The sequence below is a fragment of the Labeo rohita genome, chromosome 1 (genome assembly GCF_022985175.1).
Source record: "Labeo rohita strain BAU-BD-2019 chromosome 1, IGBB_LRoh.1.0, whole genome shotgun sequence".
In the NCBI taxonomy this organism is placed as follows: Eukaryota; Metazoa; Chordata; class Actinopteri; order Cypriniformes; family Cyprinidae; genus Labeo; species Labeo rohita.
In genome coordinates this window covers 17,468,644-17,757,001 of record NC_066869.1, presented here as the reverse complement: position 1 = coordinate 17,757,001, position 288,358 = coordinate 17,468,644, and the positions used below count along the sequence as shown (strand labels likewise).

At 35.2% G+C, this 288,358-nt stretch overlaps 5 protein-coding genes across 11 annotated transcripts; 2 read left to right on the top strand and 3 right to left on the bottom strand.

The window, feature by feature from the left end:
* The first annotated feature begins 1,572 nt into the window (after positions 1-1,572).
* Positions 1,573-17,831, top strand: dkk2 (dickkopf WNT signaling pathway inhibitor 2). Its single transcript, XM_051128109.1, has 4 exons — positions 1,573-2,086; positions 11,389-11,539; positions 11,636-11,767; positions 15,960-17,831. The coding sequence occupies exons 1-4, from the start codon at positions 1,901-1,903 to the stop codon at positions 16,208-16,210; spliced, it is 720 nt and encodes a 239-aa protein (XP_050984066.1). The 5' UTR covers positions 1,573-1,900; the 3' UTR covers positions 16,211-17,831.
* Positions 17,832-61,690: 43,859 nt separating this feature from the next.
* aimp1a (aminoacyl tRNA synthetase complex interacting multifunctional protein 1a) lies at positions 61,691-77,527 on the bottom strand. Its single transcript, XM_051114913.1, has 7 exons — positions 77,400-77,527; positions 74,636-74,769; positions 72,396-72,509; positions 71,051-71,218; positions 68,692-68,897; positions 65,715-65,883; positions 61,691-61,953 (listed from the first exon to the last, which is right to left on the bottom strand). Coding segments are annotated over exons 1-7 (960 nt in total). The 5' UTR covers positions 77,402-77,527; the 3' UTR covers positions 61,691-61,786.
* tbck (TBC1 domain containing kinase) lies at positions 77,518-137,705 on the top strand. Its single transcript, XM_051114900.1, has 26 exons — positions 77,518-77,658; positions 78,030-78,248; positions 82,265-82,337; positions 84,102-84,216; positions 85,240-85,313; positions 85,848-85,989; positions 87,660-87,720; positions 87,816-87,877; positions 88,264-88,325; positions 90,284-90,432; positions 90,544-90,682; positions 90,821-90,920; positions 92,686-92,735; positions 92,848-92,977; positions 93,324-93,422; positions 93,714-93,776; positions 94,059-94,185; positions 95,794-95,844; positions 95,957-96,040; positions 96,461-96,546; positions 102,534-102,570; positions 104,238-104,399; positions 120,702-120,877; positions 133,065-133,240; positions 137,087-137,246; positions 137,390-137,705. Exons 2-26 carry the CDS (start codon positions 78,056-78,058, stop codon positions 137,498-137,500), a joined length of 2,682 nt encoding a protein of 893 aa, XP_050970857.1. The 5' UTR covers positions 77,518-77,658; positions 78,030-78,055; the 3' UTR covers positions 137,501-137,705.
* A 4,103-nt stretch (positions 137,706-141,808) lies between these two features.
* Positions 141,809-206,830, bottom strand: npnta (nephronectin a). 6 transcript variants are annotated; one of them, XM_051107265.1, is made up of 14 exons: positions 206,538-206,830; positions 189,606-189,706; positions 181,502-181,552; positions 175,676-175,768; positions 167,705-167,797; positions 162,290-162,409; positions 159,527-159,646; positions 157,305-157,439; positions 156,502-156,624; positions 150,281-150,724; positions 147,222-147,311; positions 145,329-145,427; positions 144,381-144,640; positions 141,809-144,289 (listed from the first exon to the last, which is right to left on the bottom strand). In XM_051107265.1, exons 1-14 carry the CDS (start codon positions 206,603-206,605, stop codon positions 144,179-144,181), a joined length of 1,908 nt encoding a protein of 635 aa, XP_050963222.1. In that variant the 5' UTR covers positions 206,606-206,830; the 3' UTR covers positions 141,809-144,178. The 6 variants fall into 6 exon arrangements, with proteins under 6 accessions (XP_050963222.1, XP_050963228.1, XP_050963253.1 ...); XM_051107271.1 differs by having other exon boundaries at positions 167,705-167,794; XM_051107296.1 differs by lacking the exon at positions 167,705-167,797.
* A 9,518-nt stretch (positions 206,831-216,348) lies between these two features.
* On the bottom strand, positions 216,349-283,960 carry gstcd (glutathione S-transferase, C-terminal domain containing). 2 transcript variants are annotated; one of them, XM_051119403.1, is made up of 12 exons: positions 283,862-283,960; positions 283,079-283,539; positions 280,969-281,409; positions 275,586-275,843; positions 268,218-268,311; positions 241,883-241,998; positions 241,549-241,593; positions 240,977-241,105; positions 227,173-227,306; positions 226,249-226,279; positions 223,138-223,207; positions 216,349-217,468 (listed from the first exon to the last, which is right to left on the bottom strand). In XM_051119403.1, the coding sequence occupies exons 2-12, from the start codon at positions 283,493-283,495 to the stop codon at positions 217,329-217,331; spliced, it is 1,875 nt and encodes a 624-aa protein (XP_050975360.1). In that variant the 5' UTR covers positions 283,496-283,539; positions 283,862-283,960; the 3' UTR covers positions 216,349-217,328. The 2 variants fall into 2 exon arrangements, with proteins under 2 accessions (XP_050975360.1, XP_050975352.1); XM_051119395.1 differs by having other exon boundaries at positions 283,858-283,907.
* Between the last annotated feature and the right edge of the window lie 4,398 nt (positions 283,961-288,358).

The following is a 288,358-nucleotide window of genomic DNA, read 5'->3' as shown; positions in this document are numbered from 1 at the left end:
GCGCCGATGACAGAATTTCAGAACGCCACCCAGAGTTCTCCGTTAACTTCACTGGAAGGTTTATTTATTTTTCCACTGCTTATTCACCCTTGAACCTGTTCCTCACTTTCAAGTCCCATATTTTCCACTACATTTTTACCAGTGAGGTTTTTGTTTTCAGCACTATATAGTTTAGCTGCCAAAAGCACCATCCCTATGATTTCATCATCATAAAGCATGACTGCATTACAGCATTACTATATTACCGTTCACTTATTTCCACGGTCCTTCACCACATGTGATTTATGATGTCCGTCTCGTATGATTTATACCATCAAGATCAGCTGATTCGTGGGTAAACGTTCGATCATGTCAGTTGTTTGAAATCAACATCTTGAATGTTGTTTTTAACCAAAACTTTAAGCAGTGTGTTTCTTTTCTTTAGCAGACAAGTGTTCTCAAAAAATCCTGGCTTTAAACAACAGCTGAGAAACTCACAGATTCCATCTGCTCACTGGCAGTGAATTTAAGCAAGGACTCATACTTACATTACGTAATTATTTCTGCGGTTTATCGTTATTATTGTTTGCTAAAGCGTAATTTGTTTTGTATTAAAACCATAGAAATTAAAAAACAAACTGTGAATTTTTTAAATTCTTATTTTTTGACTTTTCTCTTTTGTCTTTTTACGATATTCTGTTTTTAATCTATTAAAAAGTTTAGAAAGCAAACTCCTCAGTGCTCTCTCAGTCTTTCTCAAGGCATAATCAATAGACTGTTCTTATATGAGATGATTTTATTATTGTACTTATATTTTATATAAAATTAGCTGAAATGTGCTTATCTGCTTTGACACAAATAGCTTAGGTCTTTTATAGATGCATAGATTTTACCTTTCCCTCGAACTGTGCTAGTTACAAGGATATATAGTTCTTTTAAAGTTTTTTTTTTATAGAGAGATAGATTTGAACTTTTTTCCCAGAATGTACTAGTTACAAGGCTATGTAGTTCTTTTCAAGTTATAGACAGATGGATGGATCAATGGACGATGGATGGACGGACAAATAATCAGATAGATGGATGGATGGATAAACGGACGGACTGACAGACGGATGGAGGGATGGACAGACAGAGATAGCTAGATGATAGATTTGAACTTCTTAGATAGATGTGCTAGTTGTAAGGCTGTATAGTTCTTTTAAAGCTATAGATAGATTTAAACTTTTTAGATAGACATAGAGAAAGATAAATAAATAGATTTTAACTTGTGAGAAAAGTGCTAGTTACTAGGCTACTTGGTTCTTTTTAAAGCTTTTCAATAGATAGATTAGATGATAGATACCTGCGAGAAGCACATGGAACAGCCTTAATGTAAAGCTAAATCGCTTGTGCTTCACAGGTTCAGCTTCATTTCTTTTAACATCTATAACGCAGATGTGCTCCGCTGGTTTCCTGCAGTCTCAGTCAGTAGTGTGTGTGAACAGGGGCGCACCACAGATCAGTTTCATCTTTTGTCAATACAGAATGGGGGCGGAGGAAACACATCCTATAAAAAGAAGGTATCCCACATCATGAAACGTCAGGCTGCTTCACAAACACTCAAACGAGCAGGAATCCTCCTCTTTGCTGCAACTTAGCCTACTTTGATTTATTTCTTTTTTTTATGTTTTTTGGCACAGCATCCTGACGATTTCAGTTTCTCCACATCTTTGTGTTTTAATAAGAAATTAAGTCTCTTTGCAGTGTGTAGGCTATTTAACGTTTTTTCACTGATATTTGACAGATTGTTTGATGGGCTCTGTAAGGGGTTTATACTTTTTTAAGCCAAAGTGTGGTGGTCAAAGCACCTAGTGCTGTAGGAAATATCTTACCTTCAAGAAACCAACACAGTTTCATCCAGAGTAAAGAAAAGACGTAAAGGATGCTGAACGTTTCCCGGAGTCGGAGCTTTTGGATGTTGATGCTGATCATCGCGGTAGTGCGGATGGGAGAAACTCAGGCGACCGAGAGCGAAGCCCAGGTCAACTCCATCAAATCTCTGGAGCCACAGTCCGCCGCCACCAACCGCTCCAGCGGCATCCCGAAGAAAGGCAACATTCCCGCTCAGGTAAACCCGACACCTCTAGCCATTTTGTCATTAGTCAAAGCTAAAACCCTTAAGGCGTTATTAGCCTACTTACCAAATGCCTAAAGAAATAACTATCACATAACACTTACGTGCGAATTGTTCGCTGATCTTTTTAAAAGAATTTCTGTCAGTTACTGTCTGAGGGACAAACCGTTTGTCCCGCTCAAGCCAAATTCCTAAACTCGCAAAACTGGATTAACTACATCAAGTATGTTTTAAAACTATTTCTTGTGATTATAAAAACAATCCATACTAAAGCGATACACGTGACAGAAAGTATGTTTTGTTGTTGTATAGCTATTTGTTATGTTCGACATGATAACGGAAAACGGTCGAGGCGCGAACTGTTGCTATGGTTACCTCCTCAGCTACTTCTATTTAACGACGTCTGACTTTTTAAACGAACTTTTTGTAGGTTACTGAAATCTTGTTTTTTATTTCGTTATATAAGCTGTATACATCGTGGAACGTATTTTCTGACGTTTTATTTTACATGTTTGTCCATTAAAGACTTCATTTAGCCAAGTGGATTGACAAAGTGTTGATTTACGTTGTACGGTAGGATTTGACGACAAGTTTTACTTATATCAAGCAACTGGCATGTCATTTATTAGGCTATGTAACTCATCTACTATAATCAATTTTAAAATGCTCAAACTTGTGTTATTTTAAAAGCGATTACAGTGTTACTTGAGTATTATAGAAATACAGAAAGTGATTGAAAGTTCAGTTGAATGGGCAAAGTCCTTTTGAAAGCTTTAATCGTGTTTCTAGTCTGGTGAATCCTGGATTCATGCCAAGCCCAAGATTTATTTAAGACTTGTTTTAAGTATAAATTCTTAGCATGTGTAAGTCACACAATATTGTTACTTCAGATAAAAAAAATCCTCTTTGCTGTTTGTTCCTGGTTATGCCTCTCAGATCAGCTGTAAATATGCAGATGTTGCTGTAATTGAGAGCAGACGCAATTTATTGAAAGATTCAGTGCAAAAAGAGGAGGTGATGGGAGTCTTCTCCCTTTTACTTCCTTTTGGAGTGGGAAGCTCTCCAGTATGGAAGTTTCCCTGCCAGACCCTCATCTAAACAATTGCTCTCCACTTTACCATCTCCATAAACGCAGGTGGTCTGGATGATCAGACCACTGCCATACATGTGGAAACCACTACAGTCCAATATTAGTTAAATGTCATGCTACATTTAGCTGCTTATCCAAATGTAGATTGCTAACAACTTTGTAGATTGCTAACAGAGCGACTGTTGTCTCATTTGGAAGTTTCCAGTTGCAGATGTTGCAGATATTGTGGACAGACCCCAACTTTCTATACCTGGGGCTCTCTAAATCTGAAAGAATTGCTTAGGAGATTAAATTATATTAATTAAGGAAATGTTGTACTCTGTTCGAAAAATGCTTTAACTTGTTCTGCTGGTTTTAGGTGATTTAAGGTGCCCAAAAATGCCCAAAACTCATCTAAAACCAACCAAACTGGCTTGACCAGGTTGGGGAGACCAGATTTTGGGTGTAAACAAAACCAATTTAGACTGGTTTAAGTTGTTGTTGTTGTTTTTTCTGAAGAGTAGTGTATTGTTACTTTAGGATTATGTAGTGTGTGTTGTGCAGTAATTTATATTGATGGTACAAACAAAATTGTTGATGTGTGTAAATGATGTAAACATATAGTTACATCGGTTATATTGTTCAGAGCTCTTTTGTGCCACCCTAGATTAGCACAGAGAACACATCATTTGCAGGTACAATAGCTTGTGGTGACAGTGTATTAAAGTAAATACCAGATTTGAAAGAACAGGTCATGTGGATGCAGTACTATGGTTGCACATTTTTTGATTGCAGCTGTACTGTAGCTTTGAAAAATTTCATTAGTTCTAGTTCCCTCTTATATTGGATACATTTTAAATGCAAATAGCCATCCTGGTTTTCATGGCATATACTGTAGATGATTTCATGATGAGCACTGATTATTGGTGGCCGATTTTTGTTGACTTTTCTCAATGCAACTTTGAAATATTAGGATACGATGCAACAAAAAGGGAAGATACATGCTAAAAGTTCCTCATTCAGTTGGTGGTGGGTGGAGTTTTTTTTTTTTTTTTTAATTGTAATGCCCACTATGGACATTAGGGCTGGGACGATAAATCATTGCATCGTGAATCGAGAAATGATTCAGCGTCAATTCTGAGATTTTCACATCGCGATTCTTTCTCAAATTGATTCTGAGCTTAGTTTTGAGCAGCAGATGGCACTGCTTGCTTTAGAAACAGCCATGCTCTGCTTGTTTCCAAATCTTTACACACACTTGAACCTAAAATAATCATACATGCAATTCGAAAAGGTTGAAGCAAACTCTTCTTCGTGAGCGTTTGATTGTGCGGATAAAAACTATATTAAAGCGCCATCTGCTGTTAAAATCGAAGCTCAGAATCGATTCCAAAGAGAATCACGATGCATTTGGAACATCTCTGAATTGATCCACGAATCAATTTATTGTCGCAGCCCTAATGGACAAAATTGGGCATGCATCCTCACATTGTGCTGTTGTAAAAGTTTCATCAACTTGAACTTTTGGGTTATGCCACATCCAAACATTTGCTCTAATTAAAATGCCAGGTTCTGTCATGAAACTCTAAATGGCGCAGGCTGATGGGTCCTTACCGCAAGCTGATGATATTCAAAGCATTAAAGTACTTGGCACAAGCTGATTGGTTTCGTTGGATACACAGCCAATGAGCTTGCTATTTTACATATAAATAGCTGGTTAGCATTCACTAGATTATTTCGCAATGTGCTTTCAGAGTTCCTCCACTTCCCCAGCTCCACCTGTATAGATCTGCTACAGGTTATTATATGTGCTACTTGTGCAACAGCAGTAAGTCTTAAATACTCACGGCACCATATCGACATATATTGTTTCCTGTACTTGCATTGCAGCAGCAATAGTCTCCAACGACAGCAATAACCAACAGTAGCAGCAATTGAGTAGCGTAGCAGATCTATTCCAGCAAGACGAAATACATTAACATTGTCATATTACCATGCTAAAATCTTCAGAGACTTGTCATGATAGAAATTATTTTGGCAGCTGTTTGTTTTAAGATGCTACATAACATTAGTGGAGATTGGGCTAACAGACTAGAAAGAGTTTGAAAAATAGAATTTTCCTGAAAATTCAAAAAAAGGCGCAAAAATTTTACAGATGCATTCAGCACAACTTCAAAAGAAGAAAAAAAAAACTAATTCTAGCCCCTGCAGTTTTGGAGTTGCTCACCAAATTGTAAATGAGCTTATTAAAGCACCATCTAGAGTCAGACGGATGCAAAGTATAGAAGCATTTTGATACCAAGACTCATTTAGCATAAAAAAATAATAAAAGTCAGTACAAACACAATATGGTTTCATAAGAATGACAATGCAAATGACATAATGAGCCCTATAAGGCTCATTTACCAATATAGTTCAAATAATATAAGCACTAAATATCTTTTAAAAAGTTAATGATGGCACCCAGAAGTGTGCCTGGAGTTAATTTACCATTATGTCCTTGTAGTCACTTTCCCTACATTTTTCTCTCCCATCTGGTTGAGCTGTCTGAAGAATGCTTTACATTTTTATATGTCATTACACAGCTGCTGAAATGTTTCCTCTCAAGTCCTCTAACTCTCAAGGATATGGTGAAGATTATAACACAAGCTCCCAATAAATCTCCCACGCTGGCGTTCACCCAACTGCTGCAAATTAGGCAGGCAAGAGAAACGGCCACCCAGTTTCATACATCCGTCCTAAAGGGGACAAGCAGAATTCGGTTCGCCGTTTCATGCTATAAGCAAAGCTGGCCGGCAGCCATGATGCCAGAGTTTTATTAGTAGCTACAACTTAATTTAAATGTGTCTAACTCTTTGACGGTGAAACTCATGTCAGATGTTGTCCACAAATAAAATAAACCTACATTTGAAACAAACCAATGTCAGTCACTCTAGACGATTAGAGAAAATGTTCAAGGGGAGGAGTTAATGGTGGTTTCCAGTTGTGGGCAACCCAAAAAGAGGGATATTAGAATTGGCAGAACTCGTTCACCACATTAACCTCTCGACTAGAGGGGAAGAGGCTAGTATTCCACATGAACACGAGAGCTGTTTCACATCAGTGCCGCAGCTTTGGGACTTTTAACTTCTCCTCTTATTTAATTTGACGCTGAGGTTCCGTTAACGAGTAGGACCGGGGCGGGGGATTGTTTGGGTCTGGCTTGTAAAGAGGCGAGGTGGGTTGCCCTTTTCTGCTCCCTCTGAGGTTAAGTGACTGTTTAGTGATGCTAACGAGCTGAGAGGGTGAAATAAAACAGGCAGAGGTGTGGCGGCTTTTTAGCACTAACCAGGCTAATCATCTGGATTTTACCTCATTTGAGGAACAAGACAGCCTAAGGTTTAATCACCATGGGTTTCTGACCGTGATTCAAAGTGTTAAGGCATGATATTGCAACTTTGTAGCATTCCCAGAATTCCATGGATATAATGCTTAGCATTCAATTAGCCATGCTCACTGAAAAGCACCCTTGTGAATGTGAAACAGGGTTATCATAGTTTAACTAAAGCTAAAAAAAAAGACTTAAAATTAAATAAAATTTAACCAAAATAATATATAAAAACATTTCTCACTTATATTTAGTTGATGTATTTAAATAACTAAAATAAGCAAAACTAAAATTAAAATAAAAACTGTATAGACATTAAAAATATCAATATATATACATTGTAATTGTGAATGTTTACATTGACTTCAGATTTTTAGTTTTGTCTGCATTATTTGTCCTGTTGTTAAAGAACAGTAATTTGGCAAAAAAAAAAAAAAAAAAAAAAAAAAAAAAAACAACAACTAATCCCTGCTTAAAAATAATCTTTAACCAATTTAAGATGGTTTTCTGTTCTCACCTGGTCAAAAAGGTTTTGGTCAGTTTTCATCTAGTTACTTTGGGAGACCAACCTAATTCAGCTAAAAAGGCTAAGGATCAGCAAACTAGCTTAAGTTTTCTTAGCAGGGTTTTTGCTGGTTTATGAGATGACATTCTTGCAACAACACAACATTTTCAATAATTCTTAGCACAACAATGATAAAATACATAGATAAAGCAACACTTACACAACTTTTGTTAGTCATTTTGTTGTACTGGCAATATAAAAAAAATAGTTGGGAAGCGGGAGTACTAAGTAGGATCTTCCCTTTTTAATTAGGGTTTTTTTTTTTTTTTTTTTTTGTCTAGGCTATTTATGAACTCATATTCCCATCATTTGTATAAGTAGTGCCTTTAAGGGTTTGTTACAGATGTTTTTTCATTCTGGTGAGATTAGCCTTCAACTTGCGCTTCAAACAGTGAGAGAGTGCGCAGCTTTCCTGTGCAATCTGATAGCCATAGGGCCATGCCCTTTGAGGGTGGATAAGGTTTGTTTGTTCAGTGACATAGTTTATTTTACTCTTGAAAACCCTCTCAATTCACTAACACCATTCATGGTGTCAGATGTCAGCTTTGCTTTTGCAAGGTCAAGTTAAGCTGGGCCCCGGGGCCCTAGAGGAACATATGTGTGAGACACGGGTTTTATGTGTGAAAACCCTATTCAGGATTTCATGAGTCTGTTGTGTAGATGAACTCAGACGCAGGTTCAAAGAAAGCCTTGCAATACAATAGTTGTAGACGGAAATTAGACTGAAGATGTTTCTTTTGTAAGCTGTAGTGTACAATATCTATTTTAGGCTCAAAGGTAGCGGAAAACAAAGTTGTTACAGTAAGAACAAAATAAAAGATTTTAGCAGTTTTTTTGTAGCATATTGCAGTTTTAAATGAGAAAATGCAATATAAAATATAAAAAAAATAATATTTGATATGGTTTGTTATGGTAGAACAATATCTGGCCAAGAAACTGTTTGAAATTATGGAATCTGAGGGAGCAAATAAAGTATTTATAGACTTTTTATCTCACAGTTATGACTTATTTCTCACAATTCCGGGTTTATATCTCAGAATTCAGACTTTGTTTTTTGGAATTCTTGACTTTTTTTTTAAACAGAGAATTCTGTCATATAAATTCAAAATTCTGAGAATAAAGATCTGAATTATGCAATTAATGCAATATAAATTCTGAATTTTTGCAATTTATATCTTAAAAATTGTGAATATATGTATAGTTTATATCGAGTTCATGTACATTTTTATAGCATTTTTAGCAGAGTTTTTGTGCATATAGTAGTTATAAGTTAATATATGTTAAAATAAAAATAAAAAAATAAAATATAAAAATAAAAAAGGAAAACTTCAAAATATATCTACTGCATTTTAATTGTAGTTGAATTTATTTTGAATATAGGTATAGTTTATATAAAGTTCACATTTTTATACTTTCACATACATTTTGATTTAGCACATAGCTGTTACAAATAAACAAATGAGAAAATGAAATATAAAATATAAAGTTTATATGCACCATATATTTACAATATCTACTTTGTTTAAAAATTAGAAAATAATTTAATTTATTTAAGTTATTTAAAAAAGTAAAAATATATAATTACGTTAATAATTAAAAAATAAGACATCAGTTTTTTTTTTTTTTTGTTTTTTTTAAACCGATATAAAATACTACATTTTAATACTTTAATTTTTGAAGATTAGACCTGCTAAAGTACTGCTTTCCTATCGGTCGCTACTAACAAGATAAGACTTGACGTAGTTTGGGTATTACCTGATATCAATCCTTAAATGTTTTTTAAAAGCATGAGGGAGAATACCGATAGGGAGACGATTTTCAAAGGCATGGCACGTTTAGTCTTCAAAGTCCACCTTTTTTGCTAGCATGAGCGTGGTAACACAGGGGCCAGTGGGCATCCCTCATCGCCGTCTGTCTCTGAGCTTATCATCTTGACACTTATCTCACACATGAATGTACTGTATGGGAGGAATAAAAACAGACTGTGGAATCAATGAGGGATGAGGATCAACGAGTCGTATCCAAGCGTTGGCCGGGTCATTAAAATCCTGATGTGATGGCGTTGCCAGATTGTGTGCAGACGTGATTTTGTGTCTGCATTGGCTCTGGCGGTTTACGCGACGCTATGGAGAGATGCGGGTGACTCTTGCAGCTCTGGAATCGAAATTCAGCATGTCTCTTTCACTTTGTAACTTTAGGTCAACATGATTTAGCCTGAAAGGTGAGGACGTTTTACGTCTAAGCACATCATACAAGTGAAACGAACGAGAGGATGGAAAATGTACAGATTTTTATGACGTCTGAATGGATTTGTCTGTTTTTTAATATGCTAATGTAATGCACTCAATCATTTTCTAATGAAGCAGCGGATGAACACTGAATTTTTGAGGTCAGCGACTTCTTAGTATTTAAACATTTTATGAGCCTCATCCGTTCCTTATTCACCTCGTGAATGTATCGTTGGTGGTTTGGCCCGGTTTCATCATGTGTTTTCAATGTTACCAATTCTGTTACTTGCATAAGAAAGGAATATCGCTCTAAGGTCCGTCAATCTACATAACAGACTCGTTCTTTTGTTATTAGATATTGAAATATTCTTCTCCCCTTGTCAGAACACATGTTTTGCATTTGACGCTAAACTGAAGATTGTTACGGGTGATGTAACGCATTTCCCTTGCTAAATCTTCACTAGCTGCTTTCTGTTCTGGAGTCTGTGATTTGTATAACATTGTCAAGCTCAGTTACAACTATCAGTTTTATCTTACTTTAAGGCAATTTAATCTTATATTAAAGTGCCTAAGGTCTGTTTTGCTGATTTTGGAGGGCCTAACTTGATTGTAGCTAAAAGGTATACTAATATAAAACACAAAATAGACAATTTGTCAGTGTACTATTATGTACTATTAATGAAATTGACAAATTAACATTAAAATGTGCTGCATTCTGGTTGTTTGTTTTATTGCATCCACCTACATATTCATGACAGATTCAGTGTATAAATGCATATTAATATATTATAGAAGCCTGATTCCTCCACAGAATAAAAAATGTATTTATGAATTTTAATCTAACAGTTATGACTTATAAACCCAGAATTGTGAGAAATATCTCAAAATTCAGACTTTGTATTTTGGAATTCTTGACTTTTTTGAGTTTAAACAGAGAATTCCATGATATAAACTCTGAGAATAAAAATCTGAATTACGTAATTAATGCAATATAAACTGAATTTTTGCAATTTATATCTCACAAATAACTTTTTTTTTTTTCTCAGAATTGTGAAATATATAATTAAGAATTGTGAGGAAAAATATCTGAATTTTGAAATAATATATAATCGAATTAAATTTTTAACCAGTAGTAATGATCAATTTTTTGAAATTCTGAAAGCTGAAACCTGAATAAAAAAAGCTTTCTATTTATGTATGGTTTGTTATTATAGGACAATATTTGGCCAAGATACAACTATTTGAAAATCTGGAATCTGAGGGAGCAAAAAAAAAAAAAAAAAAAAGTATTTATGACTTTTTATCTCACAGTTATGACTTATTTCTCACAATTCTGGGTTTATATCTCAGAATTCAGACATTGTTTTTTAGAATTCTTGACTTTTTTCTGTGAATTCTATATTTTAAACAGAGAATTCCATGATATAAACTCAAAATTCTGAATTATGCAATTTATGTAACATAAATAACTTTTTTCTCAGAATTGTGAAAAATATAATTAAGAATTGCAAGGGAAAATATCTGAATGTTGAGATAATACGTTATTTTTCTTTATCTCATAGTGAAAACAAGCTTCCATACTGTTGTTTAGATAAATGAATATAAAATTCATAATGTCCACAAAAATGTCTCATAATGTCTTACAAAATAAAAAGGTCTGATTGGTTAATCGTGGGATCCAGTCCCAACATTCGTCATCATTCATTGCAATTTTGTATATCAATCTGCTCTTTATGGAAACTGGCACTACTTTCATGTTTCTCGCAGACTGGCTCATTTTATACTAAATAATAAAAGAAAGAACAAGTCAAATTGCTTATTTTGCATGTAATTTCCTCCAGAATTTTCAGCGCTCACACAAAAAGGCAACTAAAATATGGCTGGTGATGGCGATCAATGATGACTGGAATAATCTAATTCAAATATGGGATCCAAAAATTTCACTTGTCATTCGGAATTTTTACGATTTTATCTTTATTGTAACCAAGATTTGAGTGTTGTTTTAAAAACAGAGTTTTGGTGAAGAAGAACCCAATCTGATCAGTCTTTCTCATTCATTTTTTTCAGGGGCATCCATGCAGCAGTGATAACGAATGCTCTGTGGGAACGTACTGCCACAGTCCTCAACACGCGCCGTCCCGCTGCCTCACCTGCCGCAGGAGAAAGAAGCGCTGCCACAGAGACAGCATGTGCTGCCCCGGCAATCGCTGCAGCAACTGTACGTTCCTGGATTGATCACAGATACACACCGTTTCCCAATGTCTTCACACTAACACTGAGAAAGTTACAAAGGATGTTTTCTGTCTTTCTTTAGATATCTGCATCCCGATCTCAGAGCGTGTCCTGTCCTCACACAAGTCACCTATGGAGGAGCACAACAAGCTTTCCCTCAAAGACAAAGGCTGGAGGAGGAACGGCAAACCTCATGCCAAGATCTCTATCAAAGGTGAGATACTGACTAAATGGATAACCACAATTCGTGAAAAGTTGTTTAGATCTGCAGGGTTAGAGAGAGCATAGACTCGACTGGTCGGGTTTGCAGCAGCAGAACTGTCAGCCAGTAATAAACTAAAATAAATCAGAGAAATTAAAGAAAATTGCACCCTTTGGACTCTTTTCACAGACTGCGATAATGCGTTTCAACAGTTCTTAACAACTTAAATGTACCAAAATGTTTAATATTTTAATTTTCAAACAGTTTGTGACCCTGGACCACAAAACCAGTCATAAAGGTTATTTTGAAATTGAGAAAGCTGAAAAAAAGCTTTCCATTGATGTATTGTTTGTTATGATAAGAAAACATTTGGCTAGATACTACTATTTGAAAATCTGGAATATGAAGGTGCAAAAAAAAAAAAAAAAAAAAAAAAAAAAAAATCCAAATAGTGAGAAAATCGGCTTTGACCAATGTAATAAATCTCCTGATATTTTTTTATTCTTTTGAAAAGTCATGAAAAAAATAAATTTCTTTTTTTCATTAGCTATTACAGAGCAAATAGAATGCAAATATATAAAATATATTAGTGTAAATTTACCCAATAGAGAGATAAACTCTAGAGATATAAATTCTTGAATTACGTGATACAAAAAGTCTTGAATTGCAAATGTATTTCTCAGAATTGCGTGTAAATCTCAATTCTGACTTTATAACTTGCAATTGCGAGTTTATATCTCACAGTTCTGAGAAAAAAATCAGAATTGCAAGTTTATATCTTGCAATTCTGAGAAATAAAATCATATTAAACTTGCAATTTTGACTTTTTCTCAAAATTACAAGTTCATATCTCGCAATTCTGACTTTATAACTTGCAATTGCAAGTTTATATCTCAATTCTGAGAAAAAAGTCAGAATTGTGATTTTTATATCACATAATTCTAAGAAAAGTCTTGAACTGCAAATTTATTTCTCAGAATTGCAAATTTATATCTCAATTCTGACTATAACTCGCAATTGTGAGTTTTTGTCTTACAGTTCTGAGAAAAAAAAGTTGCAATTTTGACTTTATTTCTCAGAATTGTGAGTTTATATCTCAATTCTGACGTTATAATTCAAAATTTTGAGTTTATATCTCGCAATTCTGACTTTATTTCTCAGAATTATGAGTTTATATCGCAGTTCTGACTTTATTTCTCAGATTTGTAAGTTTATATCTCAATTCTGACTTTAACTCAATTCTGAGTTTGTATCTTGCAATTTTACAACTTTATTTCCCAGAATTGTGAGTTTATATCTAAATTCTGACTTTATAATTCACAATTGTGAGTGTATATCTCACAATTCTGACTTTATTTCTCAGAATTACGACTTTATTTCTCAGAATTACAACTTTTTTTTCTCAAAATCCTGAGTTTATATCTGTCTCGCAATTCTGAGAAATAAAGTCTTATTAAACTTGCAATTTTTACTATTTCTCAGAAATACAAGTTTATATCTCACAATTCTGACTTTATGACTCGCAATTGTGAGTCGCAATTACCTTTTATTTTTTATTCATGGCAGAAACAGGCTTACAAACTTGACACACTTTCCATTGACTCATTTTTTCCTCGAAGGTGCTCACTGTGTACCTTGAGTTCAGGAAATGACATATAATCTCCAGCAATGTGATTGTAGTATGTGATTTTCGAGTTTTGTGTGCCTTATGCATAAGGCAGTCAGTGAACGTACTGTGGGCGGTCTGAGACTGAGAGTGTTTCATATTCGTACTCACTTATGAACTATGTCTGCAATGGGTTGATTCACTGAATGTGGTTACGTGCATGTGTTGAGGAGGACGGCGGGCCACAAATTTGGCTGTAACTACACGCAGCTCGTATATCTTGACGATTTAACCACAGCGGGAGGCTTGTGAAGGAAGGATCACAATGCAGTGCTGTTCCCACACCTCCGTATTCTCGCCTCAGTAACATGCATGCTGACGGCAGAGGCACGCTCAAACATAAATTAAACCACGTGAGATATAGACAAAGCCATCTGAGAGACACTATATATTGTACAGACTGTGAAAAATCTGGTCAAAGCTGATGTCCTTCTCCATCATGGACTTTGCTGTTCATGGCTTGCATTGGGAAAACCAGTCAGGAAGCTGTGGTTTTGTTACAGGAAGCCTACTTTCTATGTTAAAAGGCCTTTGGCAGGAAAAGCTTTCATGGTGAATTGTTTAAAAAAAAGTAAAACTTGCATGACGAAGTAATATTTATATACATAATAATATTTGCTTTACTAATTATCCCTTTGAAGTATATAAGCAGATCATTAGCCAAGCATATCAGGTTCTCTTAAAATGGGCCAAATTTCTTAATATATCAGGAAATGATTTGCTCAAATTAGAGTCCCCAACACTGTTTCTATATACAGGCCTCATAATGCAATTGAAATTGGTATAATGCAGTACAGAAAATGCTTTAGCCAAAACAACATGAGGGTCTGTTTTCTCACACTTTACCAAAATACCTCAACAGACAACATACAGTGCCGTGTAATGTCTTGAAGACATTTTTCAAAAATATCCACCCTGAAGTGCAGCTCAGAACACCAAACTTAATTTGTAGTTTAATACAAAATTACCCTACAACACCATTCCCTTTGGGAGAAAACAAACAAACAAACAAACAAACAAAAAAAACCATAAAAATAACCCATGCTATTTTCAGCCTACATTAAAGATCAACCACTGGAAAACTGTTTTGCATTTGTTTGTAAGTAGATGTATATCAGTAACAGTGACGTATTTGGTGGCACTTTATTTACTGATTTCATTTGAACGCTGTGGAGAATATTTGCATGAGAGATAGAAAGATGTAGCGTGCGTAAGAGTTGCACACATTGCCGCCATATGTCATCTTTGACTGGGTCGTTCCATTGACTGATGGAGGGATGATACTTATAGTTGCAAAGTTATGAAAGTAGCGATCTTTTCTTCTGTAGGGTGGTGTACACAAAAGAAAAATGTAGGTTGTTGATTGAATGGAGGCAGATCTTGCAGTCATCTGTAAGAATGGAGCAGGTTTATGCAGACTTAGTGACTGGAGAAGTCCAGCATACCGTATTTCATCAAATAGACGTCTGACATTTCATTGGAAGATAGAGTTACGATATTTTTGTTAAGCATTACATTACGTTTTTACGTTTTTAGTGAATATTTCATGGATAATTTTTTCCCTATATTTTATATTGAGTTGCCCTGGGACGAACTCATAAAACTTAAAAGAAGAGTTTGCAGATTTTTTTTTTTAAATATATCACATTTCTATTAAACAAGGAAATAATGTCAAAATTATTTGACTAAAACATTAACTCAAAGTAACCTCTGAGATTTTATGGTAATATTTAATTAATTGAATGATATCAGTCAATGGTTGCATAACATGCATCTAAAAAAATATATAAATAAATAAATAAATAAATAAATTATATATATATATATATATATATACGTATATATATATATATATATATATATATATACGTATATATATATATATATATATATATATTACATTTTTATGGTTTAAATAAATATACAGACCTAAAATATTTACTCAAAGCAGTCTATGAAATTTTATGCTATATTTAAATAATTTAATGATATCAGTTAATGGTCATAACATGCAGGTAAAAAAGAAAAAAAAAACATTTTTTAGTATTTTTATTTTCAAATTATTTCTTTTAATGTTTTATTTTTATGAATATTTAAATAATTATTTATTTTAATGAACTCAATCAACCCCGCAGTAGTTTACCAAAAAATGAAAAGTAATTTTCATGCAACTCTGCATAATTCTTCAAAATTCCCATTATGTGTTCTATTGGAACGCTATGAGAGTGAATCAATGAGATTTTCTTATTTTTGGGGCTCTTAAAAAGAGCTATTACATTTCATCAGTCAAATACGAAAATGATGATGAAATCTTTCCAGAGCAACTGTATGTGAAATAAAGGGAACATTTGACCACAAATATTGTTTTACAAAGTAACTAGCCTTAAGTTCTGTGAATTCTATGAATTTATGCATCTGGCAGATGCTTTTATCCAAAGTGATTTACACTGCATGCATTCCCAGGGAATCAAACCCATTAGCATTCTGCTGTTCTGTTTGAGTTACAGAAATGCCTTCATTGCTCTCTTTCGCCTGCAGGTCACGAGGGCGACCCTTGCCTGCGATCGTCCGACTGCTCGGAGGGCTACTGCTGCGCTCGCCACTTCTGGACGAAAATCTGCAAACCTGTGCTGCGGCAGGGCGAAGTCTGCACCAAACAGCGCAAGAAAGGCTCCCACAACCTGGAGATCTTCCAGCGCTGTGACTGCGCCAAAGGACTCGCCTGCAAGGTGTGGAAAGACGCCACCTCCTTCTCCAGGTCCAGGCTGCACGTGTGCCAGAGGATCTGAGCCGGGAGGCCCCCGCAAAACAAGCCGCACCTTGGGGCCCCTGCGTCCCGCCGGGGGAGGAGTGGACGAGGACTCCTTTCTCCAGGACTTACTCAGCTGTGATAAAGAGAGAAAGGGTGAGATACAGATGAATGTGTGTGGGTTTGGGATGGGAACAAACCAATATGGTGGGACGCTCAGTCGTAGCTGTTGAGGAAGCACTCCGGGCCTCTTTTCAAGACTATTTGGTGGAGTTTTATTGATTTACAAGCCATATTTATCACTGATTTCGCTGGCATTATTTCAGTATGTCCGTGCTGTCGGTTTAGTATCTCGTGATGCTGAGTTCTCTGATTTGGTTTCAGTTTTTCACAACATGTGTGACCCTGGACCACAGAACCAATCATAAGGGTCAATTTTTTTGAAACAGAGATTTATACATAATAAATAAGCTTTCCATTGATGTATAGTTTGTTAGGATAGGACAAAAGTTGCCCAAGACACAACAATTAGAAAATCTGTAATCTGAGGGTGCAAAAAATATTAAGAAAATCACCTTTAAAGTTCTCCAAATGAAGTTCGTAGCAATGCATATTACTAATCAAAAATTAAGTTTTGATATGTAGTAGGAAATTTACAAAATATCTGCATGGAACATAATCTTTACTTAATATCGTAATGATTTTTGGAAAAAAAATGAAGATGAAAATGTAATAATTTTGACCTATACAGTGTATTTTTGGCTATTGCTACAAATATACCCATGCTACTTAAGACTGGTTTTGTGGTCCAGGGTCACATGTTTCATGCACATATGAGTTTTTCTTTGCATAACCACTAAAATATTACCTAGGTTGTTTTTGGTTACATTATAACAGGGATTCGTTCACTAATAATTGTATGAAAACAAACAGAAGTTTTCATTTTTAGTTGACCTTTTCCTAAATCTGCTCTTCTGAAAGTGCACTTTGAGTTTGCTTGTATAAAAATAAAATGATGTGTACATAACACCAAACAGAAGAACAGTAGTATGTTTTCAAGGTAGTCACACACTAGTAATGCATTTGCTTGAGAAATATGATCATTAGTTCATATTTACAATTACTATTCTATCAGAAATGCTATATAGGTTCTGATTTTCAAGGGAAGTTGTTTACAGTGCTGTTCAGTGAATGTCCAGATGCTTTATGACATTATGAATCATAGTCCGTACTTTCACTCTGTAAAATTCCACACCATCTTTTAGCTAGAATAATAATAATAATAATAATAATAATAATAATAATAATAATAAAAAATAAGCTCTTATATTGTAAATAAAATGCTAAATTTTCCATATGTATTTAAGAAGCAGTTGTATATCATGTATATATTGGTAAAAAGGAACAGACGGGGACATGAATAAAGTAGCATAAAGACATTACTGTGTCATAGCAAGGTGTGGTGCCATTTTCCTCAATCTCTTGTTTTTACACCGCAGATATGAAAATACCCACACAGAACTATTTCTATTAAATTATTTTCAAAACACATTTCGCAGAGCTCACATTGTGTATTTGTTTAATGTCTGATTTCCTGGGTTACTTTGTTCCTGTTGTAACAGTGCTGTTATGTCTCGTGTATTTACAGTGATTTAAACAGATTAAAGAAAATATTTTGTATTACAAGCGTTTGTCTGCTCTCGTATTTTCAGCTTCAGTGTTTGACCTTCTAAAACACAATTTATGAAGCTGTCAGCATAGACTGAATGAGTCTCAGTGGTTTTATACGTTCTGTATTTTTGTGGCTCTATCTGTGATGACTTTTATTAGCTACTACACTGAACGTATACAACTAACATCAGTGTCAATGGCCGTTTCATAATTAGCCTAATGGACGTATGTCTAACTTGTCAATAAAACCTAGAGACTGGGCACTTGTGTTTCTGGTAGACGGGTTATGAGTCGACGAAAGAATATAAAACGTCTAAGGCCGTTAACATGACAAACCCTAGACCGGCCCATAAAATATTCTTGGAGCATGGAAACAGCTTAGTATTGTCTATCTTTGCTCTTCGGGAGCAAGAAAAATGAACTGAAAGTGCATTTGTTTGGTTTTTTAAAGGATTAGTTCACTTTCAGAATAAAAATTCCCTCATAATTTACTACTTCAGTCAAAAAGAAGTTAAGGTTTTTGAGGAAAACATTCCAGGATTTTTCTTCATATAGTGGATTTCAATGAGACACAGTGGTTTGAAGGTCCAAACCGCAGTTTCAATGCAGCTGCAAAGGGCTCTACATCCCAGCCGAGAAATACAGGTCTTATCTAGCGAAACGATTTTTAACAAAGCGAAACTACTTTTTAACAAAAGCTCAACTTCACAGTGGAAAGGTCACGCGTGACAGAGGCAGAAGTACCAACCCAGTGTTTGCAAAGCAAACGTGCAAAGAAAGTCAAACGGACTTTACAAAAAAAATAAAACAATTTTGGTCGAATTTGAAGTTGGAGGAGAAATTGAGATCAAGTTTTTGCCCTACCCAATCTTTTTGAATCAAAGTACACAAATGCAGAACTAACCACGTCGTGGGCGCACATTGCAGATCTAGTGCAAGATGAGCATTTGTGGTTAAAAGTTATATAAATGTTATTTTTTTTATAAAATGACTGATTGTTTTACTACATATGACCCTTATTGCTCAGCTGGGATTGTGTTGAGTTCTTTGAAGCTGCATTGAAACTGCAATTTGGACCTTTAACCTTTCCCATTTAAGTCCACTATATCCCCATTTAAGTCCACTATATGGAGAAAAATCCTGGAATGTTCTCCTTAAAAAAAGAAAGAAAGACATAAACATTCTGGATGACATGGGGGTGAGTAAATTATCAGGAATTTTTTATTCTGGAAGTGAACTAATCCTTTAATCAGTCTTACATGATCAGAAGCAGTATTGGGGAAAGTTACTTAAAAAAAAAAAAGTAATGCATTACAATATTGCATTACTCCATAAAAAGTAACTAATTGCATTACTTAGTTTTTATGGAAAGTAATGCATTATATTATGTTTTTGTCACCTGAGCTAGGCTTGCTTGTTTGTTTTTTAGTTACAAAACCCCCAAAAGTGATATTTTTGTAAATTACTTCACTAGTTACATGAAAAAAGTAATCTGATTACATTACTTGTTATGCATTATCCACAACACTGATTAACACTGTAAATCACAGGCTTCATAAAGTAAACGACATTAATTCATTTCACATAATTAAAGGTTTAAGTGGGAATATTTCATATACACTACCAGTCAAAAGTTTTTGAAAAATAAGATTTTTAATGTTTTTGACAGAAGTCTCTTCTGCTCACCATGCCTGCATTTATTTGATCCAAAATACAGCAAAAGCAGTAATATTGTGAAATATTTGTACTATTTAAAATAACTGCTTACTATTTGAATATATTTTAAAATGTAATTTATTCCTGTGATTTCAAAGCTGAATTTTCAGCACCACTACTCCAGTCTTCAGTGTCACATAATCCTTCAGAAATCATTCTAATATGCTGATTTGCTGTTCAAGAAACAGACATATGATAAAGACATTTTCAATAATTTTTTTTTTTTTTTTTTTTTGAGCAGCCAATCATATTAGAATGATTTCTGAAGGTTAATGTGACTGGAGTAATGATGCTAAAAATTCAGCTTTGAAATCACAGTAATAAATTACATTTCAAAATATATTGAAGTAGATAAGTTACTTTGAATAGTAAAAATATATCTTTTTTTTTTTTTTTATACTGTACTTTGGATCAAATAAATGCAGGCTTGGTGAGCAGAAGAGACTTCTTTAAAAAAAAACATTATAAAATCTTTTGACTGGTAGTGTTTATTTTGGCTTGAATTCCTATTATTTTGCAATGTTTTTCCCCAAAATGTTCAATAACAGCTTATTTTGCTTCAGAAAGCATGTGTGTGTGTGCAACCACGTCTTTGGGTAAAATCAAAGGGTCAGGAATTTCTTTTAAATTATAGCGAAATTATGATTTTTATGGACAAAATATGATAAAAAGGAAAACTGGAAGGAATGCTAGTCATGTGGCAGCTCTACAAACATTGCGCTTTACTTCTTTCATCAGCAGGATTTGATTGCTTTGATTGGAAGTGTTGAAATTGCAGGGACTTTCCACATTCATTCCTTAAAACACCTTGAGATTGCTTATATTTTCTTTTTTATATTTTCTATTTTAGATCAGAACAGATCAAATATAGTGTCATAAAAAACGATTGGTCATGGTGATCTAGGTCTAGTGAAAATCATTCTGAGCAGTTTATTTTTACGGACCGTTAAAGGAACCAGCGTCTGATGTTCCAGCCCATAATAAATCATTTTCTCAATTTTTTTGGACCGTCTACAGGCACAACCTGCAATAATTATGAAATACTATAGCCTTTCAGCTCATGGTCAAGCAAGTCATTCTGTCCAGGCATTTGTATTATGTTTCACATGTGTTTTTCATTCTAAATAATGATTTGTCTTTAGCATTGGGTGGGCTTTTGGGACCAAGGTAAGCATTGTTCTTTGCTGCGGCCATCTATCAGTTCAGATTCATAAAAAGACAAGCGAGGCAGAAATTCTCTGAAAAGTCCCTTGACGGTCATTGAACCCCAAATCCGAGTTGAAATACAACGCTGACCCAAGCTCTTTTCAAAACACCAAAGCTGAGGAGAAGAAGACGTTCGTAACAGTCGGCCACCCACTAGCACAGAGCAGCAACCGTAATCTGCTAATTGGTTCAAAGTGATGTCTGTGGCCCAAAGCGGCTCTCTCTCCTCCGAGACAAATGTGTCATCGTAATCCAACACAGTTGTTAGCGTTGGCCCTCCGTGTGACTGTGCATGTGCCAACAGGCTTTGGTGTCGTGTTGATGGATGGAGGGCCCTGGTGGTGTGCCCGAAGTAGCATGTGGCACACTTTCCTGGACATCAGATGTGGAAGAATGAAAGTCAAGGCCACACAGACGCTGGGGTGACAGATGAGGCCCCACCTAGTACTCAGATAATTCACTTTTTTCTATGTCAGCTGAGCCTTTTTGACTTTTTTGCCCTCTGATATATTAAAAGAAATTCCTGTTGGGGAAATTTTGCAAGCTGGGTTTGAACACCGTTTGCATCAGAGTTGCAGCTCAGTGTGTTGGAGCATATACATTCACCTCCAGGCTGGATTTTTTTGTCGTCAAAAACTCAAAAGTGTTGGATTTTCACTTTCTACACTGAGCTGACTAACATCTGTGGCTGAAAAGTTGTGGTACGCAGGCGAAGACTGACACTGAAGAGAAGAAATTGTTGAATAAAGATGTTATTTTTGGTTTCTTAGTTCCATAAAATTAAGCATGAACCACTGATGTCACATGGACTATTTTAACAATGTCCGTACTACCTTTCTGGGCCTTGAACGTGTCTATGCAGGGTCAGAAAGCTCTCGGATTTCATCAGAAACATCTTAATTTGTGTTCTAAAGATGAAGGTCTTATGTGTTTGGAATGACATGAGGGTGAGTAATTAATGACAGAATTTTCATTTTTGGGTGAACTGTCACTTTAAGTGACTTTGGCGAAGAAATGATGCTTACGAAATATTTGTATGGTCAAAATAAAATTAGAATATATGCTAAATATATCTTGTGCGCAGCACAGCTAAACAAAACATTTTAGTTTAAACCTTGAAATTGTGAAATATGTAACAATATGTAAAATATTTTTCCAATCTCAAAAACATGGCAAACTGCATTTTAACATCTAAGCAATATATTTATGACCATTTTTGTATATTAGATAAATAGATCGATTGATAGATATATACACTACCAGTCAAAAGTTTCTGAACAGTAAGATTTTTAAATTTAGATTTTTTTAAAGAATTCTCTTCTGCTCACCAAGCCTGCATTTATTTGATCCAAAATACAGCAAAATCAGTAATATTGTGAAATATTTTTATTATTTAATATAAACTGCTTTCTATGTGAATATCTGTTAGAATGTAATTTATTCCTGTGATCAAAGCTACATTTTCAGCATCATTACTCCAGTCACATGATCCTTCAGAAATCATTCTAATATGTGGAATTGCTGTTCAGTAAACATTTTTATTATCATTATCAATATTTAAAACAGTTAAGTACATTTTTTTCAGGATTCTTTGATAAATAGAAAGATCCAGAGATCAGTATTTATCTGAAATAAAAAGCTTTTGTAACATTATAAACTATTCCATTCACATTCCAAACCTTGAAGTCGGTATCATTTTTTTTAAATACAAATTATAATATAAATTAATACTTTTATTTAGCAAGGATGCTTTACATTGATCAAAAGTGATGATAAAGGCATTTATAATGTTACTAAAGATTTCTATTTCAGATAAATGCTGTTCCTCTGAACTTTCTATTCATAAAAGAAACCTGAAAAAAATCTACTTGGCTGTTTTAACATAATAAATGTTTTTTTGAGCTGCAAATCAAAATATTAGTATGTTTTCTGAAGGATTGTGTGACTGGAGTAATGATGCTAAAAATTTAGCTTTGAAATCACAGGAATAAATTACGTTTTAAAATATATTCACATGGAAAACAGTTATTTTAAATACTAAACATATTTAAAAATCTTACTGATTTTGCTGTACTTTGGATCAAATACATGCAGGCTTGGTGAGCAGAAAAAACACAAAAAATCTGTAGATAGACTGATTTGTCGCAGGTGAAATTCACAATGACCTTGTTAAAACCGGAATTCTTTTTGCCTGAGTTTCAGCTAAGACTCAAAGTTTCCATTACTCTTTTCTCATTCTACATCTTGACATAAGCCATTTTTCTTAAGATTTTTAAATCATTTCAATCAGGCCAAACCTACCACATACACCGAGGCCAAGAAACGGGTCATAATTGTTTTAGAGTTTATCCAAACACACTGGCTGCAATATGCCAGTCCCTTATTTCTGGAGCTTTTCCTGGTGAAACAATCACTCCGGCTCGCTCATTACTCCACCGCGCTGTGCAAAAACCGTCATACTGCAAGACAGGAATTCCAATTATTCATGCACCTGTCATAACCTAGGGCCAGCTGTGTATTTTTTTAATTAGACGACAAAAATACAATTGGGAGGAATTAAGAGACAATCTGTCATCACTGGAGTAACCAAATCAACAGTTTGCTGTATCCAGACCAGCGCATTTCTTGCAAACAGAGTAGACATTCAAAGCTCTGACTGCATGCTTTTAAAGGATTCTCAACAAACAAGATTAAATGTGAGCGATATTATCTCAATATGATTCAATGTCAGTGATGCTATCTCAATTTACGTTTGCAAAAGATCACAGTGAAAAGGAAACATTGCATATGTGGCTTTGATATGTCTAAACACAGCTGATTCATTCTGACAGATCATGTTGTAAACAGCTAAAGAATGTCATGTGTATCACAGAAATATATTTACTTTGAACTGGACGCTTCAAGTTTGGTCAGCGGGTCACTGCATGCATGCTTGCGCAATCTTGCATTATCTGTTCCAGTTTATTCCTACACATTCTCATTGTGAAATATCACTCAGATCACAGTGATGCATTGCGCAGATTGCTGTTGAGTAATTTAGTGGTAAAAACATTGATATATGTACAATATAAATCATTAGTTTAAAGGTAACAATGCGAAGCTTTTAACACACTTAAATGAACTGTTCAGTATAATTTTGTTTGTTCGTAGATATTTGAAGTTTATTAATATTAGTGCCCTACAGAAAGCTGTGTATCTGTCATGACCCACTTGTGTATTTTAATAAAAAGGAAACAAAATGTCAGAAGCAGGAGGATCATCAGATGAAATTCAATTAAATGTAATCCAACTGATATTATCTCAATTTATGTTTGTGGGGCATCAGTGTAAAAAGATATCACCACATATGTGTCTTTGACATATCCAAACACAGTTGATTGAATTTGACAGATTGTAAACAGCAGAATAAAGTCATGTGCGTCACAGAAATTGCTTTATTTGTTTCATTTGCTTTTAACGTTTTGCTCCAGGTTTGCTTTAGTGGGTCAGACCGCACTCCAAGCTCAGACTTGCATTGTCCATTATTTATTTATTCAATATTTCTTTATTTATTGAATGTGGCTCCATTAGTTTGCAGTACGCTTGCTTTGTTTTCTTGCTTCGTTTGGGATGAACAACTAACTTTGGTGGCCTTATGTACTTTAGGACAAGTGCTGAGCATTGTTCTTAGTATTTGCTTTGATGAATTACGCTATACATGTCAGCCACAGTAAAATCGTTTTATGCATCTGGGAACAGAGTTCAGACAACTGTGTTTTATCTCAAATCTACAAATCAAAGGATCTGGTTTGGTCTTATTCTAATAGGCCAAAATCTTTTTTTAGAGATTACAACCATAATCAATTTTCAGTTATTTAATCACGATCATATATTACTCGAGGGAAACTTGAGATAAGCTAACGCCAGTGGTTACTCATTAAATACCTTATTGAAATTGCTTGGTGAGAGCCCAAAGCTTTAGACACTGACCTAAAAAGCACAAAACACCAATTTATTTAAACCAGGTTATGAAGTTTTCTCTATTTTACTTAACAATATGCCACAGACGCTGTCCATAGATGTTACGTTGAAAATAAGCCAGGAAATTCATTTAAATTCTTGGTCTATCAGCTCTCATACTTCATATTCACTTAAAATTAGAATTTTCCGTGTTTGCATTTTCCACCCTGTCATACTGTAATTGAGAAAACACTTACTTGTGTGGAAAGCAAAGACCAGTTTTGGCTCCAGGCGTGCGTTCTGTCATCTCTGATACGGGATTGACTAATGTCAGAAAGGGAGTCAACTTCTTTTGACAGCTTGAATAGCATAGTAGCATGAAGTAAAGTGAATGCAAAACTGCATGAAAATAGTTCAACAAAACCACATAATACAAAAGAGCAAGAATATCTATTATGTAAAACACAAATCATTTTAGGGGCCCTGTCCTTCAGCATTTGTTTACAATATGTTTATTTTATGACATAAATAATAGTCTAAATTAAAAAATGACTGCCTATTTTGTAATATGACATAGGCTATTTCCAGCGGGATATCTGACAGAACCAAAATGTAATTGATTTTATCTCCTGGGAACTGATTCCCACACAAACAGCGTTTGAAACTAACCATATTTCATAACTTCGTTGTTCTTGTGCTAGCAGAATTTCACCTTAAGTAAATATCAAATATAAAGATAACGACGTGATATCCATAAAACTGTCTTTACCTGACAGGACACGTGTCTGGTGCGAAAGCGTGACATGCGCAGAACACATGGCGGGAGAAGCTCTGTGGAAGACGCTGACTGGATCTATAACCTTCAGATGGCATACTTTTCACAGTATCTGAGTTACCGAAACCACACATTAAACCACGCAAAACATTAGATAAACATTTGATACAGCGCTGAGTGGCGTGACAGACAAGTTGTTGAGTAACGTTACGGTTCCGTTCACACAGCCGAAGTCGGTTAGAAAGTGCGGTTGTTACTCACGTAAATACCCGAACTGTGAACGTAACCCCCTCTGTTTATAGTATTTAAGAATTATTTGAGACAATACGTAAAAGCTTTGTCAAAAACAAAAAACAAAAAAGCTGGAATCTTGTTAGAGTTATTTGATAAATATAATTTATTATAATTTTTTATTTATCCCCTATGTATTATTCATAGTTATTAATATGGTTGATTTAAAGTTTGAATGTTTGTTTATCTATTTATTTATTTTTATTTTATTTTGTTGTTGTTGTTTGCTTTTTGTCTTGCATTGGTTTATTTATGTTTGTTTTGTACTCTAAGTCTAAGCCCCTCTTAAAATGGATGACCTTGAATGTAAGTTGTATGCCATTTTGTTTTGTAAATTTGTGAAAATTTGTTAAAAAAAACTGTGAACGTAACCATATTAAGCACTCAAATACAAGACTGACAGCTTGTTCTGCTCCTGTGTTTACTTACCTCGTGAATGGACGAGTTTATGAATTTACGTGTTTGACAGACGATTTTCGTACAGTTATAATCCCACAAAATAATAAATACAATATTTGTGACCCTGGACCACAAAACCAGTCTTATGTTGCACGGCTATATTTGTAGCAATATAGCCAAAAATACATCGGATGGGTGAAATTTATCGGTTTTTCTTTTATGCCAAAAATAATTAGTATATTAAGTAAAGACCATGTTCCATGAAGATATTTGGTAAATTTCCCACCGTAAATATATCAAAACTTAATTTTTGATTAGTAATATGCATTGCTATGAACTTCATTTGGACAACTTTAAAAGCGATTTTCTCAGTATTTTGATTTTTTTGCACCATCAGATTCCAGATTTGCAAATAGCTGTATCTCGGCCAAATATTGTCCTTTTCTAACAAACCATACATCAGTGGAAAGTTTATTTATTCAGCTTTCAGATGATGAGTAAATCTCAATTTTGAGAAATTTACACTTATGACTGGTTTTATGACAAACTCAGTCATAAGTAGCACAGGTAATTATAGCAATAGCCAAAAAATACACTGTATGGGTCAAAATGATATATTTTTTTATTCATGCCAAAATCATTAGGATATTAAGTAAACATCATGTTTCATGAAAATATTTTGTAAATTTCCCACCGTAAATATATAAAAATAAAATTTTTGGTTAGTAATATGCATTGCTAAGAACTTTTGGACAACTTCAAAGGCGTTTTTTTTCAATATTTGGATTTTTTTTGCATCCTCAGATTCCAAATGTTCAAATCGTTGTAAAAAAAAATATTGTCCTATCCTAACAAACCATACATCAGTTGAAAGCTTTATTCAGGTTTTACTTAAAGAATGAAATGGATAAGAGGAATAACAAATGAACACCAACATCGTGTGATATTCATAGTTTGCAAAGTATCTTATGTTTTATGCCTATGTATCATATATTGCTGACACAACACACCATGGCAGTGTCTGAAATTGTTCCGTACCCTTATATAGTGCACAATTTGAGGGGACAACTTAAGTGGTGTCCTAAACCATTATCGAGTGCGCTCATTCAGTTTCATAATGCACCACAAACATGTGGTTATAACCACTGTACGCTCAACGGCTAGCCGTTACAGTCTAAAAAATACTGGCTTAAAAACACTGTTATTTTGACCCAGCTGTTTGGGTTAAATGTTTTTACCAAGCATTCTGGGTTGTTTTATTTAAGTCAGCTATTGTTTAAAATTATTATATTGCTGACTTAAAATGGGCTGGAAATTAAAAATCACACACAGAATTATAAACACAAAATCACTAATCAAAAGATGAACATTTATTATTAAGCAAGAACACGCATGAACAAAAAAAAATATATTCCAAATTGAATTTATTTGTGTAAATACAGCATATTTTACAATATTACATCAATTTAAACTCATTTAACAAGTATTTTAGAAATAAAAAATGGAACAATTTTAATTAAAGTGTATTCAGCTGTTCTCTGCAATCACAAATCTAAGCAGGTGATGGACTGCTGTTCGCCAGGGGAACTGCAAACGTCAGACCGCTGCCTAGCGTTTCACTTGTAGCTGAAAGATGCCGAAACTGACTCCATAACCTGCCCATGAACAAAAAGTACTGAGATTAGAAAACATATTTTAACATGAAATTAAATTAAATTCAGTATTATAATGAATAAAATCAATATGTTATGCAAGGCAAAAGGCGTTTCCATCATGCAGAATAACCACTGCTGATGCATTTAGCCTTCTCCGTTTACTGACATCTTGTCCTTGTGTGTTGCATTGTGTAAAAAAATTACATTTACAGCACAGTGAAGACTGTATAAATGAAATTAAATTTATACAAACATTTCGCTGAAGAAGTACACAAAATCGGCGGCGCTGAGAACTGCACTCGCCTGTAGAGGATGCAAAAAGCCCGCGCTCTGACTGTAACTCAACAGCTTTGTTGTTTGTCGGAGACAGGTTTACCCAGCAGTTGGGTAGAAAAAAATAACCCAATATTTAATAACACATTAAAAATGATCTAGCAGCTTAGTCACAGCACCTGGATAAAAATATTAAAAACAACCCAATAAAATGACCCAGCAGGCTGAACCCAGCATTTGGGTTCAAAAATAGCAGGGCCAAACAAACTGCCACATCTCACATCTAGAAGATATTGTCCACATCACTTCTGGCACACTCAATATCCAAATGTTGTTGGTTTTCACTTGCTCATTCAGTGGTGGATGATTTTGGATACAGCCTCATTAGCTGGAGCTTTGTTACATGCTTCATGACAGTTATTGGGATGAGATGAGAATCTGTTTCCTGTTTGTTTTTGTCTGCAGCACATTTGGGGTCAAGTGTGTCTGTCTACAAACAAACTCTATTCATGTTTGTTTGCAAAGCATTTGAGGTCCTCATGAGTGGGCATCCATCTTGTTCTTTTCTCCTTGTGGTTGCCAGTGTTAAAAGCCTTGATCAACAGCCCAGGAGAAGCAACATTTGAGGGGTGTTTATGTACACTAGGATCTCACAAATCATGTTGTGAAAGTGTAAGATCTGTCAGCAGCAGTCCAATAAAAACCTCTGCCAGCCATTTCTCAGCTCTTTATACAGCTACATCCAGTCACATTTCATGTCAAGGGCTTTGTTGAAGAACTAATTTCTATGGTGCATCTCTTGAAAGACTACAAACCATAGCCACTACAAAGAACATCTATTGTCAGTGAATCACAGCAAGTTTACATCTACAGTATAAAGTGAAACACATGATCAGTTATATATTGTGGCACTGCTGGTTAGCCAGCACGCTTTGCGGCTGGCTTGAAATCAGACTGTGTTTGATCTGATTACTCACTAGGACTATAAAAGTGTGTGATGCGGGTTTAGGGAGTTATTCAGAGTTGATTGTACGTTTATATTTCATTGTAATATTGCATGTTGTGTGTATGTATGTGTACTGCTGTATAGTTGTATACTAGTCTAAAAAGTCTAGTGCCAACTTGCATACATTTTTGTTATTGGTTTACTTGATTTGCAACTTGTCTGCACCCCTAGTGTGACTCTGCAGCAGAACGATGATTAAAAATGAGAAGATATTACATAATACAAACTGTATAGATGCTATAATATAAAAATATGCTTATTATGTAATATTAAGAAGGCACTAAAATGAATCCTATCCTATCCTGAATCTACATTCTGCATTCTGTCCCAGAAATCTTTACAGTAGAAAAATAATTTATTGCGTTTTTATTAAAAAGCTTGTTTGGAAAGACATTGTTTATACAGTAAGGTTCATTGCTTAACATTAGTTAACTACATTAGTTAACATGAACTAAGAATGAACAATAATTCTACAGCATTTATTAATCTCTTAATTAATATTAATTTTAGCATTTACTAATGCATTGTTAAAATCACAAGTTATGTTCGTTAACATTAGTTAATGCACTTTGACATAACGAACAAAAATGAACAACTGTATTTCTGACTTTTAGTGTAATAAATGTATTGTTCATGTTAGTTAATACATTCATTAATATTAACAAATGACACCGTATTGTAAAGTGTTACTAAAATAACTATATTCTTTTTGTATACAAGTTTTATAGTTTTTAGTTGTTTAGGGCCCTATAAATCTATTTTGTTTGGTATCAAATTCCTTTTTATTTTTTTCCAAATTCCATTTAAATTTTTGAATTGTAATTTTTAAATTCAAATTTTTCTGCATTCCGTTTTTTCGTTTACATTTTTTTCTAGACTGTTTTCATACATTTAAATTTGATTCATCAAAAGGCATGTTTTATTAATTTAAATTATGAAACTTCTGAAAACAAAATTTAACAGCAATTTGAAAAAGTTCAACAAAATGATGTTTTTATGGCCCTATGAAATATGTTTTTTTCTTCCTCAAATTCAGTTTAAAATTCTGATCTACTTTTGATGTAGTTGTCAAAAATTCTGCAGAATCATTCCATTTTTATGACTGAATTCCACAATTCGGACCACTTTTTTCACATCGCAGAAATCATAGGGCCCTGGTTGGTTTAGTATTACAATACATGGAAAAAACAAAAAGAACAAAAATGGCAAAGTTGATAAAACTAATATCCCACAGCTGAAAAAGAGCAAAGAAATCTTCTCCTATACTAAGAAAAAGTTAGCATCGCTTATTGTGACTGAGTTGCATTCATTGCATTGCATGAGTTTTTATTGTCATTTTGCTTTATGTGATTTTATTGTAGTTGTTGTTGTGCGCATGTCACATTTGTATTTTTTAGGTTTGTAAGGCTCTAAAAGATTGTTTCCACGAAAGTGATCTGATTACCATTCTAGGGAAGTAATTAAGAACCTGTAGTGGTTACTGAGTTGAACTTCCTCGACACCGCTGTTGCTCCAGTCACCACTGAGAATCCATTTGTCAAACAGGACAATATGATATCCTGTCGTATTGTCCACCTTTCAACGGCTTAGAGCGACGACACTGCCACTCCTACTCCCAAGAGGACGGCTCCAATCGCCTCATCCCGTCCACATCCAGTGTTATTCCGCATCTCCAAAAAGAGCTCTTTGTCCAGATGTCTCACTTTGGCAGTTTAACTGGATAGGGCCTTATTGAGTGCTTGTGGGTGGCAAAGGGTACAATTTCCCCCCTGTCCAAATACAGAAAGAGGCCAAACAATTACCAGGGCCCTCTGTGAATCAGTACATCCTCCGGTTGTCTCAACGTTCTCCCGACGCTTCCAGGAGACAATGGAGCCAGAGACCGACTAAAGGTGGAATGTCACGGACAGCATTCGGTACAAAGTCAGAGCCAGCTGTCTCTGCTTGTAATCAACTCGAAGGCAGAACCACATGCTGCGCTCGGGTTAGGAGACATGCAAGCTCATACTTGGGTTTCATTTATGGGCCGAGTTGAAGTGCGTTTGCCAGGGGCCACTTCAGCACATGTAGCCCTAATTGAGACGCAATCACTGTTTTACACATTAGCTCGCTGCCATTTTGCTGACGGTCACGCTGGAAGCAGGGCTGGAGTCCTGCAGTGGCATCTACTGAGCCGGTTTATAGGCGAGCACCAGGGGCCATGACTTCATCTGGCACGCCGCGTATTGCTGAAAGACAGTGAATGGGCGGCTGCGAGGGTGGCAGGCACTTCTTTTGCTGTCAGCAGACTTGTTCAGCAGCGCGGATTACATGGAAAAGTCACATCGACAGTATATTACTGGGTTGTGTCTGATCATACATTACATGCAGAGGTGTTTAGCACACTCATGTTTTCCAAGTTCCTCTCACAAATCAATTTCTGACCACCCCGGTGATGACCACCTTTAAGAACGCACGGCTAATTGGACGGATAATGCCTGCCGGATTATTCACAAAGCATTCCAAAGTAATGGAAAAAATTCTTGTGTGAGGTCTTAATTATGGCAGTTATCAACTGTTGCGTTGCAAACTTTATACATGAGAGTGCTTCTGGTTTGTTGCTTCTGATTGCATTGCTGAGGGTGCTCTGTTAACTCTGTTGTGATGGAAACTGATTACACAAAAACAAACTATACACTATTACATAAGCTACTGTTCAAGTTTGAGGTCAGTAAGTTTTTTTTTTTATATATAAATAATATTTTTATTCAGCAAGTATGCAATACATTTACAAAAAAAGTCAGTTTAACAATAAAGAAATTAAGGTTTTTGAGGAAAACATTTTAGGATTTTTCTCCATATAGTGGACTTCAGTGGGGATTTACTGGAAGGTTTAAAAATGTATATACACTACCGTTCAAAAGTTTGGGGTCAGTAAGACTTGTAATAGTCTTTAAAGAAGTCTCTTATGCTCATCAAGGCTGCATTTATTTGATTAAAAATATAGAAAAAAACAGTAATATTGCAAAATGTTTTTACAGTATAAAATAATGTTTTTTATTTTAACATGCTTTAAAATAGAATTTATTCCTGTGATGAAAAGCTGAATTTTTATCAGCTGTTACTCCAGTCTTAAGTGTCACATGATCCTTCAGAAATCATTCTAATATGCGGATTTATTATTAGAATGATCAATGTTGGATAATATCAACAGTTGTGCTGCCAAATATTTTTTGGAACCTGTGATTTTTTTTTTTCAGGATTCTTTCATGAATAACAAGTTTAAAAAGTACAGTGTTTATTCAAAATATAAATATTTTATAACAATGTAAATTATTTATTATTAACTTTTAATAAACTTTTAATTATTAACTTAATACATCCTTGGTGAATAAAAGTATTAATTTCTTAAAAAAAAAAAAAAAAAGAAACAATAAAAATGTACTGACCCCAAACTTTTGAACGGTAGTGTACTTTTTAACCACAAATGCTTGTCTTGCACTAGCTCGACTTCACACATTATGTCATCACTTTGGAAAGGTCACGCGTGACATAGGTGGAAGTACCGACCCAGTGTTAACAAAGCGAACATGCCTTTACAAAAAAAAAGGTAATGCCCTTTACAATGTTGGATATTTCGACTGTATTCTCATAATTTCCACTTCATTCTCAAACATTTCTACTTTCTCGAAACATTTCGACTTTATTCTTGAAACATTTCCACTTTATTCTCATAATTTCCACTTCATTCTCAAACATTTCTACTTTCTCAAAACATTTCGACTTTATTCTCAAAACATTTCAACTTTATTTTCGAAACATTTCAACTTTATTCTTGTCATTTCGACTTCATTCTCAAAACACTTCGACTTTATTCTTGTAATTTCTACTTCATTCTCTAAACATTTCCACTTTATTCTCAAAACATTTCCACTTTATTCTCGTAATTTTGACTTCATTCCCGAAACATTTTGACTTTATTCTCTAAATATTTTGACTTTATTCTCGTAATTTCAGCTTCATCCTTGAAACATTTCAACTTCATTCACAAAACATTTCAACTTTATTCTCAAAACATTTTAACTTTATTCTCAAAACATTTTAACTTTATTTTCGAAACATTTCTGCTTTATTCTCAAAACAGTTTGACTTTATTCTCAAAACATTTCCACTTTATTCTCAAAACATTTCCACTTTATTCTCAAAAAATTTCAACTTTATTCTCAAAATATTACGACTTTAGACTTGTAATCTTAGAGTTTTTAAAAAATGTTAATGTGGCACTAAAATGCCATCGTATGTGGATAATTTTGAAGTTGGAGGAGAAAATGAGGTGTTTTTCGCCCTACCCTACCTTTTTGAATATAGAGTACACTGATGAAGAACTAACCACATGTGACCTTTCCAACGTGATGAATGTGTGAATGTTGTGGACGCGCGTTGCAGAGCTAATGCAAATTGAGCATTTGTGGTAAAAAGAATATAAATGTTTATTTTTTTAGAAAATGACCAATCGTTTGCATAAGACCCTTGTTTCCTGGCTGGGTTCGTGTAGATACCTTTGAAGCTACATTAAAACTGCAATTTAGACCTTCAAACCTTTGATCCCCAAGTCCACTATATGGAGAAAAATCCTGGAATGTTTCCCTCAAAAACCTTAATTAACCTTAAAAGTCAACTAAAGAAAAAAAGAAAGAGATGAACATGACCATGATTTCTGAAGGGTCATATGACTTTGAAAACTGGCATAATGGCTGTTTAAAATTGAGCTTTGTCATCAAATAAATAAATTAAACTTTTGAATGGTATGAATTCTATACGTGCTAACAGTTTTGAGTTGTTAAGCAGCTCAACGAAGCACAATCACGACGATAAGCCATATTTTCCTCTCATGTGGCACACGGCCTCCTCATGGGAACGATCCTTTGACAGTCTTCAGCAGGCTCGGCCGTGCTCATCGGGGACCGCTGTGAATGAATGACCTGGAAATGGACGTTTCATATGACCACTCTTCGGAAGTGGAGCTGTGAGGAGTCCTATTATGATCTCAACAGCTCCCACGTCCATACACACACACACACACATAGACAGACTGACAGACAGGAAAGAGAAAGATGAAGGGAAAAAGACAGAGAAGGAGAGCGAGAGAAAGGGGCAGGGGCAAATTGGAGGGAGGGAGGAACGTACCCCACCCTGTTTGCTCCACACTAGGGATTCCGGTGCCCTGGTGACATCATGTCTCTTCAAGCGAGCAGACTGCATTGTTATCACTGACTGGCTCAAACCTTTCGGTCTGTTTTTTCCCCCCCCCCTCGCTTCTTTTTCACTCACTGCCCTTTTTTGTTTTGTTTTTACAAACAACAAAAGGGACGCCAGAGTTTCATCAAGGCAGGAGACATCCTTCCTCTGGCGGTTAAAAAGAGCAGCCTCCCCACCTCCCCACACCCCACCATATGAATGGGCAGATCACACAAATTGGGCGGCTCCCACCGGATAACTTTACCTGGTCTTTCCTCTCCCGCACCACCGCAACCCCCTCCCTCCACAATCCCATCATTCATGAAAAGTTGGGAAAGATCTTTTGAACATCCAAGTCGACGCTTATACGAGCTTTACCTGTGATAGCGTACAGATTGATATCACAGAGATGAGCTCAGCGGATGTAAACACCCTTTGTTCGGTTTTATCTGAGATGCTTTTTTGTGTTGTATATAATGTGGTCGTGATTGTGAGAGGAAAATATTAAGCGGCACAACAGCTTCAACACTGATAGCAACAAAAATGTTTCTTGAGCAGCAAATCAGCATATAAGAATGATTTCTGAAGGATCATGTGACACTTAAGATTGGAGAAATTATGCTAAAAATTCAGATTTGATAACAGGAACTGCAATAATATTTTACAGTATTACTAGTAAGCATAGAAAACTGTTAAAAAAGTTGTTAAAAAATCTTACTGATCCCAAACTTTTGTGTTTTATTTAATATTATATTATATTTTGCACTGTTGCTTCTCAAGCATCTTTATTACACGTAGGATTACGCATTATGGGGTCATGATCGTGGGAGGAAAATCCGGGAAAAAATCTCGAAGCAGGTTGTTTTCCTACATCAATAGAAAGAGAATTTGTGCTGACTGAAAACACAGCTGTATACTCTTTCTTTGCGAGTGGAGTGTGTGGCCGAGCAGATCATAAATTGTATAGCGCTCAGTTTTGGCTTGTCAGCTCTATTCATCATAACATAAAAGTCCTGAAAGAGCTCCGCTCTTTTGTTAACCCCGATTCAGCTTAGTGTAGGTCACTTGTGCTTCTGTTACCAATCACTCAGCCCACACAAAGGGAAATTCAAAATATTGAGTGTGCATTGTGAGAACTCTGCCTGTGCCAGGCAAAAACGTCACGATCTCGACGTTCCTGTTCCAAATGAGCAGATTTTCTGTCTGCTCCCTACATGGACAGCATTCTAACTAGGGACTGATCGGGAACGCTCTACACAGCATGTGAAGTGCATGCGACTTACAGTTGACTGGCAGTTTGCCATTAGCATGTTGCTAATGACATTAGATATTATTACATATTGTAATGTACATTCTTCTCAGTTTGCTAAACAGTTTTTTTCACTGAGCTTGTTGCTTTATCTAACACTACTGGCATGAAACCTATGAGGAAAATGGCGTGGCGAACCCAGGTGCAGTTTTATTTACAACGGATGACCCAGAAACATAAACTATGAACTTAATCCTCAAAGTAAAACAAAACATTAACATGAACTATGAGCTTAACTAGTAGGAATGCAACAATACAGTTAGTCCACGGTTCAGTACATACCTCGGTTTTTAACCATGGTTTTCAGTTCGGTTCTGATAGCTTGCCACATCAGTGTGTTTTTTTTTTTTTGGATCTAATTAACAAAATACTCCTGTATATCTCTGTACACTGGAAAAAGCGTTGATTATTATATGTCTGCTTAATATTTCTTTTGAGAGAGGTATTATTTTTCTGATTTTTACACAAAATAGGATGGGTTTCATTCATACTGGACGCCAGAGGGCGCCCTTGTGTAGAAAATCCACTTATGCGTCAAAGAGATAACACTGATGACATTCCAGCCACGAAATCTCTAATATGTTGAAAGGCATCGCTATCGCTGTAACTTAATAAAAACAAGATATAACGTTAAATGTTTTGAATAATGAAATGTAAGGACAATAAACACTCGTCTGCAATAATATATGGTTTATCTGTGTTCTTCAAGCCATCTCTAGTTTTTCATAATGATTAAGTATATTTGTAAGCCATTGCTAATCGACATACAGTATAGAATATATTGTCTGCCTCATTCTATGATAAGAAACCACATCAGATCACAAAAGGAAGTTATTTCAAACACTCAACTGATGCTGTGAAGTAAAAATAAGTTATAATGTTCTCTTTTGTTGGACAGCAGGTTTATAAAGGCTTATCATTGCATTTCATTAGAAGGGAAGATGCTCTACAAGTGTTGCTTTTTCAAATATAAATGGGGATGCATTTCTTCATCTCAGCACGTGAAGTCACGGGCACACACAGCAAATTTCAAGACGAATAAAACAAGGAAATTATTTAAATGCAAAACTGAAAAAACGCAATTCACAAGCGTGTATTGAACCGTGGTTGTCGTACCGAACAGTTCGATATTATATTGAGTATTGTGACATCCCTGTTAACTAGACAATAAACAGTGACCTGGCACCTAGAACAATGAACAGATTAAACTGCTAAACAAGCTAACAAAACAAATTAACAGAGCCAGGAACCAGGGCAAGGTTGATGGAACAAGAGCATAGAAGTAGAGTAGAGACTGTGGGACAAGGTCATGGCAGGACAGATATGGACGGTCTCCATGGCTTGAGTTCTTAGATGACCTTCTTTGCAAGTGACAAAGCAAGTAGATGTCTCAGAGGGGGTTGTAGTTGGGCTGGTTGAAGTGGCCAAAAAATCATATTTATTTTCATATCAGTATATTTCACCTAAAATACTCCCGTCATTTTTGTTCACACAGATAAGAGTAATACATCTTTCGAATCTGTAAAGACTCTACATTTATTTGTGTGCACTCACAATAACAACGAGACGTTGTGCTTTTGTAAAACAGTGAAAGCAAACAGGATGCGCTTTTCTGGCGTCTCGGTCTCTGTGAACTTGAGTGCAAACTTAGAAACTCTGTGTATACTTGCCTTACAGACATGAATAATATAGCCTTCCTATAAAGAATGAAATGTCTACTGTTAAATGAACCAATTCAAATATAAAATAAATATTCTCCGATTATCTGTATGAAACATGCAGACAGGTGCATCATTACTGTGGAGATGATGATTCAGGCTTCATCTCTTAAACCGAAAAGCGCTAGTTTATCAATAAATTATTAAAACGTTAATGCAGTCTCCTTGCTGTTTTTTCCTGACACATTCATAATTATTATATGTGCCTGTGCATTGGCTTGAGCGCTTATTAGGGTATACAGGCAATTAAAGGCACATTATCTTGAAAAAATCTTTAGTCAAGGGCAGCTCAGCTCAGGATTTTCTGCTATTTATACTATATTTGCAAATAGTGGCAAATATCTATGCCTCAGTATTGTAGTACATTATAAAATGCAATAATAACATATTGAGTGTAAATCGTTTTTGGTGTAAATTTAAATAGGCTGTTTGCACTTAGTTTACATTTTTCTATTTGGATTTTTTTTTTTTAAATCTGTATTTATTTTAAAAATAGTTTTTTACCTCCTTCCCAATGTTATCCAATGAAACAATGTTTATATTATAGGCTACGAAAACAAAAATGCCACTCACCTGCTAAAATGCCACTCTCTCGTGAAGGCGTGTGTGACAATAAGTAGAAGCTAGAGATTACGGTTTATTAAGTTTTAAATATGGATATTTTTCTTACTCAAACGCCTCAATTCTTTTCAGTAGGCCTTTATTAACCTCCCAGAGCTGTGTGGAGTACTTTTTATGATAGATTGATGCACTTTATTGGACTTCAAAATCTCAACAGCCAGTCACTGCCATTATAAAGCTTGGAAGAGCCAGGACATTTTTTAATTTAACTTTATAGGATGGCTTGAGGGTGAGTAAATCATGGGGGTAATTTATATTTTTCGGTGAACTATCCCTTTAAACCATCCCTATGGATAGCACAGTCCACAAAACTCTTCCATATTATCCTCAATGGGATGATTCCCCTGGCATAAATGCAGCAAAGCAACTGCTGGGTTCATAATAGGTCATGCATTCTGTAATGCGGCTGATATAAAGCAGACAAGGGCATAGCCGTAGCAAACCAAAGTGCAGTTTTATTTACAATGGTAATGACCCAAAAACAGAAATTTCAACTCAAGCTTAATCATACATGTAAAACAAAACATCAACACGAATTATGAGCTTAACTAGACCAACAATGACCTAGAAAAATGAGCTGCTTTACATACTTCAATACAGATCCAAAATTGCGTACTGTCTTGAGTAAGTATTTAAGTACTTAAGTACTTACTTTGCAACAGCTAAAAAAGTATGTTTTATTTAGTATGAAAGTATGTAGTATGATTGTAATTTGGACATACTATTTTTACCATGTTGTCATTATCATGTGACCTTCAAGAGTCATGTCGCTTCAGTGCCATTCACAAGTTCATGGGCTCATGAGACATGCACACTTCATAATCTCGCTGGAAGAGGTCATCCAGGTACTTTTATACTCTTTTTGAGACTGTGAATTTGGATATACTAATCTTGTCACATACTGTTTTATAGTAGAGAAGCATGCAATTACGGCTGCAGAGCTGTACCTTTTCTCCACATTTTCACAGTTCATTATCTGTGCGACTGGCTTTGTTCTATAATCGACTCTGACTCCTGGTGTTGAGAAAATCTCTTTCTGTCTGCCCTTAAACCCTTTTTGATTGTCTACTCCACCTCTCGGGAGACTGATGTTACAAGTCAGACCACCTCCGTCTGCGGGAAACCAGAGTCTCCAATGCGTTGTCACCTTCTTAGCACTACAGCATAAATGCTGTTTATTGCCATCAGCCAAGGCGTAGAGTTGGGTCCCACCGTGGGAGGAATGATGTATTCTTTGGCAAGTAAATCGATACTTTTCTATCAAAAAACCAAACTCTGCACTGTCATGAGAAATTAACAGGAGAGATCCCCTGAGAGACTTTTTCTGTGGGGATATGGCAAAACACTTGCTTCTATATAACTAATGGTGCCTCACTATGCTAAGTATCCATGGAAATTGGAACAACAGCTTTAAAAATAAACTGCACACTAAGGACATTTCATGGGTAGTGTCTGGAGGAGAGGTGGCAGTGTCTCTGTGTGCTTATGTAAGGGAGGGTTAGCTTAAAACGTGTGCTAAGAAAATACCATAAGCACTTCTTGGAAATTAGTAGTTTATCTTAGTCAAAATATATACAGTTGAAGTCAAAAGTTTGCATACACTTTGCAGAATATGCAAAATGTCAATTATTTTACCAAAATAAGAGGGATCCTACAAAATGCATGTTATTTTTTTTATTTAGTACTGACCTGAAATAGATATTTCACATAAAAGAGAAAACAATTGTTGAATTTATAAAAATGACCCCGATTCTTAATACTGTGTGAACAGTTTAATACTGTGAACTGCCCGCTGTTCTTCAGAAAAATCCTTCAGGTCCCACAAATTATTAGTTTTTTCAGCATTTTTGTGTATTTGAACCCTTTCCAACAATGAGGACAACTGAGAGACTCATATATTACAGAAGGTTCAAATGTTCACTGACGTTCCAGAAGGAAAAATGCAAAAGAGGCAGGGGGTGAAAACTTTTGAACAGAATAAAGATGTGTACATTTTTCTTATTTTGCCTACATACTATAGTTGTTTTCATGTAGTACTGCCCTTCAGAAGCTACAGAAAATACTTACATGTTTCCCAGAAGACAAAATAAGGTAAATTTACCCTGATTTTTAAACTCTTAATGCATCATGTTTCCTTCTGGAGCATCAGTGAGCATTTGAACCTTCTGCAATAGTTGCATGTGAGTCCCTCAGTTGTCCTCAGCATGAAAAAATGGATCTCAAAATCATACAGTCATTGTTAGAAAGGGTTCAAATATACAAAAATGCTGAAAAAAACAAATTTGTGGCACCTGAAGGATTGTTCTGAAGAACAGCAGGCAGTTTAACTGTTCAGGACAAACAAGATACTCATAAACAACTATCACTAAACAAAACAAAACAAAAAACACACAACTGTGGATCATTCAGGTAACAGTGTATGTAAACAAAAGTGTATGTAAACTTTTGAACTGAGTCATTTTTTATAAATTCAGCTATTATTTTCTTTTGTGGACTATATGTAAACATATTTTATGTGAAATATCTTATTCAGGTCAGTACTAAATAAAAAATAACATGCATTTTGTATGATCCCTCTTATTTTGGTAAAATAATTAACATTTTGCAGATTTTACAAGGTGTATGTAAACTTTTGACTTAAACTGTATGTTTCTAAATTTCATTGTTTAATGCACGTTGAAATTAAAATGATAAAATAACAAAATATTATAATATATAAACAAACAAAATAGAACATTGAAATTAAAACTTTTTATACAAATAAATATTAAAAATTCTACACAATTTTAAATGTTTTTAAAATAAGTAAATAAAAAATTTAAATAATGCACATAATTGGCTAAATAATTAAATAAAAATTTGTTCTGAAAAATCAGAACAATCTGTGTTAACAATTGTTTAATGAAAAGCGCATGCAAAACATTTTTCACACATGTACTTCAGAAACTCATTGAAATGGATAGAAAAATGAAAGCCAGAAGAGTCTGTTACTGTAACAAAATAGCACCAACATGTATTTACTGCCTTTTTTGTGGCCAAGCCTGAGAACTTTTTTCTCATAGAACATATGGGGCTTTTAATCATAACAAAGCATCATTTTATTGAGGTTAAGGGGGAAAATAAAATAAAAAATAGGATAACAATAAAAATAAAATCGAGCAAAGATCATCTAATTTTCTGTTTCTTTCACACGGTGCATGAAAATGGTTAAGAAGTCACACATTTAATGAACAAAACATCCCCAAATGGCACTTGTGAAGGCTTCGTGTACATTTCCATCCTGTTCAGCAGTGCAGCACATTGACTGGCACTTTTAATATACTTTCCAGAGCTCGGTGGGTGGCTCTGAAAGCAGCGCACTTGAAATCTCTGGTGTTTTAATGTTTCATCTTCACTAATATAGTCAAGGTCGCTGAGAAAGTTCATTTCAAAGCCAATTGTCTTCATCTGTTCTGAAAAAAGACAAGAATACATGTCATGAACGTAACATCAAATGGCTTGTCGAATGCCACGGCTGTGGCTCATCCAGGCCACACACTGTTCGGATTTCAAACTACTAGTGGAAAGAAACTGAAGTCTGCTCATCTCTAAGATTTTCTCTGTTAAGGGTTCTTGCCATTCCTCTTGAGGTTTTTCAGGTCGATGGAGGGTTTGGGTGATGACAGTGCTCGTAAATGACCTTTCACCTCTACTTTCATGCCAATTCATCCTCCTCTTTTATGTCGAGGAATCTTGCCCTGTCTGTTTATACAGACAGCGAACAGGCGCTACATTTCCTTCTGCTTTTCCTTAGCATGTCCCCAGGCTACTATTGGACCCTGGGATAAAAACTCCTCTCTGTGTGGGTCATTGTTAAATGAGAGCCACAGACTTTTGTTTTGATGCTTATAGAACCATTTTTTGTGTTTGCATGAGAAATGACGTGGCGTCCGATCTATAAAAATCGCCCGGAACCAAATAAAAAAGGCGGGTAGAGAAAGAGATAACAAAAAATAGAAACTACAATGCTATTCCCAATGCTCTCATGTCTTTTCTTCGCTCCTGTCCCTTGTGGTAACAGGACACCTGGACCATTGGTGTGCTGTGTTTACCTAAATGTCTCTAAGGGACAGTTAAGTGTGGTTCCTTAATGGGACTCTTTTCACTGGTCACAGAAAAAGTGCACCTCTCCCATGTGATCCATTCTCAGTCCTGACTTTAAGGCTAAAACGTACAGCCACGACATGTTAGACTGTGTTCCCACCCTTACTGACACCATCACTCTTAAGAAACATACATAAAATGCTTTTACTTTAAAACTTTTGCACAGCTAGTGTAATTCTTCCCAAGATTTGCTATAAAACTGCATGCTTATCAGACGAAACGGAACAAGTGCATACTTCAGTTTCTTATCAGGCTGTATGTCTCTTATCAGGCTAGATGTTTAATGCTGTAACCTGATCTTTGCCTTCAGGCAAAGCAGATAGCATTTCTCCTATAGTTGGTTCTTACATTTGGCCAAGTGTCCGTGTGCCATGATGACAGTTCGAGGAGTGATGGACGTGCTTGAAATAGAAGGTCACTAAATGGCAGCTGAGGTTCATGGAGGGCTAATGGGGGCCAGATGTAATGCAAGGGTCAAAGGTTATTTCCCATCTCTCTTCCTCTGTCAGTATGAATGCAGTGCATTGACACCCAAATCCAAAGAAGCTTAATTTCTGTTCTGATGAGCTAAGCTGGCTATTGTGTTGTGGCATATCATGTGACAAATTTCGAGAAGAAGACAAGCAAACTGCAATCAAAATCCTGACTACTCAAATGTCAGTATGGATGGTAAGAAATATATAATATATATGGGGCATTCTACAGAATTGGTTGAAAGTCAGAGTTGGAAAAGTCTCAGAAACCCCCCACAAATTTTGTATGTATGTAAATTTGCACATTTCTAATAATTGTGCAGTTAATTCTTGTATTTTATTTTCAGAAAATTTTGGAATATTTGTCCTCTCCCCAAATTTGTCACTACCGAAACACAGTAATATATAATATATTAAGAAGGTTTATATAGACCTGTTATAAGATTTTGCTTACATATTCCTTGTAAATATATATATTTTTCTATTTTATTAAAAAAAGTTTTCAGAGGTAAATCAATAACAATTACAATTTTAACAATATTTCAGGTGTGACTTATGAGATCTGTTGTATTTTGAATCCAATTTTTCTTTGTAAAAGGCAAAAAGTTGATCATACTGATTTCAAATTTAAGGATTCCTTAATTTGAATATACATTGAACCAAACACTGTCATAACATCTTAGTTGATTATACTTTATTTTTGACAAAACATGCCATGTTTCGGTCGTGACAGCACATTTTCAGTAGTAACAGTAATGCTCTGGTAGCGACCACATCACATTACAGAATTTTAACTCACTAAGCTACAAAAACATACAAAAAAAATTGCGTAACTGTTCTAAAATTATGTTTATTCCTCCCAAATAAAGGATTATCCCTTTTCTCACTTTGGTCGTGACCGTTATGGTAGTGACAATTTTAGGAAATAACACCCAAAAAACAAAGATGTCACTACCGAAATTTCACCAAATGTTTCGTTAGTGACTGTTACAGTAGTGACAATTTTAGGGAATAACACCCCAAAAAACAAAGATGCCACTACCGAAATTCCACCAAATGTTTCGGTAGTGACTGTTACAGTAGTGACCATTTTAGGAAATAACACCCCAAAAAAACAAAGACAAACCCACCTACCTAAACTTCACCAAATGTTAAGGTGGTGACTGTTTCGGCAGTGACAATTTTGAATACTTTTGGGCCCAGCTCAAAGATGCTAATCAGCACATTGGTTAGCTAGCACAGTTTTGAACAGCTGTACACATATAACAATTAATTGCTGTCGGTGCTGCTAGCCTAACAGTTAGCCCACTGACATATAGTGCAACTGCACCTCTGGCGACCCGAGTTTGAGTCCCAACTCGTGGTCCTTTGCCAATCCCATTTTCAGCTCTCCACCTCACGCTTTCCTGTCAATTTCTACTGTCCTGTCTGTTTAAAAGCATGAAAAAGGCCAACAACAACAAAAAAAACCCTAATTGTTTTGAAATAACTCAAAAAAGTGTGATAATTGTAGAAAAATGGTGTTCAGTGACATTGTTTAAAATTACACACATTTTTTTTTTGTACTTTTAAATGCATTTACAGTTTTAAATGCACAAAATGTTAAAAAATGTGTGTGTATATATATACATATATATATATTGAACTTATTTGAAACATATTTTTTTTATAAGTTAAAATTTAGGCCACCTCCCAATTGAATATTCAGTAAACAATGATTTTATGTATATTAAGCTTACTGATATTTTAAATTATATTGTGGGTTTCACTAGATAATAAAAGGATCTTAGTAAGATTTGAGTGCTTAGATGTGTTTTTTGGTTGTGGGACAGCATTACTAATTCTGTAGAATGGCCCATATATATATGCTGGTGTAATTAATGCAAATAGCAAAATCTGTACAAAAACAAAATGTACAAAAATGCTAAATAAAAGTAAACAATCAATAACACTTGAAATGTGTTAGAAGAATGCAGCAATGGCGCAGTATAAAGTTGTGCGTGACATGGCTGTAGATCTCCACAGATGTTTTCTGCTGGTTCCAAAAGCTTTATTATGACAAATTGTCTGAAGTCTGTAGAGAGTTGCATTGGTCTTGTGGAATAGATCATTCTTTAGATTTCAACAATTTTCAGCATTGGAAACTATGGTGGAAGCATTGGCAGCCCCTTGAGGCTGATGTTGGTAAACCCCTAAACTCCATCATGTGGTCATGTCTGTCATCACAAGCTTTGATAAAAAATAACCACTACACATCAGGAGTAGATGAACTAGACAAATTAGTTTCAAAGTGGGAGAAAGATTATGGAAAAGAACTACCATTAGTGCTGGAGACTAATATACATAATAATATTATTGCACTACTCTTTAATAATAATAATAATAATAATAATAAGCAATGGCGTTAATTGTTACATGCTTATTAAAGGGATAGTTCACCCAAAAATAAAAATTGGAAACTCACCCTCAGGTCGTTCCAAACCTTCGTCCTTCATTCATCTTCAGAACACAAATTAAGATATTTTTGATGAAATGCAAGAGCTTTCTGACCCTGTAAAGACAGCAACGCAACTGACACTTTCAAGACATAGAAAAGTAGTAAGGACACTGTTAAAATAATCCATGTGACATCAGTAGCTCAACCTTTTATGAAGCTACGAGAATACATTTTGTGCACAAAGAAAACAAAAATAACAACTTCATTCTACAATTTCTTCTCTTCCGTGTCATGATGGCAGAATTCAAACAGCATACATCTTTTCATCCTTCTCTAGCCAAGCTACTGCCATTGAGATGCACAGAAATGCTAACAGTTGGGTTTCTCCAGGTACTAGAGCTCATCGCTCCCGTTGCTCCCAGAAAGGATCCGTTTGGGTTGAGATTACACTTTGAGAGTTAAAAAGCAAAGAACCTTGAAATGCACAAGCTGTAGTTGATTTTGTGTAGTGTTTGGCTGTGAGACCAGCAGGTCTCTTCTTTTAGATGATTTACCAATACATCTGCCACCAGCATGTGGTCTTGATTTGCCTGTACTGTTTGAGGAAGATAAACTGCTAAGAAACATTCTGAAACTGGTTCTGGACAGTGTCGGAAGATGTGTGCTTGGTTGATTTTTTTGCATTGCGTAATTATAATTATAGCACCAGTGTTGGATGAGTGCTGGAAAAGTACTCAATGTCCAAATCCCTCAAAAAGGAAGCGTACTAACCACAATAATTGAAGACTTTAAAATCAGTTACAACATGACTGTAACAAAACAATGTTACTATATAACCTAAAATAAGTATATAGTGGTTAGCTGATTGATGTCTACTATCTACATAGGCAAAATTGTAACTGAAATGGAACCATAAAGCAACTGATTTAGAATGTTTTAAATAAGGAGCGACTCTTAAAGAGAGAGCTCACCCAAAAAATTAAAATTCTGTCATTAATTATGCACCGTAATGTCATTCCAAATGACAAATAAAGATATTTTTCAGAGCACAAAGATTTTTTTTATAAACTCCAAGCTGCAACTCAGCTACACTGTATAGAATAAAAATAAAAATTATATGCATCAACTTCAAATAATTTGTTACCTGGCTGCCTTAATTTTAAAGTTTAGTCAACTCAAATAAGTTTATTTACTTGAAATGTTAAGTTTTTTTAAGTGACAACTTAGATATTTGTGTTGACTAAACTTAAAATTTTAAGGCAGCCAGGTAACAAATTATTTTAAGTTATTATTAAGTTTTACGTTTTTTTTTTTTTACAATGTACCATGTTCAAGTCCCAGAAAGTTAGTATGAACATCGTTAAAATGGACATCAGTGCTTCAACTGTAATTTTATAAAGCTACAAGAATACATTTTGTGCACAATGAAAACAAAAATAACAAGTTCGTTTAACAATTTCTTCTCTTTTGTGTCAGTCTTTGACAGTCATTTATGATACTTTTTTACATTTATTCAAAATTTCCCTCACTTTTTCCACCATCTTGGATGTTTTTGTTTTTTTCAAGGATTGAGGATTGTGAGATTGTCTTCTCAGGAATTTAGCCAAACAAAAGTGTTTTAAAATCTACCTGATCTCATGACCAAAACATACCTGTGAAAACTTTATCACAAGACCTAAAATATGTACCAGTAAATACATAATATCACTGCAGTTTCCAACAGAAATTAACACTAGAGGTTGTAAAACAGTGAGCACTTGTAATTGCTTTCTGGACGTAACAAGCTTGCTCAGTAGCTCAGCCGGCACGGATTTGGACTTAGGATGCGGAATTGGGTACGAATCCTGTGAAAAACATGACTGTGTTGAAAGATGAGAGATCGAATTGCGTTTTTACATCACATTCGCTTTTGTTCATACTATTGGGTAGGTTTAGGTGTAGTGCAGATGGTACGTTATTTTAAAACATCACAGAGCGTTAGAGTTATAGCGCCACTCCGTGTCAGAACTGCAGTAACACATACAAAACCAACATCACATAAAACATACCATATGTATGTTCATCTGTTCCAGGGGGGAAAAAAATGAACGCTCTTTTAGCACCACTCAGTGGACATTTCACATCTAATATGTGAGCCTGGACCACAAAACCAGTCTTAAGTAGCATGGGTATATTTGCAGCAATAGCCAAAAATACTTTGCATGGGTCAAAATTATTGATTTTTATTTTTTATGCAAAAAATCATTGGGATATTAAGTAAAGATCATGTTCCATGAAGATATTGTAAATTTCCTACCCTAAATATATCAAAACATAATTTTTGATTAGTAATGTGCATTGCTAAGAACTTTATTTGGACAACTTTAAAGGCGATTTTCTCCATATTTAGATTTTTTTTGCACCCTCAGATTACAGATTTTCAAATAGTTGTATCAGCCAAATATTGTCCTATCCTAACAAACCATACATCAATGGAAAGCTTTTTTCAGCTTTCAAAAGTTGCAATTTCAAAAAAGTGACCCTTATGACTGGTTTTGTGGTCCAGGGTCACATGTCACGAAACGTACATGGCGGTACGTATTTTGCGTCTTGCAAAAAGTTCCCACAGGTAACTTCAGGTTAAAATGCAATACAATCTTAAAACAGCTCACTAGTTTTGTCAGAACAGAGCTGGTCATACAACATTGTCTTTTTATACCGAAACAGTTAAAGACTTAGCATTGGCAACTCTGGCCATGATTTGGTGAGCATGCTGAAAAGGGCAGTTGCATTCACCCACGTTTTGTCCTTTTCATCAGGGAGGTTCACAGTGAACAGTGACGTGGATTTTCCAATTTTCTTTTAATCATCAGAACTTAATGTACTACAGCAACAGAAACCATAACGGGTCACGACATCTATGACTGTCTGCTTCCTTTCAAACTTTCGTCACTCACCGCTACGGAAAGATCAGGAAAAGGACACAGTCTTTAACAGCGAGGAAGACTGCTTTCTATTGCTTTGATCATGACTTTCCACAGTCTGTATTCCAGATTCATCACTCCCTTTATCAGGGAGATACAATCAAATCTCAGCCGCAATCTAAAGCCCGTTACGAGATTCCAAGAACGCGTTGACGTTTCTGACTTGTGTTTAGAGAATAAATCTTCAGTGACATTTTTAAGCTTGAAAAAAGTGAGGTTTATGTTAAAAACAAGAACAAATCCTCAGCTCTAATATATATGCGTTTGACTTGCTTAGGGGTTTCCCCAAATCACAACAGACAAATTGTGGCAAACAAAGCCATCACTTATGATTTAGCAGTGCAGAATTGTGGGCATCTACAACTCTGTCTTTGTTTATAGTCAAACCAGCTGGGCATAGCAAGTGTAATGTAACACAAAGCTGGATTTACAAGGCAAACTGTACTAATATCACTTACACTTGCCCGCATTATGATAATTGGCCACAAGCGCATTTGGAAAATGTATTTCATATGTGAAGTATATCTTTGGAAAATCCCGGTAAGAGGCTTCAAACGGTCCTGTAAGAACATAAGACTTCAGGTCATTAGTATGCTCGAATGTGTCTCAGAATGCTTTGAGTGATGTACTGAGGTTGTGTGGGTAATATTCAGCAAACCAAAGAATACATCAGGCTAACCAACAGTGTGGTAATTGGCAACCGCACTAAGTGTTGACACAAAAAGCCTCCTTAGACGTCTGGAACCTAAAACTACAGATCAGTACCGGGTGCTGAAACGACACTTGTCCATAGGTGGCTAATATCTGGCTTGAAATTTGCTCGATTTCACCTACGGGACAGTGGAGTCCTTGTCTTCGTCTAATTATGCTCCTCACCTCAAATCTTTCCCCACTGGGATTCCCCCTATTCCAGGTCTTCTAAAGCAGTTCAGTAGCTACTTGTAAGCGGCAGACTGAAATTTAAGATGTTATTTTCTGCAAATCTGCCCTTTCGCTGTTCCTATGCACATCGCAATCAGTCATGACACTGTATGTCTATCATTTGAATATGGAAATATTAAATGATTTAAATAACTGAAAAGATACTTTAAAACTTTATTGATTATTGATTTGAAGGAGCTCCTGAAATTTTTGATTGCGCTTCTAATTTTTTAAAATTAGGAGCAGAAGTGGAAGTCTAATTTAAAAAAAAAGTAAGTAAACAACTCACACGCTTAGATATAACCACTTTGTTATGTCAAAATAAGGCTTAAATGGCAAGAAAACATGATCTGTGGGAGTTTTTAGTGAGTAATGAGCTTGGTGAAATTTAAAGTAAATCTCTGCGTCTGTGACCAATATTTACCGAGCTTTGATGACTGGTGATCCGAGAAATTCACAAATACTTCAAAGTTAACTATTAAAAAGAATAGCTGAACATAAGTTCACAAATAACAATTTACAAATAATTTACTCACCCCCTTGTCATCCAAGATGTTCATGTCTTTCTTTCTTCAGTTGTAAAGAAATTATGTTTTCTGAGGAAAACATTTCAGCATTTTTCCCCATATCATGGACTGGCATGGTCCCCCGATTTTGAACTTCCAAAACACAGTTTAAATGCAGCTTCAAACGATCCCAGATGCGGTTGGAAATGATCTCAGCCGAGAAAGAAGGGTCTTATCTAGCGAAACGATTGGTTATTTACATAAAAAATTACAATTTAAATACTTTTTAATCTCAAATGCTCGTCTTGTCTTGCTCTCCGTGAACTCTGTGTATTCTGACTCTGACCGTATTTTCTCCCTCAACTTCAAAAATAATTTCAAAATCATCCTACATCATTGCAGAAGTTCTAACCCAGTCTTTGCAAAATGAACATGCAAAAAAAGATCAAACACCCTTAACAAAAAAGTTAAAATAGCTATATAGGATGATTTTGAAGTTGCGGGAGAACATGAGATGGGAGTTTTTCGACATACACTAATTGTCATGAACCGGAACAAAAACAGTCCAGGCAGAGCAAGACAAGACGAGCGTTTGGCATTAAAAAGAATATAAATGGTATTATTTTTATTAAAATATAGTTACGCTAGATAAGATCCTTCTTCCTCGTCTGGGATCGTTTACAACCGCATTTAATCTGCATTTTGGAAGTTCAGAATCAGGGCACCATATCAGTCCATTATATGGAGAAAAATGCTGAAATGTTTTCCTCAAAAAACATAATTTCTTTACAACTGAAGAAAGAAAGACATGAACATCGTGGATGACAAGGGGGTGAGTAAATTATTTGTAAATTGTTGTTCTGGAAGTGGACTTCTCCTTTAAATTGTTACTGACTTGAGTTACTATTTTTGGAATAAATGTAAAATGCTTAAATACACTAAGCTGATGAGATTTATACTTGGCTTTAATAAACAGAATATTGATTACACTGTTAATGTAAAAATATAAAATATATTTTTTGTCTTTTTGTGAAAGTAATGTAAGTAATGTTTATTTAACCACAAAAATGTGGCAGGCATGAATTTACATTTGATTAAAAAAAAAATCACAATGTACATTAATGCCATTAATGCATTAAACATATACAGTAGGCTTTAAGTGTTACCAATCTTTTTTTTTTTTTCACAATGCAAAATTCCTAATTAATAATCAGCATTTTAATATATCATTGTGTCTACAACATTGTCTAGTAAAAGCATACTTTAAACAAGATTTTAAGTTACTTGAAAGGCAAAATTGTGTTTATTGTTATTTATTTATTGTTAATTAATTCTTAATCAGTATTTTTTGTAATGTTGTCCAATAAAAACACTTTTTAAAGAAGATTAATATACTTGAAAGCAAAATCAATTAGGATTATAGGATTTATTTCTATAAAAAGAAGCCTTACTTAATTTTGTTAAATTTATGCCCATGTTTTAAGAAAAATAAACTATACAAAATATATTTCCAGATATATTTCCTAATATCTGATGTAGTTAATGCACCTTTGTTTAAAGATGCTTCTGTATTTTTATTGTAAATCACTGCCAATTAAGAAGTGCGCTGATTTGATTAATGTACCCCGTCTGCGTAGTCTCTATTGCTGTAGACTTTATTAATGGTTAGGCTCTGCCCTCCTGTGGTCGTCATGGCAACTCTTCATCATCACTTTCACAGGGAAGGTGAAGTATCAGTGGTGCGATGTGAGAAAGATCGCTGCTTTATACACTCATGAGCACAAAGCCCACGAAACCCTTTGCCCTTGTCATGTGCGTAGCAACAGTGATGAGTGTTGACTAATTGATAAACACTTCCTGATTTGTGGTTGTGTGCAGGGCAACGGAATGAATTCAGTTACACAATTGGTCATACCCCTCTGCTTTCCAGCTGCACAACTGGAGCCAAACGCCTCTAAAAAGGGTCACAGCGGCACATTCTGTGCTATAGGGCCGTTCGGCGATTCTTTGATTTGCGTTATTCTAAACAGAGATGAATTCAAAAAGAGTTATTTAGTGTTTGGATTAGTGGACCGCAGCAATGTCAAGTCTTTTGTTTCAAGGCATCCCTCTGTTCTCTTGTTTGTTGAGTCTGTCGTTGCAGATCTCATGCAGAGATGATTTAAAGCCTCTGTTTAACTTGTCGTAGTGGCCCACGTTAAGCAGGAACACATAAGCTCCCATGTCCCGCTGTGAACATGGATCTGGAATTAAACAAAGAATTAAAGAAAACTAATTTAATTAAAAACAGACTGACAGCAGACTTCAACAAGTAGGTATATAAGAAACTTGCCAGGGTTTAACTTGTTTACTGAGTGCTTCCAGAGCTGTTCCTGGTCTCTTGGTGGTCTCCCTCATCGGTCTCCTTCTTGGACAATCTCTCAGTTTGTGAGGATGACCTGCTTAGATTTATAGCACTCATCAGCACTTGTGGCATAATGGCAATGTTGGGAAATGTAACAGGTTACAGATTACGAGTATTTGAAATGTAATAAGTAGTATAACTATTTCAGCTATTCAGTCCAGGCAGAGTAAGACAAGACGAGCATTTGGCATTAAAAACTATATAAATTGTATTATTTTTATAACCGATTGTTTCGCTAGATAAGACCCTTCTTTCTCGGCTGGGATCGTTTACAGCCGCATTTGGGATTGCTTAAAGCCACCTTTAAACTGCCTTTTGAAAGTTCAAAATCGGGGCAGCGTATCAGTCCATTATATGGAGAAAAATGCTAAAATGTTTTCATCAAAAAAAAAAAATTTTTTTTACGACTGAAGAAAGAAAGACATGAACATCTTGGATGAAGTATATTATTTGTGACCCTGGACCACAAAACCAGTCTTAAGTCGCTGGGGTATATTTGTAGCAATAGCCAAAAATCATTAGGAAATTATGTAAAAATCATGTTCCATGAAGATATTTTGTAAAATTCCTACTCTAAATATATCCAAACTTAATTTTTGATTAGTAATATCCATTATTAGGAACTTCATTTGGACAACTTTAAAGGCAATTTTCTCAATATTTTGATTTTTTTGCACCCTCAGATTCCACATATTCAAATATTTGTATCTCGACCAAATATTGTCCTATTCTAACAAACCATACATCAATTGAAAGCTTATTTATTCAGCTTTCGGATGATGTATAAATCTCAATTTCGAAAAATTGACCCTTATGACTGGTTTTGCGGTCCATGGTCACATTTGTAAACTGTTGTTCTGGAAGTGGACTTCTCCTTTAATCTTAAAAATAAAGCACATGCATAAACCCAAATAGGACTTATGAAATAGGACTTATCAAATAAGCATGTGTCCTATTCTGTGATCTAAACTCCTGAAACATTGGTGTCTCTGTTCACACGTAATCCACACAACTCCAATCCATCAGTTAATGACTTGTGAAGGAGGAAAGCCTTCCAGAGACAAAGACTTGTGTGAATAATACATAATCATGCAATAAATAAAACAGTAACTGTAGTCTGATTACGAGTATTTTAAAATGTAATGTAATTACAAGTACTTATTTTTTTGTAATCTGATTATGTAATCCAGATTACATGTAATCAGTTACTACCCAGCACTGCCCTCAGGTCATCCAAGATCTAAACGAGTTTGTTTCTTCAATAGAACAGATTCTAAGAAATTTAGCATTACATCACTTGCTCACCAATGGATCCTCTGCAGTGTATGGGTGCCGACAGAATGAGAGCCCAAACAGCTGATAAAACATCACAACAATCCACAAGTAATCCACACAACTCCAGTCCATCAGTTAAAGGGGTGCTATTATGCTTTTTCAATTTTTGAACTTTAGTCAGTGTGTGGTGTGTATCTTTGGGCATAAATAAGATCTACAAAGTTACAAATCTCAAAGTCCACTCCAAAAGGAGATATTTTGTTTTTAAAAAATACCTTTTCAAGCACTACAACGAACGGCTCCTTTGGACTACAACGCTTGTTTTCCGCATACAATGATGTCACAACACGATCCATTAGAATATCATTAAATTAAATCCAGCACACAGAAATTTGAATTGTTGGGGGGAGGGTAGGGACGAGGTGGGGGATTAGCCTAACTTTAGTGATGCAGTTCGAGCCGCAGCACGGCGGGTATAAACACAAGCATTGACTAGAGTGGCTGCTTCAGAGCTGTAACGTGCCACAAACGCGTGCAGTACATGGGGTTGAAACACATGCCGAAGCCACGATCTGCTCTGGTTGCCGCGTCGGAGCCGTAACGCGCCGCAGACGTGTGCAGTGTGTGATAAGAGATTCATCATACAGTGTAGCTTCACTTATAACGCGAGTGTTTTGCACTAGAACTTGCACTAGAATAGGCTAGGCTTATCAGTGATGATGTTCTTTGATAATGTTAGGCTGCTTTTAGCCTTATGCTGGAGTTGGTTACGGGCAATGAAACTAAGTATGTAAATAATTAAATACATTAGCATGATAATATCATGTACTGGCGATCTCGCAGGTTGATGATAGAACCCAACACTACTGTAGAATATTATTTACTCACCCTCCATGCATCCTAGGTGTATATGACTTCTTTCTTTCAGACAAATGCAATTGGAGCTATAATAAAATTTATCCTGGCACTCCCAAGCTTTAGAATGGCATAGATGGGTGTTTCTCCTCATCAGTCCAAAACAAGTCCAATAATATGCATCCATCCATAATAAAAAGTGCCTCACATGGTTCCAGGAGGGTTAATAAAGGCCTCCTGTAGCGAATCGATGCATTTTTGTAAGGAAAATATCCATATTTAAAACGTAAGAATCACTTTAATCTAGCTTGCGCTAACAGTTGTACACAGAACTTGCTTCTTTGACATGGGGTGTGGCAGTACTGAAACACTGTCTAAGCTGTTCGCCAGTCGCATCGCAGTGGGACAGCTAATCAATCACAACACATTTCATTTTTCAGAAGGCGGACCTTCATTAAACCCGGAACTAATCGAGCCATATGTGCCAGGCTGAGAAAAACTGTAATAATGTATGTATTGTAATGATGTAAATTGTGGTAAAGATAATGCACTTTTTTCGAACCACCAAGCATGAAAGCATGTTCTAGTACACCTCCAAAACAAAATCAAGACATAATAGGCATAATAGGACCCCTTTAACATCTTGTAAAGCAAAAAACTGCAACAAAACAAATCAATCTTTAAAGACGTTTAATATGCCTGAGGGTTAGTAACATTTTAACAAATGGTCTTAAAAATGGACTGTAAAACATCTGTTTAGTCAAGAGGAATAATTTGCATATCCTGCATAGGAAACACATCTCACTGGAAGTGTATTAAAAGTAACTGTTTGTGAGCAAAACGTAATAAAATGTCTCAGTTGGTTTTTCACATGGCTAATAGATTTCCTATGCTTTCATTGTGTGCTGGTGAACTTTGAAACCACGCACATAACAGGCTTCAAACTTCCCTTTTAACGATAGCCAAACACCCAGAGACCGCTCGCCCTGCGTTTTTTCTGTTCCTCGATAAAGATTAATACTTACAAAGATAATTCCCCTGAATAATTTTTTACAGACCCTTCCAAGCCCTTTACAGAGTTTTTATGCGGCCATATAGTCAATTTCAAGTCAAGTGTGTAGGTTTTCATTACTATACGCACATGTAGGCCATTAAACTTTGTTTCAGCCTCGAGTTGTTAAATCACTTTGAAGCGCTGCCTGAAACATCTTTGCGTTCTCACATACATGTTCATCAGTCCGTATGCATGTCCCTGCGATGCTTTGATGGATGGATGGAGTCGGTCGCTCACAACGTTTTCAGTTTTGTGGCTAATTAATTCAATGTCATTTTGGGAGAAGAATTCCAAACAATGGATTTTGTTTGCTGTTTGTTTGTATTGGGTTTTAAAAGCGATATGGAAAATTCTACGTAATTCTAGGATATAGCCTTATTCTGACTGGGTGTTGTCACAACAGTCAACCGCAAAAAGGCACACAAATGTGCAACAAATCTGTGATCAGAGAGCACTTCATGCTGAGTAACAGCATCAGAATCTTTGACACACTTGACAAGCATCCTGAATGTCTGAAAGCCATTTGATGAAACAAAATGCATCCCTTTACAATTCAAAAAGTACATGTCATGAAATGCGCTTATAAATAAGTCAGCTTCTGTAATTATGCATATACAGGTTTAAATAACATAACAGGCAACACCTTACATTATTAAATGCATAGATCATCTAGGAAAAAAAGCCAATAAAGCAGCAATTTCAGGGTACAAAATGGGACCTAAATCACTTGAAAAATAAAAACATTGAGATTTAATTTTTTTCCATTCAATTTAAAGTTTGCGTTGTTTACAATCATCTTTCTAAATCTTCCCGGTGTTATTTTAATACTTGACTTCCCCCCCAGTTTGTTTATTTGTTTGTTTATTTATTTATTTATTTATTTTTAGTACATTTTTTCAGTTTTAGTCTTTTTTTTTTTGTTTTTAACTATTAACCCTGATTTTGGCACATGCCAAATATATTACACATATGTGGCCCTGAGCCACAAAACCAGTCATAGGTAGCACGGTTATTGTCACACCCCTTTAGACTGTTTATGTTGGTTTCTCCCTCTTGTGCCCATATTTGGTTCCTCCTGCCCTCGTTGTGTTCTGATTAGTTAACTCTTTTCACCTGTGTCCTAATTAGTTCTTTGTGATTACCTGTCTTTATAAGATGATCTCTGTGTAGTGTTTGTTGTCAGGTCTCATCTATGTGCATGTGTTTTGCTGCCTTCCTGTGACTTCTTTGTGGACTGTATTAAAGACTTTGAATTTCACCTTTATCCTTGTGCGAGTATGTTCCGCGTTTTTGTTTTGCGTTTTTTGTCAGTTTTTGTTTTATTTGTTTTGTGATGGATGACCCGGCTGTCCTCGTCCTCCTGCTGGAGCAGGGGGACCACTCTCTTGAGGACCACACCACGGACTTTGTGTTTCTAGCCAACCTAACACACCACCACACGAGCACAGCTGTCTGGAGAGGGTCCTTGAGAGAGCCTTGCGCGTCTTCGAGTGTGTGCTGGTGTCCTGCAAGTCAGATCTAGCTATGGACATCATGGACGACGACACCAGCCCCACTCGGGACCCAGTGCCCAACCCACCATCACCCTGCATCACGGAGCATGAGTCCAAGCCCACCGCGGACGGAGAGCCAAATCCCAGCTCGACCGAGCCATCGCCAAGTGGAGCAACAGAGCTGAAACCAGAACTGGGACTGCAAGGCGGTGAACTGGACTTAATAGACTTCCATACTGAGATGCATGCTGACATGCCCCCTCTTCTTGCGCCATCACCTGTACACTCGATCTGCCCTGAACCCTCAACCTTTTCCCAGGGACTTTTCCCACCCAACCCCCTTCTCCTGCCTTCCATGCCTCAGCCCCATCACCGCTCGCCACCGGTCTGCCATTCTCTATCGGCATCGTGGCTGGAGGATCCCTAGTCTCTGCCTCTGCCCTCCGACCCAGTGGCTCCACCCCGGCTCCTGGCTCCCTCTTCTCCACCGTCGCATGTCGGCCAACCAGCTCCACCGGGCTCCCTCGTCCCTCCAGCTCTGCCTTGGTCGGTCGTCGACCCGCCATCGCCTCAGGACTCCACTCCTCTGGCTGTGCCTCGTTACTCTGTCCCACCGGCTCCGTTGGGCTCCTCCCTCCCTCCGGATCTCCGCCTCGGCTGCCTGAGCCTTGGACTCCGCCTTGGCCCGCTGGATCCTCGGTGTTGCCTGGCTCTCCACCTCGGACTCCATCTCCACTTGCTCCGCCACCGTCGGTCGGCCCCATGGAGTCGTCAGCCCTTCCACCACCATGGCTCCTCCCTCCGTCAGCTCTGCCGTGGGCCGCCATCATGGCTGTGGCCTGGGCCTCGCCTGGCTTCTCCTGTTCTGGGTCCCTTCTGTCTCCACCCTGGCTCCTTCCTCCGTCTGATCCGCCCTGGACCCTTCGGTCATACAATACATTGTGTGGGTCAAAAATTATTTTTTTTAATACCAAAAATCATTAGGATATTAAGCAAAGATCATGTTCCATAAAGATATTTAGTAAATTTCCAATTGTATATCAAAACTTAATTTTTGATCAGTAATACGCATTGCTAAAAACTTCATTTGGACAACCTTTAAAAGGCGAATTTTGTTTCCAGGACATTCAATTCAGTTGTCATACACAGTAAACATAAATGCAGTCAGTGGTAAAATTGGTCTATCTGATATTGAGATACTCTTTTATCCATGCAAATCTTCTTAAACTTTCAGCCTATGTTTCTATATGTGCTGTCACAGACTCACGTCTAGAAACGGCAAATACAGATAATCTGAAAACTAGCAGACACGTTCAGTATTCATTCTTCAGCTGTTTCAATTTTCCCCTCATCACAGGGTGTGTTCAGTGTCAGAAACACAAACAGTCATGAAACCCGCACTCACTTGCCTCATTACATCTCATGCGATATAACTGCCACATGAAAGTGTGGCATAAAATCTTTCCTCCTGTTGCCTGAAAACACTTCTGAGAGCACCTCAGCATTCTGGCGTTGAGATCCAGTCTTTAGATAACAAATCTCCTCAGAGAAACCATCACCACCACAGATCTCCCAAACAAACTGCAAATGTTTAAAAATAAATTAAAGCACTTTGTTTAATGAACTGTATGTTTTCTTTCCTTAGTAACGCACTTTATGGCTTACAGTTACTTCAATTAGAAATCTTTAAATCAATCAGCAAGCTAACTAGTTTTAATGAGAGAAGCTGCATGTGAAAAGAGCCATGGCAGAACAAGTTTGTTTCATGCTATTACTCAATAGAGATCCATAACAATGCAAAACTGAAAAGTGAAGATTTTTTTTTCAGTAGATGACAATGATGTTGAGCTGAGCTCATGGAGTTAATTATTTTTGACAGAATGGGGTTGATACGGACATATAAATCCATCAGTTTAACAGAACAGAGCAGGAACAGAGCAGAATCTGTTCAGCAGGGAGCGAAACTTCCTGTGCAAATGTCTGTGATGTTCCTCTTGAGGGACCAATAAAACCAAGCAAATCAAAATGGCTTTAAAAAACAAGCTCAGATAAGATTAATTCAGAGGAAATGAACATGATTCACTAACGTATAAAAAAATAATTATTCCATTCTGGATCTTAACAAACAAAGCCTTATCTGAGAAAATAAAAGGAACGCCAGACTACAGGAATATGTTTCTGGGCTGTTGATGTCTGACTTTTCTCTTTTGCACAAGCTATATTGTATGGAAGCCTGTTTCCACCACTGAATAAAAAATAAAAAAGGTAGTTCTGACTTTTTATCTTGCAATTCTGACTTCTAATATAAACTCACATTTGTGAGAAAAAGTCTCTTGATTGTGTTTTTTTTAAATCATGCAATTAAGAAAAAAAGTCAGAATTGTAAGATAAAAAGTTGCACTAACCTTTTTCGTATTTTTTTTTTTATCAGTGGCAGAAATGGGCTTTCATAATATTGTGTATCTCAATTGTGAGTTTTTCTTATCATGCAATTGAGAAAAAAAGTCAGAACTGTGAGTTTATATCTTACAATTCTGAGAAAAACGTCAGTTTTTTAAAAAAGTTTTTTAAAATCATGCAATTGAGCAAAAAAGTCAGAACTGTGAGTTTATATTTCACAACTTTATAACTCACAATTGTTTGTTTTTGATCATGCAATTCTGAAAATTTTGATTTCAATCAGATTTGTGAGTTTTTCCTCTCAGTTGTTTTTTTTTTTTTTTTTGTCATGCAGTTGAGTGGAAAAAGTCGGAATAGCACTGAAAAAAAGGTTGTTTCAACTTAAAAAAAAAGTGTTCATGCTGCCTTAAGTTTAGTCAACATGAAATGTTAAGTTGTACTACATGAAAACGTAAATATTTGAGTTGAGTAAACTTACAATTTTAAGGCAGCTGAACACTTTTGTTGAAGTTGAAACACTTTAAGTTTTTTTTTTTTTTTTTTTTTTTTTTTTTTTTACGGTGTGTGAGTTTCTATCTCTCCATTCTGACTTTATAGCTTACAATTGCGATTATATACCTCACAATTCTGAGAAAAAAAGCCAGAACTGTGAGTTTGTGTCATGCAGTTGTAACCATGAATGAATTTCTTACACCTCAACCTTCTGGACCGCTCTTCTTTTGCAAACTGCTCCAGGTCATTCAGATTTGAAGGATGCCTTCTCCCAACTGCTGTTTTGAGATCTCTCCACAGGTGTTCTATGGGATTTAGGTCTGGACTCATTGCTGGTCATTTCAGAACTCTCCAGCACTTTGTTTGTAACCATTTCTGAGTGCTTTTTGAAGTGTGTTATGGGTCATTGTCCTGCTGGAAGACTCACGACCTCTGGTGGAGACGCAGCTTTGACACTGGCCACTACATTGTGCCCCAAAATTCTTTGTTAATCATCTGATTTCATGATACCGTTCACACAGTCAAGGGATCCAGTGCTAGAAGCAGCAAAGCAAACCCAAAACATCTTTGAACCTCCATCCACCATGTTTTGACTGTAGAGATGGCGTTCTTTCTTTGAAGGCCTCATTTCTTTTTCTGTAAACAGTGCATGATGTCCTGTACCAAAATCTACTTTTGTCTCATCTGTCCACAGTATGTTCTCCCAGAAGGATTGTGGTTTTGTTACATAAGTTTTGGCAAACTCCAGTCTTGCTTTTTTATGCCTTTGTGTCAGCAGTGGTGTCCTGCTGGGTCTCCTGCCATAGCATCCCTTCTTGTTCAGATGGTGATGGATAGTGCGAGCTGACACTGTTGTGCCCTGTGTCTGCAGATCAGCTTGAATTTGTTTGGAAGTTAATCAGGGTTCTTTATCCACCATTCGAACAATCCTTTGTTGTAATTTTTCATTAATTTTGCTTTTCCGTCCACGTCCAGGGAGGTTAGCTACAGTGCCATGGGCTGTAAGCCGTTATTGCGCACAGTGGACACAGGAACATTAAGATCTCTAAAGATGGACTTGTAGCCTTGTGATTGTCCATGTTTTTCCAAAATTTCTTCTCTTATATCCACAGACAACTCTTTATACTTCTTTCTTTTCTCCATGCTCAGTGTGACACAACACAAAGGTTCAGTCAACTTTTCTCCATTTAACCTGGTTGCAAGTGTGATTACTATATCACACACACCTGTTACTTGCCACAGGTGTGTCTAAATACAAATTACAGGAGCATCACATGCTTGAAAAGCAATTATTTCTCACAATTTTGACAAGGTGCCAATAATTTTATCCAAATTTGATCAAGTTTGACTTTTATTTATTTTATTATTATTTTTTGTGTGTTGTTGCAGTGCACACAAAAACAATAAGCACGTAAACACCAAAACATTTGCAACTGGAACAATTTTCTGACAGAATTGCAAGGGTGCCGATATTTTTGGCCATGACGACTGTATGCGTAAAAAGTGAGTATACTTTGGGCTAATAAGTTGAAATACATGAAATCTAAATTTACAGTTTTCTTATACACCTCTGGTCTTACCGTACACGATTCACTGATGCACATTATTCTGATTTTGCTCCCATTTTTCAATAAACTGTAATTCATTAATATTAATTAATACACTAACATTGCATTTTATTAATTTCAGGTAATAATTAAAAAATATACTATTATTTATTACTATTATTAATTTAATTTCATGCAGAATATAATAACTATAATTAATGTATATGACCTGAAATGTTTAAAATGAACTACAATTAATTAGTTAACTTAATTACATTTTTTTTTTTAAATTACAGAAGTAAAATGGGTTATTGCATGTTTTTAAAACTTTTAATTGCAAACAAATATTAAATAAAAAAAAAATAATAATTTTGAAAAGTTAGCATGTTAACTATTATTTGTGACCCTGGACCACAAAACCAATCATAAGGGTCAATTTAAAAAAAAAAAAAAAAAAAAAAGAGATTTATACATCATCTGAAATAATTAAGCTTTTCATTGACTTATGGTTTGTTAGGACATTTACAAAATACCTTTATGGAACATGATCTTTATGTATATCCTAATGACTTTTGACCCACCCAATGTATTTTTGGCTATTGCTACAAATATAGCCGTGCTACTTAAGACTGTTTTTGTGGTCCAGGGTCACATATAATCTTGTTTCTTTAAAAAAAAAAAAAATTATCTATTGATTATCTATATATATGGTTAGTGTATGAACAAATGACTAAAACAGGCATGAAAACACAGTCAAAGAGTCGCATTCAAAGACTTTATTCATCTCAAATGTGTCCCTTCATTCAGCACAGTTAGAGAAGTCTAGAGAGTAGAGAAGGAAATTCTTTTAGAGGTTTTTATTTGATTCCGCTGTTACTCATTGTCTGAGCTTTGCACACTCCTTTGCCAGCAACCTCAAAGGCAGCTCCCTTGTAGGTGGCTACGCATTGGTCATCGGTGCGCAAATCTGGCTGGACCTGCTCCCACACTTTCTTCTTAGGGTTCAGTTCCTTGTCGGGCTCACCTGGAACAACAAAAAAGAGAGGCAGAGATTTTGAAGTGCTGATTCATTTCCCTCCCAACAGCTGTAAAAAGACTGAAAACAAAAGCTGGTTTTCAAATCAACTCATTATCATTAACAACCACAGACCAATTCATACTGAAACTAGAATGAGTTTATAAATAATGCGTTCCATTTACATCAAGCCGAGCCAAAATGAGATGAAGAACTCATGGAAAGCAGATGAAGACAGGTGTTTTTGCTACTATCTGCAATAAGCAGCCATATATCAAGCTGAAATGAATTCAAAAGCTTGATTTGAATGCAGACGGTGATCCTGTTATTTGCATCTATTCTGCCGCTGACCTTTTCACAACCATCATAACTGCCACAATCCAAATGAGATGAGAAATTTACAAAGAAAGGACTAAGAAAGGTCACAGTCTGTCTCTGTTACTTTTAATGACGGGTTACAGATGTGTACGGTAAATACAAAATAAAAGACATTTACATGGGAGCATTTAGCATTTACATTGCTATTACATTGCAATCCATGAGAAACAGCAAAACAAACAAAAAAAGAGCGTAGAAAATGAACAGGGTTTCTGCAGCTTTTATGAGGGTAAATTTATGACTTTAAGACCTTTTTAAGACCAACTAAAGAAAATTTAAAGGAAATATATATATATATATATTGAAGGGAAAATAATACAGTAATATGTTCTCTAAGTATAATTCGAGTTTTACTTTCACTTTCAAATCAGCATCTAGCAATTGTTTTTAGTTTGTTTCAGTTAATTAATTACTGGCAATTTGGTGTCAAGCAGCTGTTTGTTTTTAGTTCATTTGAGTTTTCCCTCTTTTCTCCACTTTCCTTCGGCTTTAAGTAGCTTGTAAAAGCTTTCACTTTTAAATTAACGTAACAAACTTTTATTAACAAAACGAATAAAAATACACCATGTTATATGCCTAATATAAAATAATAACACCAAGTTTAAACAGGTATACAAAACTGAAAATCAGTAAACACTGTGTAACCAAATAAATAAGAAATGTACAACGTTTATTAGCAAAACTAATAAGAAAGCTTGGAAGCACGGCATACACCTTGATGTAATAAATATTTAAAAAAAATAAATTAATTATACAGTATAAATAAATAAAAATCAGCAAACACTGCGGAACCAAATAAATATGAAACTTCCACTATCACCTTAGATAAATGGCAGAAGGTAAAACAATTGAGTTTTACCGTTTTCTAATCCATTTAGCCGATCTCCGGGTCTGGCGGTAGCAGTTTTAGCACAGCTTAGCATAGATCATTGAATCTGATTAGACCGATAGCATCCTGCTCAAAAATGACCATAGAGTTTTGATATTTTTCCTATTTAAAACTTGACTTTTCTGTAGTTACATCGTGTACAAAGACGGGCGAGAAGTGAAAAATTGCGATTTTCTAGGTCGATATGGCTAGGAACTATACTCTCATTTCGGCGTAATAATCAAGGAACTTTGCTGCCTACCATGAGAGCAACAGGCGCAATGATATTACGCAGCCATCAACTGCATCTACACAAACTTAGTGCCGGTCACTTTTAGGCGCATGAGCCTATTTTCAAAAAAAGTGGAGTGTTCCTTAAGGCCCTCGGAAACCCTGAGGAAGTAAAAAATAATTTAACATCAACTAATAGGACTGATTTTTTTTTTGTTTTGCTGTAAAGGTCATTTATGACTCCTGGCAACTGGAGGAAGTTGCCTCATTCCTACATGCTTTCTATGTATTGGGAAAAACTGATTAACTTGGAAAAAATGAATGGACAACCTTTCATGGAAAGGTAAAAGAGACACTCTTCTCATTGTGTCCTGTGCAGATTGTCCTCTTCTGCACTCCACATTCACACAATTCCTGGGAATCTCCCTGTTAGTTGTTGTGCTCACTTGACCGCAAATGCTACACTCCTCCAAATCGCTTCTGCGCCAGATCCACCATGTTATTTCACAGCACGAGGCTAAAGTTTGTATTGTTTGTGAGGTTCCCTTAAGCACTGAGGAATTTGCTCTTTATTTTTAATTGGAAAAAAATATTAGCTCATATAGTGGAACACAAACAACTACGTTACCAAACAAGGAACTTCATGTTCTTCATTGAGGGATTCATCTTTATTGATCTTAGGAATTTAAACACAATTGTGGTTTAATAACAAAATCTTGAGAATCTGACCCCACAGAGTCGCATAGCAAGACGTTTGACTAACGGCATGAAGTCTGGTCTACATTACAGCTTATTTTAGCCAAAAAGCGCCCACTTAAACAGGAAGAAAGAACCATTTTCAGACAGCCAACCTATAAATCTGAGCATCCCTCACAAGATGAAGACATGTTGTGGCAGGTTTGATCAATGATGTCAACATCTTGTAACCTAATGCAGGGAATTTTACATTCAGTCATTTACCAGACACCTTTATCCAAAGTGACTTACAAAAGAGGATAATAGAGGCAATCAAAACCGACAAAAGAGCAATAATATGTAAGTGCTGTGACAAGTTTCGGGTAATCTAATGCAGTAAACGTACGTTTTTTTATATAATGAATAAAAAGAAAACAAGTATAATAAAAATAAAGTCGAAAGAACAGAGAAATGCTAGTGTTAGAAGATCATTTCTTTTAATAATTAAAAAAAGTCAAAAGAATAGGAAAAAATAGAGAATGCTAGTGTTAGAGGGTCATTTTTTTTTTACAATGAATAAAAATAAAATAAGCAGATAGAATAGAAAAAGAATAGTGAATGCTAGTGTTAGAGGGTCAATTTTTTTACAAATAAATAAAAATTAAAAGTCTAAAGAATAAAGAATGATAGTGTTAGAGGGTCAATTTTTTTAGAAATAAAAATAAAACAAGTCGAAAAAATAGGAAAACAATAGAGAATGCTAGTGATAGAGGGTCATAAAAAAAATAAAAAAGTTAGAATAGAAATAGAATAGAGTGCAAGTGTTAGAGGGGCAAGTTTTTTTTTTTTTAAATAAATAAAACAAAAATGAATAGATAGAACAGAAAAAGAATAGACAATGCTAGTGTTAGAGGGTCAATTAAAAAAAAATCAAGTTAGAACAGAAGTAGAATAGGGAGTGCAAGTATTAGAGGATCAAGTTTTTTTTTTTTTTAATAAGTAAAATGAAATTAAGTAGATAGAATAGAAAAATAATAGAGAATGGTAGTGTTAGAGGGTCCATTTTTTAAAAAAAAATATATAAAAATAAATCAAGAAGTTAGAATAGAAATAGAATAGAGAGTGCAAGTGTTAGAGGATCAAGAGGTTTTTTTTTTTATAAATAAATTAAAAGAAAACAAGTAGATAAAACAGAAAGAGAATTTTGAGAGCTGTGGCAAAAGAAAGATTTTCACAGACAACCGACAAGCTATTATATAACTTCAGAAAACTTGGAATGTAGTCCTGCATCATATGGATCAATTTTATGATATTTTCATGGAATATTCTTGTCCGTTTAGAGCATGACAGCTCCTGGTTACCATATGCTTGCTGCTTTTTTAGAAAAGAACAGCATGAATGTTCTGCTTTTGTGTCCCAATGTAGAACTGATTTTGGAACGACGTGAAGGCGAGTAAATCATTGCAGAACTTTGATTTTTGGGACAGCTTTTACTTTAATAAACTAGAATGATGCACTGAGATGGGCTCCATGAAGCAGGCTGTGGGTGCCAGTGGACTGCTGGACGGTAATATCGTATTTTATTGCAGTACTTTTGTGTATAAATATATAACTTTACCTGGGAAGCCCTGGACGGTAACCCTGTCTCCAGCCACGGCTCCACTTGGGGGATCCAGGATTTCAACCTTCTCTGGAGAACTGGCACACATGACCATGGCCTGGGACAAAACGCCTCTCATCTTAGCAGGCTTCAGGTTGCATAGGAGCACAGCCATACGATTCTGCATCTAATCACGAAAAAAATTAACATCTCCATCACAGGAATCAAATGCAATCTTCTTAAGCGGTTAAAAAGAATATCATATATTTAATATTGAACTTATTGCATGGCAGCATGAGAAGTTATGCAACAGTCCAAAAACATCAAGAACATATGGTATTATGAGGAACAGCTGGGCAACTTTATAATTTCTGAATTATTTGTTTTTCTAACCAGGGATGCAGAACAAAACAGACCCTTAACAAAATTATTAAACTCAATACATATAATAATCATTCAACTCATCTACTTCCAAACCCAACACAAAACGAACTGTAGACATTCATTATTATTTCAAGTCTATAAATGCACAAACATGCTTAAAGCAACTGTGATGTAGTCATAACCAGAGGGGGGAAACCCGACATGATTAAATTAAATGAATGAAGGAAACAGATGCATTTTATGAGTGTAATTAGAATTTCTGACGAGCTGCTAGGAATCCCCTAAACAAATCGTAAACTTGGGGTTCTGGAAAATAAAGCACAAGAGACCGAGCTGTCTGCGTGGAGCAGGTTTATGGACCTGCATGAATCGCAGTAATGCAGACTTTTTATATGAAACAGTAAAACTGAAATATCCTCCTTCCCAATATTCAGACACATAGCACCTAATCAACAAGAGCTGCATTCATTTTATGGCAAACAAAGATTGCTCTCAGGTACAGTAGCGAGACATACAGCTTTTACGTTAGTTCAGACTATTCCAAAACATTGTCTAATGGGGTGTAAATATTAGCTCAATTACAAAGAAATTTATTTCTTGTACTGAATGCTACATCTAGAAATCTGATATTTGGCCATGATTAATTTGGTTTAATGTATGATTCATGTGCCTTTTTATATGCTGAAGACTATGGAAGCCCCTCTGCGCCACTGAATAAAAATAAAAGGTAACTGCGACTTAAATCACAAAACGAGTTTTTTTCCCCTCGCAATTCTGATGTTTTTTTTCTCAGAATTGTGAGATATAAACTGGCAATTCTGAGAAATTAGGTCAGAATTGCAAGATATAAACTCGCAAAACTGACTTTTTTACTCAGAATTGCGAGTTATAAAGTCAGAATTGCGAGACAAACTCATTTCCAAGAAATAAAGTCACAATTCTAAGAAATAAAGTCAGAAATGCAAGATATAAACTTGCAAACCTGACTTTTTTTTTTCTCAGAATTGTGATAAACTTGCATTGTGATAAATCTGACTTTTTTCCTCATAGTTGTGTGATATAAACTCGCTTTTGCAAAACTCATTTCTGAGAAATCAAGTCAGAACTATGAGATATAAAATCTGACTTTTTTGAGATACAAAATCTGACTTTTTTTTCTCAGAACTGTGACAAACTCGCAAATCCGACTTTTTTCTCAGAATTGCGTTACATACACTCGCAAATTGCAAGTTATAAAGTCAGAATTGCGAGACAAACTCATTTTTGAGAAATAAAGTCTGAATTCTAAGAAATAAAGTCAGAATTGCAAGATATAAACTCACAAATCTGACTTTTTTCTCAAAATCGTGCTATAAACTCACTATTGCAAAACTCATTTCTGAGAAATGTCACAATTCTAAGAAATAAAATCAGAATTACGAGATATAAACTCAGAATTGTGAGTTATAAAGTCAGAATTGCAAGATATACTCAAATCTGACTTTTTTTTCTCAGAATTGTGATATAAACTGGCAATTCTAAGAAATGAAGTCAGAATTGCAAGATATAAACTCACAAATCTGACTTTTTTCTTCATAACTGCGATATAAACTCGTTTTTGCAAAACTAATTTCTGAGAAATAAAGTCAGAATTACAAGATATAAAGTAGCAAAATCTGACTTTTTTTTTCTCAGAACTGCGTGACGTAAACTTGCAATTGCGAGTTATAAAGTCAGAATTATGAGATATAAACTTGCAATTCTGAGAAATGAAGTCAGAATTGCAAGACAAACTCATAAATCTGACTTTTTTTCTTTGTTGCAAAATCAAATCAATTTTCAGAATTGCATGGTATAAACTTGCAATTGTGAGTTATAAAGTCTATAAATAAAGTCAAAATAAACTCACAATTCTGACTTTTTCCTCAGAGGTGTGAGCAATTCAGAAGAAATCAGAATTGTGAGAAAAAAGTTGAAATTGCAAGATATAAACTTGCAACTGTGACAAAAAAGTCAGAATTGCGAGTTTATATCTCACTTCTGAAAAAAAGTCCAAATTGTGAGTTTGTATCATGCAATTCTGAGAAAAAAAGACACAGGGAATCTGACAATCATATTAAATATAAATTATATATATATATATATATATATTGTTTGTAGATTTTTAAAGTAAACTAATAAATAATTATGTTTGATTCAATATAAATCAATAAGGAAAATATTTTGAAAAAGGAATATATTTTGGTTAAGCCAACATGCTATAGTTTAAATGTTGTAGAATTATAAAATTCTATAAATCAATCAAATCTGACAATAAAAATTCAATGCACCGAAAACAGAATTTAATAACTGATTGTGATTATGCAATTGTATTTATTAAATGTAAATAATTTAAATGTAATTAAAAATGTTATAAACATACAAAATAATTCATTTTAATTATAATAATTACTTTAGGTGATTTATACTTTATAAATCACTGAATAAATGTGATTAAAATAACTGATTATAATTAATTGCAATTACAATAATTGCTTAGGGTGCTTTGTTAATTCCTAAATAAATGCAATAAATGATTTCTGCAGTGCCTTCAATTACAAGGGTGTTTGTCCTGGTTTAAATGGGTCAGTACCTGCTCCAGAGGGATGTGTTTGACCAGGCCACTGACGACAGTGCGTGGAGCTGCTTCACCAACATCCACTTGCTCAACATAGAGAGCGTCGGCATCAGGGTGCTTTTCGGCGCTGATGATGCGGCCCACTCGCAAATCCAATCGAGACACGTCTACTTTCGCCTCTTCCTGAGGAGGCGCCGCTGGCTTCTTCTCCTTCTTCTCTCCTGGACCAAAATGCATTACAGATTATCAGACGATGTTTTTCACATATTTTTGTGTTTGCAAATCAGAACACAAACAAGACTACAAAACTTTAACAAATAGAGCCATCAACTAACACACCATAAATATTTGTAAAAAGCACAAGCTGTGTGTGTAGAGCTGTTAGAGACATTGTACCAACCCCGGCACACCGTGTCATTCTGGGGTTTTATTACGGTACGCGTCCACCCTGAGGAAATGTGCCTTTGGTTTGTGAGGTGTTTTTAACACAGCTCTTTGAATGATATTTTTAGCTTGTGCGTATTGTTCCCCGGGGAGCTATTGGGATGCTTTTTTTAAAGTCTACAACTGGAAATCATGTCGGCTTTTCATCTCTTTTCTGTTTCTGAACTTTTTCCAACACAATTGTGCCAACAATGGCTTCAGAATGGTGTTTGTTTCTAATTGCTCCAATCATCTTAAAACAGCAAAACTTTACCACTGTTTCCGGACTTATGGGGGAAACCGTTTTGGATCACCACTTCACCCAGTCTTGAAAATCAAAACCTATGTGTAGTCTACACAAGCATCAGCACTGAACACAATGATTTCCAGGCAGAGGAAATCAAAGCACTACAGTTCAAAAGTCTGAGGTCACTAAGACTGTTTTTAAAGAAATAATAATTTTATTCAGCAAGGGTGCATTAAAATGATCAAAAGTGATAGTAAAAACAATTTTGCCATCACAGTAATAAATTACATTATAAAATTTCACAATATTACTATTTTACTATATTTTAGATCAAATAAAGCCAGCCTTGGTGAGCACAAGAGACATTTTTTTAATCTGACTCCAAACTTTTGAACAGTAGTTTCAGTTTTCCTGTGAGACACAGTTGATTAAATCACTTTACAGTCAAGAAGGTCAAACAGCTGAGGCCAAAAGGATCATGTTTCATGCCAAGTTAATTTTCTATTAGAAATATTGTATCAAACTTACAAACTTTTGCCTTTAATACTTGAAAAAGTCATAGGGCACCAAATTGCACCTTATGCGGAAAATGCCAGCGATATTTTCTATCATAATTATTCATTTTCACGCACCACTGCAAGATGGCCGAGTAAAACCTTCTTTATTTTCTCCGAAAACGTTCAGAGTTTCAGGTAAAGTTGTCGATAGCTTAAATATGCTTCTTATTAAAAAGGAAAAAATGAGTGCAGTAGATGACCCTTGACTCTAAAGCATGCAGTGCATGCAAACTTACGTGTCTAATTGATTCAATCACAGCCATTTGTGGTTTAATAATCACACATGGCTATGTTGATTTCAGTGGTGATTTTGATTAATTACGCAGCCCTAATTTGCGTCTAGCAGACGACGTGCCAAGATTCCTCAAGCATTCTAAATGTGAGAATTCACGTAGTCCTGCCAAGAAATAGATACGCATGCACTACAGGTGCTACATTCACACAGAAACAGTGTTCGTCAACATTGAAGCAAAAGAGATGTATTTGAAAATTATGAAACTCCCTTTCTAACATCTGGCCTACAGGAAACACACAAGTTTACTTGTTTCTCCTCAGCTCATAAATGCACAAAAATGATCTGTATTTCGATATGAACAGAGCGTTCCCAAGTTGAAGGGATTTATGTAATTGGAAATGAAAATCATTTTCATAATAAATAACCATGAAAGAAATCGGATCCATTTCAAATGCTCTATTCTGTAGGGCATGAATACTTAGAAACGTAACCCCCAGAAGACATCCGTGATGTCTTTAAATCTGGTTTGCTTTCAGATCTGGTTGTAACCCAAATGAGTTTGACCTGCATCCACAGCTTACATTCGCTCATGGTCTCCACCAAGCTTCAACTGCGTTCATTACACTGCATTGTTTATAAAAGGGAGATTTTTATGGCCCTATATTATTGACACTTTCTCCTACTTGCAATTTACAGCAGCTGTCCTATAATATAATTAGACATGAAAGTTTTATATGCAATCTCAATTCATTCAGTGTGTGTAGATTTAGCAGCTAGTTCAAAAAAGTCTGATTTGCGATTCTGACATTGCGCGTTTTGGATCGTGTTGCAACAGCACTGGAAACATTGCCACTGCAGAGATTAACTGTTATAAAGGAAATGTCATACTAATAGTCTGAGAAGTATGCTTACCCTTCTTCTCAGCTTTTATCTTTTTCGTGTCATCGTTGTTTTTGGCTGGTGCGGTTTTTGTGGTTGGGGCAGGAGCAGAAGAGGCTGCTGGGGCAGGTGGCTCTGAGGCTGTGGGTTTAGAGACACGCTGGATGCTGGGCTCCGCAGAAGGCATGGGCACATCATTTACTGCAAAGAACAAATCAAGTTATTTTACTTTTTTTTTTTTTTTTTTTTTTTTTTTACACACACACAAAAAAATATATAATAATAATAATAATAATAATATTATATATATATATATATATATATATATATATATATATATATATATATTTTTTTTTTTTTTTTTTTTTTGTGATGATCACAACGTGAAGATTTAATGGTATTGTAGGATTAGTTCACTTCCAGAATAAAAATTTCCTGATAATTTACTCACCCCCATATCATCTGTGATGTTAATGTCTTTCTTTTCTCAGTCGAAAAGAAATGAAGGTTTTTGAGGAAAACATTTTTCTCCATATAGTGGACTTCAATGGGAATCAACGGACTGAAGGTCTAAATTGCAGTTTCAGTGCAGCTTCAAAGGGCTCTACACAATCCCAGCCGAGAAATAAGGGACTTATCTAGTGAAACTATTGGTAATTTTCCATGTACTTTTTAACCACAAATGCTTGTTTTGCACTAGCTCGACTTCATGCATTACGCAGTCATGTTGGAAAGGTCACGCATGACGTAGACCAAAGTACCGACCCAGTGTTTAGTCAAACGTCCTTTACACAAAAAGTAAAACAACGATGATGGACAATTTTGAAACATCGCAGAGCTAATGCAAGACAAGCATTTGTGGTTAAAAAGCATATAAATGTGTTGTTTTTGTGTTTTTTTTTTTTTTTTTAGAAAATGACCAATCGTTTAGTTAGATAAGACCCTTATTTCCTGGCAGAGATCATGTAGAGCCCTTCGAAGCTGCACTGAAAATACAGCTTGAACCTTCGACCCGTTGGGTCCCACTGAAGTCCATTATGGAATGGAATCCAGGAATCCATTATTTAAAATCCTGGAATGTTTTCCTTTAAAACCTTAATTTATTTTCAACCGAAGAAAGAAGGGCATAGGAGTGAGTCAATTATCAGGAAAGTTTAATTCTGGAAGTGAACTAATCTTTTAATCTGAAGGCACTTCTGACCACCCAGCAGGCATCAGTGATGTCTAAATGTAGGTGGTCATGTGTTGATGTGTTTAGTTTTTGGACTGTACAAGTTTCGAAATCTAAAAGTTACAATATGTTTTCAAGTACAGCATCTTGGCATTTCATTATTTCAAAAACATCAGCAAGAATGTAGTATGTTGTGTGATATTATACCTCCTCTCCTCTTTTCCATTTCCAGAAGTTGTTTCTTCAGTTCCTCAATGTCCTTCTTGAGCTTGGCGTTCTCCACCATCAGTTTCTTTTCCTCTTTCACTGTGGCCTGAACAACTACACAAAACAACATTTATTAGAACAAGACAAACACACATTCATTTAGAACTTCTCAACTGTCTACTGCTTATGTACTATAACATCAATACAGCAGTGCTTTTTAAAAATATTAATGTGACCCAGGACCACAAAACCAGTCTTAAGGGTCAATTTGTTGAGATATATAAACTAAAAGATGAATAAATAAAATTTCCATTGATGTACCTGGAATCTGAGGGTGCAAAAAAATCAAAATATTGAGAAAATCGCCTTTAAAGTTGTCCAAATGAAGTTTTCAGCAATGCATATTACTAATCAAAATTAAGTTTTGATAAATTCAGGGTAATAATTTTGACCCATACAGACCCAGTTTCACAGACAAGGCTTAGGTTAAACCAGGATTATGCCATAGTTCAATTAGGACATTAAAGTCATTTTTTTTAAACATGCTTAGAAAAAAAACATTACTGGTGTCCATCTTGAGACAAAACAAAGGCACTGATATATTTTAGATTAGTCAATGTAATTTATTTTAGCTGAAACAGCTCAGACTTACATATTAGTCTAGGACTAGGCTTAAGCCTAGTCTGTGAAACTGGGGGACAGTGTACTTTTGGCTAAAAAAGTATACTTTTTAGTTTTTCTATTACGTTTTTTAAAAGTCTCTTATGCTCACTAAGACTGCATTTAATTGAATAAAAATAAAAATATTTTATTTAAAATTTAATAAAGTTAAAATTTAAAATCAATTTAATATAACTTTTTTATTTAAATTTATTGTAAAATGCAATTTATTCCTGCTCAAAGCTGAATTTTCAGCATCATTACTCCAGTCTTCAGTGTCACATGATCCTTCAGGAAATTATTGTAATATGCTGATTTGCTGCTCAAGAAACTTTTCTTATTATTATCAATGTTGTGCTTTTATTTATTATGAAACAGTTGTGCCTTACACATTTTTTGGAAACCGTGATATTTTTTCATGATTCTTTGATTATTAGAAAGTTCAAAAGAACAGCATTTATTTGAAACAGAAATATTTTACAACATTTACTATCACTTTTGATCAATTTAATTCGTCCTTGCTAAATGAAAGTATTAATTTCTATTAAAGGGGTCATCGGATGCCCATCAAGTTGATATGATTCTTTAGGGTCTTAATGAAAAGTCTATAATATACTTTGGTTAAAAATTCTCAGTGGTAGTGTAAAACAACACCCTTTTTACCTTGCCAAAATCAGCTCTGCAAAAATCATCCTGTTCTGGTCGAGGCTGCTTTAAATGTTAATGAGCTCTGCTCGCCCCACCCCTTTTTTCTCTCTGTGGAGTGACGAGCCTGTTTATTTTAGCCGCATTTAGCCGCTAAACTTGCTAACTAGCACATTATTAGAAAAGGTGATTACAGAAATTCATAAAAAAAAAACTTATACTCACTTCTGCTGTAAGTGAAGCTGGATCACGAATGATTTGAGCAAACATAGACCCATTTATGTAGATCGAGAGGCGCATTCCCTTCACAAACAAACGTAATCCACTGCATCGTCAGCGGTTCAGATGTCGGGAGTAAATGACGACCACTATGTTCATTATTACATCCAGCAACACAACACTTCAATCGGACATATTGTTGTCTAACTTACATCCCTGCTCCAGCATCGAAATATTGGAGGTCCGACTGTTACAGCTGATCTGAGGTAAGACGCTCATGTCAATCAACTATCGTGGGAGCGGCCTCTGTCGGTGTGACAGGCATCTGAGAATGGCTCGATTTGAAAAAGGGAATATTATTTTTACAGATTAATTAAAAACCACTGCATGGATTTTTATCATTATAGGGTAGATTTGTACATACACTGCCAACACACATTAATGTTCAAACAACATGAAAAAGTGAACTTTGCATCCAATGACCCCTTTAAAACAAAATAATATAATATTCTTCATAATATTTCCTATTAAATGATTTTTTTGGGTTCAGTTTATATAAATGTTTGGAACCTCAATGAGTGCAAATATTACATTTCTAAGCACTTTGTGAAGTAGATTATTAAAAGATTCCTCTTTGTACTTCCCATCCTCTCAGACATCCGTATTGGTCATTGACCCGTGATCCGCACACATGCATGCCGCATGCATCCACTTACTGGCTTTCTCCTTCAGCAGCTGGACCTGCTGCTTGAGGTATTCGATGATCTGGTCAGCCTCCGCGGCCTTCTGTTCCAGTCTCATGAGTGAGGGTGTGTGGCCTGACATCTTGAACAGGGATCGTACCAGGAACCTGAAGAACAAGCCAAAGGAAAAGATCAAACGCGGTAGGAACTCTTAGTCACTCATAAACATGTTTAAAAGAGAGGATCCACAGAGACACCCTATCCGTGTTTGGGAACATGCGGCACTTGAGAGCACGACCTCTTAAAATGAGATCTTTTCAGATCTTTGGCGCACGTAAACATGAGGTGTTTTGGCAAACTTTGCACGGTGCTTTAATTTGTAATTTATACCGATACGTGGCCAAGTTTCTGTCCTAATTCCCTTCCATGAAGGAGAATTATAATGAAACATCTGACACCAGCCAGATGCTCAACAATAGATCGGCTAGACGCCAAACAACATGCGAAAACCTCATCAAAGCGTACAATCTCCGTCCTAATCCCAGCAAACCCTGCTTTGGGTTCGCGCTTCAGTACCTTCATGATGGTTTGAATCGGTTTCAGGTCATCTGCGATACTCCCGAACGAGGAAGTGGACGGAATCAAACCATCTGGCATCTAAATGTGTGCGTTCTCATGACTTGTCCACCATGAGACAAATACTGCATAATTGCATCACTGTCCTCTCAGCTCTGTGTTTTGATTGAGGAATCCTCTTTGGCTCCACAACGGATCAAACAACAATTCTCATTGGGTCGCAAGACAGCTGGTGCAGGAACACGGACACATTACGCATTTGGCTTGAGCTCATCCACTGCAAAAGGACTAAGGGAATTTTTACAAGGCGTAGGAAAAGAGAAGAACACATCATAACACATAGTGCAGGGTGGTGCTGGAAAACAACAGCTGGCGCGGGATGAAAACAAAGAGTTCAGATGAGGAAATTAGAAACACAAAAAAGCTGGAGTTGATAATATCGTGGATCAAAGTCTCTTGTTTTTGAAGTTCTTGAACTGCTTTAAATGGGCCTGTGGTGGAAGAATTTATGAGCACCATGACAGGACTGTTTTCATTTGCATAACCCCTGAAAACCAGTCCCGGGGCCGAGACGGAGCCCAAAACACTTCCGAGAAAGTTTCCAAAAAGCTCAATTGTCACCGTTTTCCCATAATGCCCTGCAGCGGTGGTCATCGCCATCATATGGCAGCCAATAAACGTGAATGTTAGCCATGCAACGGATATAAAACTTGTGAAACGCGACCAAAAAACACATTTGCATCTGCGAAAGAACCTATGAAAACGTCAACATTCTCTCGAAGACTTTTAAGGCCATGTGTTACATCTGACACCAGTGAAAGTAACACTTGCAGGAGCAGCTGTCACTTTCATGCAAGTCTGAATGGTGAGGAGATAATGACCACGCACTTGTACCGCAGATTAGTCAGCGCTTCCCCAGCCAAATCACAATAAAGACTTTATTCTATTCTATTCATCTTTAAGAAACTGTAAATGATCTTAAATACTCGCATCCCACAGGGATGTTTTTATGTAACCATAATTGCCCTTGAAATAACTGCATAGAGACCCAAAACAAAAGCACATGACATGTCCTATATTTTATTTTAGGAGATAAAAAAGTGTGGGATATGATTTTTTTGTATGATTATTATAATAATTTATAATTTATTATTATTAGTTATATATAATTATTCGGTAACACTTTACAATGTTCAATAGTTAAAATGAACTAAGAATGAGCAATACTTTATTAATCTTAATGTTAATTTCAGCATTTACTAATGCATTATTGAAATCACAAGTTGTGCTTATCATTAGTTAATGCACTGTGTACAAACAATGAACTGTATTTTATTAACATTAATAAAGATGAATAAATAGTGTAATGTACTGTTCATTATTCATTCATGTTAGTACACATTAACTAATGTTAACAAATGACACCTTATTGTAAAGTGTTACCAATTATTTTAATTTATTTACTAAGTTTAAGGTCTGTAAAACAAACTATGCCCATTTTTAGGTCACAGATCTGAGGATCTGAGGACACATTTATGACATGTATTAATATTTACAACATAGTCACTGATTTATGATTTGTAAAGTAGGTTATGTTTTGCTCAAACAGACTCATAAACAAATTAAACAAGATTTTCAGAGCAAACAGTATAACTATGCAACGTGATATGAATAAAACAACACCCATACTTACAAATAAATAAATAAATAAATAAATAATAATTTGAGTGATTCATGCATGGTGGCATTTTTATATGTTGACATGCTCAGAAGTGAGTGAACCTGTTTGACATACCATATATAGGAAGTGAAAGTAAAAGAAAGAGAGGAAGCAATCTATTAAATAAATATTAATTTCAATTTACCATAAACGTTAAAATAATTATTATTTACACTAAGTTAATTATAACTCTTGTCATGCACTTTTTAAAAACTTTTTAAGCAAATGTCAACGCAAGGATGGAAATTTAAACATAATTGCGCTATAATACGATGTTTTGTTTTGTTTTTTCAGTAGTGATATTCATACAGAAGTATCATCATGACTCATGATGAAAGTATTAATGTCTTTATATAGATACAGTGCTGACTGTCACTTCACATGTCGGTATTCACAGGACATCTGTCCTCCAGCTCGACTTTAACTACATTCCTAACACGTTACATACACAAATAAACAATACTCATAAATCAAAACATCAATGCGGAATAAACTACTCACATAAAACTGCAACCGTATGTTTCTTTGCTTTTAAAGCCGCACGCCACACACTCGTCTCTCTTCCCAGCGTCGTAGGATGATGACGCAACGGTCACGCGTCGTTCAGCTGTTCGCCGGCGCGGGATAAACACGCCAGCGCTTTCAGTTGTGTACAGTCGCCGGAAGACCAAACTGATCCCTCAAAATTACAAATATATATCAGAATATTATAAATGAACTCGTGAATCAAATGGAGCAGTCGTTCGTTTCAGATAAACAGGTATGCCGCTGATTTCATCTTGCGTTTGTAAAGCACAAAGTCAGCATCATGAAGAAATCCATATGTGGACAGAATTTCAGTTACATATTGTAAAATATTATCGGTTTGGTTTACGCTACAACCGTGTCAGACAAAATCTTGAATTATGCTGTAAAATAAATTTTACACGTTTTAGTGTTATGATTAATAATCAAGGTTCTCATATTTTATATTTATTAACATGCTAATGAGAGTGTACCACAATTTTACTGTTGTAACACTAACTGTTGTAACTGTTTATGCTATATTTAATGTATAGTGTGCATTATATAATGTACAGAAATAATTTATAACAATTTAACGATATATTCTGTATATGTTCCCTATGTCAGTGTGTTTGTTGAGCATCAGGTGAGTCATGCAGCCCCTCAGAGATGCGGAGCTGGGGGCCTCCACCTTCTTCGCCTCTCCTCTTCCTCATGACGTGTGCGGCAGCAATGGGCTTCCGCTTACGCCGAACTCCATCAAGATCCTGGGACGCTTTCAGATCCTCAAGACTATCACCCATCCCAGACTGTGTCAATATGTGGACATCAGCAGAGGGAAGCATGGTATGATGGTTTTCTTGCACATTGTAATGCCTTTATTCACTAAATGACTGGAAAATCGTCAGATGCCCACATAAGATAAAATCAAGTTAAGTCAATTTTATTTTTATAGGGCTTTATACAATACAGATGGTTCCAGCTTCACGGTATTAAATTTGAAAAAGTCAATCAGAACCAATGATGCAAACTTGGAAAAATGAGACAAATCCAATTTCTGCTGTAAAGCAGCTGTAGCAAGACAATAGAGTGAGTCAGTTCAGTGTTGGTTCAGTTAAGAAAATGTGATTCAGTTCAGCTATAAGCAGCTCCGCAGAAAACAGCAGTGTTATTTAACTAGACTCAGTTCAGTGCTGATTCAATAACAGTGTCTATGTTGCAAAATTCATTCAATTTAGCCATAAAGCAGAAGACAACATTTTCATTGTTCAGCTTAAAGCATTGCTCCACTTCCAAAATCAAAAATTCCTGATAATTTACTCACTCCTATGTCATCCGGGATGTTCATGTCTTTCTTTCTTCAGTCGCAGGATTTCAGGATTTTTCTCCATATAGTGGACTTCAGTGGTGCTTGACAAATTGAAGGTTGAAAATGCAGTTTCAGTGCAGCTTCAAAGGGCTCTACATGATCCCAGCTGAGGAATAAGGGTTTTATCTAGCGAAATTGTTATTTTTTTTTTAAATGTACAATTTATATACTTTATAACCTCATGCTCATCTTGTCTAGCTCTATGATGTGCACTCTGGTTCAAGACAGTTAGGGTAGGTCGAAAAACTCCTATCTCATTTACTCATTTCAAAATCTTCTTATATCGCTGTAGAAATACAGACGAAGGTCGAACGCCTTTTACAAAAAAAGGTAAAACAGCGATGTAGGATGATTTTGAAGGAGAAAATGAGAGTTTTTCAACCTACCCTAACTGTCATGAATTGGAATACACAGAGTACGTATGCACATCGCTGATGTTAACATTGTAGGTTAAAAAGTGTATAAATATATATTTTTTAAGAAAATGACACATTGTTTCGCTAGATAAGACCCTTATTCCTTATTGCCCTTTGAAGCTGCGTTGCAACTGCAATTTTAACCTTCAATCCGTTGAGCACCATTGAAGTCCACTATATGGAGAAAAATCCTGAAATGTTTTCCTCAAAAAAATGTAATTTCTTTGCGACTAAAGAAAGAAAGACATGAATATCTTGGATGACATGGGGTTGAGTAAATTTTCAGGAAAATTTTATTCTAGAAGTGGAGTAATCCTTTCAAATTCAGTTCAAGTTTTGTTTTCACTGATAGTGTCAGTGTGTTTAAATGAATTATAGTACTGAAAATTAAGTGTCTTTTAAACCACAACAAAACAAGCCAAAAGCTGAGCCCAAACTGTATAGGGCAGGGGTGCTCAACCCTGTTCCTGGAGATCTACCTTCCTGCAGAGTTCAGCTTGAACCTGAACCAACTAATTAGGATCTGAAGGAGTACTTGATAGTTACGAACAGATGTGTTTGATTAAGGTTGGAACTAAACTCTGTAGGAAGGTAGATCTCCAGGAACAGGGTTGGGCACCCCTGTACCGTCCGTTGATAAATGACAGTAAATACAGTTTATTTCCTGTAAATATCTAAAAAAAACAATACAGCTCATGGCTAGTTAGAGGTGACACATCATGAAAATCTGAATTTTCCGTGTTTAAGTGCTATAATCTGGTCCCCAGTGCATCTACCATCCCAGAAAATGTGGAAAAGGACAACCCAGTAACTTTTTCTTCAAGCATGTGAAAAAATGAGCGTGTAAGATTTTGCTTTCCCCATGACATGGTAAGGGGATTTTATTATAATGTCCCTTAATTTGCACATTTCCACCCACAGCGCCATCATTTTATTTCGCAAAGTGGCAATGGTGTAACAGTTCTAATGCCATGGTTAACGTTCAAGCAAAGCTTGCTGACTCTTCTGTCTTTGGCTGCACAGATGAGCACTTAAAGGAGAAGTCTACTTCCAAAACAACACTTTACAAATAATTTACCCGTCCCCTTGTCATCCAAGATGTTCATGTTTTTCTGTCTTCAGTCGTAAAGAAATTATGGTGTTTGAGGAAAGCATTTCAGGATTTTTCTTCATATAATGGACTTTAATTGTGCCCCCAATTTTGAACTTCCGAAATGTAGTTGAAATGCGGCTTCAAAGGGCTCTAAACGATTCCAGCCAAAGAAAGAAGGGTCTTATCTAGCGAAACGATCAGTCTTTTTTTTTTTTTTTTTAAGCACAAAAGCTCATGTAGCACAGGTTCTGGCACTTCTCCTTTAACACTATTTAGAGTCCCAGCCTCAGAGGAGACAAGAGAGCAGTGGATCTATTGATTTATTTACTGTATATTACGCTGCTTCCACACAGATCTAATATAAACATATAATTTCTTTCCTAGCTGTTTACCTTTGACTGTTTTTGTGATCCCTTTGTGTATTTAACATGAACTTGTGTGTGTTTGACAGTTTAAGCACAATAAGACATGAAAGAGAATTTAGTTTACTACTCACATGCCATGTGACAGCCGCACGTATGCCCTCAAAAAAACCCTATAGTAGAAGTTTAAAGTAATATGGTTTAAAACGCATGATTTCAGCATGATAGACATGATAATCAAAACCGAACAGATGTTTTTTGCAGAGTATCTGAGCTACGAGCTGTAAAGGCACAGCCTGATTCTAAAAAAGGGGGCGGGGAGCAGCAGCTCATTTGCATTTAAAGAGACATGCACGAAAACAGCGTGTTTCTGCTTCCACTCAAAATTGGCATTTTCAAAATGATATAATAAGTGAGCTGTGGCGTATTTTGAGCTGAAACTTCACAGACACATTCTGGGGACACCTGAGACTTACGTATTGTAAAAAGGGGCATAATAGGTCTCCTTTAATTTGCTACTAAATGTTTTAAAATCTTAAAAAAAAACAACTGCTTTTTGTAGCAATGTTGTACCTTGTAAATAATTTTGTCAGCTTGGTAAAGTTTCATAATTGATGAACTTTGCAACATAGACACTGTTATTCAGCTGATTTAAATCAATATTGAACTGAATTGAGCTGAATATTGAGATTTAGAGCTGAAATTGAACTTGCAACAATGACATTGTTATTTTCCTGGTAATTAATGAAGCAACTGAAACTATCTAAAGCGCTATATGAAAAAAAGCCATCCAATCATATTAGAGCTTGCCAGATCAAGAAAGTTCTCTTATAGCTGTTTATTGGACAACTTGTACCGGAGACTTTAACATCAAAAGAAATGCACACATCACCTTTGTATTGATGTCACAGTTGTCATAGCACTGTTTTGCAAAGTCATTAAGTTGAAATGTGTGCTTTGTCCTTTCATTTTAATACCTCACCAAGTCTGGTTCTGTTTTCTGCTGCTCTTCAGAGTTTTATCGCCTTTTATCTTAGTGATTTTTATCTTTGTGGTTTAATGCTATTATTCATTTGTGGATTTTGCCTGTGAGAATCTTTCTTTTTATCTTTAGCTGCTTTATGACTGTTAGCTCGATATTTATCACGCACAGTGCGCTTTGTATCATGCACGCGTCCCCTATGAGAAGAGCCTCTGAGATCGATGCATGTGTATGCAAACATGTGTTTGAAGTCCTTATGACATTATGCAGATTTATTAGAGTTATAACTTTCTTTCATGTTTGAGAAATGACCTTGAATGCAGGTCATCATCTCGCTGGAGGGAATATTCATTTTGGAGGATATTGACTGGGTTATTAAAGCCAATTTTTAAGACGCTGTGTCAAATGGGAATAGTGTGAACGTTGTGCTTTTTGGAGTGGTTGCAATTATAAAACAATAGTGTTTTTGAAAATACTGTGACTTTTTCTGAACGTTACTCAAATATAGAATAAATAAATCATAGATTAATTGACTTGAGATGCAAAAATGTTCCCATAGCTCAAACAATAGAGAATGGTGCTTACAGCACCAAAGTTGTTGGTTTGATGAACTCTAATTTGTCCTCTTGACCTTTTGCAGAACGGCTGGTTATTGTAGCTGAGCACTATGAAAAGAGCTTGAAGGACCTTCTGAAGCAAGGGAAACCAGTCAGGTAAAACATGCAAGATCGTGATGATGAACTGAACATAATCCATATGGAATATAACCGATTGCTTAAGGTCTGTATACCTGATGTTGCTGAAAGCTGAGGGATTGTTTAATGGAAAACATTATTTATTTGAAATAGAAATAGGCAGCTGCTGTTTTTGGTCAGTTTAGCGCAACACCAACAAATAAAAGCATCAGTTCATTTAAATGACATTAAAAATAGTCCTTCCAATAGTGATTTACCATGCTTATTATAATGTGATACAACATTATTGTATACACACATTGGTGTGTACCAATTGGTACCATTGCATTATTCCTGAATGGTGTATTTGAACAGTTCATACTCTTTAGTGTCTTTATCATTTTTAATCTGTTCTACATCATCAGGTCAACAGGCCCATTGCTTAATATTTGTGGCAGAGCTTTTTTTGTTATTATTCTGAGATGCATTAGTGGTTTGTATCTTCTCATGTGGAAGCCATTGACACTGTTGTCAGATTCCTCGTGTGGCCAGTTTTTAAAAGATTTTCTTTTTTTGAAAGCATTTGATCGTTGTGTGTTATATTTGGACTGTGCTATTAGGGCAATATGTTGTATTAATATTGACACAATTGGGATCAGAGTGTAAGAAAATGATGATTGTTAATAGCAGTTGTAAATTGGCCCAGCGTGACATCAGTTCACAAAGACTTTTGCCGCTGATGATATTCTACTGACAGAACGTTACTAAAAATGACTTGAAAACAAGACAGAGGAGAAAAAATAACTTATTGAAACCAGTGAAGCTTCCATTTTAGAGTCACAATTTCCAATCAGACCAGTCATTTCTAGCAATATTTTCACCACTCAGATTTTTCCAAAAAAAAACAAAAACATGTTTTTCATCATCCAGACTTTTCTAGGAAGTTCCTAGTCAGAAAAGGCAGTAGTGTACTGTTTTTAAAATATTTGACTGATAAGAAAACATCATTTTCTAGTAAAAGTACATGAGGAACACGCTGGTTAGAATCATTTATGTAATCGTCCTTATTTTTACATTTACATATTTTCTTTCCAGAATAAAGAAGTGATTGGTTCTAAAACTTCTACCTACCGTCCTACTTTTGTTTGTTAAATGACAAACTTTTGTACCCGTGAGGGATTTGTTTTTGAGGTCAGAGTGACCCTGCAGCCTGTGTTTGTGTATGCACTATGTTTGTCCTCTGTGTCTTCAATTAAAAGCAGACGAATGCAATTCTTTTTTTTTTTTTTTTTCTTTTTCATCCAGTATCATATTATTAAGCACAGAAATAGCTGTTTGACTGTAATTTTCAGTAACTGATTGATTGTAGCTGGGACTGAACAGCTCAGACTGCATATTCATGCTGCTCTTGTTCTGCCATCTACTGTCTAAACCAGACATTTTGATATGAATTAATAGCAGTTAAATTAATTATTTTTTTGGAACGTTGGGTACTATTGTACTGTGCCTTTCATTTGACTCCACAGAGCCTCATTCAGTTAACTCATGTGTGCATCCATATTTATTTAAATATTATTAGATTTCAATAACTTACTGTATTTTGTCTTAATTTTTTAGGAGTGTTAAAATATTTTTTTTTTGTTTGTTTTTTTCCTCAACCTAAGAATCTGTGATTGTCCATGATCAGGTTTTTATTTCAGGAGATGTGATAATTTGTTTAGTATAGATATATGATTTAATATCATTTAGTGAGTTTCATTTTTCAAGATTTATTATTAAAAATCATGTTCTTGTCTCTCTTAGTCCAGAGAAGGTGCTACAGGTTGCCTATGAAGTGCTGGAAGGCTTGGAGTTCATGAATAAACATGGCATGGTGCATCGGGCCTTGTCTCCGAACAATGTTCTCCTGGACCGCGAGGTATGTGGAAACACAGACTCACAGAGAACTCACAGACAAGCTACATAGTGTAAAAATGATTTGGGTTGACCAGTCCCTCAAATTTTTATTTTATTTTATTTTATTTTATTTTATTAACTCCAAATGTCTTGGGGTTGACAAGTTCCTCCAATTTAATTTAATTTAGTTTTATTTTATTTAATAACTCATAATTTCTTGGGGTTGACAAGTTCGTCCAATTTAATTCTTTTATTTTATTTTATTTTATTTTATTTTATTTTATTTTATTTTATTTTATTTTATTTTATTTTATTTTATTTTATTTTATTAACTCCAAATGTCTTGGGGTTGACAAGTTCCTCCAATTTAATTTAATTTAGTTTTATTTTATTTAATAACTCATAATTTCTTGGGGTTGACAAGTTCGTCCAATTTAATTCTTTTATTTTATTTTATTTTATTTTATTTTATTTTATTTTATTTTATTTTATTTTATTTAAACTCATAATTTCTTAAGGGTTGACAATTCCTCCAGTTTATTTTATTTTATTTTGTTAACTCATAATTTGACAAGTTCCTCCAATTATTTTATTTTATTTTATTTTATATTCTAAACTCATAATTTCTTAAGGGTTGACAAATTTCTCCTGTTTTATTTTATTTTATTTTATTTTATTTCATTTTATTATTTTAATTTTATTAGCTCAATTTCTTGGGCTTGACAAGTTAATTCTATTTATTTTAATTTAATTTATTTTACTTTACTTTACTTTACTTTACTTTACTTTACTTTATTTTATTATTTTACGTACACCTGTAATTATTGTCACTCAAACATTTAATGATGAGTAATAGCTTTAATATAAAAGCTTTATACTAAATAAACTGGTCATTCTGACAAACTGTGTGTCACTGTAACATTTGTTGGGTTTATTTAAAACATTAAACACAATAAAACTGTCAGAATGGTATCTGAATTGATATTGTGCTGTGACGTGCTTTCAGCTCGCTATTGAAATAAAATGTTCTTTTACAAATCAACAGGGTAAAGTGAAGCTGGCCAAATTCGGCCTGTATCATATGACCGACCACGGAGCAGATGTTGACTTTCCTATTGGGTACGTCATTCAACCATAATGTTTTCCATTCGTTTCGTGATCTAACATATTCCTCAAAAATGAAACTCACGTGCTTTGGAGTCTATATAAGGGTACAGATAACATCTCGGCGTCATTATAGCTGAGCAGAAAGTCAAGGCGAGCTTTAAATCTTGTGCGCTGTCTTTTTAAGATGCATCGCGGCTCCGAACCGAAGCGTCAGCCTTTCATGGTAAAAAAAAAAGATCAATGGGTCACGCTGTGCTCTGGTAATAAAGAAAGATGAACTAACATTAGATGTGCATCACTGTGGCCCATCTTTGTTTTGATCAAAAGCAGATCCTGGATATCAAAGCGGCTTCCTTATGCGGTATCATAAATAACATAGCTGAGTGGGACAACTAGGAGCCCTCATGTTCTCAGAGTGCCTGTCTTATAATATCCGGTTGTGATTTGGGTTTTGTGGGACACGTCTTTTGTTATCTGTCATCACACATCTGCACTCTGCGAGACCTTTCCAACACCCGTGTCTTCTGCTCCTCTGTGTTTCCGTAGGTATCCGTCTTACCTGCCTCCAGAGGTTATTGCTCAAGGCTGTTTCTATTCCAGCGACCCCTCCATCATTGAGGCCCCTCTTCCTTCAGGGCCCAAAACAGACGTTTGGTCTCTCGGGGTGCTTCTGTTTGAACTCTGTGTGGTACGCTCTCTGAGTTTTCATTGATTCTGCTCAACAAGGACTGGACTGAAGATATGAATAATTTATGATGTTACTGTACATATATTCTGTGTGTTTTAACAAAAACATGTCCTCAAGGTTTTACTCACAGGTTACATTTTACGCCTTTATTTATCAGTCAAAGACAGTAAAGTTTATAAATTCCTTTTCTCTCCAAATAATCCATTGGTTGTAAATGTGGTCAACTGCAAAATGTCATGAAAGGTGATTTTAAGACAAATTTGCTTAAAATACACTAAATTCTTTTGTAGCTTGAAATGCACTGAATACTAAATCATTTTTTAAAAACAATACATGTAAGGTCTAATTATAAACATACACTAAACAACATGAAATCATCAAATCCATTAATTTAATTCAGTTTTCAAGCCAGTGTTAATTTAGTATTATGTACATATTTTAATAGTTTTGATTAGCATTTTAAATTAGATTTATTTTTAAACTTTTAATTACATTTGTAATCAATTTTTATGTGTTTTTTTATTATTATTATTACTGTTTAGGATTTATTTTCAGTTTTAGTATTAGTTTCAGTTTCTATTATTTTATTTTAGATATTTTAGATTATTTTAAATTTAAAAAATAATTGGAAATGAATAAAAAATGTGAACACTAATAACATTAGAAATATGTTTAGGTTTTTAATCTAATTTTTTTTAGATTTTATTTTTATATTTAATCTAATATTTTTACAGTTGAAATCAGTAATTCAACTTAATTTCAGTTAACAAAAATGTTTTAATATAAATTTGATTTTTTTAAAATGAATTTGAAAATAATAATAATTAAAAAGCGCTAATAAAATTAGAAATATGTTTAAGTTTTTAATCTAATATTTTTATTAGATTTTATTTTTATTTTTAATCTAATATTGTTTTTAGAAACTTAATTTCAATTAACAAAACTGTTTTTATATGAATTTGGAAATTGAAAAAAAAATGTTAAATTTGAAATTACACTAATAACATTAGAAATATGTTTAGGGTTTTAATCCAATATTTTTTTTTAGAAATCAATAGTTCAACTTAATTTCAATTAACAAAATGTTTTTTATATGAATTTGGAAAAAAAATATTTGAAAAAATGTGAAATTTGAAATTATAGCACTAATAACATTAGAAATATGTTTAGGTTTTTAATCTAATATTTTTATAGTTGAAATCAATAGTTCAAATTAATTTCAATTAAATGTTTTCATATGAATTTGAAAAACAAATTGAAATGAATTTGAAAAAATGAAAAAAAAATGTGAAATTTGAAATAACACTAATTAAAAATAGGTTTGGCTTTTAATCTAATATTTTTATTAGATTTGTTTGTGATTTTTGATCTAATATTTTCATAGTTAAAAAATTGTTCAACTTAATTTCAATTAACAAAATATTTTAATATGAATTTGAAAAAATGTAAATTTGAAAAGAATTGAAAAAAAAAATTGAAATTGGAAATAACACTAATAGCATTAGAAATATGTTTAGGTTTTTAATCTAGTATTTTTATTAGATTTTATTTTTATTTTTAATCTAATATTTTTATAGTTTTATTTCAGCTTCATAGAAAATGTGCATACTGCAACCACAGTGATTTTAACATGTTCTGTTTGATGTCATGTGACTTGTGTTGTCCAATAGGGAAGGCAGATTCTACAGAACATTGATATTAGTGAGAGAATGAAGTTCATCATCACTTTAGGTAAGTTTGTGTTTATGTGACACTCTTGTTGTATTCACATCCCATTATATGTCTGTTTTCTGTCGTAATGCCTTTTTACCGTATTGTCTCTCCAGGATGCATGGACGACATCATCACTGTTCTTGCTGAGGAACACGGCTGCTTAGATGCAATTAAGGTAAGTTTGCTCATCCTAATGGAGCGTCTTTCATCTTTGTACTTTACATTCCTTGCAAAGATATTTGATTAAGTTTTCTTTTTTTCTAAACCTTTTACTGGACCGAAAAATACACAATCAGTGTCATGGTAGGACGTGCTTTATCTCAGCGGTTTCATCTCAAAGGAATTTTACTTTAAAAGGTTTACTTTGAAACCTCTCAGATAAACTCTTCTTAGCTTGACGCTGAACGCTCGCTGGTCGTACGGCTAATGTTTTCCAAATGTCCTCATAAAACTTCACTTTTCAGTGGGGTTTATTGCATGAATGACAGATAGTGCTGATTTATCAGCGTTTGGCTGGGTTAGATGCTTTTGCTAATATTCTTGTCTCCGTCTTTTTCCCAGGAGCTGCCTGAAAATGTGCAGGCTTTATTGAGGAAATGCCTGACGTTTCTCCCTTCAAAAAGGTTACCTACACTATTTAGCCTTTTATCATTTCGTCATAAAAAGAAACTCTCTCTAAACTTTCAAAGCGTTTCATGCAGTCAAAAGGGACAGTTTGGCATTATGTCATGATGCCATTGAAGTCTCTTGAGTACGGACTTATTTTACCAATAATTGTATTATTTAAATTCTTTGTAGGAATGGGTGATATAGTTATAAAACTGATATTTTTAAATCTTAAAATGATATTTAATAAATGTTCTAAATATTTGTTTTTTTAAACAATCATTTGTAGCAAAGATAGTTTTTATTAATATTTTGAGTTTTTATTTTTATAATTTCATCTCAGTTTTATTTCATTTTAGCAGTTTTTGTTTTTAATATATTTTATTTTTTTTTTTTTTTAGATATTTTAGTACAATTTTAGTCAGATTTTTAATATTTTTTTCATTATTACTATTTAGTTTTAATTTAGTTTTATTTGAGTTTTAATTTTAGTTCAATGTTAATAAGGTCTTATTTGTCAACATTAGTTAATGTATTAACTAACATGAACTAACAATTAACAATGTTTTTAATACATTTAATTAATAAAACATTTAGTAATGTTCATTTTATACATTCATTTATTACAGTATATTAACTAATGTTTACAGATACAATTTTCATTTTTAATAATGTATTATTAGTTTTTTATTTCCCCTAATTATTACTATTTAGGGTTTATTTAATATATTTGTTTATTTTCAGTTTTAGTGTTAGTTTCAGTTTTTTTTTATTTGAGATCTTTTAGATATAGTTATTTTACATTTAAACTAAAATAGAAAACTGAACACTAATAACATTAGAAATATGTTTACATAATGTTTTATTAAACTTTATTTTTCAGTCTAATATTGTCATAGTTTAAATTAATAGTTCAATTTAATTTCAATTAACACAAATGTTTTTTAAGATGAATTTGAAAATTTTATTTACAGTACATTAACTAATGTTTACAGATACATCAGATTTTTAATGTATTATTAAGGTTTTTCTAATTATTACTATTTAGGATTTATGTAGATTTTTTTTGTTTTAACTAATATTTTTATAGTCGAAATAAATAGTTCAGCGTCAATTAACAAAAATGTTTTAATGAATTTTGAAAAAAAAGTGAACACTAATAACAAAAGTTTGTTTAGGTTTTTAGTCTAATATTTTTATTTTTTAATTAAAATTTTCAGTTGAAATGAATACTGCAACAGAATTTCAATTAATAAAAATGTTTCATAGTACATTTATAATATGTTAATGTATACAGTACATTCACTAATATTTACAGATGCAACTTTAATTTTTAATAAAATATTAGTAAGTGGTAATTAGTAATTAGTAATTGTTCATGTTAATTAATATAGTTCATTAATGTTAACAAATAAAACCTTATTAAATTGTTACCAGTTAAACTAATCAAGTTAAACTAAATTAAAAAGAGAAATTAATTAAATTACTTTTTATTTTAGTTAGCATTTATTTTATTTTATTTTATTTTTTAAGTTATCTTGCTTTCGTCTAATTGAATTGTCACATTATTGAAACTTAATATTAATACTAGTAATAATTATTACATAGAGTAAGTAAGCGTTTATTTTATTTCAGTTAATGTTTATTTTATTTCAAGTAACAACTTTTTATGTTTTACTTTTAGTTTTAGTTAACTGTAAAAATTAATTTATCTCTAAAGCATTGAATAAATGAAAATTTTCACACAGGGAGTTTTGTAAAAGTTTTTTTAAGGATGAAAGCCCTAGTTATTTGTTTCAGCCTAGTTAAGCAACTTTATTATTTTATTTGATTATTTTTTTATTTATTTTTATTTCAGTTAAGCTTGCTTTCGCATTGAAAAGCACATTATTAATGCATACAGTATGTGAGTAAACAAAGAGGACCGAACTTATGCTGAATTAATAACAGGTGTCTAATTGTTCTTGTCTTTCAGAGCCACCCCGGCCGAGCTTTTGGGAGACCCTGTGTTTGAGAGCGTTTCCTGTAGGTACACTCCCTACCAGAGCCCTGTGCGTCTGTTCGCCGCCTCCCCGCGCTGTGCTCATTTACAGCTTCCTGAGGACATCAGTGAACTCTGTAAAGGTTGGGGTGCCCAGATCTCACACTATGAAAAAGTCTTGAAAATCATTTTAATGACTATAAAAAAGTAACTTCTAAAAATACTGTTAGTGACTACGCCGCTGTTGTGTGCAGATGATGGAGAGAACTACCTGTCAGAGAGAGCCATAGATGAGGTGTATCACCTGTGGTGTCTGGCAGGAGGAGACCTGGAGAAAGAGCTGACCAATCAAGAGATCATCCAGTCAAAACCTCCCATCTGCACCCTTCCCAAGTACTCACACGTCTCTCATCCACACATATCGCCAGCTTTAGAATCAGCTTCACAATGTGCAGAATAAGTCATACTGTACGTTTTTAATAGCTGTTGAATTGTAGATTATTAGCATTGTCAAATGTGTTTGCTCTCCAGGTTTATTTTGGAGGATGGCGAGTCTTTTGGTCAAGGCCGAGACAGAAGTTTCCTCCTGGATGACACAACTGTGACTCTTTCTCTTAATCAGCTAAAAAATGTAAGGGTGTTTGTTTCATATAGGTCCTCAAATGTAAAATTGTAAACATAATTTTAAAAAGAAATACATTTTTATATGCAATATATTTAGTTGTATAGGATATTTTAGAATTTTAGGAAAAGGTTGATTATATTGTGAATATTGTAGATAATATTTTAACTTTTTCATTGTACATTTACAATTATCTTCAATATTTAGATGTATAATTTGGGTTTATATTGTGAATGTTATAGACAGTATTTCAATTTTTTTTATTGTAAATTTACTATTGTCTCAAAAATTTAGATGTAAAATTAAGATTTGGGTTTATATTGAATATTATACACAATATTGTATTGTATTTTACAATATTATTAAGATGTACGTTAATATTGACAACTGTAGACAATTTTAAATTTTACTGTTGTACATTTACGATTATCTTCAACATTTAGATGTATAATTATAACAATATAAGAGTTTATAGTGTGAATATTGTGGACAATATTTACATTTTTATTGTACGTTTACTATTATCTTAAATAATTAGATGTAAAATTGAGATTTGGGTTTATATTGAATATTGTAGGCAATATTAAATTTTTTATGTTGTACATTTACGATTATCTTTAACATTTAGATGTATAATTATAATTTGGGTTTATATTTAAAATTGTACACAATATGTAATTTTTTTTATTGTACATTTACTATTAACTTAAATATTTAGATATATAATAAGGACTTTGGTTTATATTGAATATTGTTGACAATATTTTATTTTTTTTATGTTGTACATTTATGATTATCTTCAACATTTAGATGTATAATTATAATTTGGGTTTATATTTAATATTGTACACAATATTTAAATTTTTAATTGTACATTTACGATTAACTTAAATATTTAGATGTATAATTAAGATTTGGGTTAATATTAAATGTTATAGACAATATTTACCTTTTTTATATATGTAGACAGTATTTTATTTTTTATATTGTACATTTACGATTATCTTCAACACTTTATGTATATTTAAAAGTTGGGTTTATATAGAATATTATTTTTTTTGATAATTAATATTAATCATTGAATATTATCAGTATTTATTTTTTATTGTACATTTATGGTTATCTTAATATTGTAGACAATATTTCATTGTTGTACGTTATTGTACGTTCATGATTATCTCAAATATATAGATGTATAATTAAGATTTGGGTTTATATTGAATATTATTTTTTTGTGATAATATTGATAATTGAATATTATCAGTATATAAATTTTTTATTGATTTAACTTAAATGTTTAAATCTATAATAAGTATTTGGGTTTATATTAAATATTGTTGACAATATTTTAATTATTTTACAGTACATTTATGATTATCTTAATATTGTACAATATTTAATTTTTTTTATTGTACATTTATAATTACCTTAAATATTTTGATGTATAATAAGGATTTGGGTTGATATTGAATATTGTAGACAATATTAAAAAAAGTTATGCTGTACATTTACAATTATTGTCAACATTTAGATATAACATTTAGATTTGGTTTTATATTAGATTTTGCATAAAAATGTAAATTTGCATCATCCACTTAATTAATTAATTTTAAAAAAGAACAAAAATGAAACATCTGAAACATGCTTTTTAAAAAAGTCGTGAAAAGTGTTGGAGCTAAATTTGGACGATATTAGCCAGTTTTTTTTGTTTTTTTCCACAAATGCTAAAAAACATGAGTTGAAATACTAAAACACTGCTAATCTCTCATTCTAGAGGCTGAAGGATGTTGCAGGAGAGACGTACTATCCGTTATTAGAAGATGAGTAAGGAATCATCTCTTATTCATTAGCTCTCATTTTGTGTTCAGTATTCTGGTGTGTCTGGCAGCAGTCAGTGTCTGTCTGATGCTATAGAACTGTCCCGTGTGTCCCGCAGGCAATCCAGCCTGCCTCAGTCTAACAGCAGTAATGAACTGTCTGCCACCATCACACTGCCCCTCATTATCCGGGAGAGAGACACCGAGTACCAGCTCACCCGCATTGTCCTCTTCGACAGACTGCTCAAGGTCCTTTACACACACTCACACACACGGTTTCTGAAAATGACCATAAGAATAGCTGATGAAATCACCTGATGGATGTCCACCCACAGAAAAAAATAACTCATAAAGAGTCAAAACGAAGTGCTGGTTTTTATCTAAAAAGCCAAAAGTTGTTGTCAAGGTCCAGTTCTAGAATTTAGATGATTGATATTTTTAAAAACTGTCATTGATATTGATTTATCAGTCCTTTTTGGTTGATGTTTGATGGTTGATTCATAGTATATCAGTTTAATAGACTTCCTCAGCTCATAAAATGAGTATGAACATCACTGTAAATAATTCCATAAATGTGTTCTACATTCATTTTTAGGCGTACCCCTACAAGAAGAACCAGATCTGGAAGGAGGCGAGGGTTGATATTCCTCCTCTTTTGAGGGGTCTGGCCTGGGCAGCTTTATTAGGAGTTGAGGTGCACACAAATACTGGATTTACGCCTTGGAAAATATTGTAGTTGTTCAGCAATAGACATTTTATGACTTTTTTTTTATAGGAAACCGCGGAGCGATTTTCTTTAAAGCCAACTAAAAAGCACGCAGGTCATTAATGGAGTATTGAACTGCTGTATTTGCACGTCGTGTGCAATCAATCAAATCTGACAAAAGTTCAATGCACATTTCACTTTTAAAGCAATACCGTTATTCCATTATAATATTAAACATGCCTTTTAGTGCAACATTTTAATTCAGATATACTCCCACAGGGAGATATCCAATCAAAATATGACGGCATCGATAAGGACACGCCCATCCCCACTGATAGACAGGTGAGAATCTTTTTCATGTGTTTAATAGTCTTTGCACTGATTGAGGTTATTGAAAAGCTGAATAATTCATCAGCTTGTTGAATAATTCACTTTGTTTGTGAAGTGCCTGTCTTCACCTTTAAGCCTTGTTAAGATTTGACTATCCACTGCTGAATATTTCAAACCATCCTGGAGGGAACATCGCTGACGGAGACCTCTTCACCACTCATCTGAGTTCATTTAAGGCTGCAGATTTTATGCATTAGATGCTTCATTCAGCCTTTGTTATTTTTTGTCACGCAGATCGAAGTGGACATCCCTCGGTGCCACCAGTATGACGAGCTGCTGTCGTCACCTCAGGGTCACATCAAGTTTCGACGGGTGCTCAAAGCATGGGTGGTTTCCCATCCGGATCTGGTTTACTGGCAAGGTGATGGAGCAATGCTTGGGTGGGGTCGTATGCACGGTTTGCTCTTTCTACCACTAGATGGCACAAAAGACTCAGTGTTTCTTTAGGATGTGCTCTTTGAAAAAGATAACTGATGAAATTAAGTGCGTGTGCTGATGTGATTTATTATTGTCTGTGTGGGTGAGTCTCATGAAACCTGTTAAGAGCACTTATATTTGACACTTGAAAATTAAGAAATTTAAGAAAACTAAGCTTATTTTAAGGAACATCAAGGTGTTTTTATTATGCCATTTATTAGTATTACATTTAAACACATTTTCCACCAAAATTATAATTCTAATGGCTTGTAATTGCTCATTATATTCTCATCACTTGATTTAACAACAACAATAAATAAATTAATTAATTAAAGCCATTTAATTCATTACCATAGTGTACAAATTACAGTTTAAATAACTGTATTTTGCATAAAGTAAGATTTTTAATGTTTTTTTAAAGAAGTCTCTTCTGCATTTATTTGATCCAAAGTACAGCGAAATAGTAAAAATAAATATGTGAAATATTTTTTCCTTTTTTTTAAAATAACTGTTTTAAATTAAAAAAAATAAAAAAAAATAACTGTTTTAAAATTTTACATTTAAATATATTTTAAAATGCTATTTATTCCTGTGATTTCAAGGCTGATTTTTTTTTTTTAACATTTTAGCATTTAGTCACATGATCCTTCAGAAAACATTCTGTAATTAAATCATTCTGATTTTTTTTTTTATATTATTTTTTATTATTTTTATTAATTTAAAAAAAGCTGAGTAGAATATTTTCAGGCTTCTTTGATGAATAGAAAGTTCAGAAGAACAACATTTATCTGAAATATAAATCTTTTGTGATGTTATAAATGTCTTTATCATCAATTTTGATCAATTTAAATCATCCTTGCTAAATAAAAGTATTAATTTCTATAATTTCTTTGCCCAAAAAAATAAATAAAGAATTAAACAGACTTCAAGCTTTTGAATAGTATAATGTATAATGTTAGAAAAGCTTTTTATTTTTTATTTTTTTATTTTTATTTCCAAAATTATTTCATTTGAATCATCTTTGAATCTTTTGATTCAACAAAAAACCCTGAAAAAAAGTACTAAATATTTAAATATTGATGATAATAATAATAATAATAGTAATAAATGTTTCTTGAACAGCAAATCACATATTAGAATAATTTCTGAAGGATCATGTGACACTGAAGACTGTAAGGTGATGCTGAAAATTCAGCTTTGCGTCACAGGAATAAATTACATTTTAAAATATATTCAAATAGAAAGCAGTTATTTTAAATAATAAAAATATTTCACAGTTTTACTGCTTTTGCTGTATTTTGGATCAAATAAATGCAGGCTTGGTGAGCAAAAGAGACTTCTTTAAAAAAAAAAAAACATTAAAAATCTTACTGTTCAAAAACTTTTGACTGGTAGTTTATAATTAAAATAGTTTCTTTCTTTCCCTCTTTTACTTCATGTTTCTTTCTGTCTTACTAATTTAAAAATAATGTCACAGTGCAAAAAATCTCAGTCCTCCTAAAAATAAGCGAGATTGTCCTGTATATGTGTTCATTTGATGTTTTTGCTTTAGGCTTGGATTCGCTTTGTGCACCTTTCCTCTATCTAAATTTCAACAACGAAGGTAAGATTTCTGGATATTTTTGATGTATTAAGTTATTTATTTTTTGACGTTCTTCTTGATATTAGTGCCTCTAGCTGAACTAACTCAGTCTTGTTATTTTTTTCCCTCTCAGCTCTTGCATATGCATGCATGTCGGCCTTCATTCCCAAATATCTGTACAATTTCTTTCTGAAGGACAACTCGCATGTCATACAAGGTGAGTTGATCTTCGTACAGAACTGCAGTAATGGTTTGGGAGCGTGCAATTTTCAGTCCAGGCTAAAAAAAAAAAAATGCCCACATTTTATCAATTTACAGCATGCCCGATTTGTGTGGCAGTTTGCACATGCTTCCTTGCATTGCAGCTGTTTCATAAAAATCCCTTAAGTGTTTATGGCTGTTACACTGCAGTGATTAAAGCCATAAACACTAAAAGGATTTCTGTAGCTTGACATTTGGGCATGTTTGTTGTTGCGTTTGCTAGCTCAGCTGTCAGCACTTGAAGAGTAGAAATGCTTTGTTTTGCTCTCCTATTGAGTTTGGAGCAAAGTGTTTGTCCTGCCACGGGTGTAACGTGTTAAAAGTGTTTTTGGCCTGAGTACAAACACCTGAATGCTCTTATTCTTCACTTCTCCAGAATATCTGACCGTCTTCTCGCAGATGATTGCGTTCCACGACCCTGAGCTGAGCAACCACCTGAACGAGATTGGATTCATACCTGATGTAAGTGTCTTCCTGAGATATAAAATCAAAATCAAATCAAAACTGACATGACATTTACTTTTTACATGCCCCATGAAATCAATATTTTATTTTTGTGGCTTTTAGTCCTGTTAGCTTTGAGAGTCATCTGTGTGCCAGTATACTCCTAAAAGTGTTTCCTTTGGGAGAACAGGAATTATTGTGTCTAAAATGTAAGAAATCAATTACTCAGTATTAACTTCTTCTTGTATTTAAGTGGTTAGAAATTTGTTCATGTCCACAACACTAAATATGAGCTGTAATAACATTAACTCGTGCCTTAGAAAACACCAGTGAGCTTATTAATTTTATTTATATAATATATAATTACATAATAACTAATTATATTGTATTTTTTTTAATTATAGCTTGTGTTATAATAGTAATAATATTCTATTATAAATAAATTTCTACTTTAATTATTACTACTAAATTATTGCTATTTAAACATAATAAAATGCACTAATTTCAGGGTTTCTGCAGATCTTAAAAAGGTCTTAAAAAGTCTCAATTTGCAGTTCCACAAATTAACTCCTTAAGAAATTTGTCTTAAATTTGGATTAGCAAAGTCTCAAAAATTTTTACATCATTTACATTACAATACCTTTCTCCCCAGCCTGGCTCAAATGGCTCAATTGGTTCAAAAACGCATTGTTTTTAAACATCATTTACATTATGATTGGTTTTCTCCCAGCCTGGCACAAATGGCTCAATTAGTTCCAGGTTTAATGCAGGCCCGCCTTCTTAAAAATAAACTGTGTTATGATTGGTTAGCTGTCCCACTGCGTTGTGATTGGTGGACATTTTAGACTGTAGCCATTTCTCAAATGGAACAGCAGCAAAGTTCGGACTTGCATCCTCGTAGTTTTCGGGACTCCGATTATCTTCACTGTCCTGTAATTACTAAGCAAATGGATATCAATATGATACCACTGCCTCTTTTCCTTTTCATTTAAACATATTAGCTGCAAAAATGTAGTTCAGGGAATGTACATAACATTACAGTGAAACGAAATATTCTATTAAACAGCATTGCCTCGTTTCTTTTTCATTTAAAATATTAATAGCGACATAAATGTGGTTCATGCAACGCATACACCCATTACAGTAAAACGAAATGTCAATCACCACTGCCTTATTTTGTTTTCTTCAAAATATAAACCACAATCCTCTTTTCATACTCAAAAAAATAAATAAAGCATATTAATATGTGATTTAGGCAATATGTGCACTGTGTCTAATACATCTTTACTCTATGTTTAATAAAATAAACATGACAAGCACAACTCTGCCTTTTTTGTTAAATGTCAGTTTTAATGAACAATATTAGCCATTGTAAAAGTACAAGTATAAAGTATTAGAGACTTCTGTAATCAGAAATAAAGACAAAAGCAAACAATTCAGTCAAATGCATGCTACAAAGTCAGTGTTGACTTATGATTGATAAATAAATAATTTATGAAGCATAACTTTGTCCTCATAACTATGACCTGGAATAAAAAAAAATAGTTTCATGAGATCAAAAAATAGCTGTTAGATTTGCCCAAAACGAATTATATCCTCTTGTTTAACCACTACAGAGACATCAGAACTAGCGGCAAACGTCAGAAGGACTAGCCATTGTGAGGCTCTCTCTGCGGGGTACATAAGCACTGAGCAGTCGGTGTTCGTCTGGAGCTCACATCTCCCAAATCTGCAAAACAAATTTTCAAATAGGCGCTGTCTTTATAAATAAACCGCAGATTTGAGTTTTAAACAACTACATTCTCACCTGAAATACTCTTAAAACTACATTTCATGACACAACAACAGTAATATTTTGAAAATTATGCAGGTTTTCTCCTCCGCCATTAACGCTCGCTGATTGGTGTGAAATGCATTATACCAGTCGCACCTCGACACGTGTTTTGACCGCATTATGGCTCTAGTAATCAATTGGTCTTAAATTTACCTTCATTTAACTTCATACCTTATTTTTAAAGGGTTAGTTCCCAAAAATGAAAATGCGTTGTGGTACTCTTGTGAACATACATCAAAGATTGACACGGAAGAAAAGAAATTGTTAAATTAAGACCCTGAAGAATCATATCAACTTGTGGAAAATGGGCATCCGATGACCCCTTTAAGTCATTATTTTTCCTTTCTTTGCACACAAAAAGTATTCTCATAGTTTCATAACATTATGGTTGAACCACTGAAGTCACATGGACTATTTTAACATTCGACATCCTTACTACCTTTCTTGGCCTTGAATGTGTCAGTTGCGTTGGCGTCTACGCAGGCTCAGAAAGCTTTTGAAATTCATCAAAATATCTTAATTTGTGTTTCAAAGAGGGTCTTACAAGTGTGGAAAGACAAGAGGGTGAGTAATTAATGACAGAATTTTCATTCTTGGGTGAACTGTCCCTTTAAATGGTCTTGTCATAGACCAATCCCCTATCACTCAGTTTCGAGTTGATATTCATATTGTCTCATACTACATTTTTTGAAAGATAAAACACTTTGATTACATATATAATGGTTTGTTTCTGACAGCAAATTCTCTATAGAGTGATCGAGCACATCTATGCATTCACGTCCTGTCACACATCAGATCTGCAATGGCTTGTGTCATTGATAGGGCGCTCACACACGCAGCTGACCCTGAGATTTGATCGCTGGCCAAGTTTTCTTCAAACACACACACCCTGGAACATTCTGGGATTCTTTATTTTTTAAAATGCCAAGTTGATGTCTCTCTACACTGATGGATAGGTGACCTCCACAGACAAATCCACCCACAGCCCTGCGATTGAGGGTCCAAATAAATGATGAGTTGTGGGAATCAACACGGAAATGGGTTTTGATGCAAGAGGAGTGAACTGGTGTTCAGTTCAGCCTCTGCACAGCTGCTGTTCTGGTTCGACAGCAAGAATCAAAAGAAGACTCATGAGAGGATGTAGCCGCTGCTGAACCGGAGTCTCTGAGAAGACCATTATATACGCTTAACCCTGCCGCGATTCCCAATGCATTCGATCTGGAAGTGTTTGTTTTCTTGTCAGCACAATCCCAAAGTCACCTTGCGCTCTTTTAAAGCATCCTTGTTAGTATGCTTTTCACTGGTGGACGTTGTTAACACAGGCCAGAAAGCAACCACCCACAATACCGTAGCCATGTGGTCAGTCCTTAGCAACCGCCCAAAACACCCTATTTCTTCAGAAAATCTAGCTTTTTTTTTTTTATCCGTCACCAGATGCTTGTTTGCATGATGGCTGTTTCTTCCCACAGTTGTTGTCAGTTTAATTTTCACTGTAGTTGGGATCATATTTGATCTTGACTTGACTTATCTTGTTATTATCAAACTCTCTTTGAGGCATGAATGCATCTTGGCTGATGTTAGTGAAGGATTTGGCTCAGTTCAGTAAAGTCTGCATGAGTGCTATTATATTTGGCAGCCAAAGGCCTGAAATTCGCAGCAAAATGACCTAGTTTTGTGTCCTGCTTCAATGTTGGTATTCTGATAATGTTGGATAGGTCTGTTTTTGCCAAAGCTAACTGCTTTTATGTTGATTTCCTTTCAAAGTATTCATTGAATTGCTTGGACAAAATAGCAAACGCGTAATTTCGGACCTAATTGGGTACAATTCATTATGATGCAATCAAGTACAACATTCTGTTAAATTACTGTCTTTAGACAGACACTAATGGCAGTTTGTAGTCAGTAAGGTTTTTTGTTTTTTTTTGTTTTTTTTGAATAAATTAATACTTTTATTCAGCAAGGATGCATTAAAATTATAGTCAAGTGACTTATTCAAATAAATGCTGTTTTTTTTTACTTTACTTTTCTATTTTACTTTTACTTTTCTATTCAGTAAAAAATTCTCAAACTATATAATTGTTTCCACAAAAATATTAAGCAGCATAACTGTTCAACATTGATAATTACTAATAAAATGTTTCTTGAGTATAAGTCATTATATTAGAATGATTTCTGAAGGATCATGTGACACTTAGGACCCTATTAAATCCATTTCAGTTTTTCCCTAATTCTGTTTTTGAATTTCTATTTTATTTTATTTTTTTTACCCTCCAATATTCTTTTTTTGCCATTTTAATTTTTCTGGATTCCGTTTTGATTTATTTTTAATAATTAGCTGACATTTTATTAATCAGAAAGCATGTCTAATTAATTGAAATCATGAAACTTACACAATTTAACAGCAATTTATTAAAAGTTTGACAAAAATTACATATTTAAGGCCCAATGCAATCCGTTTTATTTTTCCCAAGTTTCTTTTTATTTATTTATTTTTATTATTATTATTATTTATTTATTTTTTTTCAAAATTCCATTTTTTTTTCAGTTTAAGTTTTCTGGATTCCGTTTTTTTTTTCCCATTTTAATTTCTCTAGACTTTGTTTTAATAATTAAATTATATTTTATTAATCAAAAAGCATGTCTAATTAATTAAAAGCATGAAACTTATACAATTTAACAGCAGTGTATTAAAAGTTTAAAAAAAGTACATTTTTTAAAGCCCTATGCAATCTGTATATATGTGTGTGTATATATATATATATATATATAATTTTTTTTTTTTTTTATTTCGATTTCTTCCCATTTCAGTTTTTCTGGATTCTGTTTTTTTCTTTTTTTTTTTTTTTTTTTTTTTTCATTTTTCATTTTTCTAGACTCTGTTTTAATAATTCAATTATATTTTATTAATCAAAAAGTATGTCTAATTTAGTTTTACTTTTTTTTTTTCCTCAAATTCAGTTTTATTTTTATTAAATTCTGTGTTTTCCATAAATTTTCTGGATTTAATTTTAACGGTTTTATTAAACTTAAAAATCAAAACCAATCTCTAATTAATAGATTGTATTAAAAAATAATATATTATTATTATTATTATTTTTTATAATTTAACAATAGAACTCCTGCTAATAATAAAATTATTAAGTCATATATTTCTGTCACAATTTCCTCAAGTTAAACCAAACTTTTATTTTGACAGGTTGCTGTGAAGACCTTTATGTTTCTGTTTGTATATAATATGACAATAGTTTTTCTCAAAAGAAACGGTAAAATGCTCATGAAGTGACTCTCAGACCAGTTCTGCAGATATATTGAGGCGGCAGAGGCTGAAAACACAGCAAGGGTCACATGTGCTTCAGTTTGTGTGTAGTAAACGAAACTGCACATCTGCGCCATTCGTTCACACAGAGACACCAGAACATGCAGGATTCATATTCAAACACAGACACTAGTCCATATCGCATTTTGGTTTAAGTGTACTGACCTACTTTTGATTTATTAATCCAAAATTTGTCAAATAGCGTGACATTCCACGTTATACAGTAAATTCCAAACTCCAAACTTTTGAACGTTATATTGTTGAACGAGCATTTTGTTTCCGACACCATCTATATTAGGTGTCAGGATATCATTGGACCTGGTCTCATCACGCGCAGCTCCTCGTTGCCTCTTATTTCGACTCCTCCGCGGCCATGCTGTCATGTTTAGCAGCGGTCAGTCTCAGTCAGAGATGGAGCTCTTCCCAGCAGGGAGCTGATTTGGCTAGACCGAAGCCTGTCTCGCGCTCGTCCTCTCATTTCTCCCTAAACCCCTCTGAGGCCGAGCCACCAATCAACTGCTGAAATGGATTATACATCCTACCCAACCGCAACCGAGCAGAACCATGGGAAAAGAGGCAGTGTTGGAACAGGTGCTGGAGGGAGACGGCAGAGAGACACGGGGATGTTGGCTGTTCATTACACTCCCACGCACGTCCTCTCGTTTCACAGTAGGCTGTGAAGCAAAGGCCTGAATTGCAAATACAGGTTTCCTCTGATGAATTTAACAATCGCTGAGGTGTTTTATTGGGAATTATAAAAGGGCCCTTGCTGTTTATTCATATTAATCACATTGTTACTCATGTAAAAATAGCTTTTGTGCAAGAATGAATGTTCTTTCTTTCTCTTACTTTCAGCTGTATGCGATCCCGTGGTTCCTTACAATGTTCACACGTAAGTATCAGCCACTCATTGGCAAGATTGAGCATATGCTAATTTTATAACTATTTTCTCAATAGATTATTGCTAATGCACTACATCATAATAGCAAATAGGACCTTATAATGAAGTGTTACCTTTCCTTTTCCTCATAAAGTTGGCTAGTTCCTAATGTTCAACTTTGTGGAATTAAACCTCTTCAAATGAAGGCGTTAAGATGAACCATTCGCTAAAATTATAGAAGGACACACAACCTTGGCTGTAATTATAGTGATTTGCACTGTAATAATTTATGGCACGTAATTTGGTGTGGTGAATTGTTCTGATTACATCTTTGATGATGATAAATGTGTCAGTATTGTACTTTTTCAGAGACTTGCATTTCCAAAACAATAAGCACTGATGGACTAATTTTGCATTGTTTAATCAAACATACTGTAATGTCCAGTGTCTTATGGTAAAAACACACAATAATAATAATTTGTATATTATTATTAGTTGTAGTAGTAATAATAATTTAAAACTACACTATCAGTCAAAAGTTTTTGAACAGTAAGATTTTTAATGTTTTTTTAAAGAAGTCTCTTCTGCTCACCAAGCCTGCATTTATTTAATCCAAAGTACATATTTTTACTATTTATAATAACTGTTTTCTATTTTAATGTATTTTAAAATGTAATTTATTCCTGTGATTTCAAACCTGAATTTTTAGCATCATTACTCCAGTCACATGATCCTTCAGAAATCATAAAACATATATACATTATATACATAACAAATATTATTATTATTATTATTATTATGTTGAAAACATTTTTTTTTCAGGTTTCAGAAGTTCAGAAGAACAGCATTTGTCTGAAATATAAATCTTTTGTAACACTGTAAATATCTTTAAAAATCCCTTTTGATCAATTTAAAGCATCCTTGATAAGTAAAAGTATTAATTCATACAATTTCTTTCCCCAAAACTATTATACAGACTCCAAGCTTTTGAATGGTAGTGTATAATGTTACAAAAGCTTTTTATTCCAGATAAATGCTGATCTTTGAAACTTTCTATTTTTCAAAGAATCCTGAAAAAAAATACTCAACTTTTTTAAATATTGATAATTGGAGTAATGATGCTGAAAATGTAGCTTTGATCACAGGAATAAATTACACTTTAAAATATATTAAAATAGAAAACAGTTATTTTGAATAGTGAAAATATTTCAAAATATTACAGCTTTTGGTGTACTTTGAATCAAATAAATGCAGGCTTGGTGAGCAGAAGAGACTCATTTAAAAAAACATTAAAAATCCTTTTGAATGGTAGTGTATTATTTACTAAATGTAAATAATATTTTAAGATGCTATGTTGTCCTTTGATGGTCACACAACAATAAACAATAAATTACTGAGTACATTTTTCTTTAAATGCACAACAAATTAATTACTTTTTATTTATTTATTTATTTGTTTTAATAATGACATGATATAGCTGTCTTTTTTTTAAAAAAGACATGAATAATTCCAGTTCTGGGATCTGAAAATACACATTTGAATTCAGAAATTACACAACATAGCAACAGCCATGATACAGAATGTCTGTTGGCCCTATTATTGTGCAGCTGTGCAGCTACAGTGCAAAGGCTGCAAAATACACTCGCAATAAGTCATTTCTTGTCCCATTTCCTCCGCAGATGTGTTTCCCCTGCACAAGATCTTCCACCTGTGGGACACTCTGCTTTTGGGAAACTCCTCTTTCCCCTTTTGCATCGGTGTAGCTATTCTACAGCAGCTGAGAGACCGTCTGCTGGCCAACGGCTTCAACGAGTGCATACTGCTATTCTCAGACCTGCCCGGTAAGAGTCATCAGTGCAACACATTTCTCACGGACATATTCTTCTGTAGGTTTTTATGAATTTTTTTCCCCCTACAGTCCATCTATAATGCTACTCAGGGTTCCTTGTATGACCATTTCTGACCTGACAAGCTGTTGCTACTGTACCTTTAAGACTTCTGTATGTAAATGACGTCTGGTATGTTTAGCAAACCTCTGCGTGCCAGTTTAGTTCGGACTCTCATTCAACAGGTCACATTGTTGAATATTGAACAGGCATTGATATGTAAACATGGGTGGTTGTATGCTACTGACAATTTCTAAATTACCCGTTTTGCTGTTTAGTTAGCATAAATTTGCATTGTGAATTAATATTTCTGCATAGTACACTGAGCTTTTATTTTATTTGAAAAATCCCGGAGTAAAGATCCGGTCACATTTTACAAAATTTTGCTGTCTGTTGCCTAAGGTGTCATATTTTAGGTCATATTGTCATATTGATCAAGTAGATTCCTGCTGAAATGCCTGAATTTTGCCCACAAAATTTTCCAGAGCAAGGATAAATGTGACCGCACCTTGAGTGTATGCTAGATTTATGTAAAGAAGGTGCATTGTGGCTACATCCGCTGTATACTATAGAAACGTGAGTATTGTGCTGATAAACACGTGTTTGCTGCTGTTGCCGTGGACCCAGACTTGCACAGTGATGCACACTTGTCTGGTTAAGTGCACCTTACCTCCCCTCTGTCAAACAATGTGCTTTATTCCCCGTAAGCTTCCTGACGCCGGGACTCAGTTGGGACTTGTTTGCGATGAGCTCAGGATAAGTTATGCGGCTTATGCCGTTCTATCCGTGTGGTATGTTGGGAGAGGCAGCTGGCACCGCCGTGGCCTGTCGAGTGGCGTTCTGATCGGAGCAGCTCCATGTGTTTCCTCTGGCATCTGCTTGCCACTATTCCCTGAGGTTGCTGTCAACACGGGGCTGCGCGGTGTGGCTGAAGTGATGGACGATGATTGAGTCTAATGTGAGGGAATTAGCTGGGAGCATTCAGCGCTGCAAGAACGCTGATGGTGTGTATACTCAGTCACAATGCAGGGATTACTTCCCAAAATAATGTGGAAAATATCACGTTACCGTGGCAGTTGAAAGCAGGAGAATTTTAGAAACTTGTCACCATATCTTTCAGGCCAAAACACACTGGTGTAAACAAAGGCTAGGGTTCAAAAAAGCTTTTTGTTTTCTGACTTGTTTTTTTTTAGTGAGTGTTTGTCTGGATTTGTGTGTGTGTGGTTCAGGTATGAAATAGCAATATCCAAAATCCTTGTGTTTGTGGGGACGTTTTTTTTTTTGCTCCCTATGAGGAAACAAGCTCACGCAGAATGAATTTTTGTGTATGCTGAATGCTGAAATGCTGAAAATTTTGTGTCGGGGTTAGGGTAAGGGGATAGAAAATACAGTTTGTACAGTAGAAAAACCATCATGCCTATGGATTGTCCTCATAAAACATAGAAACCCAGTGTGTGTTTGTGAGAAGAGGTGGAGAAAAAAGGCAGGAAAGCAGCATTAAATGTCTTGTTCCTATTTAATTGGCAATAGATATGCATGCTGGTCATACTTCCTGTTTTTCCCATAGTAAGAGATGTCTAATCCACTCTAGCCTGTATACATTTGAATACATTTTTGAATCTATAGAAAATAAAGATGCAAAGCCATATATAAAGGGGTAGGACCCAAAGAAAAAAGAAAGAAAGAAGGAAAGAAAGAAAGAAAGCAAAGTATGTTATTAACTCCTGTTATTTAAAAAAAAAAATGCTTCATACATATTTTCTCAATTTTTTTTTTTTTGCACCCTCAGATTCCAGATTTTCAAATAGTTGTATCTTGGCCAAATATTGTCCCATCATAACAATACCATGCATCAATGGAAAGCTTATTTATTCAGCTTTCAGATTATCTCCCATATAACCCTTATGACTGATTCTGTGGTCCAGGGTCACATAGATGTATAATATGTACCAGTATTATGTAAAATATTACCATTATGTATTCTTTTCTACTTTACATGTTTTACACAAAAAGTAGATTTGACTTTTTTACAATAATTTGCACGTGAGATGATGAAATAAATAAAATGATGAAATAATAAAACTATTAAAGTAATAAAAATTGATTTTGACATGGAAAAACTAACAAAAAAATCAAATATTAAAACAATAGCCTTCACAACTAAGTGAAATAGTAAGATGAAGTACTAAAATTTGAAATTACAACTGAAGTAAAATTCTAAATAGAAGCTAAACAGAAATAAAAAACTAATAAAAATGCAAGAAAGCACAAAATTTAAACTGAAATGAAAATAAATACTGAAAATATTACAAATATTAATATATTAAATACTATAATAGTATATGATACTACAGTGCCTTGCATTTTTGTCACGTTTTATGTTGCTGTCTCATGTTAAAGTGCTTTAAATTATTTTGTTTCCAAATCAATCAAGACTCTATGCACCATAATGACAAAGCAAACACAGAATTGTCACAACTTAAAAATGATTTAAATTGATTAAAAATGAAATATTGAAATAAGTACATTGCAAACTAAAAATTAACTCAGTACATTGCTGAAGCACCTTTACAGCCGTACGTCTTTTTGGGTATGATGCGACAAGCTTTGCACATCTGCCATTCTTCTCCTCACCTCTTCACCTCTCAAGCTCTGTCAGCTTGGATGGGGTCTGACAGACATTTTCAGGTTTCACCAGAAGTATTTGGTTGCATTCAAGCCCAGGCTGTGGCTAGGCTACTCAAGGACTTTTTACAAAGTTGTCTATAAGCCACTCTTGCTGTGTGCTTAGGGTCATTGTCCTGTTGGAAGGTGAAACTTCTGTCAAGTCTGAGGTTCTGAATGTTCTAAACTGGGTTTTTATTAAGGCTATCTCAATATTTTGGTAGGTTGTGCTTTTCTTCTACTCTGATGAGTCCCATAGTCCCTGCTGCTAAAAAACAGCCTCACAGCATAAGGCTACTACCAGCACACTTTACTTTTGGGACGGTACTCTGCAGGTGATGAGCAGTGCCTGGTTTCCTTCAAACATGATGCTTGGAATTGAGGTTCATCAGACCAGAGAATCTTGTTTCTCAAAGTCTGAGGGTTTAGGTGTTTTTTTTTTTTTTAAATTCCAAATGTGTTTTCGTGTATCTTCACTGAGGAGAGGGTTGAGTATGGCCACACCACCATAAAGCCCAGATCGGTGGATTGCTGCAGTGATGTTTGACCTTCTATAAGTTTCTTCCATCTGCATATATGATTATGGAGCTCAACTAGAGTGACCATCAGCTTCTTGGTCACCAGTATAACCAAGGCCCTTCTCCATCAATTGCCCAGTTTGGCCAGGAGACCAGCTCTAGGAAGAGTCCTGGTTGTTTCAAACTTCTTCCATTATGGATAAAGGAGACTTTTTGCTTCTCTGAACCTTCAATGCAGAAGAATTTTTTTCTGAACTCTTCCCCAGATTTGTGGCTTGACGCAATCCTGTCTCTGAGCTCTACAGGCAGTTCTTTTGACCTCAGGGCATGGTTTTTGCTCCGATATGCATTTCCAGCTGTTAGACATTTTATTAAGACGTGTGTGCCTTGCCAAATCATACTCATTCCAATGAATTTGCCACAGGTTAATTTAACTTGAAATGTATTAACAAAAAAAGTAATTTACAGCAGTTTAATGTGAGGCAGCAGCATAAAAACACATGGAAAAAATGAAGAGGTATGAATACTTTCGCAAGGCACTGTAAAATAACATTTAGTGGTGTACTAAGAAAGTTAGTTTATTCTAAAATACACATTTTAATTTACTCACTGTGGCCAACATGTCAAGATCACATGACCAGCTTATTCTTGCATCTAACCACGTGAGGATCTTGCCTCAAACTCTCACATGTTCCAGGAAGGCCTGTTTGTTAGACAGTAGCGGCCGCAAAGAGGCAAAATGCTGTCATATTAGTGGTTTGGGAAGACAAATAAGAAACACTACTTACTGCACCTTTAAATCTGAAATGTGCAGCTCTAGTGGCATCAAACAGAATTGCAAAAGTGATGACTTGTAACAGACAGTCCTGTCCAAATTCTTTTTTGCTGTTTCCAGAGACTAAGATTGTCACAAAGACGAGTATGATTTTGCAGGACGACTGATTCTGTGGTGCCTGTCAGGTGGTAGTGATCATTCCCAAAAAAAATAGCAAAAGAAAAGCAAAATTCTAAACAAATCAGCTTTAACATCAGCAAAACCATTGCAACAACCATCACAGAGAAATCTGTTATAGACGTGGCAGCGATGTTCAACAGAAGCCTGTGAGACACGCCATTACTCCGTCCTGTCGGCAGACAAATATCCAGCTGGAAGCAAAGCACAAATCACATTTTGACAAAAAGAGGATCTGACTACAAGTGGCTAATAAGCATCTGTCACTGACAAGTCTGGAAATAGCTTTAGAGGTTTTACAGGACAGTCTATCAGATGCTGAAAACCTGGCATAAGCAGAGAACGTGAGGGATGCACAGTAAGGCTTGATCAGTTCCTCAAGCCAGATTAACTAGTAGTGCTGTTTTCAAGTCATCCTGCTGTGTCAGAACCTGTTAGTCAGTGTTATATCATGTAAATCTACTGGGCTGTAGGAGTATCTGTAGTCTAACACTCAGTGGCATGTAGCTGACTGAATTATAAGGAGGAAGCTGACTGGGTTTGTTTTTTGTTTCTTTTTAATAATCCATTATAAATAGAGTAAATCAGCTCTGGCGTACATCATCCATCATAAATCGTTGCTGTTGGATATTTTTTTGAAAAAGAGTGCTGTTTGATCTCATATTTTGCAATATTTATTCTGCTACTGTTGACATTTTATTACCTCCTTAGGCTAACACTGTCTCAATTTTTTGAAACATGCAGATGATTTTGATTCTTCCTCTTTATGTTGTCAAATAAGGATATACAAAAATATGAGCAGGGAAAATGATTTACAAATCTAATTTAAATCTCATAAAAACATTTAAAATGTCAGAGTAATAGCAGCCTAATAACCTAAGAACTGCTGCTGTGATCTCTATTAATCAAAAACCTAAAGAAAAAGAGGAAATTAATAACTTTTATGGCTGTAAGGATGTATCTATATTTAATTTAGTATTTAGTGTTTGATAACTGTATTCAATTTCTTTACATATCCTACTTGCTGAAGGACACAGGTAAATAATGGGTTTATGCAAAGAGTGTTTGAAGTTCACTAGAAGATGTTATTTTACATCTCAAGACTAACAAATTTTAAAATGGATATCTTTCAATTATACTGTAATGTTCAATGACTATAGACCAAATTGGAGTAGACGTCACAGTTACGTCTCTTCCAGCATTGTGGTGGCTGAAAAACACTGGCAACAAGTGGACAAAATGATTAAAATACATGAAGTAAGATTTTAAAAAATGTATTAATGTGCTTTTGGATGTCAGAATTGGAATGCAAATCATTTTTTATAAAATACTGTCATCAAAGATGCCATTTGAAGTTAAATGCACATGTTTAAATGGACAGATTAATGGGTTAAACCTGCTATGATTACTCTAAAGCATAAACTTGATTTAAACAAGAGGTCTACATAATATACACATATGCAGTTCATAGGGACATATTATATTATATTATTGTATTACTGTTACAGCATGAAATACTATTTAAACCTATAACATTTTACACAACATTTGCTTGTTTTATCTCACAGTTCTGACTTTTTTTCCTCACAAATGTAATTTTATATCTCCTAGTTCGGACTTTATAACTCAGTTTAACTAAAAAATAGCGAGTTTGTCAGTTCTGAGGGGGAAAAAAGCCAGAAGTGTGGGATATAAACTCATAATTCTGAGCTGAGGGAAAAAGAATGACAAGTTGATTTTTCTTATCAGAATTGTGAGATATAATCTTAAAAGTCAAAATTTTTAAATATAAACTCAAATTTATCTTTTTTTTTTTACTGCTACGTGAAAACTGCCATTTTCTGGCACCAGATAGGCCCTGCCCACAAAAAAACATCATGACTGTTTGCAAACACCGAATTGGTGCTTAAATATTAGGGTAAAATGAACAATTTCCTAGAGACATCGGTAATGTTGGCATCAGTGATACTGGCCTTTATATTAAAAATGTTAAAAATATACTCTCTTTATGTGGTTTCTACTAGAGCTGCAAAACGATTAGTCATGATTAATGAAATTCAAAATATAAGTTTATGTTTGCATACTATAGGTGTGTGTGTGTGTGTGTGTGTACTGTGTATATTTACAATAAATACACACACACAAATATTTGAATGTATTGTATGTAAACACTTTTTCCTTAATATATATTTTCCTTAATATATACATGTGTGTGAGTGTGTGTGTGTGTGTGTGTATTTATATATACATAATAAATATACACAGTACACACACATATAGTATACAAACGTAAGCTTTTATTTTGAATCAATTAATCGCGACTCATTTTGCAGCTTCAGTTTGTACATTAAAGGAGAAGTCCACTTCCAAAACAAAGATTCACATATAATGTACTCACCCCCTTGTCATCCAAGATGTTTGTCTTTCTTCAGTCGTAAAAAAAAATTATGTTTTTTTGAGGAAAACATTTCAGCATTTTTCTCCATATAATGGACTGATATGGTGCCCCGATTTTGAACTTCCAAAAGGCAGTTTAAATGCAGCTCCAAACGATCCCAAATAAAGACATGAACATCTTGGATGACAAGGGGGTGAGTAAATTATATGTAAATTGTTGTTCTGGAAGTGGACTTCTCCTTTAATTTGAAGACTGAATATGAATTTTTTGCAATATGAAAGTATATTTAAAAACTTTAATGTTAGGTAGGATTAATCGCGATTAATTTCAGAAAAAATGTGTGATTAATTAGTTTTTTTTTTCTCTCTTCCATCAATTGACAGCACTAATTAATAGTGATACTGACATTGACAGACAATCATTAGGGGCTTCAGGGGTTCTGTTTTTTTATATAATTTGCTTTTTTTCCAAAAATATTAATATTTTAAAATAAAACTCCACTGTTTTTGAAGAAAAAAATATGCCCGTCTACTTGCAAGGAGTAAAAGTTCTATTAATTGGATGCAGTCAAGTACTAGCAAAAGTTTATTACTATCTCCAGAGTGTTACACCACCTCAATATATTCTTTGCTTTAAAAATATCAAAATGAATTTTAAATCAGAATCATCACACAAGAGGTGTTTTCCAATCAATTCTGTCTGTATTAATTGCATTTTTAATGTAACTTCACAGATGAAAAAGTTAATCAGTGTGATGCGTTTTAAAAACCTTGGCTTTACCGTGATTTTTAGACATGCTACCATGGTAAAACCAATGTGTTGGGACAGATCCTGGCATTTTTGGGATGTAATGTTCTAGTACCATAGTGATGTTTATTGGAGTATTATGATCAAAATATTTTAATAAAAATCACAAAATACCATGGTACTGTTTGTTGAAGTACTGATCGACTATGGCTGTGCCATGGTACTGCCTCAGAAGTTTTGCAAGGCTCAGCTAGTTGTCTAGGTAGTTTTATTTTGTGGTTCAGAGGAAGACTTTGTGAGAATTATTTACAAACATGTCACATTATTTCTCCCGGGGAAGTCTTTAAATGTTGCCTGGGGTTTTTTGGGCATATGCAAAGCATCAGTATTCACAAAAACAGGGAATTTGTTTCAAAGCAAAACTTTTGTCAGCTTACTGACTAGCAACATTATGCGGTGAAAATCCACGAACACACAAGCTCTCCGAGAATTAAACGCCTTTGAAAGTTTCGCTTTTGAAGCCGAGCATGGGGCTTTTTTTCGTAGGTTGAACGGAGGTCTCGGGGGATTGGCGTCTTTTCTCTTTTCTGTCTGTAATTGTGACAGCGGTGTAATTAACACCGCGTGGGGCGGTAGTTCCTGGCGAACGCGGACGAATATGCAGACGCTTATGTTTGAGAAGGTCACGGCTGTCATTTCTTCCACCGCATGCCGTCGAGTTGTGCTCCTGCCTCTAATGCGTGCCTCAAATGCTTCGATTTGCCTCGCATGCAACTGCTCCTGCCTCTGCTGTTACTGGATCTCCCTGGCAGGCGTCCATGATGTGGGCCGTTATCTCACATCTTGAGATTGTTTCGCTTCGTTTGTCTCCAAATCGCTCGTTTTAAATGGCTATTTCCTCGTCATAAAGGAGTGAGTGGCATTAAACATTTAAAAGCCATTGGAAGGAGACTGGTGTTTCCAAACGGGGTGCAGGTCGATGCCGCTGAGATTTAGGGATTTCATTTTTCAGTTCTTTTCGCTGGCAAGCCGCATGAAAAAAGTCTGAGGAGTTGAGGGAGAAAACTCCTTTTATAGGTAAAATATTTTTCCTCGCTGCTTACCAGCTTCTTCTCGGTTTCCTGCAGTCAAACACTTTCAGTCTCAAACACACACATATCACTGTATTAGTGAAGAGTTTTTAGTATGCAAAATGTTTCTCAAACCTGTTGATATCAGTAGATTTAAAGTGCAACTTGATTTTAAGGACACTTTGTTCCAAACAATTTGGACTAACTCTTGCCAAAACTGGCACACAAATGGTAATCAGCAGCACTTGTTCCTCCGAGATGTTTAGTTTTTCCAGAGATCCAGCCAACTGTTCAGCTAATTTTGACTAAAAAGCAAGTACTTGAACATGCAATTCTCAGTTACCATAATGTTAAAGTTTGCCATTGCTTTGCTGTGTGGTTGCTAGGGAGTTCTGAGTGGTTTCTAGGGGTACAAATTCAAATTTTGAAAATTCTATAAATAAAAGTATTCTATATGCATTGCATTCAAAATCTGAAGTAGCTGGGCAAGAGCTGTTTGTGTTGAGCAGACTGACATTTTAGATGTTCTGCATTGCTAATATTCATTGTTGAATCATTGATTCATTGAGTGAAGTGAACCCAACTAATGAATCCGTTTGCTTCTTGAACAAAGCATTCATATTGGTACTTCTGTTTTGGTGTTGTGGAATGTGCTTGCATAAAAATTGTGACCCTGCCCAAAACCAGTCTTAAGTAGTACAGGTAAATTTGTAGCAATAGCGAAAAATACACTGAATGGGTAGGGTTTTTTTTTCTTTTATGCCAAAAATGATTAGGGTATTAAGTAAAGATTGTTACATGATGATATTTTGTAAATTTCCTACTGTAAATATATCAAAAATTAATTTTTGATTAGTAATATGCCCTGCTAAGAACTTCATTTTGACAACTTTTTTTTTTGCACCCTCAGATTCCAGATATTCAAATAGTTGTATCTCGGCTAAATATTGTCCTTTCCTAACAAAGCATACATCAATGGAAAGTGATGCTGGTTTTAAACAACTGACCCTTATGACTGGTTTTGTGGTCCAGGGTCACAATTTTGTATCTTGTATATATTTTTGTTATATCAGTTTCTCAGATACCCTCTGAGGGCAATTACATTTTTATTTTTATGCATTTAGTAGATGCTTTTATTAAAAGAAATGTACGCTGTGTTGAAGCTGTACATTTTTATCAATTCGTGCATGTGAATTTTTTTGGGAGTCAAACCCATGATCTTTGCCATGCTGTACTGTTTGCGCTTCGTTTCGTGATGTGAAGTTAAATTAAATGTCTGTTTTTTTTCTAGAATCTGGTTAATGGTTAAATTAAATGTATTAATCAAAAACCATGTCTAATTAATCATAATCTTACACAATTTAGCAGCAATTTATTAAGAAATTTAAAAAAAAAGTAAGGCCCTTTGAAATATATTTTCTCAAATTCTGCCTTTTTCAAAGCAAATTTTAATGGTTTCATTTCATATATACAGTACTGTGCAAAAGTCTTGGGCCACTAGTATTTTCACCAGCTAAAAAATGGTTTAAAGTAAGTTATTTCAATCTTTTGCTGTAGTGTGTCAGTAGGAAACATCAGTTTACATTTCCAAATGTTCTGTTTGCCATTAATTGTAATAATCTAGTGAGATTTTTGTTTGCACAAGGAGTCTGACAACAGCCAGTGCTCCACACAAAGATCATCCAGTCTGTCTCTGAAATGACATGAAGAAACAGAAAAACTGAAACAGACTAAATCCAGAAGAACTGTTTCAACATCTCCAAGATGTTTCAGGTAACCTACCTGCAAAGCTACCTGAAAAACTCTGCACAAGTGCACCTAGGGCAAAAGCTACTTATATTAACTAAAATAAATGCTGATTTATTTTAGTTAATATAAGTTAATTGATAAAGAAAATCTATTTATGACATTATTTTTGACAGCATCCTCATTTTATGTGCCTAACTGCCTAAAAATTTTAACAGTACTGTAGCTTTGTAGGTGTAGGTCTCTTAAAGCATCTTGGAGATGTTGCCACGGTTCTTCTGGATTTAGTCTGTCTCCGTTTTTTCTGTTTCTTAAGACAGACTGGATTGAATGATGGAGAGATCACATCTCTGTTTGCACAAGGAGTCTGACAACAGCCTGTGCTCCATACAAAAATCTCACTGGATTATTACAATTAATGGCAAAATGAATGAAGAAATGTAAACTGATATTTTCCTACTGACACACTACAGCAAAAGACTGACTTTAACTAACTTTAAAACATTTTTTAGCTGATGAAAATACTAGTGGCCTAAGACTTTTGCACAGTACTGTATATATGAAATAAAATGAGCTATAAAATTTTATATATATATTATTTTATTTCTTTAATTTTCATAAAGACTGTCTTGTGTATTCAGTTTTTTCTGCTAAATAAATTCTGGTAGATAATTTATCTGGTAAATATTCCATAAAAGACAGTGTTTTAATAATATTTTATACAACTTTATTATAATAAAATTGTATTATTAGAAGTTGTGATGTCAGTACATTAAGTCATGTATTCCTGTTACAGTTTCTTCAATTTAAACAAAAGAAATTATTTTGACAGCTTGTTGTGAAGACGTTCAAGTTTCTGTTTGCATATGATATGATGATACTTTTTCTCAGAAGAAATGGTAAACTTCACAGTCACTAGTCCATATCGCGATTTGATTTAAAAGTACTGACCTACTTTGTACTACGTCCAAAACTTGGCAAATTCTGTGACGTTCCGCGTTATACAGTGAATTCCTTTTTTTTTTTTATGACTGGATTCTACAATTCTGTGTCACGGAAATCATAAAACCATATGTATGGAAAGTATTAACATTAAATTAACATTTTGGGTTTTTTTTTGGATGGTATTGAACCCAATTAGCCTCAGTTAGAACTGGAACATGAAGATCGTATCCAGAACTTTAACATAATACAAAGGTTAATGGTGTTTTCCATAGGGTGCAAGCTTTGGTCACCGTTAATTGTAACTGAGTGGCAAAAATGACCGCCACTATCTTCCACTGGGAGGGAAAAAAGGGTTTGGAAAGACTTGAGGGTGAATAAATGATGACAGAATTTCTTTAAGTTAATACATATGAGATGCAAGTTTATTTAAAATCCCTCATCCCAAGTATAAGCAATAGTAATAAAGGTCCTTGCCATTGAAACATAGCTTAGTTTCGGTTATATTGCTTCCCCAGAATCTCATTTTACACTGTACACTTATTCATCTATGCCCATGCCCTACTCTATTCCCATAGCATTCAATAAGACATTTTCTATTGAGACTTTAAGCACTGTCATCACATTCCTCTGTGTTAGTTTGACCCACTTGTTGCTACATGACTGTGTTTATTTTACACACTGTTAGCACTAAATATAGAGTTGGTGAATCAGTGCCTTGTAATTCCTGCCTCCTGTACACAAACGTCTCAACTTGTTAATAACATGTTACCATTTTTTTTTTTATTCTCTCACGCAGGTTACTAATTAAACCATAGAGACTGGGTTTGTGTATGTGAGTGCATGCTGTGTTTTGGCCACAACTGCAGGCATCCTTTTTTTAGTTTCACAAAAGCAAGCGATATTTTGTTGGAGAGAAGTCATAGAGGTGAATTTTTCTCCTCAGTCTTTTTATTCCCTCATAAAGAGGTTTAGCTAACCACTATCACCTTTATCAAGGGCATTTTTTTCTTCCCCTCTCATGCCTTTTGGAAACCATGGGTTGGGAAATGATGGCAGTGATGAAATGCATTCACGAGCCGATAGGTGTTAAATGGCCCAGGTTCGCTCGCTTTGCACTTTGTCATTATTTTGTAGACTCTGAATGGACATGCTAACATTAATCTGTTCTGTCAAGAGAAGCCATGAAGCTCCGGGTGATGTTCAGTGTAAGTGCTCCACTCATATACATTTTTAAAGGGCCTTAGTGATGTTGCTGAAATTTTAGCTTCGATCACAGGAATAAATTACATTTTCAAATAAATGCAGGCGTGGTGAGCAGAAGAGACTTTAAAAAACAAAAAAATCTTACTGTTCAAAAACTTTTGACTTGTGTGTGTGTGTGTGTATATATATATATATATATATATATATATATTTACTTTCTCTCTACCAATCAAAAGTTTAAAAGCAAGTTTTTATTATTTTTTTTTTTAATGAATTAAAATGTATTTAACAAGGGTGCATTTTCTATTTTTTATTTATTTTTAAAAAATTCAGAAATATTACTTGAAAATCAAATATTAGAAAGATTTCTGAAGGATCATGTGACACTGAAGACTGGATAAATGATGCAGAAAATTCAGCAGTGCATCACAGGAATAAATTACGAAATAATTACAAAAAATTACGAAATATTGAAATATTTATCTAAAAACAATAATCTTAAAATTGTGATAACATGCCACAAAGTTACTTTTTTGCTGTATTTTTAATTTAAATAAATAAATAAATAAAAATAAATCTGACCCCAGTTTTTTGGACAGTAGTTTATTTAATGTGTTTTTTATTTCAACATTTTAAATGTAACATTTCTATTAATCAACCAAGCAGACTTGGTCGTGGATTAATGCAGATGTAATGTCATAATATAAATCCTGACTTCTTGTACAGTGTGATAAAAGTCTTTAACCACAGGTTTTGGTTATTCACCATGGAAACTTCCAAAAAATGTACCATGAGAACCATTGTTAACACCAAAATATCATAGCTACTACAATTATTATGATTACAAGCATAATAATAATGTCTATTCCATACCCGTATAGGGCTGATTTCACTCTTTCAACCGTATCAGATGACTTTAGGAGAATTTAGTAGGCTGTCATTTAGTTCTTATCCTCTTTTCCCACTGAATCCAGATGACTCCTTCATGCATGTGAATTGCATGCCATCTGAGAGACTGAATAACGTCTGTAGCTAATACTATGACAAAAGCTGTGTTTATAAAGACGGGATGTGGAATGCATAGCCAAATCTGTCTTTCGATTACGTGATATTTGTCTTGGCTACACTAGGAATACTGTGCTGGAAGGTGGTGGCGTTTCATGCAACATTCATTCGATGTGACTGAATGTCTTTGCTCATTCCTTTCGTGTCACTGTGTAGGGTTGGGATTCGAGAGCGGTATGGATTGAATGTGGGACGCACATATGGGATGTCAAGGGTCCCTGGTGCAGGCGCTGTTCGGTTCGATCTGAGGATGTTACATTAGAGTTATGGCAGAGGTGACGAGGCTCTGTAATTATGACGCACGCGTGTCTTGAACCTCCATATCCGTCTGTCGTTCTTCATCTCTGCCTGTAGATTTGGGTCAGCGGAAGGCGGGACAGGGAGGTGATGGTTGGAGGAGAGGTGGATCGTCTGTCACAGTCTTTAATGCACTGACTGATTGGTGCCTCATCTCTCATGCTGTTTGCATTCATTCTTCTCCTCCTCTCTCTCTTCCAAAGCCTTACTTGCCATCTTAACTGGAAAAGAGTCTCATAGGTGACTGATTTGAAGAACATCACATAGACAGTGCCATACAAATAGCAATTCCCACACAAAGCATATAAGAGACTTGACTTGCAACTGCATGCAAGTTCTAAACATAAAAGTTGCATTCATTTTTTGCATTGATAAATTGATTAGAATATATACAAATTTTAAAGGATACCCCTAACAAACCCAATTTTTTGAGTCAACTTAAATATCTAAGTTGTCACTTAGTACAACTTAATATTTCAAGTTGACAAAACTTTGTGTTGTCTGAACTTAAAATTTTAAGGCAGCAGGGTAACAAATGATTTTAAGTTGACTCAACAAGTTGTGTTTTCCTGAATACTGAAAGAAGTTATTTTCAACATTAACTGTGTATGCATCCAAAGTTGCAAATTTAATTGTGCACAAAATTGTAATATTGCACAAAACATTTGCAACTAAGCACTGTTTCCAATAAGCACTGTTTCCAAGCACTGAGTCAAAGAGAACAAAATTGTCACTTCCAGATAAACTGACACTAAATATCACTAAGAAAAGTAGGAGAAGCCACTGAATATAATAATTTTCATGTATAATAAATGACTTGTGCCTCAAAGTACGCAGACTAAACACAATAAATGCGGCTGTTGCTTTCAGAGGTTGTTGCTTTTTTACGCTTCACCTCAAGCCAGCATAAAACGTTTTTTTTTTTTTTTTTGTTTTTGGCATTTCCATCACTTATTTCTGATGCAACACTTCAAAATATGTATAAAAACAGGTGATTGGAAACATAGTTATTGATAATAATATTTTTTTTAAACAGAATCAGCATCTTAGAATGATTTCTAAAGGACCATGTAAAAATATTGGACAATATTAGTTTTCCTGTTATATTTTATTAAATAAATATAATATGTTTATATATATATATGTTTATATATATATATATATATATATATATGTATGTATGTATGCTAATTAGTATTATTATATTTTTTTAAACAGTGGTTTACTGAACAAGAACAAGTTGCTCTTTCTTTAAATAAATTCTGTTATTATTAAAGTTTTCTTAGTTATAAAAATCTAACTCAGCTAATGCTTTAAACTATAGGGAGCCCTTTCACATTACTATATTACTACATTACTATATTACTATTTTAAGGTACAAATATGTGTACCATTACACCCCTAATATATATGTATATTATTGGGAAAATACCTCTTTATAATCGCCAGATTTTAATTTTATTTTCACTCTGCTTTGCTTGCCTGAACACAGTGGAGCTTTCACATATATTGCATTTCCATAATGCTGTTAAATGCTTTAAATGCTAGTTTTTAAAAAACAGAGCTTCTCTTATTCACGCACTCTCTCTTGTCTTTATTACTTCAGAGGGCAGTAACCACAGCCTCTCGGTGTAAGTCCAGTGTTGATAATCCAGTATTCAGATCATATCCTCTTAAATAAAATGAAGCTGTCACACTCGGCTTGATTTAAATAGTAGGCCAAGCATGCTAAACCACTTCATTAGGGATACTTTTTTCACTAACAGAAGAGAAAGTGAGCGAGATAGTGGGGAAAGGATTCCTGATTTGTTTATATCCATGTGAATCCCTGTGACTTTAATCTCCGGTTTAAGGCGTGCGGCTCAAGAGAACTGACTGTGCGTTTGAAGGAAGCAGCTGAATCTCCTCTTATTTTTTCTTCATCTGCTGCTGGGAGAGTGAAGTGAATGAAGTGTTGACATCTTCACTAAGTTTGTTTGTGACTGAATGAAGTGTTGGCATCGAGTCAGAGTTTTTGGATCAGCTGGAGGGCAACTCTCTGGAGAGGATTTCCAAGGTCGTCCAAGGTTAATTAGGAGGAAGTTAGACAGTCTGTGATTCTCCTGTGGCTTTGCCCAAATGAGCATAAAGTTGCTGTTCTTGGCGCTTCTTAAGATATTTAAATTTCCTATAACTGCAAGTGTTGGATTTAATAGCTTAAGACCTGCTTATCATAATAAAATCATTTTATTAGAGTAGTCTTCGCTACCTTAAAGCACAATTTGTGATTTGCATTACTACAGATGCAATACAGCTACATTTTGTTTCCACAAATATAAGCAGCACAAGTGTTTTTAACATTTATAATAACAGTTTCTTAAGCAGTAAAATAGTATATTAGAATGATTTCTAAAGGATCATGTGACACTGAAGACTGTAGTATTGAAAATTCAGCTTTGCATCACAGGAATAAATTACATTTTAAAATATATTCAAAGATGAACGGTTATTTTAAATTGGAATAATATTTTTGCTGTTTTGCTGCATTTTTTTGATCATATAAAAGTCTTGGTGAGACTTCTTTCAAAAACATTTAAAAAAATCTTACCAACTGGAAATTTTTGACTGGTAGTTTATGTAGTGACATTTCCCTCTTTCCTGTTTTGCATTCAGAGATCGACATTGAACGCTGTGTCCGGGAATCCATCAACCTCTTCTGTTGGACTCCTAAAAGTGCCACTTATCGCCAGCATGCCCAGCCAAACAAACCAGTCGGTGACAGCAACAGCTTTGGGAAAACACCTTCCTATTACTCTTCAGAATATCAAGACCTGACCAAAACAGACCTGGTAAGTGTCCTCATTTGACCTTTGACCTCTGAGTCTCTTGCCTCCAGAGTCAGTCATCTCAGAAAGAAGATTTGCTTATATGTGTTTAATGTAACCGGATCCTATAGTGGAGAAAAGCCAACAAATAACTTGGCATATAAGAGCTAAAGACAAACTCTCTTTCTTTCTTATATTACTGTCAGGAGAGTAGTTGCTATTGAAGATACAAAGGTAAAAATCCTAAACAACAGAGTGACCTTTATTACAGTAATCGCTTTCGACATCTTGCTGAGTTCCTTTTGCCCTTTTGGACTTTTAAAGATTGCCTTGTGCCCGAGAGGTAAAGCCAGAGAGTATGAAGGATGGAGCCAATTACCCACTGCTAATCAAATGATCCATGAAGGTTTGCGGTCAGAAGAGCGGTGAATTTAGCCACTGATGATTTCAGCCGCCCACTGTTCATTTCCTAATGAGATGCTTTAGCTCGCTAGTAAACACTCCAGTGCCGAGGGAAATTGGGAGACCTTAAATAGTCAAAATATGGAAGGTTTTATTTCGAGTGTGTAGGCCGGTTCACAATGAATCTAATAACATGAAAAAATAGCATATTTGCAAACTAATGCATCAAGATATTATGATCCCAATTTTTAGAAATGACACGAGGGAGTAAATGAGGACAGAATGTCCATTTTTAGATGAAATATTTATTAAAAAAAAAAAAGAGAGATTTTGAACTCTAGTTGTTATATATTGTAATAGTTCATCTTTCAGGTGTCGTCGAACAGGTAGCAAAGTTCATAATTCAGATTTCGGCTCAGCTTCCACAAATTTCAGCTACATTTGTTCTGGCTATCTGGTGTTTCTTTCTCCTGTTCTGCTGCAAACTCACATGTAGGCTAGAGGCATCAGTTGACCTCAATTGCCTCGAATGCCGCCATTCATTTGTCACAGTGTGTCTAAAGGCATGTGAGAGTTCAGCCTTTACCCATAAATATTCCATCCTCTGCTCTCATCCAACCTTTCTAATGACCTGACCTTCTGATTTTGCTCGTTACTCTTCCTGTCATATTATGAAAATCCCCAGGTTGGCATATACTTAAGACCGAAGGTAATACGAAGACTTTACATATTCTTATCATTCATAAGCTACTTTTAAACACATGTGGCTACTATGTAAGTACTGTCATTGAGAATCTTTTTCTTTGTATATATATAAAATGTGTGTGTATGTATATAATATATAGATTATATATTAATAATGGCAGTTAATAATATTAATAATCAACCTTAATATACAATGTCTTAATCATTTTTTATTATTACTAACGATATTAATAATATGCACTAGCAGTCAAAAGTTTTTGAACAGTAATATGTATTTTTTTTTAAATAAGTCTCTTCTGGTCACCATTTATTTGATCCAAGATACAGCAAAAGCAGTAATATTGTAAAATATTTTTACTATTTAAAATAACTGCTTTCTATTTGAATATATTTTAAAATGTGATTTATTTCTGTGATCAAAGCTACATTTTCAGCGTCATTACTTCAGTCTTTAGTGTCACATGATCCTTCAGAAATCATTCTAATATGCTGATTTGCTGTTCAAGAAAAAATATTATTATTATCATTATTATCAATATTTAAAACAGTTGAGTACATTTTTTTTTCTGGATTCTTTGAATAGAAAGATTCAAAGATCAGCATTTATCTGAAATAAAAAAAAAATGTATAACATAATACTGTATACCATTCAAAAGCTTGGAGTCAGTGTAATTTTTTATTTATTTTATTTATTTTTTTTTTTTGGAAAGAAATGATAGAAATGAACACTTTTTAGCAATGATAAAAACATTTACAATGTTACTAAAGATTTCTGTTTTAGATAAATGCTGTTTTTCTGAACTTTCTTTTCATCAAAAAAAAAAAAAAAAACCTGAAAAATTCTACTCAGCTATAATAATAAACGTTTTTTTGAGCAGCAAATCAGAATATTATAATGATTTCTGAAGGATCATGTGACTGGAGTAATAATGCTAAAAATTCAGCTTTGAAATCACAGGAATAAATCATATTTTAAAATGTATTCAGATAGAAAACAGTTATTTTAAATAGTACAAATATTTCATAATTTTACAGTTTTTGCTGTACTTTGGATCAAATAAAAGCAGGCTTGGTGAGCAGAAGAAACATTGAAAATCTTACTTTTCACCAACTTTTGACAGATTTTTTACTTGTTTATTAGTATGTACTTGTAAGTTTATGATACCAAAACATTTTTAATTTTTTTTTTCACAACGTATGTAATAATAGTATTAATAGTAGTATATTAGTATTAATAATTAACCTTAATATGCAATATATGTAATATATGAATAAAATACGGTTTATTATTTTTAATACTATTAATTATTATTTAATTATTAATTGTTATTATTTTATATTTTAGCTTTCCAAATTTCTACTTTATTTCACATTTTTCCTATTTGTCCTATTTTACATAATGGAAAAATATTAATAAGATTAAACATTAGCTACTTACTTTTTGCCATATTTACTTTTTTACAGGGTGTCCTGTAATCATTAAATAACTGATATTAACACTTTTGTGAAGCTTTTGAGTCTTTTTATAGGAAATGCATTTCTTTAGCACTTATATGTCTGGTAATGTGTCATGAGGATGTGAGATGTATTTGGAGTCACACTGAGAGCATCTATCTAACCTTTTACCTCTTTGCGTTTGGCTCTCTGTTTGAGATTCATCAGAGATGGGCCCAAGGCAGCGCTGAGCTTCACAAACACTCATCTGTTGACCTAATCTTTTTCTATTCTCTGACTGAACACAGCGTGATGTCTGGAAATGCACTGCTTCAGCGATATCTAGCCACATCCGTATCTGTGAGAGGCTGAGAAACGGTCATGGTCTCACATGCCTACGCACTCACATATACATTTACATTTAATCATATTGGCAAATGCATTCTTACGTAAGCAATTAACCACAAAGTGTTGAAAGGTAAAAAGGGTAAACGGGTAAAAAGTGTTTCAATTGTGGTGTGGCTTAAAGGAACAGTTCACCCAAAAATGAAAATTTGCTGAAAATTCATGCACCCTCTGAGCATCTAAGATGTAGATGAGTTTGTTTGTTCATGGGAAGTGATTTGGAGAAATTTAGCATCACTTGCTCACCAATGGATCCTCTGCAGCGAATGGGTGCCGTCAGAATGAGAGTCCAAACATCTGATAAAAACATCACAATAATCCACAAGTAATCCACACCACTCCAGTCCATCATTTAACATCTTGTTAAGCAAAAAGCTGTGTGTTTGTAAGAAACAAAACCATCATTATAGATGTTTTTAACATCAAACCATTGCATGTGGCCAAAATAGAAGACTTCAATTCATAGTATTGTTTTCTTGCCTGAATCAGGAGTGAAATATGCACTGATCAAGCACTGTTTAAAAGTTCTAAATAAATATATGGGTGGATTTTGATGTAGGACAAAAGGGGATGGACTTTTTTCACTGGAGGAAGCAGTATTATGGATTAAAAATTCATATTTTGCCCAGAAGCAACAAATTAGAGTTGAAACGCCTTAATGATGGATTTGTTTCTTACAAACACTCAGCTTTTTACTTTAAGATGTTACTTGATAGAGTGGTGTGGGTGTGGATTACTTGTAGATTACTGTGATGTTTTTATCAGCTGTTTGGACTCGCTTTCTGACGGCACCCATTCGCTGCAAAGGATCCATTGGTAAGCAAGTGATGCTAAATTTCTCCAAATCAGTTCCCATGAACAAACAAACTCATTTACATCTTGCATGCTCGGAGGGTGCATGAATTTTCAGCAGATTTTCATTTTCGGGTGAACTGTTCCTTGAAGCCACACCACACTGTAATCATGTAATGCTAAATTTCTCCAAATCTGAGAAAACTTATCTATGTCTTGGATGGCCCGACTGTATTCATTATTGCCTGAACTAATCCTTTAATTGTTAGCAGCACAATATGTAGGATTTATTAAAATATCCAGAAACCACTAGAACAGTGTTAACTTATATTATCCCAAATGTTTCCAAGAACGTTTATATCCAGAGAAATAAACAATTTTAACTAGTGTAACAGACCGTGTGCTTGCATCGCCTGCCAATGATGTCATATACCTTCGATTTTCCAGTTTTATTTAGTAGAAAACACAGAAAACCGCAAAGACACTTTAATATGTTATGCATTTTATTAGACAGTTGACAAACGTACAAAATAGCATTATAACAGCACTTCAACACACTCAAATGTATTTAGTATGATAAAACAACGCTGTTTTACCTCACATACGAATGACCAGAAGAAGCAGAAACTCTGCTGCTTTCAAGCCATGTATTGCACTCGTCCTTCATTGGTAATCGCTCCAGCATCCTCGTTTTGCTTCCACGACTTTCAGCCCCACTCTGCTTCATACTATACTGACCTTAATAAGTCTTTAATACATTAGCTCATTCATGAACATGATTTCTGCCGGCATCCAGACGGATCGCATCGCCTGTGGGGATGAAGACTGCAACTCCCCTGCGTCATCAAACTACGCCTTTAATTCTTTGTTTGTTTTGAATATGCGCCCTCTAGTGGCAAAAACTTACATATTGTGCCTTTAAAGATTTTGAGTGGTGACAAGCTTATACAGTAGCTTTGAAATAGGGACGTCTGTACAGAACTGGTTAGTATTCCCATTCGTCTCAATGGCAGTTATGGATTTAAACCATTTAAACTTTAGTCTTTAGTATGTTTTGAACCAGTTTACTGTGTTATTATTTTAGAACCGTTCTCCTGTGTCATATAAGGCTATTTAAGTTCTTATTTCTTTCCTATTTGTACTCCTATTTATTCTTCCTCTGTCATGCATTTTTCTCTGTGCAGAATCACTCGTTCTTTCTCTAGCTGTGCTCCTGGTGGTAAATGGTGCGGTTAGGCCTGCTGTTGATTGTCATCTCCTGGTCATTAGAGCATGATGTGTCTGCTGAACAAGCTTTCTGCTCTCTCTCTTTCTGTCGGCCATCTGACAGGCGCCGTCACTAAAACCTGACTCCAACAAGTCAGAACTCGCAACCAAACGATCTGTCAGCAGCCATGAGTGTGTGTGTGTGAAAGAGATGATGATACTAGTGACTTCATGGAGACACAACATCATGTGTATACGGCTGGATGCGTTTTTGAGCAACACTAAGTAGATGTAGATGGTTGCGCTCTGAAATTACTGTCATGATGAACAGTAATAACTACAACTTGCCTCTTTATTGTGATGGTTGCTGACTGCATTAAAGTATAATCAAATGGTCATACCTGATAGGGATGCATAACACTGTTAAGATTTGATGTGAAATGTGTTATGTAAAATAGCAACAGTTTTCAGTGATTGAATTTACATTTCCCATTTGGTGCAAGATGAAAATTCAAATTCAGTATAATTTAGTTTTGCCATTTTCTGCACTAGACATTTCATTTAAACATAAATGTGTCTATAATTTGCAAAATTAGAATGTATTATCATTTCATTTTTTCTTGCATATTTTAATTTGTCATTTTTTTGCAGTGTAACAGGTCTTTTCAGAAGTACTGAGATTACATGTACGTTTAAATAAAAAAATAAGGTCCACAAAGGCTTCATTTATTTGAACAAAAATACAGTAAAAGCAGTAATATTATGAAATATTATTGCACCTTAATATAACTGTTTTCTATTTTAATGTATTGTAAAATGTAATTAATTCCTGTGATGCAAAGCTGAATTTTCAGCATCATTACTCAAGTCTTCAGTGTCACATGATCCTTCAGAAATCATTCGAACAGACAAATTTTAAATGTCTTTACTGTCACTTTTGATCAATTTAATGCACTCTTGCTAAACAAAAGTATTAATTAAACTTCTAACTTCTAAACTTTCTAATGGTAATGTGAGCATATTTTTCATTAGCGACTCTACGTACATTTTGCACCAGATATTTAATGTTGCATTGGCTCTGCATCATGTAGATTTACAAGAGAGTCCTGATGCATTTCTGAGCTGTAGCACTTCTTCAAACAGCTCTAACAGTTGTTCATTAAAGTGTCAGCCATTAAACACAGCAGCGTCAATCTATTTTGTGAAGAATCCACCTCCATTAGTTGGGCTTTACTAGATGCTTTTAAAGGCTGTTTATGGCTTGTTAAGTGAATAAGCTAGTTTACTCAATAACTCAATAACAAGGTTCTCAATAACATACCACTCTAACACAAAGAGCCAAAGAACTGTGGGTAATCCTCTTAAAAACATTCCTTTTAGGCTGTGTACACGATCTTTGTGTCAGCCTGTTAATGATCGACGGTCAGAACGACAAAGTGCAAATGACTTCTCGGTGAACCGAGGTCATTGTCACAACTGAAAATCTTGAAACAAGTGGACTTGTATTTTAGTCCCAGATATTCTTGCATTGGACCCTTTTCAATCAGTTTTGCTGTTCATTTGCAGTTCAAGTATGTTTAAGTTACATGTCATGTGGTATTAAAGGAGAAGTTCACTTCCAGAACAAAAATTTACAGATAAATTACTCAGCCCCTTGTCATCCAAGATGTTCGTGTCTTCTTTCTACACTCGATAAGAAATTATGTTTCTTGAGGGAAAGAAAATGCAAGTTTTTTTCTCCATATAATAGACTTCAATGGTGCCCCGAGTTTGAACTTTCAAAATGCAGTTTAAATGCAGCTTCAAGTGGCTCTAAATGACCTCAGCTGAGGAAGAAGGGTCTTATCTAGCAAAACAATCATTTTTGAAACAAATTGATAATTTATATACTTTTTAACCTCAAAAGCTCATCTTGTCTAAGTCTGCAAGAACTTTTTTCCGGTATAATACGGTCAATACAGTTAGGGTATGTCGGAAAACACATCTTGTTTTCTTCCTGAACTTCAAAATCATCCTACATCGCTGCAGAAGTACCGACCCTGTATTCACAAAGTGAACATGCGAAGATCAAATGCCCTTTACAAAAAAAAAAGGTAAAACAGCAATGTAGGATGACTTTGACGTTGAAGGAGAAAACGAGATGGGAGTTTTTCGACATACCCTAACTGTATTGACCCAAATTGCACAGACTATGCATGCGCATCGCAGAGACAAGAAAAAGATGAGCATTTGAGGTTAAAAAGTATATAAATTGTCAATATGTTTCGAAAATGACCGGCTGGGTTCGTTTAGAGCCCTTTGAAGCTGCATTTAAAATGCATTTTGGAAGTTCAAACTTGGGGGCACCATTGAGAACATTCTTGAAGTGTTTTCCTCTTATCAACTGAAGAAAGAAAGACATGAACATCTTGGATGACAAGGGGTTGAGTAAATTATCTGTAATAAAATTGTTGTTATTTTTGTTTGTAATAAAAATGCATGTTTTTCTTTGTTAGCATTATACTCCAGCAGTTTTGAGCGGTTAGGCTCTGATTGGTCAGAAGGGGGGGAGGAAACAGACCTACTGTCTCATCCTTGAAGTCTTGGATATGTATTATTATTCTGATTCCAGACTTTCTTTGAGAAAATCTCTGATGTGCAGCAGCCCAAACGCATCACCTGTTCCAGTGCAGCCAGATGTTGGATGGTTAAATACCTCTCATGCACCACAGGGCATCGTCACACGACTCAGTTTATGCCAGATCTCCATCCTTCATCATTTTTGATAGAAGATAGCATACATCTTTTGACAGTGGCTGTCATGTAGATGTTAAGCCTTTCAAACACAGGCTTGTTTTCAGATTTGCACTGGTAATCCTTTTCAGACCGTAAATACCCACAGGAATGTTTGCATGGATTTGATTATTTCTCCATTTTTAAAGCCAGCTCCTTTCAGCTTTGAGACGAAACATTTACCGTCTTGGGCGATCAGACCGGCTCAGTGGCTTTCGAATCTCTTGCCGTTCTCTGAAACCACAGAGCATCCAAACAGACAAGTTTACGGCCTATTGAAATGTCACCACTGATAATAAAAGGTCAAGACTCTTGCCTGCATTTAGAGTGTCTGAAGCCAGGGCACAAGGGCCTCCTTTAGGCAATGATGAGAATGCCACTGGCCCTGCGGATCTAATGCACTTTAATACCAGAATACCAATTGGACATCAGCCGCCCTCCATTCCTCAAACTTACCTCCATTGCTAAGGTGACCTCATAGGTAATTGGCTGCACTCTGTGGGAGGCTGGTACTCTGTGACTGATTGGACTGATTTCATGGGCTACTGAACATTGACATTTACGAGATATCCCCCCACCTCACTGCCCTTTCCTGTGCTGTTGCCCTTTGTTTCAGAGTCCTGCGCTGAGAAGTGAGGAATTTAGCGATAATGCGCATTGTTAGTAGGGATTTTACTGTTTATGCAATCCGGCTCCCTGGTGCTTTTCACAAACACAAGATGTCACTAATCAGTCGCACAGTTTTATAGTTCGAAATATACAAATATGTGGGGTGTCTTTAACTTGTCCACTAGTTTTATGACACTAGGGGTGAGATTTACTAAACAGGGCATGTTAGCGTTAGAGCGCTATTTCATAAAAGAACCAATGGGAGGGGAAAAACTCTGCCTGTAATGTACTGACAACGCTCACATTAAAGAACACAGACACTGCCATATCATTTACATAATTACTGGTGCAATCTACTAAGATGTGTGCAAATTAATGCCTGTTTTGCTTTTTGGGGTGTTAAATAATGGCGCAAATACCAGCAATTTGACATAGGCAAACTTTATTAAATCGCATTGCGTGATTCATTTTAATACTCTCCTCCCATAAATTTTGCGTCTGAAATGTAAAAACAAATGCATATTCAATAAGGTCAGGGGCAAAAATAACTGTGTCCATGCCTTTTCAGCGCTAATCCTTCACTGTGTGCCTTAACAGTACTATTTTAATGCCAAAAGACAGTTTACGCTGACGTAATTTTTTGTAAATGTTTTGTAAATCTGGTTCATGCAGTTTAGCTCGCTGGTGCTTTTCACAATCATAAGATGTCACTAACAGTTTCTAAAAGCAATGCATTACAATATTGTGTTACTTCCTAAAAAGTAACTAATTGCATTATTCAGTTACTTTTTATGGAAAGTAATGCATTGTTACTTTTTCTCATCTGGACTGAGCTTGCATGTTTGTTTTTGTTAGGACGAAGAATAAGATGCAGGAGAAAAAAGCTAAACACTCAAAATTAAAAAAACAAAAAACAAATATTTATCTAAAATAATTTTTGCTTATTAGTGTGGTCGTATTGAATGATTGAATGTCAGCAGCAAAGATACCGGTTAATAAAATGGTATTAAATAACATTTAATTACTACAGGTTTGTGTCATATTCTGAGTTTGCATTTCACTGTTTTTATTCATTTTGAAGAATACTGCATCTGTTTTTTTTTGTAAGTGAGATCATAATGTTTATACAGCACACACAATCCCTCTGCACTCACTCAAGATTTCTCTCAACATGGAGACCGGAGAGCTGTCAGTCAATAAATGGGGAAAAAACTAAATGTAGTTACTTATTTAAAAAGTGACTCAGATGTTTTCTTGCAAATGCATTACTTGTTACTTGAAAAAAGTAATCTGATTACATAACTCATGTAATTGTATTGCTCTGTAACATTGCTTACAAGCTGCAACAGTTTCTACAATTACAACAAAACAGCGAAAATACTTAATGAAAATAATTGGCTAACTGAATTGAGTTTCAGTTGCAATTTTTACAAACTGCAAAAGAAAATATCAGTATGAACATTAAACTACAATAGCACGATAAACTTTTACACTACCGTTTACACTGCTATGTGTCTCTGAACTTATATGCTAATAAGTTGCCTGATTTTATGTAGTTTTGATTCTTGAGTATGGCAGTACGTCACTGCATAGACATTCCAAGTCCCGACAAACACCGAATCAATCGGCAAAAACAAGAGCTGACCAACATCATCAGAAGATGACAGGGGAAACACACTGACCAGAAAAAACCTGCCGAAAGGGTCTGTTGCCATTCATTGGTGATGCAGTCAATGCAGTGTGAATTAGACTTTAATAAAGGTTTCAAAAGGGAGGTTATGTAGTGAACCCATCACAGAATTTTTGTTTTAATAAAGAATTTAAATTACTATAAATGTAAATTACTATAAATTACGCTAAATGTGACCCTGGACCACAAAACTAGTCATAAGGGTTAATTTTTAAAAACTTTCAGATGAGATTTATACATCATCTGAAAGCTTCCATTGCTGTATGGTTTGTTAGGATAGGACAATATTTGGCTGAGATACAACTATATGAAAATCTGGGTGCAATGAGGGTGCAAAAAAAATCTAAATATTGAGAAAATGACCTTTAAAGTTGTCCAAATGAAGTTCATAGCAATGCATATTACTAATCAAAAATTAAGTTTTGGAAATTTACAAAATATCTTCATAGAACACAATCTTTACTTAATATCCTAATGGGTTTTGGCATAAAAGAATAATCAATCATTTTGGCCCATACAATGTATTTGTTGGCTGTTGCTACAAATATACCCATGCTACTTATGACTGGTTTTACTAATCTTTATATTTTACTAATCTAAAGAAGCTTTTTGCTCTATAAAGAAACTTTTGGGCAATGGAAAAGTGGATGTTTAAAGTTCTTCATGGAACAATACAGTACATGAGTTGATAAACAACATTATATTTTAACAGTGGCAAGCCCACAGACTCAGCATTACTAACGACTTGCTCTACCGTTTGAGCTTCTACTGGAAAAATGTTGAAGAAAGTGATTTATATAAAATTACACACTACTGTTATATTAGAGTGGTCATACTGCCCACCCTCTTTGCATTTGCAGATGATTTGCTTGGTAATTTGGCCAGTGTTGAGGTGTAGAAAGGATGAACAGAAACAGTGATTGTTATCCACGCCTATTGTGCCTATTAAATTGGCTCTTTCTGATGAAGAGCTAATGTGCCTGAACCTGAAGTGCCAGTTAGAGCTATGATATTGCTGTACTGCTTTTCAGTCGAGTGGGAGAAATGATATTCATGTGAGAATGCGTAGTTTTCATTCTGAGTTCAACTGGACCATTTGCTGCTCTGTTAATCATTGGGATGTGGCACAGATGGAGAAATTTCCAGACAGGTGGGCTCCTTATATGTGGAGACTGGATGAAGCTAATTGCCCCAACTGGGCTGGGAAGAAGGGCTTGGTAATGGGTTTAAGGCAGCAGGGGCCTAGAATATTGGCTGCAATGGTAGGCCAGAAAAAGTGTCTTGATTTTGATTCGGGCAAGTTTGTGTGCCCCATGTTGACTTAAGCAAAGATGCAAGTGTGAGGATTTCTGACAACAGCTTGTGACAGATTTTCTGGTGAGTAACTGTGAATTAATCAGCAGTATTTTGGATACCCTTGAGGGGTCATGCAGCACACCCAGGTAGGCTGGTAAGCTGTCGCTTAAATAAAAAAACAGCAGAACTTTTCATTTCCACCTTTAAGTCCATCTGACCGACATCTGAACACGGCTTGCTTTGTGTGTACTTGTGATCCAGGGTCGGGTGAATAATCTCAGCCTCCGCTATCTAGGGAAAAAAAAAGTTCAAGGAAAAAGTTTTTTTTTTTTCCTTCCCTGGAGATGTGCGTCATAACGCAGTAAGACTCTGTGTGATTGCTGTGATGTGTTCACTGAATGTGAGCTGGTCATCTTTGCAGACTTCTAGGGCTTTTACTCACCTCGAGGTAACTGCTGTGTTTGAGAGTCGGAAGCCATCTTGAGAGCAGCTCAGTCTTGACAGGTTGAGCTCAAGGTGTTGATTATTCATTCAAGTTGAGATGTCAGAGCGATATGAGATCACAGAGGTGAAAACAGATAGAGGCATGAAAAGCAGCCCTGATTTTGTCGACATGGCAGTGAAATAGAAAAGCCATGCATTTGGATGAGAGAAGCAAGTGATCTGGTATGAATGGAGAATTGCATCAGACCAAATACAGATCCTTGAGGGATACCGCTATCGTCAGGGTGCAGGATGCAAGATTTGAACATATGCATGTGTTTTCATCAAATGTACTCCATGACTCTTCACTGCTTTCCTTTCAGCCCACTCATCGCTTTCTCTCACACATTTTTTAGATACCGCCCAGTGCTGCAAAAAATCTGTTGTTTTACCACCTATTTTCTTTTGCACCCTCAGAGCCGTGAGCCACTTAAGCTGAGCGAGCTGAAAGCAGAAGTGTCTCCACGTATCTCTGTGGAGGACCTCATTGACCTGTGTGAGCTCAGCGGACCGGCTTTCTTTAAAACTCCTGTGAAGAGGGCCAGGACTGGGAAACCCAAGATTCTGGCAGTGGACATCCGGAGCCTTGAAGAGTATCCTTTCAGTCTTAATCATACTGTAATAGAATCCTCACACTGCTAAAAAAGAAATAATCTTTTGTTTTTTCATTTCTTTTGGAATTTCTTTTTTTTCTTTTTCAAAATGAGGACCCAAACATGCTTGAAAACTCATGTAACTTTGCATACACAGCAAAAGTGGTGAAAGTTTACATCTGATATGGATTTCAAAAGTGGATGTGTCAAAATGGCTCGATAGCGCCACCTATAGAATTTCAACAAAGTGCCCCTCGAGCTACATTTCACGTACATGTGTGAAATTCGGTAGACACATGTAACACACCGATACCTACAAAAAAGTCCGCAAGTACGAAGTCCGAAACCCAACAGGAAGTCTTTTATTTTTTAATTTTCTTTGCAAGTTTTGTGCTGTTTTTGCCATTTTTGGGTTGATTTAAACAAACTTCTCTTAGAGATTTAAACAGATCAACGCCAATTTGGTCAGTCGAATTTAAATCCATTTGTGTTGTTAAATAGTGAAGATCTTGAGTTTTCATTGAAGAGCGTGTCCGTGGCGACCTGACAAAATTTGATGTTTCGCCATGAAACAGGAAGTTGTTATAATTCAGGCATAAAAAAAATGTCCAAGCTGCGTCAAAATTCACAGGTTTGATGAGAGTCCTGTCCTGAACACATTTAAGTGTCATTATACTATAATAATCTTATCGCCACCTGCTGGCAACAGGAAGTGGCATGTTTTATGCTCTAACAAACTCATAGAAGTTTAATGACATCAACATTATATTTGGTTAGTCTACTCTAAAGGCCTACTCTAAAGGCCTTTGCAGTGTTAAATGGCAAAGATTTGGAGTTTTCGTCGAAGGGCGTGTCTGTGGCGGCCTCAGACTTCACCTGTTTGGTAAGAGTCCTGTCCTGAACACATCTAAATGTCAATATTCAATATTCATAGTGCCACCTGCAACAGGATATGTCATGTTTTACACTAACTCAAACATACAATGTTGAATCTGCGCCAAACTTTATATCTACATGCCAATATTCAGTTATCATAGTGCCACCAGCTGGCAGCAAGAAGTTTGACATATAAATGACTTTGACATATTCCTCCTAAATTTACCACTTTAAATGCATATTGCTCACTGTTTGCTGTTTTCCTAAAGCCACTGGGTGGCTGTGAGCCCGGGTATGAGGGCCCTTTTAACGCTGTTCGCAGCTTTGATTTTTAATTAGTCAGAAGTACCAACCCAAAGCGAACATGCAAAGAAAGTCAAGCACTCTTTACAAAAAAACAGGTAAAATAACAATGTCGCCCGGTTTTGAAATTGGAGGAGAAAATGATAGAGTTTTCGCCGTACCCTGCCTTTATGAACTGAAGTACACAGACGATGATCTAACCACATGTGATCCAACGTGATAACATAATGCGTGAAGTCATAGACGCTCATCGTAGAGCTAGTGCAAGATGAGCATTTGTGGTTTAAAAGTATATAATGACCGATTGTTTCACTAGATAAGGAACTTGTTCCCTGGCTGGGATCGTGTAGAGCCCTTTGAAGCTGCATTGAGACTGCAATTAGGACCTTCAACCCGTTGATCCCCATTTAAGTCCATTATTTGCAGAAAAATCCTGGAATGTTTTCCCCAAAAACCTTAATTTCTTATTTATTGACGAAAGACAATTATCAGGAATTTTTTATTCCGAAAGTAAAATAATCTTTTAAGTAGATGGTGTAAAAATCAGATCAGTTGAAACCAAAAAATCAAGCCTGTTCACAGATTGTTGTCTGTTGTTGGTAGTGGGAGTCCTGCGTGGGAATGTGTGGGAGAGCATTACGGTGGTTCATTTGTTGAAGAGGTTTGTCACTGTTTGCATTAGTGCTGCTTTAAGTAGCTACAAGAGAGCAGTATAAGAGCAGTCATAATAAATATATGCAAGGCTTTCAGGGAAATTAAGCTGCCGTGTAGTAAATATAATGTACAAGTTGCGGGGCTGATATATGGATGTAAATATTCATTGTCCTCTCATTCTGTATTCTGCACCAGTTATGACCATATCAATATTTGATATGGATGTTAGACTAAGACCTTTCTGTTTTAATGCCTGTATAAAATCTGCGCGAACTAATGATTAATGTGAGCATTTTCTCATCCTCTTGAGAGACGGAGAAAGGTCTCGTTAAATGTTTCAGAAAAGTCCAGCTCCTAATCATTTTCATTGAAAGATGTAGCGCGAAATATCACAGATTGTAACTTTGTCTATGGAAGAAGGCAGTTAAGAAGAGTTATTATTCAATTACACTATGCACTCTTTCTCATCTCATCTTTCACTTCGCTCACCTGCCGTGTTTCATTCAGCGCTTCTCTTTGAGACGCTGCTCTTGCATGCACTTGTCTGGTCATATTCAGTCGATGTCCCAGAGGACTTTTCTTTCTGCTCATTTCTTTATCTTGTCCTGCACACTTTGTTCTTGTCTCTTTTCTCTTTTCGGAGTGCTGCAGTGGTATTTGGATGGAGTTGGATGGTTTCCACAAAGCCGGTGGATCTATGTGGAGTTTGTTCTGTAAATCCTGTGAACTTCACCTGACACAATTACAAACGGCCAGCTCAAGAGCTTACAAGAGATTGCGTGCTGCTTAGATGTCTCACCAGAACATATGTACACCAAAGTACCTCTTGCTTTTCACTTAATTCACCATGATACACAGTAGAGCTGAACTTCATAACAGCCTTCAAATTTTTAGTCAGGCAAAATCTTAATTATAAAACAAATTTGATTCAAATTTGATGATAAAATTGTTTTCAGAGTGTATAATCTTGATTTGTACAATGGCATTTTAATACCACATTAAAAAAAAAAATCTAAGATTATGAGATTAAAGTGGTATTATTTGGAGAATACAGTTGAAATTGCGAGAATAAAATAAAAAAATATTTAGAGAATAAAGTCAAAATTATGAGAATAAAGTCGAAGTGTTTTGAGAATAAAGTCGAAATGTTTCAAGAATAAAGTCAAAATTGGAGGCCACAGATGTTTTTGCAGAGTAGGTGGTGGAATTTTCACAAAAGAAAACAGTGTAATTTAATGAAATGAATGTCTCATTATAATCGATTTGTTCCCCCACATTAAAGAGCGTGACAAGCATATTGCAAGACACATTGTTTGCATTTCGCTATAACACTGACAGATTTTGAAAGCTGAGACTTTGTTTTATATTAAAAGTACCAAAGGCACAAAGCTTATTACTATTATTGGGTGGCTGGCGCACTACAAATAGGCCTAATGAATGCAATCAAAGACGTGAAATATTATTTCTAAACTTACTGTCCCTGTGAGTATAACACTTGGTATGACTACTACTAATAATCCCATATATATATTTAAATAAATTCCGGTGGCCTGCAAACAGCCTATGCTCCCAATCCAGGTCATTTGCATGTGCAGGTTATACTTTCAAAATATTATTTTTAAATATAAATATTATAGATTTAATTGCTGCGACTTAATTCTTAAAATTTCGGCTTTATTCTCGAAACATTTCAACATTATTCTTGAAATATTTCAACTTTATTCTCAAAATATTTTGACTTTATTTTTAAAATATTACGACTTTAAACTCTAAGCACTAAAATGCTTAAAGTCTTGAATTAAGATTTTATTTTATTTTTTTATTTTTTCTTTGTTTTAAGCATCAGTCAAAGATTGTTACCGAACAAGGTTTTGTGCTTAAAAAATGTATTACTACAATTGCAAAAATTGCAATAGGCAATATTAATTGCAAAATTGCAATATTTTACAGTTTTACTCTTTTTACTTTGGTCAAATAAATGCAGCTATATGGCCCTTGACTGTACATGTGCAGCTTCAGTCGAGGTCACATCCCAGGGAGCATTAACATCCCATACGCCTCCACATTTGGGCCGGAGGGAGAACTGCTCCAGTGTCCCGCCGCCAGCGCCCTGGCCGGATACAGATTCCGTGTGATTGTGATCCTCAGCAGCATCATGAAAAATGCAACCACGGTAAAGTTAATTGTTATTGTTATTGTTATTTTGATTTCGATTGTTTAAGTAACTTTAGATTAAGACTTCTTTGAAGTGCATTAAAATTATTAATAATGATAATACATATAATAATCACAGGTTCACCTTCTTTTCTCCTGTAGTTTGCGGCTCACCTGGTGAAGGTCAATTTCCCCCGAGTTTGTGTCTTGGATGGTGGCATGAACAAGATGAAGTCCACTGGCCTGTTAACCGTCCCGTCCCCACAGATATAACGGGATGTGCTTTTGTTAAAGGGAAACTTCTAAATGTTTTACATGGTGTAAAAAGTGAACACATTTCTAAGCTAAACTATGTCAAGAGTTCCTTAAAGGCATTATGCATGTCAGCACTGAAAAGTTTGGACTTGAAAATGAATAAAAACTGAACACAGACTTCTGGGACCAAACAAATCAACATAAATAAAGTTTTTTTTTTTTTTTTACAATAGCTGTTGTCATAAAAGCATCATTTATTCCCATTCTAGTATTTATTAACCTGTTTACTTCAATGCACATTCTTGCTTTTATTGTGAGTCCACATTATTTTAAAAAGACACTGTCAGTTTGCTCAAAATCAGTTTGGTCCTTCTCTGAAATGTGAATTATTGGATAATGCTAACCAATAGCCAAATACTGTAGCTATGTTGATAATCCAGTCAAGGGAAGCCCTGTCCTACATTTTTTCTTGTTAAATATCCTGTTGCAGTCTGTCAAATCTGTGTCAGTACAGAGGAAAAACATTGTGAACAAGGTCTAATAGTGATTTTCAGGAACCTACACTGTCAAAAATGTCCAGGGAAAGTTATGATAAACGGTGGACGATTTTTTATGGGTGAGAATGCCTAATTAATGTCTAGACCAATCCAACTTGACAGAATGGTCGGGGTAATTTATATAACCACATTAGTGTGCAAAGGCTTTCTTCAAATGCAGTGCGTCGTTTGATGTGAACGGGCTTGAAGAATTGGAAATGAACAGTGGGTTCAACTTCTGTCAGTTAAGAACAGTAAAAGGAACTACAGTGGATCACTGAATATGTCAGAAATGTCACAGAATATGTCAGAAATATGTCTGAAAATGCAGCATATATGTGACCCTGGACCACAAAACTAGTCTTAAGTAGCATGGGTATATTTGTAGCAATAGACAAAAATACATTGTATGGGTCAAATTTATCTATTTTTCTTTTATGCCAAAAATCATTAGGATAAGTAAAGATCATGTTCCATTAAGATATTTTGCAAATTTCCTAATGTAAATATATCAAAACTTAATTCTTGATTAGTATTCATTGCTAAGAACCTCATTTGGACAACTTTAAAGGCGATTTTCTCAATATTTTGAATTTTTTTTTTTGCGTCCTCAGATTCCAGATTTTCAAATAATTGTATTTCAGCCAAATATTGTCCTATCCTAACAAACCATACATCAATGGAAAGCTTCTTTATTCAGCTTTCAGGTGTATAAAGGTCAGAAGACTGATCTTTATGACTGGTTTTGTGGTCCAGGTCACATATGTGTTTATATATATACTATATATAGGCTACGTTCACACTGTCAGTTTTTGGGATTAACAATCGCATTTACTTACTGATGTGAGTCTCGAAATGTCCCGTTCACACAGCAGCTTACAGTAGCGGCTCGAATACTGTCCATATGAACGTGCAACGGGAGTTATAGCAGTATTTCTTGCTAGTAACCACAGTAACAGTGACCAAAGTAATATCAAAGATGGCGACGTCCATACAAATGAAAGTCTTACCGCTTTCTGATACCACAAAAGTCAAATTGAGCCGCGGGTTCATTCATCAAACCTTCATTGACCGACAGCAACTTTTATATTTGGGTGAAGAACGGAGCTTTTTTTTGCGCACAGAACACAAAACTGACGGGAGAATGGATATAAAACTTTTAGATGACAGACAGCTCGCATCTCCGTCACTGTAAGTAACCGAAAGCAACACGCGGTAGACGCGCGTTTGTGAGGCAGAGCGGCTCTTCCTCGCACTGAATAACTAATTACTGACCAAGATTAATAAGTGCTGTAAGGTCACTGTTAGGTCAGCTTACCTAATGAATTACAAAAGTGATTTAGTCAAGAGCAGTGAGAGATTTTCTCTCTTTTGTTGTTTGATTAACATTAATGACAAACAGCGGAAATATTAGACTGCTGTCACTTTAAGAGCCGCCCAGTTCCATTAGACGTTTGCACGTTTTCTTTCTCATCTGTTTGCTTTCATGCTTTTTTTTTTTAAATGACTTTTTTCAAGGATATTTACAAAGGCATTTTGACACACAATTGTGTATATTTAATGGGATGTGTATATTTATGTATATTTGCGATGGGGTGTATATTTATGATGGGATGTTCTTGACAGACATTTAGCACCTCAAAATAAATAGTTTGCTCAGAAAATTAAAACTCTGTAATCCTTTGTTCACCCTCATGTCGATCCAAACCTATATGGCTTTTTCTTTTGTAGAACACAAAAGGAGATCTTTGGCAGAATTTGCTGAACATTACTTTTGGCATTCATTGCAAGGGGCAAGCTGTTTGTTTATGAAACAGACTGACTGAAATTTGAATCATTATTAGTTGAAAATCTTCCCTTCATTTGCATCTTATTCATATTCAAATACGTTGCCTCAAGATGCATCTTTTCTTTAACGGATAAAAGCGGCAGGACATTCTGCATGGCATCTTTTGTGTTCCATGGATAAAAGAAAATCGCACGGGTTTAGAATGAAATGAGTGTAAGTAATGCTTTTTTTTTTTTTTAGGTAAACTGTTTCTTTAAAACCAATTATTTGCATATGTATTGCTACAAAGTATCTTTATCATCCTCCACGGAAACTGGGAGTTTTTTAGTTCAGGAAGAGGTGGAAACACATGTTCAGCACTAACTAGTCAGTACGGACCAGAACATTCTGGCACAGTGTTTCCATGCTGCAAGAATTCAGGCTGTGCTAGAGGCAAAAGATGGAGTTAATAACAGTACAGTAGGTAAGTGCACCAAATAAAGTTGCCACTGAAAGTACATACTTCACCTCCACATAATGCACAGCCCACATCTCAAGCGGTGACTGCTGCCGTTTCAACAGTAAGTTCAGAGCCAAATGTGCTTTTTTTTTTTTTTTTTACAATTTCCCCTCGGGGATCAATAAAATTGATATTTTAGATAACTGCAGGATTTTGAACCTCATTGCTACCCAGCCCAGAGCATTAAGAAAAAAATATAAATGCACTCATCATTCACTCCTGCTGGCTGTAATGTTGTGCCTTCAGAGGAACACAACTCTAATCTAAAACTAGAAGGTTTTTGCTTATGGTGGTAAAGGTATAAGGGCAAAATATTTAATAAAAGGTGAGTATGCATACCTTATTCTTTCTGTTTGAAAATTTTGTGGGTGTGGCTTCCAGTCTCATCCACATTCAGTTCACATTCAGTTCACAGCTTGTTTTGCTGCTTGATATTGCAAACTGGCATTCCTAACCTTATTATTTTAATGTGTTATCTTAATTATGAGCACACTGGTTTGTAGTGCAGACCGTTTTACTATTTGCTGCACGTTGTTATTCTTCCCGTTATTTACATACATGTAAATACATGTAAGCAACAATCGCACAGATTCAAGCAGAGGTCAAACAAGGTGTGATTGCTCTTGAATACCTGGTAGTGTTGGAAAATGCATTTCTTTATGAAAATTACAGTTGACTGTACCAAGGTTAGACCAGAACTCTCTCAGAACAACTCTGCCACTTCAAAATGCAACATTTTTTTTTCTTTACAAAATTGCTTACAATGGGACTTGAATTTCTTCCATAGGGAGTTTTCATTGATTCAGATCAAGGTCGTAAGAAAGCAGAGAGAAGCAATAAATGGACCTTGTTTGTGTGAGGAAAATGCCAGCAAGAGCAAATTTGCGTGCAAATCATTATTGAATTGAAGCAATGATTTTATGCAAGAATGGTTTTTTGAACGATTTACACAATTGTTCTGCACATTTCATGAATGGAGCCCAATGTTTTTAGACAGAACAGTATTGTTTCAGCACAAAAGCAGTGTTGAGGGGTGAAAACGCTAAACAGCATCTGCACAGATCGATTTGCATAATAATATAACTTACTCAAAAGCATACAGACCTGTTATTTTGTAAGCTTATTCATTTTAATAATGCTCAAAATTAATCATATTATCAATGCATATTATTATAAAATATTGCTTCAAAAAGACAATGTAAAGTGCTGAGCAACTATCGTCACCGGGAGTAAAATGAATAGACAAATCATTTAATTGCACAATCCGAACGGAGTCACTAATTGAATTTGACTAGCCAGTTCTTCAAATAGAGACAAGTTCGTTAATTATTGCCTCTGTTTGCTAATTTGTAAAGCTGTGAGTGCAAAACAACACGTCAAAAACAATCATTTTGACATTCATTACTGAACAAGCTGCTCTGAATTGCCACAAAATTAATATATGTGAAGTTACATATGTTTAAGTTATACCCCAACAAGATCAAGAAAATACAAAACGTATATTTTAAGTTCACACCTTTTAATGTTTGGAGATCGTTGCTTCATCAGAATATCAAACCAAGAGCTTTCATATTCAACACATAGTCTTAAAGGTTAACCATGGCTGTGATGATCATACAGAATGGCTGATACAGCCATTAATAAGTAAAATTCGGAACAGTTTACTGGTTTGTACTTAACAATATACATCAATAAAATACTCAAAACTGGGTCGTGTGATGTAAACATTGTCCTGCATCACTTATACGATGAAGAATTCACTTATATATGCACCTACAAAGCATATTTGAAATATATTTATATATATACACATGTATGAATACATTTACAATAATACACCAAAAATAGTTCGTCACTCAGATTAGCTGGTTAACAAAGCACTTCTGCCGAATTTAAAAAAAGAGGTTTTGAAAGGACATCATAATCATTCGGGAGGTAAATAACAGTTAAACAGGGCAACTTGCATTTACAATGGCATGACGACGTCTGCTCGACAGTTCAAAACAAAGATTTGAAGTGGGAGACAAATTTTACATCTACAAAATTAAAATATACAAAAGTATATTTTCAGACTTCGGACATTTTAGACATCTCATCCAATAGAGCGCTGCAGTGATGATGGATTTTTGTAGGCCAACCTGGAAGTTAGCATCACCCTCATGATAATCTTCACAAATGAACACAGCTTCTGAAGCCTAAATTAAGTAGCCAGAAGTCTACGAATCCGAATACCGTGTTCTGACAGGAAACGACGTGCACTACGAAATCACTTCAAGAAAATAAAGGAGAGACTGGAAGAAAAAAAAAAAAAATTCATTGCTGTCTCTTGCATCTATATCGTTGGGAAATTATACTGTATATAAATTGCGGGCATCAAGGAGCTGGTATTGATATGCTGTGAAATTGAAATCGCTTTTAATTGCGTTTTAATTTCACTTTGGAGACCCGGATGCGCAGCTATATCGGCGATACTCCGATGTAAACAACAGCATGGATTGCACGGTAAATGTAATACTGAATAGGTTGTAGTGCTAATTTATGCTATTTTAACCACGGTAAAAAAGGTACGGAAGCTGTTAAATCATACAGAGAAGGACTTAGTAAGTAGGAAAGGCTGCAATATTTTGACAAACTTAAGTTCATACGTGGTAAAGATACTAACAAGCAGTATTAATTAAGATATTAGCCTAATATTTCATCTACCTGACTGGAAATGATAAGAACAAACACAAATGTTGTCAAGATTCTTGCCCTGGAAATCCTGGTTCAGTTTGGCCAACCACAAACACTTCTTGTCCCTCAGGCAGTTTTTGCACTCTTCTCCTTGATTTGTTATAACTTCTGGCAGTTTATAGTACTTTAAATGTTTTTTCCGGTCCAACCGATTAGTAGAGCCCAAAACATGGCAATAATGCAATAATCAGCAAAATATGCAAGTTTTGTTCGGTTCAGTGGCATTGTTTACGTTCAGTGCCGCCAATATGGTCAATTGACGAGCGTTGTGAAAACACTCCCATACTACGAAGCAGCAGTAGTTACCACACATTTTACAAGATTAGATGCTTATCAGTGGTGCTCAGGATCTGAAAATCATTCGCCATCGTCCTATCAGTCATCTCTCTTTACTCTGTTTATGTTGCAAGCGAAATTCTATGTTTTATAATGAACCAGGCTACAGCTAGTAAGCAGCTAACCATGTCCCTTTAGTGGCTCCGTAGAACGCCTTATTCGTTTTCCGTGCCTTTAGGGATTCACATTTCGGATACACCCCTAGTCACATGACTTCAGCGTCACCACCATTGCACTTCTAACAACTCTTAAGTCTTTATTTAAAAACATTCTCCCTGAAGTGAGAAAAGTTTGTAAGAGTGCGTTTATAAACACAATGAGGCAGTATAAGCGACATCCGAGTAGATGAGTTTGATCGGCTTGATGACATTTAATGTCCCTGACGATGTCTGCAGCTCTATTTAGACTTGTTAGCAATCGCCTTTTCAAGAAAAGTAGAAGCTTTAAGTAAAAATGGGGTATTACTGATGTATTTTGATGTAGAATAAAACATGTATATCTCAAGCTTGTGTTTAACCAGGGATTTAAATCAAAACCTATTTAAAAAACACAAACTTCAGGACAATTGAACCTGATAGACGCTAACTCATTTCCAGAATTTGGCCTACAAAACTATGTCATCCCTGCAGCACTGTATTGAGCTGGAACATGCACTTGTAGCCACTGAGCAAGGCCAGAGGAAGCGCACCATAACCGTACTGGGATTGACAGGAAGTCACGTCCCTTTCTGTAAGGTGTCCGTCTTCCTAGAGTCCCGTGAGTAAAGCTGGCATTAAAAGTCTTTGTTGGTGGTGTTGTTGCTGTTAAAGTCTCCTCAGATTGTGCTCCTCCTGACAGGAACCTCGTTTGAGACTCATGTCGTCCAGAGCTATTTCGCCCTTGCGGCCTCTCCGTCGCTCGCCCTTCACCACCACCTGCAATGACATAAATCACAAAACACCATCGCTGTTTTCCAGCTGACCTGCTCTCAAATGGTGATGGTAGTTATTCGGTGTTGACACTTACACTTTCTAGCCCATTGCCCCAAATGGTGATCTGTGTCGACCTCCAGCCGTTTCCTCCCGTTCGACCCCAGACGGCAGGACTGTGCTGCCGTCCCTTCTGGACAAACACCTGCAGCATGCCTACGTGGTGCCCTGCCATGTTGTGTCTGAAGGCCAGGCACAGGTTCCCCTCGTTCCAGGGCGTGGTCAGGGGGAGGATCAACTGAGCGCCACGCCCACCTCGCTTCTCTCCGCCCTCTGAGATCGTCAGGTACCGCCCACCTGACGGGAATTTAAAAGGTGAATTTATTCATAAAACAGGAAATAACATCACAAAGAGGACCTCTGTAGACATTCAAGGAGTCTCTTAAATATATAAAAAAATTTACATTTACAATTTTTACATAACATGCCATTATATATATTTGAGTTTGTATGTAAAGGTGTGAAAGCAGGTTTATAAATGTCCTCAAAATTCATGATTCAAAAATGCATGACATTTGCCAAAAGGAAGAAAAAAAGAAAATAATTATATGCAAATTGCATGGAAAGGTTAGTTCAGGATATCAAGATTAATGGTTGAAGAAAGCATGATATTTGCAAAAAAAAAAAAGCCTTTAAGAGATTTAATTTTGAAATTTTGTTTTTTGAAATTTTATTTACCACACTTGACCTTTTTAGATTTATTAAAAGAAAATGCTTTGAATACATTATGAAGGTTTATTAAAACAAAACAAAAAAAGTAAAAAAAAAACAAAACAAAACAAAAAAAAAAACATAGTATTAAACATGAATACAAAGATTACTTGGCACATACAGCACTTTTTAATGAATTTTTCTTTTTATCATCTGAGACAGACTAATTTGTCATTGACCCAATAACATTTTGTTTAAAAAACAAAACAAAAAACAAAACAAAACAAAAAATAAATAAATAAATAAAAATAACATACTGAAAAACGGTCAGTACCTGAGGGATCTGCTGTTGTCTCCCAGTGAAGGTCTCCCTCTCTTCTCTGGATCCATCCACAAAGGCCGTGGTCAAAAGAGCAGCTCAGATGTCCGGTCTCTGTGGAATATCACAGTTGCTCAAAAATTCAGCTGACAAGAATTAAATGCAATATTAGAAATGAGAAATTTAAATTAAATAAAATTTAAAGAATTGCATATAAATAGTTATCAATAAAGTATAAAGCATTTCATTTTTCAGTGTGAGTTACTCATAAGCAGTTTATCAAACAAACAAAACTGGGCATCTCCAGACACATCAGATATTAATAATTAATAATAATTTATTATTTGTTTTTTAATAATATTTATTTATTTTGTATTATTTTATATAAATATAATATATATATATATATTTATTTATTTATTTATTTATTTATTTTGTATTATATATGTATATATATATATATATTTAATTTTATTTTAATAATTTAACATAAATAATTTAATTTTCATTTCATTTTATTTTTTTAACTTTTTATTGAATAAAGAATATTCTAACCTACCAAAATTGATTTATTTGCTTGTTTGTTTATTTATTTATTCATTCATTCTGAAAGCAATGCATACTCTCAGAAGAAAGGTACAAAAGCTGTCTCTAAGAGGGCACATTTTCAAAAGGTATACATTTGTACCTTATTTACCCTTACAAAGTGCATATTAGTACCTAAATTGTACGCATTTGTTCCATTTGCAAGGTCTTTTACTTTTTTTAGCTGACTTTTTGGTACAAATCTGCTAGTTTAAAGGAATACTTTTTTTCAGAATTAATGTAATCCACATATATGACCCTGGACCACAAAACCAGTCATAAGGTCAGTTTTTTGAAAGTGAGATTTATGCATCATCTGAAAGCTGAATAAATAAGCTATTTGAAAATCTGGAATCTGAGGGTGCAAAAAAAAATAAATAAATAAATAAAAATATTGAGAAAATCGCCTTCATCGTTGTCCAAATGAAGTTTTTAGCAATGCATATTACTAATCAAAAATTAAGTTTTGATATATTAATTGTACAAAATATCTTCATGGAACATGATCTTTAGTTTTTGATTTTTGGCATAAAGGAAAAATCAATAATTTTGACCCATACCATGTATTTTTGCCTATTGCTACAAATATACCCGTGCTACTTAAGATTGCTTTTGCGGTCTAGTGTCACATATATATACACTGGGAATAAATACACATAATTAGTCAGAAGTAATGTTGCGATATCAGAAATATACAAAGAACAGCAAAAAAAAAAAAAAAAAAAAAGATTAGAAAGATTATTCTTCTCATAAGCGGTCTGTTCTGACCGATGTAAGTGCCTTACAGGTCGCCCTCCACACTGGTAGATAACAAAGTAAAGCATGTGGTTGGTGGCGAGTGTTAATTTCACACCCTGTTTGCAAACAATCAAAATACTGGTGAGGGCTCTAAGCTGGTATTCCCAGCGTTGCGGGTTTAATTCAAGATGCCCATTAACTAGGATCCTCTATTATCATCATGGCCTCGAGTAACACACTGAACAGATCGCTCCAGGGGAACTGCCCTTGCAAGCCGCGTAAGTGAAACTGCTAAATGAAAAGTAACTCAGAAGTGTGCTATTCTTGAATTTCCCACAGGGATCAGTGAAGCGTGGGTATTTTCATGAAGACCAATGAAAGCTGTTCACCTCTCACCACTGATCCAATTCAACTGGAGTGACACTATAAATCAAGATTAAATAACTACAAGATGCCTGTGAGGTAACTGCAAATATGCCGTCTCACTGTGTTCCCATACAGTACAGTGTGTATATTTCAATATGTCTACAGCCTACAGCAATGATCAAACACTCAAATACCAAAATAAAAGCAGTCGTCTCTTACCTGGGTCATCCTTCAGCTCCTCTTCTGTGTTGCCCAGTTCAATGTCTAAATCTATATCAAGCACATTGTTCTGCCCGTGATTTCGTGGTACTAGAAGGGAGAAAATCAAATATATTGGATGAGAAAAATATTTGTAGTGCAAGAATAAAAATGCCAAATATTACAATATATAACATTTTTAAAAAATGTATAAATCACTAGTTTTTCTAATAAAAAAACATTGTCCAACAACGACACCAGCAGGTAAAGTTACAATCCGTGTCTCTCTCGCCTCCCCTGAGCCCATTCAGTTTTAACTGACCTCCTAAAGCATTCAGTGAGGGGTAATTGAGAATGAATGGGGGAAAGTCATGTGAGAGGAGGCAATGCTCCATTGCGATATGATTGGATATGGATTATGTTCGTCTGTGATTGGTTCATGCAATAAATCCCGCCTCGTGTTTATGTGCATTCCACGTTTGTGAATCAGTATGAATTAACAATATAATGGCGTTAATGGGAAAATTAATTTTAAAACGCACACATTTTGATATAATCACTTTGTTACATTAAAATAAGACTTAAAATTGCATGAAAACATGACCTTTGGAAGTTTTTAGTGAGTAATAAGTTTAGTGAAATTTAAAGTAAATCTGTGACCAATGTTTACTGAGCTTTGATGACTGATGATCTGAAAAAAAAAAAAAATCAAAAATAGTTAAAAGTTAACTGTTAAAAAGAATATGTGAACATAAGTTCACAAATAATATATATTGTTTAAATTGTTAAATGGCTTGCACAGCTTCTTGTACCTTCTAGCTTAACTGAAACAAATAAATGTTGGAGACAAGACAATTATCCTCTCAATTCCTTAACCCATAACCAAAATACAGACTTAATGGAGGATTGGTGACAAGCGAGTGTGTGTACATCAAATATATGGCTGGATAACAGCTGGAAGCAAGTCAGGTCTGTGATTAGTCTATTGATTTCAATTATCCCTCAAGCTTGTGAAAGCACAATGTGCAGCCCATCCTCGACCTAATAAGAACATGTAGTAAACTGACTTCACCCTAGGGTTGTTTCCAAACACTGCAGGTCTTCATGTTGGGGCTGTAAACCTTTGACATGGTTGTTATTGTTTCTAATTGATTAAGTAGACATAATTATACTTCATCCCTAGGAGTCTATTTGCCTTATTTCCCCACTGTTATTTTCAGAGGCATCATTATTTATTAGGCCTATTTGAGCCCTCGAAGGCAGTGCAGGGTAACTGATTTATGTCCTGAGGCAGGGCCGACTGGTAATGTAATCTCTCTAGGTGTGTCTTCTGTTTTCATTAGGTGCTGTCATCTAGATAGGAGGCTTTGGGGTGCAATTTGCTTCCCTGAAAAATCTGCCTTGTGGGAAGCCCAAGAGATGCCCAAAAAAGCTTTTGAACATGAAGGAAACAACAAAGTCCTTTGGGTCTGGAAATGGTTTTCTTAGACAGATCCAAAGGCCTTCATGGCCCAGTCCCAAATGATGCACTCAGCGGTTCTCCTCTGAATTCACACACTGGCTACAAAACACCATACGGACTGTTGCGTAGAATAGTGCAAGCTCAGCAAAGAGTGCACCGAGGCGGCACTTGGGAGCATGCTTCTGAATCATAAAATGATACAGGACACCCTATGGTAGAGTCTTCACAGAGAAGTATGTGTAAAGGCCGTAAGATCACGTCATAAGACCACATTAAGTGAACAAAAGGGCTTTAAATCTAGTCAGTTCACTTGGCGGCTACCTTGGAAACTCCCACAACAGCTATTTTCTAGCTCCAATTGACCTGAACATGGAACAACGCCAGAAATCTCCTGAAATTAAATGTTTAATTCTTTGTTTCATTAACTTGGCACATAAGCAATAATATCTTCGAAAATTGGTATGGTTTTGCTTCTCGGGTTCAACTCATCCTTCGCGGGAGTTTGACTGACAGGTGATCTGACCAATTATGATGCAGAATCTGCCATTTTGTCTAACAAACAAACAAACCAGACACGAGAGTAGCTTAACGTTGGTGAACTTGAACTTGAAAAATGGTGTGTACTGACATCTTTCCATGGTTAAAACAAGATGTTCTGATGTTCATTCATATTTATTTTGTGCTATAACTTGTAGAGGATAAGACAATCGGTTCACGTGCCGCTTGAAATGAGGTGCTAAAGCGATCTGTCATGACACAAAATAGTATTTACTGTTTGAATTTCTTAAAAAAACAACAAAATTTGAAAGCTGAGACTGTCTGTCAGTGTGTTGTCAGTGTACTCTTTGCTCTGCAATGTATTTTTCACTGTGTAACAGCGCCATGGCTTGATGGACGTAGCAATAGTACCTAAGGGAGGCAGGTCTTTGCAAAGGGTCAGTTCAGGCTCAAAAAGCTTTAAGATTGTTCCAACTAATGCAGAGGTGTCCAATCTTGGTCCTGGAGGTCCAAATCTCTGCAGAGTTGAGCTCCAACCTTAATTATACCTGAATCAAGGTCTTCAGACTCTTCCAGGCAGATATGTTGGAACAAGTTCGAGCTAAATTCTTTGAGACGTAGGCCCTCTAGGACCAGAATTGTACACCTCTGGTTTAACTTCAATCCTAATTAAAGAGCTGAACCAGCTAATCAAGTTCTTTCGGATTACTAGAAACTCTGAAAAAAGTATGTTGGGGCAGTTCAGAGACTTTATGGGACACTGGTGCTTCAGAAGCAGGATTTGACACCCATGTACAGTACATATATATTCTACAGTTAAGCTGCGTTCACATTTACCCTTGTTTTTCCACAAGGGAAATCTAGTCATTGTAATAGGAATACAAGGGATCAGGAATTTTGTTTGAGAATATATATGGAGAAAAATCCTAAAATGTTTGCCTCAAAAAACTATTTCTTTACGACTGAAGAAAGAAAGACATTAACATCTTGGATGAGAAGGGGTTGAGTAAATTATCTGTACATTTTTGTTCTGGAAGTGGACTTCTCCTTTAATGTGACTCCACTTTAAGGCAGAGAAATTGTGTCTGAATCTGAATAATACTGAAGCAGATTTACTTACTGTGAACGTCGCCTCTTTGTTTCTGGGTAATGTCTTTGATGCTGTTATCAACTGGTGTCACAAACGGTGTAAAAGGTCTGCGTGTTGGGATAATGGGAACAACTGCTGTAACCACCGGGGCTTTTGTAGTAGCTCTAGTAGGCTGCGGGCGGGGCGGGACCTTAGGTTTGTTTGTCACCACCACAGGGGGTTTACGTGTCGGGATGAGAGGCCTTCGGGTGGTGGTCGCTGGGACTCTGGCAGGAGGGGTGATTTTTTTGGTTGGAGGAGGTTTGGTGGTGGTGGTGATTATTGTAGGTGAGATCCGTTTAGCCGTCACTGGTGGTCTGATTGTTGTGGTCCTCTTCTGGTCTGAGCCAGGAATTTTGTTACCCCCTTTGTTGTTATTGTTGCTTGGCGTGGTCTTTCCAGGTCGTGGTGGGTCAATTACTACCTTTGGAATAGCTAAAAGGAGAACAAACAGGATTCTCAGTTTAATTTGAAGTTAACATGAAATCAAAATCAAACCTCGACCAAGCCATTTTCCTCATTGCATTGGTTTAAATCTGGCATTCAGATGTTTTAACTGGTCATCAAGTTAGTCAAGCCTAGTATTTATTTAAAATGTTTTTAAATACATTTTAAATTACTTTATTAAGTTGGTTTAGAAAAAGCTATATAAGCTGCTGCTTCTTTTTCATTTTCTGAACCAAAACTTAGTATCTCCTAGAGCTTTAAAGCTGCAACCATCAAACTCGGGTCAGACCTTCAGACCTTTCTTCAGACTGCTTTATCTTTTCTAACTGATCTAGCTTACGGTTTTTGAAAACCAGACTATCAAAACCAGCTAAAATCCCATAGACTTTCACTGAGGGGGTGAAAACTTTTATACAAAGAGATATATGGTGCATCTAAGCTCTTTATTGCTATAGCAAAGCTCAACAAATCCCTACTTAAAAACAGCTAAAACCCAGCTGAAACATTTCACCTTAAGCCAGCTAAGACTAGACAACCAGCCAAGGCTGGTTTTAGCTGTTTTTTTGAGTTGTTTTTTTTTACTGAATCAACTGGTTTCAGCTGGTTTAAACATGTTAATCATGTTAGCAGCACGTTAGTAATTTGCTAATCATGCTAACAACATGCTAGTAACATGCTAATCATGCTAGTAACTTGGTAATGATGCTAGCAACATGATAGTAACTGGTTAATCATGCTAGCAACATGCTAGTAACTTGCTAATCATGCTAACAACATGCTAGTAACATGCTAATCATGTTAGAAACATGTTAACATGCAAATCATGCTAACAACATGCTAATCAGTACATAAACATGCTAGTACCTTGCAAATCATGCTAGAATCATTCTATTAACTTGTTGTTAGCATAACAAATTACCGACAAGCTAATAATGTTAGAAACATGCTAGTAGCATGTTAATCATGCTAAAAACATGTTAGCAACATGTTAATCAGACTATAAACATGCTAGTAACTTGCTAATAATGCTACAATCATGCTATTAACTTGCTAATCATGCTAACAACACGCTAGTAACATTGTAATCAGCCTATAAAAATAAAAGCAACAAGCTCATCAAGGTAAAACATGCTAACAGCATGCAAAATCATGTAAGCAATGTGCTAAATCATGATAGCAACATCAACTTTCCTACTTTTACAACTGCTTCAAACTTTCAGGCTAGGCCTTCTCAAACCAACTCAAAGTTTGTTCTTAAACATTACTCATCTATGTTAAATAATAATATTATTTATTTAATATATATTGTTTAAATGTTGTCTGCTGTAAGTTAAAGTGATAATACATCAGCTAGACTGAAAAAAGGCTGGTTTAAGCAGTTTTTCATTATTATTCACATATTTGTCAAGACCATTAATTATTTCCCCCCCCCCCCACTTTCTTGTGTTGTATCTTTGCTACTACTCAGCTCTGTAATTCATCATAATTATCACAAATATAAATTATAAATAACTGAAAAAGACTATTAATTTTGACATTTTGAAGTTAGGCTCCAGTAGAAATTTCACCATTTATTTTGGATGGGACTAAAAAAGGACGCTTTCAGCTCATGTGTACAATGAATGCACGAAAGCCATCCATCACATTCAACATGAATACCAGAAGCGCAAACCCTCATGCTTAAGTCCTCCTTAAGAAGGGAACACTAAAGGAATGAATGTGACAATGCTATCTCAGGTTTCACAGGAGCTTTGATATGCGATTCCCAAAAAGGCAGTAATACAACCCTTTTTGCACTTCTGAGTTACACCTGGCTGAACGTTTCTAGACCAGATGCTGAGGAGGGATGTGTTGCCTCGTTAATTGGTTTAACACTAATTAAATCCGGTGTCAGACTCACAACAAATGTATTTTTGTCCAATTAACAAATAACAAGATCAAGAACACTGCTACGGTGTATGCATAACACTATACAGATAAAGCCGCTGACAGTGGTGTGCTCAGTTGTGATGTCACCTGATGCTCAAGGTGAGCCTCTCTTTGTTCACAAAGATTGAAAACATGGCAGCTATCAACCTCAAGTCACTCCTGACTAAAGCCACAGCAGACAAAAGAATTCCAGAGAGGGAGATGATTCGCAAGACAGAGATTTTCTTTCATCAGATATAAAGTGTTACAACAAGAAATTCCTTCAGCGACATACCATTAAACTTTGAATTAATCACCAGGAAATTATTGCCAGCTTTTTTTTTTTATATTTAATTTATTTTATTTTATTATAAGACGTGTCTCTTCTCTCTTTCAAATTATTGATGAATTCAGACAGTAAAGCACACAAACAAAAGAGAAAAAAAACTAATGCATGTATATAGATGTACAGCAAACCAAAAATTCAGATACCCAATGTAATTTTTCATATATATATATATATATATACTTTTTTTTACTAGTGGGTGCAGGACACTGTAGTTCATTTATGTAAGTGAGGATAGCAAAATAAAGTAAACTGTGACATATACACCCCAACATTCTTCACAGATTAACCATGAAGAATTAACAGTGGACTACCAATAAAATTAATCCAATTTAGGACCAAAAACTTAGACACTTTGACTGACTGAAGTATTTTTTCTTTAATTGGTAATGCAACCTTTAAGCATTGCTTGGTAATTGGTCAACAAAATATTAATAGTTGTGTAAATAGCCATACTAACAGCTGTCTTAAATTTTGATTGATCGTAATTAATTACATACCTTTCTATCAAAGCGACATTATCAAGATGAATTTGTTCCGACACAGTTTAACTCTGAGTTCTTGTCATATTTTATTACTATTTTCTAAACCAAATTTTGGTTTGACTATATATGCATATACACACTGATGTTCAAAATTTGAATTCTGTACTTTTTTTAAAGAAATATGCAGCAAGGGTGCATTAAATTGATGAAAAGAGACAGTAAGTACAAGTAACTTCAATGTCAAGTAAATGGTGTTCTTTTGAACTTTCTATTAATCAAAGAATCCTAAAAAAAAAAATTAAATAAAAGCATCATGGTTTCCACAAAACTATTAAGCACCCCAACTGTTGAGCAGCAAATTCAGCATATTAGAAGAATCATGTGACATTAAAGGGAAATTCAGCCTTGCCATCACAGAAATAAATTACATTTTAAAATATATTAAATGGAAAACAGTTATTTTACAATGCAAAAATATTCCACAATGTAACTTTTTTTAATGTATTTTTGATTAAATATATACTGCCTTGGTAAGCAGAAGAGACAAAAATAAAATAAAATAAACCTACCTCAAACTTTTGAATAGTAGGGAATATTTATTCATATACATTTTCTCTTTTTTTTATTTACTGTATCTACACAAATATGCATTGTAATTGTTGATGGACTGTCCAATTCAACTCATTCCTAAGATTTTTTTGAGGATTTCAGTCAGGACTCTGACGCCACCACTCATAGACGTTGTCCTTCCTGTCATTCAGCCACTATTCGCTCTGTTGGCACTGCGCTATGGGATGCTGTCACGCTGAAAGCTGAACAATGTACCTATGTTCAACTTCCTGGCTAAGGCTGCGGCTTTTCATCAAGATTTTGCACCATCCATCTTCTTTTCTCTACTGACAGGTGCACCAATCCAATGAAAAGAGAAAAATTCTACAAAGAAGACACATTTACCACGGTGCTGTAACTTTGGTAATGGTTTACGGCAAGACCCCACAGGTGAATAGTGTAAAAATTCGAACTAATAGATATTAACATGCGTTGTTCCCCTCTGGAAAGGCCAGTTTGTTCATACACCATTCAGAATATATTACGAACCTTTAAAGTTTGGTGTATGTAAATTCACAGCATTTAAAAATCTATATACTGAAATCTACAAATGCAAATAGACAGTGTAATAAACACTTTGCATTTTGGATGTTTTCCTTCCACCAGTCTAAAAGACATTAGGGAAGCAAAATCTTAAAACTGACCAGTGCTTGAAAAAAGCCTGTAGTCTCTTGCCTTAGGTGGCAGCGCTACTTTTCTGCCACTCTCCTATATAAGCCAGCCTTTGACACAAAAAAAAAACGCCTGTAGCTCCTACAAAGTCCATCAATCTCCTGGCAGCGTTTGTGATCAGCCTTTTGCTTGGTTATCTCCTTTCGAGGGTTGACTGTATGCCTTCTACCTCTTAATGATAACCTTGCCTCAGCTCTCAAAAACCTTTATACTAATGACTCCTGACTTAAGCCTTTCCAAACCTTTATCTTGAAGTGCTTTTGAAAGCACCGTTCCACCTTATTTTACTTTATACAGCTGCTTTTAATCTAAATGAATCAGAATCACAGCAACAGAGAACAGATGGGGACCAATTAAATTGTTGCCTGAGCTGTAATGTGATTAGTTTATGCATGGAGTGTGTTCGTTTATCCAAATTAGACAGTTTTATTGTTGTGATATTAATTTTATTCTCAGTTTGGATTTCTGTATCCACTGTAGCATTGCAGACTGTTCATAAAAAAAGGTTTCAAAACGAACCTTTTCCCTTAAGGAACCTTTTAGTGATCAGAACCTTTATCTACTATAAAGAATCTTTTGTGGAATGGAAAGACTCCATTGATGTTAAAGGTTCTTTATGGAACAACAGATGGCAATTAAATAAAAATAAATAAATAAATATGGCTGCAAGCAGCGATTACCAGGGATCAAGCGCTTTAAGGCATTTCAGCATATATCACTGATTTTAAAAAGCATTTTTGGCAAATCCAGGTAATTTACTATAGAAATATTATGTTTTTTAATGCTTATGATTGTTATAGTGCCAGCTGCAGTCTGATCTCCTTAAAACTTTGCATGCTTATTTAGAATCACCTGTCACATGTGCTCAGCAGGTTTCGTGAAGTTTTGAGTTTTCATTTAGGCTTTATAGGATTTGGGGTAAATTTGGACAGGCCCCCTTTCTAAACCACCCCGTTATAGCTTCCTTATAATTCCTTCCTAATACTTTCAACATTTTTTGATAATTATTGGTCTAGAGAGTTGTAGGACTAATTCGCAAAAGTATGTTTTTTATCTTCTCAATCATTTAACAAACAATTTGATTGACAGCAGTGGTTCTGCAAAGATGTCTGGAATGAGGAGTTCTATTGTATGATACAAATGTTGTGCGTATGTGTGAAAAACGGTGCAACGTACAATCATTTACACCCTTGAAAAATGCAATATCGCTCAGACCTTTGGGATCATGAGTCGAATAGGCCCACCATGTTTCATTCTGATTGGCCTCCATTAACCTTGTTGAACAGGAGCTCAAAATTCATCGGCCAATGGTGCCCATGTTTTTTGAGATACACAAATAGCCTTGTAGACACTTGTGGCACAAGACCGTGCACACCGATTTTCATGTTGATAGGACAAATGGTTGCACAGTTATAGCCATTTTTATGTTTTTTCCCCTCTTATAGTGCCACCAAGGGTTGAAGCGCTGTGATTTTCATGTGACCTCAGATTGACCTCTTACATAAGTGGTATAATAGTAAAATAGGCATTTTACTAAAAGTGGCCCTGCCCCTTATAAACGTTTAGTCATCCCTTTGCGTCAGTTGAAAGTTCACCTTTTTTTTTGATAATTATTGATCCGTGACCATTCTAACAATAACAATAGGGTTTCTGCGCTACTTGCTTGAGCCCCTAAAAACGCATAATTTTTACTGCAGCAACCTGTTATGATGCAATTGCAGTAATTCTTTAGTCTGCATACTTACGTTTACAGTCATAGCCCACACCTCTGTAGTCATCCTTACACTTGCACTTGTATGAACCAGGTGTGTTATAGCAGGTGGCGTAGGGACCACACTGGTGTTGATTTGAAGAGCATTCATTCACATCTTAAAAAAAAACAAAAAAACAACCATTGTCAAACACAGATCAATCTGCGCAGTGCTGTTTTAAATCACCTACTGTTTTCCGTGATGCCTCACCAGAGCCAATCACCAGCACTTTATTGGCACGTTGACAAGATTAACTCCTTAGGTAGCGAAATTTGGTACCAAACGACAAGATGCATTTCAATACTCTATGGTATCGACTCGAGGCAATTTCGTTGGTTCCTAAAAACTATCAAACTCAACACCCATCTCTAGTGAAGAATACATGCAATAGCTTCTTACAACTAGCCAATGCAAGGATGCCAATGCAGTGCATTTTTATACTGCCCACTTTTTGAAAGCAAACCTATGAGACATGAAAATGCCTCTTACTGGCAACACGCTAAGTTTTGGAACAGACCATATTGTTATCTATTTATAAAACTGAAAAAAGTAGTGGTATTTAAAAAAATTGGCACTATATTATTTAAAACCTGAACTTGGCACAAAACATCTGCTGTTGGCAGGAAAATATCAGGAGTTAATATCACAAAGATTTTTTTAGACAAAGTTCTAGACAAAAGGAAAACTTTCAGTGTTTCAGAATGTTCAGTTCAAATTGACAGATTGCTGATTCACATCGTTTGAAAGATTTTTGAAATGACAAACCACATCCTCTGTACATACTCAAAACCGCTCACCTGAACACTGATATTTCCCGTTGATGTACTGCAGATCAAAGCCATCATGACACTTGCAGATGTAACTCCCAAATGTGTTGATGCACTTACGGAAACGCGGACAAACCGCTTGACCTGTTGCACATTCATCCACATCTGCAAAACAAACACACCAGTCAATCATTTCTCCACTATTTCATGCTCCAGTCTGGATCAAGTTAAAAAGGTCTCAAGGAATTAAAGTCTGGTTCTTTCACTCAAAGTCATAACACAGTTATTTATGATATGTAAATACATATATATTACGTAATGCTGTCAGGTTCATTTTTGAGGTGTTGACTGACTCATACATGCTTTGATATTTTGTGTTGCCATATGTGCATTTAACATTTAGCTAAATTGCGATATGCATCAAGCGGTGTGTGAAGGCTCTGCAGGAGTCTGAGAGAAGCGTACAGCAAACTCGACACTTATGTGTGCATGTACAGACATCCATCTAACCCAAGCTGCCCTCCTCGGAGCAATAAAAGTCCTCTGCTGAAATACCTGAAGAGTTGAACACCTGTGCTGTGAAACATTAAGATGGTCAGTCTCTGATTGATGGTCCTCTTTTAAAAAACTCACACTGTTTTCTGCACTCCCCTCCTCATAGCCTCCAGAAAAGAGGTAGAAAGGTGAAAAAAAAAAAAATGCAAGTAGTGGAGCTCAACATAAGTGTGTGTTAAAGTGCCACAGGTTAACTGACTCAATTTGTCGCAATCCATTTGTGATTTAGTGAACTGTGTGGTTAAGATGATGTGAATATGGGCTTCTTAAAAATGTTTATGTAAGATGTGGTCTCTGTGACTATGGCATGCCATTAAGGCAGTCATTAACGAATGCCACAATGAAATATCCAAGCACTTAAAGCATAATTACCGGATCAAAAGAAAGAAGCTCAGCTCTGTTGTCAAGGACTATTGCAATCTTTAAGGTTCTGTAGCAGGAATGCAGCCTTGAATGAAAGCGGCTGTGTTTTTGTAATACGTTGAGTGCAAAATTTTGTCATCTTCTCTGACAGCCACGATAAAAAAAAAAAAAACATGTCTAGATCATGTCACATATTCAAAAGACAACAAGAGCACAAAGAGATCGTGCTCTCTTTTCTTCTGACTTAAAGGGGTCATATCATTTTTTATTTAATGTTTTTTTTTCTGCCTGAAGTCTACATCTATTTACAGTTATGCAAATTAACAGATGCTTTTATTTAAGGCAAATTACAGTGCACTCAAGATAGGCCTATACATTTTATCAGTATGTTTGCTCCCAGAAAATGGCATTTCTAGCATCATATACTACATATTTAAATTTGCCATTAAAAGTATTCAAATAAAATGTATAAAATGTATTAAAATTATTAATATGTTAAGTATTTTATACACACACACACACACACACACACACATATATATATTTTTTTCACATACATACACTATACATATATATATAAACTTTTGACTTATGTAAAAAACATTCTATATAACATTCAATAACAAATATCTACTAATTAGATTAAATATAAACTATTTAATAAATAAAATAAAATATCCATATTTTATTTGCCATAGGCAATTATATATATATAATATATATGTATTTAAAAAAATACATTATATATAATTTATATAATTTATAAATAACTGTAAAAGTAATGTTGATTTATAAATCATATTGTATTATATTGTATTATTTCATATTATTATTATTATTATTATTATTGTTATTAGTAGTAGTAAACAATGTATAATATTTACTGACACTTTTTAATGAATGCCATTGATAGAAGGACTGAAAAGACAATATTAATAAATTATTAAATAATATAATACTAAAATAAAATAATTATTCAAAAATAAATGACATTTTTTTTATATATAAATATTATTTTATAAATAATATTGATGAAAATGTTTATTTATACATCATTTATTTAAAAAATATATATATTTGAAATGTACATATAATTTATAAAATTAATTTATACTATACACTATGAATTTGATAATAAAATTTGAAAAATAAATGCCACTTTTTATCGACATAATTTATTGGCACTTTTAAATACATGGTTATTATGAACTGGAGGAATGTTTTTCCAACAAAATAACAATGAACTTTATCTCTAAAGCTCAAGGAAACTTTGGGAAGTAAAGCGGTGAATTGTAATCAGCTCCTGCAGAAATGCATTACCCATGAACACATACCCACACAGGTCCTGCCATCTGGAGCCAGCTGTAGACCTGGGGAAGGGCACTGGCAGCGAACTTCTCCTTTCATTACTTCACAGCCGTACTGGCAGTTCGCCATGCTGCATGTCCGGGCATCTGACGGAAACATACAGTAACCAGATTTAGCACTTACCACACAATCACATATTTCTGCCACTTTCAGTGCAACACAATAGCACTTACTGTAAGCATAAAAGGTAAGCATAAAAGACTTAGATAAAAAACGAAGTCACCTATTGATACTGTATAAGCAGCCAAGCAAATGAACATAGACAAAAGATGAATCGCCATTAAATGGGGTGCAAGGCCACAGGTCAGAGAAGGGAACACACTACTCCACATTTAGCTTCATGGCCTTGAAGGAAATGGACAGTGAAGCAGATAACCTTGTGTTATTAGATTGTGCAGTGATCTATTAGCCCTGCGGAGAAACACCACTCCACATTCTCAACATCGGTGTCGAGGGGGTCGTCACAGTGCAACCCATTTTCCATGAGACAGCAAGGTAAAAAACACTCTGGAGAAAAGAAGATGGCACATTGTTCCTGCTAATGCAGGTGGAAAAACAAAAATAAAACTTAATTATTCCCTAAAGTCTCTGAAAAAAAAATTGAGAAGAAGATGGAGGGAGGTTTCTATAATTTCTAGGTTTCCATGTTCTATATTTCTATATTCTTCTGATACATCAACATATACTGGCCCAGAATGAAAGATCTAAAATAAAAATAATATTAAAAGGCCATTATACTGGCCTGATGTGAGTTTTGAGTAAATGTTACTTAAATGTTTTAAAATAATGTTTGATGTTTATTTTAAGCAACATTTACTCACTTTAGACTACCATTCTGGCTGAGTATATATATTTTGAGAATATTATTATTTGAGTTTTATTATTATTGTTATTATTATTTATGAATTAATGCTTTCTAAATGTATTTTTATTCATAATTATTTCTCATTGCAGGTTGAATGCCATGCTTTATTTTTATAATAATAATAATCAAAAACAACAATAATAACAACAATAATAATACTTTATATTATAAACTAATATTTTCCAAATGTATTTTTATGATGTTATTTTTCATTGTTCATACTATGTTATATTTTTAAGTTATGATGATGATTATTATTATTATAAATTAATGTTTTCTATTTTTTATAATATAATATAATAATCATTTTTAATAATAATTTCATTGCATGTGGTATACCATGCTTTATTTTTTATAATTTATTAGTATTATTATTAGTAGTAGCAGTAGTAGTATGTATTAAAGTTTATTTTAAAAATAAATAATAATAATAATAAAATAAGTTTTACAAGTAATAAATTTACAAGTCAGCATACTATAACATTTATATGACATTGAGTGCTGGAGCCTATTTCAGAAGACGTTTTTTTTTTTATGAATAATTTGAGCCAAACACGCAGACCCTTTCAGACTCTTATCAGACCAGCACCCAACCTTTCTAAACTATGCAATAATCTGCAATCCAAGCACTGACAATCACTGTACCACCCACATCACAGGAGCCGCTCCGCACTTTGATTAACTGTGTGATTCAGTGGTGTTTGCTGAAGTGTGAGCTGTAGGGTGGTGAGAAAATATTTATCAGAGAGTGGAATCTCCAGGCCCTTGGAAGCACATTTTGCACCGGGCAAGCACAGGCACGGGCCACTTGGTGTAGTGAGAATAGCTTAAGGCCAGCAATAAGACTTAGCCTTTACTGGCAGGGTTGAAGTTCACAGCTTTCTCATATTTTTTTGTGAGTCATTTGAAAGCTCTCTGCAGGGTTGAGGGACGCCCTGAGCTCTAAGAATGATTTGTGTACAGGAAGAGAGACTATTAAAGAAAACACATAAAAAATAAATACAAAATAAAATCCAGGAGGGAAAATTGTGTTTTGTTTTGTTTTTCCTAAAGGGGGAAAAAACAACAACTTTCAGCTGCATATTTGGAGAATAATAAAATAAAATAAAATAAAAAATAAAATAAAAAAAAAATAAAAGAAAGACAATGCTAAAGTCTTTGTTCTCTTCTCTAAATGAAACTATAAAAATAAAACCATTTATAACAAGAATAATTTTGTATAGAAAAAACTTTTAAATGCATATTTGAAGAAATAAAATAAAATAAATAGTAAAATAATTCTGCTGAATCTTTAAATAAAACTATAAAAATAAAATGCATTCATTCTGCAATTTTTGCATGATCTGATTTGTGTATGGGGATTTGTGTATGGGGAAAATAAAATGAAATAAAATAAAATAAAATAAACCATTTATAGTTCCCTTCTCTAAACAAAACTATAAAAATATAATTATTTTTAACAAGAAAAAAAAAAATTCTACAGGGGGAAAAAAATAAACCTTTTAAATCCAGATTTGAAATTTGAAATTAAATTAAATTATTTTTTTATTAAATTAAATTTATAAACAGAAGAATACTACATAAAATTCAGAAGACAATACCGATTTTATCTTCTCTAAATGAAATGTCATGTTGTATGCATACACCTTTTGCATTATCCATTTTTTTCTTTGTAAAGATGTTTAGAAACAATCTGCTGAAAAGCCTGTGAAAATCTAGCTTGTATAAACAGTGTATAGACACCGTGATTCACCCTGCTGGGCAGCACTATCATACTTCTCAAGCAGGGTGTTGAAGAGCTATTGAACAAGGCAACGATTGACACAGCTGGACACCACGTGCAAAACAACGAGATGTGACTCACTTCCACAGCTCCCATCAGGCAACAGCATGTATCCGTTTAGGCAGTAGCATTTGTAGCTCCCGTACGTGTTCATGCACCTGTGTTTACACGGCCGAGGCTTGAGGCCACACTCGTTCAAGTCTGCAGACAGAAAAACAGAGGGGGAGGTTAGAACATCCTCGTGCGAGAGGGGGCGGCCGTGCGGGGTTAAGAATTAGACTTAAACCACAGGTCAAATCTGAAAGGTCAATCCTTTCAAACTTGTGAGGTGGCGTCTGCGGGAAGAAGGTGAAGCCGCAGGCCACCGTGTCTGGACAGGCCCACCTCAGCGTCTCACTCCACAGGACACAAACCTGCTCTTTAGCTTCCAACACTCTGAGTCTGGTTTTGGGTTTTGATACTGACACACAGAAAGGGAACGTCTTCCTTCTGACAACTCTGCAAAGGTCAACAATGTACTCATTTCCAGACTTTGAATATTTAAAAATGTTCTAAACTTGGAAGCTGTTGACCTATTTCTAGACTTTGAACACTATCTTACTGCCATATAGTCACAACTTTATCCATAACCATCTTTAAAACCTAACTTCAGGACAGCAGATTGAACGTCAACGGCACATCATATAAAGCAGATACATCGAGGTTTGGCAATTATGTCACAATTTGGTCAGTTACCCGAATCTGCGGCCATATTGGCGATACTCGAATGTAAACAATGGCATGGTTAATGTACTACTGAATACTGTTCTGCTAATTTATGTCTAAACCACAGAAAAAAAAATGTGTGGAAGCTGCTAAATGATATGAAGAAGGGTTTAGTAAGCAGGAAAGGGCCCAATAGTTTGACAAACCAAAATTAATCTAACTGAAATCCTGGTTCAGTTAGGCTAACCACAAACGGCTTTCATTCCTCAGACAGATTCTTCTCCTTGATTTGTTATAAATTTTGGCAGTCTGTATTACTCCAGATGTTTTTCTCTGTCAGACCAATTAGTACAGCCCAAAACATGACAATAATTGACCATTTTTATCAGCAATGATCAGCAAAATATGTGAGTTTCGTTGGTTCAGCAGCATTGTTTACATTTAGTGCCGCCAATATGACTCGTTGTGAAAACACTAACGTACATACATCAAGGCGCAAAGGGGTAACTGACAATGCGGTGACAGACAAGAGAGAGCAAGTTACTTTTGGTATGAAACAACATCTGAGCTTTGTAATTTGGTCATTTTGTAAGGAATTCAGACAATAAATACTGTTTTGTGACTCTTTAATGTGTCCTGACAGATCACTGTAGTGCCTCAGTTTAACCTGGACGTAAACCGATCATATCTTCCTCTTTACTAGTTTATAGCACGATAAACATGAATGAACATCAAAAAGTATCTTCATCTTTCATCTTTTTTTTTTTAAAGAAAAAAACTAAAGCAAAATGACTAAAACTTAACACGAATTAAAATGACAGCAATAAATATACGAAATAAAAGCTAATTTCAATTATTAATATATCATTAGTTCTGATCTAATGATTCGCAAACCCAGTCCAAAGTCCCGATCTCAATCAAATAAATCTCGAACCCGCTCCAAAGTTCCAATTTAAATCAATGATTCGCGAACCTGCTCTGAAGTCCCGATCTGAATCTAATGATTCATGAACCCACTCCGAAGTTCCAATCTAACGATTTGCAAACCTGCTCCAAAGTCCCGATCAGAATCAATTGATTCACAAACCCGCTCCAAAGTCCCGATCAGAATTAGATGTTCACAAAGTCGTGATCAGAATCAAATGATTCACAAGCCCGCTCCAAAGTCCCGATCAGAATTAGATGTTCACAAAGTCGTGATCAGAATCAAATGATTCACAAGCCCGCTCCAAAGTCCCGATCAGAATTAAATGTTCACAAAGTCGTGATCAGAATCAAATGATTCACAAGCCCGCTCCAAAGTCCCGATCTGAATAAAAAGATTCTTTAACCCGCTCCGAAGTTCTAATTTAAATCAATGATTGGAAGTGTGATTTGCAGTACGCCATTCAAAGTCCCGATCTGGATCAAATGATTAGCGATACACGATCCGATTGGGACGTGAAAAGATACATGCTTACTGAAACAAATGCTTATTTCTACTTTTTAAGTACTTATTTAGGAAAATTGCTATTTTTTTCCAGGCCTTAAATTCCAAAAAGTTAAATTCAAGTACATTTCAAGAACCCTGTGTATTTTTAATTAGTTTATCATAGACTTTTTTAAACAATATATTTCAATTACTTGACAAATGATTCTTTTATCTATCTATTCTCAACAATAAGTGATTGTTTTATTGTTTATCCACTCCTCAAATGATTACTGAGTAGCACATATTTTAATTACTTGATAAATGATTCTTGTATCTATTTATTCTCAACAATAAGCGATTGTTTAATTGTTTATTTACCACTTAAATGATTACTGATTAGCACAAAAACAGCTCTCATTTGTTAACAACTATTTAAAAATAATTAACTCAAGAGGTTTTTCTTTTACCAAGGCAAAGCAATACTTCATTTTTATTTGAAATAAACAGTACAAGGGTTGGTTATACGGTAGTTTAATCTGTGCTCACCCATATATCCTAAAGTCTAGGCCACGTGGTTAATCAGCTGGGCTACACATCACTTAGATCTCAATATTGTAAGGTACACAGTCAAGTTTATAGGCCAGACACGTAGCGTGATGCCTGCAGTCTCATTTGCACCGCACTGAAAATAGATTCTCCTGGCTGCCGTACATGAGTGTCTTTGGCATGGCCCAGTTCTGAGAGAATGGCGCCATCTTTAGCGGTGGGTTATGTGCGGAATGCATTCTAGCGGAGCGCGTGCTGCCTATATTTGACAGGTGGCACAGATTTAAATAGATGAATGGCGCAGTGTATTAATGGTAATTGGCACCGGTGGGAGGTCACTCGCTGGAATGATTAGTCGAGGTGGGTGAGGACAGCTACAATCACTTCCCAAATTCATCTTAGCAAGAGTCGACTACTATATTCAAAACAGAGACAACATAAATCTCTCAGTTTCAAAGTTCAAACATTTCAATGCAATGCAAGAAAATTGGGCTGAGTATTTACCACCTTTTGAAACCGTAAGATGTTTCTTTTTAAGCGCACACAGCCACTGAAGCTGTGATTACACACTCAGACTGAATTTAAATTCCTAATTAGGCATGATGATTGGGGACACAATTGACTAATGCTGACCCTTTCCTTGACAAATTCTTTTCTCGTGGATTTCATGTGGGCAAAAGAACTATCACTTAAAGAAATTATAACACATTACCTAAAAACTAAAATGTCTAAAGCTTACACACTATTCCAAGCGATAGTCATCTGTAAAATCTCAGAACTGCATCTCCATCTTGACTTTCTTTCTTGTCTATATTTCTCCTGTAGAGTTTTCTGAAGTCTCAGTGGTTCAGGCAGTAACTCGACTCTCTGAGCAGCATGCAGACAAATTCATCTCTGAAAGATGTTTAGAAAAACGAAGCAACTCGTGCTTCTGTCAAGAGAGGTGAAAGAGGAGACTAACCCATCGCAGTAGACTCATTGGCCCTTTGCTCGCTCAAATAAAGCTGAAAACAGCAGAAATGAAATGTCACATTCCCAGAATAGCCGTACTTGACAAGAGACAGCTCTGAGCAGCAACACATAGTGAACTAATGATAAGAAATAAAGAAATAAATTGTCCAGTCTGAAGAGAGAAAATGGAGGGTAGGAGGTGTGAAGGTGTTGAAAACCCAGAACAGAGAGCAGGTAGACTAAATGAGTTCACACCGTATGGGAAGTGTGACCGCAGCCTATTCTGAGTGCTGCACTTATGAACACTGAAGAAACATTTAAAAAACTGATTAAAGAGATTATTTATCAGCCATCGTGCCACCCTTAAAACATTTACCATGTTAACAAATGTGCCCATCAGTTACTACAGTTATTGTTAATTCATATATATACAAGCATATATATACAGAATTAAAAAAAAATAATAAATTATATATATATATATATTAAATTGTTAAGACTGTACAAGCAAAGATATATTTTTTTAATTTTCTGAAAAAAAAAAAAAATCTGTACATGGTTTAAATAATAATAATAATAATATGTCACACATCTACATAATATACATTATCTAATAAAAAATACAAAAATAATTTAAACAAATTTATTATAATATAAATATATTATATTAAGTTGCAAAGTTATAAGCGCAGTTTTTGTCCCTCGTCCACCATCCATAGATTTTTTGACAGAGAGAAAAAAATGTGAATAATAATAATAATAATAATAATAATAATAATTGTAGTACCATTAAACATCTGCTACATTATTATTATTATTATTATTATTATACCTATTATATATATATATATATCAATTACACATTATGTATATAGATATCATACATAATTTAATAAAATAAATAATTTTATATAAATAATAAAATGCACCTTTTGTCCATCCTAATAATAGTAGTAGTATTAAACATCTGCTTTTATTTTTATATATATATATATATATATATATATATATGCACACACACAAATATAGATCTTAATAAAAAATAATTCATTAATATCATTAAATGCACATTTTTGTCCCTCCCCATCAATTAAATCAATCAAATTATTATATTATATTATATTATATTATATTATATTATATTATATTATATTATATTATATTATACATTGTTCAGGCAGGGACAAAAAAATGTGAATAGTAAGATAGATAAATAAATACACACATACATACACATATAATTTTACCACTACTAAAAAAAATGTTCACCATAACAATGACTGCAATAACGTTGGACATTTTGGCTACTGTTACCATGGTCAGTTCACTTGAAACTGACAAAGTATACTGCAGGTCTGTTGAAAAAATCATGAACAGAATTACCTCAGAAGCAGACAACAACAACAACAACAATAACATGACAGACACTTTTTGAATGACAGGATATTTGTTTGGGAATTGGAGATGGGCCTGAGATAGAGGAGAGACAGGCAGAAGGTTAAAGAGAAATAGACCGGAGGAGAGCAGCCGGGCAGCCACTTGAATGCTCACAGATGAAAGATGCCCTGCTTTAGAAGTTCAGAGGAACTGACAGACACAGACAGGATGTGTGTGTAGGAGAAAGAGAGCAGGGTGAAACAGAACAGCCTCTTAAAGGCTTTATGTGTGTGTGTGCTTCTGCCAAGGCATGCATGGCTTTCTCCGTGTCATTCCGGCCATGCCTGTGGAGGCTTTGGGGATCTGCTAAAGGGAAAGTATTCACTCTCGCTGGGCTAAGCAGACTGCACCATGCACGTGGGCCAGAGGGGTGGCGCTTGGAACGGACGCAGGCATCATCCGGTAAGCAGTCTTACAAGAAAATCACACACACAGGATTAGCTCACCCTCCGAAGGCACCGCAATCGGCTGGTGGTCCATGGGAACAAAAACGGGAGGGTGACTGTGCCATAATGGGGGGCTAACATAGCCCTGCTCTTCTTTAGGAGTAAGGAAAACACACAGATAACAGCACACAGGACAACGTGGACAAAAACATTTATAAAACACACCTTTGAGCTGGCCGTATTCCTGTAGAGGAGAATAATAACATTATTCAGTAAAGATAATATGCAAATGAGACGATAAAATGAAACGGCACTGGCGGTGCTTTTAACTTCAGGATATCCAGAGCTAAATAATGTGGAACAGGGCTTCATTGTGAAATGCAAGCTATGATAATATTCATTCATATTTTCCCCACCCACACTCCCTTGGTCACATCAGGAGAAAGTCATTTCTGATGTATAAAATAAATAAAGAAATCGCTTTGATAAAAACAAATAAATTAAAAAATGTAAAATAAATACACACTTTTTCCCTTATAATGTTCATTGATTTTTTTACAATAAAAACTGGAATATATTATATATATTTATACAACAGTTCTTCCTGGTCCTCGAATCTGATTGGCTGAGAGGAGTGCAATATTCTAGTGATAATAGAACTCCAACTGTTTCACCATTTGTATCACTCTGCTTGCAGTATTTCTCACAGCGAGTTTCATGGCGGACACCCAAATCCACTATAATTTTATAAATAATACTGTTTTTGTGTCACGGAATGTCGTTTTAAGAGTTTTTTAGGCAAGAATGTATTTGTTTAGATGTTTGTTAATAAAGATAACGTCTATTTAAAAATTCGTGTGAACATTTTTCAGAGATATGAGCTCGGGCGTCAGCAGCTGTTCAGCGCTTATGAACCCGCCGAGAGAAGCCTTACTTCGGCCAGATCTTCTGGAATTTGACTGTTTTTATGAGTGAGTCAGTAGTAAAGACTTTTATATTGAAAGAGAGTGAAATAAGGGTGTAAACAAGTTAGTTATTTTTACTTTCAACAAATGCACTGAGCAGCGCTGCCATTGAAAATCACCTTTAACAGATGAAAGAATATCACGACAAAGATATCGCTTTCCTCAGCGGACATTCAAATTAATGTTTTATTGTGTAAATCAGAGAATATGAGATTGAACTGAAGAATTAATGCTGTATCAGATCACACTCGCTCAGTCCATCTATCTCTCTTAATACTGTACATAACATAGTGAGCTTTTAATACAGTAAAACAATAAGGTTTCAATGAAGCAACTCAAGGTTCCTTCATTACAAGTTCTAAAGTGACATTTTCGAAATTAGTAACAGAGGCTTGGGCTCAGCTGTTAAATGGTCAAAATGAGATTTGAATCTGTGACCGAAGGAAGACGTTTGCACAAAATAGTGTTTTTAAAGACACTTCGTTGTTGTTTCTTATATTTTTACACACTAGTGCCGTTGAACTGTTATCAACTGTAGAGTCAATTTAGATTTCATTAAGACTTTAATAAATGTCTCTGTTTTTATTCTGAAACATCAATGAATGTTATAAAGAAAAAAGCATGCATCTGTTTTATTTAATGTATTATATGTATACTTTCCTTTTTGGTCACTCCAACCACCTGTCATATAAAGAGGCCTCTTCACAATCCATTTATTTTCTAGACAGATAAAAAAGACTTTTCCTACATGTCTTGTCAAATTTCCTGTTTCTCTCAAAAATAAAACATAAATGGGTTGCCAGTGCCGTTTCATGTTGAAAGCACAAGTCAATTTTCAATTTTGCTTTCCACCTCATCAATCAGATTTTTGGAGAAAATAAAAAATAGTTACATGGAGAGGATCAACCATCATAACTGGAAAAATCTGACCCCTTTTCTTCTAGAGAATAGCCTGACATTATTATAGGCAATTTACAAAATAAGACCAGATCTAAAAATAGTGGTGGAGAGAGGCTAAAGCATGTGGTATTTAAAGTGTTTACAGTCTTCGGCTTTCAAAAATACCTAGTACAGTACCAACAACTGCTTGTGATTGACACTGGGAAAAAAAGATGAGAGGAGGGAATGTCAGTGTTACAGAACAATGCCGGCGCTTTACAGCTTAATTATATGATGACATGTAAAGAATCCCATTTAATCCCCTCAGCTGTGCTTGGCTTTCCGACTCCTAAATAATGCATGGAAATGAACAGTGTTTTTCAAAACACAAAACACATTAACCATTATTATGCCTTTGGCATGCTAAAAAATCAAACATTTGTGATGTAGCCTGTCATCTTTTGAAATTTGTGCATCCACATGTGAGTTTTATGTTTTTGTAACAACAAGACATCAAGGAAAATATTAAAGAGACTATATTTTACAGTTGTTACTTGATGTTTGCCCTGAAGACTACATGTAATGTTAGTCAAGGTTTTTTGTATCCAAACAGAGCTTAGCTTTGCATGATGTTTTTCATCCTTTCTTTGAACTTTAAGACTTCTGTATTAAGTTTCTGCAATCAAAATAAGCCAATGTTGAAAATGTGCATCATCAGTATAAACAAAAACAGGTTTAAACTGGTCTCTCAGTCTGATCAACCTGGTTTATTTATCTCAGCCTGACCGATTTATAAAAATGTCTAAAGTCAGCCAGCATTCATTTCAAACTAATTAAATGTTGTACAGTAGATTTTACATGAGCCAAACCGTGTGATATATCTTAGTATGTTGCCAAATGGCTTAAGGTTTAACAGGAGACTATGTTGGAACATCTATTTTAGTTATATCTGTCAAGTAGTCATGACAATTTATGCATGATATTAAAAATAATCACTAACAGCAGAAGCTTCATGATATGCTTCCTTTAAAGAGACAGTTCACCTAAAAATGAAAATTCTCTCATTTATTCAACCCCTCACTTGCTTCTTCTGTTGAGCACAAAAGATGTTGTTAAAACTGCTGGTACACTGCAAAAAATGCATTTCTTACTTAGATTTTTTGTCTTATTTCCAGCCCAAATATCTAAAAATTCTAAAATCAAGAAGGATTTTCTAGACAAGTGAAAATTATTGTCTTGTTTTCAGAAAAAACATGTCAAAATTAAGTGAGTTTTTACTTGAAACAAGCAAAATAATCTGCCAGTGGGGTAAGCAAAATAATCTTGTTTTCTGCTTAAAAAAAGATTATTTTGCTTACCCCATTGGCAGATTATTTTGCTTGTTTTAAGCAAAAACTCACTTAAATTTGATGTCTTTTTTCTGAAAACAAGACAATAATTTTTGCTTGTCTAGAAAATGAATTTTTAGATATTTTGGCTGGAAACAAGACAAAAAATCTAAGTAAGAAAAGCATTTTGTGTTCTACAGCTGAAATAAATTCATATAGCTCAAAGGTGAGTATATTATGATAGAATTTTCAGGTGAACTATTCCTTTAATAAAACGAGCGTCTAACATGGACTATAAAGAGAATGTCACAGAAGACGTATTGTTACACGTACTTTCACCAAAAAGCAGCTCGATCTTAATGTCTGAAAGTATTTTGCGATACTTGATGCCCCGTAATGGATTCCTGACAGGCCTCGGGAACAGCAGGTAAGCAGATTCTCATTTACAGAGACCCCCGCTGAAAATTAGCATCTTATTAAATTGATTTGATCCACGGAGAGCCGAATTCAGCTCTGTGTCACTTCACTCCTAAATGGATTAGCGCTTTAATGAGTTTATTTGTTCTGGGCAAAGATGCCCATCTGCCTCATATCATCTCCATGACAGTGATGTTACAGTGAAGAGCAACTGCTGACAATCGAGCAGATCAAAGCAGGTGAATGCTAATCGTATTTTAATTGCAAATTAAAAAATAAAAAAAAGATTATGACTATGTTATATTTAGTCAGAATTTACAGTCAGAACTGCATCATGATGCACAGACTTATTGCTTTTATTACAGCTGCTCTTCATGGCATTTTGCAGGCTGTACTTAGAGTTTGAGTTACATGAACTGTTGCCCTACATGTCACCAGGGAGATCTGTGTGTCTGTAAAGATCAAGACGACAAATGTCAACCAATGTTCAACTAAAGAAAATGTCTTCAGAATGCATTTCTATGAAGTATCTAATTTAACCTAAAGGTAAAGTGTGTGACCAGCCAAACCATGACATCCTGATTTGGGTGAACAGATTGTCCCACCTCAGATCATTTGCATATTTATTATAAATATAATAGTAGGACCACAGAGCCCAGTGTTTGCACTTTTTGGTGGAAAAATCAGCCTAAAAATTGCATACTTGTCTTTGCATGTTAAACTGGGGTAGGTGAAAGTATTTCAAGACTGAAACAATGACACGCATCACCTTTAAATCCAGATTTGGTTATTTAACTTTGTGGGTGTTATCCCACCTCATTGCCGTGGATTTAGTACTAAGCTCTTTATCATTATTTCTGTTCAGCTCTCCTCATGGTTTATCTGCACACTAATCACTTGTGGTGGATCCTTTTAACACTGAGAGCCTGGTTTACGTATAAAATGTGAAAATTTGATAGCAGGTGCACAAAATAATAAATAAATAAATATGAAGAGTTTATTTGCAAAAACAGATAATGGCAGGGTTTTGTTTTTTTTTCAAAAATCATATTTTTTTTTTATTGTTAGCATGTTTTTATTGTGTTTTATTGTGTTAGTTGGCTGTATTTTTGTAGTTATTTTTACTTAATTAAAATAACCCAGATGCACTTTAATTGAGATTAACTGAAAATTGTGATCTGAGTGATCTGCTTTTGAAAATTTCTCTCTCTCTCTATATAAATTTTAAAAGTTTAATGTTTTAATAGAAAATACAAATGCAACATATCAACATATTTATGCATTTTTTTAATATAAAACTGAATTAGTATGTAATACGTTTAACACTGTTAACCTAGGAAATCTTTCTAAATATTGTGACAGTTTCTCATTTAGGGTGATGAAAATGAATGCAAAGTTTTCACACACATATGCAAAATGTTTATTATAATTATGATGTTCACAATGACCTGCAGTTTCATGTTTAGCTCAGACCCCAAATTAAAAAAAAAAAAAAAGTATATTAAAAATAATGTTATTTTAATATAATTGAGACAACATTATAATATTATTGTTTTGAGACAGTTTTTATATTATGCATTTTTATTTTTATTTTAATTTTAGTAATTGTCATTTTTAGTAGTTTCTGTTTTCCATATGCGTGGACTCTATATAGTCCTATATATATAATATACATACGATTTTTTTTTATTATTATTAGTTTTAGTTATTTTACTGCACCAAGTTAAAAGTACATCAAAATAAGAAATGTTGTCCTGGTAGCTAGCTGCAATAAATTATTATTATTATTTTTTTTTTTTTTAATTATTTTATTATTATTTTATATTATTATGTATATAAAATATTATTATTATAATATTATTATTTTGAATCTGTTTTTATATTATCCATTTTTATTTTCATTTTAATTTTAGTAACTGTCATTTTTAGTAGTTTTTGTTTTCCATATGTGTGTGTCTATATAGTCCTATATAATATATATAATATAAAATATATATAAGTTTTTTATATAAGTTTTAGTTTTAGTGCATTTTACTGCATCAAATTATTTTCTTTTATTTTATTATTTTATTAATTATTTGATTTAATAAAAGATTTAATTTTAGTTTTAGATAAAGTCTGTGTTAATGTGCAAAAGTCCAACCTATTCCTATGTGTTACTTTTTGCATGAATACTGTAAGTAAATCAATCTGTCAGACTGCAAATGTAATGTAAATCAGGTTTGAGTGTGCACTTGCATTTATATTGGTATTTTAGCTATATTATACTGTATAAGAATCATTAACTAGAAATGCTTGCTCGGGAGAGCTTGCAGCAATCATTGCATTGCTAGGATAAAACGTAAAAGTATCAACTAGACTAATATCAGTTAATATCAGCCATTATTACAATATTTTTTGAAATATAATTGATTGGGCATCTTGTGTGATATAATTGAATTTGCATGCTGATTGTTGTGCTACAGATAATTGCAATAAACAAAAACACTTCAGTCAGGCGAACCGAAAATTAAAGACTTGATTATTTGCACTGATGATTTTAATATGCCACCCAGGTGTCCGCGCTAACCAGCACCTGTCAAAGTTTTAAGCGCGCGAGACAAATCAGCCCTCGGCATGACAATCATCTGTCATTACCTCTAAAAACCATCTGATTCTTTTAATCGCTCTTGCCACGAGAGCCTAGCGAAGCTGATAGAAGCGCATGAAAAAAGAAAACATTTCCGCCCCGTGCAGCAAGGCAAAAGCGGTCTCATCGACCTGACATGAAACCGTGACGCAAGGGAAAATCGAAAAGATTCTATTCCACATTCCAGAGGGGATTGTTTTCGCTTTCCTTCCCGTCTTTTAATTACACCTTCTCCCTTTGCCTTCCAAGGGCAGAGACTGCTCTGCTTAAGTCTCTCAGTCTTCTCCTCTCAAATGGAAATGTGCTGTTTTAAATCAGGGGTTATCTCAGACGCCAGCGTTCTTCTGATGAGACGACTTCAGACAGAATTTAGTCCCCCGGCTCCGTTTTATTTTCGGTGCAGGGTTCTTAGGGCAGTAATTGAGATATTATCTGCTTAAGGGAAACCTCACATCCTGAATCACTATATGACTCAATACAAAAGCCCATTAGAGACAATACATTGTTCTGTGTAGAGCTGAAGGGTGACATCTACATTCAGAGGCTTTTAAATAATGCAAGTGACAAATTGGTGCTTTGTAATAGAGAGGCTGAATTAACCCTTGTATTACAGTATGTTCTGGGTCAAATCGACTCGTAATACAAAACTGAGTTGTGGAAATATTGCATAACCTAGGATTTTTTTTTCTAAACTTTGTGATAGTTTCTCATTTAGGGTCATTAACATGGATGCTAAGTTTTCACACACATATGCTTAAGTGCATGCAAAATTTTTATTATGATTATGGTGTTCAGAATAACCTGTAATTTCATGGTTAGCAGCTGCCCAGACCCTAAATTAAATAAATAAATAAATAAAAATAATAATAATAATTGTATTATTTTTTTTAATTATTACAAATAATTGTATTAAAAAGTAAAAAATAATAAAATATTGTCTGTCAAGTTCTCAGCTAAAAATTAAATTGTAAAACTTAAATTTAAAATAATAAGTTACAATACTGTTAATAAAATAAAATAAAATAAAACTTTATTTCAGCTAGCTGCCAGGGCAATATTTCTTAATTTTATTTAATTTAAAAAAAAAAATAATAATAAAATTAATATATATAAAAATAATAAATGTATTTTGTTCTATCAAGTTCTCAACTACACTCTGAGGGTATTTACATACACTTTTACATTAAAAAAAATAATAAAACTGTAAAAACTTAAAATCAAAAGTTACATTATTAAATAGAATGTAAAATAAAATAAAATAAAATAAAATGAAATAAAATAGATATAAAATATAATATAATATATATATATATATTAATGTGATGCAAATATATATGCAAATTATATATATATATATATATATATATATATAAAAATGCCTAGAAATCACAATTACTAATAAAAATAAATAATAGAAAAATAAAAACAGATTCAAAATAATAATACTACAATATTATCTCAGTGATATTAAAATAACATTGTTAATACATGATATATATAAAATGTGTTACACATATTATATATTAATTCATTTTTATATAAATATGTGTTGATATGTTCCAATTGTATTTTATATTAAAACATTTTTAATTTAATAAATTACAAATACATGTTGGTGTGTGTGTGTATTGTGGAAAAGTGTTTTTTGTTAGGTTGTTAAATACAATTTAAAAACCATGTTCTCATGTTTATTTCTGTACTTTATTTCAGTTTATTACACTATTAATGTTAAAAAATTTTATTGTGATTTTTGGTGAACTTCAAACACAATCCATTGCGTTTAAAAATACTGTATGTACACTTTAGCACTTACCTTGGTTACATGTTTTTCCTGTATAACCCGGATGGCACTTGCATTTGTTGGGTCCCACGCATTCTCCGTGTTTGCATCCGTGCTGACATACCGCTGTAGGCGAAAAGATCATCAGTATCACTTTACACCAAATGTCAGAGCCTATGCTGTAGACATGGAAACATGTAACAAAAACAGCCTTTAGTTTTCGTGCTAAGAAAAAAACACAACCATTCTTGCCGTGGGAAATAAGTGTCCGTACAATTAGACCTCGAGGATATTGTGGCGAGAGATCCACAAAAACATTCTTTTGGAACGGCGGCCCACTACATCAATAATTCATTGTTTGCCTTGGTCATTTTAATGAACCTGGGACATGCCGAGTGTACGGTCCACCTCACTTCCGCTTTATGACTCATTACATCTCACATTTGGATTGGGAAACAGCCCAGAGCTATACAACATCACAAAACCTTTGAGATCTAGACTGGAGGAAACATCCTCACAGTTGATACGGGGTAAATTTAAGATCTTACATTTTCAAAATAGAGACAAAAACAGGCAAATTACAAAAGAAAAAAGCCAAATCCCATCTCGCACTACTCTTCCCAATGTATTCAAGAGGGGTCTGTGTTTGCAGCCCTGCTGCTAATTAATGCCACAGGACATGGATCCATCTCATATTGTATGGCAGATTAGACTTAGAGCAATGCAAATCAAATTATATTTAAAGTAGAATACTGTAAAAAAAAATAAACCTGTACAAAAACCATCATGGTAACACACAACACTAAAATAATGCAATAAACATTCATTCAAAAACATAATATGCAACATAAAAACCTAATGTAAATAAGTGATAAACACTAAACATGATTTAAACCAGATACCGTCAAATATAAAGCGTCACTGTTCATTATAAGACAACTTTGTTTTTAGTTATAAAATCTGTACACTGAGCAGTGTTTTACTGTAAAACTCCCTAAAATGTCACAATTACAGTTACTCAGCATATAGAGACATATTTGACAAGTTTTTACTGTAGCATTTTTATAGTGTTTTGCTATTAAAATTAATTAAAAAAAAAATTAGACAGTACGTGTCAGGGATGTTCAAAAGGTATATTATTTAGCGAATTTTTTAATGTATGCTTCCAAGTATGTTTATTCCACAATATGGGTCTTTAGTTTGCATAATGCTGACATTATATTTTCGTGTGTGTATATATATATATATATATATATATATATATATATATTACTTCAAAGTAGGTTATATATATAATATTTATAATCTATTATTGTATTTTTATTATATATTTATTTTTGTTTTTGTGTACACTACTGGTAAAATGTTTGAATTTATTTATTCATTTCATTTTTTTTTTTATGTTTTTGAAAAAAGACTATGGAAGCCCATTTCCCACACTGAGTAAAAAAAAATTAAGAAGATAATTGCGTTTTTTTTTAATCTCACAATTCTGTCTTTTTTTTCTCGCATTTGCAAGTTTTTTCTTGAGTTTACATCTCACAATTCTAAGTTTTATTCTCAAAATTGTGAGATTTAAACTCACAATTGTGACTTTTTTCTCAGAAATGAGAGTTTGTAACTTGCAATTTTCACTTTTTTATCTCATAATTCTGACTTAATACCTGGTAATTATGTTAGAAAGTCAGATTTGCAAGATATAAACTTGCAACTCTGAGAAAAGAGTTTATATCTTGCAGTTCTAACTTTATTTCTCATAATTGTCACTTTATTTCTTGCAATTGTGAGTTTATATCACACAATTTTGAGAAAAAAGTCAGAATTGCAAGCTTGCGTATCATGCAATTTCAGAAGAAAAGAATTATTTTAAATATATAAATTTATCACGGTTTCCATGTTTTCAGTACTGTCAATAATGAGAACCGTTAATAATTATACAGTTGAGGTCAAAAGTTTACATCCCCCTTTCAGAATCATTAAAAATGTTAATTATTTTTCCAAAATAAGAGGGATCATACAAAATGCATGTTATTGTTTATGTAGTACTGACCTGAATTAGATATATTACATAAAAGACATTTACATATAGTCCAGAAGAGAAAATAATAGCTGAATTTATAAAATCAAAAGTTTACATACGCTTGATTCTTAATACTGTGTTGTTACCTGAATGATCCACAGCTGTTTTTTTTTATTTAGTGATAGTTGTTCATGAGTCCCTTGTTTGTCCTGAACAGTTAAACTGCCTGCAATGAATGATTTTGAGATCTGTCTTTTCACACTGAGGACAACTGAGGGACTCATATGCAACTATTACAGAAGGTTCAAACACTCACTGATGCTCCAGAAGGAAACACAATGCATTAAGAGCTGGGGGGTGAAAACTTTTGAATTTGAAGATCAGTGTAAATTTACCTTATTTTGTCTGCTGGGAAACATGTATGCATCTTCTGTAGTTTCTGAAGGGCAGTATGATATTTAGGCAAAATAAGAAAAATGTCACATCTCCATTCTGTTCAAAAGTTTTCACCCCCGGCTCTTAATGCATCATTTTTCCTTCTGGAGCATCAGTGAATGTTTGAACCTTCTGTAGCAGTTGCATATGAGTCCCTCAGCTGTCCTCAGTGTGAAAAAATGGATCTCAAAATCATACAGTCACTGTTGGAAAGAGTTCAAATACACAAAACTGCTGGAAAACAAAAAACATATTTATTTGATTAAACAGACGCAGCCTTGGTGAGAATAAGAGACTTCTTTTTTCAACAAAATCTTAATTATTCAAAACATTTGACTGGTGGGGTATTTAAAAAAGGTACTTTATCACCTGAAGTGCAGCACATATTTTCCACACTTATTTGCAGTCTCATTCTACGGGGACAGAGTGTGCACAGTTTGATCGGTACACTGCAAGACAAAACACCAGCTGCTGTACGCCTGCGACATTAAACTGGACTAGACCAGACCAGGCTTACAGCAGAATGCTCAGCGGTGCTTCATAGCGGAGTCTGCAGTCGGCTGAGACTAATTTCTATTCAAAGCTTCATTGAGTCTCCAATTATAGAGTCCTATCAGAGCTGTTAATTTTTCTCACTGGTGCCATTCTCACAATGAGAGAGGAGCTAAGAATACGCCACAAATACACAAAAACTGATGTGGGTAGAAACATATGACAATAAAAAAGACTCAAAACCCACTGGACCCCAGATGGCGAACGCAAGACTGGATCCTGCTGGTGTGTACAGTAGATTAAAGACACACACATATCTACTTTCAGCCTGTTCAAACTGCATGAAGGCGGAAAGGCATTAGCCCACTCTGGCAAAATGGTGCGATAAGAATCAGCCCGTCTCATTCTACCTTATTAGAGTGAGTAAGCTAATCAAAGGTACACGTTCACCTCGCTTTTAACCTGCGTTATTCAATATAGAGGATGAACAGAAAGATCAAACCCCACAAAAGGACAAACACGAGCCCTAATTTGGTGGTAAAGCCTAAGCTGGCAGGAGACAAACAAGGAAAGCGGCAAAGTTCTTTGACATTGAGAGTTTATCCGGGCGGCTGCCTTATCTCGCCGGCCAGACAGTTATCAAATGTGATGAAATCGCGGATTAATCCAGGTGGGACGGCGTGCGATCACAGGCACTGGTTATATTTTTAAGTGCTGACGAATGAAAAGCTTAAGGATGGGGCTTTAAAGGGAAACCTATCTGCTGTGGTCCGGTTCAGTAAATGTCTGCACTTGGAACGCAAACCACAGGCGAAGTCTACTAAGGGAAGTACCCGTTATTGACAAACCACATCAAACGGTCCCGCTGGCTTCAAAACGCTCGGCACAAGTGCTCCTCCATCCCCGGAGACTTTCATTCATAGCATACCTATCAGTGCATGCGCTCTGATGATGCATGAGTGGACGGCAGCTTCAAAGAGATATGCCAGAAAATGCAATTGGGGGATTTTATGAAAATAAGATTCAGAGTAAGTCATGCTAAGAATTTGAAAGGCTAATAATGATTTTTCTGAATAGGAAAAATCAATAAAGTAAATCAATCTAGTGCTTTGTGCCAGATCTGTAATGTCACCCTCAAATTTTTGAGTGATTTTAAATGTTCACTTTGTTTAGACACATATAGATCATTCTATAAATTATATCAATAAATGAATGAATAAATTAAATGACCAAAGGCCTAAATAAATAAATGTCCAAATAAATAAATTAAATGACTAAATGGCTAAATAAATGAATACATTAAATGACTAAATAAATAAATGAAAAAATAAATTAAATGAATATATGACATGCCTAAATAAATAAATGAATGAAAAAATTAAAAAAAACTAAATTCCTAAATAAATAAATGTCTAAATGCCGGAATAAATGAATAAATTAAATGACTAAATAAATAAATGAATAAATGAAATGCCTAAATAAATCAATAAATTAAATGACTAAATGCCTAAGTAAATAAATGCATAAATGCCTAAATAAATTTATAAATTAAATGACTAAATAAATGAATAAATTAAATCCAAAATAACTGAATAAAATTACATGACTAAATGCCTAAATAAATAAATGAATGAATGAATGAATAAATTAAATGACTAAATGCCTAAATAAATAAATGATTAAAATCCAGAATAAATGAATAAATTGATAAAAAGCTTAAATAAATAAATAAATAAATTACATGACTAAATGCCTAAATAAATAAATGAATAAATTAAATGCCTAAATAAATAATAAATCAATGAATAAATTAAATGAGTAAATACCTAAATAAATAAATGCCTAAATACCAAAATAAATTAATAAATCACATGACTATATGTCTAAACAAATAAATAAATAAATAAATAAATGCCCGATAGACAAATAAATTAAATGCCTAAATAAATTAATTAATTAATTAAACATAAATAAATAAATAAATAAATAAATAAATAAATAAATCCCTACAGGATAGAGGACTCTATTTTTTTTTCGTTATATATAAAATTAATTCAAATGTATTTAACTTCAACAGAAAAAGATCACTACAATTTCCATCTTAAATTATATAAATAAATACATGTAAATAGACATAAAATGTAAAAAAGTATAGGCATGAATAAATTACATATAAAAAATATGTGTAATATATATATATATATAATTCACTTCTATCACTTCTTAATATTTATTCATTTTCTTTACATTTACATTACGGAAAATTATATTATATATATCAAAATCAATCATATATATATATATATATATATATATATATATATATATTTATATATAGCTATATATATATATATATATATATAGCTCATCTATTTATAACTTTCATGTTAAAAAATTATACCACTGCAAAATCATGCCTTAATCTTCTCTACAGAACAAATAGTTATTTTTTCCTCTTTGGTCATGTGCTCATGTGGTCATCTATCCTAAGTTACCCCCAAAAAATAGACAGATGACATTTAGCTGTACTGCTCTATGGGTGATGCAAGTTTAAATTTGGCTTGCAAAAATTCCTGCTTCCGTTCTCCATTTCCTGTCCTCTCTCTGCTCTGCTTTAAATAAAAGTGTTAAAACGGCCGAAAACACTGTTGATGTGAGATCCTTTGAGGATTACGTGGGGGAGCAAACAAATAAGTGAATATAAACAGTGATACCCAAATATCCTAGAGGGTCCAGATATTCAAATGGTAGCAGGAGCAGGTGTGAAGTGTTCACAGGATATCAGGATATTCTCAAAGGAGGAGCGCGTGTGGGGGACTATAAATAAACGGGAACTCGGGATTCAGCGGATGCACGCTCGGAATGACGCTCAGGCAAAGATGATTGCAAAGGAAATATGATGTGGTGCTAACCTTGGGGTTGGCACCTTATCCCGATTACTCTGTGGGTTAAGACGTAGAGAGCTGCAAAACAAACGGCCAGACAAAGAAAAAAAAAGCAGCTTCGTCTAAATGTGAGAAGAAAACACTGCATGGGAGCCATGCTGATGATGGACAAGCATTACATATGCAACACATACACAAAGCCTAAAGTCTCTCACATTTCACATGGTGATAAGAACTATATTATTAAACATTCCTACATTTATAGCAAATAATAATGCAATTATTTATTGCAATCAATTTTTTCTGATTCATTTTAATCCGTCTTTATGACATAGACAAGCTGATGGTAAAGTAATATCTGCATACCGTTCAAACGCTCAACAGATTTTTTTGAATAAAAAAATGTATATTATTATTTAGTCAGGATGCAATAAATTGTTTAAAAGTGGTTTCAAATAAATGCTGTTCTTTCAACTTTCTATTCATCAAAAAATAAAATAAAATAAAATAAAATAAAATAAAATAAAATAAAATAAAATAAAATAAAATAAAATAAAATAAAATAAAATATGGTTTCCACAGAATTATTAAGCAACATTTTCTACACTAACACAATAATAAGAAATGCTCTTCTTTTGAACTTTCTATTCATCAAACACAAAAACAATAAAATAAAATAAAATAAAATAAAATAAAATAAAATAAAATAAAATAAAATAAAATAAAATAAAATAAAATAAAATAAAATAAAATAAAATAAAATAAAATAAAATATGGTTTCCACAAAATTATTAAGCAACATTTTCTACACTGATACAATAAAAAGAAATGCTGTTCTTTTGAACTTTCTATTCAACAAAAAAAAATGTAATAATAATAATAATAATAATAATAATAATAAAATAAAATATGGTTTTCATAAAATTATTAAGCAACATTTTTACACTGATACAATAAAAATGCTGTTCTTTTGATCTGTCTATTTATCAAAAAAAAAAGAATAAAATACAATAAAAAATAAAATAAAATAAAATAAAATAAAACAAAATAAAATAAAATAAAATAAAATAAAATAAAATAAAATAAAATAAAATAAAATAAAATAAAATAAAATAAAATATGGTTTCCACAAAATTATTAAGCAACATTTTCTACATTGATACAATAATAAGAAATGCTGTTCTTTTGAACTTTCTATTCATCAAAAAAATAAAATAAAATAAAATAAAATAAAATACAAAAATAAAATAAAATAAAATACAAAAATAAAATAAAATAAAATAAAATAAAATAAAAATGCAACATCTTCAACATTGATACAAAAATAAGAAAAGTTTCTAGAGCAGCAAATCAGCATATTAGAATGATTTCTGAAGGATTATGTGACACTGAAGACTGGAGTAATGATACTGAAAATTCAGCTTTATATCACAGGAATAAATTTAATTTTGAAGATATAATATAAAAACAGCATTAAAAATTTTAATAATATTTCACAATTTTACTGTTTTTACAGTGCTTTACTTGGTGAGCAGAAGAGAATTCCTTCAAAAGTATATATATAATGCTTTTGAAATATACATTATATGATATATAATATAATATAAAATCTGAGACACATATACATATTTCATATAATGCATAAAATGTGTTAAGTGTAAAAATATGTTAAGAGTAATATACTATATCAAAGCACTGTTCAACAATGCTCAAACTGTTTCTGAAGTATCAAAAAAGATATCTGTTCTCAAATTTGGATTCATTGGTGCACAAAACAGAGTTCCACTCCTCTAGTTCCTATGTTCTTTTGCCCAGACGAGACTGCTTCTCTAACAAAGGTTTCTTTGCAGTTCTTCAGTCAGGTCAGCCGAACACACTCCCCGGCGAACCAGAGAAGCTCAAACATTTGAGTAATACTTTGCTGAGCTGGCATTTTAGAAGCAGCTTAGGAACAGTATAGTTGGTGTTGCAGATGTTCAATTATTAAATCCTGTTCTCTGATATCATCACCTCTCTTGTCCTGCCTGACCTCACCGGTCCTCACGAGGGCCAATTACTTCTAATTAACTGATGCTTTTGGATGCAGCAGTGACGGTCACTCCCACAGCTGACATTACTTTTGAAAAGATACCAAAGTACTTTGAGATATAGCATGTTACTGAATGATTACCATATTCTGGTATTAAAGGAGACCTATTACGCCCCTTTGTATAACATGTAATATATGTCTCAGGTGTTCTCAAAATGTGTCTGTGAAGTTTCACCTCAAAGTATGTTTTCGTGCATGTCTCTTTAAATGCAAATGAGCACTATTCTTTTCCAGAATAGTGCTGTGCCTTTACAGCTCATACCTCAGATACTCTCAAAAAACATCTGTTTGGTTTTGATTATAATGTCTATCCTGCTGAAATCATGCTATTCAAAGCCATATCACTTTAAACTTCTGATATTCAGTTTTCTGAGCACACACATCTGGAGCACGCGCACAGAAAGCGGCTGTCACACAGCATGTGAGCACTAAACTAACTTCTTTTTCATGTCTCATTGCACTTAAACTGTCAAATACACACAAGTTTATGTTAAAAACACACTTGAGTTACAAAAACAGGCGGATATGTCTGTGAAGGTAAGCAGCTAGGAAAGAAATCGTATGTTTATATTAGATCTGTGTGGCAGCAGCACAATATAGAGTAAATAAATCAATAAATCCACTGCTTTCTTGTCTCCTCCGAGGCTGGGACTGTGCTCGTCTGTGCAGCCAAAGACAGAACAGTTGGCATGATTTGCTCAAACTTTTGCCATGGCGTTACAACTGGTACACCATTGTTGCTTTCGAAAACAAAATGGGTGGAAACGTGCAAATTTTTGGAGCGGTAATATTATATTAAAATCCCCTTTCTACATCACGGGGGGAGCGAAATCTGAGCAGCTTGTTTTTTAACACGCTTGCAGAGAAATGCTTACCAAAACAAATTTACAGAGTTGTCCTTTTTCAAGTTCTCTGGATTGCCAGATACACCGGGAACCCGATTGTAGCACTTAAGCATGGAAAAAGTCAGATTTTCATGATATTTCATGACATTTTCATGTCACCTTTAACTGAAGCTCAAATTTGGAATCACCTACTCTGATTGTGAAAAGGTGATCAGATAAGATGTAGTGTACAACTGGGTAAAAAGGTGTCTTTAAACCACTAGATGGCAGAAACATCCAAAACATCCACTTTTCAACATACTTGTGCAAAACTGTCTGATCCTTGACGTGATCACAACTAGCTGCGCAAAGTCGATTCTGTGCTTACTTGATCTAATACTTGATGTTTTTAAAAGTGTTGTAGATCTAAGTAACAAATGAGAATTGCTAAAATTATTCAATATATCTTGAGACAAAGGTCTTAATGATTTTCAGTTTTGTTTAAGATAATTAAAACAGCAGTTTTTAAAAAACAAAAGAATATGTAAAAGAATGGTATTTGGGGTGAAAAGCGCTACTGCTGTTGGGGCTAAAAGACACGATAATTTACATGATAATTAATAAAAGGCTGACTTCTCCATTTGTTGACATGACATGTTAGATTCAGATGGTAAATATCATATATTATGTTGGGTGTCCATCTTAGAGATAATCAATGTTTAAAATGAAACCATCATATTTAAAAACATGCTATTGATCATATATAATAAAATGTAATTTGTTGTTACTACTGTAAATCTGTATTAAATAACTATGGGATCTGCTTTCAGAATCTTTACATTTTAAAATGATTTTGTTTCTGTATTTTAAAATATATGTTTTAATACTGAACAAAAAATAATTATTTTATTTATCAAAATAATCAGAAAATAGTACAAACTTTGCTAAAGTGATTGTTTTGAACAAGTATTAACTTAGACATTATTTAAAAAAAAAAAACAACAACAAAAAAAAACATTATTTTAGCTAAAGTATTTGTATCAATACTGTGTGCCTTTTACCCCATGCTGGTGAGCCTTTTACCCCGTGTGTGGGGTAAAAGGTGTCCCTTGCCACCTCATACATTTATGTGATTTTTAAACAAAATAAATGACTTGTATGATTTACTTTCACACAAAATCTGTTGCTCCTTAAATGTTCAATACAAATGTATATATTTTTCTGCAATCATACACTTTGGGCACAGTGAAAAGCACACTTTTTCTTATAGGGTGCCTTTAGCTCCGTTGTAACCTATTTTTCTGTTAAAGCACAAAAATCTCAGTTACAGTGATACATTTTCAATATAAGTGAAGCTGGTTAGCATTCAGGAGGATTTAAAAGCAGCTAAAGCACTAACACATTTTTTTTTCTGTTAAAAACAGCCCTTTTTGATTTGGGATTTCTTTTCTAGGTGGATGAATTAAATTACCAATGTGAAAAACACCAGATTTAGCAGCACAAAAACTGCATTTATATGAGAAAAAAATGCAGGAAAAACAGTAATATTGTAAAATATTATTACAATTTAAAATAACTGTTTTCTATGTTCATGTACTTCAAAATGCAATTTATTCCTGTGATGCAAAGCTGAATTTTCAGCATCATTACTCCTGTTTTCAGTGTCACATGATCCTTCAGAAATCATTCTAATATGCTGATTTGCTGCTATTATCAAAGTTGAAAACGCTTGTGCTACTTATATTTTGAAAAATAAATCTCTTGTAACTTAAATGTCTTTGTCACTTTTGATCAACTGAATGCATCCTTACCGAATAAAAGTACTAATTTCCCTAAAACGATCGGTAATATACATATTTTAAAGTAGACCGCCTGTCCTTGTGGACTTCAGTGTACGTGCCTTACTGTAACTATGATTTTTGCTCTTTTTTTAACCTGAGGCATGAGTCAAAATGATCTTCTGTTGTAATCCACATTATGCCACGAAAGCTGTTGATAAAGCTGTGCACTGAACCCGCAACGTTCTTTTTAAAATCCTGCTTTTAGAGAGAGAATGAGAAAGAGATTACAGTCCAAGATGTCCCGCCGCCTTTTCCCTTGAGATCTTTCACCACACCAGATTTCTCTCTCACACTGAGCCGTCGCTCTTCCTTCATGAAGGAACTTCATCAAAATTCATCCTCAGCTTGAGATCTTGTTAACTCTAGATGATTAGGGTGTTATGAGTGGGGAATCTAATTTCGGCTGTGCGAGGTTTAATCTTAATCACCAATTCAGCCCACGAAACTGAGGGCTGCCCCCTAAACCAGCTGTTGTGAGAAAGTCAAATATTGCAGCTTCATGTCGCCGTTATTGAAGTGCGAACGGAGCCAGATATGACTGCGGTGCCTAGCAAAAGCCTTTGACTGGATGAATATTTGAAAAGCATTTTGGTGCCGAGCACTTCACTTTCCCAGAGGAGTCTGTGTTCGGGGATGCATTCATTACGGCCTTCATTCTCGATGTGTATCTTCACCCCGTATGATCACGGACCGGCCAAAACAAACCGCAGCAATTTCATCAAAGATGTGAGATGCAGCGATCCCGTAATCAGTCATGATGGAGCCCTTAACGTCCCCCCGCGCACTTTCTATTCTTTGCCAAAATTGCGAGTTCAACCGCTGGCAGTCTTGCCGTCAGTGATTGAGGATAGAATTGGTCGGTTCGCCGCCCGTTGTGCATATTTATTTACTTCCAATTACCGTCCCCAGCCGTCTGTGTCAAGCAAACTCATATAATACAGTCTTTGTTGGGCAGAGAATATGAAATCTATGAAGACGTGCCCTCAGCCATGTGAAGTGTGAGAGACATTTGCACAGTCACAAAAAGAATCAATGCTTCATGTTACAAAATATGGTCAAAATGATGGCAATCTGTAAGCGTTAGCATTAGCCTTTGGATCCCCTCAGCGTGTGACCCCAGAAAAAAAATGCAATTCTGCGGCAAAGGCAACAGCTGGGCTATCAAGTGCACAAGCCATGCAGAGAATCTCGCATTTGTCAGGCTGCCCGATACATTGTCCCGCTAATATCAACATGCATCACAGAATAGCCCATGAATCATCACCAGGCTGGTTCCATTTGGTGACACGGTCAAACATTCGTTCAGAAGCATGCTGTATCATTTTTAGATTTGTCGCAGACATATGGAAGCTGATAAATGAAGCATAAGACGCTGTTAATACGAGCAGGGGAAGCACATCCTCTGATTCCATGATAACGCAATAAAATGAGCTAATCCGTACTTGAAAATCATTATGTGATTAATGCGCTGTAAGATTGGAGAGGCCTCGACACTTTTAGTGTGAGATGAATGCACTTTACTTTGGGGAGCTCACATTCTGGATCTGGCACAAACCACACTAGCTTTTACTAGAGTATTACGGGTTTTTAACTTGGTATAATAATAATAATAATAATAATAATAATAATAAAACTATAGTTGTTGTTGTTGTTAATGTTTTTAAATAATAATAATAATAGTAATATAATTTTTGTATTTTATTTTATTTTTATTTTGTTTTGTATAGTTTAGTTTAGTATATTATATGTGACCCTCGACCACGGAACCAGTCTTAAGTAGCACGGTTATATTTGTAGCAATAGCCAACAATACACTGTATGGGTCAAAATCATTGATTTTTCTTTTATGCCAAAAATCATTAGGGTATTAAGTAAAGATCATGTTCCATGAAGATCTTTTGTCAATTTTCTACCGTAAATATATCAAAATGTAATTTTTGATCAGTAATATGCATTGCAAAGAACTTCATTTGGGCAACCCTAAAGGCGATTTTCTCAATATTTTGATTTTTTAATATTTAAATGTTGTTTTAATAATTATATTATATTATATCAGCAAAATAAAAATGATAATAATAATGGAATTGGAACAAATTGGAATAAAAATAAATAAATAAATTATTATTAATAAAATAATAAAAAGACCAATAATAATAAGAACTGAAATAAAAATTACAACAAAACACCAACAATAATCATTATTATTATTATTATTATTATTATTATTAATATTGCTGTTGTCAATGTTATTAATAATAATATAATTTAAATTAAAATCACAACAGCAACAAAACACCAACAATAAAATAATAATAATAATAATAATAAGGTAATTTAAATAAAGATGACAACAACAACAACAAAATATCAACAATAAAAATATTATTATTATGATTGCAGTTGTCATTATTAATAATAATTTAATTTAAATAAAAATGACAACAGCAGCAACAACAAAACACTTACAATAATAAAATTAATAATAATAATAATAATAATAATAATATAAATTTAAATAAAAAGACAACAACAACAAAACACCAACAATAATAAACATTATTATTATTATTATTATTAATCATCATCATGGAATTTAAATAAAAATGACAACAAAAAACATCAACAATAATAAAATTATTATTATTGTTGTTGTTGTCATTTTTATAATGTTGTCTTTTTTATTATTGTTATTAATGATGATGATGTGATCATTTGTATCATGTTTAATACTTGCTTATGTTAACTTTATTTTTACTTTCAAAGATTTTCTATTATTGTACAGCACTTAAAATACTGTTTTAAATGTGTTTTTTTAAATACATGACTGGACTTTTTCCGTGTCTGTTGAAGAACTTAAACTAATCCTGCAGGAATGTGGTGCTGTTGCAGAAACTGCTCATTGTACCTTTTAATTATTCCAAATGACTGAACCACATAATATTGGGTGTCATGCAGAATATCTCAAAGACAAAGCAGACAACCAGCAGGTATTTTTTTACGGCTAACCCAGTTAGTTAGCATGAAATTCAGAAGCATTATGTCCCAGGACGTAGTCTTGCTTATTTTCAGCCATGTGACCTGACCTTGCAGCTACCACCTCCGTGAGGGCATTACAAGTCACCAATTCATTATACAGTATATTATGGAATAAAATGGATCCTTCAAATCAATACATATTGTATTATGTCAAAATTAGGACTGAGTATTTTCCACAGAAGTTTTGTTAAGCTATGCAAATGTATTTCACATATGGCAATTGGTGACTTGCTGTGCTGTTGTTAAGTGGCTAAAAGAAGGTTACAGCATCATGGAAGTCTAGAAGCGCCCTAAGCTGGCCCCCTATAGCACTGTTCACCACTAAAGCAGCAGTTACTCACGCTGGCACTGGCCCCAGGAGACACGTGTCCAACCCCAGCAGCAGTCGATGCGGGCGCCGTACCGACACAGCCCATTGGACGAGGCCATCTGTCTGGGCCACCTGTCAGGAGACAGTTCGATCAGACCTTGACCAATCACAGCACAGAAATCAATTACATGGGAAAAACATTGCAAATACTTAGCCATAGAATTACTATCTATCTATCTGAAACTTAAGTAAAGGATTAAATAAAAAAAGAATAATTTTAATATTCACAATATTAAAAACTTTTGAATGTTTTACATACATTATATTTGCAATATAACCAGCTCAGTTCATTTTCTCTCTTGTTTTGTCTTCTCTGTTTAAAAACAGCCAGGCGTATTAAGTAGAAGTTTAATTTTAGGTTGTGCGCTGTGCTTTCCCTGTATCTATTACTCATGATCCATTTACGTTACGTCATTTGACCTGTGTTCATTCCCTTTTGCTTATTTTCACAGACCTTAAAAGGTTTTACTTCTTCACAAAAACATTTGGAGCGCTGCTGGTGAAAAAAAAAAAAAAAAAAAAAAAGAAATAAGTAATCCTGGCATGCGCTGCCAAGAAACTCTCAGATTCAAAAGCACTTCAGCTGTACCTTTATTTTCCATTTTTATGGAAAATTGGTTTGAAATGGCCTTCGCTGTTGTTTCCAATAATGATGTTTTCCAAAAATCTGTCTTGTTCGCTCACATTGCTGGGTCATGTAACATATCTCCTTCTAAGAACATCATCCTTATTTTCCATAACTTCCCTCTAGCTATAGACGGCAGGAGTACAGACAGACTTCATCTTATCTGTGTTCTGTGTGTGTGCATCCAGCATCAACATACGAGAACATCTGCCCATTGTGTAGTACAGCACAATGATAACTCACAGTGGTCTTATCTGCAGCACCTGTGTCACTGAGTACAACGAAAGCTTTGTGACTATAGATAAAACGTCACTGGCTGACTGATGCAATGGATGAGACAACAGGAACAATAGAAGTTACCTCATGACTTGCAAATGTGCTAGAATGTGCCAAATTCACAGGCTTAGACAAACAGACAAAAGATGATAGTTATAGATAGATAATAGATCGACAGATGGATGGACAGATGGACAGACAGACAGATAGATCATATATCGATAGACATACTAACAGATAGATTGATGATAGATCGATGAATGGATAGACAGATGATAGATTGATGGATGGACGGATGGACAGATAGGTCATAGATTGATGGAAGGACAGACAGGTAGGTAGATGATAGATTATCAGAAGGACGAACAGACACATAGATAGCTAGATCATAGAATGAAGGATTGGACAGATAGATGATAGATTGATGGATGGACGGATGGACAGATAGGTCATAGATCGATGGATGGACAGATAGATAGATCAATGGAAGAATGGACAGATAGACAGATCACAGATTGACAGATGAACAGATAGATGATAGATTTATGGATCGACAGATGAACAGATAGGATGGACGGATGGACAGATAGGTCGAAGATCGATGGAAGGATGGATAGGTAAATAGATGATAGATTGATGGACAGATTGACAGACGGACAGATAGATGATAGATAGATTGTCAGAAAGGCGAATGGACAGATAGATAGCTAGATCATAGAATGATGGATGGGTGGACAGGTAGATAGATGACAGACCAACAGATGGACATATGATAGATTGATGAGACAGACAGACAGACAGATAGATAGATAGATAGATAGACGGACGGACAGATAGACAGATGACAGATCGAAGGACGGATGGACAGATGGATGATAGATAGATGACAGATTGAAGGACGGATAGATAGATGACAGATCGAAGGATGGATGGACAGATAGATGATAGATTGTCAGAAAGATGAATGGACAGATAGATGACAGATTGAAGGACGGATGGACAGATAGATGATAGACTGTCAGAAAGACAAATGGACAGATAGATAGCTATATCATAGAATGATGGATGGGTATACAGGTAGATAGATGATAGATCGACAGATGAACAGACAGATGATAGATTGATGGACAGATTGATGGACGGACAGATAGATAATGGATTGTCAGAAAGGCGAACGGACAGATAGATAGCTAGATCATAGAATGATGGATGGGTGGACAGGTAGATAGATGATAGACCAGCATATGGACAGATGATAGATTGATGGAGAGACAGACAGACAGATAGATAGATGATAAATTGATAGATGGACGGACAGATAGATAGATGACAGATCGAAGGATGGATGGACAGATAGATGATAGATTGTCAGAAAGACGAATGGACAGATAGATAGATGACAGATCGAAGGACGGATAGACAGATAGATGATATAGATTGTCAGAAAGATGAATGGACAAATAGATAGCTGATAGATTGATGGATGGATGGACAGGTAGGTAGATGATAGGCTGGCAGATGGACAGATAGATGATAGATAGATGGATGGATGGATGGTTGGATGAATGGATAGACAGATGATAGATCAACAGATGGACAGAAGGACAGAGATGATTGATCGGTGGATGAACGGATAGACAGACAGATGATAGATTGACAGACGGACAATTAGATGACAGTTCGATAAATGGACGGACAGACTGATAGACAGCTGATAGATCGACGGATGGATAGATAGACAGATAGATAGACAGATAATTAAAAATTAATTAAAAAAGAGAAAAAAATCTTATAGAATCCAGACTTGCCTTGTTTATTCATTAACTAGATTATTCTGTATTTTACTTTTTGCAATAAACACTGTGAATCTGCTAGGCATCGAGATATATTTTTAATATCACAAGACTGAAAACACTGACACATCACCCAGCTCTAAAAGTTGCATGTGTTACACACAAGTGAGAAGGGAATTGAATTGAGAATTTCGGCCACATGCTGCACCTTCCCCTTCGGTTACTGTGAATGGTAAGGCAGTGCAAATGCTAATGCGGCCCGTACCGCTGCCAGTCAGTCCAGTAAGAAACTGTGATGGTGGCACTAAATGAGAGTGACAGGCTGAAGGGAAAATGTTTGCGTGTGCAGCTCTCAGAGGAGAGGAGACTTCAGAACGCTTCTAAAGACACAGCGCGCATGTTAAGAGGATTGAGTCCAAGCTCCTGCCTGTCACTCCACTATATCTCACCTGAAACATACATTTAATCACACACACACAAACACACAGACCGGCCAGACTCACAATGTACCAACACATAATCTCCTCTCTATGTATTAAAAACATCACTTCCAACTGACTGCAAACACATGCAAGACACTGGGTGCACACCAAGTCATATACCTTATTACAATAGTTCCCAGCAGTGCACATGCATTTTAATTATGTTTTGAAAACACATTCAGGTACTTTTCTAAAAGTAAGACAACCAAATAAAACATGTACATTGTTGCCAATCTGTAAGAAAGGCACACATAGCAGATCATATGTACATAAAGACCCCATACATGCGTCTTTAGTCATTTCACTCGCATTCACTCGCAAATCACTCTGTATTTTCTTTTTCCGTTAAATATACAAATATAGAAAGGCTGTAGTTCTGCTATTTCAGTTTGAGTAGATGCTAATTGGTGTCTGTTTTCACCCACAGCATTGCATGTTTTTAAACATGGTGCTTCGTAATAATGGCCATTTTAATTATAATTAGAATGCTAAAGGATATTCCGTGTAAATATGAATTGCAAACACATTTATGAGGGCTATTATTTCATACATATTTATGAGGACTGGTTTGGTGTTGATGAAAGGGTTTTTGAACCTTACTGATGAGGCTATATATGGGTATAATAGTAGGAGTCAGAAAAAGGTACAAAAGGTATGAAACGTTACTATAAAGCAAGCATTTCTGCTACTGATTTTACATTGGACAAGCCAATATGGTATTCAAATGGTTTATCGTATATAAGTGATCATATATAAATGTTTTTTTTTCTTCTGCTTACCAAGCCTGCATTTATTTGATCCATTGTTTTGAGTAAAGCAAAAACAGTACAATTATGAAATATTTTTATTATTTAAAATAACTTTCTATTGGAATATATTTTAAAATGTAATTTATTCTTGTGATCAAAGCTACATTTTCAGCATCATTACTCTGGTCTTCAGTGTCACATGATCCTTCAGAAATCATTATAATATGCCAATTTGCTGTTTAAGAAACATTTTATTAGTATTATTATCAATATTTGAAACAGTTAAGTTTTTTCAGGATTATTTGATGAATAGAAAGATCCAAAGATCAGCATTTATCTGAAGTAAAAAGCTTTTGTAACATTATACACTATACCATTCAAAAGCTTGGAGTCAGTTTATATATATATATATATATACACATATATATACTAAAAAAAATACTTTTATTTAGCAAGGGTGCTTTAAATTGATCAAAAGTGATGATAAAGACATTTATCATGTTAAAAGACTTCTATTTCAGATAAATGCTGTTCTTCGGATCAAATAAATGCAGGCTTGGTGAGCAGAAGAGACTTCTTTAAAAAAAAAAAAAAACATTAAAAATCTTACTGTCCAAAAACTTTTGACTGGTAGTGAAGAAAGGGAAGACTGGAGTAATGATGCTGAAAATTCAGGTTGCATCACAGGAATAAATTGCATGTTAAAATATCCAAAATGCAAAACTGTCATTTTAAATTGTAATAATATTTCATATTATTAACAGTATTGTCACAAATCTGGTCTATGTCCCATTGTCCACTAACCACCAGATGTCACTCTCGCATCACTTACACACTCTGACTGTCACTATGCATCTCGGACTGCATCTCCCATCCTCCACCGCTCTGATTGCGTCAGTCCCCGTGACCAATCAGGCGTCCTATAAAAACCCCGCTCCTCCTCAGTGCACTTCACGGTTGGTTGTATTATTGTATTGTTGTTTTGTTAGTATTTCCTAGTGTATTCCTAGTTCCTGGTTTTTGGATCTCCCGCCTGGTTTCCCGTTCTCTTCTGTCTAGCCGCCTGCCTTTTGGACTATAGCTCTCGTTTATTGGACCATTCTCTTCTACTGCCTGTATTATTCCTGTCTGCTCCTGCCTCGACCTTGCCTGTACGACTATGTCTTTGTCCCGCCAATCCAATAAAAGCTTGCGCATGGATCCGCTCGCCTCTCGTCTCGTTCTCCCCGTAACAGAACCAACCGTCACACAAGGATCCAGCAGCTTCACACCCGGACAATCGACAGATATGGACACAGACAGGATTCTTTTCCGGATCAAGCAAGGACCACGCACTCTAGAACAGCATATCCGTGAGTTTCTGGCCATCTCGAATTATTCCACCCTCCCGGACTGTACAATCATGGAAATATTTTGTGATGGCATAAACGATCCTTTAAAAACGAGGCTGAGACGCGAGGGTCCGCGCTCATCTCTGGCTGCTTTTTTAAACTTTGCGTTATTGTGTGTGGGCTCGCCGTGTACTGTGGGGGTCGAGAAGGGGGAACGCGACAACGCGGACGCGGCAGCCCCGCACCCCGCTCGCAGATTGGTGGTTACGCCGGATCACGACGCCAAAACCACGTTTGCCGCCTGGATCGCTCGTGAAATGGCGGCCGTGCAGGAGCGCGCTCAAGCTATGGCGGCGACAGCAGTGCCCGTTCGCAAAATGGCGGCGACTGCGGTGCCCGTTCACAAGATGGCGGCAGCGCCGGTGCGCGCTCACACAATGGCGGCGATGGCGGAGCCCGTTCACAAGATGGCGGCGGAAACAGAGCCCCGTCACGTCACAGCTGCCATACCAGAGCTATATGGAGTTACAGCTGCATTTCCTGAGTCAAGTCGAGTTTCCAAGTCAAGTCAAGCTGCAGCTGTGTTTCCTGAGTCAAGTCACGTTTCCGAGTCCAGTCCAGTTGCAGCTGTATTTCCTGAGTCAAGCAAGTTTACTGCTGCTGTTCCTGTGTCAAGTCAAGCTGGGGCTGTGTTTCCTGCATCAAGTCAAGTCAGAGCTGCTCTTCCTAAGGCAAGTCAAGCTAAAACTGTTTTTCCTGTTTCAAATCAAGCCAGAACTGTAGTTCCTGTGTCAAGTCAAATTACAGCCACGCCAGAGCCACTGCACAAGATGGCTGCCACGCCAGAGCCACTGCACAAGATGGCTGCCACGCCAGAGCCAATGCACAAGATGGCCGCCGTCTCCAAGCCGCTCCACAATATGGCTGCCATTCCAGAACCTGTGGTCAGCGCCCGGACGCCACTTGTGGTCATGATGGCCCACGTGCTGGACACACCCCTAATGACAGTACGGGCAGCTAAAGTGGCGCTCCATGTCGCGGCGGCTACCCCTGAGTCAAGCCAAGTCACAGCTGTTCCTCACGAGTCAAGCCAAGTCACAGCTGTTCCTCACGAGTCAAGCCAAGTCACAGCTGTTCCTCACGAGTCAAGCCAAGCCACAGCTGTCCCCCACGAGTCAAGCCAAGTCACACCTGTTCTTCAGGAGCCAAGCCAGGTTACAGCAGGTCCTCATGAGCCAAGTCAAGCTGCTGCTGTTTTTCCAGAGCCAAGTCAAGCTTCAGCCGCTGCTCCAGAGTCAAGTCAGGCTATGGCTGTAGCTTCCAAGTCCAGTCAGGCTTCCAAGTCCAGTCAGGCTTCCAAGTCCAGTCAGGCTTCCAAGTCCAGCAATGTCAAGGCGGTCATTCCTGAGTCAAGCAAGGTAACAGCCGTGGTTCCTGAGTCAAGTGAAGTCAATGATCTTCTCAAGCCAGTTCAAGTCACTGCTGGTCTTCACGTGTCAGATCAAGTCACTGCTGATCTCCATGAGCCAAGTCAAGTCACCGCTGGTCTCCATGAGTCAAAGCAGTTCACTACTGTTCTTCACGAATCGAGTCAAGTCACAGCCAATCTCCAAGAACCAAGTCAGACCACAGCTGATCTTCATGAGCCAAACAAAGTTGTTGCTGCTGTCCCAGGGTCCAGCCACGTCCCGCCTGACGGCCCAGGGTCCAGTCACGTCCCGCCTGACGGCCCAGGGTCCAGTCTCGTCCCGCCTGACGGCCCAGGGTCCAGTCTCGTCCCGCCTGACGGCCCAGGGTCCAGTCTCGTCCCGCCTGACGGCCCAGGGTCCAGTCTCGTCCCGCCTGACGGCCCAGGATCCAGTCTCGTCCCTCCTGACGGCCCAGAGTCAAGTCTCGTCTCGTCTGACCGCCCAGAGTCAGGCCACGTCTCGTCTGACCGCCCAGAGTCAGGTCACGTCTCGTCTGACCGCCCAGAGTCAGGTCACGCCCCGTCCGATGACCCTAAGTCAAGTCACATCTCGTCAGACATCCCAAGATCACGGCCTATCATGATAGCCAGCGTACTGGATCCACCACAACCTCCCGATGCTGCTCTTCCTTTAATGGCGGTTGCCATTTGGTGTGTGTGGGCTGCACACTGTGCCCCTGAGGCCACGCCTGTTCACAAGTCAGCTCCTGAGGTCACGTCTGTTCCAAAGTCAATCCCTGAGGCCCCGTCTGGTCACAAGTCGGCTCCAGAGCTCCCCTCACTTGGAGAAGCCATGCCAATGCCTCCTGAGGTGTCAGCCTTGGCTGTAGATCCTCCCATGGAGGCGGCATCCCCCAATAACCTCTCTGCTTCTCCCCTTGTTCTGTCAGCCTTCTCTGTCTCTGCTTTTCCCAGGTCCCAGACCATAACGCGGTTTCCTGCTCCGTCCCAGCTCCCGCCTGGTCACAAGCCAGCTCCAGAGCTCCCGTCTGATCTCAGGCCTGCTCCAGAGCTCCCGTCTGATCTCAAGCCTGCTCCAGAGCTCCCGTCTGATCTCAAGCCTGCTCCAGAGCTCCCGTCTGATCTCAAGCCTGCTCCAGAGGTCCCGTCTGGTCTCGAGTCTGCCCCAGAGGCCTTCCCCGTCGGAGAAGCTGCGCCAATGCCTCCAGAGGTGTCAGCGTCAGCTGTAGAACCTCTTATGGAGGGGGCGTTAAACTCTAAACTCTCTGCTTCTCCCTTTCTTCTGTCTGTCTCCTCTGTCCATGTTCTCCCCAGGTCCCAGACCATGACGCAGGCTCCTGTTCCGCCCCGGAGGGCTGCTCCGCCTCCTGTTCCGCCCTGGAGGGCTGCTGCGCCTTCTCCCCCTATTCTGTCTGCCTCCTCTGTCCCTGCTTTCCCCAGGTCCCAGACCGTGACGCAGATTCCTGTTTCGCCCCAGAGGGCTGCTCCGCCTCCAGTTCCGCCCTGGAGGAGTCCTGCTCCGCCTCCAGTTCCGCCCTGGAGGAGTCCTGCTCCGCCCTGGAGGAGTCTTGCTCCGCCTCCAGTTCCGCCCTGGAGGAGTCCTGCTCCGCCTCCAGTTCCGCCCTGGAGGAGTCCTGCTCCACCTCTGGTTCTGCCGTGGAGGACTGCTCTACCTTCAGCTCCGCCCTGAGTACGCCTGTGCCTCATGCTCCGCCCCGGCTCCGTCCTGGAGGGCCTTTGTGCTGCCGGTCCTGCCTCAATCACCGGGTCCTCCGCAGGGACCTGGTCCTCCAGCCCTCGCCCTGTCTCGCTCCCGCCCCACCGCTCCCCTGAACTGTTACTCTGTTGGAGCGTCTGGAAGCCGCTCCTTGGGGGGGGGCTATGTCACAAATCTGGTCTATGTCCCATTGTCCACTAACCACCAGATGTCACTCTCGCATCACTTACACACTCTGACTGTCACTATGCATCTCGGACTGCATCTCCCATCCTCCACCGCTCTGATTGCGTCAGTCCCCGTGACCAATCAGGCGTCCTATAAAAACCCCGCTCCTCCTCCGTGCACTTCACGGTTGGTTGTATTATTGTATTGTTGTTTTGTTAGTATTTCCTAGTGTATTCCTAGTTCCTGGTTTTTGGATCTCCCGCCTGGTTTCCCGTTCTCTTCTGTCTAGCCGCCTGCCTTTTGGACTATAGCTCTCGTTTATTGGACCATTCTCTTCTACTGCCTGTATTATTCCTGTCTGCTCCTGCCTCGACCTTGCCTGTACGACTATGTCTTTGTCCCGCCAATCCAATAAAAAAGCTTGCGCATGGATCCGCTCGCCTCTCGTCTCGTTCTCCCCGTAACAAGTATATTTTATCAAATAAATTCACCCTTTGTGACCATTACAGACGTCTTTCACAAACATTAAAAAAAAATCTTACTGACCTCAAACTTATAAGTAATATGTACACTGGCAAAAATCAATATGCACAATTATTATATAACATAGGCTGCATAAAATTGCATACAAATTGGTCTTTCAATGCAAGTGAAGCCGTCTTGGTCACATTTTGTGTATCTTTCAAGGATCTCCGCTTGGAATCTGATGAATCTGAGCCAAAATACCAAATTTGATTTGATTCATGACCTTTGACATCAGTGTAGAAATATAAGACTTATTTTCAGCTAAAAGTTACAAAACGTATTTAGTTAGCTATTCTAACAATGCACAGTTACAGTTAGAAGCATTTTATTCGCATTTAGTTGACCGTGACCCTATCCGAACGGACATTAGTTGAGAATAACTGATATAAAGAATAATGGCTGTCTAGAAAAATAATAAGTATGACAGAGCGGGGTCACAACGCATACTATGATTCGCGGTCGGCCTCCAGACGGGTTGAACACCAAATATGTTCCGACTGGCTGCGATTTTGCCTTTTCACAAAATATTTGACTTTCAGGGAGGACAGACAGATCGCTTGATGGAGAGCTTTTCAGGACACCGTGTTACAATAATAAGGCCGTGTCTGACAATAGAAGATGATTCACGTAACCTTCGGCGCTTAACGCAGAAAAGCAAGCGAGCGAGAAAGAAGAGAAGTTGTAACAGAGAGGGACAATGAGAGAAAGACTAATCTATGCATGTGCAGTGCTTGCCCCACCAGAGACAAGCGGTTGCGTGCCAGTCAGCAATCTGCAAACTCTGGGCCCGATCCAAAAAGACACCAAACTGAGAGAGAGAGCGTGTCGCCCAGCGAGAAACCGGCGCCACGCTCACTGAGGTAACAAGGCTGTCACAACAAATCCCTCGTCCACCTGAGAAAGTGTCTTTCCTCACCTTGTTAAAGATGCAGCTATTACACAGTTTCAGTTTCCAGCTCAGTCTGGCATTAGCAGATTAAACAAACAACAAATATCTACATAAAGCAATTCCATCCCGGCTGCTCAAAGGAGGCAACCGGGTCACGAAAATTAGCGGTAGATGCGTTTATCTCCGCACGCTGGCACATTTAAGCTATTTCTATTCGTCTGTGGCAGTCTGACACTCTTCATGTGGTTCGGTTGTGAGTCTGCACATGTATATGAATGATGACATGCAGCCGGGCTCGGGTGCAAGTGCAGGGGGGTTTAATTACAACCCTTCACATTCCTCCGCCACCTCCACAGACTGCCAGACAATTAGACACGCGCCTTTGAAACACGCGCTTGAGAGTTGAGCTGTCTTCATTCCCCAGCCTCAATATAGAATACGTGCCTCTGCAGACTGACACGCCGGTCAAGCAAAGTCCGTCTCATCCGGCACTGAGTGCCAAACAGACGCAGCAGGTAAAAGTCTGAAATAAATGCCCCTGTGGCTAAAGAGACGGATTTATGAATCTCCCACCATTTCTGAGATGTTTATGAGCATTTGAAGACAATTGTGCTCAACGGGTATGAGTGTTATGATGGGTCTGGCTGACAGGGTTGGAAATCTAGAATTAGATTCGGAAAAGTATTGACAGTCATGAAAAGCGTGCATTCTTTTGACAATTAAAAAAGACATTTTAAGTGCAAGAACATTTAATTTGTTCAGTTCATAAGCATGCAAATGCAGGAGAGAGGAAATGCAGGCCAAAGTGACAAAGTTTCAACTCTGGCCTGTGAATTTGCATGAAGAGAAGATGGTTGACCAATAAAGAACCCAAATGTCACAGATTAAACTTTGGGCTCAGTAAAAAGAATGCAAATTTTAAAGCTGCATGGTGTACAGTGTTGCAAAAAAAGTGGTGTAAACAATACATTTGAATGTTTTCAACTTATTATTATTTATTTTGTTCCTAAAAATAAAGAAAATCCCAAGAATGTGATATTGTATCCATATTTACTGTTTCCTAGTTTGACTGCACTGTAAAAATGAAAGGTACTGTCATCAACGGGTGCAGTGCATTGTATTTTCATTAGCTATGCATGTGAATAAACAATCAACTCACATGTAGTTCAGTGTTTTAGAAATGGAAATTCAAAATGCCACTTTACTGATCTTTTTGCAGAAAAACATTTCCTATTTTTACTTTTTTTTTTTTTGTTTTAGTACAGCACTAAGCCAATTTTGAGAGAAAAGCATTTTAAAGCTAAAATCAGAAAATCTAAAACTGTCATTAATTTGTCAACAAATCAAGGAGGTAGTGAATGCAGTGAGTTGTTTTAGCAATGTCTGTTGTTCTTTCTAGAATTAATTTCTTCTTTCTTCCTAGATGAATTGTTGACATACAACATTTATATATATGCATGTGCTAACTACATACGTGACCCTGGACCACAAAACCAGTCTTAAGTAGCGCAGGTATATTTGTAGCAGTAGCCAACAATACACTGTATTGGTCAAAATGATCATTTTTTCTTTTATGCCAAAAATCATTAGGATATTAAGTAAAGATCATGTTCCATTAAGATATTTTGTACATTTCCTACCAAAAATATATCAAAACCTAATTTTTGATTAGAAATATGCATTGCTAAGAACTTCTTTTGGACAACTTTAAAGGTGATTTTCTCAGTATTTTCAAATAGTTGTATCTCCGCCAAATATTGTCCTATCCTAACAAACCATATATCAATGGAAAACTTATTCAGCTCAGATGATGTAGAAATCTACAAATCAATTAAAAAAAAAACTGACCCTTATGACTGGTTTTGTGGTCCAGGTTCAGGTATATGAACATATTATGTACTTATTATAGTAATTACAATAACCCTGAACCTAAAACCCCAAAACCTGACCTTAACCCATGTAGTTACCTTACGTTACCTAATACTTTCTTAGGTAAGTACACTCTAAAAAAAAAAAAAAAAGCTGGGTGAAATATGGCCAAATCCAGTGACAGGGTTTTTTTTTGACTCAAGCGATTGGTTTAAATGTTTATCCCAAACTGGACCACAAAACCAGTTGTAAGTAACATGGGTATATTTGTAGCAATAGCCAAAAATGCATTGCATGATCAGTTTTTCTTTTAAGCCAACAATGATTAGGATATTAAGTAAAGATTATGTTCCATGAAGATATTTTGTACACTTCCTACCGTTAAAAAAAAAAAAAAAAAAAAAAAAAAAAAAAAAGACTATATGGCTTGCTTGAAATGTCTATGAAAATAGACTGTAAATAAAAAATCAGACACATAATTACTAGAGAGATCAGCAATAATCAAGAAGTGAATATTTATTAATAAGCCATTGAAAAAAAGTGAATTTTTAAATTATAATTTATTCAACTTATATGTTATTTTCCAATCTATTCCAGGTTAATTACTAACAAGAAAAACACTCTAAAAATGCTGGGTTGTTTCAGATATGGACTAATTAAATTTTTTAATGAATTTTTAAATTACAATCCAGCATTATTTTAGAGTGCAGTAATTTTTAAACAATAGCTGAGTTAAATAAAACTACACGGTTTTATCACTGGGTTTGTCCATATTTCACCCTGTGCTGGGTTGTTTTTAACCCAGCATTTTTTAGATTTTACAATGAATGTACACACAAGTGCACGTACAGCAAAAAAAAAAAAGGGCTACCAAAAATTATATTAACTGACTGCATTTAAATTTAGAGATTAATTTAGAACTAGAGGGGATCTAAACATGGAAAGTAACTTGACTACAGACCTAGTGACCAATGCATTCTCAGTCAAATGCACATTCATTGGTCATGGTGGCTGATTTTAGGACTGGGGTCAAATTCTGCTCCCTGAGACAATTCTGATGATGAAATCAACTGAAAGACCACAAGGAGGGCCAACCGGACATGTGGACTTCATTTAAACCCCTCTGAACTGGCACAAAGTGTTGTGCCCCAAGACTAAGTGAGGGAGTAACAAAGCACTGTTGACAAAATATATTAGAACAATTAGGGATGCTGGGACTTTATATTCTACTCCAGTGAGTCATAGAAACCCACTGTTCAACCGTCCAAAACCCCAAGTTGGAAGAGTTTAAAAAGTTGGACACTTTAACGAGTCTGTCTGTAATTGATTACTCTTGTTATCATGTCAGCAAATGACAAGCTGGCAGTTTAGTTGGGAGTCGTCCCTCAGGTGTAGCATAAGCCATTAGACAGGAGCTTAACGGCCCCTGCTAAGAGCCTGGAGATAATGAATGGGCCCCTCACAGTGCGCTCATGCACTATATTCTCTCTACGAATTTAGATCGGGGCAGTGAAGCAGGTTTATAAGCAGGGCAAATTGGCAAATAATGGTCCCGGTGACAAGCGAACTCCATCACGACTGAAATTAATAACGTACGCCAGCAGGTTAATGTACACGTTCATTACAGTGGGCAGCTCCCGCTCCTGAAATTCCAGCGCAAGCCATGCCCTCTGGAAAAAGCATCAATATTGTGTCTGTGAGTTACACAAACATTAAGCACATGATGTATGGGATGACACAGAGAAGTGAGAATGTATAGAAAACGATGAATCGCAGAGTCTTGACTAAATGAGCGTGCGAAGGTCATTAGGAAAAACATAGATGACAAACAAATATGCATTAGTTATTCATTATGTCTCTAAAAGAGTGCTGGTAATGTCGTACGAAAAGCCCACTATTAACGTCCCCCTTACTGCGTACGGATGTGTTCGTGAAAGCGCATCATAGCTGTGCTCTGCCTCTGGGCAACTGGCAATGATAAATAAGGAAAATATGAAGAAGCAAAACAACCAAGCTTGAATTTTAACACTGAAAGTACTTCTGCCAGTGAATAAATTTCCAGTCCATTTAGAAGGACAGCTATTGCTCATTTTGCCAAAAGGACAAAATACTTCCCAGCAGAGCAGAAGACAAAAGATGCCATAAAGATCACTGCAGGAGTTGCATTCACAAGTCCAAACTTGGGTGGCCGATGTCTCAGCGGAACACCCTGTGGGAACCGGGGGAATGTAACAGTCTGAAGCCATGCGTTTTCAACAATGACGTAATTAGGCAATTCATACTTAAAGCAAAATGTAATTAGGCGATGCATACTTAAAACACAACATAATTAAACAATGCACACTTAAAACATGAAGCAATTAGGCGATGCATACTTAATACATGACTTAATTATGCAATGCATACTTAAGGTAATTAGGCTATGCATACTTAAAATGTGACATAATTAGGTGATGCATACTTAAAATGTGACGTAATTAGACAATGCATACTTAAAACATGACACCATTAGGCGATGCATACTTAAAACGTGATGTAAGTAGGCAAAGCATGTTTACAATGTGACGTAATTAGGCAATGCATACTTAATACCTGATGTAATTATGCAATGCACACTTAATAGATGATGTAATTAGGCAATGCATCCTTAAAGCAAGGCGCAATTAGACGATGCATATTTAAACGTGACATAATTTGGCGATTTATACTTACTAAATGACGCAATTAGATGATGCATGCCTAATAAATTAGGCAATGCATATTTAAAATGTGGCATAATTAGATAAAGCATACTTAAAACATGTAAATAGGTGATGCATACTTAAAAAGTAACATAATTAGGTGATGCACACTTAATAAATGACGTAATTAGACGATGCATATGTAAGTGGGCAAAGCATACTTAAAACATGTAAACAGATGACGCATACTTAAAAAGTGACATAATTAGGTAATGCATACTTCAAACAAGTGATTAAATCATACTTAAGCACGTAAATAGGTGATGCATACTTAAAAAGTGGCATACTTAAAATGTGACAATTAGGCTATGCATACTTAATACATGGCGTAATTAGGTGATGCACACTTAATACATGATGTAATAGGCTGTGCATACTTCAGTGAGCTAATTTAGCATTGCAAACTTTATAAATGATGTTGGACTGCTATTCGAAATCAGTTTTATTTCCAGAAGGTGATGTATTACCAAATTACAAGGGACAGTTCACACAAAAATGAAAATTCTGTCTTTCACTCTCATTTTCAAAGCTGTATGACTTTCCTTGACAAGGTATTTTGAACTGTAAAATGAAACTCAGTAGGATCCAAAACACCACTGAACTCCATTACTTTCATTTTTCCAAAACATATTCTTTTGTGTTCCACAGAAGAAAGAAATTCACACTGGTTTGAAACAACATCATAGAAATTTCGTTTTTGGGTGTTTGGGTTCACTTTATAGGAGCAAAATTGTAGGGCATGAATCAGTGTTGAGCAAGATTTAAAAAATAAAAAAGATTTGTTCATGACTGTATGTGAATTGTTATAAACTTTTAATAAAAACTCTTAATTTATTGATACATGAAGTATTACCTTTCATATTTAATGAGCAGGCTTATTTATGCAATAAATACTTTAATGACATAATTAAGCATTACATAATAAATTATGTGATTCAGTAATGCATACTCAATAAAAGATGAGTCATAATAAGCTGACAGTTGGCACTTAGAACTTGGTATAAAAGCAGTTATACAATATGACAGGAGAGATCAATGAAGCCCTGTAATAATCTCCCCACAGCAATCCATTCTTGAAAGCTTTTGGATATCTCTATTATATAGCACATCTAATTCAACTATCATCTCGCTAGCTGAGGGATTCATGAACTACACTGGGTGTGTCAGTTTAGCGAGACCCCTAAAATGTGCAGCGCAGGGGGGCCTGCAGGAATGGACTAAGAAACCTTGCCCTAAGGTAAAGTGAGGTACCTTGACTCAAGCACATAGTTAATTTCAAGCACGGATATACGATCCCCTTTAATCTCAATGAAGCTTTAAGCAGATTTGAATCTTTGGCACGTTTCTGTTCACCACATATTTCACATTACATGTTGGGGCACGAAACAACCGGGAACGCTTTCGCTGACTGTCCAAGAGGGAGAATAAATGATTCTTAAACACGCTTGTTTTACAAACTACCATCTATTTCCATATTCAAAACTTACTGAGAATTTTGCATTCATGAAGATCTTTAAGAACAGCCGACGACTGATGTAAGTTCACAAGTTCACCGTTTGACTGACAACACGGTAACAACAAACTTTAAGCCCATCCTAAATTTGACTGATCACAACAGCACTAAACTTGAGGCGTCTGGGGTTTTCACCGGTTATGCTTTCAAAAGCACTGCAGGCTCATTTCATGAAAAGTGTGACTTTTGTAGAAATAGATAATGAGCATTTGTGTAAACAATGACCTTAATGGATACAAACTTTCCTCAGTGAGGATGCCTATGGATATTTTAGATTAAGTTATCCATCAGCCCAAAAATCGCTGCCATAATGGCATCATTATAGTTTCAGAATGTGAAGTCTTAGCACAAGTGTCTATCACATTATCTGTGAGGCTTGTCAAGAGATGATCTTAAACACTCAACCATGTTATCATGATTTTGTACATTATACAACTGCTTATTCAAAACTGGATGCTTCAAGGAATGTCTGCATTAAAATCTCCTTTTAATAAACACTAAGTGTTTTGACCTTGCACACAAGTCTAGTAATGGCTTATAATCTATTAACTGTAAAACTGGCAACCCTGTTACTCTTAAACTCACACCTATACCCCGGCATATATTAATATTTTTACATTTAGCTTGAGATGATACAGTACAATGCAACTTAACACTAACAGAGATTCCTTGTCTGACAGGATGTTTAAGTCTTCAAGTAGTTTACTTTAAAATGACTCTTGTTAAAACAAACTATTTACCAAACCTCTTCACAACACATTGATTCAATCGTCCACACGTTTAACTGAGGTCTTACCTGCCATCGAAGTCCGCGCTCACTCCGAACCAGCAGGTCCAAATCAACATGAACTTTATGATCCACATCCCCGTGCCTGTGCGGTGCGTATATCCAAACGTCGCCGCAGCTCTCCTGTGTTTGGAAGGTGATGATGGTGAGGTTTAGATCCGTCTATATTTAAAGATTCGAAGCGGGTCGAACAGAAGGCACTGGCTGCTGTTCATGCACGAAAGACCGGCAGCGTGTCTGTCTGTGTGCGCTCCGCTCCGCTTCTCCGCTGGAGAGCCGTGGACTGGAGCGCAGAGTCGGTGCGCTCCTCTGTCTCTCTCTCTCTCTCCCCACACCCTCTGAACGAGCACTGCGCCCAATAAGGAGAGACGGGAGCGCTTATTCCACATAGCCTACCCTATTACTCCAATATAATAATACGTTTATTATATGCGTATTCGCAACATCTAATGTCAATATGACTGTATAATATAAGTTTACTATAAATCTATTATCATTAATACAAATTATTTTGATAGGTGACGTTTGATATACTTGAGTTATTTGTCAGTACATATAGGTATATATGAAAAGGTGTTTTTTCACGTTATGAATTTAATGTACCTTTTCTTTGTGATTATTTGTAAAATCTACCAGTAATTTCTGTGTAAAAACTGTCAAATTAAGTCGTACAACAAATATGAAAAAACGTCAATATGAATATAATATGTTAAATTATTAATATATAGGCCTATTAATGAGGATGGATGACGTTTGTGATACTATTTTTTAAAAATATATATATTTTATATCCAGTGTTGGGAAGGTTACTTTGGAAATGTAACAGGTTACAGATTACAAGTTACTTGATTTAAAATGTAATAAGTAGTGTAACTTTTCAATTACTTCATTAAAGTAATGTAACATTACTTTTAATTAGCTTTCTAAATTTCTGATATTTTCAACTGTTAATCATTTTGAAACATTTAAACCAGGCAGATTTAACCTTACAGCAGCACTCAACACTGATTACTGTCACACTTTCTAAATCCTTTATGACTTGAATTAAGATTATAATAAGTAAGGGATAATATACATCTTTATTTTGCAATAACAACTGGCTGAATGTACATTATCTCACTTATTACACAGCTACTTGATAGATTATTTAGATGTTTCGTGGCAAAAATTATTAGACACGAAACACTGATCTGAGTTGAAATATTTGAACGCAAAGCTTCCATGAAGAAATCAGTTGCTAGCAAACGGCAAGTTCAAACTAGACATTTTAGGGATACAGTGCAGTCATAACACTTTTTTTACACAACATTTCACCACATAAATAATTAAGTAGTAGTACTAGTTTGTTAGTTATCTTATAATCCATTACTGTGTACAAAAAAAAAAAAAAAAAATAGCAGCAGCTGCGTTTGTATGAAACAATACAGCAAGTCCACAATACCAGGATGACAGAATTAAGAAATTGTCCACATAATATTGAATTAAGTTTTAACATTTTATTAACTAACCAAACGCAAAGCTTTCGCCAAGAAAAATTATCAAGCATATAGCACTGACTTAAGTTGCCCCGAATGAGTCTGAGCTGTGTAATCATTTAATTTAAAGCACAGCCACCACAAATTCAGATTTTTTTTTTTTTTTTTTACTTTTTTTGTGGGGCTTTTATGCCTTTTATTGTGATAGGACAGTAGAGAGATGACAGGAAAGAGCTGGGAGGAGAGAGGGGAGCGGGATCGGCAAAGGACCTCAAGACGGGAATCGAACTCGGGTCACTGCGTTATATGTCATAACAAGATCATAACATAAATAACATCATAACAGGAAATAGTTTCATAGCTATGATACTAGGTTTGAAATCAAATGTTTGCATAGTTATGACAGGAAACACTGGCATCTAACAATGCTTTGGAAAAAAACAATCTTAAAAAATAAAGTTTATGCATAAACCCAAATAGGAAATAAAACAGTTATCGAATAAACGTGTCCTATTCTGTGTCCTAAACTCCTGAAACATTGGTGTCTCGTTTTAGAGCAGTCAATGCAATTTATGAAAGAAGTCAATTAAATCTGTAAGTGGGGGTGGGGGTGTGAAAAAATTCAGATGTAATCCCCTTTGTAATCACTGGCATTTTTCATAAGTAACTGTAATTTAATTACACATTTTTTTCTCAGTAACTGTAACTAATTACAATTACATTTATTTTGTAATTAAATTACGTAATTCCGTACATGTAATTAGTTACTCCCCAACACTGTTTATATCTTAACATTAACAATAATCAATATTCTATGTATTAAAGCCAAGTACTGTATGAATCTCATCATATTAGTGTTTTTGAACATTTTAGCCTACATTTATTACAAAATAACTCGAGGCAGTAACAATTTAAACAATGTATTTTATTTGTGAACTTATGTTGAGTTATTCTTTTAATATTTAACGTTTAGCTATTTTGAATTTTACGGACCATTAGTCATCAAAGCTCGGTAAATATTGGTCACAGACACGGAGATTTACTTCAAATTTCACCAAGCTCATTACTCACTAAAAACTCCCCCATATTATGTTTTCATGCCAGTTTAAGTCTTGTTTTGACGTAACAAAGTGGTTATATCTAAGTGTGTGAGAGTTGTTACTTTTTAAAATTAGTCTTCCAATTAAGGCCATTAGCCTATGCTGTTCATTCAGGCTGATTCGCGAATGCTGACGAACACAAGAGGCGGGATTAATCGCATGAACCAATCACAGCCGATTATTACCAGTCATAGCCAATCATATCCTCTCTGGTGTCTTCCCCATTCATTAACTCAATTAATTGAGTGTGTTATTTGTCGTTTCTGTGTATTCTATTCCGTTTATTATTTGTGAAATTTACTAGTTATTTCTGAGTAAAAGCTGTTTTAAAGTAAATCCTTCAACAGATATGACAATTCATACATATACACACAGTTGAAGTCAAAAGTTTACATACACCTTGCAGAATCTACAAAATGTTAATTTACTAAAATAAGAAGGATCATACAAAATGTTTTATTTAGTACTGACCTAAATAAGATATTTCACATAAAAGACGTTTACAAAAGGAAACACAATGCATTAAGAGCCAGGGGTGAAAACTTTTGAACAGAATGAAGATATACATTTTTTTTATTTTGCCTAAATATCATATATATTTTTTCCCCATTTAGTACTGCCCTTCAGAAGCTAAAGAAGATACTTACATGTTTCCCAGAAGACAAAATAAAACAAATTTACCGATCTTCAAATTCCAAAAGTTTTCACCCCCCGGCTCTTAATGTATTGTTTTTCCTTCTGAAGCATCAGTGAGCATTTGAACCTTCTGTAGTAGTTGCATATGAGTCCCTCAGTTGTTCTTAGTGTGAAAAGATTGATCTCAAAATCATACAGTCATTGTTGGAAAGGGTTCAATTACACACAAATGCAGAAAAAAACAAAGAATTTGTTTAACTGTTCAGGACAAACAAGGGACTCATGAACAACTATCACTGAACAAAAAAACAGCTGTGGATGACTCAGGTAGCAACACAGTATTAAGAGTAAAGTGTATGTAAACTTTTGAAGGTCATTTTTATAAATTCAAGTATTATTTTATTTTGTGGACTACATGTAAATTTCTTTTATGTGAAATATCTTATTCAGGTCAGTATTAAATAAAAAATAACATGCATTTTGTGTGATCCCTCTTCTTTTAGTAAAATTATTTATATTTTACAACAAATAATTTAATTTTAATCTCTTGTCCAGTATGATGCTAATAAGAAAACGCTGTTGTAGTTGTTTTTTTTGCAGACAGGAGACAGGAGGGCACCTGCATTTGTCACGTAAAATGCTCCAAGGAAGATTTATAGTTGTAACTCATCACTTAAGTTTCATGTCTCAAGGAGTTGTGTGCAGTCTTACGTCTCATTTTCAGTTTCCCCATAGCTTTGGTCAGAGGGCATATGAAATAAGCATCTATGTTTCGACTCCATTTTCATTAGGTGAACACTTAGACATGCAAGCACGCCAGACCACATCTATATCTGGTCCCATCTCAAACCAGTCTAGTGCCATATTCATGCTCAACACCTTAACAAAGGTGCAATATTACAGAAACATGAAAGGAAACAGCTCATATTGCAGAGGAGCATAGTGAGACATTGGAAAGCCACACTCGAAGTGTAACAGTACACAACCTGTTATGTTAAATTCATACTGTGAGTGAACCAAAGTGTCCCATCCCAATTGTATTCATAATTCATTATTTATATAAAACCATAAATACTTAGTAAATCAAGAACATTGTTATGATGATGATGCTGATAATGACAAATGTAGAATCCATCTGACAAAAAAATTAATGAATTTCTACCTGGATGTTTACACTCGTGTCACATCGCCAACATTTTGATACGCGTCCTATTTATTTCCATATATTAGAAGTGGCCCAGATCCAATCTGGAAATGTCAGATTCAATGCAATTTTTCTCACATGAAAGCTGGGGGATAGATTTGGGCTACATTTAGCATGCAGAGTGAATGTACAGTAACACTAGAGCACAGTACTGTAAAATCAGCTTGCTTTTAAACAATATGTTCCTATTAATATACTTACCAACTTTGTCTAAACTGCACAGAAGATTCCTGTACAGAAACACAGCATGTGTCCTGTATTGCAGGTCTTTGACTGTGTTCATGCAGAACAAGGAAGTAAAAAAAAGTCAATACCACTCACGTATTATTGGAAAACATCATATTTCAGGTTTTCAAAATAAAATATACATTAATACATTCTTGAAATCATTAATTTTGATGAAGGAAAGAAAAAGATCAAAAAGACTAATGAAACTGCCTTTAAGCTTTTGGTTTAGTAGTATTTTGTTTAATTTTTATATGATTATGGCTACATCTACTTGACTTATACCACTACTCTGCTCTTTTATACAACACCGTTTTAAATCCATAATGCCTTGCAAAGTTTGTTATCATTGTCAAAGTGAAATGTGCTTCATGTGTATTTTCAGTCCCAGTGAACATGAACTACACAGTGACATTTCAAGATATGTTAAGAAAAGACACGGTCACTCTAAATTCATGGAGATCCGTCCGCAGCCCGTATGAATGGTGACACTGGAGAAAAACTCATTTTCAACCTCTTCAGAACTGGAGAGCCTGCCGCGCTTTCTGATTAGGTTTTGTCACAGATGAATTTAAGGCGGATTGCGGCTTGATTTGCTCATGAATTTTTGCAGCCTGCCATAGGTGAAATTGCACATTGCTCTTCTGATATTTCCGAAGAAACTGACTTTCCCATCTGAGCTGTAGAGAGGAAACAGGAGCTACTGTAAAGGAAGCAATAGCACAGTCTGTACTTGTCATCAGAGAAGCGCTTTCAGAGCCCTTGATGCATCTTTTCTACCTCTTGGGTTCTTGGCTACACAAGCAGACTTTAATTAGCATTGTAGAAAGCATGTGAAGAGCTGTAGACATAAAAAATGACATTTTTGTAGAAAGCAAATCTCGCTGGGTGCTGTGGGTGCTTGCCAGGAGAACGTTATATGGTTGATAAGGTGTTGAGTGGGTTTTTAGCTCATTGTTATGCAGTTGCTAAGGTTTTTGGGCAGTTGCTAGGTGGTTGCTTACTGATCCAAGTCGAATGCCCACCCCCAAGTCTATATGATATTCTCATGGGGCCCCTTTTCAACTCAAGCCTAAAAGACTTTTTCCATCCGTTATATTGTGAAAACCATAAGCCTCAACAAGCCGTTTGATTTCAGCTATAGACTGCAACAATTTGGGTTTCTCCCCAGTGAAACTGATTTTAAATGAAAACTTCTAAGCCCAAGTTCCAAGGTAGTTTTTGACCCTTCGCAAAAACCCGCCCTCCTTAGTTACTGTTGTGTCTGACAAACAATGCCGCTCTCACACTACACATCATGTTCTCACACAGTAAAAAAACATTGCGAACAAAGAGGAAACTGACAACACGCTGACAGACAAGACACAGCAGGTTACTTCTAGTATAAAACAAGGTCTTAGCTTTATAATGTTGTCTTTTTTAAAGAAATCCAAACAATAAATGCTGTTTTGTGGCTCTTTAATGTGTCGTGACAGATCGCTCTATTGCCCCAGTTGAAGCAGCACACGTGAACCAATCGTCTTTTCATATTTACCTCAGAAAGGCATCAATACACAACATCTTTTAAGTTTAAGTTCACTGAAGTTGGTCTACTCTCCTGTCTGATTTGTTTGTCAGGCAAAATGCTGATTCGCCGTTATGACTCGTCAGATCGCCTGTCAATCAAGCTCTTCGCAAACGGTCAGTTGATAATATATGCTCTTGTCGAATCCGTAAAAACTACATTACCCATGATGCTATACAGACAATTCTACCAATCAGAGAGTTGCGATGACAGTTAGCTGGCAAACTGTGCCAAAATCATCATTTACTCATTCTCATGTTGTTCCAAACCTGTATGAGTTTCTTCTGCTGAACACAAAAGATGTTTTAAAGAATGCTGGTGACCAGACAGTTGACAGTAGCCATGGACTTCACTCTTATTGGCATTGATAGTTCCATGCAGAACGTCCATGGAAAATTTCAAATGCAGAAAAGGTTCTTTATATTTGAAAAAAAGTTCTTTAGATTCTTAAAATGTTCTAAAAAAAAAAAAATGGTTCTTTTAAGAATGGGAGCCAAAAAATAAAAATAAAAAAATTCTACAGCATGACTGCAAAAGACCCCTTTTGGAACCTTTTAAAGAGTGTTCCACAGTATTTTTTATGGTACTATGGAAGTCAACCTTCAGCTGTTTGTTTACTAACATTCTCATCCTCACACAGGTTTGGAACAAAACGAGGATGAGTTAATGATGACAATTTTCATTTCTGGGTGAACTATCCCTTTAAAGCCATTAAAGTACTGATTTGAGTGCCTGATTTTCAAAATTTTCAATTTAGAATTTATATTAAAATATACAATGCATGTGGCTTTGTTAATGGCTTATATTAAAGAGGTAGTTCACCCAAAAATGAAAATTTGCATATGATTTACTAGCCCTCAAGGCACCCTAGGTGTATATGACTTTCTTCTTTCAGTCAAATCCAATTGGAGTTAAAAATTGTCCTAGCTCTTCCAAGCTTTATAATGGCAGTGAGTGAGTGTTCCTGTTTAACAGTCCAAAACAAGTCCAATAAAGTGCATTCATAATTAAAAAGCGATCCACATGGCTAATGGGGGTGAATAAAGGCCTCCTAAACCGAATCAATACGTTTTCATAAGAAATACATGCTAGTCATTCCGGACGGATGACATAGGACGTATACTTTGTGCATACGCTGTTGATCTCACAAAAAAGGAAAACCAGTCTCCTCTTGGCTTATATCAACATTTTTCTGCTTTTGTACTTCTATTTTGTTCTCTCCTCTAAGCTTCCGTGTTCGTCATTTCTCAGCCAGTGCATGTGCAACGCATACGTCCTACATCATCCGCTGGAATGGCTTGTGTGTAACAGTTAGCGCAAGCTAGAGAAAAGTGAAAAAATGCATCAACTCACTACAGAGGCCTTTATTCACCCCCCAGAGCCACATGGAGCACGTTTTATTATTGATGGATGCACTTTATTGGACTTCTTATTGAATGTTGAGCAGAAAAACCCACCGAGTGCCATTATAAAGCTTTCAAGAGCCAGAAACATTTTTAGTATAACTTCAAATGGATTTGACTGAAAAAAGAAAGTCATATACACCTAGGATGCCTTGACGATGAGTAAATCATGAGCTAATTTTCAAATTTGGACCCTTGGATTTGGATTTTCATCTTTGAACCCTTGAAACACTAACAAAATATGCTTTTACGCTTTTAAAATCTCTGTGGGAAAAGTGAATTTAAAAAATACTTTCTGGAACCAGGGCTGCTGAAAATGTGGACAAGCACTAATGCATTTACTTCACTTCTATTGTACGAACGGTATGGGAATGTGCCGAGTTTTAAGGACTGTTTCGCCCACATAAGCGGTTCTTGAGCAAAACAGCAGTGTAACTGCGCATAGCGCCGTTTCTGTTGTGCAACTCAGCTCTATACAGAAAATAGTGATTTCTGAGGTTACTGCATTCAGTATTTCTGTTCAATAAATGCCATAAAATACAAAATGGTTGCTGGGAGTGATTTGAATCAAATTTGCATAGAGAAGGACCATATTTGCATCCAAATTACAATTAACCCAATTGACTACTTGCAAAGACCCGCCCCCTTTGTTACTGTGGCTACAGTATGTCTGACAAGCCATATCGCTCTCACACCACACATCAGTCTCACACAGGGAAAAAAAAACATTGTGGAGCAAAGAGAAAACTGACAACAGACAAGACTGTGCAGGTTACTTACAGTCTCTCTCAGCTTTCAAATTTTGTCATTTTGTAAAAAATTCAAACAATAAATAACATTTTGTGGCTCTTTAATGTGTCAGTTCAAGCGTCACGTGAACCGATCATCTCTTCCTCTTTACTAGTTTACAGCATGACATAAACATGAATGAACATAAGTAGGTATCTCGTTTCAACCACAGAAAGACAATACACATCATTTTTAAGTTCAAGTCCACCGAAGTTAATCTACTCTCTTGTCAAGTTTGTTTGTCAAACAAAATGACAGACTCTACGTTATGATTAGTCAGATTGCCTGTCAATTGAAGGTTGCTTACCTTCAAGTTCTAAATAGGAAAAATATCTAAACTCTTTAAAGATGCTAACGGTCTAATCAGATTCAATGATCTATGCTAAGCTACGCTAAGTGCGCTACCGCCAGACCCGGAGATCGGCTTAATGGATGCGAAAATGGTAAAACTCAACTGTTTAACACTAGGGGAGTTGAACAATGAGCCTATTTTCAAAAAAGTGTAGACTTGCACCGTAGAGTGTTCCTTTAACTTATATGTGAGTAGTTACATTACATTCCTGTACTGCAAAAGATTATGTTAAATAGGTATACATAAAGTAGTATTTTCAACATTTTAAGCAGAAAAAAAAAAGCTCAACACCAAAACTTTACTTACACCTCCACTTCTGTCATCAGTATTGACTCTACATGGCATGTTTTTCAGCATTGTGCATTTGGCACTGTCAGTTTTTAGCACAGTGCATCATATTTTGTATTATATAAATCAGCAATTCTGTAGTCCTTTAGAAAGAAGAAGACAAAAACCCAACAACATCGAAAAAGACAAAAGAAACAACCTTCCAATATCTTTATGTCAGCATTACAGTAATGCAGTTATATCTAGCCTCATTCCATCCTCTACTGTATCTATTTGTTTTTCACGTACATTTAGCCAGGGCCCACAGCCAATCGTTGAGGAAAGCAGCGTTTCCCACTGAAATGATTCCAGCTCTTTGGAAGGTGCCCCCGTCTCCGGTCTTTCACACTCAGAGAGATTGGCTCCGCTAGCAGAATTCAGATGAGCTGTGCTAGCCTGGCTTCTCAAAGCTTAAAGGTTGTGCACTTCCTCACGGCGGAGGAACAGATCTCATCTCTATATCACAAACGTGACAGTCCGCGGCTTTTCTGTAGTGAGCAAACCAGAGGCGTGTTTGATGACAGTATGGCTCCACAGCAAAGTAAATCCGGGGGAATAGTTCATATATCAGCTCACTGTACGCCGCAGACCGACGTGAGGCTTTGACATTTGTGCGAGCCGTGGCCTAATCAAATATTCATAACCGTGGTCAGATTAATCCATGCATGCATCATTTCATAAATATTAACCCCTCAAATTCTCCCGACCCCTGACACAAGGGAATCGAGATAAATACCTCCTCGTGTTTACTTTCAATACTTTTAATCAAACACTTTGAGACAAAAGCGACGTCTCGGCTTTCTTGCGAGGGAGAAGAGCAAATTACAATGAATAATTTTACATTGGTAATAACTTGAGAAAAGCAGGCTTTTGAGACTCTTTTGTTTCGTGCATAATACATGATAATGGTGGAGGAGAGGGCGCAAGGTGGTTTTACACAATTCAATGTGTCTGATTTGCAAACAGCATTTGAAATCATGTTTAATTTATTGAGGGGTGTGCTGCTTTCTGTCTCTTTTTACAAATAAACCTCAGGCATGCGAAGCAAGTATGAAAGGAGTGATCTATAAGACGTTTCTGAAATAAAAATCACTCTAATTGTTTAGATGATGTCAAGTTTAAAAGCAATTTAAAAATTTTGAAATAAAAAACAAATATACTGATTGCACAATTAGATCAATCGATGATTCAAGTGTGTATGTGCAAATAAAATGTAGCAATCTTGCTTTTGGATCAAAGGAAATCAATTAAACAAACAGCTCACCCAAAAATTTAAATCTTGCCAGTGTCATCCAACATCAGAATTATTTTCTTTCTTCTGTCAAACATAAAAGGATATGTCAGACAGAATGTCAAAGCTTCTGTTCTGCATAAAAAAAGTGGATGGTGATTTAAATTCCCAAAAGTGCAAAAAAAAACACCATCTTTTTTATATCTGTTTCTTACAAGAAGCTATTTTTTGTTAGTTCAAATCAACAAAAAAGAGTGACTAACTTAAACTTAAAAACACAATATATGAGGTCAGAATGATGCTAAAATTGTAATATTTAGGTGAACTGTTCCTTCAAATGAACTTATACTTACAAATTTAAATTGTCCAAGGTAAAAACTTAAGTAGTAACATGAAACATCTCATGGAATAAATGAAAAAACAGTGAACTTCCGTTCATGAAGGTCCAGTGTTTGCAGTCCTGATATGACGTGGGTGTTTCTCATGAGTCAGTGTTATCTTGTCGGTATCCCCACCAGCATATTGTTCTTAGGCGAACAGCCCTCAGGGACCATGGTCATCACCCTCACAGAATACCCATGAGTCTCGGCGGCCCAGCTACGGTCCAAGTCTACCAGTCCCATACAGCGCTTCCCTGGTGATTAAGAGAGAAAAGATTTGGAAGTGAGACTAATTATGAAATGTAATCTTTATTGAGCACAGGCCAGAAATCTATGCTGAAGACATTACTCACTGTTAATTGTGGATTAGAAAAAGCTAAATTTTACTGAAACCTAAATGCACTTTCAACTATTTTTGAGCAGATGATTGTACCATCGCCGTCATCGTCAGAGCACACTTCCACAGTACATTCAGCATCTGTCATATTCGCGATCTCAACCATATTCACAAAACTATCATTTTCACTGACTTCAGAATCAATAGTTTGATCGCTGGCAGCTTGTTTACCACATCCACCAACAAACAGTGACATTTATATTTTATTGCATATAGGAATTGCTCTGCAGTAAAGCCATTCAAACCAATTCCATTTTTGCTGATGATATTCTTTTGCTTTATGCCTGCGATAATTACGAGTGAAACATCACATTAGAGGTCTGCATTCCCGCGGCTCTCCCGCGGGATCCGCGGGACCCGACCAGATTTTTGGCTACGCGGGAAAAAATTTACAAACAAAACGCGGTAGCGGTCGGTAACTCTGGTCGGGAGCGGGCGGTCTAATAATATATCGCTCCCGACGTCCTTTCTGAACAGCATATCTGCGCTTTACTCATGACTGTTATGCACGCGCTGCATGCAAATAAATAAAATAATTAATTTAAATTAAAAATTAATTTAAAATAATTTGGAAAAGGTGATTTTGCAAGCAAGTAAACGTTTTCGTTAATTTCATTAATGGCTTACAATTTTGAAATATTTAATTTATTACTAGTTATTATTGTTGTATTTATATATTTTCTTTTGTAGGAGAGACGTTGAAATCGAAGTCGGGACATTTTTTCGTTAAATTGTTAGGCTAAAAGTTATTTAATTTGTAATGGCTACAAGCCAAAGAATTTGATCTTTTGCTTATAATTTTAAATTGCAGATGTTATTTTTGTTTTCAGCTACTCTTTTCCTAAGCTACTGTGTTGACAAAAACAAATTTGCATTTTGAATAAAAATAATAAGTATGCTACAATTTTGTACATTTTTTCTACATTTTTTTTTCTGCAACACATTTTCCGTATTAACAGCATCTTGACAAGAAGAATAAAAATAAAATAAATTGTTGTACAACCTACAATTTTTTTATCTCTCTCTTTCGGTTTAAATGCGAGATTCTGGAAACAGATAAAAATTTAGCGGGAACGGTCGGGTCGGGAAGACAATAATTTCAAGCGGGCGGCGGGTGAACAAAGAGTGAATATATAGCGGGAGCGGGTGGGTGCGGACTAAAACCTCGCGGGAGCGGGACTAAAAAAAGAGTCCCGCGCAGACCTCTACATCACATCATTATTGTCTATCAAATAGTGCCACCTTGAGGAATAAAGGTGAATTGCATGTATTAAGTCATCAGATATTTATATAATTTTGAGCATGAAAAATATACACTATAATTATAATAAACTACACTATTACATACACCGGGGTCTCTAGCGACCGTATAAACTTTTTACAAAAAATTCTTCAGAAAACAGATATTCTTTTATTATTTTTTCTTGTTTTATTGTTTGTAATGAATAGATTGAGGAATACTAAGAAAGCTGATATCAAACTTAAAAATGACGTCCTGGAGGTATGCATTTAAGGGATAAGTATCTAGGAGGAGTTTGTTTAAACACAATGCCTGAAAACTGCAAAACAGCACAAAACTTGCAGAGAAAATTCTAAATAACAGACTTCCTGTTGGCTTTTAGACTTCATACCAGGGGACGTTTTTGTAGGTATTAGTATGTCTACCGAATTTTGTACATGTATGTGAAGCATAGCTCAAGGGGCACTTTGTTGAAATTTTATAGGTGGCGCTATTGAGCCATTTTGACACCCACTTGTGAAACCCATATCAGATGTAAATTTTCACCACTTTTTGGCATATGTGCAATGTTTCATGAGGTTTCGGGCATGTTCAGGCCCTCAAAAATGCGATTCATTTTGGAGAAGAAGAAGAATCTGGCTCCACTGACAGTCTATAGGGCAAGACACTCATAAGGGTCCAAAAGGATGTGTAGCTCACATTTTTAATAAACGGCTTATGTTAAGCAATTAGTGCAAATGTGTGTTAAATGAGCTGTAAAAGTTGTCTAAATCGTCCTTAAAGTTCTATTCTTCAAGGTGGTTAAACAAGCTATTTCTGGCAGCCTTGCAGATGCAGTGTAAAAGTTACACGAGTTTGCAAAAGTTTGAGGTTGGTAACATTTTTTGTTTTTGAAAGAATTTTCAAATGTTTATCAAGGCTGCAGTTCTTTTAAAAAAGCAGTACAATTTAAAACAACTTTTTCTATTTTAAATATTTATTTGAAAAGGAAATTTATTCATGTGATCAAAGTGATTTTCAGCATCACTACATCAGTCTTCAGTGTCACACGATCCTTTCGAAATCATTCTAATGCGCTGATTTGCTTGCTGCTCGAGAAACATTTCTTATTATTAACCATGTTAAAACGGTTATGCTTTTTAATTTTTCAGGATTATTTGATGAATGGAACAATCTTTTACATTTCATAAATTAATTTTCAAAACTTCTTTCAAAGTGGAATTTCAAATGACTTTAATTACAGACATTTCTTTAAAGATACTCTGTTATCTCAGGGATAAAACAGTAAAACTTAACACAGTGCCTTTTGAAAAGACTTTAAAACAAACTTTATCATCTTATCAAACTATAATTAACAGCTCATCTAAACTCAAAATATATCTGCCTTTGAAAGCCTTTGGAAAGTCTCCACAGCTTTGACTATCACGGCAGAGGCATCGGCGCTGGTTAGCATGTGTTTTCTGAAAAGGCTGAGAGGCTGTCATCTCGCCAGCTATAAAAGATGGGCAGTGGAAGGCAAGATGACAGTGGCGTCAGATTTATGCGAGACTGCGATGAGACTGTGAGGCTGAATGCGTGTGCTGAGAAATTTGACGGAGAGAGAGAGAGAAAGGTCACAGAGTAGGTGTCTGTGTATGTTCTCGCTACAGTGTTTTATACATTGTTAGAGACTCAATGTTTATAGTAAACTGAAATGCTTCATAAGGGTTTATTGGTAACCTAACAAGTGCTTTCGGGCCAGAGAAACATTTACAAAGGTTTTAAAAGTCCAATGGAAATGCAAACAATTAACTTTGCTGCAATCTATCAGCTAGAATTTTCATGTTTACACTGAACCATTACGCTCATCTTTGGTGCAAAAAACAATACTGAGCAGTGTTATTTTAGTATTACTGATACACTATTTTAATTTTTCATTAACATTTTAAATTTGTTTTTAATTTGTATATTTTCAATTTTTATTTTAAAGGTGCTCTATGTATTTTTTATTTGGACTGTACTAAAGCATAAAAATACCATAATGTGTGCATACATTTTTGAAACACACAAATTTATTTCTCTGAAAAATAATGCTACAGACAGATATTCTACTTTAAAATGCATGTTCCATGTCGGAATGTCTGTTTTTGTTTTGATCTGTGTAACTCCACTCACTGCCATTTTACCCTGCAGAATTCTGACACCCCGGGTTCCCAGTAGGTGGTAAAAACAGCATATCGCAGCCATGGAAGCCAGTAAACAAACTGGGTCAGAGATCCCAGATTCTAACCGACCTAAAAAGCCTAGACATCCATCTAAAAATCTCTTTGACCAGATAACATGGATAAATCAACTCATCACTTTAGAGCTTGTTCCTGTTTCGTATCCTCAATCTGGCAACATCTGTTGAATCTGAGGAGGAGGGGTGGGAGACACAATGCTCTCTAATATTTTAAATTTGGACTACAGTACCCATTTCAACCACTAGCTGTAGTAATTTAGTAATTTTGTTGTTTGTGTCGTTTTTAGGGGTTCAAACTTGTAGTGCTGAAACCTTATTGTAATTGTTAGAATCATCAAAGATCAGTGATCTCCACGTAAAACTGATAGTGCAGACCAAACCGTAAGTCGCAGAAACGTGAAACTTGGAGGGATGGTAGTACTCACACCGCCAACAACGTGACCAAGGATCACCCCAACTGGCCTGACAGGGGTGCTACAGCAAACAAAAGTATGAAATTGCACTTTTGAAATCAAAAATCTTACACAAAATCAAAACTCCTAAATCATCAGTCGCAAGCTTAAGTGTCTTATGTCATTGGAATCCTTGGCTCACAGAGAACAAAATGCATGCATGACCAGATTCGATCGTGAGCCTGTGAAATTTTCAGGTATTTTGGATTTTTTGAAAAACCTACTTTTGCGAACTAGTCAATAAGTTTTTTACCTGATCGGAACCAGACCAGTGCACAAAGATTCTCTGGAGAGTATCAGAATATCAGTAATTATTTAAAAAAAAAAATTGAACTTTCGACTTTCGAAAAGGGCAGGGCCACTTTTAGTAAAATGCTTATAACTCCTGAATGGATAGAGATATCTCATGCCAAACTCATTTAGGAGTTATATCCTATATTATATATATTATAAATATTTATGTAAGTGCTCAATCTGAGGTCACAGGGAAAAAAAAAATTGCGGAGTTTGGCCACTTGGGCTATAAGAGAGAAAAAAACAGAAATGGCTATTTGTCCTATGAACATGAAACTCTGTGTGCACCGTCTTGGTCCAAAGTGCCACGGGTGTCTACAAGGACAGGTGCGTATCTCCAAAAACATGGCTGTTAATGGAGGCCGTCCAAAGACAAGGTTAATGGACGCAGATCGAAACGAAACTAAGTGGACCTGTTTGACTCACATCCCCAAATGTCTGAGAGAAATTTGGAAAAAAAAAAAACAATCAGCCACTGGGGGCGATATCACATATTTCAAGGGCATAAACAATTGTACGTCGCACAGTTTTTTGCACATACACACAATATTTGTATCATACAACAGAACTCATTCTGGACAACGTTGCCTCAATTCTCTCTAGGCCAATAATTATCAAAAAATGTTGAAACCCTTTGGGAAGCTGTAATGACGGCGTCATTTTCACCTAAGAGTGGACATATACGTCCAGCTGTTTTTTTCCTGCTTGTATTGCAGTATATGTGATTCTGGACTACAAAACCAGTCATATGGGTCAATTTTTTTGAAACTGAGATTTATACATCCGAGATGGGCGAGATATTTGAAAATCTGAAATCTGAGGGTGCAAAAAAAAAAAATAAAAAAAAAAATCTAAATACTGAGAAAATCGCTTTTTAAAGCTGTCCAAATTAAGTTCTTAGCAATGCATATTACTAATCAAAAATTAAGTTTTGATATATTTACTGTAGGAAATTGACAAAATATCTTCATGGAACATGATCTTTACTTAATATCCTAATGATTTTTGGCAAAAAAAAAAATCGATCATTTGACCCATACAATGTATTTTTGGCTATTGCTACAAATATACCTGTGCTACTTAAGACTGGTTTTGTGGTCCAGGATCACATATAATATATAAACACATTTCATTTTAGCTCATGGTAATAGTCTCACACCATCAGACTTTTGACTATGCCATAAAGTCTCTTCAACTCTGCAGCTTATTCTGGCCTTCAAATTTTAGCCAGATGGACAATCTCTATTAGGAATTTCCCCTCCTAAAACAAAACAGACACAACACCTCTGAGAACCTGTTAAAAGAAACAACCATCTTACCAATTAATCGTCGTTCTGAGGGTAAACTGACAGCCGTCTGGTCCGCAAACCTGCATAGGATCATGTGCTCCTGTGGAAAACACAACACTTTAACATACCGAACACATGCAGACACATCAATAAACACACTTGCACATAAACGTACACGCACACAAATATCTGAAAAACGGCACGCGTGCGGCTCAGCCAGCGTGAATTGCAGAGAAACATTGATGAATCAGATCGTTAGGGTAGTGGTGAGGGAATAGCCCATTTATCAACCGTTACAACCAGCCATTGAAGGGAAACACAGAGGAAAGCTGCACCCAGTTTATTTTATATTAATCAATATACTCTAATTGCATTTTTTGCAGGGAACAGTGCAAGATGTGCCACAAAATGACTTCCTCTGCTGTTGATGACCAACAACGGCTCCAAGCAACCATTATTCTGCATTAACTGAATGAAACAAGTGCTGATGGAAAGGAACGTAACAGCCTTGGCAGATTGATTCCACCTATCAAGTTTAATCCTCTAGGCTAATCGCTGTGATCAATGCTATAACTCAGGATATCGTCTCAAAAACAAGTTTTAACACAGGAAACTGTTTCTATAAACACTTTCGATGAGAAACACAGCGTCGATTATGCTAGCTTGGACAAAATCTATCATTCTTAATTTCATTTTAAAACAAATCAAACTCAAAGTCCTAACAGTTAAAATAAAATAGATTTTTCTGTAGGCAGTTTCAATGCATTGAAATCATTTTATCAATGCACTCACTGCACTGCGATTTTAAATGAATAATCCATTCAAATTTAACATACCAGAAAGAACAGTATATGCAACTATGTGGAGATCAAATTTACCCGTGCCAAAATTGCTTAAGTGTTAATGGTGGTTGCCAGGTCTGTCATTTCTTAGGAAATTAATATCACACCTAAAGTATCCTCAACAAGTCCAAACAGTTTCATTCATAATTCGGTTTGTTCAAATTCCAACACTAATAGCAAAAGTGATGCTTGTCTAAGCAAACAGCACTAATTAAATGTCTGTTTGGCCTAGATCTATGCCGAGGGAACTGTCTGTTTCTTGTAGGCCCCTATGTAGGTGATATCTCTGCAGGGGCCGTGAGCGCAGTGTGAGAGGGGCAGATGCAGGAGTCGAGCGAACACTGATGACGGTAAGATACGACTGATTAACCTCATCCATTACTCACACTTCTGCCTCACTGTTCCGTCAGCGCCTGGAGATAAGACTGGGAAAAATACAACGTGCAACTACACGAGCACTCTATTCCCAGGAATAACCTATTTTAGCAGAGCTTGAGAAAATCAACAGTGAAGAGGAGGAAAAACATTGGCTTATGGACAGATGTTTTCCACTCCTCAGAATCTGTGGCATGTTTGTGTGCTGTAACATTTTCACAAAGCTGGTTCAGAAAGCAAAGAGCTGATGGAGATTAATCTCAGCTTATATTTTGTACTCTTTAGTTATGTAGAAAATTAGCTTTTTATTAGTACTTATAAAACACGTATTTATGACTTATTCTGCATGATTATATTCTAGATCTAGAAATACATTACCAGTCAAAAGTTTTTGAACAGTAAGATTTTTAATGTGATTTTTAAAGTCTCTTCTGCTCACCAAGCCTGCATTTATTTGATTCAAAGTATAGCAAAAACTAAAATTTTGAAATACTTTTACTACTTACAATAACTGTTTTCTATTTGATTATATTTTAAAATGTAATTATTCCTGTGATTTCAAAGCTGAATTTTTAGCATCATTACTCCACTCACATGAACCTTCAGAAATCATTCTAATATTCTGATTTTATTATTATTTTATTATTAGTATGATTATAATAAACAGCTGAGTATAACTTTTTCAGGATTCTTTGATGAATAGAAAGTTCAGAAGAACAGCATTTATCTGAAATAGAAATATTTTTGTAACATTATAAATGTCTTTATCATCACTTTTCATAAATAAAGGTATTCATTTCTATAATTTCCTTCTCAAAAAAAAAAAAAAAAAAAAATAATAATAATAATAATAATAAAAAAAAATTATACTCACTCCTTTGAGCAGTATAGTGTATAATGTTACAAAAGCTTTTTATTTCAGATAAATGTTGATCTTTGGATCTTTTTATTCATCAAAGAATCCTGAAAAAAACAGTACTTAACGTTTTTTAATACTGATAATAATAATAATAATAATAATAATAATAATAATAATAATAATAATGTTTCTTGAACAGCAAATCATCATATTAGAATGATTTCTGATGGATCATGTGACACTGAAGACTGGAGTAATGATGCTGAAAATTTATATTTGATCACAGAAATAAATTACATTTTACAATATATTCAAATAGAAAGTAGTTATTTTAAATAGTAAAAAATATTTCACAATATTACTGCTTTTGTTATATTTTGATCAAATAAATGCAGGCTTGGTGAGCAGAAAAAAAAAAACATTAAAACTGGTGTTAGATAAAAATGATTTATACTTCCTTGGCAAATAACTGAAATAAATGTTACAAAAAAGCAGAAAAAAATAGAAGGAATTAAACAGAAAAGTAACCAAAACAGAAATATATATTAAAGCTAAATAAACAGAAAAAAAAGAAGATGCAAACTAATAAAAAATGATAAATGCATATAACAAAACTTCTAAAACTAAAATTAAAATAATAAAATATAAAAAAGTAAATACTAAAAAAACAACTGGTCAGAAAGCTTTTGCATTTCATCAAAAATATCTTAATTTGTGTTCTGAAGATGAATGAAGGTCTTACGGGTTTGTAACAACATGAGGGCGAGTAATAAATGACAGAATTTTCATTTCTGGGTGAACTGTCCCTTTAAATTGGAAAAACAAGGTCTGGATATCTGCTTCTAGTATCAGGCTAATAAGACTCATTCTAAATACAGTGTCATGTCCTCCTGTCAGTCATGAGCTGAGCATGACTAAACGCTGCTCCTCACATACAAGAAGCATATTATGAGGCTCTCCTGTGGAGTTTTCCCAGAAGAGCCTCGCACTAAGAACCAGGCAGTGTGACGTCCCACACATGTAGGCGATAATGAAAAGAGTGAAAGCGAGTGCTGAAACACTTACCTTATAGCTCAAAGTCTCCGCAAACCTCGCGCTGTGGAGAGAGACAGAGGGGGGCAGACTTAATGAACTCACACACACACTGAGGCGCGAATGAAAAATGACATGACTCGTTAGAGGAAAAAACAAGTTTAAGGAGAGGACAGTCTATCCGGATCAAAGGAGACGCTGAAAACATTCTCTACAGACACAGAAGCATGTAGCGGTTCGGTTGCGGAAATAAGCCGTGTGTAAACACAGCCGGATGTCTCATGTAACAGTTGCATGATAAAGAAGAGCTCTGAAACTCTTGGAGATTATGTGTGTGGTAGGTAATGTTTGCTACATTAACTGTCTGTCATCAGGTCGCCCTTTCTGGCCTACTGTCGAATGCCACAAATGACAAATCACTGTCATGGCAACACGGTGAACACAACCACGGAAAAATAATTTCCTGCGCTCGCTGCTCTTGCCACCCTGATGCTCATGCCCTGCGGCAAAATTCCTGTCTGAGATTAAATGAAAGTTTACGCCAGATTTGGAGAGTGATAGCTTGCGATTGGGGAGAAAACCGATGACTGCTCGAAAGCTATTCTCACTGTTAGGACATTATCAAACTCTCTCTCTCCATTTTACCTCATTTTTACATGTTCTTGCCAACATTAAACGAGGCTCAGCTGTGATTGTTGATACAGGGCGTTCAATTCTGAGAATGTTGATGTGAAGAGAAAGACAGAAATAGACGCAATACTGAAGGTTTATTATGACTAGCTATTTTTGATCGTCCTCATTCATTCCTGTCAGTATTTTTTCAGAGTATACAGGGCTTACCGTTTAATACCGTGGATTATTACAGATCTACACTGTCATTGTGTACTGTGGAATTAGACAAACAAATGAAAAGGGAGCTAGCGAGCGAGAAAAGTCAGAGAGAAACATAGTTTTCACCTCTTGGGAAAGTTGAACTTGAGTGTGTTTTGAATGAACCCGTAGCAGCACGGACTAATCACAAATCCCGCCCGCGCCTGGAGGCAGCGATCCAACACCATGTCTGTCGCCACTCCGCACGCATGCAGGGCCACCTGAAATAGACAAGACACCAGTCACGCTGGTTCTTAATCAAAAGTTGGTAAACAACCTACCACCGAGAAAGAAAGTCATTTTTGGATAAATTGATCAATGCAATTTTTTTCCAGATACACTACCATTAAAAAAAATCTTGCTGGCCTCAAACTTTTAAATGTTTTTAGATTAAAATGTTATATGCTCACCAAGGCTTTTATTTAATCAAAAACACAGTAAAACAAGTAAAAAAAACTGTAATATTGTGAAAAAATGACAATTTAAAATAACCATTTCACATGATTTTTTAGAAATCATTCGAATATGTGACCCTGGACCACAAAACAAGCCATAAGGGTCAATTTTTTTAAATTGAGATGCATACATCACCTATAAAGTCAAATGAATAAAGATGACTAAATAAGCTTTCCATTGATGTATGGTTTGTTAGGATAGGACAATATTTGGCCGAGATACAACTATTAGAATTCAGGAATGTGAGGGTGCAAATCACCTTTAAAGTTGTGCAAATTCTTAGCAATGCATATTACTAATCAAAAATTACGTTTAAATATATTTACGGTAGAAAATTTACAAAATATCTTCATGGAACATGATCTTTACTTAATATCCCAATTATTTTTGGCATAAAAGAAAAATCTATAATTTTGACCCATACAATGTATTGTTGTCTATTGCTACAAATATACAAATATATGGTCACGTATGCTGATTTGGTGCACAAAACAGCTGAAAACATATGTTCTGCTTAATACATGTTTTTCGTAACAGCATATATTTTAAAAAGAAATCTTTTGTAATATTATAAATGTCTTTACCATCACTTTTGATCAATTTAATGTATTCCTGGTGAATAAAATTAATTTCTTCTTTTAAAAAAAAAAAACCTAATGACCCCAACTTCTGAATTGTTATGAAATCAACCTGAAATTAATTTTAATGCAATTCATACATACAATGACTTAAACACACGACTTCTATACTAAAGCAATAAGCCCCAAGAAGCTGTGGTTTACAGTGAATTTATAACAGCTAAGGAACGCAGTTAGGCAAGATGTGAAGCAGAGCACAAAAAAAAGAGAGCAATTCAAGTGCAATGATATTAATAAAAACAATATTCTCCCACCAAACAATGTTCCTCAGAAACAGTTGTGGCTGTAACAAAGTGGTTGCCAAGCAACACACAAAAGTAAATAAAGGTTTATGTTTGTAGAGTAATTTACAACAGCTTCGAACACAACTCAACCAATCAGAATCAAGGACCGGAACTACCAGTTTTAAAATTTGTATTTGTTAAATCAAAAATATGTCAAGGTATAGACTTTTTTCCTGAGTAAACGATGAGCGCCGCCATTACGAATTTTAACTTCCAATTGGATGCTCTTCTGTTCCAGTCTCCATAGGAACCCATTCAAATAGCACCCATCTGTTTTTAATGTAGCTAACTTTGGCAGCTTCATGTCATCTACACACACAATAAACTGAGGAACGAGGTACTGACGGTCATTGTAATATTGCTAAGTGATGCCGTCATGGAGCCATGTGCTTTTTAAAAACATTTAAACAGGTTTAACATTAGATTATCAGCTCGGAATATATGCTAATTTGACTTGAAACACTGGAGACCGGAAATGCAAAGCATCCTCCGGTTAAGAGTCCGGCGTGACTTCCGCATTCAGGAAAAACGTCTATAAACAAAATTGAAAGGATTATTAAAGGGATGAAACACCCAAAAATGAAAATTCTGTTATTAATTGCTCACCCTCATGTCATTCCAAGACCTTTATTTATCTTCAGAACACAAGCTAAGATAGTTTTGATGAAATCTGAGAGCTTTCTGACCCTGCATAGACAGCAACGCGAGGTAGTAACGACATGTGACATCAGTGGTTCAACCTTAATTTTATGAAGCTACGAGAATAATTTGTGTGCACACAGAAAACAAAAAAACAACTTTCTTCAACAATTTCTTCTCTTCGGAGGTCAGCTCCTACATCTACAGCACCACACGAATGCGTCATTGTACTCTCATAAAACGTGTTACATCACTGCAAATGTGTGTATGGATTTCTGTGGCGTAAATCAATGCATGACAACTAAAAACCGGATTAAACTCTTCACACTGCTTTCCACCTGTCCTTGACCACATTTCCACACGTCTCAAAGCTCTTTCCACCTTTCTGTATCTAGCCGTGTTCTCATTGATCTGTTAGTGGCTCAGGCACAGAGCGAGAGCGCGGCAGTCATACCCCGCCGCTGTGACACCGCATGACAGCGGACGTCTCTCTGCCTATTAGCAGGAAAAGTGGATCGAACAGCTTGATGGAGGGTGAAGAAAAGTCTTAGATGTCCTCACAGAAGCTCAAGTGAAGATCAAGCGTTCAGCTTGGCTCACGGACCAGTGCTTGTATCCGTCACTGTTAGGGTGAGAAACTGGAACAAATAATGCAAACTGTTGTCTCAGCGAGCGTGTGTGTGCACAGCCGACCAAATCCACGGATTAACACCCTTCAAATCCCCCATAAGAAGTTTTCCGGGAAATGTGGCCAAATCTCAGCGGATTCGCTTTACACGCCGCTTGGAGTTGCCATAGAAGAGGAAATATGTCTGTGAACTCTGCGTGGGAAAACACAGAGCCTTAGCTGACATTTTATAAGGAGAGACGGAATAAATTAGGAAAAAGCAATATTGGCAAAGCGTCCAGTGTGGATTGTAATTAAGTTCTCGAGACACTAATTAGACCGAAATGATTCATAATGTCTTTTTAACAGGATCTGGAGTAAAGCCATTCTCAAAAACCCTGGGCAGGTGTTTGAGTATTCAAGGGCCACCCTTATGTACTAATCAGAATCCATTAACGCAGGGTTTCGGCTCTTTGAAGTAGACCACCATCTCATAACGGGGCCATCCAGTCACGTCTGAAGCTGACAACAGAACACCGCTTCACCACAACAAGCAAAATTGACCGTGAAAACCTGAAGCTTTGAAGACGTCAGCAGGTGAATTTCTAAAGTTAGCAATGATGCAACAAAACAACAATACTTCAGATAGTGTTTCCTAAATACGGTAGGAGACACTTTCAGAAGATGTTTGGTTAAAGTACAACTTTGCTTTAAATGACCATTTACTGATGTAATTCACAGGAATTCTGACAATGTTGGACAAGACACTTTAAAGATTTAATGCACAGTTACTGTAGGACTTCAGGTACAAAGTATGAGAATAAGGCCTTTTTTTGCAACATGAAAGAAAGAATAAATATAGCAAATCACAGACAAGTCAACTACCGCCAAGGGCAAAATGAAAAAGCATCCTGCATTAATGCAAGATATAGAAGACCTGAAAAAAAGATATTTTTCTCAAGTACTGATACAATACATTACTTTTATGTAGCTATATATTGATAGGATGATAAAGGAATATGAGATATAATAACAATATACTTATGGTAATAATAAAAGAGCTCGACTAGGTAGGTAAAGTATAAATATACTGAAACCACATCATAATGTCTTTTTGAACTGTGTGATTATGGTTAGCTTTTATGTTTCTTGTGCACCAGTGAACTGTTTTCATATCAGAGCAAAGCAAACAAATAAATAAATAAATAAAATAAAAAAAAGATAGCCTTGTGGGCAGCACACCGACATACAGCGTCGTAACGCTCCACGAATTCCAACTCGAGGACCTTTCCCGATCCCACCCTTCCTCTCTCTCCCACTTCACTTCCTGTCAATTCTGATCTGTCCTATCACAATAAAGGCAAAAATGCCAAAAAATAGATCTTAAAAAAAAAAAATGAATAAAAAAACAAACCAAACAAAATTAACCAAAAAAACAAAACAAACCAAAAACAAATGAAACGAAACAAAACCAAAACAAACAAAATCAAATCAAACCAAACTAAGCGAAACAAAAGCAAACCAAACAAAACCAAACAAACCAAACCAGGACAAACAAAACTAACTAAACTAAAGTAAAACTTCAAACTAAACAAAAATCAAACCAAACAAAAAAAAAAAAAGAAGCCAAACAAAACCAAAAAAGCCAAGCTAAACCAAACAAAACAAAACCAAGCTAAAACCAAACCACCAAAACCAAACAAAACAAACCAAGTCAAACAAAACAAAAAAAAACTAAACAACCTAACACCAAACTAAACTAAAAACAAAATCAAACCGAACCAAAACAAACAAAACCCAACCAAACATAAAAGTTAAGACAAACAAAGGGTCATTCCAGCTGGAATCATCGAATGGTCCCCACCTGACCCCCTCAGATTTGTCTGAAAAAAATCCATGTGATGGGTAATATGCCCAATAGATCATATACAAAATTTCAGATTTCTACTGTGCATACTTTTTTTTTTTTTTTTTTTTTTTTACAAAAAATCTGTAAAAAAAAAAGTTGTTTTTCACCCCGTTTTGGCATCACAGTCTGAGTGACCATGTTCAGACTAAAATATCTCCAGAACTAGTTGTGCCAGGTCCATGAAATTTTCTGGGCTAAGAGTCTTAGTCCAGAACTGCATGAATTACAACTCACAGCATTGTTACTGAATTTACACCTGAATTCTGGCCCTCTACTTTTCTTTGAAACTATTACTTTAAGGGTTTTCAGATGTCCATAGAAACCTCAATTTTCAATGTATAAGCATCAAACTTGGTAAATGGTCTGATATGTACCATGTCTTTCACATCCTTTGACATCAGACAATAGAGTCTGATGGATGTTGAGATATTAAGGTCCAAAAATTGAAAAAAAAAAAACTCATTTACACCAATGTTCAGAGCAATATTTCCCATGAATGACACCAGGTGTGAACATGAAACTTTTGAATGAAATGTTCTTATTGATAAAATATTAAAAAATTGGGATGGGGTTTTGCCTCATTTTTCTGTAATAATTTAAAAAAAAATCATTGTTGTGTGACATTCACAACTACTGTAGTACCAGCTATTTTGAACTCATATGCCTAAATTAATGCTATAATGCAGCATTCCATTGTGCTCGGGACTCGAGGAAATCCGACCTCCACCTCGGGAAAGTGCAATGGAACGGTCACTTACGTTGGGGTTCCGAAACACACACTCGGCCCAGTTCAGTGCAGACCGAGTCGGTTGGAATTATGCATAGGCATCCATATTTTTGCCAACTGTTACAATGGAACGCATTTACGACGGACATCGGGAGAACTAACTCGGATTCACCGACTACCGACATTCAATGGAATGCAACATAAGTACCTAATCTTGATGTTCCACCCAATCCAGTGAATAATACATCCATTTTCATTTGTCTTTGTATTTTGTATTTTTTGTATAAGTGGAAAATTAATAAATTCTGTTGAAATGCCCATACCAAGTTGAATATCAAAAGTGAACAATAGGATCAGTGACGAAACTCTGAGTTTTAAAAAAATCATTACAGAAAAATGAGGCAAAACCCCATCCTAATTTTTTTATATTTTATCAATAACAATATGCTCTTTCAAAAAAACAAGTTTTATGTTCACACCTAGTGTCATTCATGGGAAATATTGCTCTGAACATTGGTGTAAATTAGTTTTTTTCCATATTAGGACCTTAATATCTCAACATCCATCAGACTCTATTGTCTGATATCAAAGGATGTGAAAGACATGGTACATATCAGACCATTTACTAAGTTTGATGCTTATACATTGAAAATTGAGGTTTCTATGGACATCTAAAAACCCTTAAAGTAATAGTTTCAAAAAAAGTAGAGGGCCAGCATTCAGGTGTAAATTCAGTAACAATGCTGTGAGTTGTAATTCATGCAGTTCTGGACTAGGACTCTTAGCCCAGAAAATTTCATGGACCTGGCACAACTAGTTCTGGAGATATTTCAGTCTGAACATGGTCACTCAGACTGTGATGCCAAAACGGGGTAAAAAACAAACTTTTTTACAGATTTTTTGTGAAAAAAGTACGCACAGTAGAAATCTGAAATTTTGTATATGATCTATTGGGCATATTACCCATCACATGGATTTTTTTTCAGACAAATCTGAGGAGGTCAGGTGGGGAACTTTTCCAAAATTTGATGATTCCAGCTGGAATGACCCCAAAACAAAAACAAGCCAAACAAAACCAAGTTAAACAAACCAAACCAACCCAAACAAAACTAAGCCAAGCGAAACCAAAACAAACCAAGTCAAGCCAAACAAAACAAAAAAACAAACTAAACAACCAAACACCAAACTAAACTAAAAACAAAATCAAACCGAACTAAACAAAACCCAACCAAACATAAAAATAAAGACAAACAAAACCAAACCAAAACAAGCCAAACAAAACAAAACCAAGCTAAACAAACCAAACCGAGGAACGCAAAACCAAACAAACCACCAAAACCAAACAAAACAAACCAAGTCAAGCTAAACAAAAAACAAAACAAACTAAACAACCAAACTAAACTAAAAACAAAATCAATTCAAATCAAACCAAACAAAACCCAACCAAACATAAAAATAAAGCCAAACAAAATCAAACCAAACCAAACCAAACCAAGCTAAGCCAAACAAAACAAAACCAAAACAAAACCAAACTAAACCAACCCAAACAAACCAAACAAGCAAAGTTAGCCAAACAAAACCAAATCAAACACAAAAAAAACACTACAAAAAAAAACAAAACAGGACAAAAACATCAACACAAAAAATAAAAAAAATAAAAAAATGAAAACAGAAACCAAAGCATGTTTAAAAAAATAAATAAATAAAAATCCAAACCAAAACTAAACAATTTAATTTTATTTAATAATATAATATAATATAATACAATATAATATAATATATAAATAAAAAGAAAGAAAGAAAAAAAGAAAGTCTTTTTTAGACAGAACAGATCAATAGAAAATAACTGTTTCACTTTAAAATATTGTTTTTAATATCTCTGGGTGAACGTTCACTATGGTAATAACACTATAAAAGCAAATCACACTTGAGCTTAACATGATGAAATCATTCCTGGCATTCTTTGGTATAGCGATTAGGCCAGAATCTATTCTTTACAAATGGAAAGAGGTTGAAAAACACACCACAGTCATTCCAAGTCTTTCGCCAGAATGTCGGATGCTCCGTCTCTAGAACGAATTTACAGTCATAATGAGACAAAGCTGGTGGGCCGTCTCCCAAGAGATCAGATGAATGTTGTTTAGCATGGGAAAGAAGCAGTGTGTTACAAAGCTCAAGTTTGTTTTTCCTTTGCAAGCAAATAAAGTGGAATTCGTATCAGTTTTGTGTGGTCTCTTGTCCTGAAGGATTCAACAAACAAAATAAATAGAAGTTTTTTTGAAAGCATTGGAAATACAAGACATTGACAAAGAGCTTAATGTCAACCTCAATGCTAGTTTTTTTCTCTGATAAATTATTCAGCGTTGGATAGCAAAATAATAAAGCATGCTGCAAAAGCATATTTCTCTTCTTTTCTCATTTTTGCTGATGATGTTTCTTTTTCTTCCCTTCAATGGGGGTAAAAAACTTTTCTGTCTTTATAATTAAGTAGTTCGCCCGAGGTGTGGAAGGCACAGCTTCACGACTACGATGCAAGTTCATTATTCACAGCCAACAGAACACAGCAGTGTGCTTGTTTCACCATCATTCAACAGGTACAACAAATCAAGTTTGCGCAAACAGCCCATAACTTCTCTTTTCACATCATTACCCACGTTTAGTCATTTTTTTCCTGGTGTAGCTACAAGCCTTATTACAGACTGTCTTAAAAAAGGAATAGTAGCTATTTTCACATATATCTAACCCTCTGGGAAACAATATGTATCAGTTTGCGCACAGTTCTGGCTGTGCTGTTTTAGCAAGCAAAGCCATTTAATCATTTATGCTAATGAAATGTGCATTTTGTAAGATAATACAAGATTTTAGAAACTCAATGACAAGGGAAAATACAAATGTGAAGCTCCTTCTCTCTAAACAGCAAGACAATCTGTCTTATTTTACCAACACAGACTACACAATCACTTTCCAGAGCTTTCACATTAACTGTTCCTCGATGATGGAATGATCTTCTAAACTCAATCCAAACACATTAACAATCTTTAACATCTACAGACATTTCTGCGATGCTTCCTGTCACTTCTATTTGCTGTAAAAAAAAAAAAAAAAAAAAAAAAAAAAAAAAAAAAAAAATCATTCAAATGCACACAGATTCACCAATGTATCACTTAAAGTTAGACAATTTCGTAAACTAGTTCAATGACTAATTACACAATGTAACAAATTTTTTCCCCTTAATTTCAATATTTAATTTTATTTTTATTTATTTATTTTCAAATGGTAAATATTTAGGTCAGATTAATTTTAATGGTTTAGTACAGATAAGTTTATGTACAAATTTAGAATGTTAAAGATATTTTTAAAGTTATTTTGTTTTTGCAGGAATATGAACATTCTATAAGTTTCCGTAACATTCCGTAATATTCTGTAATATTCTAATGCTTTCTGGAACATTCCAGAACATTCTGAGACATTAGAAGAGAAACATCATTTTGGTAACTGTTCATGTTAAACTTGTTGTTAGCTTAATATTATAATAATAGAGTAAACCATATTAGCTTGTATAATTTGTCAACATTTTTTCAATTTGTCACAACATTTCATGAGCACTCTTAGAGGAGAAGCCCACTACCAGAACAACAATTCACAAATAATTTACTCACCCCCTTGTCATCAAAGATGTTCATGTCTTTCCTTCTTCAGTCGTAAAGAAATTATGTTTTTTGAGGAAAACATTTCAGCATTTTTCTCCATATAACGGACTGATATGGTGCCCCGATTTTAAACTTCCAAAATGCAGTTTAAATGCGGCTTCAAACAAGAAAAAGGAGGGTCTTATCTAGCATAACGATCGGTTATTTTAATTAAAATAATACAATTTATATGCTTTTTAATGCCAAACGCTTGTCTTGTCTTACTCTGCCTGGACTGTTCCAAACGAGCGTTTGAGATTAAAAAGTATTTAAATTTTATTACTTTTTAATGAAAATAACCAATCGTTTTGCTAGATAAGACCCTTCTACCTCGGCTGGGATTGTTTACAACCGCATTTTTGGATCGTTTGAAGCCACATTTAAACTGCATTTTGAAAGTTCAAAATCGGGGCACCATCTCAGTCCATTATATGGAGAAAAATGCTGAAATGTTTTCCTCAAAAAACAATTTCTTTACGACTGAAGAAAGAAAGACATCTTGGATGAGTACACTATATGTGAATCTTCGTTTTGGAAATGGACTTCTTTAAAGATACACAAAAAGTGATGTGATTTTCATATTCAGAATGTCAAACTTCATAAAGAAACAAAACAAAAATGTTTTACTGTGTTATTCATTTTCAAGCCTGTAAACCACATTTTTAAAAATGTATCTTTGTATTGGGTTACCTTTGTCTATTTGAGAAACTCAAATCTCGCAATATGACAAGATTCTAGAGACAAGTAATTTCTCTGTCCACTGCTGCGTGACATGACAAAACACAAGATGTTTAATTTTTAACAACTTAAAATATTTAATAATGACATTTAGCAGTTGAAATGGGCCTAAAATATACATGGGTTGCCAGATTGAGGACATACAAATGACAACGGAAGGCGACAAATCTTGCGCTGTAAACTGATGAGTTGATTTATCTGCATTTTAATATGTCTCTGATCATAGAGTGTTTCAGATGGATGGTGAGGCTTTTTAGGTTGGGTAGAATCTGGGATCTCTGTTCGTTTGCTGGCTTCCATGACTGCAGTACACTGTATTTTCTGCAAACTGGCAACCTGGGGTGTTGAAATACTAGTTCACATACAGGTATGTGAACTTTTTTTATCCTTTAGTACAGTCAAAAAAAAAAAAAAAAAAAAAAAAAAAATGTCATGTCGCTTGCACAGGTGCTAAAAGAGTCAGATTACACTTCTATCACTTATTATTAATGTAAATCGAGGAATATTTCATCTCCACATAACTAGATAAACCTAAAATGGTAATTTTGACAAATTTTTTAGGTGACTGTTCGATACAAATCTCGCACGTTTTTATTTTTTATGCTTGTGCTAGGAAGCCCAAAAGAAGTTCAACACAGAGATGCAGGTATTAGTTTTGGGAAACAGTGAAGATTTGATAAAGGCCCTGAGTGTGGGCAGCAGATAATCCCCCAACCTCGGCCGCGTGTGAAGCTCAATACTGCACCCGCAGCTCTCTGTGGAGATGAGGCCAGGGGCTGCAGGCCCAAACATCTCATTACTGCCAGAAACAAACACAAGAACTGCAGTGAGCACATACCTCCACATTTATTACAGAGACAACTGTGTCCCTCAAAGATTACACAGCAAAAAAAAGTTTATATTAATCAGTATTCTTATCTGAAAACTGCTTTCAGTTAAAATATCTTGCGTTAAGTTTATTTTTTTTTACCACATTGGCAAACTGTGACAAATTTTTGAGAGATTTCTGCTTGAAACCAGCCAATACTACTTGCCAGTGCTGTACAAGAAATAAATAATTCAGTATTAATATATGTCTTAAATAATGTCAAAGAGTGCTTAAAGGGACAGATCACCCAAAATGAAAATTCTGTTATTATTACTCACCCCCATGTCGTTCCAAACCCGGAAAAGCTTCGTTCATCTTTATAACACAAATTAAGAAATTATTTATTAAATCCAAGAGCAATGCAACTGACACATTCAAGACCCAGAAATGTAGTAAGGACACAGTTAAAATAGACCATGTGACATCAGTGGTTCAACCATAAATTTATAAAGCTACGAGAATATTTTTTGTGCACAAAGATAAACTTTTTGTGCACAGAGACTGACACGGAAGAGAAGAAATTGTTGAATAATGTCGTTATTTTTGTTTTCTTTGCACACAAAAAGTATTCTTGTAGATTCATAACAGCGGTCTATGCAGGATCAGAAGGCTCTCAAATTTCATCAAAAATATCTTTGTGTTCTGAAGATGAATGAAGGTCTTACGGGTTTGGAAGTACATGAGGGTGAGTAATTAATGACAGAATTTTCAATTTTGGGTAAACTATCCGGTTAACACAGGTACAACCCAACTAGATTCCGTAATAGTGCTTGCTATGTAGTTTCTAATATGTGACCCTGGACCACAAAACCAGTCTTAAGTCGCTGGGGTTTATTTGTAGCAATAGCCAAAAATACATTGTATGGCTCAAAATTATTGATTTTTCTTTTATGGTAAAAATCATTAGGAAATTAAGTAAAGATCATGTTCCATTAAGATATTTTGTAAAATTCTACTGTAAATATATGAAAACTTAATTTTTGATTAGTAATATACATTGTTAAGAACATTATTTGAAGAACTTTAAAGGTGATTTTCTCAATATTTTGATTTTTTTTTGCACCCTCAGATTCCTGTTTTTTGATCTCGGCCAAATATTGTCCTATCCTAACAAACTATACATCAATGAAAAGCTTATTTATTCAGCTTTTATATGATGTATAAATCTCAATTTTGAAAAAAATGAACCTTACGACTGGTTTTGTGATCCAGGGTCACATATGTTTGTGGTTACAACACTTGAGCAAATTAAATATTATGAATTAACTGAATGTCTGTTTAAGTATGTTGGATGAACTCATGTCGATGGGTCAGTTTCATCATTCAAAATGCAGAAATGAGAAACGCACTTGCTTTTTAAACTAAACGAAGGACGAACGTGAGGGCTAAATGCATAATTAATATGGACGGCAGGATGAATAAAGAAAAAGCTGCAACAACAGAGTGCCAGAATCATTCCTTTTAAAGAGGCTTTACAATGCAAATGAAGGGATACTTATACCTTCTGGCAAAAATGTATGTTCTTCGTGTGAAATTATTGAAGCTGCTCGTAGCAAGAACAAACGCTGCAAGCAAACATTAACAAAAGCAATTACCTATGAATGGCTAGTGTGGAGTCCACATGTCCGAGACCACATGGAAAATAAGTGATTTAAAATCTTATGTAAAAGTGGAAACAAAGATTTAAAAAAAAATGTAACAAAGAAACACTATGAAATATTTACTCTTCATGTTCAAGATGAAACATGAATGATTGCAATACATTTTCACACAATAATTATTGAAGAAAAACTGCATTAAAATTACAAAAGACTGCAAATCTGGATTGTCTGTTTGGGTATGTTGGATAAGCTCATGTCGATGGGTCAGTTTCTGCAATATGCAAAATGTTAATTTTACCAAAATAAGAGGGATCATTCAAAATGCGTGTTATTTTTTATTTAGTACTGACCTGAATAAGATATGTCAAATAAAAGACATTTACATATAGTCCATTAGGGAAAATAATAGTTGCGTTTATAAAAACAACTCTGTTCAGAAGTTTACATACACTTGATTCTTAAAACTGTGTTGTTACCTGAATGATCCACAGCTGTGTTTTTTGTTTAGTGATAGTTGTTTATGAGTCCCTTGTTTGTCCTGAACAGTTAAACTGCCTGCTGTTCTTCAGAAAAAAACTTAAGCTCCCACAAGTTCTTCATTTTTCAGCATTTTTGTGTATCTGAACCCTTTCTAACAATGACTGTATGATTTTAAGATCCATCTTTTCACACTGATGACAACTGAGGGACTCACATGCAACTATAACAGAAGGTTCAAACACTCACTGATGCTCCAGAACGAAAAAAAAAGATGCATTAAGGGATGGGAGGGTGAAAACTTTTTAAATTTGGTAAGAGTAAATTTAACTTATTCTGTGTTCTGGGAAACATGTAAGTATCTTCTGTAGCTTCTGAAGGGCAGTATTGATTTGTTCAAAAGTTTTCACCCCCCCCGGCTCTTAACACATGGTGTCTCCTTCTGGAGCATCAGTGAGCGTTTGAACCTTCTGTAATAGTTGCATATGAGTCCCTCAGTTGTCCTCAGTGTGAAAAGATTGATCTCAAAATCATACAGTCATTGCTGTAAAGGGTTCAAATACACAAAAAAGCTGAGAAACCAACAAATTTGTGGGACCTGAAAGGTTTTTCTGAAGAACAGCGGCCAGTTTAAGTGTTCAGGACAAGCAAGGGACTCATGAACAACTATCACTAAACAAAAAAAAAAAAACTGTGGATCATTCAGGTAACAACACAGTATAAAGAATCAAGTGTATGTAAACTTTTGAACGAAGTCATTTTTATAAATGCAACTATTTTCTCTTGTGGACTATATGTAAACGTCTTTTATGTGAAATATCCAGTAGGTCAGTACTAAATAAAAAATAACATGCATTTTGTACAATCCCTCTTATTTTGGTAAAATAATTAACATTTTGCAGTCAACTTTCTACAGTAAACTTTTGACGTCATCTGTATTATACTACACACACACTCATAAAGGATAATTCATTACAATAGCACAAATGCTGGATGATTTACGAACCAAATCCAACACACAGACCCCCTCCAAAAAAAAAAAAACACAATAATAACAGTGAAATAAAAATGTGCCTCCTAAATTAGTTGCCATTATTATAGCGAGTCAAATAGATATATGCACTAAGAAATATGCACTGCAAACAACAACAACAACAACAACATCTGTGAATACATTTAACATTCTTGCTAGATAGATTTCTGTCTTATTATTCACTGACAAATATCATGCATATGTATAATATTAGGCAGCACTTACCCCAATATTAAAGTTTCCAGTGAAATAGTCAAGGTTTGTCTGGATGAAGCCGATGTTTGTCAATCCAAGCTGTGCGCTTCGGTCTCTGGCCCTGACCAGTGACTCCTCTTTATTTTCAATGAGAATAACCTGATCGATAACAAAAAAAAGGGATATTTCACCATGCCGCATATACAATAATATCTCTTACAGTTTACTGGTTCATTTCCAAATCGCTCATTGATTCTCAAACTGCTCTTTGAAGAGCCATTTCAACAAAAAGCAAAGAAAATCAGCAGAGAAAATGAAGCACATCTAATAATCCACTGAACCATCAAATGTGTATTAGCACTTAAAGAGTATTCTAACACGGAGTAAGTACTGAGTTGATTTTCTGATTCGTGCTGCTTAAAGCACAATTTTCCCAACAAGCTCTTTAGGGGGAGAAAAAAAAACCCTAACAAAAGTGTGGAATCAGTTTATTTTTCCAGTGTCTACAAATGAGGTCACCGGGGAGGAAGACAGATTTAGTTTCTCATCTTTGACTGCTTTAACTTGAACTTGCTACACTTGAACAAATCAGAAAGTCTTACCTGACATTTAGGAAGCGTGTATGCCAAAACAATCCCAACGTGCCCCTAAGAAAATAAAGAAAGAAGAAGCTGCGAAAGATCTTGGAAAAACATCGCTCAAAGAGCTCATCAGATCAAAGTCCGCTGACGAAAACACAGACGCCCATCAAAATATTGACCTGTTGCTCACGGGCTGTAACGCCAGGGCTTATACGTATTCGCTGAATAACAAGAGCGCTCCCTAAGATTACATAAGGTGACAAGGGAGGCGAACAGATGCTTACTGACACACATGCAGACTCGTAAGGAAACAGAAACAAGTCCAAGACGTCTTTAAAATGTCAAGGCATCTTACCCCACCGCTGCAGAAATCCACCACCGTGTGCCCGGGATGGGCCAACTCTGTCACCATGGCAACCAGGTTGTTGAGCTGTTGTTGCTTTCGCACGGCGCGGGCGTCTGACATCTTACCTGTTGAGAAAAGTGAACGTTAAGACCAACACAGCTGACAGCAACACGCTGCAACAAGATGCTTGACAAAAGCCAAAATAAAAATGAGTGTCCATGATACAAATAATACATGACACAGTAGATAAGTGATAATGTACAGTCAGCTGGTCATTCTCAGAAAAATAAACACAGATCAGAATCAGTCCATCAGCCTGAACGAGTTTATCTGACTGCATAAGCAAGCAAAACAAACAAACAAACAAGACGGCTATATAAATAAGAAATGTAATCTTAAAAACAAACAGACTGATATAAATAAGATAGATATAAATAAACAACAAATAGATCTAAAACAGATAAAATCAGTTTAATATTTTTTATTATAAGAGAAGAAAAATGTAGAATAAATCTAAACTGGCAAAGCTATTTAGAAAATAGATAAATAAATAAATACTTGTTTTTGTTAAAAATGTTTTTGAATTATTTTATAATTTATATAAAATAAATTCAAGCAAAACTACGTAGTGAATAAACAAATATATAATATAAAATAAATAAATACATACATTATTATAAAAAATATAAAAAGAATCAGAAGAAAAAAGAAAAAAAATGATTATAAGAGATTATTTTATAAGAGAAGAAAAAAATATAGAATTAATATAGAGACTGGCAAAGCTACGAAAGAAATGAATAAATAAGTAAATTAAATAAATAACTACATACATACTTTTTTGCTAAAAATTATTCAGTTTAACTTATTTTATAAGAAAAGGAAAATGGAATGATTCTAGAAACATATAAAGCAATGTAGGGAATAAGTAGCTACATAAATAAATAGACGAACAAACTAATTAATTAACTAACCAACTTACAGATTTTGTTAAATGTTTTAAGTTTAACTTGTTTTATTATAAGAAAAGAAATAGGTGGAATGATTCTAGAGACAAGCAAAACAAACAAACAAAAATATATACAAACAATTATAAAATATAAAATAAATGCATACATAAAAACAAACTATAGTTTTTCTGAAGTTCAAATTATTTTATTACAAAAAATAAAAAGAATTAGAAGAAAAATCAAAAGAAACTATTTTGTTAGAAGAGATAATAAATTATGTTTTCATAAGATAAGAAAAAATTTAAATAGAGACTGGTAAAGCTATGTAGGAAATAAAATAAATAAATACTTGTTATGCTAAAAAGGTTTCAGTTTAAATTATTTTATAAGAAAAAAGGTGGAATTATTCAAGTTCAAAACTATGTAGGGAATGACACGAATGAATGAACAAATAAACAAATACATACATAAAAATTATTGTTTTTGTTTAAATAGTAAATTAAAATCGTATTATAAGAAAAAGAATAATAAGAAAAAAATCTGTTTAAATTATTTTATTATAAGAGAAGAAAGAATGTAGAATTAATATAGAGACTGGCAAAGCTATGCAGGAAATAAATACATACTTGTGTTTGTTAAAAATGTTAAGGCTTTAATTATAAAAAAAGAAAAAAGGTGGAATGATTCTAGGGATAAGCAAAAATATGTAGGGAAATAAATAAATAACTAAAATAAATGAATAGATAAATATATAAAAATGAAACTATTGATTTTGTTACATGTTTTAAGTTTAAATTATTTTATTATTAAAAAAAAGAAAAGGTTGGAATTATTCTAGCGACAAGCAAAACTATGAAGGGAATAAGATTAATAAATAAATTAATAAATGAAAATGTTTTTATTAAAATAAAGTTTGAATGATTTCATTAAAAGAAAAGAAAAAAAGGTGGGATGATTCTAAATCAACTTTATTATATTATGTATATATACAATACAGTGATTTATATATAAGTATAGTAAGCACGACATTCACTACACATTCAGATATTTAAACAATTACTGAAACCAAAGCTGTGACCAAGAAAGAAATGGGCTGCATTATTATTAATAATGCCATAAAAGTGTGGGGATTAATAATGACATATTCACAAAAATGAAACTGTTAATAAGCGCACAAAGGCTCAAGGTAGGTGTTACGTATCATTAAAACTTCTAATAAGACACGTGTTTGTCTAGTGATGAGAAGAATTATTATTTTTTTCTGTTTGTCCTTCATTTGACTCTGCACATCTGTCTCTAAACATCAGTATAAACAATCTAATGAATACCTAAAAAGGCATTCGCTACATTTAGCATTCTTGTAGTCAACAAATTGAAAGGAGAACTGCCAAGCACCACTTTCAGCTGTGATTAAACGGATTGAATTATTTCAGTGGCTGTGTGAGAAATGTTAAAAGCGGGAAAGCTCTCGAAAATACATTTTTACACCTTTTTTTCCTAGCCACTCAAGTCATCTCAAACTTTAATTGGAGTTGAAGGCTGTTTTCACACAGCCACACTCACTGCCACGGGGAATAAATTTGCAGCAGATTTCCTGTTTTGAAGCGAGCGCTCAAGCTGCGTTGAAGAAACACCATCAATGTAATATAAATCACAGACGCGTCTGCTGTGCACTGCTGCGCTCATTTTATGCACAACTCTCTGATGAGAGCGGAAGTGCTACCTGAAGCCAAATAGGAAACAAACCACAAAACAGCCTAACAAAAGCTTTGTACAGTTTTGTTTATCATGTGTCATCAACACCTGATAATTAACATCTATGATTCTGACAGGCAACAAAAGAATCAATCAGGCTCCGGTGAGGAAGAAAAGACAAACACACCAATTGTTTTGCAAAAAGACGCCTGTGGAATTTGCATGTGTTGTCTTCAAACAGGATTCGAATGGCACGAGCGCTATCGGAGCGCAGCAGATACGCGCTATGCGGTGAAGATGTAACTCATTAACCCAGAGCACATTTGCAGTCTCTGACAGACATAAATCCAGAGGAATGTCGGCGCACTGTCAAATAAGGATCTCACACACATCAAGAGAATCAAATCCTTCTGAAAACCTGCAATCCCTCCAATCAACAATGAGCTTTTGATGTTTTATTTTTAAAACCAGAGAAGGCAATGGATTAGAATTCTAAAATGAATTTATTGTGATATGCTCATTATTGTAATTCATTAATAGCACATGCAGATTAGCTGATTAGCTAAAAGTCCAAAAGAAGATAATTAAAATTATAATTAACATGATTGTGGCAGACTAGTAAAGAATTGAATAAACAAAAAGTGTCTTAAAATGTCTACATATTTCATAGCATTAACCATAAACCCATCACTGGCCTACAGTCCGCAGCAATCCGTTTCACAAATGAGACTGTCAGTTTCATGATCACACTTTCCAACACTTTGAATCTCATTAATCTCATTTTCCATAACTTGCCACAGTTTTCTTTGCCACTGTCGAAAAGGCCAAAAATGATTAAAAAAAAAAAAAAAAAAAAACATACAGGACAAGCAAATAAATAAATAAAGCACATAAGCAAATGAGCTAAGAAAATAAATGTTTGAATCACTGTCAAATCAAAGGTGTCAAAAATGTATTAAAAACTACAGTATTTAAATAAGCAAATAAAAAAAGAAAGAAAGAAAGAAAGAAAGAAAGAAAGAAAAAAGAAAGATCAAAATATAGAGTAAGGAAGGAAAGAAGGAAAGGAAGGAAGAATATGGAAGGAAAGAAGGAAGGAAGAAAAGAAGGAAAGGGAAAGGAGGAAAGAAAGAAAGAAAGAAAGAAAGAAAGAATCAAAATATAGAGTAAAGAAAGAAAGAAAGAAAGAAAAAGAAAGTATGGAAGGAAAGAAGGAAGGAGGGAGGAAGAAAAGAAAAAAAGAAAGAAAAAGAAAGAAAGAAAGAAAAAAAGAGTAAGGAAGGAAGAAAAGAAGGAAAGGGAAAGAAGGAAAGAGAAAAAGAAAAAGAAAGAATCAAAATATAGAATAAAGAAAGAAAGAAAGAAAGAAAGAAAGAAAGAAAAAGAAAGTATGGAAGGAAAGAAGGAAGGAGGGAGGAAGAAAAAGAAAAAGAAAAAGAAAAAGAAAAAGAAAAAGAAAAAGAAAAAGAAAAAGAAAAAGAAAGAAAGAAAGATCAAAATATAGAGTAAGGAAGAAAGGAAGGAGGGAATGAAAGGAAAAGAAGGAGAAGGAAAAAAGAAAGAAAGAGTATGGAAGGAAGGAAGGAGGAAGGGAAAGAAAGAAAGAAAGAAAGAAAAAGAAAGAAAGAAAGAAAGAAAGAAAGAATGGAAGGAAGGAGGGAGGAAGGAAAAGAAAGAAAGAAAGAAAAAAGAAAGAAAGAAAGAAAAAGAGTAAGGAAGAAAGGAAGGAAAAAAGAAAAAGAAAGAAAAAGAAAAAGAAAGAAAGAGAAAGAAAAAGAAAGAAAGAAAGGAAAAAAGAAAGAGAATCAAAATATAGAGTAAAGAAAGAAAGAAAGAAAAAGTATGGAAGGAAAGTAGGAAGGAGCGAGGAAGGGAAATAAAAAGAAAAAGAAAGAAAGAAAGAAAAAAGAAAAAGAAAGAAAAAAATCAAAATATAGAGTAAAGAAGGAAGGAATGAAGGGAAGAAAAAGAAAAAGAAAGAAAGAAAGAAAGAAAGAAAGAAAAAGAAAGAAAGAAAGAAAGAAAGAAAAAAGAAAGAAAGAAAGAAAGAAAGAATCAAAATACAGAGTAAAAAAATGAAGGAAGGAAGGAGGGGAAAAAAGAAAGAAAGAGAAAACTCAAAACACATAAAGGTCAAGCTCCAACAAAAGCTGTTTTCTGCAGACAGAAAATTCTGGTGCAAAAAGCGATGAAGGAGAAACCAAGCAGAAAGCCGTTCATGGAATAATGAGATCTATTGATCAGGCAGTGTTTTTAATTTACCAGAGATAGGCAGGTTTGGTTCACAACCCCCTGCAGTCCTTTGAGACAAACAGAGACGGTGATAGTGGAGATACAGATGATTGAGACGAGACGCAAGCAAGACGTGTGTATGTTTGGAAGAGAAATGATGAAACAAATAAAAAAAGATCATGGAGGTCCAATCAGGGCTGCACTGACACAATCATACATCAATATTGCAATTCTTTTCACACGGCTTAAGTTCCATGTTTATTTATGTGCCCTTTCATATATTAAGCCACAGTTCAATTAATAAAGGAACAGGCTGTTTTAATAAACTGACATTTCTCAGTGTGCATATACACCTGTACTTCAATTGTAATCTAAATGACATCTCTCTCTGTATTACTTGGTTAAATATACAGTAAAAACAGTAATATTTGTGAAATATTATTACAATTTAAAATGATTGTTTTCTATTTGAATACATTTAATCAAATGTTTTATCCCTGTGATGCAAAGCTGAATTTTCAGCATTATTACTCTAGTCTTCAGTGTCACATGACCCTACAGAAATCATTCTAACATGCTGATTTACTGCTCAAGAAACATTATAATGTTGAAAACACTTGTGCTAATTAACATTTTTTCAGTATACTTTGGTAAACAGAAAGTACTAAAAAAACATTTGTTAGGGGCCAAGCACCAAAGATGCAAAGGCACCTATTGTATCCGCTGACGCTCTTCTTCTTCTTCCGTTTCTTCCGCTTGAGTCTATGGCAGCCCATAGAACAGCTTGCGGGAAAGTTGTGAAATTTGGCACACTGATAGACAGTCTGAACACTCACCATAGCAAATTTGGAGTCTCTAACTCAAACTCTCTAGCGTTCTCTCTCTCTCTTTTCCTCAATCATTGGCTTATGCAGTGTCAAATGAACACCAAAATGTAAAATCGTAAGGTACGTTTTTTTTTTTTTTTTTTTTTTTTTTTTTTACTATTTAATAGTTCGTAAAACCTACGTTTTCAAACTTGATGGCTCTAGACGGTTTGTCTGATTTTAACCAAAATTGACTCAGATCATCATCAGACCATGCTGGCAAAAAGTTATGGAATTTAAGTTGATTAGTAAAACTGTTCTCGAATATCGCGCAAACGAATTCTACGAAAAGCATGCAAAAATGAATGTAAGGCTATATCTCTGCAACAGTTTGGCGTATTGAGACCAAACTTGGTGTATGTTATTACAAGCATGACCTGAGGCTACCTGCAGTGTTTCGGCACAGTGCCACCTAGTGGTCAGGAGATAAGAAAAAACGCTTTTTTGTTACAACTTTTGACTCTAACTCTTTAGATTTGATTGAGCATGCCAAGTCGATCCATACCCAATTTTCCCATATCAGCCATTTTGGGTGTCGTTGTAAAATCCTATATTTTACGAACGCATTGACATATCGTTACGAAACTTGGTGTGTGCCTTTGGCAAAGCATCGATTCGAATTATGCCATAATTGGATGAACTTCCTGTTCGGTATTTTGATTTATGTTGAAAAACTACTTTTTCAAACTCCTCCTAGACCGTTAGTCCAATCTGGACCAAATTTGACTCTGGTCATCTTCAGACCATGCTGGCAAAAATGTATGGATTTCGTGTCTATATACGAAACGGTTTAAGTTTAGCACATCAACGAATTTGCTGTAAAGATGCCAAACGGCATCTGAGGCTGTATCTCTGCAAAGCTTTGACATACTGACACCAATTTTTTTATGTGACACTGTCACTTCACACTGACCACACCACATTGATTTGGTAACCGCACCACCTAATGGCCAAGAGTGATAAACCATTCATAAACCATTAATTATGAAATTTCCAAAAATGCTAATAACTTTTGATTGCATTAGTCTACTGTAATGAAACTGATCTCAAAATATTCCTTGGGTAATGTCAAAAACATACACAAAAAATTATGCCATAGTTGGTCAAACTTCCTGTCATGTTGAAAACTTACTTTTTCCAACTCCTCCACAACCGTTCGACCAATTTTCACTAAAATCAAGTCAGATGTTCTTCAGACTGTGCTGACAAAAAGTTATGGATTGTGTGTGGACAGACAAAAATGTTTTTGTAAAGCAATGCAACAAAATTGAGCCATGATGCCAAAATGACTCTGAGGCTTTCTCTCTACAAAGCTTTGACATATTGTCACCTCACACTAAACCCACCACCTTGATTTCATAACAGCGCCACCTATTGGTTAAAAGTGATAACTCATTAAATCATATTACTAGTATTTTTATATGATTTTTCGGCCATTTGGACTAAAATCATGTTAAAGCTATATTTTGAAATAGAAATCATTGCTTCAGCTGCTCAGTTTAATGTATCCATGCTGAATAAAAAAATAAATAAAAATCATACTAATATCAAACTTTTGAACAGTAGTGAATCGATACGTGATTCAGAACAGCAAATTATTGCGACGTGCAATGTTCCCACTGATCTAGCATTTTCAAAACAGATGAGAAAATGAAAAACAGCGTCTCTCTTTTCACCATAACTCAGCTTACAAGAGCTTCCAATAGCCTTCCAGCCAGCAAACCAACGGGAGAATATTTTCAAGCAATCCAGACCTCAATTTCCTTCCTTTCTGCTGTAAAGTGTGAATGTGTGAGCATAAGCAGAGGAGGGGGAACTTTTACCCAAGACACAAAAGCAGCAGAAAACAGGCCCCTCGAGTGGACGATCAGAATAGCGTGTTCGAGTGGCTACATCTGTGTTTGCGAGATGAAGAGAGGCCTGAAAGAAGGTATTTAAGCAAGAATTGTTCAGGAGGACATCCTCAAGGTTGTTTTTCTGCTAACTATTCACAGTCACAGCTTCAGTGAGCGACTGGGAATTGGAAGAAAATATAGAGAGTTAATAGATAAAAGGCCAAAATCCGTGTCCTCAAATCGCTTGGAAGGGAAAATGTGGTCATGCCACCTACCACTGCTTTCCAAAGTTACCTTTCATGAAGTGAAAAACAAGCACTTTACTGGTTGGTCACACATCCATCACAAAGTACTAGGACTTGTAAAATCACTTTCCACTTTTTTTCTTTTTTATTCTTTTTCCTCCCAATTTATGCCATTTGTTAACAGTGAAACGAGAACAAACACTAACGAGGGACTGTATTCAGTGCATAATAACTTAAAAGCATTGAAGAACTGAGAGGATTTGAACACAAGCCACATTTTGCTCACATTCTGGCTTCTCGGTCTATTTAATTCCATTCAAAGCAAATGCAGCGTTTTTTGCTTAAATATACAGATTTGTTTTTTCGCAAGACACTGAGCCAAACCTCAATGACTTCAACTCAATCAACATTTCTCATTTACAAACTAAATGTTTTGTTCTCGTTGTTCTGGATACTATGCAGTGGCACAAAACGGTGAAATCTGAGCTTGGGATGGAATGCTGTGAGATGGAAAATAACAGAGCCATGTAGAGGTTAGAAGCAGGTCAATTTTGTATTAATTGCTTTTTTTTGACATTTTATCTTCACACATTTAAAAAAAAAAAAAAAAAAAAAAAAAAAATCCACCTCTGCTTCTCAAATACAGACACATTTAGGTTGATCGCATACAAGGTTAATTCTTAAAGTAGGCAAGCAAGAGTTGAAAGTATATTTGCATTATCCAGCGTGTGTGAGAGTTTCCAGACAGACATGATGACGCGGCTCTATGTCAAATTAAGCTTGAAAGATTAACCACACAAACATCTGCATCAAAACACAGAAAAACACAGATGATGCTGAAAAAAAAAAAAAAAAAAAAAAGCCTTTTTGAAAGACATTATCAAACTTACTATTTCTAAAACTACAAATAAAATAACATAACATAAGCAGATATACTGCTTAAATGTTTAGGATCATTTATAATAATAATAATAATAATAATAATAATAATAATAATAATAAATAAACAAACAAACAAATAAATAAAATAATAGAAATGTTTTTCAAGCAGTCTATCAGCATATTAGAATGATTTCTGAAGGATCATGTGACACTGAATACTGGAATAATGATGCTGAAAATTCAGCTTTGCATCACAGGAATAAATTATAACTTTAATAATAATAATAATAATAATAATAATAAATAAAAAATATATAAATAATTTAATAAACACATAATAATAATATAAAATAATTATTAATACAAATAAAAAAAATGATCAAATAAATAAATGTTTTTCAAGTAGCGGATCAGTATATTAGAATGATTTCTGAATGATCGTGACACTGAATGCTAAAATAATGATGTTGAAAATTCATAAAATATATACACAAAATTATATATATATATATATATATATATATATATATATATATATATATATATATATATATATAGAGAGAGAGAGAGAGAGAGAGATAGATAGTTAGATAAAAAGAAATATATTCAAATAGTACAATAAAAATAAATAAATAAAATAAATTTAAAAAAAATTAAATAACTTATGGCAATACCATGTTTTACATATATACTACTTAAATGTTTAGGATCGTTTAATTAATTTTTTTTTTTTATTTGTTTAATTCAGCAAGGACACTGACAATATAAAGAAACCTATACCCAACATTAATAATAGTAAATAAATAATAACAATAAAAATAAATAAATAAACCCAACGTTGTTGTCTCTGTTGTTATAATCAATCAATCAATCAATCAATAATGATAAAAGCAAGCAGCAAATCAACCAGCATATTAGAATGATTTCTGCAGTATCATGTGACACTGAAGACTGGAGTAATGATACTGAAAATTCATCTTTGCATCACAGGAATAAATTACATTTTAAAATATATTCAAATAGAAAATTCAAAATAATTGCAATAAAATTGTAATATTATAGTTTTTACTGTATTTTTGATCAAATAAATGCTTTTGTGAGCATAAGAGTCTGTCAAATCTTTAAAAAAAATCTTACTTTAATCTTCCTTTTGAACAATAGTTTATGCATGTCCAAAAACCCATGATATGAAAACAAAGCAAAAGATGTGTATCCTCAGATATCACACGATTTTACAAGTCAACACTAACAAAAAGAAAAAATGAGATACAAAACTGAACATTAGTTCTTACGTAGCCTGTGGGTCATTTTCCAGAGGCATATTCGAATGAACCAGCTAACGGCCTTTTAACGACCTCTTAGTGATTTCAAGAAGAGAACATAAAGTATGACAGGAAGGCTGTTTTCTGACAAACTAAAGGCCTGCGCCTCCACGATTACATTGTTCAGAGGAAACTGGAAGAGCTGTGGGGACGAGGCGGCACAGCCGGCAATCTCGCCCCAGCCCTGAGCTCTCGCTCTGAGACAGACACATTTGCTGAGAGAGAAAAACAACAGCTGTATGGCGAACACGTCCATAATAAAGCATGAGCGGCGGCGCTAGTGCAGCCCATCTGGCTGAGCTCACGTTCCCAGGGAGCCCACGCGGATTGTGTGGGAAGGCAGTGGGGGAAGCTGATGGCAGCCAACGGAAGCTCAAAGCCGCTTCCACGAAGTGACTCTGAGGTTAACCAATATAGGGAAACTCATTAGTAAAGATGGCAACTTGATTAGTGCAACCCACTATTGACTTGCAAGCTTTTTGTAGAAGGGCAACGGAATAAAAAAAGGGTAATAAATGAATACAGAACCTGAATGAATACAAATACAGAATTCATTCTCACAGTGACAGCGAGCAATTAGAGTCAATGTGTATTCTGCTCACGTTCGGCACTGGGCGAGGTGTCTGCTTTTGTTTTCCCTCCAAAACACTTCAGATCGTCCCCCAGTGGTATCGCCACAGGTCACTCCGTCCTCACAGGGGCACAGAATTAACACAAAAACCACAGCAATAAAACAAACAGAGAGGAAAACCTGCATGAAAAGCCAAAAGGATAAATGAGCAAAGTTTTGTCCTGCTGAGCAAATCTATTCAAAACTCTTTCCTCGCTCTATATGCCGAAGGTCTCTTATCAGACATCCATCGGCAATGTTTTGTGCCTCGGACGCCAATATCTCAGAGATCACAATGTAAACAGGGATGCCTTTGTTGAAACTTGAGTTTCTGAACATTCTTCAAGCTCTCAGACAAAGCAAGATGGACCCAATTGTGCCTAAGACAACTAATGTTTTATACTAAGACTGATATCTTCAAATTACCCATTTCAAATAAGACAAAATGTGTTTTAAATAAGGCAAAACAGGTTAAAAAAAAAAAAAAAAAAAAAAAAAATTCACAATAAAATCTGATGTCATTTTCCTTATTTTAATTTGTTATCTCAACAACTTTCATTTAGAAAACAGGGTCTCCACTGTCTTGGAAAACCTGAATATATGATGCAATTTTAAGGGTGTAATTTTAGACTTGCAAGTGTCATTGAAGCAAAAATAAACAGTTTTGTAACAGCTATACAATATTTTATCAAGTGGAAATAGCTGATAAATCTTATTTTCGGTGTTGGGAGACGTACATACAATAACATAAAAAAACTAATACAATTAAATTAAACAAAAAAACTAACTTAAATTAAATTAAATTAAATTAGATTAAATTAAATTAAACCCTGTAATTATGAAGTACTGGAAAATGACAGAATTTATTTATTTTGGGAGCATTACATTAAATTAAATTAAAAATTAATTAAATTAAATTAAATAAATCTATTTTTGCAACTTTTGCAATTACAGAATTGAACTATTTTAAATAATTTTATTTAATTTTTATTTAATTAAATTAATATTTGTGAAGCTACAATATTTTCATCAGGTAGAAATTGCTGATATTTTACATTTTGGGAGCTAAAAAAAAAAACAAAAATAAAATAAAACAAAATAAAACAAAACAAAATAAAATAAAATAAAATAAAATAAAATAAAATAAAATAAAATAAAAATCCTGTAATCATGAACAATTTTTGCAACTTTGCAATTATTAATTAATAATTTCATGTATAAATTCATACTTTCTTTAAAATAATTTCATTTAATTATTATTTAATTAACTACAAAATATTTTATCAGGCAGAAATTGCTGATAAATTTAATTTTGGAAGTTAAAAAAAACTTACATGAGAAAAACGTAGCTTTGTGATTACAGTAGAAGTAGAGAAATAAAGGGGGCCTTAGTGTCAAAAGTTGTAAATAAAATAAAAATCCTGCAATCATGCAACTTCTGCAAATACAGAATTTAATTATTTTTAAATGATTTAATTTAATTAAAATATCTTTTTTTCAAGCTATAAAAATAAAATAATGAAATATAATTATATAATTATAAAATTGTATTTAAAAGTTTAAATACAAGTAGCTTTGTGATTACAGTAAAAGCTGTAATGAATAGTTGTAAATTGATGAAAAGTTAATGAAAATAAAATAAAAATACTGTAATCATGAACTACTTTAATACATGAATGTGCGTCTCTATTGCCACAGAGTAATGTAATAAATTAATATAATTGATAGGAAATGCTAAGAAGTCTAAATCTTATATAAACCAAACCCATTTTTGGGTCAGTAATGCATTTTCAGTATTTGATATTTGATTCGGTTTAAGTTTGAACACAGCACAGGCATCTAAAATTCTCTCAGAAAAGTACATGTTCAGGTTTGTTAGCCACATATGACATGTTGAGAGATTTATGACAAAGCCATAAAGCTTCTACAGTCAATTCCAAATGCAGTTACAGCACAGAAGGACACATAAAAACGCATCTGATTATGCTGACCATCTAAAACTGCAAACATTGTTCATTGCAGACTTACAAACAGAGGAACCGTAAAAACCTGAGACTGCACACAGACAAGGTATAAAACACGGTTATACAAGGTTACTGAACTCAAGAGATAAACCTTTCACTTAAATGCCACTTAAACGCAGAGAACTCTTCAGTAAGAAGGGCCGTGCTGGTCAAAACCAGACAACATGTTCGTTCTGATTCTTCATAGGTGCTTCTGAAAAGAAAGTGTTTCACATGATGACATGATGTTCCCTGACCGCCGCTCTGAGGGCAACCGAAATCACTGCAGTGTTTCTGAAGAGAGCCAAAATAACTGCAAAACCTCAACCTCAAATTGCTCTTGGGCAATTGGAGAAAATTTTCTTCTTTTCCCAACACAATTTGCTCTTACAAGAACATGGTGTGAAAAGGTGGAAACAGCCTCTTGGCAGCTTTACAGTAAATAAGCAATAAAGAAGCACAGGGATGCGGCACCAGGGGTTAAAATGGGATTTGTTAGGTGGGGGGGATCTATATGGTGTCAGGCTTCCTATATATATATATATATATATATATATATATATATATATAAAATATAAATATAAAAACTTTTCATTTTTTGAATTTTTACCTCATCATGCTGAGTTTCTTCGTGCTGCATTAATTTCTCCTGGAGAGGCTGCGTGTGCCTCGCCTCAGCAGCGCATCCTTATACCGTCAGCGCATGCATTATATAAAGTAGCTATATCCACTATTCGCCACTTACTCTAAATCAGTGGTGTAGTGGTGCCTGGAGAAGTGGCTATACGCCCCAAATACAAGCTGAAAAGAATAATTTACTTACATCTGGACATGATTCTCCACAATCTCTGATGAAATCAGTCGGGTTTTCTCTGTAGAGCCGTTTTGAACTTACTATTAACGCATTCGTTACTCAATCCTTGGACTGAAACGTTTACAGGGGTTCACTGGTTTAAAGATACCATTTTTTTAAGGCATTGTTTTCTTTATAATGTACTGATTCATCAATCATTAAAGTGGTCATCGGATGCCCATTTTCCACAAGCTGATATTATTCCTTAGTGTCTTAATGAAAAGTCTATAATATACTTTGGTTAAAAATTCTCAGTGGTTGTGTAAACCATTTTTACCTTGTCAAAATGAGCAATGTGAAAATCAACCCATTCGGATGGATTGCTCCTTTATATGCAAATGAGCTCTGCTCACCCCGCCCCTCTCTTCTCTCTGCGGAGTGACGAGCCGGTTTACTTTAGCCGTGAAACTTGCTAACTAGCACATTATTAGTAAAGGTGACTACAGAGATCCATAAAAATAACTCTTATACTCACTTCTGCTGTATATGAAGGTGGATCACAAATGATTTATGCGAACAAAGATGCATTTATGTAGATCAGGAGGCGCATTCCTTCACAAACATACGTAATCCACTGTATCTTCAGCGGCTCAGATGTCGGGAGTAAATGACAACCACTATGTTCATTATTACATCCAGCAACACAACACCTCAATCGGAGATATTCTTGTTTAATTTACATCCCTGCTCCGGCATCGAAACAATGGAGGTCAGACTGTTGCAGCTGATTTAGGGCTGGTCTGAGGTAAGACACTCATGTCAATCAACTATCATGGGAGCGGCCTCTATCTGTGTGTTTTAATCTGCTTACTTGTGTAGTTGTTAATGAAGTGTTAATGTTGAGCCCTGCAACCATGGATGGCCCCGGCCCAATTTAAACCCTTTGCGGCACAATCAAGAGATCAAGCTCTAGTTAGCATGATTTTAGCAAACAACATACAACCCATTTCTTGTATTATGGTAGATTCTTTCAAACATTCAATTTGCTTTTGAAAGTTTCTGAAAAGTAAAGAATGCTTATCCTTGTATGCAACTGCTGATGTCTCTACTCAGGATAGTTCCTTGGAAAGGTCACATCGCATACTTCTACGGGTCCAACGCAAGCTTTCACCAGCTATTACGGCCCTCCTTGAGTTTGATGGACGTGCGCATCTCATTCTTTCAAAGAAACTGAGAAGGAGAAGAGTGAGGTGAGCTAGAAAGAAAAAAAAAAAAAATGAGCAGACTGCTGTCAGACAGAGATTCAAGCAGCTCTTCGGTTTATTAGTGATCCGAAAAAGCCAGGCAGAACAGCCATTAGGCAGCACGAACAGAAAATATGACGTGATTTGTGCTTCCTTCATTCTCTCCAGAGGACTTCGCGCCTTCATTTCACTGCGCACGACTGAACTGTCAAGACGACGACCGGTTTCTAATTTGACAAAAACGCCCAAAAGAGCGTCCCACCTGGGTATCTAGATGCAGAAGCAGAAATGATCAAAAGCCTGCTGGGATTTATGCACTTTCAGCCAGAATGATTCCAGTTCTGACAGGAACCATCCGATCGAGAAATGTTTTACTCTTACAGAAAGATGAGCACGGTGCAGAGAAGCCCGGCTTTAAGTCAGGATTTAAGAGAGGCCTGGGAAATGATCTCCGCCTGAGAAAGAAAACAGAGAATCTTTATAGACGCTAGAGCCTAGGTACTCAACATGCGGCTTGCGAGCCACATGGGACCCTTTACTGATAACGCTGTGGCTCAGAATCTCACTTTCCCCACGCAAATTGTTCTACAAGTTTTTGACTGAGGCTTTTCAGGTGTAATGATGAAAGTTGTAGAAATTATTGCAGAACTTCCCCTACATTTGTCATATCAGATAGATTAACACAGCTACATTTTACATTTATGTGGATGCTTTTATCCAAGGCAACTTTTGGTTAATTCACAGTGCAGAGAATGATGTTCCCCTCAAGAACAATGTGCATTTATTGCTAAACTGTAAATGTATTATGTAACACAGACAAATCAAATCACAGAATTCCAGTCTGAATTACATTATATAATTCTATGAATAATATATCGGCCTATGGTTTTTATTGGATGGATATTATAGAAGCAACTGTTTCAATTGGTCTATAAATTATGATGAATAATGCATCTACACTGCCCTCCAAAAGTTTGGAAACACCCTAGAAAAGCAGGGGTTTGGACAATATCGGCATGAATCCTTTTTAATTTGTGATCATTTTGCACTGATAAGGGACAACACAAACTATGAAAACATATTTTATTACATAAACAGTTTATACATAGAAAAAAATTCAATTTTCAATTCATCAAAATATCCACCATTAGCAGCTATTACAGCTCTGATAATCTGGGCCTAAATTCGTTGTATTCTAAACTTAATTGGCAATCAATTGTTGAAGCTATTAAGGTGTGCTGACCCACAAAAAATTTTCAGGGGTGTTTCCAAAGTGTAGTGTACATCTAATTCATGAAATTACTAAATGAATTATAATAACAGTTAAAGGGACAATTCACCCAAAAACAATAATTACTCCATGATATACACACCCTAAACCAATCCTAGGTGTATATAACTTTCTTCTGTTAGACAAATGCATTCGTAGTTATATTTAAAAAAAAATGTCCTGGCTCTTCAAAGCTTCAGAATGGCAGTGAATGGGTGTTGATGTTTTGTCCAATAAAGTACATTCATCCATCATAAAAAGTGCTCCACACAGCTCCGGGGGCTTAAAGGAGTTCACCTCCAGAGCAAAATTTACAGATAATTTACTCATTCCCATTGTCATCCAAGATGTTCATGTCTTTCTTTCTTCAGTCATAAAGAAATTAACAATGGTATCAATGGTGCCCGGAAGTTTAAACATCCAAAATCCAACTTAAATGCAGCTTCAAAGGGCTTCAAACAATCCCAGCTGAGGAATAAGAGTCTTATCTAGCAAAACAATCAATCATTTTCTAAAAAAAAAAAGTAGCAGCACATACTTTTTAACCTCAACTGCTCGTCTTGTCTAGCTCTGTGATGCACATGTGTACTCTGTGTAATCCGGGTCAATACAGTTTGGGTAGGTCGAAAAACTCTGATCTCATTTTCTCAAAACTGTCCTACATTGACCCAGATTGCACAGAGTTTGCACACACATCGCAGAGCGAGACAAGACGAGCATTTGAGATTAAAAAAAAGTATATTATTTTTTTTTTTTTTTTTTTTTAGAGAATGATGATCGTTTTGCTGGATAAGACACTTATTCCTCGGCTGGGATCATGTAGAGCCCTTTGAAGCTGCATTGAAATTGCATTTTGGATGTTCAAACTCACAAGCACCATTAAAGTCCACTATATGGAGATAACTCCTGAAATGTTTGTGAGTGGGGTGAGTACATTATCTGTAAATTTTTGTTCTGGAAGTGAACATCTGCTTCAAGTAGAAATATGCTTGGTGTTATGGCAAAGCCATTTAGATGGAAACACCCATACACCCCTATACATCAACACACACTACACACTACACTACTTCCCAAGGAAATAATCCGTACTTAACACCCAATCCAACACAGCTATGATAACAGCGATGTCCTCACGTGTACATTCAGTATGTGGGTTCATGTCAGACAAAGACGCCGCCAAAACATACACATGCTGTCTGGAGAAATGTAAATACAGCCTCTGAAACCGAACACCACCCCTACACCGCCTTCTAACAACACGTCAGAGATTACATTGTTCCTCGGCGAGGTGCACAATAGTTGTTCTGTTTGTCTAACATATCCCCGCCATACCAGAGAGTTTCAAATTCACACTCGAGTTGTGAGGAAGCGCGGGTGTTGTAATAACAGACGTGTCGGGTGATGACCGCCCTATGAAGACGTGCCCGTTAGAGGTGATGAGACACCTCCAAATGATACGAAAACCACAGGAAGTAAATGCACAAACTCCATCATGAAGAACTCTCACTCACCTTGGTGCAAAGTTTTGTTCAAAATGTGATCTAGGACAAAAAAAAACTCAATTGAGGTATCTATCTTGCCTTTAACATCATGTTATCATTCAACAGAGGGCTTCAGGTGAAGCACTAGCTCCCTGAACTGACGTTGACGGATGTTTGAACTCCAGGAAATAGCTGTCACACCTGAAGACAGCAAATACACTCAGCACATTCCAAGAATGACCCATATCCATCTTTTCGCACCTGCATTGTGACGTTGACACACACACACACAAAAAATGGTGCAACTGTGATACATCTGAAAATATTCAAGAGAAGCAGCGATAGATCAAACTAAAAAAAAAAAAGGCCCTGAAAAAGATTACAGCAGTCATCACTTGGCTGCAAAGAAGATTTTTTGTCAGGAAGAAAGCAAAAGAGGAAGATTCTGATATTTAACAACAGCGGTTGGTAAACAAGAACACTGGCAATGGCTTTTCGTCATGCTTTTAAACATAATGAGGCCTGTATCACACCACTCAAGAAATGTCAGCTGCTAAAGGCTTAGCATATGAAAAAAGGACACAAATTTGGCTAAAAATCCAGAACGGAAACAATTTTTTTTGCTCTCAAATTGCTAAGACCAAACAACTTCATCCACACCATAGATCAATAACCCAAATAGGTCTCGATAAGACTCTTCACAGCCCCTTAGAAGGAATAGGTGATAATTAGGTGCTTTTTTAGCAGTTCAACACAAGCATCCTTAGCGAAAAAGAAAAAAACGAAGTGAGAAAAGCACGAGTTTTGAATGTGACTACTGGTGTTCTTGTAAACAGACTTGAAATCCAAAAGTAATCTCTGTTTTATTGAGTCTTCAGCTCAAATGGTATATTAAAAAGAAACCTTGAAAGCCAGTCATTTGAGAGCAGAAATCCAGTATGCCCTAGTGGACATTCAGGGAAGAAATAAATCTGACAGCTAAACAGGAGTTACAGGTGGAGGTCAGCATCTGAAGGATGATGGCTAACTACAGACACTGCATATGAAATGAAAATCTGGTAAGGAAGAAAAGAAGATCCAGTGAAAATGCAGAAGAGCGAGACATTAGAAGGGCGAAAAAAGAAAAAAAATGCAAATAACATTTGTAATTTATGGTTCTTTGTGGCCTGATCCAATGTATTATTCAGGATAACAATAGAATAACGCAGCATGAAAATTAACAAGGACAATCTAAAGGCTGAGAAGAGAGCAAAAGAGATGCTTGTTTCACACTGCAACCAGGCTGTAAATTATAACACCAGCATAAATTAAATTAACCATCAACCGTTGGCATCCAAGTACTACATAAGGATAGATATTTCTAAATATAAAAACCCAAATCCTTCTACACATATTGAGAAAAATAACATTACCAGGTTCAGAAATTGACACGAATGAATATTCATTAGGTGGCATTTTGAAAATAGAAAGGATTGCTGTATTGCACTTAAATTCATGACTCAAACATTTCATCAATTAGTAAAACTCATTTAAGGCCCTCTGGAGTTTGAAACCGCTACCAAGTTGAGAAAGTGCTGATGAATTTCCAGTTGGGACCAACAAAACTGCAAGCCAGCTTTGACAGCAACATTTAATTGGTATTGATTAACTGAACCAATCTAACTGGAGAAATGGAGGCTCAATTAATCAAACTGAACGAAATATCGGCTCCTGGAAGGGTAAGTGCCATTTGTAGTTGGCACATGTATGGGGGGGAAAAAGTGGGACCTACATCTTCAATTATCTGGTGAATACAGAAAATTTTCAGAATCAAAGATTTGGCTCACTTTCAATCCAGAAATGTGAATTGGAATTGAATTGGCCACAATCCACAGGAAGTTGAACTGGAATGATAAGAGGAAGAACTTTCTGACAAAAGTTAATTTATTATATATGATTAAATATATATAATAACCAGTCGAAGGTTTTTTAATGTTTTTAAAGAAGTCTCTTCTGCTCACCAAGCCTGCATTTATTTGATCCAAAGTACAGCAAAAAAATAAATAAATAAATAAATAATAATTTTGAAATATTTTTACCATTTTAAAAAAATGTTTTCTATTTGATTATATTTTAAAATGTAATTTATTCCTGTGATTTCAAAGCTGTATTTTTAGCATCACTGCTCCAGTCACATGATGCTTCAGAAATCATTCTAATATTCTGATTTGCTGCTCAAAAAACATTTATTATTATTATTATTATTATTATTATTATTATTATTATTATTATTATATTGAATTATTATAATACAACAGCTGAGTAGAATTTTTGAATTTTTAGGTTTCTCTGATGAATAGACAAATTAAAAAGAACAGCATTTATCTGAAACAGAAATCTTTTGTAACATTATACGTCTTTATCATCACTTTTGATCAATTTAAAGCAATTTAAATGTAGCTTTGATCACAGGACTAAATTACATTTTAAAATATATCCAAATAGAAAGCAGTTATTTTAAACAGTAAAAAAAATATTTCACAATATTACTGCTTTTGCTGTATTTTGGATCACATAAATGCACGCTTGGTGAGCAGAAGATAAAAAAACATCCTTAAAAATCGTGCTTTTTAAAAACCTTTAGTGTTCCTGTAGGTGTCATTTCAGATATACATGTCCATTCATTTATCTGTTCATAAAGCCTATACATCTCCAAATTTAAAGACTTTTTCAAAACTTCCAATAAAGCATTTTTAAGCAAATATTCAAAGCTAAAAATTACAGTTATATAAATTTTAATTTATTTTAATTTTACACTCTTATATTCAAAATGCTATTCTGCATCACGTTCAGGAGCTGAAGTGGAATTTAAAAAGGTATTTTCAATTCAATGGTGCTCTGAGAAGTGGGAGCAACGCTGACTAATTCAGGTATAAGTCAAGCTACAGTAACTCTTCACAATGCCTCTAAATGTGTTAATACAGCCAAGCCACTAAAGTGAGCAATAATGGGCAAAGCAGCATGTAATCTCTGCCTCAGACTGCCTGATGGAAATTGCACACAAAAATGGCAACAGATTGAAATCTACCTAACAAGCTTCTACAGTTTCCAAGTACCGGGGTGCATAGGTTATTTTGAGTCACCAAGAAACAAAGTCATGTCTGCAAGGTTACAACAGGGTTGCATGCCAGCCTCATACTGTGCTGATCACTCTTATAAGTCAGCCAAGAAGGTCTCTTCCTGTCTAAAAACCAGTACTGACCGAATGTTTGCCAACTGTCAAAGTCTAGCTCCTTAAGATGAAGCAGCGTGTGTCTTTCAGGGTTTAGAAGTCATTTCGAAGTCATTCAGTCATGTGACTGAGCAATAATGCTTCTTTGAAGGTTCTCGAGGCTTTCATTTGACCTTCCCTCCTCTACGGCCATAAACTGTCTAGAGATGAAGCATTTCAGACAAGTAGCTGCCAAAACAGGCCGATGCGTCCGGAATGCACCTCCCATGTAAACGGCCCCCTTCCCACATAAACACACTGGAGTGTCTTAATGCTCAACAGGGCTGGTGTTGACAGTGGAAATGAATTCGCATTCAAGGCACCACTGCCAACCATGTCTCCCAGGTGGCCCCCGGGGCTTCTCTCTGCTCTGCAGTAGTGACAGCGACTAGTTCTCTCTCCTGCTCCCGACAAACTGCATAATAGACACCCTGGCGATGCAATCCTCCCACGGACTGCCCTCAATTTTAAAACAATATTTATCAGCACTCTGAAGGTGGCTTGCAAAATGTGGGTGGCAGTCGCGGTAGTCTCGCAAACGTCTAAATATTTAGCTAAAATGGCTCTCAAAGAAAGCGGTCAATAAATAAATTCATTCGCCGCCTTTTTGGGAATGGAGCGTGTCAAATTTCCAAAGACACCAGTGGCGAAGCCAATCTCTCAAATGGAGCAGGACTCTGTAATCTTGTCCATACGACAGCTCATCTGTAGACGTGCCCACGTACCAACATCTTATCCAATGACGCAGACATTAAAACTAACACACCCTGAAACAACTAACTGCGGGTAAAAATATACAAGAGAAGTAAAAAATGTCCCAGAGGACACACAAATAGTGGGAAAATCATGTTTAGATAATGTTCAACAACGTGAAGGGGCCCAAAACGGAGCCCTGTGGTACTCCTACACTACCTTCTAGTCAGGAGCTCTACTGACTAGCACTTAAACATCAGAAGCACATGTTTTCCTTTGTGTGGGAAGGCAAGATCTGCTGACTACACATCTAAAAGTCTGCTTGAGTAATCTGGTTTTAAAGTTAGGATACAACAATGCAAGAGTCAGAGCTCTGGGCGGCACTTTCTCCAACAGTTGCCGACTATGACAGTCCCAGTAACAATGTAGCTTGTCTTCACGCCACGGGTTACCTGACTGTTGAAAGACGACAGGAGCGATTAGTGGAGCGCTGAAGCGATAGAGGATTCGTAACAAGCAGCAGGACATACACGGGCCTCTCTGTTCTTACACCACCTCTCTGTTACTGCTTGTGGATTCAGCACTTGAAAAGACATTAGAGGGAGGCATGTGTGGGCGCATGCTGACAGACAGAGCTACTATAGTAAAGGAAAAGATGGTACTGAATAAAAGCAACATAGTTTTGCATGTGGGGGTTCATCTAAGTGCCTATGTTCAGTGTTTTCTCTGAAGGGCCCTGCATTAAAACACTAGAAAATCAGCAACAAGCCAACATGACTCACGGACCATCTAAAATGTCCGGGGAATTTGTTCTTGCATTCTCACGGCATGTTGCAGACAATCATTTGAGAGTTCATCTCTGAAACAGAGTTTGATGCAAATGTGAACAGAGAAATGGAAGTTCACTACAGACCGCACTGAATAGAAAAAAAAACATCTCCTAAAAGCCTCAAATAATAAGCAATCTTAGAATGCAAATGGAAGATATTCAGTTATTATTTTGTGAGAAAGTAAAAATCATGAAACTCTGCTTTGACCCTGGCCTATTCAGGAAAAAGCAGTTACTTTGTACTTACAGTACAAGACACTGAATACGTCATATGGGCTAAAAGGGACCCAGAAAATGCTTATTAAACTTTTTCAAATCTGTATTTCCATTCACAAATGGAAAACAAAAGGAGAAGAACACTACCAACTATATATAAATATAGTATATATATATATATATATATATATATATATATATATATATATATATACACATACATACAGTGGGTACGGAAAGTATTCAGACCCCCTTAAATTTTTCACTCTTTGTTATATTGCAGTCATTTGCTAAAATCATTTAAGTTCATTTTTTTTCCCTCATTAATGTACACACAGCACCCCATATTGACAGAAAAACACAGAATTGTTGACATTTTTGCAGATTTATTAAAAAAGACAAACTGAAATATCACATGGTCCTAAGTATTCAGACCCTTTGCTCAGTATTTAGTAGAAGCACCCTTTTGATCTAATACAGCCATGAGTCTTTTTGGGAAAGATGCAACAAGTTTTTCACACCTGGATTTGGGGATCCTCTGCCATTCCTCCTTGCAGATCCTCTCCAGTTCTGTCAGGTTGGATGGTAAACGTTGGTGGACAGCCATTTTTAGGTCTCTCCAGAGATGCTCAATTGGGTTTAAGTCAGGGCTCTGGCTGGGCCATTCAAGAACAGTCAGCTGTGAGCTGTAAGGTCTTATATAGACAGGTGTGTGGCTTTCCTAATCAAGTCCAATCAGTATATTTAAACACAGCTGGACTCAAATGAAGGTGTAGAACCATCTTAAGGATGATCAGAAGAAATGGACAGCACCTGAGTTAAATATATGAGTGTCACAGCAAATGGTTTGAATACTTAGGACCATGTGATATTTCAATTTTTCTTTTTTAATAAATCTGCAAAAATGTCAACAATTCTGTGTTTTTCTGTCAATATTGGGTGCTGTGTGTACATTAATCAGGAAAAAAAACGAACTTAAATGATTTTAGCAAATGGCTGCAATATAACAAAGAGTGAAAAATATAAGGGGGTCTGAATACTTTCTGTACCCACTGTGTGTGTGTATATATATATATATATATATATATATATATATATATATATATATATATATATACATATATACACACACACATATACATATATATATAATATATATATATACACATACACACACAGTTGAAGACAAAAGTTAACATACACCCTGTATGTTGTTATGTTTTATTTAGTACTGACCTGAATAACATATTTCACATAAAAGACACTTACACACAGTCCACAAGAGAAAATAATAGCTGAATTTAAAAGCTTACATACGCTTGATTTTTAATACTGTGTTGTCACCTGAATGATCCACAGCTGTGTTTTTTTGTTTAGTGATTGCTGTTCATGAGTCCCTTGTTTGTCCTGAACAGTTAAACTGCCCGCTGTTCTTCAGAAAAATCCTTCAGTTCCCACAAATTCTTTTGTTTTAAGCATTTTTGTGTATTTGAATGATTTTGAGATCCATCTTTTCACACTGAGGACAACTGAGGCACTCCTATGCAACTACTACAGAAGGTTCAAACGCTCACTGATGCTCCAGAAGGAAAAACAATACATTAAGAGCCGGGGGGTGAAAACTTTTGAACAAAATGAAGATGTGTACATTTTTCTTATTTTGCCTAAATATCATATTTTTCTGCCTTTCAGAAGTTTCCGAGAAGACAAAATAAGCTAAATTTACCCTGACCTTTAACATTGAAAAAGGATCTCAAAATCATCATCATCAATCAGTCATTCTTGGAAAGGGTTCAATTACACAAAAATGCTGAAAAACCAAAGAATTTGTGGGACCTGAAGGATGTTTCAGAGGAACAGCAGGCAGTTTAACTATTCAGCACAAACAAGGGACTCATGAACAACTATTACTAAACAAAAACACAGCTGTGGATCATTCAGATAAAAACCACAGTATTAAGAATGAAGTGTATGTAAAATTTTGAACAGGGTCATTTTTATAACTATTATTTTAAACTATTATTTTCTCTTGTGGACTATATGTGAAATGTCTTATTCAGATTAGTACAAAATAAAAATAAAAAATTAAATAATTGGTAAAATAATTAACATTTTGCAGATTCTGCAAGGTGTGTGTAAACTTTTGACTTCAACTGTATGTGCACTATAATGCACTATATTCCAAGTCTACTGAAAGCATATGATAGCTCTGAGTAAGAAGCTGACCAAAATTTAAGTATAATCTTAATTGATAACTGTGGTCACCATTAACTTTCTATATATTGAAAAGAGCAGCTAGGGGAATGTCCAATAAATAACTTCTTTTGTGGTCTATGAGACTAAAAAAAAAGAAAGCCACACAGTTTTGAAAGTCATTTTTATTTTGGGTGACCCATTTCTTTAATGTGTAGGGAGAAAAGAGGACCAGTGTTACTTCAGTATAACTGACGTACAATTATAGTTTTTAATTCATATTTTGAATTAGATTTTAAGTAGATAAAGTTTTAGTAATAGTGATGTTTGTTTTTGCCATTTTTAGCAATTTTATCAATTTTTATTTCAGTTTTAGTTATTTTAGTACTTTAACTTAAAATGAAAGAAACTGAGAAACGATGGCTTGACACCTAGTTGAAATAAAATAAGTTGTTTTGTTTTTATTTTAAGTAATGGAAATGTTTTTCTTTTACTTTTTTGTTGCTGTTGTTATTTTTATGGGCTTTTTATGCATTTTGTAGATAGGACAGTTGAGAGATGACAGGAAAGCAGTGGGAGGGGAGAGAGCAGAGCAGAATCGCCTAAGGACCTCGAGATGGGATTCGAACTCGGGTCGCCGTGAGCGCAGTTGCGCTGTATGTCGATGCACTAACCACACGGCTATTGGCGCAGACGGAAATGTTTTTCTTTATAATTACAGTATTAGTTTTTGTTTTAGCGTTAGTTAATTATAATAATACTGGAAAGGATGCTCTACCCTCCATACTTATTTAATGATTTTTAAAATCCTCCTTCAGTAAGCAGACAATTAGGTTTGAGTTAAGCACAAACTCGGACATTCCCGGTATTTACTTTTTTTGTTTCTTTCTTACCAACCGGAATTATATGTAGTCTTTTGACTCAAGTAAATTATGCTCTCAGGGTGTGGGTCGATGAGGATTGTTTCCAGACTCTTTAAACCAACCGGATTTCTGTCTCTCCACGGAGCTCACTCGACGGTCTGTGCGAGGTGATTGGCATCTCACTCATTCCTTGTGAAAAAACAGCTGCCTGCTGTTCGAGCTAGTTAAGACCCCAGAGCACATGACACAGGACAGGCATGAATACTCTGCACTCTTCACAGAAATGCATTTCTACAGGTATAAATTTGCTTACAAAAAAGCAAAGCCTAGACGTCGGAGACGAAATGCTCTAAAACTCATTTTAGATTACTTATTCTATGCCCATCAATCATAGACATTAAAGCTGTCGCTACATCAATTGTTGAAATCATATCAAAGCCAGTTCCTTTGCAGGCACTGTAAGCAGCAACAGTTGAAAATGAAATCAAGGAAACCAAGGAAGCGCTGCAATACTGTTACGTCTTTGACAAGTATATTACCTGTCAGGCATAGTGGATTACGATTTTAAATGCTTCAAAAAGCAAAGAAAGAGCGGGAAAGCAATTCTCAACATCCTTATAGGATCGGCTAATGGAAATAAGACAAAACAAGGTCTTAGAGTAAAGAGAAACAAGAAATAAATAAAAAAAGAAAAAAGGAAAAATGCCTCTCTACGCGTCAACAAAACCTTGTTTTGTTTAAATGCATCGGCTGCATGACTACCAAAACGGTTCTACACAAATATTATATATGAATCCAAAAGATGCTTATCACAGCTGGCATGTTAAAAGTGAAAGATTGTGTTCCACTTGTGTGGAAAATACACCCAAGGTTACCTTCAGTGGGGTTGACAGCTGCCGGTAGGCTCTCCCAATCAACTGTCCATGAAGGGCAAGGGTGAGCGGAGTAAACAGCGTCTATCCCATTCTCCTGCAGGACAAAAGAACATATAAACACAGGTTAAACCACAGACTACTGACAGAAGCCTCCAGGAAACAGCTTTTTTACTGAAGCTGACCACTTTTCACACTTCCTCACAACACCTGAGACAAGGTGGTAATTAAATCAGGAACCTGTTACGGAGCAGTTCATCCCACTTTAAAAACACCTTTAAAGGTTCAGGTCCTATAATTGATTTTACATTTTTCCTAGTTGGTACTTAATCATCAAAGAGACTTACAGGAATGGCTAAAAAGTGTGCTGTGATGATTATTCCTCACTGAGAACATGAAATGCAAAACAAGTACTAATACATACAATGCTACGCACAGAGAAGTAAATATATGGGGTTATGTTGGGCGAATTTATAGGGGACCTTTTTAGTAGCAACAACAAATTTTCAACAGTCTGGCTAGACTAGTCACCTGTTTAGAATGAAATTAACCTCAACAAATCAAATCAACTCATGTGGAACGGAGAGAAGATAGAGTGAGATTGGTGTTAAAACCTCTAGGAAATGTTTTTTGTTTAACAAAACATACAGACAATAAGTAATTAAAAGAATAGTTGAAGTATTCAAGCTTTAAAGAAGGATGTAAAAGAACCACAGCAGTATGAAATAGTTGTAGTCTATACAACTCATGCACTGTATGTGAAGCCATACACTGTAAAATATAAAAAGGTTTGAAATTTGTACAGAAAAAGACTAAGTTAACTAAGTTCTTACCATCTTAGTGAAATATTGTAAACGATTTTACATGTGTTAAGTATTACATTGCAAAAAACATATTACCATACAACCTGTGGAGAACAACAGTAAAAGGACATTCCCAGAAGTCCCTATGTGACACATTATATAATTACATTTTACTTAAATAATATTTTTTCTTCTTGTTTTAACCTGATTGTGTTTTGCCCATGTGTTCATGAATGATTCTGATTTTATAGACCCGGCCACTTGCAAATGCAATCAACTCAATTAATCTTGTGACTTACATAATATTACAGTGATTATAAGTATATTGTATATAAGTATATATAAATATATATAAAACGGTAACACTTTACAATAAAGTGTGATTTGTTAACATTAGTTGATGTATTAACTAACACGAACGAACAATGAACAATACATTTATTACACTATTTATTAATTTTTGTTAATCTTAGTTAATAAAAATACATTTGTCATTCATTGTTTGTTCATGTTAGTTCACAGTGCATTAACTAATGTTAACAAACACAACCCTCTAGTGTTGTTCGGTCATTGTAGACCCGAAAAAAAGTGCTTTAAAATGTCTAAATTTCAAAAAAACGTTACTTTGTCGGAATGTTACGAACCTCTGTGACTTTTATGGCAGTCAAAAAAAAAACTGTGGACTTGATTCGAAAAAGCTAAATGGTCGTAAAACAAAATAAAAATAAATAAATAATAATAATAATAATAATAATAATAATAATTCCCACTTTTTTTTTTTATTTTGGTGTTGTCTTTCTTCGTTCAGGTTTGACTGTAGAAAAATTAATGCAAAAACTGACATTTTAAACCAATTTTTCAAAAAAAAAAATTAATTCTTTACAAAAACTTGCTTTTGAGAATGTCAAATATAAATCTAAATCCACTTAACAAAAATAAGTTATGTCTAAAAACAACTAGAGAATTTATAATCATTTTATATAGTGATATATAGGAATCTAGTGGCTAAACCATGGAATTGCAGATGTTTTTCTTTTTTTACTCCCAACAGACGGCACTGATCTGACTTAAAAAATTAGATTTTAAAGGCATTGCCTCTACTTTAACATGAAACACTGCCATAATTTAAAAGTAATATAAAAATCTCAGAAAAAAAAGTGTATTATTTTCAAAGGGAAAAAATGTATCAGTTATTGCATAAATATTATAAGGTCATAAGAATTATACAATTATACAAATTGAAAATGCATTTAAAAAAAAAAAAAAAAAAAAAAAAAAAAAGCAAAATGTACAAAACATGTTACTATAACAATACTAAAACCCAGTCTGGACTGCTTAGTATTTCTTATACTACAGCAAAACTGAATATTGCATCACCTCTTATAAAATTAATTAATTATTATTATTTTTTTTTTGTGCTTGCACTGAAGCACATTTTCCTTTCATTTAAAAATTTGCACTGAACATTTTAAAATCCCTCAAATGATTAAAAAAAAAAAAAAAAAAAAAAAAAAAAATTCACTCCAGACAGTCCCAAAACAAGATTATAAAATGAAGAGTTCCAATCCCGGCTTCTGACTGGTGAACACAGCATTCCAGACATGCTAAAAAGCACAAAATAAAACGCAAATATAGTTAATCTTCTGTGTGTCGTGCCTAATGACAGCCTTTAGCCATGCCTAAATTCACAAACCGTATTAATTCTCTCTTGAACCAACAAATAGAGCTTCTAAGATGTTCTTGGTCATTGATTTGGAACCGGTTTGTTTCTGGTTCTGGTTGTTAAACAGTAGCTAGTGATAGTGCATCTCTGTTTGCTGCTCTGTCATTACAAATCCAGGCTGGCCATAAGGTTTGGCTCGGCGGATGAAAATGTCATTTGCTCTAAAGCAATGAGCCACCAGTAACAGCTGCAGAGCAGACCTAAAGCAGAAAGCACGCAGCCTGGAAAATCCCAGCGGACTGCTATGCATTAAGAGAGCCTGCTGAGCTCCAACTCATTCACACACACCAAATTGATATCCACTAGCGTGACGGGAAATATCTGATTTATAGTTGCTGAATGCCAGAGGTGGCGAACACCAAACACACACACACAAGAAAAGCCAGAAGTGAAGTTTTGCAGCAGGCCTGAAAACGCGACGACAGCTGTGCGTTTTTATCACCTGCTGGGGACTCGACTATAGCATTGTGGTGCGGGGCAGACAGAAAAGAGACCCGGCATTGTTACTCTGTTTGCCTCTAATGCGGGAGTCGTACAGCACAAGTGTATGAGACCACTGTGGGCTCTTTACTCATTATCGGCATATTTCTGCGCCGATGAAGTGTTGTTGGAGTTTGTGGGCCGTTTAGACGCTGGGTAAATCAGCAGGACTGCTACGGAAGGGGTGGGAAATTGAATAAGCAGGCAGAAGACTGCACAGGAGGTTATGGACTGAATCAGCGGTTCCCTCTGGGAAAAAGAGAGCACTCATCAGGACACAGTAATGATGTCACAAGCTGAGCTTTCCATGAAACACAGCCTTATGGGTGCATTATTATCCGGAAAGGTGAGGAAACATGGGGGCCTGTGACTACAGCAAGCGATTCATCATGAAGAAACAACATTACAAGTGCTGCATTACAAAGTTTTAAAATTGGTGGGGAAAGCTTAAACTAGTACAGAGCTACAGGGGTAAAATCAGCCCTTAAAAAGCATACTGGCAGTACCATGGTAAAGCAACATTATCAGATGGTGAAACCAAGGCATTCTGATATACAGTGCCCCCAATCCAATTTAAAGGAGAACTCCACTTCCAGAACAACAGTTTACAAATAATTTACTCACCCCCTTGTCATCCAACATGTTCACGTCTTTCTGTCTATTTTTCTTCAGCTGAAAAGAAGTTAGGGTTTTTAAAGGAAAACATTCCAGGACTTTTCTTCATTTCCAAAATGAAATTTCAATGCAGCTTCAAAGGACTCTACACGATTCCAGCTGAGGAATAAGAGTCTTATCTAGTGAACGATCTGTCATTTTCTAAGAATGTAAAAATTTCTGTACTTTTAACCACAAATGCTCATCTTGCATGGTAAGTTCTTCATCTATTTACTCCGGTTCGAAAAAAGTTAGAGTAGGACGAAAAGCTCCATCTCATTTTCTCCTCCAACTTCGAAATTGTCATAAATCATTGTTTTACCATTTTGTGTAGAAGGTGTTTGACGTTCATTGAACGTTTGGTTTGTAAACACTGGGTCAGTACTTCCGCCTACGTCAAGCGTGACCTTTCCAATGTTACTACGTAATGTGTGGGGTCGCATTTTTTTTAAATGACAGATCGTTTCGCTAGGTAAGACCCTTATTGCTCAGCTGGGATCATGTAGAGTCCTTTGAAGTTGCATTGAAACTGCAATTTGGACCTTGGACACGCTGATACCACTGAAGTCCACTATATGCAGAAAAATCCTTGAATGTTTTCCTAAAAAACCTTAATTTATTTTCAAGAAAGAAAGACAAACATCTTGGATGACATGGGGCCAAGTAAACTAGTCAAAATATTTCTGAGAATTTTTTTTTTATACTATAATTAAAGAAATAACACACTGTCGAGTTAATGTCCAAAAACAGGCATGCTGTTAGTTTTTCCTTGTTGCACAAGAAAAAAGGCACCTGGGTTAATATAGTTAAATGTTTTAGACACGTAGATGCTTGACTGGCTTGCTTTACAATCACTATGGCTCTTTTTGTTTAAGAACAAACTCCATCTTGCACATGTGGTTAAACGTTAGCCCACCTTTCATGACAATGTGCTTGAAAAATTGATCTCCTGATTGTGAAAAGAAGGAAAGTGGAATTAGGTGAGCTGTGAGAAAAAAAAATCAGTTCTTTCAGAGTTTTGTTATAATCCATCACTATTAATTAAATGAAAATATGTGGTGCGAAGGATTCTCAAAGACAATGAAGACAAATGAAACTGGCACCAAGTTAAAGACCAAAATAGGAAACTCATTTAATTATTTTCTTTTTAATCCGGGAAGACTTGAGTTTTGACTCATCGCCGCTATTCATATTCAAGGCCATAATACCGACTCTTTCTCACTGAAAACTTCAATAAAAACAAATCTTAATATTTAATACCTAGTTAGACCTATGTTCAACAGTTTGAGGTTGGTAAAATTTTATGGTTTTATAAGGCTGGATTTATTTGGTTAAAAAACAGTAATACAGTAAAATATTACAATTTACATGAACTGTTTGCTACTTTCATTTTAAAAAGTAATTTATTTCTGTGATGCAAAGCTGAATTTTCAGCATCATTTCTCCAGTCTTCAGTGTCACATGATCCTTCAGAAATCATTCTAATAAGCTGATTTGCTGCTCAAGAAAGATACATTATTATTACACTCAAAAGTTGAACAGCTGCAGAAATTTTCTGTAACAATGCAAAATTCTTTACTGTGGTTTTATAAATTTAACTGACCCCAAACTTTTGAACAGTAGTGTATATAGAGAATTTTCTATATTGCTGCATAAATATAACCCAAAGGATTATCATATTTTCATCGAATTTTTGAAAGTTGACACAGAGAACCCAATCAAACACGTGCAATGAAAATATATACTTTTATTATATACTTATATACTTTTATTTATTACTCAATATTATGTCTGTAAGTGGCAAAAGTATTTGAATCTCCAGGATTAGCAGTTAATTTGAAGGTGACATTAAAGTCCATATGTTCAGAGGTGTTTTCAATCAGTGGAATGACTATAAGGTATCAGTGCATGCCCTGTTTTATTCAAAGAACAGGGATATATCAGAGTCAGATCATGTTTGTGGAAGTGAATCATGGCACGAACAAAGGAGATCTCTGAGGATAGTAGAAAAATAATTGCTTTTGCTCATCAGGCTGGAAAAGGTTACAAAACCATCTCTAAAGAGTTTGGACTCCACAAATCCACATTCAGACAGATTGTGTACAACTGGAGGAAATTCAAGACCACTGTTACCCTCCCCAGGAGGGGTCCACTAACAAAGGTCACTCCAAAAGCAAGACGTGTAATAGTGGTTGCAAAGGACCCCAGGGTGACTTCTAAGCATCTAAAAACCTTTCAAAACCTAACGTTAATGTTCACGAGTCTATCATCAGGAGAACACTGAGCAACCATGGCATGCATGGCAGTGCTGCAAGGAGAAAGACACTGCTCTCCAAAAAGAACATTGCTACCCGTCTGCAGTTTGCTAATGATCAAATGGAGAAGCCAGAGGACTATTGGAGAAAGGTTTAATGGATGGATGAGGTTTTGAGGTTTTGGGTTTCACTGAAAAGTGTTATATTTGGAGAAAAGAACACACCGCATTCCAGCATAAGAACCTCATCCCATCTGTGAAACATGGTGGTGGTAATATCATGGTTTCGGCCCATTTTGCTGCATCTGGGCCAGAACGGCTCGCCATCATTGATGGAACAATGAATTCTGAATTACACCAGCAAATTCGAAAGGAAAGTGTCAGGACATCTGTCCAAGAACTGAGTCTCTAGGGAAAGTGGGTCATGCAGCAAGACAACGACCCCAAGCACACAAGTCGTTCCACCAAAGAATGGTTAAAGAAGAACAAAGTTAATGTTTTGGAACGGCCGAGTCAAAGTCCAGAACTTAATCCAACTGAAATGTTGAGCTGAAGCAAGCAGTTCATAGGAGGAAAACCACCAAGCAGTTGAAATAGTTCTGTATTGAGGAATAGGCTAAAACTCCTACAAGTTGTTGTGCAGGACTAATCAGCAGTCACAAGAAACATTTAGCTGCAGTTATTGCTGCAAACCTGATACTGAAAACAAGGGTTCACAAACTTTTGCCACTCACAGATATCAGAGGTCTACAATGTGACCATTAAACTACTACGTGCGACTATGAAAAAATATTTAGGACCTTTTATTTTCATAATGGAAAATAAGCAAACATGCACAAACATGCACTAAAATCATGTTTCTCATGATCTTTTGATTTGCTTAAGCTAAAAATTAGGTTAGTACGATCACATTCGCTTCTTTTTTAAATAAAGCTCATGAATGCCTTCTTTTATTTACGGATTAAGCATTTCATTATATATTAAATTCATCCGTTATATCCATCCGCATATTCTTTACCACAACTAATGAACGTCAAACTCGCAGCTGAAAGAAATCGCAGCGCTTGTCGGAGTCAGACAGCCCCGTAATACCAGCCTCCTTAAAGTATCAAGTGGCAGGGAGTCCCATCAGTTAAGAGCGAGTCAGTACGGCTGCTGTTCTGCCTCGCTGGAGTGCATAAATCCTTTATCATCATGGTTCAGGCCCGCAGTGGCACACAGGGCTGCCGTAAAGGGACGGGAGCACAGCACTGAACGTATTGAGAGCAGATCGCTGTTTAGGGATTATGTGAGTTCGCCACTGACAGGTTTAGTGAAGTGGCAAAGAGAAGCGCTTCTGTGTGCGGCATGTGTAATCTCCTTCCGTGAGAGGGAAGAGTTAGGGAACGAGAAATGAGGAGAATAAAATAAGAGAGCAAGAGAGCGGGAGGAAAAGAAAGTGAGTGAAATTCAATTACTTGCAGTTTGGTCAGAGTTGGCCGCGGGCCTCCGATGAAGGGCTCTTGCTTGAGTTTTGGCCCTTCCTGATCTGCTCCACTGGGTAGTGGGGCCTCTGTCTGCGGGGGGCAAGGGTCAGTCATGCTGAGACTAAGGAGGGCCATCCCACAATCCTTTGCGGCCCTCAGTACGCTAGGGAGCTCCTGTACACGCTGGTACCATCTCAGTAGCAAGGGAAGATTGGAGAGGGTGCAGGGGGTGTGCTTTTGGAGGGAGACCTGCAATGGAAAGATAATATAATATATGACCCCATTCAAAGGTTTACATACTTCATTCTTAATACTGTGTTTGTATCTGAATGATACACAGCTGTGTTTTTTTGTTTAGTGATAGCTGTTTGTGAGACCCCTGTTTGTCCTGAACAGTTAAACTGCTTGCTGTTCTTCAGAAAAATCCTTCAGGTCCCACAAATTCTCTGTTTTTTTAGCTTTTTTATGTATTTGAACCCTTTCCAACAATGACTGTATGATTTTGAGATCTTTTCACACTGAGGACAACTGAGGGACTCATATTCAGCTATTACAGAAGGATCAAATGATGCATTAAGATCCAGGGGTGTAAACTTTTGAACAGAATGAAGATGTGTACATTTTTCATCATTGTTGGAAAGGGTTCAAATACACAAAAATGAAAACCCAAATCATTTGTGGGACTTCAGAGATTTTTCTGAAGATCAGCAGGCAGTTTAACTGTTCAGGACAAACAAGGGACTTGTGAACAATCATCACTAAACAAAACAAAAAAAAAACACAGCTGTGGATCATTCAGATAACAACACAGTATATATACACAAACAATCTAAAAAACATTCACAAGTGTAAGAGTAGGTCATATTTCAGAAAACAATGTACAATTGTTATGGCAAATAGGCGAGACAGCAGAGGCTCTGCGTGTACTTTGTGCTCCTGTGGAGTTTTCTAAAAAGCATGAATGCATATTAAAAAATGCACACTGACAGCGAGGCGCTGTGACTTAAGTAACCCATCAAAGTGTTGTGCCCACTGAACCGAGATCAGCTTCAGAGCTGTGACGCTCCTATCATCGCTCCACAGAGAAATGATGGGGAGAAAAGGATGAGGAGGACAGAAGGAGGGAGACATGCTAGACGGAGTGTGAAACTAGGAGGCACCGATGCGCCGCTGACCACAGAGAGCCAGGAGCGAGAGAACGACAGGAGGAGAATGAACAATGCTGGGAGGAGAAAGAGAAATGGATGACACACACATACACATCAACATTACCTCAAAGACACACCACAGGGTATCTGAAGATACAAAGTCTCTATGATTTTTTCTCTCTAGCTATCACTTCAAAGTACATCTATGCTGTGGAGGTCTATGTCTAGAATGCATTAAGGTATCGTTCTCATCCATAACCCTGGTTATGAGCAATAACAGCAGGGATGTATGACTAATTGAATTTTAAATAATTAAAAACAGTAATACAATTTAACATAAGCATTAAATGAATATTACATTGCTGCATGCTCAATGAACCATATGTGTGGTATTAAGTCTTTTCAGGTCATCCCTCCTTTTCTTCACAAAGCCAAACTGGAGATTAGAGTGAGGCACTTACAATGAAGGTGAACTGAGCAATTTTTTTGATAGATTTAAAACCAGAAATGTGAAGCTTATAATTTTGTAAAAGCACATTAATTATTCTTTTAAAGCATTCTAATGATTTTAGGGTAAATTGGATATAGATTCACACTGAAATTATTCTACAACACGTTATGTTGTGTTGTGTGAAAAAGTATAGATGTATATCTGTGTGTAGCGCTGTATATTTTTACTGAACGAGAAACAACATAATGCCACAAATGTAGTCCACTGAGCTTAATTTTCACAAGGTGGATTGTAACATTATAAAACTGAAGCTGAAACTGAAGTCAGGATCCAAAAAACATTCATATGACAAAAAGTATGATGAGTACATAAAAAAAGTATAATGTAAAAATAAAATGAGAGTAAAGTTTAAGAGTAAAAACTGAGGTAGCATTTGCTTTGGGGGAAAGAACTACAATCCCATGAAGCACCGCAAATGACAATCAAATTAAAAACAAATAAAAGTACTGATTTAAAGATGTTGAGGTTACAGTATTTATTTTACAGACTGATTGTAAGACCCATCAATTTGTAGTATCAAGCAGCAAAACTTGGAACTTTGAAAGCCAGACCTATAAAATTTACAAATGGCCGCACCCGCTCTTACTGGACAAAATAAGGTGGATAGAAAGTACACTACCAGTCAAAAGTTTTTGAACAGTACGATTTTTACTGTTTTTTAAAGAAGTCTCTTCTGCTCACCAAGCCTGCATTTATTTGATCCAAAGTAAAGCAAAAACAGTAAAATTTTGAAAAATGTTTACCATTTAAAAAAACAATTTGAATAAATTTTATAATGTAATTTATTCCTGTGATTTCAAAGCTGAATTTTTGGCATCATTATTCCAGTCACGATCCTTCAGAAATCATTCTAATATTCTGATTTGATGAATTTGATGAATGGAAAGTTCATAAGAACAGCATTTATCTGAAATAGAAATCTTTTGTAACATTATGAAAGTCACCATAATTATCATAACATTAGCATCCTTGCTAAATAAAACTATTAGTTTCTTTAATTTCTACAACTTCTTCCAGAATAAATTACATCTTAAAATATATTCAAATAGAAAGGAGTTATTTTAAATAGTAAAACATTTCAAAATTGTACTGTTTTTGTTGTACTTTGGATCACATAAATGCAGGCTTGGTGAGCAGAAGAGACTTCTTAAAAAAAACATTAAAACTCTTACTGTTCAAAAACTTTTGACTGGGAGTGCACATGTAAAATGTACCAAGGATATATCATTAAATGTTTTGATTGTGTATAGAAAATACATTTTTATTCCAAAATATTCCTATTTATGCACATTTTAAAGTAGTTTGTGAGATTGTCAGGGCTGGCTCACAACACTTGTGGTGAGTTGATGGATGCTGAAATGTTTGTTTAGCTTGATTTGCTTGCCTCGGTTCTCTGGTTACTGAAGATTTCTCTGCAAATTTATAGGTAATGCAGTATTCACCTGACGATTTAAAAAAAAAAAAGCATACACCATCGATCAATAACCTCAGAGCTCACAGCAGGTCTGACTTTAAAGGTTTATAAGTTTCCGTTCAAAAGCAAATCAAGAGAAAACAAATGGGATTTTTCTGGAACTGTTGCACTCAATTCCTTTAAAGGTGATGATACACAGGGCAACTTTTTGAGCAATGTTGTTTAAATTTGTTGCCCATTCTCAATGGGAAAGTGCCCAAGTAACATTGCTCAAAAAAAGTTGCCCCATGTCTCATCACCTTATAGGAACGCTACACTTTTTTGAAAATAGGCTCATTTTCCAACTCCCCTAGAGTGAAACAGTTGAGTTTTACCGTTTTCGAATCCATTCTGCCGATCTCCGGGTCTGGCGGTAGCACTTTTAGCACAGCTTAGCATAGATCATTGAATCTAATTAGACCGATAGCATGTCGCTCAAAAATGACCAAAGATTTTCGATATTTTTCCTATTTAAAACTTGACTTTTCTGTAGTTACATCGTGTACAAAGACGGGCGAGAAATTAAAAATTGCGATTTTCTAGGTCGATATGGCAAGGAACTATACTCTCATTCCGGCGTAATAATCAAGGAACTTTGCTGCCGTACCATGGGTGCAGGAGGCGCAATGATATTACGCAGCCGTCAACTCTGCCGGCTACAAACTATGGCCCCGATTACACCGAACGCGTTTTTTACGTCTGAAAACGCGAGGCGCACCGCACTGCCTTTTTTTGGTGACTTTGAGCAGTGCGTTGCGTTTTTTTATGTTGCTAGGCAACCATCAAATCAGCCGTCTTGTCAATCTAATCAAAGGATTATAGCGCAAGCGCTGTAAAATTTTTGGATTTTCGCTGTTAAGTAAACTGTCATATCAGCAAAAACCTTACAAAATACAGCTCCAGGTAACCCGCGACAGACACCAAAAGTTTTTCTGCCATCACTGCAGTCTCCGGACTTTTTAAACAACGGTAAAACTTTCGTCACCACAACGGAACGCCCGCCTTTCCATTCATTCGATTGGACAATGGAAAAAACGCGATGACGTCGGCGGTTTTCTGCTCAGAGTTGCTTTTTTTCAACGTCAGGCGCTCAGAGCGCTCCGGCAAAAAAAACGCATAAACAGCGCGCATAATGCTCACTGCCCATAGAAAACAATTAAAAAAAGGCGCCTCTCACTGCAAAAACGCGTTCTGTCTGATCGGGGCCTATGGCTGCAACTCTGCATCTGGACAAACTTAGTGCTGGTCACTTTCAGGCACTGCGTAATATTATTGCGCCTGCTGCACCCATGGTACGGCAGCAAAGTTCCTTGATTATTACGCCGGGATGAGAATATAGTTCCTAGCCATATCAGCCTAGAACTTTTCATTTTCCGTCAGTCTTACTCCACGATGTAACTACAGAAGAGTCAAGTTTTAAATAGGAAAAATATCGTCATTATATATGGTCATTTTTGAGCGAGATGCTATCGGTCTAACCAGATTCAATGATCTATGCTAAGCTATGCTAAAAGTGCTACCGCCAGACTCGGAGATCGGCTGTTTAACGCTAGGGGAGTATTTTTTTTTAAAAAGTGGAGTGTTCCTTTAACACCTCCATTCTAACAAATAAAAGAGTCTAACTGTATGCAGTGGAAGAATCTAACTGGCTATCAGTGACTTTATATTTCATCAGCTGGAGAAAAAATATGTTTCCAGCAATATTGTTCCTCTGTTTCATTACAATTATGGCTGTGGACTTTGCTATTCTCATAGAATTAGAACGACTGAAAACTTTATAGTTATAATGTTATTGTTTGGCAGGCGATACATCTGCAGTAATGTGGTCTACAGCTTTATTTTATTAGTGTCTCCTCAACCAAGCTATCATTCTTGATGAGAACAGGCCTCTATTAAATCAACTGCCACAGATTTTCAGATTCTCAAGAGTAATAGTCTAACAAACACTGGTGTCAGACGGTGTCAAGCTCTTAGAGTGAAAGAGTTCAGGGACATCGCAGCGCAGAGAATCTAATTCACCGTCCCACACAACACTGATCCATTTCAATTGCAACAGAAACCACCGACCTTATTTAATGCAGGCTTGAGAGAATCACCTTGAATAGGAAAGTCAAAGAGGCATGAGAGACGTCTGCGTTTGATGTAACTTAAAAGAAACTGTGAGTCTCAAAGTGCTAAAATGAATGAATGAATGGCTCTCTTTGTGAAGAATGGTGATTTATAAGTAATGAGATAAAACTGGTTTCGATTTGTTTGTTTTACCAAGTATTGATGGATGCAGGGCAGCAGGACGACATCGGTGAGAGTGAAATACAGCCCTTCTGCAAACACATGCTCCAGCTCTGGCAGATCTGTGGTCTTGACTTTTCTGATGTCAGAGCGCTCCCTGGTGGAGGGAGAAGGAACTGCGTCTGCAGAGAGCTTCGCCAGGGCAGCACTGAGCTCAACACCTGGATGCGATTCGTTCGGATGACTCTCCATCTCTGTACCAGGGCCTTTTAGCTTAGAATCGCTCTTCTTCTGCTGTTGCAGCTTCTGTCGGCGTATCTTGTCATCATTGTGGACCTTGACGGGTTCCCCTAACCTCTTCTCTAAGTTCAAGATCGCAGCTGGAAGTCGACACATCTGGTCTTCGGGGTTTCGTAAGTGTTCCTCCACCGCAGAGGGAATGTCCAGCTCACACAGTCTAGTCCACTGACTCACCTGAGGAGCAAACGACGTTAGAAATCATTTCATAACCAATAAATTTGATGCACAATTCATGAAATGTGACATGCTTTCTGTAAATATTCAGAGTTTCATGTAATTAAGCAAACTAGGAATGTACTGATATTAAAATTGTGGCTAATACTGAAAAGCCAATAATTACTGACATAACTGATTAATAACTGATAAATGTCTAATGTCTTTTGTTAATACATTTAAATAACTAAAAAGGATTGCCATAATTGATAACTATCCCTTTAAATTCGAGCTGGATAACCGATAAGAAATCTTAAAACAAACAGAATCAGTAAAATATTTAATAACAGCAGATACAATAAAATAAAATTAAAAAAAAAACTGCTTATAATGACCAATAATCAATATGGTACAGATATATAAATCTCAGTAGTAAACCAGTGTTATTTTAGCATTATTTACATACTGTTGCAGTATTTATTAATATTTTGAATGAGCTTTTAATTTTTTTTACACTTATAAAAATATTTTTCATTTTCATTTACATAATTTAAATTTCATTTTAATTTTAATTTAAATGATATTTAAAAAGAAGACTCTTGTGCTCACTAAGGCTGTATTAATTTGATACAGTAAAAACAGTAATATTGTGAAAAAATATTACAACTGTGTAAATGTCATTTATTTCTGTGATGCAAGGCTGAATTTTAAGCAGCCATTATTGCAGTTTTCATATATAATTCTTCACCATTTTTTCTATTTACCTTTAATTTATTTCCATTTAATTAATTTACTTACTTAGTACTTAAATTTCAACATATATTATTTCAGTTAGTTCAGTTTTATTAAGTGTTTAAGGTTTACATTTTTCCATTTAATATTTATATATTATTTATTTTCAATTATTTTATATCAATTTCCAAAAATGATGTTAATAGTCTTAACAATTTTGTATTTTGTTTTCATAATTTCAGGTTTTGCTTTTTTTTTTTCCTATTTACCTTTAATTTATTTCCATTTAATTTATTTATTTTTTTAGCACTTCAGTTTCAACCTATATTATTTCAGTTAGTTTATTTTTCATTTTTGTTAAATTGTTTAAGGGTTACATTTTTCCATTTTATATTTACATATTACTTATTTTTAATTATTTTATTTCAGTTTCCAAAAATTTTGTTAATAGTTTTATTTAACAATAACAACGCTGCAGTACATTACCTTAAGGGTACAATTGTTACACACTTGCAGCTGTCGCTGGTTGACTGGCACACAACAAAAACTTCCTGAAAATGTCTTTGAAAATGCACTTATAAAATTGCTTTAAGGTATTTTCATACCACAAATATTGTTAATATCTGACAGACGTGACTGAAATAGGTGTCTTGAGACATCACACCTGTCCCACTGACAGCCCAAGGCTCCGAAAACAGTGAAAAAAGAAACAGGAGAGCAACCAAAGTTTGTTTTTCCTCTGTTATGCCTTATAGCTACTATCTACAAACACTGAGCTCAAATGTCAGCATTTGAATGTGTGATTCTGTGATGCCGACCTCCAAAATTTGCGTGATTCCACCTGTCAAAACACGTCAGCGTGCTTGTCACCCCACAGCGACACTATTAGCTTACACTTTTGACTACTCGTGGGGTTTTAAACACTTGTCCTCTGGTTGTTTTTAATCTGTAATCTCACCTCGGCGCAAGCCTTGAGACAGGTATTCTTGAAGCCCAAGAGTGACGCCACATCCTTGCGGCCTGGCGTCAGCTGGCACACGCTCTGAATGATGTGTCTCAGTACGACAGCTAAGCCAGCTCTGCAAAAACAAACGTCAGGCTCCAGTGCAGCCGGCAGACGGCACATCCTAACCAGCCCTGGCAGCTCGTCCCTCCTCACTTCAGAGACAACCAGACCCTCGGGCACAAGACCTGACAGAGATGGAAGGACGTCTGCTTGATCTGTGACCAGGTAGACATGGAAAGATGAGCACTCTGTGTAGGACAGGAGGAAGAGGACGATAGAGGAGTGCAGGGGAAGAGACACGGCTCCATTCACAGTGGACACCTCCAGATAGAGGCGCTCTCTGTCTTTTTGTGGCTCGGTTTGCTTCATTCTGACAGTCTAGTGGAAGGGAGACCACATGCAGAGCTTAAAATCTGCAATAAAAATGAAGGGAAACATTTGAAATGTAAAATCTGAACATTTAGGGCAGCATGAGACTGGAACAGGTGCAGTGTTTTGAAAGCAAATGTGTTCAACTATGCAGCATGATTTGTACATTTAGTGCAAAATATATATATATATAATAACTGCACATAAATATGGTACAATATGAGTCTCTTAACTACTTCTACTGCTTTATTTTAAGTCATTGAGGTTGCTATCTGACTCAGTTTTCCGTGGCGTCACGATATCGCTAAGCACAACAATCAATGAAAACTAACAAATGATGAAAGAATGTAAAATGTACCTACTCACAGTGTTTGAATTGCGCAAAACATCCACTAGGAAACACATGTGAAACTCTCCGTGTTGCATTAAAAATAGTCCGACTATAAACCGACAATCGCGTTTGAGTTCCACCAACTCTTTACTTGACGATGTTTATACTTGTACAAAATTAACGAATAACATTTAAAAAGACTTTACAATAATTCTTCCCCATTTCAGTGACTTTACAAAGTAATGTTAAAATCCTTTCCTTTTTTCTTTCCTTATTTTCCTCTCAGAAATAAAAAATAAATATTTTTTTACAAAATAAAATGACAAAATATCAATATATTAATGTTAAATTTATGCTGTAACAAAATGTTTTAATTATTGACATATCATTGATCTTCTATCGAACAGTGCGTAAATTATACTGTTGTATACTGTTTGTTTTTTTTTTTTTTTTTTTAGTGCTGTCAAACGATTAATCTTATCTAAATATACACTACCGTTCAAAAGTTTGGGGTCAGTACATTTTTATTTTTTTTTTTTTTTTTTTTTTTAAGAAATTAATACTTTTATTCACCAAGGATGTATTAAGTTAATAATTAAAAGTTTATTAAAAGTTAATAATAAATAATTTACATTGTTATAAAATATTTATATTTTGAATAAACACTGTACTTTTTAAACTTGTTATTCATGAAAGAATCCTGAAAAAAAATAAAATAAAATAAAAACTCACAGGTTCTAAAAAATATTTGGCAGCACAACTGTTGATATTATCCAACACTGATCATTCTAATAATAAATCCGCATATTAGAATGATTTCTGAAGGATCATGTGACACTTAAGACTGGAGTAACAGCTGATAAAAATTCAGCTTTTCATCACAGGAATAAATTCTATTTTAAAGTATGTTAAAATAAAAAACATTATTTTATATTGTAAAAACATTTTGCAATATTACTGTTTTTTTTTCTATATTTTTAATCAAATAAATGCAGCCTTGATGAGCATAAGAGACTTCTTTAAAGACTATTACAAGTCTTACTGACCCCAAACTTTTGAACGGTAGTGTATGTGTGTACTGTGTATATTCATTATGTATATATAAGTACACAAACATGCATGTATATATTTAAGAAAAATGTTTGTGTTTATATATTAAAAATATTTATATAGAATATAAATTATATGCATATACATGTAAATATTTTCAAAATATCTACTGTATGTGTGTGTATTTATAAATACATAATAAATAAACGCAGTACACACAAAACCAGTCATAAGGGTCAATTTTTCAAAATTGAGATTTATACATCATATGAAAGCTGAATAAATAAGCTTTCCAATGATGTATGGTTTGTTAGGATAGGGCAATATTTGGTCGAGATACAACTGTTTGAATATAAGGAATCTGAGGGTGCAAAAAATCAAAATATTGAGAAAATTGCCTTTAAAGTTGTCCAAATACAGTTCTTAATAATGTATATTACTTATCAAAAATTAAGTTTTCATATATTTACAGTAGGAATTTTACAAAATGTCTTCATGGAACATGATCTTTACTTAATTTCCTAATGATTTTTGCCATAAAAGAAAAATCAATAATTTTGACCCATACAATGTATTTTTGGCTATTGCTACAAATATACCCCAGTGACTAAAGACTGGTTTTGTTGTCCAGGGTCACATATATTATGTAAACAAACTTTTATTTTGGATAAGATAAATAGCGGGATAGCTCGCGCCGCAACCTACTGTTGCTATGGTTACCTCTTCACACCAACGCAGCAAGACTGTTGAAAATAAATAAATACACTGACCAAACTTATAAACGCAACACTTTTGTTTTTGCCCCCATTTTTCATGAGCTGAACTCAAAGATCTAAGACACAAAAGGCCTATTTCTCTCAAATATTGTTCACAAATCTGTCTAAATCTGTGTTTGTGAGCACTTCTCCTTTGCCAAGATAATCCATCCACCTCACAGGTGTGGCATATCAAGATGTTGATTAGACAGCATGATTATTGCACAGGTGTGTCTTAGGCTGGCCACAATAAAAGGCCACTCTAAAATGTGCAGTTTTACTGTATTGGGGAGGTCCGAAAACCAGTCAGTACCTAGTGTGACCACCGTTTGCCTCACGCAGTGCAACACATCTCCTTCGCATAGAGTTGATCAGATTGTTGATTGTGGCCTGTGGATTGTTGGTCCACTCCTCTTCGATGGCTGTGCGAAGTTGCTGGATATTGGCAGGAACTGGAACACGCTGTTGTATATGCCGATCCAGAGCATCCCAAACATGCTCAGTGGGTGACATGTCCGGTGAGTATGCTGGCCATGCAAGAACTGGGATGTTTTCAGCTTCCAGGAATGGCACATGGCACAGCAATAGGCCTCAGGATCTCATCACGGTATCTCTGTGAATTCAAAATGCCATCAATAAAATGCACCTGTGTTCGTTGTCCATAACATACGCCTGCCCATACCATACCCCACCGCCACCATGGGCCACTCAATCCACAACGTTGACATCAGCAAACCGCTCACCCACACGACGCCATACACGCTGTCTGCCATCTGCCCTGTACAGTGAAAACCAGGATTCATCCGTGAAGAGAACACCTCTCCAAAGTGCCAGACGTCATCGAATGTGAGCATTTGCCCACTCAAGTCGGTTACGACGACGAGCTGCAGTCAGGTCGAGACCCCGATGAGGACGACGAGCATGCAGATGAGCTTCCCTGAGACGGTTTCTGACAGTTTGTGCAGAAATTCTTTGGTTATGCAAACCGATTGTTGCAGCAGCTGTCCAGGTGGCTGGTCTCAGACGATCTTGGATGTGAAGGTCCTGGGCTGGAGTGGTTACACGTGGTCTGCAGTTGTGAGGCCGCTTGGATGTACTGCCAAATTCTCTGAAACGCCTTTGGAGACGGCTTATGGTAGAGAAATTAACATTCAATTCACGGGCAACAGCTCTGGAGGACATTCCTGCAGTCAGCATGCCAACTGCACGCTCCCTCAAAACTTGCGACATCTGTGGCATTGTGCTGTGTGATAAAACTGCACATATTAGAGTGGCCTTTTATTGTGGCCAGCCTAAGGCACACCTGTGCAATAATCATGCTGTCTAATCAGCATCTTGATATGCCACACCTGTGAGGTGGATGGATTATCTCAGCAAAGGAGAATCTTGCAAAGGGCCAAAATTAATTCCGTTTTTTTGCACCCAAATGCGGGTTTTGGCAAAGAACATATTTATCTGGTGTCCTAAAATCAGTCTCGCTTTAAAAAAAGTGGAAAAAGATCTCGAGGAGCGTTAAGTGCAAGACGAGCTGAATTTTATAAACAATAAAATAGGCCTACATAATTTGCAAAAGTCGAGATGCGCACTAAACCTGAAAAAGGTAATGTTTCCTCTTTAATACGTTATTTGAGTTATAAATCTGTCAGTTTATGAACTCTAATGTAAAACTTGACTGCGCTGAGATTGCATTAGAAATTAAAGAATGTTAATTGTGACATAAAGCTGGAGTTCTGGAAGACTTTTTGCCCTTGATGGGATTTCTCTGGAGAATAATCCTGATTCTAGATCATTTTAATTATATTCTGAAATTATGTTTCTAGTTGCATCTAAACTTTGAAAGCTGCTAGACATTACAAAGGTACACTGTTTCTAACATGTAATAACTCAACGTAAGATCATTACATTGCAACCATCATCTCTGCTATCCAGCTATCAATTCACTTGGGAGAGGCACGGTGGTTTAAGCCCAGCCAAGGAGACATCCCATAAAACCTTCAAAGGGTGTGTATATAGGTCATAATTTACAGATGAAGATAATTGTATAGTTACACGCACACACACACACACACACATGTAGGTTTCACTATATCAATGAGTAAAACTATAAACCTCGCTAAACCTATACAAACCTGTTAATATCAGTAGACTTGAAGTTATGTTTTGGTTTATTTAAACACCTTTCAAATAGTGAAAATTTCAATATGTTTACCTTTGTCAGCTTTCTGAACTGACAGTTTGTTACTACATTAATTCATGTCAACATCACATTTGTATTCAAGTTGAAAATATCACTAAATCAACTAAATACATTAAAATACATTAACTAAAAAAGGTCAGAACAAGTAGAAATAACTCCATGATGTAGCAAATAGCAGTTGTGTTAAAGCGTAACACAAGGTTAAATTTAAAACAGTACTATCTAAAGACTGGTTTTGAATCCACATCCACAAAATATTCCGGGAAGTGTTGGTTTGTGTAGCATGCAAATGTGTATTCACATTATTTATTTAGCACATGCTTTTATGCAAACGACACACACAAGTGTGGAATACTACGAATTCAGTAAAGTATGCAAGTTCAAGAACACAAGTGCATGAGTGTGCCCGAAAGGGATAATATAATCAGCTCAGAGCACGAGGAGAAAAGCCTTTCTCTCTCATCTCTTTAAGTGTGAGGCGGGGTCTCTTGGTTTTTTTCTGTCCTTCCCTTTGATGCTGAATTTAACCT

Coding starts and splice junctions, on each gene's coding strand:
- dkk2 (XM_051128109.1), top strand. CDS start 1,901: ATGCTGAACGTTTCCCGGAGTCGGAGCTTTTGGATGTTGATGCTGATC. Junction 2,087..11,388: donor AAGGCAACATTCCCGCTCAG/GTAAACCCGACA, acceptor CATTTTTTTCAG/GGGCATCCATGCAGCAGTGA. Junction 11,768..15,959: donor TGCCAAGATCTCTATCAAAG/GTGAGATACTGA, acceptor TTTCGCCTGCAG/GTCACGAGGGCGACCCTTGC.
- aimp1a (XM_051114913.1), bottom strand. Junction 71,219..72,395: donor AATGGAAAAGAGGAGAGGAG/GTATAATATCAC, acceptor TGTTCTTTGCAG/TAAATGATGTGCCCATGCCT. Junction 68,898..71,050: donor GATAAAAGCTGAGAAGAAGG/GTAAGCATACTT, acceptor ATTTTGGTCCAG/GAGAGAAGAAGGAGAAGAAG.
- tbck (XM_051114900.1), top strand. CDS start 78,056: ATGCAGCCCCTCAGAGATGCGGAGCTGGGGGCCTCCACCTTCTTCGCC. Junction 78,249..82,264: donor CATCAGCAGAGGGAAGCATG/GTATGATGGTTT, acceptor GACCTTTTGCAG/AACGGCTGGTTATTGTAGCT. Junction 88,326..90,283: donor ACGTTTCTCCCTTCAAAAAG/GTTACCTACACT, acceptor CTTGTCTTTCAG/AGCCACCCCGGCCGAGCTTT.
- npnta (XM_051107265.1), bottom strand. CDS start 206,605: ATGTGGATCATAAAGTTCATGTTGATTTGGACCTGCTGGTTCGGAGTG. Junction 181,553..189,605: donor CTCCTGGGGCCAGTGCCAGC/GTGAGTAACTGC, acceptor TTTGTTTTGCAG/CTCTCTACGTCTTAACCCAC. Junction 150,725..156,501: donor TGTGGGCTATGACTGTAAAC/GTAAGTATGCAG, acceptor TTCTCCTTTTAG/CTATTCCAAAGGTAGTAATT.
- gstcd (XM_051119403.1), bottom strand. CDS start 283,495: ATGAAGCAAACCGAGCCACAAAAAGACAGAGAGCGCCTCTATCTGGAG. Junction 268,312..275,585: donor CAACTCTGACCAAACTGCAA/GTAATTGAATTT, acceptor TTTGTCCTGCAG/GAGAATGGGATAGACGCTGT. Junction 226,280..227,172: donor AAGTTCAACTTTCCCAAGAG/GTGAAAACTATG, acceptor CTCTCTCCACAG/CGCGAGGTTTGCGGAGACTT.